This window comes from Nesoenas mayeri (assembly GCF_963082525.1).
Source record: "Nesoenas mayeri genome assembly, chromosome: 2".
Taxonomy (NCBI): Eukaryota; Metazoa; Chordata; class Aves; order Columbiformes; family Columbidae; genus Nesoenas; species Nesoenas mayeri.
The window spans coordinates 85,016,251-85,304,608 of record NC_137543.1 but is presented as its reverse complement, the minus strand read 5'-3'; positions in this window follow the sequence as shown (position 1 = coordinate 85,304,608).

Genomic DNA, 288,358 nt, shown 5'->3' with positions numbered 1-288,358 from the left:
TTTTGCATTATAATAACATCTTTAGGATTTACCAGAAATGTGAGAGATAAGCATCTCATTGTTTTGAATACTCTAAAAATATACTGCAAGTGACAGTGCTTTCTTCACAGAGCTATGAATTTAAATAGAGGGAATGTATGAAGGAAATGCAATTTCAATTTTAAAGGCAGGACTTGAAACATAGTCAACTAATTAATTTCCTCATGGTCACTCAAAAAGTCAGTGCAGGGCTTAGAGAGGAAATTAGCTCTCCTTTCAGGTTCTAGTTCTCTCTCTCAAGAAGACTATTTATTTATTTCTTTATTTAAAAATGTATTAAAAGATAACTATCACTAGCAAGGTATAATATAAGGAAAGGTTTGGGAAGTGACCTAGGTAGATTAATATTAATGGCTTTGTTGAAGAACTGAAGTGCCAAAAGTGTCAGAATGCTTATTATTATAGAAATGCTATTAAGTCTTTCTTTTTAAACCTTAGTTATTATTTTAAAAAAATGAATACAGGGAACTTTGCTAAATGTAGAAGGACAGATGCTTGCCAGGCCAAAATCTACTTTCATTAACTACCAGCCACATGCCAGTGTCTCCTTGTTCATCAGAATGACATCACAGAGATGGGAAGTGAAGAAGTTCAATCACTTGCACATCATTAGTTCAGTAATAGTTTCCTTTAAAGGTGCCTTTAAGAAGCACTTAATTTAATGTCATATCAAGCACTATCCATCAGTGTGTCCTTGATCACATGAAAAATTGGGTTTCTTGCATATAGTGCACCAAACAAAAGGCAGTCCAGATTTCACGTTTAAAATGAGTAGTTTGACAGCAGTAATCATTATCTCGTCCACATTGATCTGTGTGCTGGCAGACTTCCTATTAAGTCCTGAGGAGAGGCTGGCAGCCTTTATGGCTATGAAGCTCCCTGAGACCGGGGCAATGAAGTAAGCTAGAAACTTATTTTAAAAAAAAAAAATAAATAAATGGTCTCTCGAAACCCTGTAGGGTTTTGTTGCTTGCTCAGGGAAAAAAAAAAAAAGTGTATTATCCCAGAGATCTGTGCACATCCTCATACTGCACAGAGAGACAATGACAGCATAGAAATAGAGGCCATAAAGAATTCAAACCACTACTGATCCAATTATTAATATTTTTATCTTCAGACCAGATTTGAACTATATATATGCACAGTACATCACTAATGAAATGCAGCCTCCTCTGGGATGGAAGCTCTTAGTTAGCTGATGGGCACAGCATGCTGCCAGAAAGAAAGAGGAGAGAAAATGTAGTTTTAGTACATCATGGGAAGCTCCTGCTGCTGAAGAAAGTGCACTGGCATCTTTAGGAGGCAAGCCACTCTCAAAGTAGGGTAAATTAGGAGTAACTATCAGAAATTCAATTGAATAATGATAGTGGTGAGAGAAAATAACCAGGCAACTATGTCCATCAAGAGCAGACAAGGCTTCCTCTTCTGCTCTCTGCCTTTTCCTGCTCTTAGTTCTCAGTTGCTAGAAAAAAAAACAAAAACCAAAACCAACCAACCAAAAAAAAATACAAAACACATACAACCAACCAAAAAAAACCAAACCCAACAACCAACCAAAAAAAAACCAAACACACACACACAAAAAACCAAACACACACATACAAAAAACCAAAACCACAACCAAGAGTCCTTTAGACTGCAAGGTTATTGTATGTCTAAATCAGGCAATGAAGAACAATGCAAAAATACTTAATCCAAGATTGAAATTGTTAAATTCCTCTACAGTACAGCACAAACTTGCTAGTTTGGAGATGGAAGAAATGTAATTATGCTGAATCAGTGTTGTGAACAAGTTAATAAGCACTGAGCCTGGGAGAGGCTTATTAGTTTGATTGCAGCACATGCTTGCATACTGTATTGCACCTGGGCTCAAGCTGGCTCGGATTTACTTGTTTTATGTGTCTTAGTGTCATCTTCCTTTTCCTTTTGGTTTCAGTGTTGCAATAGGGAGACTAAGTTTACACTTGCCAGTGTTAGTCTGTCTGTAACTGAAGGAGTTTTTAAACAGTAATCCTTGTATTCACTGTCAAAGTTAGTGCCAACATCTGCTGTGAAATGAAGTGAGAACACCAGGAATTTCTAATTTAATTAAGAATCTAGTGGACTCTGGACCTGGTGGGAAAAACTATTCATGTTCAGTTTGGGAAAAAGACGCTAAAACTTGGAAATCTTATTTCTTGGTAGGTCTATATTCATTTTTAAAACAAATAAATATAATGGCACAAAAAACCTGATAGTTTCCACACAGAATTTTTGTTGTTGATAATGAAGGAAAATGGCAAATTCAGCTGTTCTAAAGTACAACCTTTTTTTTAACTTTTCCACTGTCGAATATGTATAGCCATAAGAGAAAAAGTTCAGCAAACAGTAAATTTATGCATGTTTCCCACAGGTGAGGCTAACTACAGATCTCTAAATCTCTTCAGTGACAACATTTTGTTTAACTTCTAGTGAAATTATATTTTCATTTTGAATGCCAGGGCAAGCTGTGGATGTTTTTGAGGTTAAAGAATGTACAAATTTTCTTTTTGGGAAACATTTCTGAAAACCTATAGAGTTCATAAAAAAAAAAAAAAAAAGAGTGAACCTTTTTCTGGATACTCTGATGTGATTGTGTAACTTGAAAATATAAAAATCTTGATTATATTGCCTAGTATGGATGAGGTATTTCCACTAGTAAGTGGGTCTTAGTTGTTAGATGCTGCAGTGACTTCAGTACCCTACTGGTAACTGAAATGAAAATTTCTTTCATGTTGATATTATTAGGGCGTGCTGAATCCAGTATCACATTCCAGGTGAGGCTGCAGCAGCTCCCTGTATGCTAATCCAACCAGCAGCAAGGCTGAGGATGTATAAACCATGGGAACTTATGTGAACTCACATATATAAACACATAACTACATATATATGTGGCTGGTCACTTTGGTCTTCATAGACCGACACACTCAGCACTCAGCACACTCAGCACAAACACAAACAGCACTAGTGACTTCATCCTGCTCCCTTCTCTGATCAGGATGAAGGTCTCTCAGTGGGAAATACACACATAGACCTACACGTATACATACATATATATATTCTGGATTCCTCTAGAAAATGGGCTTAGTCATGGGCCTTCCAATGAGCTATCCCCGGGGCTGAATCTCCCCAGTTGCTGACACCTGAATATATGAGGCTCTGGAACTGCAGTACCACTCACAGGCACACACAGACATGCACACACACTTGAGATATCATCAGTAGCTGGTCCTGGGTCCTCATGCTTTTCAGTTGCCTCAACCCTAGAGAGAGAGGGCTCCTCAAATCCCCCAATATCCAACTGTTCCTGTTGTCTTGCCCTTAGATACAGATTTGGACCCCATACAGAATCTCAGAATGATAGAATGGTTGAGGCTGGCAGGGACCTCTGGAGGCCATCTGGTCCAACTCTCCTGCTCAAGCAAGGCCAACTAGAGCTGGTCACCCAGGACCATGTCCTGACAGCTTTTGAATATCTTAGAGGCTGGAGACTCCACAGCCTCTGTGGGTAACCTCTGCTAGTGTTCAGTCAACCTCACAGTGAAAATGTGCTTCTTTGCTGCAAAGGTACACTGGTGGCACATGATAAATTTGGTGTTCACCAGTGGCCTCCCAGGCCACCTCTTCACCTACCCACCAGCTGGTCCAACTGGATCTTTGTCAGCAGTCACATGCACATGCCACACCAGCACTCACCTCCAGTGCTGGCATCACAGGGCCTCTTGGCCCCTGGTCCTATGCTAGTTGCCAGCATGTATACCCCCATGCACCACCATAAACACAGACAGAGCATCATTCATTCAGGAAAAGAGTTAGAAGAGCAGTTTTATAAGCAAAAATTGCATTGATCCGGTGCAGGGCATGGCCAGTCAACTTTACTGACCTACCAGATGTTTATGCGTGACTGGCCCCTTTCATGCCTTTATTTTCCCATACTCATTCATCCCCAAGTCATACTGATCCCTCTTTTTCTCCACCTTTAGCTCCTCCTATAAACAACCCACAATAAATTGTGTAATTCCTAAATGCTCTTCCTCTGCATCCCATAATGTGTTCTGAACCCCTAGATCGCACCCCACCTCTGTTGGCAGCATGCTCCATGATTGACTCATAGCAGTGGGTTTCCATACACTGGGACTGAGGCTCTCCTATAAGTGCCCTGGGAGACACCTGAAAATGGTGTCCCTTACTCTGAGTTGTTAATTTGGGTTCCTGCCTGTATTTGTGCCTCTGGTCTTGTCGGGACACGTCTTAGAAGGGCTGCTGGCTCCTGGCATGGGCCTGGGACCAGCCAGAGCAGGGTGTTATTCAGGCTTCACCTGCTGCTCTTATCTCTCTGTACTCTTCTGCGGGTATGCGGACGAGCTGTTTATGACATAATCTGACAGATTTGAACCATGACTTTCCATCTTCAGATAGTGTGGCTTAAACAAAGTATATTAGTAGCTCTGGAATGGATTTCTTTTACTACCTTCTGAAAATGTCTTTCTGTTATATACAGATTTCCAACTATTAATTTAATGCATCAAGAATGCATAGTAAGTGACTGCTCACCTCAGAGCCCTGAGCTCCAGTTCCTCCTCCAGTTAATGTTTTGGATGCTTTGTGAGGGAGGACAGGCTGGCATTCAAGCCTGTGACTCAAAGGACAGGCATGGGACTAATGCCTGCCACTCTGCTTTTTGCTCCTCTCTCTTGTGCAAGGTGTATGGTGTAGTTTCCAGTCTTCTTCATCTTCTGGTTCAGTCTCTGGCCATGACAGAAGCATGTGGGAAAAGACTGGTTTAAGAAATCTGCTGGGGTTCAACAATTCAGAGCCCCTATTGCAATATATGTTACTGCATGCATACTTAGCCACAGAAATCCAGATGCTGCTTCACTACTGAAGATTTGTAGCATCAGGGAATGCTGAAGAATTTTAATGTGCAGGTGTTATAATGTACAGGTGGACTTTATTTTATTTTATTTTATTTTATTTTATTTTAATTTATTTTTTTAAAGAAGGGTGCTCTTTTTTTAAAAAAAATCATTCTAGTTATTCTTTGAAGATTTTTTCAGTTATTTGGATTTTTTTTTTTTATTACTGGACTTAGGCAAAATTTATCTGTGGTTTGTTTTTTTTTTTTTTTTTTTTTGGCAGGATTAAAAGAAACAGCTAGAACATCAGCAGAACTCTTAAGAATAAAAGTAAATGAAAAGCAAAGCATGATTGCGTTTCCTTAAAAAAGAAAATTTAAATAAGATAAATTAGATGGAAAGATGACATTTTACAATACAATGCACAAACTCTGACTACTTGTCCATCATTCTGTTGCAGAAGGAAGCAATGGGAGATATAAACACCTCAAAGTCTCAGTCTCAGTGAAGGGTTTTGCTTTACTGAATTCAGTGCAGTTTTGCAGTGTTACAGCCACTGAGTTTCTAATCAGGAGTAGCTATTAATATTTATGCAAGGTTTTTCACTGGGAAAAAATAGGTTTATAAAATTGAAAACTGAGAAGGATTAATTGAGAAAATTCATGTTTTACTTTGTCTTGGAAAAATCATTGAACTATTATATTTTTACATTTCAAACTAAGAAATTATTTTACCTGAGTATGGTGTCTTGAGAATTTTTAGCTAATTATTGTAGAATGAAAACTATACTGAAATGAAATGATTAAATGTTTGGAAGATCTAAAAGTTGTTTAAATGATCTGAGGTATTATTTTTTCTAGATTGTCTAGGTTTTTACTTTTTACCCTTCTGGAAGAATTTGAAGCTCAAAAGAATTCACAAACATGGAAAACACACTTTATGCTCAACTATTGACTAATGGTAATCCTGGAGGAAAACAGAATGTCAAAAGCCAAGCATTTGTAATGAGAGGGTTAAAATATTTTTTTTTTTCTGTTCTTATAAATTCATAAATAGAGACATATATCAGATTCAAATCAGACCAAGTCAACAGAAATACTCTAATTATCATTAATATGCTTTTGATGAGATCCTAGTTTTTTAGAGCATTGGTAAATGCTATTTTGGTAAAATAGGCCTAAGATGGCAATATGTTATCTTGTGAAGCCTCACATTATTTATGAGGACAAGAAACATGTTTTTATGATTTTGATTAACTTTCCTCTTTACTGTCTGAGTTTCCAAAACTAAAGAAGACAAATGAAACTATGATATGTTTTTTAAAATGCCTGTGAATCAAATCTTCACGAAGATTAATGAAAAGATTCTCTTCTTGGAGACAAAATCTTGGATATTTTAAGCTTATAAAGTTTAGAACTAGTTTTGGATTGCATAGATTTCTCAACTATGTTGTTTATTGTACTTGTAGCACCACAAATGAGTCCTGTTTATCTAGATATGAGAAAAATGAAATGGAGAGTTCTCTTTTCAGATATAATACGTTTCCAAACTTACTTGTCATTTATATATGTATTTCTCTTTAAAGTAGATATGATTTTAAGTATTGTAACTTGTTTTGAATTGTCCTGGGATGACAATGATTTGTTTCAAAAATGAACTCAATCTGTCTCTCCCTCACTTCTCCATAAATTCCTATTAATCTTGTTATATTGTGCCAGTACATCAAAGACTGGGAAATTTCACAATGTTGAGTGCAAAATCAGAATTGTTTTAGCATAACCTTAGTCTGAGGTTTCTGTAATGGCCTTGGATAGAGTAATTTGTAGAGCAATCTGTGAATCATAGAATCCATAAATGTTAGTCCCTTGCAGAATGATATATGACCAGTCAGAGCATGCATCTCTAGACCTGCTTTTAAATGCAAATTCCATTATATGAACATAAAATGCACCCGTCCTATCAAGACAGGCTGAGATGGTTGGCATTGTTCAGCCTGGAGAAGAGAAGCCTGACAATTTCACGTTGAAGAACATTTTGTTACTTCTATTTGTTTTAACTTCTCAAATAATTTCAAAATAGTAAAGGAAAAGATAGATTTCAATGAGTATAGATGTCAGTACAGAGCTGTTATTAAACAAGTCTTGTCTCTACAGACAAAGAGGATTTAATTTTCTGTTAACATATGAGAAAATTAAAAAAAAAAAATACAATTATAAAATAATAGAATAGTTTGGATTCTTAAAGACCTTTAAAAGTCATCTAGATCAACCCCCCGGCAGTAAGTAGGGACATCATTGACTAGATCAGGTTACTCAGAGCCCCATCCAACCTGACCTTGAACACTTCCAATTATTGGACATCTATAACCTCTCTGGGCATCCTGCTCCGTTTTTTTACCAATCTCATAATAAAAAAAAAATTCTTCCTATAGGGGACCAACAAGAAAGTTGGAGAGGGACATTTTATAAGGGCGTGTAGTGATAGAAAAAGAGGTTATGACTTTAAACTGAAAGAAGGTAAATTTAGATTAGACATGTGAAAGAAATTCTTCACTATGAGGCACTGGAACAGGCTGCTGGCAGAAGTTGTGGATGCCCCATCCCTGGAAGTGTTCAAAGCCACGTTGGATGGGGCTCAGAGCAACCTGATGTAATGGAAGGTGTCCTCACCCATGGCAGGGAGGTTGGAACTACATGATCTTTAAGGCTCTCTCCAACCTAAACCATTTTATGATTCTTACAAGCTCCCTTTAATCACTGTAAGGCTGCAAAAAGTTCTCCCTGTAGCCTTCTTTTTCCAGGCTGAACAACTGTCTCAATGTTTCCTCATAGGAAAGGTGTTCCATCCCTCCGATTGCTTTTGTAGCCTCCTCTGGCCCCTATCCAACAGGTCCATGTCTTTCCTGTACTGAGGGCTCCAGAGCTGGATTCAGTACTCGAAGTGGGGATTTCTTTAAAAAGTGGTAAAAATAAGACTATTTATGAAAGTCTTAATTGAACAATATGATTAAAATTAATGTCTATATAGTATGCAGCACATGAGGTTTGATATTGCAGTGTTACAACCTTATTCTTTGTTCTATACAACTCTAAAATCACAAGGTAGCTAAATAAGAATTCCAGCTCAGAATGTATGGCATCATATACTACATGGATCTGTTGTTCTCCATAGAATTAGAGTTTAAACAAGGAACTCTATAAATTCCTCTTTTACAGTATAAATAATTTCTAAATGCAAGATCAGTTTATAATAGCAATATTCAGAAGTACAAGAGTGTACTGTTTGCTATCTTATCCGATATTCTGTTTGAAATTATCTGCAAAGTAGACAGTCTGGTAAAGACAATCTAGACTTCTCCCCAAAAAAGAAGCTGTATAGTCATCATAGAATAGTTACCATGAACTTCCTAATTAATCCCATATACTCTAGCTTTTTTGTTTGTTTGTTTTTAATTATTTTTTTCCAAACAGAAATCAAAGTCTTTCTGCTGAAATCAAGGTAGCCAGTGCTCTACTTTCAGAGTGCTCTAGATATTCCACATGGAGGAAGGGATCCTTGAGCTGCCCTATGCAAAACATTGTGTATCAGTACCTCCTTTCTGAAAATACAAGTATCTCCCCATCTTCTATGATTGGCTAACACAGTTAGTTAGCCTTGTAGCTACAGTTACAAGCTTCTGTGCTGAACTCCTCCCCTATTAGAGCACAGTAACTTGTATCAGGTACCAGTGCAACTGTGTTTCCCAAGTTAAAAAAAAAAAACAAAACAAAGCAAAACAAAACCTAACCAAACATGCTGTGGGTTGACCATACAAAGAAAGTTACTTTGAAAGCATATATATATATGAAAGGATACAAAACAGCAAACTTGTGGTACCTTATTACAGTGTTTTCTCCCATTCTTCAGTTTTTAAGATTATCAACTTGAAATTCTCTACCATTTTTTCCCTAAATAATATTTCATTCAGATCACAGTAAGAACAGAATTAAGGTTTCTGGCACAACTGTATAGCTAACATTTTTGAAGACTCCGTTTTACATGGAAAAAAAGTCTCTACATTCTGAATCTGTTGGAAAGGAACTTAACTTTTTTTTTTAAAAAAAAAAGCACAAAGAAACAAACAAAATCATTGCTAACTTGAATTTTGTATATCTAGCCCATTGAATTTAGTCCTTTAGTAATGATTATTTTTGAGTATATGTTTAGGAAGCACCCTGCTGAATATGTTACAGTGGCACACTCATTCTGACTCAGTTTTGAACATTATCCTCCTTTGTTGTGAGTAGAGCTTATTCAAGAGATCTTTCAATTCTACTGGCAGAAAAAAAGTTCCTTCAAAGTTCAAATAAATTTTGACTGATCTTGTGCACTAGCATGGTCCTGAGCATATGGCACTCTGGAATAAAAATCTGTGAGTATAAATGTATTACACATCTGTTAGAATTGCCCACCTGTTTGAACGAAAATTTTGGGCAGAACAACTTATCTGCCAGTAGCTTCCAGCTCCTTTGTCCATGTTTTCCTCTGAGATGGTCCTTAATTCCAAAAGAAGGTTTATTATTGTTTATTCCGATGCAAGAATCTTCTGTTCATTTGCAGACAGGGATATGAAGGGTTTAAATACTCTCCAGACTCCCTGCCAGCAGAAACCTGTGGGTGGAAAAGGTAGATCAAATCAAAAAGTAAACAATGTTTCAGCCCACTGAGAGAGATGCTCAGAGCTTGATAATAAAGACAGCAGGATTATATCTGTCTTTTCTTCAGACTCTGAGTATTGCATAGTTTCCTGTTGATTAATTCTCTAAATCTTTTGCTTTCATGTTCTGTCTTCCCATAGCCTTTGCTAGCTTCTCCACTGTTTCTTTCAGTGGGAAGTATGATTCCCAGCAGCAACAGGACTGGATTTCGTACTGATGAAGAAAAGTATTTAATTCTCAGTTTACAAAAATGTAGAATGTGGGGTCTTTGGTTTGTAAGCAAGTTTAGAGTCACCTGCTACAGCATGTATTTATATTCTCTAGTATGACCCCTGTAGAAGAATAAAAAAAAGAACTGCCCAGAGAAACGATATTGAGGCAAAGAGTATTTACATTCTCAATGTTCAATAAAAATTGTCTATGAGGCAGAAACGGTATTTGATTTTTACAGAGAAATTTTCTCCTTATCCAAAGAGAAATAACTTCAAAACTGTGTAGTTCATAGAGGATTTCAATAGAATTAATTTTGGCTCACTAAATTAAACATTTACAGTACTTTTCACCTCTCAGTGTGATTTTTAAGAAAATATTAAAATGTAAATAATCCTATCCTGAAGTTATTGCATTTGTTCTGAAAAGGTCACCTGAATAAATTTAAGTATCCAGTCAATAACTTTGTTAATATGCCAATAGATATGAAAGTGAATGTTAGCTATAATAGTAATTTGCTTATTCATCCAAAATTATTTTATTTTCATTTCCAGACCATTTCATATGCTTTCTCACAGTTTCATGTCGTGTTCTCATCCTGCTCTGGATGAAAGAAGGTCCTCATTACTATGATTGAACCCATTTATATGGAAAGCAATTAAAGAGATTTTTCTTTATCCTACCTATTTTCAGGATCAGGATCTGGTGAAATATGTAGTGTGATTTACAGCAACAGTTTGCTATACTGCAGGAAATGGAATATGCATTTCCAAATATCCTGAAGGGCTACCTCCCAGAGAACCATTGTGCTGGGACTGCACACAGATTCAAGAACACAACACTGAATGGCAGTATTTGTGCAATAAAATTTCATTTTCTACTGATGAAGAGTATAAACAATATAAAAATCAAACTTTCAAGAAATTATTAGTGTGCTAAATTTCATCAGAATATTGAAGAGTCTTGTTTTCCTGTTTGAAATGTTTCAGCTTCTAGATTTATCAATATTTAAATATTTGCATATTGTTACCAACATTTCATTTTATGTTGTATTGATAATGTCATACAAAATGAAGAGTATTTCATTTCTGCTTTAGAATCAGGGAAAAAAATATTTTTTGCACAAATTAGACAAAATACTTTTTGATTAAAAATTTCTTAATATTTTTAATCTCATCAATAGATCTAATTTCAACGGTGATAATAAAATCAAGAGTAAAATAAGCATATACACGCACAAATGCTATTTTACTGTCATCTATTCAAAGAAAACTGCTAATCAGTGATGAATAACTATTTCAAAAATACAACATGGAAAAATAAATTATATTATTCAATAACTGTACCATTATTATTATTATTATTATTATTATTTATTTATTTATTTATTTATTTATTTTCAGTTAACGTGTATTACCAGTGTGAATTTGTGTAGGCTGAGTTTTACTTCAATGGAAAATAGCTTGCTGCCAATCTTGCAATTTTTCACTTTTTGATTATTCAGAGTGTGAAAATTCTTATTTTATAGAAGTCCTTCAGTCAGGAAACTGCTGAGAGGAAAAATAGTAAAGGTTGTTGTGTAATGTCTTAGGAAAATGAAAAAACAAAACAAACAAGCAAAAAACCCAAATATATTTGTTTCTTTTTAGAAAATGTATATAAGTAGAGATACTTTTAAACTACACAATATCTGTAAGGTAATAGATGATCTTTGGACAAACGGTGCTGTAGGAAGCAATATACTACTCGTATATACATGTATAAAAGCATTAAAATACAAGCAGAAGTTAGGAGAGTTGAACTTACAGTATTTAAATTATCTTCAAAACTCAGGAAATCATGTATCAAAATGTCTATGACTTCTCAAATAAATGGTACCTAGTTCTCAGTACAGGCAAACATTCATCATATTATGAGAGTATTATGATTTTTGCAGAATTCTGTTAGCACCTTTTTCCTCTGCCTGATCAGCTGTGGAGCAACATCATTACTTGGCAATCACAATGCATGCAGATAGAACTACTAAAAAAATATCAATTTATGAAATGATGTTCCGCACCTTCCATTTGTCATTCAGGTTTTTTTTTCTTACTTTATATTCTGCACAGCCTACTCTTACAGAATAAGATGGGAAATCAGATACAACTTTATTCTCACTTCATGTTTGCCAGCTAAATCAGAATGCCTTTCACTGATGTGAAGAATGACCTGTACGTAAGCAAAAGCAATTCAGGCATATCTATCTATCTGTCTGTCTATCTGTCTATCTGTCTATCTATCTATCTATCTATCTCTATCTTTATATCTATCTATCTATCTATCTATCTAATCAAAGACATTTTCTGCAAAGTCAAATGTAAACTTTAAGCATCTCCAGTTCTTAAAAGTGGCAGACACAGGACATAAATGCTCTGAAAGTGTTGCCCTTCCACATAAGCTTCCTGTTTTAAGGGGAAGGTACTTAGAAATTACATGCACTTGTAGCGGGTAAAGAAAGTACATGCAAAAAGTCATTCTGAAGACAAGGGGGAAAAATTACAAGAAAAAGTCAACATGTGCCGAGATTCAGGAACAAGCCTTTTTGTTTGCTGGTAGATTTCTACTTTGTCTTTGCATAAAATTGTTTGTAAGTTTTACAGTGCGTTAGAAGATTTTCTCTGTGACATAGGTACTTTGATATGGCTAGTGCAAGGTCTAACTATTCTTGCAGGTTATACTGTCCCCTTTTCCACCACCCCAAACTCAGTCTATATCACATGGGATAAAGAAATACTAACATTGTTTTTTGTTATTTCTTTGCTAGAAGAGATCGTTATTTTGAAGATTATTTCTAAATCTGTGCCAGTCTGCATTGAATTTTAATGATATTGTAGGTAGTTTGAATCCAGCTTTTGTGGATGCATAGAGAGGGAATTACAGACTCATAAACTGCTAGTGGAGTGATTTTGTATATATGCCACAGTTTCTGGAGTAGCACATACAGCATAATACCAAAGGGCTGTTTTGCCTGTGCTGTGCAAGTGCTGTGGGAAGCTGTGAGCAGGTAAGAGAGGGATCCAGTCGCTTCCACTGGACAGAGCTTGGAGCATACCAATAACTTAAGCCATGAAGGCTAAGGTCAATTGCTTTCCACACTCATTTTCCCAAGATTAGTACAAAATAGAAGTCAAAGGTGATGCTGGTTGAAAAACTGAGTTCTAACAGTTCATGGGATTGAATGTAGATGGCTTTATACTGTAACAGTTTAATTTCCATTGTCTATGTCTGGACCAGGTTGCCCAGAGAGGTTGTAGATGCCCCAGCCCTGGAAACATTCAAGATCAGGTTGGATGGTTCTTCAAGCAACCTGATCTAGTTGAAGATGTCTCTGCTCATTGCAGTGGGGTTGGACTAGATAACCTTTAAAGGTGTCTTCCAACCCAAACTATTCTCTGATTCTGTGTGATTGTATGCCCTGACTCTTATTAGTAGTATTTTTTAAGTGAAATGCTGGGTCGTACTCTCCCATTATTGATGAAGGGTTTGGAGAGGAAGCCATATAAGGAGTGGCTAAAATCACTTGGTTTGTTCTGCTTGGAGAAGAGGAGACTAAGGGGAAACCTCATCATGATCTACAGCTTCCTCACCAGGGGAGGAGTAAGGGTAGACACTGAACTCCTCTCTTCAGTTGCCAATGACTGAACCTGAGGGAGTGGCAGGAAGATGTGCCAGGGGAGGTTTAGATTGGACATTATGAAAATGTTCTTCACCCAGAGGGTGGTAGAGCACTGGAACAGGCTTTCCAGGGAGGCAGTCATGGCTCCAAGCCTGGTAGTATTCAAGAAGAGACTGACCAATGCCCTCAGACACATGGTGTGAACTGTGGGTTTGTCATAAGCAGGGGCAGGAGCTGGACTCAATGATCTTTGTGTGTCCCTTCCAACTCAGGACACTCTATGATTCTATTTGCACACAAGCACAAAATCACCAGTTCTTGCATAAAGGTAAGTAAAGGTTTATCACTGAAGATCTCCTTAGAACAAACTACTGCAGTGAACTGCATCTTTTCCCTATTTAGGTGGTTTTGCACTTCCTCAGCAACACAGAATATGCTGGACCCAGCCAGCCAGAGCAGGAATCTGAAGTGAAACTAGTGAAATAGTTCTCCTGCAACCTACCCTGCTATTTTCTCACAATCATGCCACTGTCCAAGTAAAAGTTCTGCAGAGAAAATATAGAATGATATTGAGTTACAACAGTCCTTGGATGGCATAATGCTCACAGAAAAACACCAGGCAAAGATTTGCTTTAAAATTAATTAGTTATTAATGTTAGAAGCTTTCTTTATCTTTTAGAAGCAGAAGAAATGCCCTTTTTAAAGTGTGGAGGCTGACTCTGGAAATCATGTGACTGTCAGACTGCGGTTAAGAAGTGTCTCCTATTTTGTTACTTCTTAAGTCTTTTAGCCTGGGGGACGGGTCATGGCTAACGTCACTTAATTCTTTTTCATGCAAGTTTTTGTTTATGAAATATAATTCATAGTGTCTTCAGAACTGTGTAATTAGTCAGAGACTCTATAAAGAGTCTTTTGAAATAGTGGTCCTTAGCCTTTCACTTTCATAAGCACAAAAATTCAATCAAAACCTACTTTTAAAATGAGTAAAACTACAGTGGCAAATCTATTACAATGTGTTTAATCATTAACTTCTTTGATTTAACATCTGCCTAAAACATAACATCAAAAATTGAATAATTTATCATGCAATTGCATAAAAGCTCAAGTAATGTAAGACATTAATTAAAAATTTATATAAAATTCAGAAGAAGAAAGTTGAAGGGAAACTACTTGATAATCCACTCGGTAGAATGGCTATAGTTACTTTGAAACAGTAATCTGGTGTATTACAAATCACAAATTCTTTATGGTGAAAAATAGTGTAAACCCCTTAGGTGTATTTGGTGATTTTCAGAAAACACCTTAGTTATAGACTATTTCAGATTCCATAGTTAGATGTATAGATATGCCAGTTTCCCAATGAATTATTCTTCTTTCACTTTTATAACCTATTAGCCTCAATGTATGTACAAACTGCTCTGTAAACATAAGAGAATAAAGCTTTCAGAACTTTCTGAACATTGTTTCATAAATGTACAGACTCAAAGAGCACATTGCAGGTTTTTTCCTCAGGCTAACATTCAGTCAGACATAGAAGAATATCATAGCCATAAAATCAACTGTAATGTTAAATACATGGGGAGGAAAAATAAACAGTGATTCTATCAGCCATGTTATCTCTCAAAATAACGTACAAAATAGAGAAATTTTAAGTTCAGGTTTCCTCATTTAGAGTCAACTAATACTGTTTGAAAGTAGTTACTGATTTAAAAATTAAATTTGTGCCAAACTAACTTTAAAATTAGAAAAATTGGCTCAGAAAGCAGAGTATCCAGATGGATAAAAAAATAAGCACAGATTTTAATCTAAACAGGTTTGTCTGTCACAGAAAAAAAAAAAAAAAAAGGGCCTGCTTTGCAAAGTTCTGTCTTTAACACTCCCACTAAATCCTGTTCTCATGAATCATTCACTAAGATCTACCTATGTAAATGAGTACTTATGAAACCAGACCCTAAGTTTTGCCTGTATTTAAAGAAATGTGAAGTACAAATCACCATAGTTTGGGGTACTTTTCTGAAGGACTTCTTAGGAAATTATTATATTCCTTCTTATACAGAGACTAGTTATTATTTAGTTTATTGTTGATAAATTTCCTGAAATTCAGAATTACCTGAGAAAATAATAGATTTAAGATTTTTTCTATTTTTTTTTATCTCTCTCTCTTTTTTTTTTTTTTTTAATGGATTCTTTCTTCTGTTTCTACTACCTGCTGCTTGAGTCTTTTCTTGCCTGCTGAGAGAATGAGTTATATTTCACTTACTTTAAGTGTGTCATTGCTAATCCATCTCATTGTGAGAATGAGATTAATCTTTACAGTGTTCTCAATTTGACAGTGCTGGAAGAATTATCACAAACAAAAGGTAAAATAGAATATACATTAAAGAAAAATAATATGGAATTGTCATGTTAGTAACAATCAGGAACTTTAATGACACTTTTAGGTTTGCATAGCTCACAAAAGACTTGAAAAGATCAGTTGCAAAGTGTTTTGAAAATAGGCTTAGAAAAACACATATTTGTAACATTAAAATATTTTAAAAAGAGAATGGGTACTCAGACTTCACATAAGTGAACACAATTTAGAATATACCTGCATAAAACTTTAAAAAAGCTGAAAGAATTGTGTCTTAGTAGTAGGTTTGACAGAACTCTTTTTTTTTTTTCGTCCAAGTGGAATTTTTGAAAGATCCAAACTCTGACATCGCATTATAGATAGTAAGGACCTAAGATGCCCAAAAACCTACCCAGCCAGCTTTACCCTTATATTCTGCCCTTTTGGTTTCTTGTTTGTTGGTTTTGTTTTGTTGTGGTTTTTTGGTTTGTTTTTGGTTTTGTTTTTGTTTTTTACCTTTAAAAAGGTACTACATTTTTGTAAAAAACAGATGTGCTTCTGTGAGCTGTAGGAACCACATTTATGAAGGCTTACATTGCTTTTATTATCTTAATTATTAATATTGCCCTACAAAGGTGGTGCAGTGACTCACTGAAAGGAACATGCAGTTATTTAACCTTTTGTTCATTTAAGCTCTCAAGGAGAAGAAAATGAAATGGAAAAAAACCAGACCTATTTTGACAAGGATGTAAACAAGAAATGCAATTAATAAAACACTCAAGCGCACAACCAGAGTCTTGCATATGTATGTTGACATATTCATAACAAGTATATAAATATATGTATTCAAGTAACATTTCCATTTTGTAATGAAATTGCTATATGACTTGAAATGAAATGGCTTTATGTTACAAATGTTAATGACTAAAGAAGAAAAAACAACAATGATTTCCCGCTAAAACAGATCTGGTAGATTTTTTTTTGGAGAGAAAGAAGGTGGAAGATGGGAAATAAATGTTTTTGTTGTCTTTATTAGCAGTTGTGTCCATACAGTACAGGGATGAGCATAAGCAACCAGAAGGATAGATTTTTTTTTTTTTTTTTTTTTTTTTGTGACAATGCCAACTAAACATACATGAAACTACAGCCTGAGTTAAAACTAAATTTTCTTACTCTGAATACTCTGTTTGAACTGGAAGACTTATGGGCTACTCTGAAACCAGAATTTTCAGTATCTCTTGTTAGCCCTGTTCTGCTTCCTAGATTGAAAGCTACTATTGCTCCACTTCCAGAGGTGAACATGTGAAACACCAATATTCCAGACAAAGGCTAAACATTCTCACTGCCATTTTGATTTTGAGACTCAAGGGAGTTTGTCTCATGGACTTGTAAATATTGCAATTTATTTTCTGGTAACAGATTATTCCACCTCAAATTAAAAACAAATAAGAGAAAAAATGAGAGACTTTCCCCTTCAGAGGGTCAAATAGCTCAAAGATGCCGTTTTCAGTCAGGCACATGGCTAACTCTTGGCTACAAATCTTTCTTCTCTTGAGCTGATCACATAATCTTTGATTCAGCTGTAATGCTTTCAGTAAGATTATGGTCCTCCACTGGCAGCAGAGTGTCATAGAGCACTGTACATTGTCTCAGTGTGTGATGTCTATCCATGGTCCTGAGATTTCCTCTTGTGCACTAGAAATTTCAGCATATTATTAATTAATTTATTCTGACAAAAAAGAGACAAGTAGGACAGGCAGTGACAGTGGTAGTCATAAACTTGATAAAAATAACCATTCAAATAAAAATAAAAACCTATAAAAGCATTAGGTTTGGAATTTTGAGAAGAGAGAAGTTAGATATCACCTAAATCAAATGCACAATTATCTATTTCCACTTATTACCACCAAGTAGTTTGCTGGATCATAAAATCCAGCACTAGCCCTTGTTAAACTTCATACAGTTGCTGATTGTCCAGTTATCTACGAGATACAACAGCATAAACAAGAACACGTGACAGAAAGGCTTTTCCCTTTCCTTAACAAAAAGAAGTAAACATTTTAATGAAAGTATTTATTTTGTTTCAACAACAAATTTGAAAGACTTTTTTTCTCATAAACATTTGTCCTGAAAACAGCTTATACTCCTGTAACCTGCTTTGCAATTTTTTTTTTTTTTTTATCAGAACCTTGCTTTAATTTAATCCTCTTCCTTTTATGTACAATTCCTTTCTCTACAAATATGCTAGAAACTATTTTAAAGATAACAAGCCCCTTAAGATCTTTCAACTAAAGTGTAACACAGCCTTGGACATTCTGTTTCAGATCACTTGTTATTGCTTAGCAGCTTGACAGAACGATATTCAGGTCTTCCTCTTTCCTGAACAATCTCTTCCTCCAGTGTTGATTAGTTTACCTCTTCCAGCATTAAAGACCAGAGTTTACAGGACCATTAAATACCACCTCATAACTTTACAGTCACACTGTGTTTTCCTTCTGGGTTTCTGAGATCTTCCCCGAAGTTTTCATCTATGCCTTTATGAAATTTTGGACAATTTTAAAGAAAAAAAATCAAATATTGCATTTAGCATTACATCACTGCGGGGCTGTATGGTGGCTTGAACTTGGCCAGCTGCCAGATATCCACCTACCTTCTCTCTATTCCTACCTCCTCAACAGGACAAGAGGAGAAAATAAGAGTAGAGGGATCATGGGTCAAGGTAAAGACGGAGATCACTTACCAATAAGAGTCACAGGCAAAACAGACTTGATTTTGGGAAAATTAAAATAGTTTCAGATAATGAAAAAGAAATACAAATTAAAACAACTCCCATCCCACCCTCTTCTTTCCAAGCTCAATTTCACTCCTTCATTCCCAAATCCTCTATCTCCTCTCCTGCAAGTGGCATAAACAAAACAAAACTTAACATGCAAATACTTGTGTTTTGGGTTTTTAAAAATATTTTCCAATGTGAAATACTGTCTGAATGAGAAGAAAGTAAGTCTTGTGTATTTAAAGTCAACTGGTGCTACTGTCTGTTTTATGGCTCTGATAACTCCTGACCTGACCAGAGCTCTGAGGTAAACCTGCTTTTTCCTTTATCCATTTAAGAATCTAAAACCACAATGAGACTTATGACTTCTTGGGACTGTTTGTTTGTTTGTTTGTTTTTTATTGGAACAGAAACTACAATCAGAAACATCTCAAAACTAGAAAAAGAATCCTTGGAATGAGACAAGATGTAAGCAGAAACACAATAAACAATATTTTTCTCACACAACTTTTTTTCCAAATGGGTCCTTGTTTTTAAAGTTTCACTCAGTCAGCATCTGAGTGAACTCTACTGATTCCAGAAATCTCTTAATCCTAAGATAGTCTCAGACACATCAGAAAATACTTATTTTTGCTTCTCTGAAGCCTGAAACTTTGCCTGTTTTTTGGTTTCTGATTTTTTCTTTTTCTACTTTTCTCACTCCAAATTAGAGAATTATTTTCCTCCAAACATGTCTAGTTAAACTAAATGTCTAAATGTCATTTGAGGAATCATTAGTAACAACAGTGGAAATATATTCTTCTGGCATGCTGGGCTTTTCAAGGCACATTTCAAAACCAGGGGTACATTTATTAATTTCAGCTCCTTCAATTTTCGTTTTCAGGCAACTGGAGATGATCAATACATCACACCATAAAGCTAACCCAGAAACTGCTGTTTTAAATGCAACAAGCTTAATGAAACTAGAACATTTTAGTCTTGGAGATAAAACTGTGCAACTGTGTGTCTCAGGTATATTGAGTATAGTTGAAGTGACACCTATTTCTCAGATATCTATAATGGCAAGAGGTGGGTTACATGAAATAAGCCCAGATGAACTTAGCAGGTAAACCATGCTGCAGAGAAAGAAAACAAAATCAGGAGGTTGGGAGAGATAGAATTTTCTTTCTGATTCTCATCTGCTAATCAGTTTGACTTTAAGCAAGATTCACCAACCAGGCATTGAAGTAAGGAAAATTATGTGATATAATTTTGTCCCTTTCCTGTAGTCAATTGATAAATTTTAGGGAAGTTTAAATTAAATATAGCAAAATCCATCTGGTCCATTGCAAATCAAGAAGACACGTCTGTCCTAACATCTGTAGCTGATCATAGAAACCTCTCAGTCATGAACCACTGTCAAAATAAAAGTGCTATATAATCACCTTGCCTGTATTTTTGATAGCATTTGTCTAACTTCAAACTTTGTATATTGTCACGTCTTTGCTTGAAAACAGTGAATATTCCCAAGTATTTAGATAAGAGAATATAAGCACAGAGACAAAACATCCTTTAATCTTCTTTATAGTAATTTTCAGGTAGTTATCCCTGCAGGATATGATCCCAAATCATTTTAATTATTTGTGTTCAACATTTCTCCAAGATTTTCTTAAACAGCCACAGAACTGGGCACACTATTTGCTACTGATGTTATGTAGAAATGTAAGATTACTTTTTTCTCTTTCGTTAAGAAGTTTCTCTTGGATGTGTCAGCCTTCTTTGGTGAAAAGACTGTGGTGAAGGAAAGAACTGAAGTCTAACAGTATACTTTTTATGCCTGATGCTCATATTTGCTACACATTCTCATTTCTTGTTAATCTCTGTGGCAACCTTTTACAGATTCAGTAGTCACAGAGAAAGGACTGGTAGAATTCTTAAAAATGAACCCAAACCCATACCCAAAACCATAAAGCCAAAGTGTATTTGACCTGAACACATTTCCTGTGTTGAGAATAAGCACAGGATTTTGATGAATGAATTAGACTTGGAGAGCGCAGTTTTGTCCTCAGGTTTTCCATACATGCTTTGCATTCCTCTCATCTCATTGTAGAAACCCTATTTTTTCACACTGAATTAAAACTATATCTTCTGGAGATAGATTAATCTTTAAAATAATCTGTGGATAATTTTAAGAATTTAGTTGGGACTATTAATAAACTGAAATTAGGCAGCTACTTATATTGCTTGTTGAATCAGAGCTCAGATCTCTAGGTAGAATTTTTGCATGCCTGTTCACTAAAGCAGCAATATAAAAGTTCTAGTGTTCATGGTGGAGACATTATCCTTTTATTCACATGGCAAGTAAAAGCTTTATCTAGTATGTTTATCAGTCCAATGCCAACTGTCAGAGAAGCTCAGCCAGTATTCAGAGAAACCAGAGAAAACTTTAAATCATAAAGCAATTAGACATCTGCACCATGAAAGGATTATGATCAAAAAACCATTAAGAGAAAACAAGCAAGATTTACAAGCACTCACTTGCAAATTCCTTCTCAGAACTTCATTCAAAAAATACTACAGAATTCTTTAACAGGAAGCTAATATGTACAAAAAGGAAAGATGATACAACTACATGACTGAAAAGAACATAATTTCAGTCTAAGACAGAATTAAACATAATTAAAATAAAACAAAATTAGTAGCTTTCCTGTCTTTTAGAATGAAAACAGTAAAGAAAGTAAAAAAATACTCAGAAATAAAACTACATTTTTCTGTTTTAATGATATTCAGTCTTTATACTATGTCAAAACCATATTCAAATCTAAATAAAGTGAAAAACTTTATATTTTAGCAATACATCACAGTTTTGTACTTCATGTATTTACAAGCAGCAACAAATTTACATTGTGAAAATTTTCTTCCTTATAACTGATTGATATGCAGGATTGACATTTTATGTGGAGCTAAACACAAGGTGCTTCAAAAAAGATGGACTCAATTTGAAATTACACCCTTTTACTTTTTCTTGTGGGGATATATCAAAAGCTGTGATTTGTGCCACCATTAGTGACTAATCTGGATGACCTCAAATACAGAATCACAGCAGTGGTGACCTCAGTGGAAGAAGACACTTTGAGAGGTGTCATCTTTTTGATGGGTTCATCCTTTAGGAACACCCTGTATAATTAAGTCAAGTGTCTCAAAATTTCCCATGATGTCAATTTTTAGTGGAAAGAGATATAAGAGTACTTTATTTTTGTGTTCTTAGGATTCTTGTGGACCTCAGAACCTAAAATTGTTATAGGCTACCTTATGGAGGCTATGGACCTTCGCTGCTACCTGGATTGGATCCAGAAATCAATCTTTAATTAGGACAGTTAATAATTTGCTATCTTAACAGTCTGAGAAGTCTTACAAGATAGCCTTACAAGGCAAGCTGTTCAAACCTAGGTTACTAGGTCTCTTAGCTAGGACAGAACTGGCATCACAAGAATGTGTGAGTGATCTGAGTGTGATGTGTTTAGATCCTGGCTCTGTTTAGTTAAAAAACTGTGACTGGTTTTAGCTATCAAGAGAGAACTAAATGTAACTTATCTTCACTTATTTCCTTAGGAGGAAAATGAGTGGGCTCTTGTAGCACACTTTGGTTGCAACTGAACATCCTTTTCAAACAGCAAACTTCTCTGTGGAAATTTTTTAGCTGGGCCCAGTAGCAGTACCACCAAAAGACCATGTCTGTGAGCTCAGACTGCAGAGATTCACCATACAAACTCCTACACAAGTTTTATACATGCATACTCCAAATGAGTTTTGTAGGGTTCTTTCTAAATTACATCAGTGTAGCAGGATCAGACATCCACTTCTGGAACTTTGGAAGATGTGAATAAATGAGTCTGACAGCCACACAAACAAATACATGAGAGGTATAAACAGTTTAATTCTACCTCAGGCTGCTTAAAGTGCCATCCACAAAGCTCTGTAGTTCTGGAAACTGGCCTGTTATGGAAGGCGAACCCATGAGCAAGAATAAAATCTGCCTCATACGAAAGGTTAAGAAAAGTAGTCTCTCTCAACTGAGACAATGAAATTAAGGACAGTGCAGAAAACTATTGCCATGAAAGAATCAATCAATGTCATTTTTGCTGGATCTATTCTCCTTGCATAGGTAACCCAAATGTGGAGCAAATAAACTAATTTCAAGTAAAATAATGGGGTTTTTTTACCTAAACATTTTGTGATGCATTCAAAAATTATATATATTCAAAATGTGCTTTGTGGGAAGTTCCAAGTGTGTTTACTTTTGGTACAGATCTGAAAAAGTCAACTTTCTAAATATCTTAAAAATAGAATCATCATCTGCTGGTTGCTTTTCTCTTAACTACTGAACTCTCTGCTGTTCCCTTATTACGGAAGCACAATAATTTCTTTGACACCTGACCTCCCAATTGGCATTTTCCTCCTATTGCCCTTTCCCTTTCTCTTCTTTGCACTTTATCTCAGTCTCTTAAGACCTCTCCCTTAATTTCCCCATTCTCTCTGTCATTAAAAATAACCACTGAAGCTCATTGCCCCAGTCTCTTTCCTAATTTCTTTTCCACATAGCTACTTTATTTTTTTTTTTTCATTCATTGCCATTTAGGTATGAATTCATTTCATTGCACCTCATTAGGCTTCCAAAAGGTAAACATAAAATATTGGAATGGGTATATATGTCTACTTTTGGTAATTCTAATGAGTCTGTCATGATGGTATTTAGATACAGATTGGTGTACAGTATTACCTTAAGAAATGGATATTCTTCCCCTTAAATGATTCTCAAAAGATTAACTGATCTCCACTTGGGAAAAGTCTCAGTTACTCCTTACACTTTATTGACAGGAAAGACAGCTAATCTAGCTTTAAATTCTCTATAAATCATACTCTATATTCCAAACAAAGTAAACTGTCAAAGAGTTTATAAAGAAACAGTGTAAGAGATTGAGGGTTTCACACTAATGAAGATTCACTCTTTTTTTTAGCAGTTGAGGTAGGGAAGAAGTTAAATTAGAAATCTCTATAGCTTTCTATCAGGGAAAAAAAAGACAGGGAAATTGCTGCAATTAAAATCTCATCCTTTTCTTATCAAACCCACCTCTTTTTTTTTCTATTGAAATGTGATAGCAAATCCTAAAAACTATGAAGCAATTAACAAGGTAATATGACTGACATCAGCATAAGCTGATTCATACACTGAGAAATAAGGCATTTGCCTCAGGAGGTGAAAGACCTAAGGTTTTTGAAGCAGAGCTGAAACAAATTATTTAAAAAATGTTTTTGAATTATTCCGGTTCAATGATATGAGATGTTTTAAATATATAAACAGGCAGAATAACCCAACTCAGTTGCAGAACAAAGAACCACCACAAAACAGCCCCTAATGTGTATGTGAAAGTGTGTGGTAGGAGCAAATCCACTCCTAATAATAATTAACAACAATTAATTAAAGATATACATGACTGAATTTAGGACTCTAATTATCCAGTTACCTGATTTGATGAAACATTTAGGTAATTAGGTAGATAACTGTCCTATTTTCTATTATGATTAATTATGGGTATAAAAATGTTATTAAATGCTAATTTAGTTTATGTCATCAGAATGTAGGTTATGTCCCTCATATAACTGTACTTATGTTGTTATAGTTCATTCACTTAGTTTATAATGTGGATAACTTATTCAATTCAACAGTATTTGAAAAATGAATCAAATGGTGATTGAGGTGTTTGAAATGCTAATTAAAGTGGTGAGTCTGCCCTCTATCTTCCACAAGCTTATACACAACTTAATGATTCATTCAGTTATTTTTATTTCAATAGGGTCATTCATGGTAGAAAAGGCAGAGTTGTAAATATTTACAAATGTGAGATCTAAATATAGAAACCAAGTAAAATTTGCATTCTGACAGGAAAGAGAGAAATGCAGAAATCTGTTAGCAAGGAATTGCAAGACCAGGAAGTTGCATCTACATTTGCTGTTTCATAATGTGTTGGTAATCAGACTCCAAAATAAACTGCTCTTGCTATGTTGAGGCTTAGGTGGTTAAAAGCAGTACTCACTTGTGAAAATCTCTGAAAAATACGTTTTAAAAATACTTAGGGAAAAAAATGGAAAATTATTTAATTCCCCAGTTGTCATACAGATAGAAAGTTTTTAATGCTGGTATATTTCTTTGATTTGTCTTGCACAAGGGAGTAAAAATACACCTCCAGAAAATAACTTAAATTAGAGGAAATAAAAAATTAATACAAATTAATTAATAATAATAATAATAATAATAATAATAATAATAATAATAATAATAATAATAATAATAATAATAATAATAATAATAAAGTTGAGGAGTTCTTCACCAAAAAAAAAAGGCAAAACCAAACCCAGAACCAAACAACCATCCAAACCAACCCCAAAAAACAACTGCCTACTTGGTAAAATAGCATCTTCTTTAAATATGTCATGAAAGCTAGAAATTCCTTTCTAATCCATAAAATTGACTATGATTTTTTTTTAAATATTAATGTGTCTCAGCCTACTGGTGATTTGCAATACTTATGCTAAAAGGTATTCAAACACCTTTATACTCTGAAGATTACACACGTTTAAAGAATTTTTGTTGCATATATGTATTCTGTGAAATAAGACTTTCAGAATATATTCCTCATTGATCCTTCAAAGTTGCTTGTGTACCACAGTCCTCATTTTTGTTCAATTTTAATAATTTATCTTCATATTTGCATATTATTTTCATATTTTAAGTCCAATTTCTTTTTGGCTGCCTTCACCATGTAGTTATGACAGTAACAACATCTTTTCACTCATCAACTTTCCTGGTTTTGTTTGTGAAGACTTTTTTTTTTTTTTTTTGTGACTCTGGAAAGTCAGGTGCCCAAGAGCACCTACAACACTGGGCTCTAAAAATGCTCAATTCTAATCAAAGCTTAGATACTGTCCAGATAAAATTGCTTGAAGTGGCAAAGATAGGAAAATAAAAGAATTTTTTTTATTTTTATGATGGTGAATGACAACTTATGATAATTAAGATTGGAAGTTTGTGTTCACATGTTTCCTAGATTGTTTGATTCTTCTTGTTTTCAAAGCTAAAATTTCAAATCCCCATCTAGCTTAAAAGACGTTTTAATGACCAGAATGCTCATGAAGTAGTACAGGAGAAGTTAAAAAAGATGTTCTTTGAAGTCTGTTGATCATAGGGATTTTTTTTGCTACCTTTTTTTTTTCCTCCTTATACCTGACAGCTGACAGAAGTGAGTTGCTTATTAGTTAGGCTTAAAACTTCTTGGCTGTAAATATTTGCATAAGCTCCATAATTAATGTTTTGATGAAACTGTCTCTTAAAAAATCATCATCTCCCTCCTTAAGTAAGGTGTGCATATTTTCTGAGATACCTAGTAAAGTATACAAGGTTAACTCCAGCCTTCTGAATTTAATCTCACTGGGTTCTATGTCATCACTAGAGAAAGGCTTCTTCAGAATATGACTATGAGTATAAGGTAAGTTTCAACTACAAATCACTGTCTTTGTACACTGGATTGGAGGATATGGAGCAAGTTAGGTCATATGAATAATCGTTACATTTCATGTACTCAGAAAAGCATTGCTCATCTTCTTCAATATTGAAATTATTTGCAAGATGACATAGTTCTCTAGGATACTTTTGTGTGTTTTAAATAGATAAAACAATTTATTAATACAAAGGGGTTATTCCTTCATGAAACTGTGCCCTCAGCATTCAAAAAATATTATCTGATCAGGGCTTTATCTTTTTTTCTCAAGTGACATTTTAATGCAGCAGTATTCTGCAGCATTATGGGTGTATAAAAGTTAATGGGAGGTTTGACACTGAATTCCCAGTGAATAAGGTGTTTGATCTAAAGGACCTATGTTAGTTAATAGATACTTATTGTGAACTGCATGTGCTGGTTACTGGTGGACTGAACTTGGCTGGCTCCTAAACACCCAGACAGCAGCTCTCTCATTCCATCTCCTCAACAGGACAGGAGGAGAAGAGAGCAAGAAAGAGCTCATGGGTCAAGGTAGAGACAAGTAATCATCACAGGCAAAACAAAATTGAGGCCTCCCCTGAAATGCCCTAGTGCTTCTGCCTGCACCTGGGCATCCACCCCCAGTTAAAGTTTAGGAACTGTTATATATTGTGGTTTTTTCTCCTGTAAGCCTTGGTTAAACTTTACAAGCTATTTCATAGGAGTGATAGACACCTTCAAAATACAGTGAAAGCCTAGCCCACTAGAAATATTTTCTTTGTGGCAATTTGTGCCTTAAATTTCCAGGGCTGTATATTTTAAACCTGGATCTTATTTGACTTCATTATGATTGTAGGCTCACAAAAAGGAAGAAGTAAATATTTATAAACCAGTCAGATTAACTACAGCATTCCAGAAGATACTCTATACCATATTCTTAAACAATCAATGTATAAATAACTGGAGAATTAAGAGAGTGGAGAGGAAAAAAGAGGAAAAAAAAAAAAAAATCTTAATTCCTTTATCAGGACAGTTTGCCTACCGGATGGTATGGAAGTGATGAACAGGACTGCATATACCTGAGTTGAAAAGCCTTTTGCTGTTATTAAAGTGATGTATAAAAACAAGTAAACACACAAAATATATTTTTATTAAACTGCAATTCTCAATCTCCAGGAGAAGCACAAATATTGTAAAAAATATTGTAAATGTTAATTGAATTATTTAAAAAAAATAGAATTATTATCAATAAAGTAAAAGGTAAACAAAACAAAAAAAAAAAAAAAACACCATACAAACAAAATATGAATTACACTGACCACTTGTTGACAACAGTTAAGTTTTTTCACTGTGCCAACAACCAGTTCTTGCTATCTTTTTTTGCTCCTCAACTCTGGGAGTCTTGAGCTCCTGCCAAAGTTCAGGGTGAGTTAGCTTTTCCTTATTCCCAGATGCTATGGGAAAGATCATCAGGCAATAGATAGCCATAAAAGGGATTTTCATTCATAAGAAATCTGGGCAACACTGATGTACAAGAAATCACAACTGACTGAAAAACTCAGAGTACAATATCACCTGGTTCCTTAGGAGAATTTAAAGGCCTGGGAATAGATAGTGGTTTCTGGTATATCTCTTTAGACTGGTTGTAATAAGTTCATTAATGTGTCAGGTAATGAAAACACATTGATTGTGCTGGATATAGCAGTGCAGGAAGCACTGTGTGTATGGTGGAGGACTGTCTGAAAATTTGTAACAGATTTCTTATTTTCTTGAATGATAAAAGGTGCAAAGATGCAAAGACTAAGAAAAATTAATCCACTGCCTAAATGCAATATTACAATCTAAGAAGCACAGCAGAAGATTTGGGGTTGAATGACTCACAAACTAAATATAAGACAAGAGTAATGCTGTATAAAAAAGGACAAATTTCATCCCGTATGTATTAATGTATGAAATATCTGAGAAACCAGGTTATTTATTCTACCTTACTGATCAAGGAGTTATAAGATCTCATTTCAGGTTCTGTATGTAATTGAGGAGACAGGCTTTCAGAAAGCTAAAATCAGTGAGAATTCCAGGCATCTTAGAAAATATTATATATTAATAAAGTTTACTCCCTGAATTTTGTCAGTTTAGGATCAGAGGTTAGTCTTTCAAAAAAAAACCCAAACCAAACCGAAACAAAAACCCAACCAACCAACCAACTAAATAAAAAAACCAAACCAAACACAAACAAACAAACAAACAAAAATGAACACAAGAAGTCAGAGGGGCAGATACGATGAGAGTCTTGTGACTTTTCTTCTTTCAATTAGGAATGCAGTGAGGGGAAATACATTTTCTTGCAAAAATATTGATTTAGTATTGGAAAAATGATTCTATTCTAAGTATGACAGAATACTGGGAAAAGCTACCCAGCATCTGATTTTGGCATACCTTTCAGAGTAGTATTTCAATGAGACATTAAAAACACTCCATCTTATAAACACCTGCTTATACTCTGCTCATCTTGCTCAGGTGTTCTGGATTCGATGTCTTCTTGGACTCCTTCTCACATTGGCAGTACTATGCAGGAGGATATGGATCTTAATGGTCAAAGATGAATGTGACTTGAAGACAATTTTTTAAAATTATCTGGGCAGGGAGAGAAGTCAATTCAAATAAGGATGCTCTCTTCTGCCACCCGCCCTGACTATCCCCCTGCCCCCCTCCTCCAGAAGAAAAAAAAAAAAAGAAAAAAAAGGAAAATAAAAGGAAAATCCACTAAGAATGTGTAGGTTATGTCTCTGTTAAATTCAACCTATAGAAAAACAAATTCACTCACCAAGATCTTAAATCCATCCTAAAATTTTTGACTGTTGTTTCAGAAGTTAAGTACTGAAAAGTCACTGCTCATCCAGGATTTAACAAAGCAAAACTGTAACTTTAGTGTAGATTAATTTTTCTTTTTTCCCCTTTTAGAATTGCCAATTTCATTTGGAAGAAATATCAGACAGCCTGAAGGTAGGTAGACCTTTTACTAGATAGTTCTTCAATCTACTCACTATCCATGAGGCCACTGGTTTCAATGGTTTTATTACATAATTTACACAATTACACATCTATTAATCATTAATAAGAAAATAATGCATGCATGCATGTTGCATGGCACTACCAGTAATAACAGACAACCTTATGCTATAGTTTCTGTCCTTTGAGTACCATTCACTTAGGCCAAAAATGTTACTTAATTTGAAAACACTAAGATTATTATTAATTCAGTAGCAATCTGTGAAAGATATCACTGTAATGATATTCAGCTTGAAAATTCTGTTTTAACTTTGTTAATATTCTTATTGCTGTCTCTACTACACCTCTTCTAGGGATTATAATCTCCCTTCAAAATACACACAGCAGGTTACAAGGAATAGGATTTTAAAATCTGTATCTGGGTTTATTAAAAAAACAAAACACCTCCACACATACACACACATACACACAAAAACCCAAACAAACCCAAAAAATAACCAAACATAAACTTAATTTTTGTATTGTTTTCTTTTTTTCCCTGCTCTTGGCGATTGAGAGGTAAGAGGCTAACCCTCTGAATTCCCTGTTCTAGGCCTTCTAGAAAGTGAGATAAATGGGGCCTTTGCTTTCAGTTCAGGCATTGCATTCTCTACTTTCTTTGGCTTTCCTTGATGTGTACACTTACCTGCTGCAACTGCAGAGTGGCTGCAGGAGGTTGTGGTATTGTTCCAATATGTTTGTGTTCTTCCCCAATAACTATCTGCTATGTTTTCAATGTATATTGACTACTTGATATCCATGGATACAATTGCACCTCCTGTGGTCATGCCTACACTAAACTGGGTACTGACAGCACTGGGTGAAGAGTATTCTGGCAGCCAGATAACTTTCAAGCATCTCTAACATTCTTACATTAACAATAGCTAGCTCAGGTTACTGAAGTTTAATTGGTTTTAGCACTTCAAATAGCTAAATGAAGTCTAGATTGAGGCTCTCTGTACATGCATCCATCTCTACTCTGATGTCACATGCTGCTCTGTCTTAGTATTCCTGATAGCAGTATACATCAGATATTTTTAACTTGATGACAATCTTGACTTTAGAAATATGAGGGTATTACTCGCTAGAGAAAAACTGCATTTTCTCTTATTACACCCTCATAAGGTGGAGAAGTACATACTTTCAAGGACTTTAACTGTAAAGATTACAGAGGAATAGGTAAGGTGCAGAAGTGTGATTGGTTTACCAAGGATCAGCTGGGAAGTTTTTAGCAGAATAGCATAGCCAGAATCAAAGAAGAAAACCCTAATCATTAAGTTATCCACATTCTTTTTCTTTCTTTGTTTGTTTCAATAAATAATTTCTTATAACTATAATATCAGAACCCTGTAGAACTGTGGTTTTAATTTTTGTCTCTTGCTACTTTCAGTTGTGACATAACATCTATTGATTCTGCTCTGGATAAAGCAAAATGTTTGTGAGAAAGAACTTTGGGATTCATTCTTATATTTTTAGAGCTAAGCAGCAAAAATATTTAATAAAGATTTGTCAGATAAACTTGATTCTTCTTTGATGGAATTATGAAATTAGAGGATGAAAGAACAGCATAGTATGATATGCACTTCCAACTAATTAAGAAAAACATTTGATACTGCATTCTAGAAAAGCTCTTATCTCAAAATTAATTTAAATTGGCTTGAATATAAATGTTATCATGTGGAATAACCACTGCTGGAAGATAGTAAACAAAGGGAAATTATGAAGTGCAAAATAGTGAGTTAGGAGGAAATGACTATTGGTTTACTGCCAGAGAAGAGGGTCAGGTTATACTCTTTTCCTCCACTAATGACTTACTTGGAAGAGAGAATGAACAGCACACTAATTAATTTGCAGGCAGTACTAACTTGGGAAGAACCATAAAAGCTAAAGTGCTATTAGCTGTACTTCTGCATTTTCATGCAGATTAACTTGAATCCTAAATAAAAGCTGAAAAATACCAACTAACAGATTTTATGTAAAATTTTCCAACATCCCATCTTTGTGAAGTAAGTTTCAGTTCAGAAAAATTCTTCTACATATTCTAAGCTCTCATTGACTTTAGCAAGTGTTAATCATAAGCTTGCGTTGTGTGGAATAATTAAGCAGTTAGACATAGGTTTAAGACTAAGCTTATGCTTTAGTACTTCGCTAATATAAATTCCATAAAGCAGAGATGGAACTTGAAAATAAAAGTGTAAGAATATTAGAAAGATGTAAATGTGATCCTGCATTAATAAGCTTTCTATTGTATCGCCTAGGTTACTACCTGGAAATCGGATTAAGGAGAATGAGGAAATCAATAATAATTTTATTTTCATTATATCAATCACAAGTAAAACTTTATGTCCTCAGATATGCTCCTGGTGCATCTCACTTCCTCCCCCCTTTTCTTGATATGTAACCCACTAAGAGAAATTAAATAACTGCTTAAGAAAGTGAATTTGTTAGTACAAGGGATGAAGTTTAAGAAGAAATCATGCTCTATTGAAATAAGTGATAAAACTCCCAAAAAATCTAATGAGGATTAGAATTTTACCAGAACATGGGGATGGCATGGTCCTATACAGACCTCCACATCACACTGTAACCTTTGCAACCTCAAAAGCGATATAATATAAGAATTCCATTTTGGTCTGTAATGAAAAAGAACTTGCATGACCTAAAAGAAGTTCCCATTAAAGATTGGAGATGGGGTGGGGAGTCAAGAAGGAGTAAAAATAATCTGAGAGAATATGAGCACTTGTAAGGTATGCATCTACCTTTAAAGTATATGGAAAACAAAACAAAACAAAGAAATAATCAAACCATCAAAAAAATAGTGGAGAACCCTGCTAAGACTATGCTTGTGGCTGTGTATCTTTTTTTTTTCCAGCTTCCACACAAAAAGGGTCCCAGCAAGGACTGATGGTATCACCCTAGAATCAGAATAAATGCAACCAGGGAGCACAGTTGAAGTGCAAACAATTCACAGAAGAACAGCTGTCTGCAGCAATGCCCACCTGCTGTGGATCAGCACATGAACCTGATGTTCATGTCATGCTCCTATATGTGGAACAGGATGAACACTGAATCTCTTCCCTATCTGACACTGCTTACAGCCACAAATCACTTCTTGATTAAAATCAGTTTTGCAGGAAGAATGCCTCTAGACTAATTTTTATTCACAGTAAAGCTGGATACAAGGGAGAATACAAACTTGTGAATTAATTATTTTGTGTCTGGAAAGGGAGGCATGCTTCAATCAAATTAAATTTTCAAAACACTTCCAGCTTGTCACCCAAGTAGGCTGGGCTGCACTTGGAATCCAATTGAAAAATGGACGTAGGTATCATCACTGACTATATAAATCAGCAGGAATATGAATGTCAGCCAAAAGAGCTGAGCAACTACAGAACTAGATTTTGTGTGAGCAACATGCCCAGCCAGTTTCAATTTCACATGTGATATCCTTGGGATAGTTATCTAGCATCTGACAATTGACTGCCTCCTCAACCATGAACAGACCTGATTTATTGTTAAAGGCAAATGAAAGGACAAGTATTTTACTGAGAAAAGAACAATGTTTTAACCAATGTTATACTATTTTTGCAAAGAGAAGTTTGCATGGTCAGAATCAGTCTTAAAAAATGATGCAAATGCAATGCTGGGATATTTGCCTTGGATCCCCAAGCAGAAGAAGATTTGTGCTAATGATGCTAATTGAACCTTAGGGGACCAGTGATGTAACCAAGCAGAGGTTTTCAAAGGACAGGAAAGACATTAATCCTTTAGCAATTTCCTTCTGGTTTTAGAGACTCTGCAGAGACTGGAGCAGGCAAGGATCTGCTAAAGACTTCATAGTATCTAATTCATTTATTCTCTTCTCTGATAAATTCACAGTCTCCAAAGAGAGAGAAGTCCTTTTATAGCAGCAGTCAGAAAAGCAGTTCAGTGTGCAATGTTAGCATTTGTTTATTCATCAGGTTACTCGAATTGTAAAGTGAAATATGAGAATGCTGTTAGAAACTGACAAGTAGCTCACATGAACACAGATAAGCCTCTGACAATTTATTTCTAGACTAGTTTTGTCTCAGAACAAGATATTAATGCCTTGAATATTAATTTAAAGTCTTAATATGTGGAAATATTTACTTATCTGGTCGTGAAGGCAGGGAAAATTCTCTTAAGAAACTGATTTTTGTTTTATGCTTTCCCTACTGAGTGACAAGATCTTCCAGGACCAGGAAGGGATTCAGCAAGGAAGACCTCAGTTAAGACTTGTGATTTTACACATATGAAATTTGTTCTCTTTCTGAGTGTCAACTAAAGGATAATTAAAGAAAGAAGGTATAAATTTATAGACAATCTAGTCTGGCCATTTGCTCATGTGAGTAGAAGTCACTTAAAAAAAAATAAAAGTTTGCTATGATGTCCAGGCATGTGTATCACTAAGGTTTCATTAGTGTAATGGAAAGATAATTCAGTGTATTATATATGCTTGAGTATTCTTTTTTTTCTTTTTTTTTTTTTTTTTTTTTTTTTTCCTTCAGAATCACATGGATGACTTGTAGAAACTCATATGTGAATCTGTGGACAAAGTGCTACACTCTTGGTTCAGTGGCACATACTCAGCTTTCTGTGCACTTTCACTGCAGAATCTTAACAGTGTAATAGCAGATTCATACGAAGAGACAAGGTATGAAGAGCAATACCTATAAGTGATTCATGAGGATGGGTGCTAAGGTCTATGTGCTTTCAGAAGCAGGCAAAGCTACATTTCATTGGCAAAAGGAACAAGTAAGAGACAAGTAGGATGAATGCATAATTGTACACCTTACTAAGCTTTGAAGGAGTTTAGTTAATCATTAAGAAACAGATTTAGAGCAGATCTAAGGCAACTTCCCAGCAGGAGCTGACTGAAAGATAGTAGAATATTGGAGCAAAGGATTTTGCAGGAAGCTACTAATTCTTTATTGCTGATGGAAAGTAAAAACTTATGAATCCTCAGTAATCAAAAGAACTGACAACTACCACAACATATCACATTGACATGTAAACATTCCTTGTGGTGTAAAATTCTCCCACAAAGGAGCAGTTTTATATTTTATCTGGTGGTCCGGAATGAACTGTTGTGGAATTGGGACCTGTAGCAAATAATGGAAAGTTTGGGGGAAGAAGCAAATGAGGATTTTACTGGTGCTTTTTGGCAGCAAGTATCCAGGACAAGTGATTTCTTTTGTAGGAAATTCAGCTCCCTGATAGGTTAAAGGAATTTTGGGAGAGTTATTTGCAAAGGAAGCTACAGCAGGGAGGGGTGAGGGTCCTGGTAACAGTGGTCAAGTATACAATGTGGCAACAAATGGCTGGTGACCCATAAGAGCTGGAAAAGGTCATGAAAACAGAAGAATTCTCTCCATTGTTCCTGCTTAGTTCCCAAATTGGACAAGGAAACAAAATTCCAGCCATAGTGAGCCACCACCTTCAGATCTTGCCCACCCTACAGTGGTTCTCCACCTATAGTAATGGAACGCAGCACTTCCATACTCCACACTGAGCACCATGTGAGTCTTTGCAGGATTAACACCTCAGAAATCTAGGAAGCCGTGTTGAATAAAGAAAAGTCATGTTCACAGTTGCAGTAAGCTATCATTGAGTACACAATGTGATATTGGAGTAAAAATAGCTAATACAATTTGGGGCTAGATACTCAGAGGTGTTTCGCCACAGAGAATATTCTTTTCTGTACAGCTGTAGTGTGACTATCTTCAGAATGCTGTACTAAATGTAAGGCATCTCATTGCCAGAAGAATATTGAAGAGATTTCAGAAAGAGAATTAAAAACAATTAAGGAGGTGGAGGGATCATTTAGTAGGAGAGATTAGAAGAATTTGGATGGTTGACAAAAATCCACTGGTATGTGAAGGGTAAGAAAACACTGGAAGATGGAGATTATTTAGAATGTTAAATGGAATAATAACATATGATATCTCCAAGTCTAAGTTCCATTATTCCTAGATACACCATATTTTACTGGACTAAATAATTCCCCTGACAGTAACATCTATTAGGCTGTCACAGGACTGGCTTGTGTAGCAAGGTTAGCTTATAAATTGCAGTGTTTTTCAGAGATGTGAGAATACATTTTCTTACAGAGCAGAACTTCAACAACAAACACAAACCACAAGGCTTGTCAGGTTCTGCAGCAGTAGCAGCTTTTACGCTGCCATTTCCTTCTCTTTCACCTTCTTTTGGATTTTTTTTTTCCTGTCTGTTCTTGACAAACTGTGTGCTCCCTTGGTTCTCTGCCTCTCCAATAGGCAAACCTGAAGCAATTATGCTCTGTCTTCCTGGACCACTTTTTATCCCCACCAATCAGTGGCTATTTCTCACAAGTAAAAATAAATATTTGGATAGTAAAGAGAAACCACAGAGACTGTAGCTACAAACAACTAAATGCATAAGGGACACCCGGAGACAGGACAAATGTGTGTACATCTGATTTTCACATCTGTTTATGCAATATACAGTGTGCTTCAAAAAGATAGACCCAATTTCAAAGATGCAGTGATTTCAAATTGGGTCAATCTTTTTGAAACACCCTGTATAACAGCCTTTTAATTTGAAGCAGACCATTCTGTGATGTGGGCTTTCAATTTTGTTTGCAAACTGACAAGTTGCACATGGGGTAAGAGCCCCATTTATAAAACTAAATAAAACAAAATACTTGCAAATGAGAAAGATTATATCCTATTTATTATTTTTGTTTAATTATTTCATGTCTCTAGTCAACTCTTTTGTTGTACTTATTCTCCCATCAGCTCCCACACTACACTACTCCATCAGAAGCCGAAAGGTTATCTGACTTCCACACACTATTTTGTCATTGTTACTCAGACCTGCAGATTTGACTAGTGAGCTCTGCTTACTGACACTCACTAATATTGCTTTAAAATCACAAAGTCTCAGAAAAATTAAATATTCTTCAGCTAAGACTTCTATAATCAATCTCCCTATTGCTTTGTGTGCATGAATATGTGTTCCCACACAGACACACATATGATTTGCTATGTTAAATTACATTTGGCTCTTATTGCAGTCCATTCTTTAAAAGCAATGAGCAAATATGTCAACATGAGGCTCTCTAACTCTTTAACAAATATAGTATAGGATGTGTGCTTGATTGTCTTATATCTTAATCTAGTTTTCTTTCAGGGTCAGCACACAAAAACTCTGTTTCTGTAAATATCTTGGCATATCTTTACAGATATACTGCCTATAAGCAATTTTTATGAGTTTTATGTTGTGTTGTTTGTAAGCTAGAAAAAATAGATAATAAAAATAAACCCATACCTTTCAGAAACAAAACTATAAAATTAATGGCCCCATATAATCCATTCAAAATAGCAAGACAATATGGCCCAACCTCTATACCTGTTAAGCTGCAAAATTACGACTGACCCTAACAATCTTCCTATAGGAGATGTAACAAAAAGTTTGAGATAAATGTTTGATAGTTTCAACATATACGATATTGTTAAACTACTGGGGAAGGGCACAAATATGAACATTATACCTTCAGATACAGTAATTATTTTGGTTATATTTGGACTTAAATCCACCTAACAAATAGGGAGCTCCCCCTAAAAAAAAAGACCTGTATACATTGTATGCATGTTTCATTAAACATATATGTGTTGAAAATATACAAATCTGGGCCTTTATATCTTTTTGGAGACTGGAATAGTTTGAAGGGATATAAAGTAAATTTGAGGAGATTTCAATTTTGTTGCTCAAAAAAACACCAAAACAACAGTTCCCTTCCCTAAATCTCCAGTTGTTTTCATAAAGGAGTGGTAACACCTTATTCAAAATATATAGGGATCATGCATCTGATGATGTTAAACTTCTGCTTTAGCCTTGGCCTGGTATGTGCTCTAGAAATAATGCAGAAGTATACAATGTTTCTGGGAGCATTTAAAGCTATTTTGTGCCAGAATTAAACATATGAAGGAAAAAAGTCCTGTCTCTCTAACCCTGGTCTGATGACGTTAGGAAGAGCATGAGACTGTTACACATGTCAGCAGTTTCAAACTACCCTTTTCTGAAATATTTGTGGAGCTTCAATTTTACTCTGCGTTGACCCACGTTATTCATCTCAGCATCTGACTTCTGTGATGGAGTTTGCTCCTGTCAGCAGACTGTATTTGATGAACTGACTAGTTTATATCTCTGCTATTCTCAAACACATTTTGGTTCCTTTCTCATTTGTTCTCTGTCAAGAGCCGGTGAAATGTTTTATGCCTTAATATCATCAATAGGTTTGTGCAAGAATCTCTGCTTTCTGTTATGAAGTGGTGGGCTGTTGTCAGTGCCACCAGACCTTCAGCGGTTGCTGATATGATGATACCAGGATGCTTGAGTTGTCAATCCATATGTTCCTCTTGCTCATCTGAGAAAGCATCTCTTTGTGGGCCTCATGACCTTGGGCAGGTCTGGCACTTGTTTTCTGGTCAGAAAAACAAGTCTGTTTATTTGTCCTGCTTTAGTGGCAGTGGTCTTGTCCAAGGCTGCTGACAGTTACACCCAGCCAGGACAAGCATATGACATGCATACTTTATTATTCTTTCTCTCATTTCCTGACCTTAATTTTCACCACCTTGTACCTCTCCTTCTCCAATTCAGTCTCCATCTAGCTAAGCAACCTGCTCTATTTATTCTCTTTCCAACATATCCAGTTTTCTTGCAACTGTACACAAAATTGCTATTTATGATACTATTGCCTAGGTAATCTCAGCTCTGTATGGAACTGAACTTGCAAGACTATGCTCCCAGAAATGTTCACAGTGCTCCATTCCAACCAGCTGTGAGGTTTGGTCCCTTCTCCCACAATTCCTCTTTCAACACTCGTGACACCCAGCTATCCTTCACAGCACTACCTGTAACTTTTGTCATCCTCTCGCAAGCTCCACTTGGAAGCAAATCAGACCAGAGATGTCAAGGGCTTCTTCAAGTACATGTAGGTGCACTGCTGAATGAGGAGGGTGCCCTGGTGATGGATGATACAGAGAAGACAGAGTTACTGAATGCCACCTTCTCTTCTGTCTTTACTGCTAAGACCAGCCCTCAGGAATCCAGACCCTAGAGATAGGAGAGAAAATCTGGCAAATGAAGACTTTCTCTTGGTTGAGGAAGATCAGGTTAGAGATCGTTTAGACAAACTGGACATCCACAAATCCATGGGTCCCAATGCGATGCACCAAGAAGTGCTGAGAGAGCTGGCAGATGTTATTGCTAAACCACTTCATCTTTGAAAGGTCTTGGAGAACAGGAGAGGTGCCTGAGGACTGGAAAAAAGCTGTCGTCATTCCAGTCTCCCAAAAGGGTAAGAAGGATGACTCAGGAAACTACAGGCCAGCCAGCCTCATCTCCATCCCTGGAAAGGTGATAGAGCAGCTCATTCTGGACATCATCTCCAAGCATATGGAGGAAAAGGTTATCAGCAGTTGTCCGCATAGATTCACCAAAGGAAAAACATGTTCTATTGACCTGATAGCCTTCTATGATGGTATGACTGTCTGGGCAGACAATGGGAGAGCAGTGGATGTTGTCCACCTTGACTTCAGCAAGGCTTTTGACACTGTATCTCACAACCTTTTCATAGGCAAGCTCAGGAAGTGTGGGCTGGATGAATGTGTGATGAGATGGATCATGAACTGGCTGGACGGCAAAGCTCAGAGGGTTGTGACCAGTGGTGCAGAGTCTGGTTGGAGGCCTGTAGTTAGTGGGCTTCTCCAGGGGTCAGTATTAGGTCCAGTCCTGTTCAACCTGTTCATCAATTACCTGGATAAAGAGACTAAATGCACCCTCAACAAGTTTGCTGATGATACTAAACTGGGAGGAATGGCTGAGACACCAGAAGGCTGTGCTGCCATTCAGCAAGACCTGGACAGGCTGGAGGACTGGACAGAGAAGAACCTAATGAAGTTTAACGAGGGTAAGTGTATGGTCCTGCACCTGGGGAAGAATAACCCCAGGCACCAGTGCAGGTTATGGGTGCACCTGCTGGAAAGCAACACTGCAGAGAAGGACTTGGGAGTTCTGATTGACGACAGGTTGACCAGGAGTCAACAATATGCTCTTTGTGGCCAAGAGGGCCAATGATAACCTGGGGTGCATTAAGAAGAGTGTGACCAGTACATCAAGGGAAGTCATCCTCCCCCTCTGCTCTGCCCTGGTGAGGCCACGTCTGGAATACTGTGTCCAGCACTGGGCTCTTCAGTTTAAGAATCACAGAATCAGAGAAGAAGGGTAAGGAATTATTGAAGGGAGTCCAGCAGCAGGCTACAAAGATGATTAGGGGCACAGAGCACCTTTCTTATGAGGAGAAACTGAGAAACATGGGTCTGTTCAGCCTAGATAAGAGAAGGCTGAGAAGGGATCTCATAAATATTTATAAATATCTCAAGGGTAGGTGTCAAGAGAATGGGACCAGACTCTTTTCAGTGGTACCCAACAGCATGGCACAGACTGAAACATAGGAAGTTCCATCTGAATATGAGGAGAAACTTCTTTGAGGGTGCCAGAGCACTGGAACAGGCTGTCCAGAGAGGTTGTGGAGTCTCCTTCCCTGGAGACATTCAAGACTCACATGGACACATTCCTGTGTAATATACTCTAGGTGTACCTGCTTTAGTAGATGGGTTGAACTGGATGATCTCCAGCAGTCATTTCCAAGCCCAACCATTCTGTGATCTTCAGCAGTTTCTCATGCCATATCTTGTAATATTCCACATCCTTCTCATTTGGCTGAACCTCTCTTAAACTAGTCATTCACCTGCAGCTGTAACATCTTAAACTACCTGTTATTAGAGAGTTCATGTACTTAGACTCGTATGACCTCAGACATGCTTGAGGAACTGCACTTATAGTGTACAGATTATTTATGGTGTAAGAACAGATTGTTAGATGAATAGTTTATGATGCTGCCTATGGTTGCCCAATGAATAAACTGTATTTTTAAAAGCATAATTACAAATCAGAGGACAGCTTTTTATGAACAGGTAAGACATGACACACTTATTATACAACTTTTCACAACTAAGTGTCAGAGGAAATTCTCTAAGACTTTACAGCCTTGTTGATACTCTAGTGCAATAGGAAGCATACTGGAACATACAGGTTACTAAATGAAATAGGTTTAGGCATTTGCAAGGGCATGGGACAGCAAAACACCTCCAAGCTGCAGGAGGGGGCTAGAACCATCTCCATAGAGTGGGAAGATACTTTTCTTGGGACCTGTCAGTGATAGGCAGCTGGAAACCAACAGAAAAATGGGAAGAGGCCCTGAAATTCAAGGGTCTCTATGAACATGTGGCAATTATATGTACTTTTTGAAAAGACTGATTGTACTGCTGCCATCAGATGTGACAACTGTGTAACCCCCACCAATTCTTATATTTTGGAAAACAGAACTGGCTTTTACTACTATCATTCATATTTTGACAAAAGTGATTCACTGTTATGAAAACAGCATGAATACCTAAAATAGAGTGCAAGAAATGGTGGTTTTTGAAACCATGCTAGTTGTACAGTGCCCAGAAGCATTTTCTTTTGTCTGTTATCAGGCATCACAGCAGTCCTTTTTCATATCACTTGTTCATTTTGGTTAAAAGTGAAAGAATTTGAGTCTTTATTATCCTTACCAGTGGGCTGGCAGAAATATGTCTCAATGAATTTTTTTTATAAATTTAAACTGCTATATAATGAGTAATGAAGATGTTGGACCTTAAAAGAAGCATTTGGGGTCCTTGTAAATTATGATCACTAGAAAAGTGTAATTCTGATTAATTCTCTCCCTCACTTTGATCACGATGTCAGAAGAGGTGAAAAAAATGGATGTGTCATCACTCACTAATGTAAAAAGACAGCAAAACTCTATGTTTCGGTGTGCTGGGTTAGCTGAAATTGAGGTAATTTTCCATGAAATTAGAATCTTCTTAGTAGCTAGCATGGTCTTTTGTTTTGGATTTAGTGTCAGAATATTAAGATAGCACCCTGGGATAAATTAATATTTTCTTCCAATAGCCCTCCAGAGTTTGGGAGTTGATATAAAAATAATGTAAGAACTCACTGACACCTTGGCTTTTGACAAGGGGGCAAATGACTTCTTCAATTGTCCAGCTGTAGGTGCAAGATCACTGCTGGGAGGAAACATCATGGGACAGCACTTAGGTTGTCATACAGGTTGGTAAATGACTTATTTCGTATGATGAACTTCATGCTCCATAAATAAGTGGGAAGTTGCCGGGGACTGGCCAGCTCCTTTGATGGCCACTATCTGTGAGGGATCATGCTCCTGCTTTTACTCCCAGTGCCCGATTCCTGTGACCACTGTGATCTCCACATTTTGCTGGACTCACTCTGCTCACAGTGTCCACCCTCTGGCGTTCATTGCTGGGATTGCGCATTCTAGTGGCTAAGTATTGTTCTGTATAATAGTATAGCTTTTTATATTGTATCGTATTCACATTATTGTTCATTATTCTTTTAATATTATTCCATAAAATCTGTTTCCACTTCAGTCCACTTCCTTTTCTTCCCTTAGGGAAGGAAAGGCAAGAAGGAGAGCAGCTTTTTACTGTTTCCCTGCTGACTCAACATGAAATGGTAACATTCAGTTTAAGAATAAAATTGATCTAGAGATATCAGAGATATCTGACCAAATAATTTTCAGAAGAAAAAGGTGGATTACCCAAAATTAAAAACTTATGTCAAACAACTTTTGATTTTCTTAATGAGTTTAAACAAAAAACTCAATTTCAGATTCTTACAACTAAATCATAACTTTTAATTATGCAAATACGTTAATTTTGATTGTGTTTAATAAAATGGCATGATTTAACCCCAGCTGGAAAATAAGTACCACATAGCTGCTCACTGACTCCTAGTCTCTGGTGGGATGTCGGAGAGAATTGGAAGTATAAAAGCGAGGAAACCCATATGTTGAGATAAAAACAGTTTAATATCTAGGGAAATAACAAATAAACAAACAAACAAATAAATAAATAAATAAAATAGAGAAATTGTAGGGAAAAGAAGAAAAGTAACAAAGAGAAAGAAAAATAAAACCCAAGAAAAGACAAGTGACGAAAATGAAAACAAGTGCTCACCAACCAATGCCTAGCCAGTCCCTGAGCAGTGTCCCACCTGCCGATTATCCTGCCTAGTTTTATTGTTGAGCATGACAGCATGACATCCTATGGTCAGTTGTCCTAAATGTGTCCCCTCTTAATTTCTTCTGCACTCCCAGCCCACTCACTGGTGGGGTAGGTAGAAGCAGAAAAGGACTTGACTCTGCATAAGCACTGCCCAGCAGTAACAAAAATATCCCTGTACTATCAACACTGTTTTCAGCACAAATCCAAAACCTAGCCCCATACGTGCTTCTATGAAGAAATTTAACTCTATCCCAGCCAAAACCAGCACAAAGTGCTAAACTGCATTTTGCCCTCCACCTATTCTTTCCAATATATAGGGCTACATGGAAAAATACTTAAAAAAAGAAAGAAAGAAAGAAAGAGAAGAGAAGTTTGAAAATTCCAAAGCATTCTCTGTTTCGAATTATTGTAACAGAATGCTTTGGTTTAGAAATTTTTAAGTCTTTCATTTTAACTTTTTTTTTTTTTTTTGAGAAAGAATGCATTCTTATTTCAAATCATATTTTTTTTAAATGATATAAGGCATTAGTTAGTCACACATTTCAGATCAAATAAAATATTTTGGTGTGACCTGAAAAGTTGTAAAAACACTTTTGATAACAAGATTTTGATTTGGTCCAAACAAATTTATTTTCTGCAGTTTATTTAAATTGCCTATTAGACTTAAAAATCCACTTTTCTCTGAACTCGGGCTGTGACACTAACAATGAAGAAAAAATCTGATAGGTTTGAAATATATCTTCAGGATAAATTTAAATAGGTTTTGAGGATATTTTAAGTAGTTGATTTCAGATGGATACAATTTTCATGCTCTGAAGCCATGACAGTGACTCCTGTTTTCACATATTACTTCTTTCATGTGTCAGATATACCCATCCTACCTTGTCATCAGTACATATATAGCAGAGAACTCAGAAACTGACAGACTGCATGATGTACTTCTCTAGATGTATAGCATGTGCTGTTTGCCATTAACCAAAATAGCTGTGTTCTTGAACATGTCATGAACCAGAAGGAAGATGTGGAGCTCTTTCTATACTTCATATTCAAAAATACCACATTTAACATGAACAGCCTTTTGGTTTTTCTCTTCGAATAACAATTTGTCAAACAGGATAACAACTAGTAAAATACTTGAATACTGCTACATGCAGGTAGAATTCAAATACAGAAAAAAATTACAAGAAAATTTTTCAAGTGTAAATTTGCTTGAGCTAAGCTTCTGACAGTATTCATGTTCATGTAAGAGTATTTCTATATTTCTCTTTAGTTTACTTTAATTTCTTCTTGTATGAGCTGAAGAATTGTGTTTTAATTACACAAACTTACAACCACCGAATTTTAAGAACTGGAAAACAAAGATTTTAAGTACAGAAAAGCTGAGTTGCATATGAAATATACAGACCTCAAGAAACATTGTAAAAAACCTTTTGATTACCTCCAAAAGGTATACATTAATTGTGGATTCTAGAGACAAAGATAATACCAGGACTGAAGTGTTTATGTATTTGAGTTCAAAGCCTATTTAGAGATTTCCCTAAAATAATAAATGTCCAATCTTCCTTTACATTTATTTGCCTGTCATCCTATCCCAGAAGAAGTCTGGAGCTCTTGACTCTCCATTCAATTTTTATCGCAGACTTAATGATAAGGATAGTCCTAGCCACGTTGAAGTCAAGGCTTTGGAAGAAGGTAAGTAACTACTACAGGAGCAAGACCATGCTAACGAGCAAGATAAGGATTATTCAAATGGAATTATGGTTTAATTTTTAGATTTAGATTAGGAACTAGATGGTAAAATAACTAAAATGTTAAAGTAGTGCAAACCTTTGCTGGACAATCCGACTATGAAAGAGAATTACGAGCATTGTTGTTTTTCAGGAAGGCAACAGAGAATAGTAGATACCTGTAAAACAGTTGCCCTTATTGTATCGAAATCATTTGTAGATCTGATAGTATTTGGATGACATGCACAGCTGTGACATGTCTGTGTTACTGCCTAATATCAACAAACCAGGGATGGGTAAAAAACTGTTCTTACCTCAAGCATGTCAACAGGAAGTCTACCACAAAAAATGAAAACAAGACAGCTGATTTCTTTGTATATTGAAAGTTTCCCTAAACCTAGATTCTGGATGGCTTGACGTTCCTCAGAGAGGGAGAGGGCAATGGCTCTCCATCAGGCACAGCACTGGAAGCAGTCTATGAAAACTTAAAGAATAGTCTTGAAATCCACAACTCCCCATAGAGTGAGTTTACCTGCAGCTATTTAATGTCATTTCTCTCAGGTTCCTCTCAGCACACCATTCTGAAGAACATGTGAATTTACTGAAGTAAGATTTTCAAGAAAAAAAGATAAAACTGTCGTGTTTGTATTAACAGTTAGTTATGAAGGTGGAATAATGTTGGTTTAGCTCATATTATAGGTAAGTTCAAATACAGGGTTTTGGTAGAAGATTAATTAAGACATCAGTTTAGCAAAATATTTAAACAGATGATTCAGTGCATTGCTTTTATTAAGAAATGTGTGCTTTGCTGAATATGAAAATCGTATTGCAAGTACTTAGGTAAAATAGAATAAACTGATGGATCTTCAATGCTTATACCTGGATAGGAAAATGTAATGTTAACTTATGTATACCTGTTCAACTATGTCCATTCTGCCCACATTATGGATATAAAGCTCAGGTTTACAGAACTCCAGATTTCACAGTCCACAGAATGAATGACATTCAATTTGGCTGGGGTGGGACAGGAGTTTAAATACTGTTTGTGGTATCATAGACAAATACCTGAACCTTACAAAGCATCTGCCTCTATTTGTCAGGGAAATTCACCTCCTGCCTCACAGACCAGGCCTGGAGGGATTGCAGCAGTGATCTGCTTCTTTTCCTCCTAATTTGTTCCCATCTGTCCATGAGTCAGACAGACCAGACACGAAGTAGCCAATTTAGACAATTATAACATAACATTATAAGGTATTAATGCTAAACTGGTGGGTGAGGCTCAGCTGTTTCCATGAAAGTACTAAGGCGGTTATGAACTGGATTCCCCAAAGGAAAAGTGCCATATCCCTACATGCATGTTCTCTCACCAGACAGCAGTGACAAAAGTTAAAATTTTAATTAAAAATGTAAGAGAGAAAAAAATCTATACATGTCTGTTGTATATCTTTATCAATCCAAAGCCATTTTTAGCAGTATTTTTTGAAAGAATGCTGAGTTAAAAGTTGGTAATATGTATTTCTTCTTGTTTTTAGAAAATATATGGCCTTTTTTTTGCCATTCATGTGTGATAATCTAAATGTTAAACTTGAAATATGTGTTGTATTATTTTTCTTACCCCCTGCTGTTTTGGAAAAATTAATAGCATGCGTTAGCATTATTATTCATGGTAATTTGCTTAGTTTTTGTTCTTAAAAATATTTTACCTCATGAAAATATGCATTTTATATTAAAATGAAATAAAAGTATTTTGTTTATGTATTCTGAATCATTAACTCTCTCTTACATTACTATTTCTAAATAAATTTTAACTTCTTTATTTTATATGCCTTCAGTCATCCAATTAGTATCTGCACTTAAGTAACTCAAATAATTTTAATTATGACTTAAAATTAGAGATGTATAGTTAAAGAATCTACGAGTAAAACTTTTAGGGACAATAAAATAAGTTTGGTTAACAGCGAAGTATTCTCCTGCAGCTTCACTTGAAACTAAAGGGTTGCTGTTACTAAGCACATTAAATGTGTGGCTAACACTTGAAAAATTGATAAGGTTTTTTTTTTTACACATTTCCACATTTCCTGGCTTTCTGGAACAGCAAGCTGTATTAATAGACTGCAGTGAGAAAGTACATTTGGCATTTTCAGCCCTAGAAATTTGTAGTTCCAGGGTACTTGTGGGATAATGTTTTTCAGAGAATTTCTAACCAATTTCACCCACTCATATTGTTATTTCAACAAACTCTACAAAGATAAAGAAATTACACCTGCAAGCCACGCTGACAAATAGTTTATGAGTTTTATACTCTTGCAATTTAAATCAAGAATACAAACTCATCAGTGTTTTAAAATAGAATATAAAAGTAATTGCAAAATGAGGTAGAATAACAATGACAGTAATGTACAAAGTAATAGACAAATTTTAAAAGCTACACTTTAAATGTTATTAGAGAAGTTTTCTTAATCCAAGTTCAACTGTTGCCTTTTTTTTGCTTTGCTAGAATTTTCTGCTCTCTCCCCCAGTACTTTAAGTATATCTGCCAGCATTTTTTCATCTTGAATCAGTGATTTACCGTTAAATCTATTCCTTATTATGATCACACAGGATTACTTTATTATGCATGTCTAGTTCCACTTGTCAGGGTCCTGCAGTCACTAACCATGCCCTGCCTTCTCTGGGGCTTTCCTCCAGTCCTGCCCACCAACACTTAGGATGCCGTTTCAACACATCCCCAAGTCTGTCAATCCTTACCAAGCCCAGACACCAGCAACCCCAGATGGACCTCAGGTGCACATTTGTAGCCATGTCCCCAGCCCCATCTGTCCCCATCTTCTGCTGCTGTACATACTCTGGCAGTGATGCATCACATTGCTTGCCCAGCCTGGGTCTGTTGATAGATCCTATCACATGACCTGGCTCTGGTCAATATGGTCAGACCCTGAGACATGGTGCCCATTGGAGGGGATGCTGGCTGCCCCAAGGTCACCTTGAGTCCCAGCTCCTCATCACTTAAGGAGCAGGCAGCCCTTGTTGCACCCTGGCACCACTTTTTCCTATTTCTAAGCTGCTTTTTGTACCTTTCTCAGTGACGTTATGTTGTTGTTAATTCGCTTCTTTTTCCTCAAACTAGTTGTACTATCCTTTCTGATATGAATCTCTGCTAAGAAAACAAACAAAGAAACAAACCACCCCACTAAAAAAATAGCATGCTGGGAGTGGTTTGGAAAAAAAAATTCCTCTAATCTGAGAAAAGGTGACCAACTGCTTCCAAAGGCCTAAGACTGTCAACAGAGGGAGAGGTAGTCTGTGTCATAAAGTATGATAAATGCTATTTATATAGGATATATGGAGCCTTCAGTCTAGTAGAGTTCTGGGGAAGGGAAAATATTCATGGATATTGATCTGTATGAAGTCCATCAGCTATTTTTTTTTTCTGAATAATGATATGAAAAGTTTCCTTTTTACCTTAAGAAATAGGTTACATGAGTACCAAAGCTACAAATTCAGTGGTACTGCAGGTACAGATGGGATGTACTTCTCTACAGCATGCACTTCACTGTCCATTTAGCTACTGATGACTGCTCATGCTCCTGCATTTTGCTGCTGGTGAACTCTGGGACAGAAAACATTCAATCAAGAAACAATTCTGTCTGAAGGTCTCCTCTCAAAAAAAAACCTGTGTTTTCTTTGTCTTTTTCACTAAGAGTTTTTCTATGGAAGCGTTTAAAACTAAATTCTCTACAGAGTAGTTTTAAATAGCCTTTTTTTCCCCCTATTATCTAAACCATTAAATGCTGATATAAAACATTTGAACTTATCTGTCTCCTTCTTATTCCCTAGTGATGGATAATTGCTCATTTCTAAATTACTACCTAACTATGCATGCAATCTGGTACGTTGCAAGAAACAAAAATAAATGTATTCTGTTAATAGTAATTATGAGTTTAATTTAGTTTTTCACTCGTATTTTTTTTACCTTAAGGAGTTTGTTTTTAAATGTGTTGGAAATAATTATTAAAAAAAATAGCTCTTGATTTGGGAATGTGGTTTACTAAACATACTAAATGTCCTGCGCTAATTATCATGGGATGAACTATATTAACTCTTTTAAGTCTGGAAGATATCACTACTATAGGAATTGGATTAAAATAAGAGCCTATGGGGACAGTTCACGGGGTGGCTCCTTCAAGATGTTTAACAATCTTGTCTTGATGCAGCCGGGCAACCTGCATCATCCATGAAGTTCTGTAAACACTGGCAATGCCACCATATCCTTGCAGGCAGACGTGGAGTTTATAATAGTTTCAGTGTTACTATCCTGTTTAATATCAGGGTAAATCAGAGCCCTGCAGAAAAATCATATGTTATCTAGGTCCCCTATAAAATTGGTAGCTTGCCCACTAACAATTAGAATCAGATTTCTTGGAATGTTTGAATCAAAGAACAATTTAAATAGGTTTCAATATCTTCAATTTTTACTGCAATGGAAAATTCTCAGGTCTTGTTATTGACTGGATAACATCACTGATATCTTTTCAAGTGACAGGATATTTTTTATTATGAGCTAATCTTTGCATCACTAAGCACATTAAAAGCTTTTATTAATTAATAAATGAAGCAATAATCTGCTTTACTTTATATTGGTGGAAGAAGTAAGTAGGAGACTGTAATTAAAATCCAGGTCCAACTGATGTCAATCTCCACATCATTACTCATTTAAATGAAATTAGTATTTTACTTCTAGGCCAAATTCAGCAATGAATTTAAGTAGTAGCAGTTCCATTTAAGATTTGTGCTTAAATACATATATTTTTTTTTAGACTGGGGAGTGGAAAAGTTTGCAAATCTTAAAAAGCGTAACAGTTTGAAAGACTAGTTGTTTAGGCCAAATAATGTTTAAATGTCATTATTTCAAAGGAAAACTATTATTATTAAGAACTCTTATTTTGAAATCTAAACATTTCTTGCAAAAAAATGTAGACTATATAAACCCATGGGCCAAAACCAACATACGACTTGATATCAATACTTGATATCTTTATAAAACTAATCAGTAAAAATCAAAATAATAACAGTAATAACAATAACAAAAACAACAGACCAAAAAAAGTTTTGCAGCAATACAGTTTAAAATCTCGGTATGGTTAAAATAATCTTGTAATGTGTTGTCTTTCTTATTTCAGAAATAAGTTCTGTTATGATATCAAGCACTTACTTGTAAGGGAAATAACAATTGTCACCAATGTTATAGTGACATAATATGGCTGAGTAATAATGACTTGTGTGGATCATGCACCAACATCAACTTGCTTACTCTTAAAAGACCTTTTTCATTACTAAAACCCGATAAGGTGGTAAAATTCAGTTAACTTGACAAATTAGATTGGTCTATGTGAAGAATCTTTTCCCTGGCAGTCTTAGATATTCAGAGCACATTTTTTACAGTAGAAATGATTAAACCAAAGAAAAAAAAAAAAAAGTCCATAAAGAATCTGATCTGTGATGATCTGTGATGATTTCAGATTGTAACAGAAAGGCAGTCTTGACACACCAAAAAGAATGTAAATTAACAGGTACACTTGCAGAGAACTTTTGCCTGTCTTCTAAGCAGAAACATCTCTCAAATTCTCAAAGAACTACACATGTATGCATATTAACATCATTAATTGTGTCAGTAAATACAAATATAATTTACTTGGAGTAGAGGGAGAAGAAGAAAATTGTGAGATGAATGGTCTGATACTGAGGCAGTGTTTAATTTCCATCCAAACAGAGTACTTTGTTCCAATCTGTGAGTAATGCAATATGATGAACATGGTATACAGAGTGAGAAACACGGGGTGAGTCTTTATTGAAATGATGTAACATGCAAAAAGCATGCATTTATCTGAACATTGTATCAAAAGAGATAAGTGTGATGGCCAGAGTAGGCTAGCCTGGGTGGATGTGGATGGGTTCACACCTCTCACAGAAGCTGGCACTCAGGGTTACCTGTTCCTTATACCTGTATTTTAAATCAGTTTAGGTGGAGTCAGTTGAAATGGTCAGCAGGATCTGACACCACACTCCTAAACAAAGTGGAGGAAACAGCCCCACAAAACAGACAAAAACCAAAACAACAAAAACACCATACCAAAACATCCAATGAAGCAAACAAAACAAAACAAGAAAAATTTGCTGAAATAGTTTAGAAAAAAAGTCCTAGAAGATTTCACAAAACCAGAATGTCCAGAACTCTAATTAAATATTCTGAGCATTGACTTAGTAAAATATTTGAGACAAATCCTTCCTCTCTGAGAATATGTGAATGTTTATATATAGGTAGATATAGATGACATTGAGACAAATACTTATAAATAGAGAGATACAAAAATAGAAGTCTTTTCAAGACAGCGCTTTAAACACCAACTGCAGATGTGCAGTTCGTGTGAGAAAAATCTTTCTCACTTATGCCACCTTTTGTTGTTTAAAAGTACTTTTTTACACCAGAATATTTTTTCCAGTCTAAATGAAATTACTTTCATGTTTTACTCTTGTTTTTTATTGTTATAGCTGAATGTTGTGAGTTTCTGTTGGTTGCTTTTGGCTTCTCCCTCCTCCCCTCCCTCTCCCCATCCCCAACCCGGAGCAAAATGTATTCTGCTTATTCCTTAATTCAATGATTTTTTTTTTTTTTTTTTTTTTTTTTTTTTTTTTTTTTTTTTAATATCCCTATCTGATCACCATCAGGTACTCTCAGACTGCAGCAGACCACCTCACACCTGTAATAGGCTTTACTTTGTGGTCTAATTGGCAAATGTCAAGAGCTTGAAGGAATCAGTGAGTCAATATGTGCATCAGGGCAGATCATTGTTTTGTGCTGTTAGCCCTGCAGTGGCATTATCACTGAACACTTGCAATGGGAAGGTACAACAGAAGACCTCTGGTCCAGCCTCAAATATCTGATCCGAACCTCTCCTCATTCAACTTAAGCCCACTGTGCCTCGTACTCTAACCGTGCACCATGGGGGTAGCTTGGCCCTATGTTATCGCTGTCTTGGGCACGGGCAGGCTACTGTCAGGTCCCCTGAAAGACATCTCAGCTCCAGCCTGAGTAAGGCCCAACCCCTCAGCATCTCCTCATAGAAGGAGTGCTCCAGATCAAACAAGCTTGGGGGTCTTCTGCTGAACTAGTTTCCAGTTCATCAATGTCTTGCCTATGTCGTGGCTCAAGGTTGAATGCAGTATTTAGATGTTCACTCAAGAGTGTTAGTACAGGGGGATAACCCTTCTTCTCCATCTCCTGCCTGTGGTCCTATTGATATCTATTTGTATTATGATTATTTGAGTGGGCATCTAAAATATTCTATCAATCATACTAAAATGTCTTCTTTTGTGTTTTCTTCCTATATCTATACACGATGTTAGTTTTTTCTTCCAATTTTTTTACCATAGCTGAAAATAACATGCTCCTATTTTGCCATTAATCCAAACTACAGCTTAAAATCAGTCAATATTCTTCAAAAGAGGTTTGGTCTCACTCTTTTCTGATGCAAAAAACATTGTGATGTTACATTCTAATATATTGTCATTGACTGGTCATGAAATGATGCTATTATGGGTAGCTTATGGGAATAACATAGAAAGAAAGACTGATGTTCACACAATACTGTGAAATTTTCTGTGACATATTTCACCCCTAAGCATCTCGAAAGCTTTATAAAGTGATTTAAGTTCTGCACACAAGGATCATTTCATCCATCCATGTTTATTAGCTGTGCAGCAACACTTTGGTTTAGGACAGGAATTAAAGGCCACATCCAGCCAAAAATTCAAGGTGAATGTACTCATAAAACATCTCTCACAACAGTTAACACTTCAAACAGCTTCCTTACAGTGCTGTACCTTCTGCAAGACATCATTCTTGAGATATTAGGCTATTGAAGGATTTACTGTTCAGATTCAAAATTGAAATTCAATTTATACTAATTATGTTCACAAAAATAGTTTTAGTTAGAATATATGTTCAAAGAGGGATATTGGATATTATTTTTGCAGCTTCTAATTGCAACAATTTAAAAATGCATGTTTCTGTTTCTTTGTTTTTCCTGGTCAACTTTCATCTCCTGATCACAATGTTGTAACATGATAGGAATGACTTCCTTGGGAACATACATCACTTTAATTTTTATGTTTCCAGCAGGATTTATTTGAGGATTTTAGAGTAATATTTTTCTAGCTGGATTAAAGATTCCAGAAAATAATAATTCAGATATTTACCTAGTTTCAACACAGAATTTATTCAAAGTCATGTTCCATCACCTATTTTTCCTTCTCTAAATTAACATTAACACATGTTTTTTTTCTTATGCCTAAGATACATGTTGAATGACTAGTCATTGCTAGGAATATTTTGTTAATTTGTGGGTTGTTTGGTTTTTGGTTTTGGTTGGTTGGTTGTTTTTGTTGTTTTGTTTTGTTTACTTACATATAAATATAGATGGTACTGAATAGTTTATAAACTCATAATGCAATTTTCTTTCCACACCTTTTCATCCACATAAGAATGCTCCAACTTATTCTCAAATACATGTTTTTTTCTGAAACAGATGCCAGAAGAGTATGATGTATTTCAAGGAACTCATATTGCATAAATCCAAGCCAGATATTGCAAGTAACATTTTTCCTGGTATCTTGGAGACAGGCTCTGCTACGTAGAAGAAGATGTGCTCCTGAACTTTTGAATCAAAAATGCAGCCAGAAGGCTTTATCTAAGAATGGTCGAAACACCACATAGGCACTACAGCAGTCATTAGGACACTAGTATTTTATGTATACTTTTTCTGCTGCCCAAAACTCACACAGTAGGAGGAAGCATAGCAAACCTATTGAGGACTGATGAGTAGGACAGCTTAAGGAAGATGGCTGGTTTGCTAAATTTTTGGTTTAGCTTCTTATGAATTGAATTCTTCTGCATTAAGGACTATGACTACAGGGAAAATTCCATAGTGAATTTCTATAGATAAGTCTGTAGAGAAAATATATTTGTAGGCAAGATTTTTGAATGACTTTGAAATTGTCATTTAGATATTAATAGTAATTAGCCTCCAATAGTAAGAAATTTAATAATTCTCAATTTAAGATTTTTTGGGGATGTGACATGGGGGGCTAATACATGAAAAATTCTTAGAAGTTAAAGGCTTAGTCTTTGTCTAAATTAGTGAATGACTTATAAGTAAAAAATGTTCTTAATTGTTTACATATTCAACACAGCTGTTAAGTCTGTTTTCTGTTTTATCAGAAAAGCAGCTGTGTGTAGCTGTTACTTGGCTACTGTAGCAACAAATTTTAAGAAAGGTCTCTGGGACAAAGCATCCAAGTAACTCCTCCAACCAGAGCTCTTCCATGAGCACTCATCACTTCTGTAACTGTGGCCTGTGTGGCTTCTTTGCTAGATGAATACTCTGATGACAAAGACTTGATTCAATTTTACCCAAATCGCTTGGTATGAGTGCCTCCCTGCTCTATCATTTTTTCTATCATCTCTGAAATTTATTTTTGGATGGAAGTTTTAAATAAAAACAGGTACATTAACACCCTTGTCAACCACATGATTAATACTCCATTCTCGTGAAATTTGACTATCTTATGGGATTAATTTTCAGTAACTCCTTAATCTACATAAAAGAGATAATCTCTATTATGTTACACTTTAATCAGAACTTCCTGAAACCCCAAATACCTACAAGTCTATTATGTTTAGACAGATCACTTAAGCCATTAAACTTTTTATCTCATGTTTTCTAAGGCTACCCCTCGTTACTATGGTCTAACTATTTTTTAAAAATTAGTGTAAGTGGGCTTTGAAATATCTTCTATTATCTTACTGGACACCTATGAGCTAATTATTCAGTCCTTGTGCACCAAATTGCTTATCTCTTGTAAACATTAACTAACGTCAAGGTGAAATGTTCTTTTCTTCTTTTTTTTTTTTTCTTTTTTTTTTTTTTTTAAGACTATTATAATTGATTTCTTGCAGTTATAGTACAGAAATACTTAGAATAAATGTACTGGAATACTCTTTTATTTCAATCCACTTTTGTAAAACATCATCTTCATCTAGTGCAATGTGTTTCCTAAGATTTGTATAGTCTGTGAGGTAATTCTAGAAATACACTTAGAATGGCACACAATCTGATATCCTAGGGGTCTTTATCAGCTTTGTGAACTCTGTATGTCATCCTCGATATCTGTGGTTGGTGACATCTAGGTTTTTTTTACTTTCTATTGCTTTAAAATTAAGTTTTAATTCCTATTAATTCCATTTTTACCATTCAGTTTGAGTGCATTGTGTCACAATCTTGTCTAATTGTTTATACTACAGAATTTGGTTACTTGGTTTCTATTCTCTATACTATCTTTTTTTTTTTTTTTTTTCCCACGGTTCTTAAGCTTTTTCTCAGCTTCAGGAAAAAAAAAATCATGTGAGTGACTGTATGTTTGCATAACATATATATTAGTATATTAGTAAATGGAATTGTCCTTTATTCAACAACACCAACCATGATCAAATGACAGCACTGAATCCTTCTAAGTGGACATGAACTTTAAATCCAGTGGCAAATTAACCTATCATGATGACTTTTTTTTTTTTACTGATTGGGGAGAGTAGAATGTAGTCTCATTTTTTCCAGACATTTATTCTGATATGACTTTGTTAACTTCAACTGAGTATTCACTTACTTTTTTGATTATACAATAGAAATTAATTTCTATGTGTCTGTTTCAGAACATATTTTCTTGTGTTTTTTCCCATAATTTATTGGAAACCACAAAGGTAACTCAGAAGTAAAAGAGACCATCAATTTTATTAACTGACTAATATTTTAACTGCTGTGTGAACCACACATAACATAACAAAGATTAAAGCCGAACCATTACTATGTATTATCTTTAAAGGTAGCTTTGCAAAATTTTTCTGAAAATACTTAGGACAAAAGCTGTGCATCAACATCAGTGTTTATTTTTATCTTTTGCTAGAGAAAACGAAAAGTGACCTGTGCTCTTACAGATTCTAGATTGCTTCCTGAAAGACTGCTACTAATCCTCTCCACAGACACAGATAAAATCAGAGTTACTGAATGGTTTCTTGTCAGTGATAAAGTAAGGACCTGTAGTTTCTATTCCCAAGAGGTATCATTAGGCATCTTAAGAATTCAGGGAAGAACAAAACAATATGACTATTACAGGCTCTATTATATGCTTTGACAGAATAATATTTGTGTCACACAATCCCTTTCTGATATCAGAAAGTCTAGGTTTAATAAAAGAAAATATCTTTTTCTTAAAAGTTAGATGTATAAATAGAAGCTTGGTTCTGAAGGACCAGCATTTACTTCATACGGCCAGTAGCTCTGAAATTACACTTCAATTACAGTCAAGTTACTATTCTTCCCCTACAAAAGAGAATCTTTCTTGCCTATGTATTTGTGAAATTGACTGCATACATTGACAGTTGACTAAAATAAGGGCAATTTCAGCTACTGGTGTTGTCAGCAAGGCTTCTAAACAGACACTAAGCAGCATCTCTGAACAGGATGTGTGCAGGGCTCCTGATGGGTGTGAGATATAAAAATGCAACTGCCTGAGGTCTAGTTTAATATGCCCATAGTGCTAATACGCCATGATTGTGAACCTGCCCGAGGCTATTTAATAGTTAAGATTTTGGATAGAACTCTAATGTGACAGTAAGTTTCTGAAACAGGTTTGGGCTGCTTAACACTATGTTGGAGTATAATAATAGTTCACACAAAAGATAGTCCCTGCATTCCTTGTACCAGACCCAAGGACAAGTTCTTTACTCTTCTGGAAGCCAAAACCTGTTGTGTTATTGATTTCAGTTGAAGCAGGACTTCAATCCAGAAAAAAATAGCACAGATTAATCAAGTTTTTTTGTATGACCACAATACAAAGCAGATGACCACAATTGTTCCTGGCATGTTAGGACAAAATATCTGAAGAAAACAGCATGGTGTTTAAAAACAACTTTTTTCTTAACAACTAGTTTTCACTGGATTAAGGCAGCTAAGCAAACAACAATGTATTGTATCTAATTTGTTATCTCCCGTAAATTTTGTTTTGACGTTTTATCCAATATTGCTTTTCTTTGGATCCATAAGAACTGTTTTTAATTTGTAGAGTTGCAGTGGGGAGCAAGATGATGTTAATTTAATCAGGTGATATTATAAAGCTGGGGAAAGAATAGCAAATCAAAATAACAAAGACATGACAGTTCATAATTAAAAAGAAAATATAAGTAAATGACCATTCTTACTTGAAGAACATTGATTACCTCTTCAAGTATCTGAGCTCTCTGACTCTGATTTAAAATAAATAAATAGATAAAGAGATAGATAAATAAATAAAAAATTAAACTCCCTTCCATATCTCTGTAATGCCAAAGCCCTATATAGCTTGGACATAACGTACTAATGAAAGGAAGGCCAAGAATATGCAAAACCTTTCCTTGTGAATTCAGCAGTCAATTCCACCAACAGGAGGAAATCTTTTATCTGGAAGAAAGGTTAAGACTGATTTGACACTTGATATTCTATACTTATCACTCATAAATTAAATTCCTGAAGAAAATTTTTAAAAATCTCTTATGACAAATATTATTATCATAGAGATATGAACATAGGAAATATAAGTGTTTTCCTGGTCTGTCCTATAAAGCAAAGCAGATAGGTAGCTCTCTAACAGAGAACTATTCTATCATTGGGTGTTCAGAGCTACTTGCCACTTTGCAATATCAGCAAACACTGACACAATTCCATAAGCCACTAAGCTAAAAATAATGTCCATGTGCACTATATTAAAAGGTCTTATCAATTTCATTTTAATCATAGATACACTAGATTCTTTTCCTAATCACTGTCAATAGTGATGGTACCAACTAGAAAAATAATAATGATTTTTAAAGGAAACTGCATGTTACCACCAAGACAGCTATGCTTATTAATCAGCTTCACATCAACCCACCCCCAAAACACCCTATATAAGCAAGTTAAATTACAAGCAGACTATCTGAAAACAGTCACTATAAATAATCCATTTCAATTAATCTCTTTTTAAACTAACCACAACACGTCCCAAATAAAAACATTTTGATGAGTGTGCCAGTATTTCTCATTCCTCAACCTCTGACACTTTAATAGGCTTACTGTGTTACGAATAAATCACAAGACTTTTTCTTTAGAACGGATATCAAGCAAAAATATAACTCATTAAACTTGTATAAAAGTCCCAGCCCCCATAAATGGTCAAAATAGGTACATTTGGGGGGGATGGTTATGCGTAATTGAAATTTTGACTTCTGAAAATTTGTTAACATCAGAAGTAATTTGATTAAGGACATAATTTTATTTTAACCTCTTGAAAATATCTGGAGTTATTTTAAAGATATTTACTTGTATATTGTTCCAAGTTGGTTTCCACTGTTTGCAGTGGAGCACAGTTATACCTCAGATAAGTGTAAGAGTAAGTAACACAGGTACGTAAAGGAGCCCAGATGCTGCAGAATGACACCTGTTTTAAGCTGGTTTATTTTGCTTCTCAGAATAATGACACACAATCATGGAAAAGACACTTTCTTCAGTGCTGACTATGGAACTTTACTGCTATAAGGAAAAAAATAATTCCTAGTGCCAACCTGTTATGCCTTCTCTTATATCCTTGTATCTTCCAGCTGCTTACTGTAAAGTACTTCTCCACTGTGAATTTAAAAAATATATATAATCATCCTCGGTAATTTAACAGCTTTTTTACTTATCCAAGCCATTTGTCTTCTGTTTTGATGAGTTATTTTTCTGATCATTTACATTTACGAAGCTTTTATCAGTTTTTGGGACCCTCCTCTCAAAAAAATAGTTACAATTATGAAGTTGGTTCTTGAAGTAATGTTGGTTTAAGTCTGTACATTAAAATTCAGCTAACCTCAGAACTAAATCAAATAGCTTATTTTTTATTCCATACAAGAAAGCTTTTGCTAGTGCCAAATACGTAGGCTGGCTGTGCAGAAAAAGGCTCAGTAGAAACTTCTGTTGTCTCATATTGCTCTCATTTCATTGTATTAGGATTTTGTCAGAGATTGGATCTGGAGAGTTGTCAAGCATTATTCGGACAGCTAAAGAAGGCAGTTGAAGGTTAGATCTTGCTAGTCGTCCTTTCAACAGAGTTGCTTAAAATTGACAGCAATATTCTTCCAGCAGTTCACTGAGTCTTCTGAACTGGGCTTAACATGTCACTAGCACATCTCACACATGGAGTCCTTTCATTATCAGTTTTTCATAGTAATTTCTTTTGGTATTTCAGCCACTCTTTTTCATTGTGGATGTTACATGTTGGAAGTAGCATGTTTGAAATCACAACACATTGTGAAAATAGCCAAAGCAGCCAACTGTCACTTGCTGTTACTGAACATTTCTTATGAAATGCCTAATGAAAAAAGAGATGTCTTTTCAATTTTTTAATGACCTCTTGACTTAGAGTTCGAAAGAGAAGTAAAAATTCTACGGAACTAGAGAGTAGCCTGTGATAACTAAGAAGATACTTTTATTTTTCTTTATGAAAGTTGAAGACTATGCTTTGTTATGCTTTGTCAAATAATGATCTGAGTCTGTGAGGTTTTTTGGGTCACTTATGCTGTTAATGTGCACTTATACTATGTTTTCCTCCCACTGTTTGCTGGGTTGTGCTCCAAGACTTTGTGAATTGCCAACGTTTCTCCCAGTTTCACTATGTCTTTGTCTAGTATTATAACAAGATTGTTTTCTCAGCTATGCTAAATCCATTTTAAGGATGGGATGAAGCTTTTCTTAAGAGTATAAACTATCTGTAACTTATATATTTGGGTGAAGCTGTAACAGTGTCTCATGAATAAATACCCATGTAATTTTTTCTCATTTAAAATTAGCAGCAAAATGATACCAAGATATTTTTCTCTGATGTCAGTACAGTAAAATAATACTGTATTACAGCAATTAATACAAAAGCTCCTCACACAAATATTCTGTAACATCTTTGGGTAAGCTTTGAGTCTGGTTTCCTTGACACTTTGGGATCTTCATCAGCTAAAGTTTTACAGCCAGGTTACTTGAAATAATTTATGTATATGTTGGTTTGGAGAATGGACTACAGGATGTATGAAGTTTCTTCCAATCCTATGACACCTACACAAACAAATTTTAATATCAAAGTCAAATCCTCCTTGATACCATTGTTGAGTATTTGGTCTTCTGGTTTTGCCTTTGGTTTGAAATTAGCATAAAATTCAGCATCTTCAAATAGCAAAGAAAACTGTTGCATGACTACACATCTGTAAAGTATCATTTCTCAATGATGTATGTCCCTGACTCAAGATGTAAACCTTGGTAAAATAATCTGTGAACTTCAGTTCTTTGTCACTTCACTGGAAGGAGAAGTTCAGCAAGAGTAAAACTGCTGGTAATTACTGAAAAGCCTGTGGACTTCAAAACATCATTGCATTCTGGATAAGCTTCTGAACAATTTTATCAGCCAAATATAACTCCAAATAGCAATTTTAAGGCTCCTCTCTAAGGACTCTTTTATTATTGACAAAGTAGTCAATAATAAGTCAATAAGCAAGCTATTTTCAGGAAGTATCCTTGAAACCTTGAAACCACTCAGGAAAGATGGAATTCATTCTTCACATTCTCCCTACTTTGACCTGTATTCCATTTTCTTATATTCTCAGGCAGATGGGAATGTGTAACTGTCATAAGGTTGCTGTGCTTCTGCTTTATGATATAGCAACATATAAAGGTAACAAGGGATCACAAAAAATTCCTTAAGAAATCCATCAATTTAAAGCTATCCTTGAATTACTTTAAAATAAACAATCAATAATTATTAGCAGTAAGGGAACACAGTTGTGAAAGAGCATTACAAAGGCAAGAATCATTAATCTGTAAAAACAGTAAAGAAAAATGAAACCGGGGAAAAAAAATGTCCAGTTTTATAAAGAACATTAGTGCTGAAAATTGGCACATGGAAAATTCTTCCTCCATGTAAAAATGTCCTTAAGGATGATATTACAGAACACTCACAAATTGTAATGCAATGTCACTGATACTCCAGTCTTAGGACTGTTGCTGAATTGGGCAAGATTCAGTTTCAAGATTTGCATAGACTTCTATGATGTTTGTGAAGTCAATTCCTCTCTACCTCAGTTTCCCATCTGAAAACAATGTCTGGAATCAGGATGAGGGGCAACAGGTATAGACTGAAGCGTAAGAGGTTCCATCTGAATATGAAGAGAAAGTTCTTTACTTTGATGGTGGCAGAGCCCTGGAACAGGCTGCCCAGAGAGGTTGTGGAGTCTCCTTCTCTGGAGACATTCAAAACCCACCTGGATACATTCCTGTGCAATCTCCTCTAGGTGAACCTGCTTTAGCTGGTGGATTGGACTAGATCAGGGGTGTCAAACTCATTTTCACTGGGGGCTGTATCAGGACTGTATTTATACAGTCCTAAAATTACATTTGGTCCTTTGAAGGCAACTGCAAGGTTGATGTGTCTTCCAGTGAAAATGAGTTTGACACACCTGGACTAGTTGATCTCTAGAGGTCCCTTCCAACCCCAACCATTCTGTGATTCTGTGATTCTGATTATGGTTCCAGGATAACAGAGAGGACACATCTGGGACAGGGTCTCTCATGTAGTTTGCATTGTAGAAACACATGATTGATTAATACAGTGCTCAATGGAAACCATTGTACCTGTGCTCCAGAATGTAATTCAGCTCTGTAACCAAGGCTCCCTGAACAGCTTTTACCTCTTGCATGACATAGCTACAACCTTCCTTTCAGGTTTTCAGATTTTATAAAACCAGCCTTTTTATTAAAAACTTAACTTTTCTGTAGAAAACAGTCTTTGTGACTGCTTCCTATCAAAAAATGAGTTTTGATGGAAAACATGTAGGACTGCAGCTGTCAGTTCAAAATCCTTTGAAGAATTACCCTTCTTTCAGTCTCAATGCCAAAATTAACTCAATTTCAATAAAATAGGTATTACATGTAGCATAAAACAATTCAATTAATTTTGCATAAGTTCATAGGTATTCTTACAAATTTGTGTATCAAGAGAGAAGGTACTAATTAACTCTTTCTTGCCAGCCTCTGAATGGGAAGCTGCAATTAATTCCTCTGAAATTTTCATTATTTCCCAAGTTATAGCTAACATGTTAATAGCAATACTATGTACAGGTGTTTCCAGGATTTAAAACAGAAGGGTGAACTATTCTTGAGGTCATGTCTTGTCATTTTAATCCTCTGCTTGAAAATAATTAATTAATTAATTTATAATGTCAAACTAAGAAATCAAGTTAGCCATTAGTTAGCCAGAAGAATAAAGTAATGTTTACTGATTTCACGTTTGGTTTTTTTTTGTTGTTTTTTGTTTGTTTGTTTGTTTTTGTGTTTTTTTGCTTGCCTTTTTTTTTTTTTCCCTCCCAGAGGAATAAAATGCAGCAAATGTTTAAGTAAAGGAAAAATATCTTTCACAGGCTGTTAGTCTTTTATCTGTGTTTTGGTTTTCCCAAGTGAGCCAGTATAAAATTACTTAAGCAGGTGTTTCTGTAAATCTCATTATGTAGGAAGACAGCATATTGAATGCCATGCACATTTCTATTTATTAGGTGACTTATTGGTGCAAAACAAGTGACTTCATGTTGTCACTCAATCATAGTGACTGCTCAAGTAATGATGAAGAATTTTGTTGTTACTACCCTTTGTCTTTCATACAAAAACTTGTACCAAACACATAGGCAATGTTCAGTTAGTTCTATGTCATTTATTCAGTTAAAATGAAGCTTTAATCTCATTTGTGAAGTTTAAAATACACATTGATCACAAGTAAAGTGTTAAGGGAACCATTACGATAAAATGTGAATTTCTAGCAGTTTAGACTAGTTTAGGGACTGATGCAAAATCTACTGGAACTAATAAACTGACTCCCATTGATATAATAGTCTCTAGAATTGATGCTGACAATAGTTAAATTCCATCTCTTCTTAAATTTTCCAGTTGTTAAATGATTTACAAGACACATACTTTATAAATTACTTCATTTTAACATCTCAAATGTAGGTAGTTTAAATCCATAAAGTTAAGGGAAAAAATCTGGTTGCAGAGATGTTCATGTCATCTCCCTGCCAATCCACATATTTTACAAAAGACTACTCTTATCTCAAAAGGTATAATGGAGGTCATATGCATTAAGCAATACTTCTTTATTTATTAGAAACACAGACATGAAAACTTATAGGATTAGTTTCCAAATTAGAGAAGCAAAAAGAAGTTAAACCTGTGATTTCATTTCTTAACACCAACTAGGTACTATTCATGTAACACTTCTAATAATGAGAAATAATAACTTGTACAGTTGTTATTCTCATGCATATAAAATTTGTTTAGGTGAATTCAGGTGAAGAAATGTGTAACGCTTAGCTATTTTGTAATTTTGAAAACATAGAGCATTTGAAGAAACACCAGTGTGGAGGCTAAGACAGGCTAAAATTTTTATTTTGGAAGAAGGATTTGGATTTATAGTATCTATCATCTCACACGATTCCGAGTACACACACAACAGTGTGGCCACAACAGAGTGTCTGGACACTTGCTTTTTGATCCCTTCTTCCTGTGGTGAACTTGCATATGGCTTTAACTGAGCTCTAACATAACCCATATAGAACAATTTTCATCATCAAGGAGGTTTTTTTTTTCTTTTTGCCCTTAGAAAGTGGTCATTATTTTTCCATTAAAAAATTAAGGAACACATAATGACCATGATTCAGTCTAGAATCTGACTATAATGTTTCACAAATTAAACTCAATTAGTGCATAGGTTTTGAGGTTTTTTGTGGAATTCACACATTGTCAGTTGCATTTTTGCTAAAGCAATTTAAAAACAAACCGAGATTAGCTTTGGACACACACACACACATACACACAAAGTATTTTTTAACCACTGTTAAAATTCACTTTCTTTATAGGATTACTTTTAAAAAGTCAAACCACAATACTATTGAAATATTTCTTTATTTTTGTCCTGTTTGAGTTATTTACATTAGTAGAATGCATGGTAGAAAGAGAGTAAAATAATACTTTTCATTTACATTTATTTCTTGTAACATAAAAGAGAAAAAAATGACAGCCTATATTTTATTCTTGATTTCAGAGCACAATACAAACTAATTTAATAATAATAAGTGATTTCAAGAAGTAAATCATGTCTCAGAAACACCATGAAATCAAAGTCTCAGAAGGACCTCAGAACCTCAGGATACACTGAGCTTGAGGAAAACAGATTCTCTGTGTCTTATGGAAGTGCAACTCATAAACATAGTTTGGAAACCTGAATGTTTTCTCAGTGTGTGTAATTTTAACATCATAACTTCCATTAAAATCATGGTCCTAATGGCAATTTTGTAAATAGGGAATGAGGACTATCGTTATGAAAGATACAGGTTACACAGATGAGGAATCAGTATATTAAGCTCATATACGAGTCTTTCTGTTTGTACAAGTTTGTTCTTTGAAATACAGTCTTAGCAGCTGCTGTGAAAAGATTACTAGTTTTCATAGAAAGAAAAAGAGGATTGAAAAACTGAAATAAGCCTAATAGATCTATGTTGCTACATCATCTATATGTGACAGGGCTAAGGAAAAGATTTCAAAGGGAAAACTGGGCTCAAATGGGAATGTGATTTATGAGGATTATAGGTCTCTAGAAGGGAACTTGATGAAGAATAGTGCCAGTTTTAGGCATAAAAATCCATAAGAAGAATGTGAATTACATTATCTGTTTAACCCTTAACTATTACCTAAGGATCCTGCTGGATTTTGATCAGTGGCCATTGTGATAAATTGCAGAGAGCCGAACATTCCTGAAGGAAGGATGTCTATAGGTTCAGTTATAACTAGCTGTTTATTTCCCTCCTTCCTTCCACCTTTTTCTTGTCTTTCTATAGACAACTAAATTTGGGGGAAATGGAAGGCAACATTCTGTGTACTACAAAGATTTTAATATGGGAACTAATTTACAGAGAGGGAGAAGACATCTCTGGATGCTGGTAGGATTATAAAGAAGTTAAGAAAATGTCAGTCAGATTTCCCACCAGTAATTATAACAGACAGTTGTCAACCAGTGACAAGCTATATGTGAAATATATGGCCTGGAGAACTTCCCTGAGAAGATTCTGACATGTCTGCAACCTCCATAGTTTGTGGAATATCTTGTTTCTGCCCCTTTGGTCCAATATAGCTGAGCAGTATAGACCAAACAGAGACTTCATGGTATATCTCGCCGCATTTGAAAGCGAGTTGTTGTGGAACACCATCCTGCTGGGCAATAACTTCTTTCATTGTTCCTTTTTCAACTGCCACTGCTTTCACATAAAAAGGTATCTCAAAAGTACTTCCTTGTGGCCGAGAGGCTGGAAGAATGGTGATGGCACTGGTAGCACTGGTGAAATCCAGGACTGAAGTTGCAGTGCCCTCAAGGTAACAATTCTTATAAAAATTTGGGAGATAAAATAAAAGCTGTTTTGGAATTTGGGCTGTGACTAGATACTGTGCAGATACGAGCTGATTGATATCAAGGATATCAGGAAGTAATTTCAGTTGTCATTGGGACAGCCCATGGAAATAATGCTTGATGGTTAAGTTCACTTTCTTACATACTTAATAGCCTAGCCTTAGAATAAGTCAGGCAAGTCTTGAGACAGATGTGGAAGGGCAATCCCAGGTTCACAGGGTTCGTGTCATAGTCAAGGAAATTAGTGTGGAGAAAAGAGAGAGAAATGAGATAATGAAGAAAAACATACTGGATAACAACAGATAAGTTCACTCACTCTTCCAAAAAGAAGAGGATAAAGGCTTGGAAACAGTCTATGAAGAAAAGCTAACATTAGAAACAAACATCACAATAGAGCTTTTCTCTTAGACTTTTCTAATTTCAGCATTTTACTAACTATTCCTGCATTTTGCTTATACTTTTGATGGTATTGAAACAAATATGTAATGAGATCACGTTTTAAATCAGTATTTTAAAGAAATTTTCACTCAACATTTCATAAAAATTCAGGGCCATTTTATAAAATAAAAGTTCAGCATTTTCTCAAGGAAATAGATTTCATTCTGTAGGCAACTCTTTTATGGATACAAAAATGGTAGAAGGATAATACTAGCCATATCTCCTTTAAAGCACTAAAATAATATCCATCTGTAAATAAGTTAGCCATACAGTAGAACATTTGTAAGGAGGTTCCTCTAACTCTCCTCCTAAACATGTACACGCAGTCATAAAATGGAAATTGTTACAGAAACTATTACTTCTAGTTGTGGTATAGAAATCATCAGATACAGACAAAATATCACCAGGCTTAGTCATCAGGCCAGACGCAGAAGCCCAAATTCTTGACACCTTATTTATTAATAGCTCTTGTTGTTGTTGTTTTGTTTCCAAGCAAAGTTCCATATTTATCATACTCCATACAAGTAAATATATAAATCTAATTCATCATCTATAAACCTCCAGAAGTGAAGAGCATACCTGTGACAGCTGCAAAAGGTATTTCTACTAAATCTTTGTATTTGCATTACTATACCTGGACTTGAGCATATCAGAGAAAATAAACTTCCTGTAATATCATTAATTGTTATGATTTATATTAATGTTGTTGTTCTCAATGAAATATATTTTCTGCTATTGCATTTAACAGCTAATTACTCTTTCAAATGGAACAACCAAGCCTAAGTATTTTGAATAATAATTATTTAAAGAGCAAGAAGGTTCATTTTTTTACTAAAATATAACCTCCTAGTTAAAAACTCAGGAACAAACACAGCTTGTCAGCTTCCCAATCCTAAAATAAAAAATACTAGAAGGTTTTAAAAGATCATAAAAGAATTGACCTGCAAAGACAATTGACTGCTTTTTATATCAGTACACAAATACATTCTTAAGCAAGAAATAAGAATTATGAGAAAACTCCCATACTCTTACTGGGTCTCTTCCACACTGCACATATTGCTGCTGCAATTTTATGCTTTTTTATGCCTCTGAGATTTCTGCTTCTTCTGTATGTAAGAGAAGTTGACAGTAATGGCAAATACATGTAAATTCTCTTGAGCTTTACCTGCAAGGATGCACTGGCTGCATTTTTACTGGCTTTATCTGGAATTGGACAGATGAACTAATGTTGCCAAAATGTGGCAAGACAAAAATATTATTGTAATTTAAAATAAAATATATAGAAATATGTCACTCAATACTCAAATACAAGAAGAGTAGCTCAACTGCTGCCTAGTATGCAGAGTCCAGTGAGATGAACCAGAAGACCAACCCAACAGTTAGTTGTAAGATTCCTGTAAAAAAAGCAGCTGAACTCATCACTGTGTAGTTGATTGTATGTCCTGCTAGTCTCCAGTCTTTCAGCCTGTCACATTACTGAGCTTCTTCCCATGGTTTGACCTTTCTATCAGGACTATGCTTACATTGCTGCTGATCTGGATATGTGCAATAGATCTTGTGCTTCCCTGAAGTGCCAGAGCTTTGCGATGTGTCACGAGATCAGCTGTGCTGTGCCTATCTACAGCTGGTAGGCTGCTGGGCATCTGACTGCATTTGAGAAGAGCCAGGAGCAGGCCCACAGATGGATGAATTGGCTTGGTCATCTGCACATGAACCATTGCTTTAGGATAAGAAACACTAATACTAGTAAAAATTACAAATGAAAATATTAAGCTGCTTTGTTTTCTTAGCCATTTAAACACATCATATATGAACTATAATATATTATTCCAGGTTTATTATCTGAAAACAAAAGTTACAATACCCTAGTTCATCTGGAAGAAACCTAAAATCTTCAATACTTAAAATATACTGCGCTTCATTAAAAAGGATACTACAAGTTGTTTTAAATAGCATGGCTTTCAGTAAGTCCATCAATAAATATTGTAACTTTGGAGCAACAATTTCAAATGTTTTATAATTTTCTTCTTCCCTGATAAGTTATATAAAGGAAAAAGTATTTTTTTCTTAAATACAGTGCCTCACATAAGCTGAAACACCTATCCTCAGAAGAGCTCAACTTGAGTAGTCTCATTTGGAAAAAAACTAGTAGCTTCACCTTAATGACACTGCAGACACACAGTAGTAGAAGACAAAATTATTCTAGTTGGTTTTGTTTTTTTTTTTTAAAAAACTGATTACATCATTCTGAGTATTGTGTTTCATTCTTTCTATTTAAAAAATGGAAAAATATATACCTTCATCACAAATGTGTTGTGAGATCAAGTGTTTGGTGAGCTATGTACAAATACAGAACACTACAAATGATAAGTATTTTTGTTATTATTATAAACATATGCCTAGATTCCTTACAAAGCATTCAATTTATTACACAGAAAATTAGTTATATTTTATTACACATGTGATTTTAGCACTGAGAATATACCTGGTCTTCTCAAACTACACTTAGAAACTCATATTCTCCATCTATTCATCTCCATCCTAATATACTTGGCTAATGTGTGTTCAACCACAGATAAGCATTTGACCATGCTTTAGTTTAGTTCTGATGTTGAGTGCAAAATACTAAACCAAAATACTGAATCATTGACAATTTCAGATCATATAGTTACTGATCAGATAGAGAATGATTCTTCCTCAAGCAACGAAGTAGTCCACCTATTTGTTTATTCGTAAACCTCAAAACAGTCTTAACAGACCCCTGGATAACACATAAACTTTCCTGTGTATCCATACTCACTCTGTGCTCTCAGCAAGTCTGGGAACAGGCAGATACTTGATCATTTGACTCCAACTCTTTGAATAGACCTGAGAATAGTACTTGTCATATGATAAGAAATAATATATGATAACCATTAGGGAAATATGGGTAGGAAAAAAATATGAAGTGGGCTTTTCTGCAGCTACAAGTCAGAAGAAATAGCCTAGTTGCAAAGCAGTGAGTAGACAGCATTTAAACCTTATTTAGATCGAGATAAGATAAGACTATATGAAGCAATCTTTTACAAATTAAAGTAATTTTTATAATGGCAACCAATACAGTGAAAGAAGGGCCTGGACCTGAAACCTCTTCCACTAAATCTGTTCATAGAGAGTTCTCATTTGGAGAGACTTCAAGCTTCTGTTAAATTGTCATCTCTGAATTTAGGCATGAACTTCTGTTCTAATGTGTTATTTATTATTTGGTTTTGAGTATCTACTCTTTCTTATTACATTTACTTGTGATCTTACTTAGAATCCACATTATACTCAGCAACTGCATACATTTTGCATCATTCTATGATACTATTTTTTTTTTTTTTTATTATTGTTCTTGTTCTTATTAACTGGAGTGCATTAGCGGTCCTAATGCTTTTTAGCTGCTGGGGCTGTCTCGTCTCCATCTCATCCCAGAGAGCTACTGCCTAAGTTGGAATACTGCCCCTGTAGTCTGTACCTCCTCTTCCAGTTTATACTCCTAGGCTTTGTTGAGGACACCTTTTGGACTAGATGTTCGAAGTAACATTTTCCTTTGTTGAAGGCCTCATGTCTACAGGACAGGTTTCTTCAGATCTAGTCGTTTCAGTTAAGATTTGGGAATCAGAAGTATTTAGCAATAAAAATTAGATTTTGGGAAGAGTCACATTTTCATAAACTCTTCACACCTCATTTTGGACTGGCTCCTCTGTGGTTACTATTTATACCACCTCTTTGCCTGTTCCCTGGCTTGTTGCAGAAATGTTTAATCTGAAAAAGTATGTTGAAATGCTTGCGCATTCATAAGAAAGAGGAATATCACACTTCTAGAAAAACTCTGAAACAGGGTCTGTTCAGTTTTGATTGTGGGGAAAGGAAAATCAACCTCAGTGTGTACACTTTATGTAATCAATGAAATTAAAACAGCAGTCACTATAAAATGTTTTGTATATTTCTTTGATTTGAAATGTTAAGGTTTGCCTATGCAGTCAAGTTAGTGAAAAATTATGAATATAAATTAGAACATAAATTCACAGTGCTCTCAATACTGACTGCCTGTGTGAAAAATTCTTCTACCTACTATGTCTTTTCCTTGAGGCCATTGATTCCACTGGCAAAGTATGGTATAATACCCTATGGGTATAGAGCACAGAGTGTTTGCAGGTGAAGTTAATAAGAAGTGATGAACATGCTATAAATTTACACCCTAGATTGCTGCAAATTATCTTCTCTATGTAGGAAAATCCTTAGAGAGGCAATATGATTGTCCATTATCATCCATTGTTTCAAAATGTGTTAAGGGCTGCTATTCAAGAATTATATGTACCAAGTTTAAATTAATTAAATATAATGCAAAGAAAAATCCTACTTTGACAAAGAGAGCATGATGACTGACCTTTCTAAGTGGAAATAAAATTGTTTAATTTAATGTTTCAGTAAAGGGTGGTGGTGTTTTTTTTGGTTTGGTTTGGTTTGGTTTGGTTTTTTGGTTTTTTGTGGGTTTTTTGGTTTTGTTTTGTTTTGTTTTGTTTTGTTTTTTGGGTTTTTTTTCTGTCAAATCACTGGAGGTATAAAACAGTTTCAGGAGGAAACATGGTATGTGGATGGAATGTAATTTCCTGACATTTTCAAAATCTAACTTTGTTCCTGTACTTCTGAAAACACAAGAGATGGGTGGAGTGTATTTTTTTTTTCTTGTTTATTATTTTTCCTTTTTTAAAAGTAATTTTGTTACATAATCTTACATTTAGTTCAGAAATATACGAAATATTTTAAAAATAAAAAGTGTCAGAATTATTTTAAATATAAGCAGAGAAATGGTTTAAGATAAAAGTAGTTATTTACTTGGTGAATCTGCATTTTTGTTCCTGGATTTTTCTTTTGACAATGCTTTACTCCGTACCAGACAGACAGATGTTTGTCCTTTGCCAGCAGATAAAAGAGATAGAGGCAGAACAGTTCCAGCTTTTGTATGTTAGTGGCAGTCAAAAATTATTTTTATCCTCTTTCTCAACTCAGTTTGAGTCACAAAGTTCTGATACATCTGCATCATACTGCAGTGCATTGCATTCTCCATCACACAATGGGCTTTTGAATAAGTCCTGAAAACATCTCTAGGCAGAGACATGAACCTCACTAAAGCTTCATTGGCTTCCTGGAATACTTCTCTGTGCAGTGTCAGCAGGAGGCTAGAGCCTGAGGCAGAGTCATATGCACACATACTTGGGAAACATTCCTGTAACTTTGAATTTGATTCACCACCAGCTCTGTTGGGGAGGGTGTGATGTGGGAAAAAAATGAAAGGACAAAATAACAACTTTTCAGTCTACATATTGTTTTGAACTTTAAATATGATTCAGTAGTAACAAGTATTACAAACTCCAGGTCTTTTACTTTAGATAAAGTTTTCATTCAAAAAACCCTTTTTATTTCAGACACTGAAAATCTTTATCAGTGTCCTCCGAATGAGAGCTTATATTGCATCAATACTTCAGTGTTTCATAATGAAGTTACAGAGCAGAATGGTCATGCATAGTGTTTCTGCTTTAACCTCATCCCAATTAGTTTCTCTTTTTAAGCAATCCATGATTTTTTTTTTTCCTTCTGCAGATGTCTCAGTACTATATTAATATGACATTAGTCAGCTGGTGCACACAATAATCCCATTCTTTATCCTTCCATAGTGGGAACTGCTTACATAACTCTTGGTTCTACTTTTTTCACTACATGCAGATTTTTTTGTCAAAAATTTAAGCTTATTGAAGTTGAGTTGTCTGCTCAGGTGATTCATGAAGATAGTAAATTAAGGTCTATATACTCAAAGGAATTCCATCTATGATATAACTCCTCCTAACAAGATTACAGCTCTTTTCTCTACCTGCATAAACTGCTATATCTGCTCTGGTGCTAAAGTGTGTGTTTTTGAAGCTTATCTGGAACATATTTATCTGCATGAGGGAGAAATTGATCACTGAAATAACATATTACAATGTGTTCCATCTGTGTAAAATATGCTTTTGTAGACCAACTGCTCTATGTGCAGCTGAATCTCCATTGAAGAGCACTAGTCTTCAGAGGTTCCTAGAAATGAAATGTAACCTTTTTTTTCACCCACGCTGTGCTGCAGAGGCTGAATGACAGGTAGCAAATAAATAGCACTTGAGGAAATAAAGCTACTGATCAGCTACTGTTGCTGAGTGGATAACGTGAGTGATCAGATACTCATCTGGTATTGACAGGTGGAATTACAATGAGAGCTCTTTAGGGGAAACAGTGTTTCTTGATGGTAATTTGCTCACAACTAAACTCTTTTCTGCATGTGAGTGACCCTTTGCAATACTTAGGGAGACATTTTTGCTGTCAAAAATATAATATTGTTGCTGTTTCCAAAAACTCTCTCTCCTTAAGATAAGAGGTGGGCAGAGAAGAATATGCAAACTATGCTCACTGTTCTGTCTGCAGCAACACGCTTCTAATTAGACTTCTGCTCATCTTCTGTCACATGAGGTAATAGATGGAGAAATGCAAGTGCCAGGCAAAACTCCTCAGAGGTCCAGAGGCAAGGACTTTTGGCGAGTTATCAATGTGATTTGCAACCCACTTGTTGTCAGGCCTGTCACTTAAAAACAGGGATCTCAGGAGCAAGTCATGGGCTCAATGGGTGGCTTTGATTGGTGCAAAATTAGTTGCCATTTAATTTCACTTCTAGAGTGTGGAGGAAGAAGAGGAATAAGTATGAACTAAATACCTCTCAGGTATGTAAATAAAACATAGTAGCATAAAGATACCTCAATTGGATTAAACTGAACTTGTTCTGGTAATGAAGACATCCTTTATGGAGACCTAGATTTCCTGTTGTATCCAGTTAAAAGCACTACTTTCTTGAAATTATCTCAGTTTTCTCTGATCTATGTTGCAGTGTCAAAACCTTTTCTGGAGTGACTTTTCAGCAGCACAACAGCTTAGTGTTCTTCCAGTCATTAAAAAACAGCCTGCAGAAATCACACACAAAATACATGAAGTTTTACATAATGATATCACTGCCATTTACTTCCCCTAACTACACTGTTTGATCTTCATTTAAACCATCAGCAAGATAAAAATTTTGGAATTTCTAGGCTTAACTGGAAAGGAAAATAAGTTGTGATATTTTACTTCAGCAGAAAGATAAAGGATGGTGAGGTAATGTTAGGTATCAGGCTAAGAGGTAGTCATGCTCTGACATATCCTACTTCAGACATGAAGCCAAAGCCTTTTTAGCCACTCAAGGTGTTTCAAATTAATTAAAAAAAAAAAAAAAAAAGGCAGAAAAAAATTAATTTGAGTAGATTGTGTAAAGTGTAGTACCACTCTATAGTTGTCACATTGAGAAAATTATTATTATAAATCTTGATTATTAGCTAGGAAATAAAAGACGTATATCTTCCTTAAATTAGTTTGTTTCTTGCTAGACATGGAGCTCAGCAGCACAGAAATACAATTGTACTGACCATGGCAATATAACTTGAATGTTAATATAATTTTGACTGAAGTAATTTGTATCATAATGAAGAATGATTTCCCAAAATTTCAATTAAGGTAATTAGGGTTTTTAAGTATGGATTGAAGTAGATAAAATATTATAAATTATTAAGTGATAACTGGGCCCTGTATCATCTTTACCTAATCTAAGAAGCAGTAGTCTTTAAAAATAGTATCAATGCAAATTTCACTCAATAATTCTTAAAATAAAAAAATCTAATCTTCATAAAATAGTTATAACTTCATGTGATGCACTTCTGCACTTCCTAATCCAAGCACACAAGAACAAGATTTCTAGCATAATCTTTGAGTTTAGAGTTGAGATGTTTATCTGAACTGTACCTACCTTATGAACTCCTGCTCTTCCAACATGCTTCACAGCAGAAGTTTTCTAAATTTTCTGCAGCTCATAGTGATAAAACTCTCAATACTCCTCTTAGATAAAAAAAATTGAAACTTCGCATATTACCTTTGCTGCAGATATTATCTGTTTCCTGTTATTTTGTGGGCTTATTTTAAGAAAAAAAAAGAAAAAAAAAAAAAAAAAAAAGAAAGATGAATTTAAATATGTGAGTTGGGTGTAGAAATTAGTTGTGATATTAATAAACCCTACCAGGAAATGGCCCTGGTAAAAACATCATTTGCATGAGAGACAGATTTGTGCATATATCTGAATTATTATATGAGAATCAACATCTTCCAGGATAATTCCTGAAATTTCTTACATGAAAGTTCTATTTTCTTCTCGTTGAAAAACCTATTAATTTGAAAGTATTGTTTTGTTAGGAAAGAATTAAAAATTAGAAACAATCAGTACTTTCTTTTCCACTTAATGGAAATTTCTACAATTCAGCTATAAGAACTTCTGTATGAACTAATGTTCCCCAGAGTGTATTCTGGGACCGGCTTATCAGAGCACAGGGTAGATCACTGAACTTGAATATGAATGAGGAAAAGACCCATTTGTTTCTTCACTCATCACTTGCAAAATTCATGAACTTCCCCTCCTTCTTGTGCTTTGAATTTTGTTAAGGAGTTGTTGAATCAGTTGGGAGTCAGCAAAACATTAGCAATAATGGGTTCATTTCCACACAAATTGACTCATTATCATGCTGACTTCCAGTGTTTTGTGACAGTCATGAACTCAGTCCTCCTGCAAGGAGTGTTCATTTTCTTACCTCACTCACAAAGATGCTGGGGGCAAGGAGTGGGAGGAGGTAAAAAAAAACAAAAACAAAAACCACATACACACACAAAAAAAACCCACCACATATAAATGTACCAGTTCCTTAATGCAGCAAACTCTCTGTTTTCTCTGTAGTTCATTTCAGAGAACTCTGAATACAACATTTGTTTGTTTCATTTGTCAGAATGCACTAATTCTGCCCAGTAGTTGGTGAAAACAAATACTCAGGATTTGACTTTGCAATTTGCATAGAGGGGATATAATTACAATTTTGTATCAAAATATCTGACCCTAATTATAGTCTCATAGAAGTACACTCAAATGAAAACACATTGTGGGAAAAATATTTGTTTAGTACTCAAATAACCTTCCAACAATTCTCTTAGTATCTTATGCATGTTTGTTGTTTTACACAATGTCATAATATATTTGTGCTGTAGCTATCAGTTTAATGATGCTGCTGATCATTCAGGCTTTCTCAGAACAAATACTAAATGTGACGCTGTTGGTAATCTTTTTCAAGTGAGACATTATGTTTGTTTGCCTTCAGACCACTGATTTAGTCCTTAATCCATTTGTGGTTAAGGACTTAATCACTCACTGTGATTATGCCCGGCAGGTTTATGAACTATTAACATATTTACAGGTCTACTCCTGCAGGCTTTTTTTGTCTCATAAAACTTGATTTGATACAATAGGTGTGATTTATTCCATCAGTCCAACAGATCCTTAATGAAGATGCAGGTTAGTCAGCCTGTTTTGTTACATCCTTTCTTTTTGCCAGTTCTGGAATGTCATTAATTCATCCCATGATCTGAGATTAAAGTTGTCTCTTTGTACCTTTTACCTTCACTATATGTCAGGCTTGTGAGTATAAGTAGTTATTTTTTTTCCAGGGAGAAAACTATCACAAGACTTCTTCTGGCTAATAGGATTTGTATTAATTACCACCAGGTATGACTATGGTAGCACAACTGTGCATTAATAACTTTTGTGTGTCCACAGTATACATTATATAGTAATATAATATTCTTTGACATTTCTGCCTTTCTAAAGTCTTCTATCTGTCACAATGTAATAAATCCATATTGTCTAGTACTCATGTATCTAAAATGTATTTTTCTCAGAGTGAAGATATGTGACCTCTGTTACACAGGATGTCAAACTAAATAGAATACAATGGTCTTTTCTGTTCTTTAGCTCAATGGTAAATATTTATCTGTCAATTTTAGGCTCCAAATACTTATCAAGTGCATATGAAAATACAAGAATTGATGCTGTACTCATCATTTATTGCCATACTTATTGCTGGTGAGCAATAACACTCTTGTTCCTACAATGTTATGGGAGCACCCAAATTGCACATATATCCAGTTTGCTGCTGATTACTCAAATAACTGATATATGTGCAAGTATAATATGTGAGAAAACTTAAATGTCTTTTAAACTCTATCTTGTCAATTAAAAATAACACACTCAAATTTCCAAGAATAAAATTATCCAATGTTAAATTTTTAAGTAATGATACAAGCTTAGGAATGGATATTTGGGTCAGGTGTTACCGAAAAAAAATTGAAATATATGTTTAAAAGGATTGTTTGACATTGATATTGCCCAGTTCAGATTTTTAATACCTGTATCACTGTAATGTGTGCTATGAAAGGTTGTGCTATCAAACAGTTAACTTATTGCATGTTTCCACATTTTATTGCTTCAGAAATCTGTCATTTTTTCTACTTTATTGAGCTGTTGAGGATTTATTTTCAGTAATAGATCCTGTCTGAAATCTTGGCTCTGATCTGCAATAATCTTTCTTATGTTTATACAAACAGCTAAGGCATTTTGTCCAAGGACATGATTTTGTTCATGTTGTGGATTAATCTGAACAATTTTTTTTTTCTTTTTCTTTTTTTTTTTCCTTTCAGTATTTTCCCATTATAGGCTGTAGTTCTCTGCTACCTTAAAATCTTCCACTAATTCTGAATTCTGTAAATTTTGATAGCAACCTTGAAGACAAGAGTCAATGTCTCCAGATATTATGGACCTAGAGCTCTTTCCTGCATGAACGTGGGTGGTTTGGATGTGTTGACCTTTTTGTCAGCAAGTGTTTTTTCCACTTCATTGATTAGCACTGCGGGCTAAAATATAGTTCTGATTAAAAGTAGAACCCACCACTTTCCTATAATTGTTCTATGACAAATTGTTAGAGTCTTTAGCAGGCATGGACTCTTGCACGTTCACCTGTAATTTAGGACTTCCATAGCTCTGCTAGAATCATAAAGCAGATCTGTTAAAAATGTTAGAGTATTAAGACAGAATTTCTGCAAACTGATTAATAAACAATTCTGCAAGCTTTGCATTCTTTTCTCAGCATCTAACTCAGCAAACTTACAAGGGCATCCAGTTGTTGACTTAATCGATAGAAAACTTTAGAAATTCCAGTAATTCTGGGATCTTATTCTGTATCTAAATATATATTTAATTTAAATTCCAAATTTGGGAGTCATGATCTTGACTTCAAAAAGTTGAACATCAGGTTTTCTTTGATAATCAGTATAAAACAGTCTTATAGGTTAAGAAACAGATTTTTAAAAATTATTATTTATTTATTTATTTTACAATGATATGTGCTCTTTGCTGGACTCTGATCTCCCATCCTTATTAAGAGTAAATCTCATCAGCATTTTATAATAACATCATCTCAGAAAGATATTCTTGTTTCTCTGGATAAATGACTAATTTTGAAGAATATTTTGTAAAATATAATTGCTAATATGTTCTCTATATACAAAATGCATTATATGCTGTATAGACTGTAAGAAGATAGATCAGCTAAGCATGTGTATATGCACATGCATGTATTTCTATGTTCTTTGTAAACTGATGGAACATTATTTAGTTCTCCACTTATTAGGGGTTTTTTTAGTGAATAAAAAAAGGAAATACTATTTTTAATTATTGATTTAACATGTCCAAGACACAAGATTATCAATTCTTTCTTCAAATGTGACTGAGTTGTTTTAAGAAGGTGAGCTTTCATGTTTGTAAAAATTTGCAATTTGGAGGCTAAAAGCATTGTATTGATTTATTAGATAGGGATCTCTGAAGAAGACTCCTCTAAAAATGTGACCTCAGATGAACATGTACCACGCCATTCAGGAACAGCAGTATCAGTAACGCACAAATTCACCCTCAAATTTTCTTTGGGTAGAATAATCAATAACTTTAAATGAGACTCTTATTGTAAAAGGATGTTGAAAAATGTGAAAAACATTACTGAAAATGGCTTTTATCTGGTAAACAACTGTTGTAAGTTACCTTTCCGACTTCTTTGCCAGAAACTCTAATAAAAGTAGAAACCAAATGTCACTGTATAAATTTGCCAAATAACTTATATGACTCTGCCACGTGAATTAAAAAAAAAAACAAACAAAACTGTTGTGCAGTAGCTTAATTCAAGCATAAAATTAGATTTTGCAATCAGTAATTACAGCTATATTTAACATTCTACAAAACATCAAGAAACAAAGTTTAGTAAGTGCACTTTATGTAACAGTAATAGGGTCAGTCCAGGTCCTATAGAAAACTGATTTTCAGTTTATATGCAAATTACACAGCAGTGTATATCCATTTACAGCAGACAAAACATTGCACAGAGATCCATTTGGAATCTGTAGATGTGCCAAGCCAGGAGGTGTTGACCTGCGTAGGCTGCACCACAGGATGTGCCTGCCACGCCACACATGCACACTGCACTGTGGGATGCTATAGTCACAGGACGTTCCCTACCGACCTTCACCAGGCAAGAAGGTGCACTTTGTAACACTCACTGCAGTCATGGCCATTTTGACAGGAGACAGGATGAGCACACCCTGAAGACCCCTTATGGGCAGCACTTCCTGTGTTACAGTCTGCAACTGCAGAGTGATGTGTCCACTTCTTGTTTTGAAATGCACGTGGCTGAACTGAGACCTGGTAAACTCTCTGTACTGTCTTGCAATCTCAACATAGCCTAAACTAGAAAATGTTCAGATCCCAGTTGCATGAAGACTTTTACATATGCTCAAGCATATGATGTGCAGATAGATAACTCCACTGAAGTGGAGGATTAGATTCTGTGTGTTTTGCTGAATTTGCGGGTTTCTCAGCTACACCCGGAACCACTAACAGTTTCAGTCTATAGTATCCATGCAAAAATTAGTACCTCAAATATGGATATGGAGGTGGACTAAACTTTGAAAATGAATATGTATGTAAAAGGAATAATAAATCACTTTAAAGGGGAAAAAAAAAAAAAAAAAGAGACACAAAAACCCCAAACCACTAGAGATGCATTTTAGAGTGCTACTCTTTAATCATCACCTTTTCACCTCGCCTATATCACATCTCTAAAGACACAGTCCCCTGATTACCATTTCACTATTTTTTGTGGATTTTGTAATGTGTGGTTTGCTTTTATAATCAGACTGTCTAAATATGCCACTTTCTAAAGACTTGCAGGTGTATGGACTTATAAAGAAGTATAGTGGAAAAAATGAAACTTCATTTCTGGTGTTAATGGACAGAGTTTCTGAAGAATCCAGTCCCTGCATATTCAGAAAAATAACTTACTAGATTTTCTTAAGGAGTCTGCATAGATAAGCATATACATATAAATTAAAATAAACCTATAAGAATTCTGAAGCTTTCAGAATATAAATCTGACTCCTGACTTCTTTGAGTTCTCTGGTCTTGTAATGTCTAGGCTCCTGGTTCTGTTATTATGCTTTGTAAGCAACAACAGGAAGCACATCCAACATGCACTGCTCTTCAGAAAGTCATACACAAATGGAGCCAATTGAGCTCTGCAGTGTCATAACACAAATTGAACCAATGTGCCCCAAACCTTGAAGAAAACGTGCCATAACAAATGAGCTACTCATCCCACAGAACAAAGCAAGAGTGAGAAAGTGCAAATAAAGATCTTGAAAATGTAGAACAGAGAATTGGTGAAACAGTGGGAGAGCAATTAATTTTAGAAGGCTAAATTTTAGAAATAATTAGAAAGAAAATTATGAGAAGGCCAGAAGAAAATTTAAAAAGAGGAAACAAAAAGGACAAATATATTAAATTAAAAGTTAAATCAATGAGGAGAAAATATATAGTGAAAAAAAATGTTTTGAAAACTTACTAAGGCCTTTTTCTTCCCAGATTATGTCAGATAAAGAGAGCATACTTCAGTATCAGATTATATAGACCTAGAAGTGGAAAAAACAAAAAACAAACAAACAAACAAAAAACACAAACAACCAAACAAAATTATCCTCAATACCTTCAGAAAATGTCATACATAATGCTTTCCAAGAAAAGCAAGTAAAGACCTGACAAGAAATAAGATATGTTGAAGGAACTTATATTAACTTTACATACAGCTACATGAGTGCATGAAGCAAACATAAACCATGAACTGTGAAACCACTTAGTATAAGCAATTGGAGTGGCCAGGAGCAGTGCAGAGGAAGCGTGTGTGTGTGTGTGTGTGTGTGTCTGTGTCTGTGTCTGTGTCTGTGTCTGTGTCTGTGTCTGTGCACATGGGGGAGGGGGGAGGGCAGAGAGGCAAATGAGAAAGTGTCAGAGTGCTCACAACTTATCACAAACTTTTTCAAACTTTTTTTTCATGCAGAAGTCATTCTTTCCCCAATACAGAGAAAAAGACACCAACCAAGGATTTTGGATCTCAATTGACTCCTTTTCTAAAAGTAATTTTCTCTGTAGATCTGAAGTTCTGGTCTGCAGCCCATTCTAATAGCTATGACAATGTGACAATAAATAAAAGTCCTTCAATAAATACATAAGTTCATGTGACTTCGTTGAGGGATGTTGACGGAAATGCTCTGAGAGTGGGAGATACTGTGGATGTCTCGATCTCAGGCTTATTATAGCTCTGAACTTCTTTTTCTTATCAGTGGAAAGAATGAAAAGACTTCAGGGAGTTTCCAGGCTTCTAGTAGGCATTTTTTCATTGATCCTTCTGATGGTGAATGAGTAATACAATGATCTGAAAAACTCCAGAATACAGGTGTGTCTTGTTCAAGGGTTAGGATGTGATGTTTAGCTCTGCACTCCTGTCGCAATAACTCTGATTTTATGTCACAAGCTTGTGAATATTAATCCCACTTATCGTTCTTCCTTCTCCCTCTTCCTCCTTCTAAGCTTATCCAAATATTCTTCTCTGATTTTTTCCCATTTGGAAGCATCTCCTAACATTAGTTCTTGTCCTAGTTCTTACCCTATTATGTACTGTGCTTATGTTGCCTCCTTATAGTCTTCATATGAGAAGCAGGGTCATTTTAGGCATGCATCAAATTGTTAGTGAAGCTAGTCTGAAATGGAATTGAACACTTCCTCACTGAATACATAATAAATTCTAAGGAAAATATGGATGATAGCATTATGGGGGAACAGGTCAAAACAAAGAACTTAAAGGAAATTAAATGAGAAATTTAGCCACTGAGTGGTTTGCATGAATATCACAATGGAGATGATAACATTTTTCGTGAATGATTGTAATGCTACTTCGCAACCAGACCTCCTCCCAGCATCTTCCAGACCTGTGACTGACATCAAAGAAGACTCTGTGACTTAAGCTGAGAGGTTTATTTAGCTAGAGGTAATTGATTTAACTTTTATAACAGAATCTCTTTCCACAGGCCCAAGCAGTGGATAAAGTGCTTACAGAGCATTCACAGAGAGAATGGGATTCAGAGATAGGTGGAACTGGTAGGAAATAAATAACATTCTTCAGTCCCTGTCTCACAGAGAAACAGAGAATGAAGCTCTTTGCTATGGATCCAAGAAAGTCTTTACTGTTAATATATGGACAATTAAATCCCACCCTTTAGAGGATCTCTTTTCTGTAAATTGACAGGAAGAAAGCTTGTTTGTAGTTTTTGTTTTGGTTTGGTTTGGTTTGGTTTGGTTTGGTTTGGTTTGGTTTGGTTTGGTTTTTTCCTCCCTACTTCAATTCACACCTGGCCAGATAATTTTTTTCTCTAACACATGAAACTTTGGCTACCTGTGAAACTAGGGGATACCTGAACAGATGACACAAATTTATGATTGCTAGTTTCTCAGATTTCTTCTGAAGCATCAAGCAGTTTTAAAACTGAAACCAATAACCGATCTTAAGCAACTTCTCTCCACTAGGAGAGCAGCACACAACTTTGGTACCTCTTTCCATCTTTCCACCCTACTTTCTGTCTGTAGATAGCAAAGGTGACTTCTGTGAGGGCTACGGTGGTGAGTTTCATTCATTAAAATGTTTTGGGGTGACAGATTAACCAGTTGTGTGTTTCTTGTCAGACACTATGTCTGTGTAGACGCTGTGCATCAAAAGTAACTTCAGAGAAAAAATGTGGTACTTGGAGAAAGAGGTGATGGCTCATTCCGCCTTTCAATAAGCCACAGACAGGCTCAGTTAACAAGGTTCCTCTGCAAGATGAAGTGGTCAAGCATGTGGTTTGCACAGTAGTGGAGGTAGGGGTCAAAAATACAGTTGGTCTTTCAGAGTCTTTTTGGAGTTGAGCTCTGCTGTCAAGCTGCTGCAGAAAGGAGGAGGGCCATGTGGTTTTCCTGTGATGTGTGTCCCTAGAGAGACATTGTCTATTCCAATTTGAAGTATCTTGCTGTTAGGTGTATTTCCTGCCCTCCCTCAGGAGACATCAGCCAGGGAATCATAGGCCATCAGGTTCCCAGCACATCTCCGGAGATCTCCGGGAGACAGCTGAATGAGCAGAGAACAGTGTCCAACAAAGGAGAACCTGTACCATTTAGAAAGCCAAGGACAGAATGCAGACTGCAGCTCTTCAAAAGTTAGAGTGGCATGAGATGTGGGGTTGGAGCTTTGTGCCTCCATGCTCTGCCCTGTAGAAGGACATCTAAAGAGAGTGGAAGAATTAAAAAGGACAGATCAAGATGGCCTTGATCACTAACTGTGCCTGCTAAACCTGTGCAGTCCACCTGCAGTGGTGACTCTGAGTTGGAAGGTGCTGCAGATCCTAGGGAGTGTGACTTGGATGAAGGAGCAGTTATTCCTTATCACAAAAATCACCGCACAGAATATACATGCATTCATATTATAGTATTTTATTTTATATCTAAATAACATTTTTCCTATAACCTCAAAATTGTTTAAGGGTAGACTCTGTCCTTTTTGTGATCTCTTGCCTTCCTTAGTCAATGGTCTGTATTCAAGCTAAGGTTGATGTTGGCATCCCTCAGGAACCTCCATGAGACTTTTTTTCCCACTCTGTTATTTGTCCCTCTTGCTCTAACAAAAATCCTGAAAAGCATAATTCTGATCATTTTGGATGCCTTCCAGATCCTAAACTTTCAAATGCTCTGTAGTGTATCAAAGACTTCACATTTTGTAGGAAAATTGAAAGTGCTCTATCATCCACCACCTTCCAACTCATGCTCATGGGTCCAGAAATAAAAACGCTGAATTCCAAGTCACTCAGTGCAAACACTGAAATCAGTTTTGGCACTCAGTTACCTGTTAAATGTATCTGCAAATGAAATTAATCTACAGCTGGAAATATCATTTAATAACATGAAATAGAGCCAAAATTAAAATAAAAGAACATTAAAAGAAAGACATCCATTTTTCTTACTTCCTTCACTGAAGTGCACTCCAAGCCTTTATTCTTCTACTGCAGCATTATCAGACAATACTATAGTTTGTCAAATGTGACTGGAATTTGGACCTTCCTATTAATAGAGTGTCTCTCTCTGTGTTAATGGAGAGAAAAAAATTGAAGTTTTACCTGCAAGTCAAACACAACAGCTCACACAGATGTTAGATTTAAAGAACCTACCTGATTTGCTTTTGCAACAGCAAGTTCCTAGACTATCAATGACTCTACCTGTGGGTAACTAATAATGTAGAATGTTGGAAAGAGATAAGGACTCAGCAAAACAAGTCGATTCAATGTGAATCACGCTAAGCCTTTTATTACAGAAACAAGTCTCCTTATATATGTAACTATATTCTAATCACGCGTCCACGCTCCAAGCATGGATTCGTTAAATGAGTATCATGGGCTGTCCGTGCGCTGGAGTCTCACTGATGATACATCCGATGATTCACGCCACGCCAGGACCCCGGTGATTGTGGAACACCCCTCTTTCTCACAGCAGATTCTGTCCTCAGCTTCCTGAAGCAGCCTTGAGACTCCTCTGAGGCTGACTAATTCAGCAATAGATCTTTATCTATCAAAACCCCTCCACAGTAGAATGTGTTCATTTTTGTGGGCAATTGTTTGATGAGTGCTTCAAAATTTTTTCATTCCTTTTCTCTGGACCTTCATGCTATATTACTGGGATTTTGTTCTTTTGAGCAAACTGTTGTTTGTGCCCTTGCCCGCCCTCAGGAGTACCACCTTTCTTAGCCATGGTTAGCCTCCAGATCCTGATCTGCCTCTGAGCATGACTGCCCCCTCCTCTGAGCTACTAGTTTGTAAACCTCATCCTTAAGTCTATTCTAGAAGTTTCTTCTCAACAGTTGAAGTATATTTCTATAATTATATCCATAACTTCATTAGCATATTGTCTGTTTCTTTTATATGTTAAGCAGCAGGTATTCAAACACTGAAGAACCCTACTGTAGTGGGGTTTGATTGCTGAAGGGACCTTGAAGAGTTCCAAGAAGTTCCAAAAACTTCTGAACACTAAACCTGTGAAATATATTACTTTTCCTCTCCTCTCCTCTCCTCTCCTCTCCTCTCCTCTCCTCTCCTCTCCTCCTCTCCGTTCTTCAGGACTGCAAGAAACTCTGGTTCTAGTTTTGCTATACTAGATTCTATGTCCCTAAACTAAATGGTAAAGAACTAAAAAAAAATAATATTTAGGTCTAGATCATTGCAAACCATTAAAAAAAAAAAAGAAAAAGAAAAAGATAGAAATTATGGATTAATAAAAACTTCAATGCTTTTAATTCACATTTTGCAAGCTTATTTTACATAAAACTGAAATTGTATAATCTATTTGTTAACTTTTTCTCATTAAATTTTCAGGGAGAAAATAATGGTTTTGGTTTTAACACAGGGTAAATTCTGCTTTTTCATGTGCTCCTGAAATTCTTCTGAGCCAGTGTATTAGTTTAACTGGCATTCTACATTGTAGGCCACACAAAGAAAGAACATGTGTGATAAGATGCAAACTCTTCTCTGTGTGAGATGACCCTGCACTGGCCAGAGCTTTAAAGCAGTTCTTGCACCTCTTCCCTGAAATGATCACATCAGTACAACAGAATAACTTTTTTTAATGCTGGAACTAGATTTTATGAAATCTCAGTCTGCAGAAAAACCCAATTGACTAGATTAAAAGACATGAGACACTTTCTTTCTTTATTGTTTTCAGCAACAGCCTTTTTAAAGAACTGTATAAAAATGTTCATGATAAAGATGAAGAACTGCATACATTTTACAGCATGTCCTATTTTCCTTTTTGTTCTATGGGAAGTTTTGCCTTTACTTCTTAAATGTGATTTGCTTTGCTACTTAATTCTACAGAGTGTTTAAAAAAAAAAATATATATATATTCTTTATTGCTTCTTCTGATGTAGACAAGAAAGCATTTGACATTGCATCTGGAAATTGTACATACAGTAGCAAGAACATATGTGGCTTCACCTGAATGTGCAGACTTGTACTAATGATATTAGTCTGTATTATATCATGAACACCAAACATACCATAATTAAATTATGGACAAATATCTACACTGTTTGATTCTTGATATGATTCAGTGCCAAAGAGAATGGATGCACAGAATGACACATAAAAAGCGGTATCAATTTACTGTAAAGAGTTTGTCTGCTGAAGGCAACTATTGCCATTAATGACTGGATCTTTTATTCAGAAAGACACCTTGCTTTCTGAAGTCCTGAGTGTTTTTCAGACGAACAAGGCAAACAGTTTCTGAATTTCTCACTGTTCACATGAGACAGTATGTCCTGAAAGGGCTCAAGACTTATTGTCTTATATTTGTGTTTGATAATTCACCATTCTCAAGCTTTTTGTAAAGTTCCAGTTACGCCTGTTGATATTTTCCTGGATTACTGTGCCTCAGACTGGTGCTAGGAAATAGTTTGCATTCAAGGCTTTCAAACAGAAATGTGAAAATGACACAAGAGAAATCCCTGGGAAGCAGCAACCCACAGAAAGGGTTTGCTGCTTCTGTTACCCAGAGTCTGTGCAGATTATCTACCCCCTTTTTCAGTTGCTGAATCTATAGTCACAGCTATGAATACAAAGCCAGGCAGACTATTCACAGCTGTGACATGCTTTTACTGTCTTGATTGTATGCCAGTTGAGAAAATGCATACTATTTCTCTGTTGAATAAATCTCTGTATCCAAACAGGATGTTATGAAGCTGATTTTTGTCAAAAGATTCTTCCAGTGAGAGACTGAATGGCAGCTGCAATGTGACGCCCCTCTGGCCAACGGTGAGCATCTCAAGCAAATTTTAATTTGCCACAGATCTTCTGAATTTCCCATTTTCTTCTCTGCTTCATGAAAGCAAAACGTTTAGGTAAGTGCTTGCAGCAAGATCACATCATACTTGATATCCTTAAAGGAAGGACATTACAGAAATTCTTACCTATTTTTATCAAGAAGTAAAGCTTCACAGTTCAAATTCACACTTATTTCGGATGTCAGGATCTGCACGTAATATTTTGTTCATGTTCAAACTGTATTTGTCTAACATGCTGTTATATTCAAGTATGTTAAACTATGATACTGTTACTGTGAAATCATAGAAGGGAAAGCCTAAGTGGGGGGAAGAGGTCAGGAACCTGTTTAAGAACAGCTTGTTCTTGTAGCAAACAACAGTTTGGGACACTTTCTAAAACAGTGGAGATTTTCAGATTTCTTTGTACTTATTTAATCCATTTCTATGTAAACTAACAGTAGCCTTGAAACTGTATCAAAAGCAAGTCATTTCTACTGTAGGCATTTGGATATAGAAAATCAGTGACAAGATTTCTTTAGAAAGAGTGGGCGAGTGGGTGGATTTTATATATTAGTAGAAAAGCAATCCTTGAGTTTTAGTGATAACAAAAATGAGAAATGTTTTCAAAAATACACATGTTGCTTTGAAAGGTAAGTAGGCAAAAATCAGTCTGTCAGTAGGAATGACAAAATAGTACTAAAATTGTGAAATTCTCCATAACTGTAAATTGAACATTTTACATTTATAATGAGAAGAGAATGTTGCATTCCTCATTCTCGCTTAACCTAGTCCAAAATTTTAAGGAGGCATGAGAGTAAGACACTATTTCTCATTAGTAGTTTTCATTTTGCTGAAAAAAATAAAATTATGTCAATTTTTCTTGATTTTTTTTTTTTATTCAGTTCAGAATTTCTAGAGTTGGCCCATTGCTGTGTCTTCTGAAGACAAGATTTATTTAATCTGCTTGAGCTCTCCAATGATTCAACAAAAACTGCAGAGATTTGTGGTTTTATTTTAAGTACATGAACTATCAAAAGCTTTCAGTCATAAAGTCAGACATAAGAATCTGTGTAGAAAAGTTGCAAAGAATCATCTTCAGATTTGAGCTACTTCACTGAAAGCATTGGAAAACTGTTAGTCATTCTTTATTGAATATTGTTTCTATGTTTTGAAGCAGTTGTTGATTTCTAGAACTTTGTCATCTGGATTCGCATTGGGATTCTTCACATTGCTGAGTGTGAAATGAGGTCTTGATGGAGGGAGGCCTGAATGCCTTGCTGCTCCTTTGATTACAGTGTCTGGTACCATAGTTCCTCCAGCTGTGAATACCTCATTTGATGATACTTCTTACACTTTGTTTTAAGAATTTCTTCAGTGTCCAAGAAAATTCACTTTGTTCAAGTATTTTTTGCTGTGCGTTTAAAAGCTGAAGATTTATTTTCTCTCATCGATAATACTTATTGGTACCTGTAATTACTAGTGTTGACTACAATTGGCAGCTGTAGGGAGAACAAAATACCACTGTAGTTGTCCTTTCTATTCAAACCTGACATTACCAAAACTGCAGAAATTACTTCACATATAAAGCAAATACAGGATATGGAATTCTGATTACCTGATTACCAGTTTGTGCTAGATGTCCAAATCGAAGCTGATTATTCAGAATCCTAGAAATAGAGATGAGTACCTCTAGAGGATAAGTCCTAACATATAGTTCAGAATAGAAAGAAAAACTCTTTGGCTGTATCCATTTTTCCTTCATTGATTACACAGGAAGACTAAGTGGCCATCTTGAACAATCTAACGTTTAAATTATCAAGGTAGATGAACTTAGTCCTACCCTGGCAGACAAGATTGAAATTAATAGATTGGGGGTTTTTTTAACTTGAGAAATGTGAAATTTTCTGTTGTTTTTAAACCAGTATTTTAAGAAGGGATGCATGGAATAGAAAACAAAAGCATGGCTTGTATACAACAGTGATTTACAGCTGTTTAAAGTCAAATGGCTATAGCATTCTCACTACCACCTCTATAATACAAAATTTTCCATTCCCAGCTAAAACTAAATGACTACTAATAATAACAACACTAGGTAGAAATGCATCTGCTAAGATGTATCAAATATGCAGTTAGTAAGAGGTTGTATAATTTATTTAATATTTTGAAATCCAAGTGCATCCTTTGAAGAAGTGATGCATATTTCATAACCCACAATAACTTCTAACTAAAATCTGTATCTTGGTTGCACAGCTATCATTTTGACTGAAATAAAATAAATTCTTTATTTTAGATTTAATTATACTTCAGGTTTCTCTGAAAGCAGCCCAGAGCAATATCAATAACAAATCAAGTTATAATTAAAAATGTATGTACTTTCTCCATTCCTACAAACTGAGTGCATCAACAATTTCAAAGGTGCCTCCCCACCTCAATGTTTTTATTATTCTGGCTGTGAAGAAATTTTGCACTAGATCTACATATGGAAAGCTATTTAGATATATCACTAGACTGAGCCACATCTAAGACAGAGAGGAAACTGCAGTGCTGGATTTCCAGCTCTATCTTTTATAATTCTCCAGTACTCAGTTCTGCTAGGGACAGCTATGATCTTGGCCCAAGTAGTGAGGATGAAAACTTCATTTCACAAAGTGCCATGGCAAATATTCTGTAAATTTCACCAGTGAAAGACTTCACCTGTGGTTTTCAATACACTGTGACTCACATTTACCGTGGAAAGACATACCTATATCTTAGTGAAATTTTGTCACAGCTCACAGAATATCCTAATCATACCACATCATGCTCAGCTTTTCCGAAAGACAGTGTTTACAAACTCTGACATCACTTTGTTGATTTTAATGACTTGGAAATTATATTGGCTTATCGCCAGAAAGAGTTCCTAGAGGAGTTCTCTGAAATGTTAATAAGCAATACTTCTCTGAGTGGGAAAACTGAAAGCGTTCTGCTCTGCTCCCCCATGCATATGATGAATAACTGAAGACACCAGGTTTGAGATTTTAGCTCACTGGGAACACAAAAATTTATTCTAAGGTAGTCACCTGCTAGAAACATTTGTATATAAATTCTAGTTCTGTGTTCAAGACTATTTAATACAGTACATTAAATATATATTCAATGCTTATTGATATGAGAAAGCCAAACTCACAAAAGAGAATTCACAATGCAGAGCTTCAATTTTTTCTTATTTCCAATGGCAATGTTGGTGAAAAACTTACATAATATGCAAAAGTTGAGAATCAAAAAGAAAGTTTGATTTAGTGAAGAAGACAAAATTCTTGACCAAATATACATTTCACAACAACTTATTATAATCTATCAAATACATGAAGGAAGTGAGAATAAGAAATTTTTATAAAAAGATCTGAAAAATAATCATGTTGTCATTTGGTTTGAAATCAGTATTAAACCATAATATTAAAATAAGCCATTTTAAAGTGGAAAAATTCTCACTGAGTAAATATGTAATTTCATACAAGCGAAAACTACACAAGCAAGACTGACTGACTACATGCAGGATTCTGTCAAACACATAGTTTAAATAAATTTCATGGAAAACAAAGAAAATAGAGTAAACCTTCTGTCACTTTTAATAGCGACATGTGAAGGGGAGGGGAAATTCAGATAAATTGATTTTAGTTGTTGGTGTTTTCCTTTCCACTTCAGTGAGTACTGCAGAATAATTTTGTCACTGAATTTATCTCACCCGTGTCAAATATAAGCAAATTCAGTTTATTATCTTCCACATTTTCCAACATCCTATCCAGTTAATGTGACACAATTTGCAACTAATAACCAAAATGTCTGACTTCAAGTGTTGTTGTTACTGCTTTTTATTCCTCGAGCTACAGTAAGCATAATTAAACAGAAATGTGAAATAACAGTAAGTTGCACTTACAGAGGAGACGGGATAGTAGCTAATAAGGAAAAAAAAGGAAGTTTCACCTCCAACTCTGTAATATGTTCCTTATTCTGTGTGAGACAGTTATTTTTCCTATTACTGGAGAATACCATGGAACCCTCTAAACCAGGAAACTGGATTCTCCTCCAAATCAGAAAAGATCCAAGTTGAAACACTGAAGTTACAGGCATCCTTTGCATTTGTCTACTTTATAAGAATTTCAGAAATTGATATCAGAAAATTGGTTGTGTTATCTAGTTGATTAGACACATAAATAAGCACATATTCACAGCAGGAAAGGTAGATACTGTTCACTGTGAACAATTAGTTCTCTGTAGCAGAGAAATTATTTTGTTGCTTTTTCACACATACAACTTTTTTTTTTTTTTTTTTTAATATATTTTCCTCACGTGAATTGTAAGCTTAGGAAGAACTTAATAAATGTTACAAAATTTGAAATCTTCCATTTCAAGAGAGTGAAATGTATCTTTGACAATGCTTATATAAAAAGAACATCTTTTGAAATTGGTTTTACATTGCCCCTAGATCCAAGTCAATATACTTTGGACTTTCATGTTGATTCTGATAGATACTCTGACATAGGAATTGACTCATCTCATTTGAAGCAGTTCACAGCCATGCAACTACTGTTACAACATAAGATGACGGGCAGACCATACTATGCTTGAGTGTGTTAACTGGGAAGCTATAATGTAATCAGCCCCACTTTCTATACACACTCCATTACAAGGTCTTTGTTAGTTACTGGTACTGCTTTTTATATAATAAGAAAATGAAAAACAATCTGTCACGTAATATTTACTTGGCTAATGAACAAAATGTAAATTGCATTTATAAGGTATGTCTGACATTTCTGCTTCTTTATTGACAACATATGGCAGTTATTTCAAATGGCAACAGGGAATCTGTGCGTACACTTTGTGTTGCCTAAACTTTGCTTTGTGGTTTAACTGGATTCTTTTGTGGGCTAGAATATACTAATTGGAGGGATGGACTGAGGGAAAATAGGAAGGCACTGAATGGAAAGATCTAATGAATGAGATGATGTGCCAGCAAGAATTAGTAATAAAGCACAATATCTAAAAAAGGGGAAATAGGTACAATTAAATTGAATTTCTGAAGAGAAAATATCACTGTAAAAACAAAATAAGTACTGGTGGTTAAAATTAAAGTTTCTGTCTGCCATTAAATTTGCACTATGCAACATACATTCCTATAGTACAGGGAGTATACAATGAATGAACTGTATTTTTTGTCAGCTTACTTGCAGATCTGTGAGTTGCTGATACTGACTTTCTGAAATGGAGGTGTTGCAGATAGCTGCATGCAGACAAAATACAGATGCTTTTGCACTGAAATATATACAATCTAAATAGCATCCTCTAAATAAAGAAAACACGGTTTCACTCTTCCAGCATAATTTGCACAAAAATTGTTCAACCTCGAATATTTCTTGTGGAGCTTTTTCATTTCAGGATTATGTGTTACTAGAATGGACAAGTACAATCAAAGTAGCTGCAAAACTCTGTACAGTTTCTTGATAGCCTACTAAGAAATACTTGCTACTTGTTGAGATACAGATTTGCATGTCCCCCTACATGTGCTAAGCACAGATAGCTGATAGTCGCTTAGTCACCCAGGTATTTCTCTTAACATTTTTGCTTAGGCTTTTCTTTACTCATTCAAATGATAAAAAAAGTCAGTTGAGGAGGTAGAAACTAGGTAGAAACTGTTAAAAATCAGTCTAGCTTTGAAGAAAGCAGACTCAGTTCTGCGAGACAGTCTGAAAATAATGAGATTGGGTAAATGTAGCAGTAAATTTCACAGAAGGCCTAACTTCTTTCTCTAGTACCAGAGGAATGTTTAGATAACAGCTGCTGTTATAACATGACGGTTTCTTAAGAAAATGTAAGTAGCCTCTAGAGATGTTGTAGCCATTTTGCATATGGCTAAAAATAAAAATTCAAACTCTTGTACATTTTAACTTCAGAATAATCTTTCTAAATGTAAACTTTGAAAGATAAGTGGAAAGTGTTAATTGCCAACATTTTGAATCTGATTTAGCTGTGAACTTTCAAGGAAAGAGAGATCTCAGCCCTTACTCCATATGCACATTCTTATCCCATAATTTGCAGTTAATCTGGGTTTTATGAACCTATTGAATAAATTTGACTAGCAAGGAGATCCAATCAAAATCTGCTCTTTTCATTACGTGGGTTAGTTTTCCATTGCATGATTTGAAATTACCTTCACTGAACCAATTTATCCTTCTGTGGTATAAATGCTTAATGGAATGGAAAACAGAACATCCACCTTGGTTGAAAATCAGGACATCATTTCAGTGTGCTTATTCTGTTTTATTTGAATTGAATTGAATTAAAAGCACTCTTTCTCAGACTAGACAACCCTATCCCACATGTTTATAAAAAACCTTTAAATTACCTGTTTCACATTCTTCTAAGCGTACTTTTAAGTCACTCGATTGTGGCGTATACGTTTCTCTGTCTAATATTAAGAGTAGAATCTCACCTGGCAGTGTCTGATTCCATCCCATATTCCTTCCAGTATCTGAATCTCAAAGACATCTGCTATCTGCCATCATGCCTTTTGACACATCTGGTAGGTGTGAGCTCAGGTAGTCTCTTAGTAAATTTTCCTATAAATGTCCTATCAAGATGGCAAGCCAAAGCCCTCTCAAACTCACAGTTAGGTTTTCATTGTTCACAATGGGGTTTTGATAAAAAAACTGCCACAGAATTTGCTTTGCAGAGTATCTTCTCCATCTACTGAGTTTTCTGGATACAACTTAAATGAACATCTAAGGTTTAGTTTAGTTTGGCATAAAATGCCAAATCATAACAAAAAACGATTTAACTTTCAATGGATTTTGTACCCTTCAATTTATTTTTACCTGCAGATTGAAAGAGCTAAAAATTTTGTTTAAATGTCTTTTTCCTATTCCCTTTGTTTTACTAATATATTACTTCACTTCTGCAAGAAAAAATCAAACCAAATCAAAGCAGGAAAAGATGAATTAAAAAAAAAAAAAACCACCACATTATTTTTCTTTCAGTACAATAAATCTATCTTTTTCTCAGTTTGAAAATTAAAAAAGCAAAATATTTTCAGTTCTTTCTCTTTTTGTCCTGTTAGAATTGATAGTAAGCTGAGATTTCAATGAGTCATACAGCTCAAGGCTTCAGTAATTTCTTGTGAAGCTTTTATGTTAATTTGGAGACATTAGTTCCCTACTGTATGCTAATCCTTCTCCTGTCACTTCTATGGAAGAAAATCCCTCATCTTCAATCTTCCAAGGACAGTATGCTAATCTATCTATCATCAGCCCTACATACCACATGCTATACAATGCAAATGCATTTTTGAGCTAGCTGCAGCTGTAGTTAAGCCATCCACATTCAGTAAAGAGAGGAAAGGCTTTCTTAGTAAAATACACTCTTTTTTTTTTTTTTTTTTTTTTCAGCTGGAGTATTTTAGACCTATTCTACTTTGCTTTGAAGTTTTTTCGTTGTTAACAGTGAAGTAAGTTTAAAAGGTATATACATTTACTTAATTTTAGATAAACGTTTAGAAGTGTAAATGTGTTTGGATGTTCAGCTACCTTGATGACTGGCTGCTTAGAAAATACTAAAATTTACCAGCAGATTCTTTTTTGGCAGACTACTGTTAATACCTTCATGCATCTTGGCCATAAGTTAAGCAAAAATACCCACTTGATAGCAGACTTTGGTTTACCCAGTTCAATCACCTCCTCAGGGGTTTTGGAGAAACAAAAATCTCAATAACTGCAAATCAAGAGATTTGACATTAGCAGAACAAGTGAACTTGCAGACTGTATGAGATGCAGATAACAGAAGATGCAGCTACTGGAAATCTGGGAGCAAATCACAGAAAACAGGATCATCAGATTTGTATGCATTAGAGTGAAGAGACAGCAAAAGTACCTGAAAAATTTGTGGAAGAAAATAGGATAGGACACTAATTGTAGTTTTTCAAAATTCAAAAGAAGAGTGGAGTGAGCTTTTTTGTTTGTGTTTTGTTGCTGTTGTTTTGGTTTTCTTGTTGTTTGGGGTTTTTTTGGCAGGTAGAGACAAAGGCAGGGAGAAGGTTTGTTGTTTTTATAAGCCTTTTCATCAGTCTCTTGGCTTTGAAAAAGCCTCTGGGAGGGCAGCGACGCATGGCTGCCCACCAGGCACTGGGAGGTGAACGTGCTTGTGAGGCAGGTGAGCACTACCCACAGTGTGCTGCAGCAGCGACTGGGCCTGCTCGTGCAGTAGGGTTCAGAGGTTCTGTCACTCCTTGCTGTTAGACCTCTCACTTGTTGCTGGTGACATAGACTGGGTGTGGCAGGGCAAGTAGACTGGACACAACTAGCTCTTGTAGGTAAGTTTGCGGTGAGTTTCATTTTGTTATCTTGTCCCCAATTTAACTAAGGGTAGTAATGGTCTCTAGAAAAAGGAAAGCTGTTGCTGCCATTAATACAAAGAGTGTGTCTACACAGACACTACCTGCCATGGAGGATGCAGCCACCCAGGCTTCTGGCTGTGCAGAGTGTCTGTGCCTGGCATTAGTACCAGAGAATGGTATGGAAGGCACCTGTGTACGATGTGACCAGGTCAATGACTTACTGTGCCTAGTGGCAGAGCTTAAGGAAGAGGTGGAGAGACTAAGGAGCATTAGGGAGAGTGAAGAAGAAATTGACTGGTGGGGTCAAACTCTTTTGACTCCTAAGGGTGTGCAACAGGAGATGGCAAAGCCTTGTCCCTCCTGCCATAAGGCAGATAGAGCAGATCTAATTGATGGGGGGGAATGGAAACAGGTCCCTGATCGGAGAGGTAAAAGAACCCTCTCTCGAACCCCATCACCACCCTTGGTGCCCTTAACAAATAGATATGAGGCCCTGGACCCTGAAAATCAGGCAGAGGACAGCCAAGAAGATCCACCTGGAGAGCCCCCTGGATGGACCTCATCTACAAGAAGGATTACGACTGCAGCTGTAAGAAGAAAAAAAAAAAAGAAGAGTGGTAGTAGTTGGCGACTCCCTTCTGAGGGGAACAGAGGGCCCTATATGTCGCCCAGACCCATCCGACAGGGAGGTCTGCTGCCTTCCTGGGGCCAGGGTGAGGGACATTAATAGAAGACTTCTGGAGCTAATTCAGCCCTCAGACTACTATCCCCTGTTAGTAGTGCAAGCTGGCAGCAAGGACATCAACAGAAGAAGTACTAAGATAATTTAAAAAGACTTTAAAGCACTGGGTCGGTCAGTTCATGGGATGGGAGCACAAGTGATATTTGCCTCAGTTCCTGTGCTATCTGGGATGGATGAGGAGCTAAATAAAGAGAGGAGTAGAAAAGCCCATCTCATCAACAGGTAGCTTAAGGATTGGTGTCACGGTCAAAATTTCGGGTTTTTTTACCATGGGGCAAACTCCATGGTACCTAGTGTCCTCAGATCAGATGGGCTTCATCCTTCTAGGGAGAGAAAGAGGACTATAGCCCATAAGTTGGCAGGGCTGATCAGGAGGGCTTTAAACTAGGTTTGAAGGGGGAAGGAATTGAAATCGGGCTCTCCAAAGATCAGTCTAAGGATGGAAAGCCTGAATTAAGAGTGAAATCAGCAGCCCACTTGAAGTGCATGTACACTAATGCACGCAGTATGGGCAACAAACAAGAGGAGCTGGAAGCCATCGTGCAGCAGGAAAGCTATGACATAGTTGCCATCACAGAAACATGGTGGAATGACTCATATGACTGGAGTGCTGCTGTGTGTGGCTACAGCTCTTCAGAAAAGATAGGCAGGGTAGGAGAGGTGGAGGGATGGCTTTATATCTTAGAGAGTCACTTGACTCTGTTAAACTGAGGTCAGCAGTGACAAGGTTGAGTGCCTATGGACTAGAATCAGAGAGAAGTTCAACAAGGCTAACATCCTCGTGGGTGTCTGTTATAGACCGCCCAACTAGGACGATGAAGGAGATTAATTATTCTACAAGTAGCTGGCAGATGTCTCAAAATCGACGGCCCTTGTTCTTGTGGGTGACTTTAACCTGCCAGATATCTGCTGGGAGCTCAATACTGCACAGAAGAGGCAGTCTAGGAAGTTCCTAGAGTGTATAGAGGACAATTTCCTTCATCAGCTGGTAAATGAGCCTACCAGGGGCAAGATCCCGCTAGACCTACTGTTTACAAACAGAGAAGGGCTGGTGGGAGATGTAGTGGTTGGAGGCCACCTGGGGCATAGTGACCATGAAATAATAGAATTTTCAATACTCAGAGATGCAAGGAGAACCATTAACAAAACCTCTACACTGGACTTCCGAAGGGCAGATTTTTGCCTATTCAGAAGTCTAGTTCAGAGCATACCCTGGGAAACAATGCTTAAAAACAAGGGGGCCCAGGAAGGTTGGACATGCTTCAAGCAGGAGGTTTTGAGTGCACAGGAACAAGCTATACCAGTGTGCCGAAAGGCTAGCCGGCGGGGAAGACAACCGGCTTGACTAAACAGGGAGATTCTGAATGAAATCAGAAATAAAAAGAGATTTTACTGACTGTGGAAAAAAGGGCTGGCTACTTATGAAGAATTTATGGAAATAGCTAGATCATTCAGAAAAAAAATCAGGGGAACAAAAGTGCAATTTGAGGTTAATTTGGCCAATTCTGTCAGGGATAATAAAAAGTCCTTCTTCAAATATGTTAATAACAAAAGAAGGGGCAAGGAAAACCTCCATTCTCTGTTGGACTTTGAGGGAAATATAGTTAACAAAGATGAGGAGAAAGCTGAAGTACTTAATACCTACTTTGCCTCAGTTTTTACCAGAAAGACAGGTGGCCCTCAGGACAACTGGCCTCTGGAGGTGGTTGACAGAGATAGGAAGCCAAATAGGCCCATTGTATTCCAGGAGGAAATAGTTGGTGATTTACTGAGCCATCTGGATCCTCACAAGTCTATGGGACCAGACGGGATCCATCCTAGGGTGATGAGGGAGCTAGCAGAAGAACTTGCCAAGCTGCTCTCCATCATCTTCCAACAGTCCTGGCTCACTGGGGAGGTCCCATATGATTGGAAATTGGCCAATGTTACCCCAGTCCACAAAAAGGGCTGCAAAGCTCACCCTGGCAACTACAGGCCTGTCAGCCTGATGCCGGTGCCTGGCAGGGTTATGGAGCAGATCATCCTGAATGGAATCACACAGCACCTTCAGGATGGACAAGGGATCAGACCCAGCCAGCATGGATTTAGGAGGGGCAGGTCCTGTCTGACCAACCTGATCTCCTTTTATGATCAGGTGACTCACCTGGTGGATGAGGGGAAAGCCGTGGATGTGGTCTATCTGGACTTCAGCAAGGCCTTTGATACCGTCTCCCATAATATACTCCTGCAAAAGCTGGTAGCCCGTGGCTTGGACAAGTGCACTCTACGCTGGGTTAAGAACTGGCTGGAGGGCCAGGCCCAGAGAGTGCTGGTGAATGGGGCTGCATCTAGCTGGCGGCCAGTCACTAGTGGTGTCCCCAGGGGTCAGTGTTGGGTCCAGTCCTGTTTAACATCTTTATTGACAATTTAGATGAGGGGATTGAGACCATCATCAGCAAATTTGCTGATGACACCAAGTTGGGAGGGAGTGTCGACCTGCTGGAAGGCAGGAGGGCTCTGCAGAGGGATCTGGATAGACTGGAAAAATGGGCTGATTCCAATGGGATGAAGTTCAATAAGGCCAAGTGCCGGGTGCTGCACTTTGGTCACAACAACCCCCTGCAGGGCTACAGGCTGGGCGCAGAGTGGCTGGAGAGCAGTCAGACAGAAAGGGACCTGGGGGTACTAATTGACAGGAAGCTCAACATGAGCCATCAGTGTGCCCAGGTGGCCAAGAAGGCCAACTGTATCCTGTCCTGTATCAAAAATAGTGTGGTCAGCAGGACAAGGGAAGTTATCCTTCCCCTGTACTCTGCATTGGTGAGGCCACACCTGGAGTATTGTGTTCAGTTCTGGGCCCCTCAGTTCAGGAAAGACATTGAAGTGCTGGAGCGGGTCCAGAGAAGAGCAACACGACTGGTGAAGGGACTTGAACATAAGACCTATGGGGAGAGGCTAAGGGAGCTAGGGTTGTTTAGTCTGGAGAAGAGGAGGCTTAGAGGTGACCTCATCACTCTCTATAACTACCTGAAGGGAAGTTATAGCCAGATGTGGATTGGTCTCTTCTCCCAGGCAGTCAGCAATAGGACAAGGGGGCATGGGCTTAAACTCTGCCAGGGGAAATTTAGGCTAGATATTAGAAAGAAATTCTTTACAGAGAGAGTGGTCAGGCATTGGAACGGCCTGCCCAGGGAGGTGGTGGACTCGCCATCCCTGGAGGTTTTTAAACTGAGATTGGACATGGCACTTAGTGCCATGATCTAGTAAACAGACTAGAGTTGGACCAAGGGTTGGACTCGATGATCTCTGAGGTCTTTTCCAACCCAGTCGATTCTGTGATTCTGTGATTATGCCTTCAACATTTTGATATCTTCCCCAGATTTTTGAAAAGTCTAAAGTTATCACTCTCCATTAGGAGGGAAAAATTAATAATTCTGGATGTTAGAAGTCTCAGCTGAGTTCCAGTTCATAACTTCAACATACTAGAAAGGTATTCAGCCTATGAACATAGAAATGAATTCATAGAGGCTGCTTGCATCTACTGACCATTCCATGAAATAAACCCAGCTATGGTTCCTTGTCTAGTGGGTATTCTGTGGTGTTTTATTACATTGATTTCAGACTTGCGATGCAGTTTTAAAACAGCACTGTTTGAACACTATATTTGTCTTCCCCCTGTGCCTTTGTGCCTCCCCTCAGGAAAAAAAAAACAAAAAAACCACAAAACACAATAAAACAAAACCAAAAGCAAACCAAACCAACCAACCAAACAAAAAACCCCAACAAACCAAACAAAAACCACAAACAAGCAAACAGAGAATATCTAGAGGGGGGAATTTCTCTCAGAAACTCAACCTTGGTGGCCATTCTACTTTTATATAGCATAGATAAATTAAAGCTTCAAGGTAGGTTGCTCTTTGAAAGGAAGTATCTTTCCTCAACTGCCACTCTGATATCAATGCCTTTTTTTTCCCTGTTAACCTCTTTTATCTTTTATCAGAAGATATATATTTTTCTGAGCAATCAAAAAAATTTTTCAGATATAGCTGGCAAGCCAAGCCTCCAATTCCATCATAAAGATTAGATGGAAGGCCATATTATTCTCTCTGCTTCAACTAAAGTGAATTTTAGTGAGATGGGATGAGGAAAAAAGCTTTTATTTTACTAATCATTTTAGCTATGGAAATTTTTTTAGGGCAACCAAGTGCCAATATAAGAAGCAAGGTCTGAATTGTGTGGTTAATTTAAATTTTAAAATAGGCAGAAATGTCCAGGATATAATCAGTGAATTTTGTTCATGTGGAAAGGTCTGAACTAATGCCCTCTTCCTTCCTCTGTGTCTCTCTCCTGTACCTATGCCATTTCTCTTTGCAGAAATGGCTCTCTGAAATGATCTTTCCAAGGACTTTAGGTCAACTTCATTCCTTGCATAATATTTTCCTTAGCTTAAATATAAATTGGATTGGGTGCTCTGTGTTTAATAAGCATCTTTGTGGCACAGTTTGCAAAGTGATTTACTGCCTGAGATGATTGTTGTAACATGTGCTTTATTCACTAATGACTCAGCTGTGTTTTTATCCCTGCTTAGCCTTACAAAGGAGGAAAGCTTGACCCCCTTATATCCACCTGAAGGCAGAACTGAAACTCTTGTTATGGAACTGCTAAAGTTACATGAGTATAAGTGAGCTCTTCCCAATGCTATTTTAGGAAAAGAGATTCGGTGAAGGTCTGGTCCCTTTTTCAATGCGGAGCAGGCAGAACAGAGACAGACGGATCTGGCACACAACAGGAAATCTGAACCAGTCATTTATCCATGGCATTTTATAAATCTTTAGATGGCAAACTGCATGGTCTTACAAAAACACTGATCCACTGCTGGTCTCCTTGAAGATAACAGGGGTTTTTCTATGGATTTCGACTAGGCCAAGGTTACACAACTGTTATGTTTTCGTGTTACTTGAAGGGAAAAAAGTGTTCTTTCTTAAATGCTTTGTTCTTTCTCAAATAAGAAAAACTAACACACTGAAAAGGATTGCAGCTCTTATGACATAAATGAGAACTGAGCAGGAATGAAGAAAAGAAAAGGAAACTGCAATTTTCAGTGTCCTTGTCTTTTCTAAGAAGCAAAACTGTCTCCATACAGTGCTGTCCTTGCTCACTGCAGATAGCTCTCCTTAGCTTTTGTGACTGGGTAACTTAGAACTTCTTAATGATGTATTTTATTTCATGTACTTCGTTAGCAAAGAAAGAAATTTTGTTCAAACTTAGAATACTAGAAATAAACATATTTTGTAATTAGTTTATATATTGTCTGAAAATGAGTGACATTTACAGATATGAAGTGTACAATACTTTGCTTTGGGTGGTAACCCATCACTTTTCTGTTTCTTTTGTCTTATTTTTCCCTTGAAAATTATTGCTGGAGTCTCATCACTCAGAAGCAAAGAATATTTCATTATTCTTAATGTCCTGCAAAATTACTTTTTCTTTGAAAAACCTTGCATTCTATGCAGTAAAAAGTGTAATTCCTTAAAGTATCTAGATGTGATTTCCCTACCCTGCAGAACGTCTTCATGTAACTGTGGCAGTTGCATTTCCCCCTCTGAGAACTGCTGTGGCAGTCACATACCCCGCTCTCCTTCAATGGGGCAGTTAATAGCTCTTTTGTGGGACCCAGAGTCAGTTGAAGAGGGTCATTAGCAGAGGAGGAGGGGCCCGGAGAAGCCGAGAAGCTTCTGGAATGCCTACAGCCAGATCTGATCAGAATATAAAATGGGATTCCCGCCGAAGATTGCCTTTGTGTGGTCTTCTTCGAGCAGCGGGTCTGTGCTGGACCCCTCCCCTTAAGCAGGAACACCATCTAAGGAAACTTCCTGGGACTGGGAGCGCTTCACCTCCTTGTTTGGGTGAGTGATAATATAGGACCTTGCCGACTAGGCAAGTGTAGTCCTTGCCGATCAGGCAAGTGTAGTCCTTGGCAAACCAGACAAGTGTTTATTTCCTATGGGTATCTGGGGCAGAGGGGTCTGTTCTTGTTTCTTGTGAGTCTGAGCATGCACGCTGTAGATCTTCATTATTCTCGTTTCCTGCACCCCAATAATCTCCTCAACTGATATCTGAATCCTTATGTTATCAGAGTGCTAACTAATTGTATAAACCCTGTTTTGCTCAGTTCGTTAGCTGTACTTTTCCAGCCAGAATAAAGTCTATTTTGGAACTTGTTTTGACGCTTAAAACAGGCTTTTGGGGTCCCTCTGTGACAGTTACATTCTGCCTGTGTTAGCAAACGAAACACATAACCACGGACGTAGTTATATGCGGGGCTTTTATTTCAGCGCTGGGAAACCAGGGGTTCGCACCCAAAGCTGGTTCCAACAACTGATTCGAACTCCACTACATTTATACAATTTGGTCACATACATATTCATTAAGTTTACATCGTATGTGTTGCATATTCATTAGATTGCACAACTATTTCACAATATCAATCACGACATCTTGGAACTACTCTAAGCATGCACAGTGTCCTCTGGTGGTCATTTAGATGGTCTTCAGGATGAAGTAAGTAGTCATCTTCACTCGTGTCCTTTTCACCTCTTGTCACAGCACATGAGCACTATCCATATGTTCATTATAGAATCATGTGAGATTCTTGGATGCACATCCTACACTTTCAAGATAAGATAAGGACTAACTTTCAGCTCTCTATTCTCAAACTAAGATAAGAACTTGAATACAACCTGCAAAACTTCAAGATAAGGTAAGAATCTTGGATACAGTTTACAAAACTGAATACAGCTTACAAAAAACTAGTTCATCTATAACACCTTTATCTTTTTTTTTGTCTCTGCTTTCAGTTATGACTTCAGAGTTTTTAAACCCCTGCAATACTTTATAGTATTTTATTGAAAATAATAGCTCTTTTAATACTATAGCATAGTATAACTGTGAGTCTGTAGTGCAGGAAACACCACTGATTTGTGATACAGCTATTAATAGCATTATAAAAAAACACTTTGAAGAACAAACTTTCTGCCTTGCTTCAGAAGGATTTATTAGTAATTTTCTAGTATGCGGAATTGGGCTTTATTTTCTTTAACCAGAAAGTATTATTTTAATAATAAGATTAAAAATATTTCCTTCGAAGTCTTTCATTTGAACTTTCCTGCTGCAGATACAGTATGACTTACCCTCTCTTAGATCCCAAACTAATATTCAAACTTCATATATATAACTCCAATATTTACTCTCAACTCAAAAATTATTTGAATTGAACATTAGTTAACAGAAGGTCTTTTCCCGGAGTTGGAGAGAGAGCAACAAAGGATTTCAGACTTGTTCTTTCAACTGCCCCTCCTCCACATCAGGAGAAAGGGAATGGGAGGCTGTGTTGACAATGACAGCTGACAATTAAGGGACTGACAGGTCTATGCTGACCTTAACAGTTCCGTCTGGATACTACTGGCTGTAAGGCACTGTTACGTGGTGTAAGAAGCCCTATAAGTACAGGACTGGAAACACTTTTCCTTCATTAGAGGGTTGCATGTCGTCTTTGTGATTCTTCAAATGGTCACTCACTTAATTGCTGCTTCTTTTCATCTGTTCAAACTCCCTTTCCCAGTGACTAAAGTGACAAGCCCGATGGACATTCACTGGCTATAGTTAAACACAGGTAAATTAAGTGGGTTTTGAAAGTTATCAAATGATGTGTAAGCACATGACCAGTGAATAGTTCATGCCTCAGTAGTTATATGGAAAAGAATATGTGGATATATATCAGGGATTCCATTAAATACCAAAGTAATTTCTGCATTCCACTTCTTGAGTCCAAAACAGATTCTGAACAGGTGCATTATGTTATGTTTACTACACACAAGTGTTTAAATAATTTATATTTCATTTTGTAATATTAGTGAAGTCTTCTGTTTGATGTTGTTGAAATATAAACAAAGGTATATTGTGACATTCCTGCTCCTCCTCCCTCTTCTGTAATAAAAGTGGTAATCAAGCCTGGGGCAACTTAGCGGCAGTTAAAGCTTACCTTCCTGAGACAAATATAAATGCACATGAAAATTAAGTGTGGCCCTTAGATTATGAGAGTTTAATAGTACAGCTCTTATTGTGCTTAAGGGTGGCCTATTTACAGGTCTTATTATTTGTCTTTTCTAACCTGACATCATGTTTATGTAACTTACTCTTTCTCTGTGGATTGTTGTACTGATTCAATTTTCTTGTCTATGATGACTGATCTTTTAGTTGTTTCAGATGAATTTTCAGTAAATTTTGATAGTACTGTGCATTTATTTCCCCACATATATTGGAGATCAGTAACAGGTTTGCTGTTGGCTGAATTCTGAGTAGCATGTATAACAAGTGTTCAAATGAAGTAACAGTGTAATGTATTACAACTCTGCATGCCAGTATGTCCACATAGACAAGAATTGTATGTTATCATCACTATCTGCATAATATTTACTGAAATAATGGATGTTTTTTATACTGTGTGTAACTTGTAAATGAGCTATATGCATCTTTTCATTGTAGTACACTCTATACTAACCATAAAAATTTTAACTGACTTTCCTAAACAGACTGTAAGAACTCTGAGGGTCAGTTTTTCCTCCTTGTTACAGAGGATTCAAAGTGCTTCCCCAGAACACACATATATCTTGTTAATGAGTCCAGAATTACCTCATAAGAGGTAATAGATGAATCCCAGTGTAGAAGTAAAAACTGGAAGACAGTCCTTTTCTGAATAGCTGCTAACCTATGTAAAAAGAGACATCACAGCAACATGGTGACAGACTGATGGGCATGTAGAAAGAAATAATGAATTAACTATGGTTTGCGTAACAGGTAGTTATGCAAGCATAACAGGACCAACAAGCTTCATAAAGTCAGTAAACATTATTTATACTGCCACTTGTCTCTAGGAACCCTACTGCAGTTCTTAAAAAAACAAATTTATTCTCAGTACTCAACTGGGACAGCAGCAGTAACAACTGGTATAGCCATCTGTATATCTCAGGGTCACTTTTTTGAGACCCTTTTTACCATATACTGAAAGACTGTGAAGACTGCTATATAACACTTTGAAGTGTAAAGCTGTCATTTATTTGGTATCACACACAAATTATAGCTAGCATTAACAAGCCACTAGGCTAAGCACTTACCACCATAGACATCCAATGTCTTTGCTAGCAGATAGTAGTTAACTTGATAGGAAAGGAGTGTCATCTCCCTGACATGGGATTTGCTGTTTTGTTAAGGGCAAACACAATTTTTGGGAACACTGATATTGATGAAGTGCTCAACAAGACAACAGTTTTTAAAACCTAGCTGGACTTTCTGGTCATTTTCAGAAATAAGGAGAATTATTGAAAGGTCCAGAAAGTCAGATCACTTCAAAACAAAGATGTACCTGACATAATTTCAGTGTGGAAGAATGACATATTTTGTTACCTCAGATTTTCTCACAGAATTAAATTGTCATTCTGCAGCCATGTCTAGCCCATAATACTTCCCTAGATTAAACAATCATTTGATATTACAAACATATGTGTTTTTTCCTGGATAATCTATATAAAACTTTCTGTAAAGTCCCTGCCTTTCCTTCCATCTTTCTTCCTTTAAAAGTTGAATTGAAAGACTGACTGTGTTTAGACACCTCTAAATCTAGCACATTCATCCACATAGCCCATCCATGAAGAAGAAAAGGGAGCCTGAAAGCAGGTGCACAGAATATCTAGAAAGAAATTGCAATGGATTGGTCCTGTTACACTTTCACACTACCTGTTATGCAAACAATTGCTAATTCCTTATTTCTTTCTATATGCCCATCAGTCTGTCCCCATGCTGCTGTGATGTCTCTCTTTACATAGGTTAGCAGCTATTCAGAAAAGGACTGTCTTCCAGTTTTTACTTCTACATTGGGGTTCTTCTGTATCTAAGACATACCTGCAAATATGTTGAGCATGAATAATGACCATATTTAACTAACCCTGTGCTTTTGTGGATTCCTGTTATCTCAGATTCTGCTCTGAAGTAGTATTCACAGATGGATTCAGACATGTGCTTGTCAGGACCTCAGTAAGCTGAAGGAACTGGATCACAAGGATACAAAAACTTAAACACAAGTGTAAAGACCTATACCTCTGACAGAACATCTCTGTGTAGTCTGAGGAACGAGACAGTAGGCAGCAGCTATACAAAAGAGGATGTGAGAGTTTTGAGGAATGAGTGGAACATGTATAAGCAATGTTTCCTTGCACCAGTGAAGTTTAATTACATATTGGGCTGTAATAACAAGTAAATAGTCATATGGACAAGGACTGCCATTTCTTCCACTCATTTAGCACACATGAGCCTACACTTGTTTCTGGCTTTGCATGTGTAGTAAGAGAAAACTGTTGAAAAACTGCAGTAGTCTCAGCAGAGTGCCACCAGTATAGTCAGAACACTGGAGTGCAATATACAAGAACATCTATGGAAACTCTACTTATTTAACCTGGAAAACAGAAGAATATAGATACGTCATTAGAGCTTTTCACCACCCAAAAGGAGGGCCGTAAAGGTGAAGCCAGAGTCTTCTCAGATCCACAGAGCAAAAGGAAAAAAAACGGTCCAAAATACAGAAGTTACAAAGGGAGAAATTCTACCTGGACACAAGGAAAGCCGTTTTCATGATCAGAAGTGCTGGAAGAGAGGTTCAGAGAGCGTGTGGAACTTTATCCTCCAAGATTTTAAACATTCATCTGGACAAGGCCCTGAGCAAACACATATAAGTTTCAATTTAGTGCTCTTTATGCAACAGGTTCAACTATATGAACATCCAGAGGTGTTTTTCAACCTAAGTTATACTATGGTCCTTACGAGAACTCAGTGACCTATGATGCCTACCTATAGATGCTATATTCCTTTAGCACAAGACTTAGCACAAGCACAAGACTTAGCATCATGCATGACCTTCAATCAAGTTGTCTAATTCTCAGCCCTGACATCCATATGACTGTAATGAAAAGAAGACTGTCTAATCAACTTGTGGCTTTCAGGAAAATCAGGATTTCCTCGTGTCCTGGTTTTGTTAAAAACAAGACCAGTTCTCTTTTAGTGATTTTTCCTCTCAGTTAAGTGCCTTTTAAGTACCTGTATATTTTTCTTGGACACTGTACTTGGTGCTGAGGATCAATGGAATGCTGAAGAAGCCTATGTTTAGATTTATTACTATGGTAACCAAGGTTAACTGATAATGGGACATATTTGGAAGGAGGGACGGACAGAACAGGTGACTAAAACTGACCAACTGAGTATTCTATCTCATAATCATCATACCCTCTATATAAGAGGGTGATCGCGGGAGCCAAGCCCTCTTCAACCATGGCCAGCATCTAAAGAGGAGCCTCTCTGCATGCCTGTGATCTATAGACCACAGGCCCTGTAATCCCTGCATCCAGTTTCCAGTTTGTTGTGAAATTCCGCCCATGACTTCCAGGTGCCTGCCTTACAGCTGCTGGAGCCACGTCGGCTCCGCACACCCAGCTCTGCTGCTACTGGCATGACGCCAGCTCCATATCGAGTATTTGAGATTGGTTTTGTATATTTTGTATATATTCTCTATTTATTAGTAGCGTTAGTAAAACCCTTTAAAACTTTCCAACTTGAACTCTAAGTCTCTCTTCCTTCTTATCTTCCTGATCTAAAAGAGAGGATGAAGGTGAGGGGGGTAACAGAGAGCATCTGCCATGGTTTATTTTTACCTTGCCTTAAACCTTGACACCTGGGGAAGTAGTTTGTGTTGGGCACAAAGTTACAGGACCAGCCATGGTGGAACAAAAATATACAGTTTAGAGATAGCAGGGTAAAAAGAAAAAAACAATAGGTAACATCAGGATGGTATGGAAAGTGACCTATGGCCTACTGTGAGTTTGAATATACTCAGAAAATAATTCATAGACACCTGGACACAGATATGTAGGCTTGCTCTTGCAGTTGTATAAGACTAGATATGTAATTATTTAGTTAGGGGAATTTGCAATTGATTAGGATTTTATGAACATGAGTAATTAGAGAATGGAAGACAAATAAGATCCTGGGAATGCTTAGGGTCTGAGTTTCTCTGGTTGACAGTATTTCAAAATAAAAAATTCATTCAGGCTTGGAATTAAAAACTCCATTCTTTGAAAAAAGCATTTGTGAAGATCTAAAACAACTTACCATTTGATACTGTGAAAGTGCCAGTTTTGGATGTCGTATGAAGTTAGACAAAGCACTAATGCAAAAACAGTAGGCATATGGTTCCATGTGGTTGCAAGCCTTACTCTAATGCAAGTAAAGATATACATTGGCTTTTTATTAGAATATAAAAAGAACATCACTACTCATTTGATCTCTAGTAGCTCTGAAATCAGTATCTACAATATTTGTTTTACAAAAACAAGATCTGCCATGACACTGGAAAACACTATAACACTGAAGCATCAGCTAATAGCACTTAAAACCCCATTAATTACTAAAACATTACCTTCAGCTACTTGAAGAGATCATGTGAAACAAACTCTTTTTAGTGTTTCTTGAGCACTTCAAAATGTGCAAAGAGTACTTGTTTCGGTTTAACTCTGGCAGGCAGCTAAGCACCACACAACTGCTCAGTCCCGCCCAGTGAGGTGGGAGAGAAAATCAGGAGGGTTGAAGTGAGAAAACGTATGGGTTGAGATAAAGACAGATTAATAAGTAAAAAAATACCACCACCCTCAAAAAAACCCAAACTGAAGCAAAACAAACAAACAAGCAAAAATAATAAAAACTAAAAACCCAACACCAAAACAAACAAAAACAAGTGGGGCAAAAAAAAAAAAACAAAAAAAACTCAAAACAATTGCTCATCATCATCTGATCAATGCCCAGACAGTCCCTGGGCAATGGCAACCTCAGCAAATTTACCCCCAACTTTTGTTTTTGACCGAAATGTCATATGGTATGGAGTATCCCTTTGATCAGCTGGGGTCAGCTGTCCTGCCTGTGTCCCTTCCTGACTTCTTGTGTACCCCCAGCCTACTCACTGGCAGGCCAGAGGGAGAAATAAAAAAGGCCACTGTGTATGCACTGTTCAGTAATAACTAAAATATTGGTGTGTTATCAACACTTCTTTCCTCACAAATCCAAATCACAGCACAATATAAGATACTATGAAAAAAAATAACTCTAACAACTCAGTCAAAACCAGTACTGTACTCTAACTCATAAAAGCTTTAAAAAAAACCAAACAACCACAAGCACAGAAAACAACAAACAAATAAACAAAAACCCAAACAGACAGACAACAAAAAAAACCCCAAACATTTATTGTAGTAATAATCGGAACATCCATGGAGCAAAACTTCTGAGAAGTCCTTTCTCCTTTGAGTGGTTCACTTGTGAACATCCTGTTTTCTTGTGGTGAAGTCTGTATTCATAATTCAGCCATCGGTTTTTGCTATTAAACTTGATCTTACAAACATTTATATATATTCTTAGCTCTTTTAGGTATAGCGAACAGTTGCTATTGACATCAGCAAAGTTAAGCCATGCACAAGATTTTGCAGTTGCTCAGAGCTAATGTTACTGTAGCAACAACTCATGGCATGAACAATGCTCTAAGCTATATGTTATGTTCCTTTTAGGAGAACATGCAGATGAGCTGGTGTCTTCTGGAGGGAAACGAGCTTGTCATAAATGTAAAGACTTGAAGAGGGTCCATGAGCTAGCAGCCCACCATACTGCTGGTCTATCATAGCCAACTCGGTTGCAAGTTTATAGTAATTATATTTTGTTTGTCTGGTTTTGTTTGTTTGTTTGTTTGGTTGGTTTGGTTTGGTTTTCCTGATTGATCTAGTCACTCTGCATCTCTGTGTAAAAGCTCAAGTATTCTTTCTACTCTAACAGATTATAGGTCTTTTTTGGTGGATTGTTGTTGGTGGTTTTTAAGCTTAAGGACATTTTAGTCTTTGGGGAACTTGCTCCAGAAAAAAAATCTGAGGCATGGCTATCACAAAGTGTTTACTACTTCATGGCCCAAGCATAGCCTGAAGGAGCAGTTTCATAGTTGAGTACTTTACTTGTCTACTCATGCAATAATAAGAAAAGTTGTTGTCTATTCTTCCAAACATAGCTGTTATTTTTCTTCAGAGCCATCCTGACAAACTTAACTGGCTCTTTTAGAAGAACATTAAGAGCTAGAGCTCTGTTTTAGTTTCAGCTTTATCTTTTTATGTTGCTGAAAGTGCTCAAAGCAATTTTGAAGGCTCTTTGGGTTGCTAGCCTGTTCTGCTCATGACTCAATTAATTTATAATTTTCTTTTTAAAGAAAAACATTTTGTTTGCTACTTACCATTTCCTAAAGGGTCAAGGGTCCTGAGTGCGTAGCCTGGACAGCATGCATAGTGTAATGAGAAAAAGTATCCATATGACATTCAATGTTATTCAGCTTTTGTTTGCCTTATAAGTCTGTGTTTTCAAAAGTAAGGTTAAGATATTTTAACTATTTTGTACATGCTTTATATTACTTGTTCTTGCTTTGTCTGGATTGTTCTCACTCTTTAACCCAAACAATGAAAAGCCATCAATGCTGTATGTTATTTTTATTTATGAGGGTAAGAAGGAGCTGTGGAAATCCTATGGATATGTTTCTTCATAGGAAAATTGGAAGTATTACTTAGGGTCTTAACCTTGAGCTTCCAGCAGATCTATGAATTTTGCTGTGATAGATCAGATCTGATTTTTTTTTTTTTTTTTTTTTTTTTTTTTTTTTTTTTTTTTTTTTTTTTTTCCAATGAGCTGACAACACTTTATTACCTTAAAAAGACGAAAGTACCTTACAGGGTCCTGTACAGCCTGTTTTTTTTTGTTGTTGTTGTTTGGTTTTTTTTGTGGAAAGGACAACTGAAATATTGGAGTTTTTAAAAGCAGAAGTAAAATTTTGTATCCATTTTCTGGATGCATTTGTTTCTTTCAAGACTTACAGGGCTTTAGAGTTGGACAACTGGGTGCTACTGCTACTGTTGTTGTAGAAAGCTTTCTTAAGTGACCTTTTTTATTTCTTGTCTTCTACTCTACTTTGTTGATCTTGAGTCAACAAAGACCTTAAGCGAGTAAATGGCTTCCAGGGGCTTTTGAAGAATTAAACAGACCTTTCAGAGAGGGACTTGAGCACTTACTTAAATGTCCTCCTGAAGTGAAAGATAAATGCTTCTAAAATTAAAATTATCTGATAGACAGAGTGGAAGGGAAAACAAGTAGAAGGAACTGTTAACAACCCTGGAGCTGGAAAACTGTTCCATTATAACCATGTCATGGTCTGTAACTTAAAGCTTTTGGGTATCTGCTGTTAGTTTATATTTCTGAAAGATATGTCTGATTGTAAAGTCAACTCTTATTTCTTCCCTAGGGCTAGTCATGAGCATGTTGCAATAATTCAAGCTTCTTTCTTCTAACATTGAAAACCAAAAACATACAATTCACAGATTTCTAAGTAATCCTGTCTTTTGAAAGCATATGGAAAAATCATTAACCGTAGTTAAGGTCACTGTGCTAACAGACCATGCTGAGTAATAGAGGTGATTACAAGCATCGCCAGGAAAACATAAGTAGCATTTCATGGGAGATGGGGGAGACAGGAAAGCTGATGTTCTGCTTTACCATCTGTGGAAGTGGCCTAATGAGGAATGAATGTCACTTGAGTGATACACTGGTATTTCTGCTCTCTGTTCAGCTGTACCAACTGGTGCCATTATGAACCAAATAGCATGGATAAATTCTCTGTACCAGATGGCAAGCTCAGCTCCTGCAATTGGTATTTTAAAACAAAGTTGGAAAGAACCTCACATTCTTTTGTGGTGCTAGTCTGAAAACTCAAATATTTTGAAAGTGATTTATGATGGTGCCAATGAGCAGCAAGAGCTGACACCACCTTCCCATAGGAATCTTTACAATAAACATGGGGCCCCAGATAGTTTAAGTAGTTAGGAATTTAAGGAGACTGGATTTTGAGGTTGTATTTAAGAAAACACAGGGGTAATATTAATAGCTAGTTCAGTAGAGTATTATTTAATACATACTTATATAAAAGTTGGTTACACTACTGCAAACCCGTGCACTGGCCTAGATAATGGATAGCTGTTCATATCATGCTTGTGTTTTCCTAAGTACATCATCATTTACAACCATATTTAACGCATACTCTAAGTGAAGTTGGTGTCTCTTGCTTCATCATATTGTCTTCTGCAGTTTTCCCTGGCAACCCAACAGCTGATATTATGACTTCCTCTCTACTAACTGATCTTCTTATTATCAGAAATGTAGATCCTAATATTTTTATCTTTTTCTCCTTTTCTCTTCTGCTTCCAAAATGCTCCTAGGGACTGTGACTCTTTTAAGGTTGATAGCTGCTATTAACAGCTCTTCCAAAATTTAGTCAGAAAGATGAATCTTTTCATTCTATAACACTAATGCTGACTAACATTTTGCACTGGTAGTAATTATGAATAATTACAAATGAATGAAGTCTAAAATGTTTAAAATTTTAAATCCTCAGTGTTCTGAAATGTTTACTTGCATTGATTTTTATACTGAATGCAGTACATATTGTTAAAGAAAAGGCACATCTGTTCCAGAACATGAAGATCTAAAAATGAAGATATTCCACATTACAAATTCCACCCTTCTAGTGGAGTATGTGCACAAAGCAATCAGACTTCCCATTTTGTGGCATATGTTCACATATCTGAAAGTGAACAGAAAAATCTGTATCTATCATTACACCTAGTGAAATTGCATTTAATAATTAAAACTTACCATCTTCTTCCAAGGTGTGCTGCGTGCTAGTGCCTTCAGCTTAATATGAAGTAAGGGAGCCATAAAAATGACAATTTATCTATTTTATTATGGCTCTTATTTCTATTTAAAAGCTTTTGTTTCAACTGCACTCCCACCATTTCTTCTTTCTCCTTTTTGTGCAAGACGAACCTCACAACTGACTTTGACAGTTCATGTAGCTAAGCAGTGAGTGGCTGATTGTAATGTAGGTCAAGCATGATTAACTTAGCTTTTTTTTTTACTTCAATCAGTTTTATCAGAGGTGGTTATTAGCTAGTTTCTTAGAAACAAGAGAAAAAACAACAAACAACCAAACAAAAAACACAACCAGAAAAATAAAGCAACACTGTGCAGAGAATGAATAGCCTTGTACTTAAACAGTAGGTCTGCAGACCAAGGAACTCCAAGTCAGCTGTCAGCAGCACCAGTCTTATGCTAGTGTGAAGTAGCTGACAAAACAAAATACACTATGTATACAAGTGTAGACAACATATTCTTTCTGGATAGAATGGTTGACTTACAGTAGTAAACTCTTTCTTCTGTCCTTTTGTCTTGCATAGGGATTTACTAACTGAAAGTAGTGAATTCAGCCCTCAGCAGCAATGAAAGCTACCATCTGTGCAGGTAACTCCTGACTTCAGAAGGTTTGAACTATCCGATATTCTTAATGCTTACTGATGCACAGTATACATTTCTGCTCGCTAGCTTCTGACTCTGATCTCATGCTTTCATCCACTCACAATTCCTTCCTGCACATTTTCTAAATAGTAGCTATGTGTAGTTCCAGTACCTACCCACTCATTTTTGGTCTGATTGGTCTCTAGGAAATTCTAATAAATCCATGGAAGATCTGTGTCTCTGGATGATACTGCCATGGTCACACATCCAGGTTATCTTTTGTGCTGCTGGTTGCAGGCAGTTTGGGAATTTAAAATGAGTTCTGCTTTGGCCATAGGCTTCTTCAGGAAAGGGATGTCTACTACATGTTCAGCATCAAGTCAAAAATTAAACTGAATTTAGTTGTTGCCTCAAGTTGCCACTGTATTATAAAAGCATGTTCACACAGTATACTATGTGTATACTGTGTGAACCACAATTTTTTAGACAATTTATAGCAGTGACGAGCCTGCTAGAACTGCAAAATTTAGCACAGATCATAATATTTTAGAGTTTTCCTCTTGGAAGGATTTAGTTTTCAAAAAGCAGAACGCAACAACAGGTCCACTTTACATGCAGTAGTTCCCTTCAATTTTGTAAATAGTAACCCAATAGAGGACTATACTCAAAGTTACCAATAACATTGCTGCATAACTTTCAAGTCCACTAGGACCATCCCAGCTTTGAAACTTATATTTCTCAATGACAAGGGTTTGTCATGACATGCATCCAAAAGTCCTGTCTCATTCCTATTGAAAATCTCTTGTCATCTGCAACCTCTAACCGTGTCTTTCAAATAATCAGCAAAAGCAGATCAAGCCTCGTGACTGGCAGTTTTTGACTGCACTGTAAAAGCTGTGGTGAAAAGACAGTGTCTCCTAAAGTTTCTCTAATTATCCTTTACTGACTTGAAAATCCTTGGTAGTTAAAGTGCTACTATACCACTAATGTACTTAAGACTTCACGTTCAGGGCTTCTGCCAAATCAAAGTAGAATGTAATAACACAAAGTTCTACCTTTCATCTGCTATTCATGATGAAGATTTTTCTTGGTTTAACAGCAAAAGGCTCCTCATGTGGTTGGTTATCCTCATCGATAAATCACTGTGTTTTGCACTGAAATCTTTCTCCTGTGATTCAGTGCTTACTATGTGGATCTTATGTTAGATTCGGTCACAATACAACAAACGGCAGGAGCTGGTCACAACACCCTGCAGGTTTTCTTGCCTTTTCTCAATAATGGTTATGGCTTTCTTTAGTTTTACCTGTTGGGGTTGACATGCATTTGTTTTTTTGTCATATCTCGGTTTTCCCACTTCAAAGTAAACTGCTGACATAATAGCATGCTTAATTCCAATTAACTAATTTGAAAGAGGCACAGGATTCCTAAAAGCAAACCAGATTCAATTTATCTTCGTGTCATGGGACTGCATTTTATATCCATTCATGTTTTTCTGGCTATATACTCTGGGCTTACATAATTATAGACTTTCTTGACATTGTTTTCACAAATATTTATTTCAAAACATTTCTTCCTATCTAAAGAAAAGAAGCAGTCTCTGATCAGTTCTCGAAGCAGATAATGTTCTAGACTAGCTCAGCTTACCTGGACTTTGTACAAAAATGAACTTAAATTATATTACATAAATAAATATTGGCAGAAATATTATTCTGATTTTGATTTCCCTATAGTCTGGATATATAGGTCATGACTTGATTTTCAAGGTTTTTAAAGTGTTACATGAAATCCTCCAAAGTATGGAGACCTCACACAGAGAATAAAGTGGCTTTTGTTAGCTAAATTCTGCAAGCTGACTGTCAGATGGAGGGAGGACGGGTTTATAAATTTCTAAGAAGCCCTTGGATGAACTTCATGACTTTTTCATGTGAAAATCCTTAGGAAACTGATGTTAAACCCATTGAAATTTTCATTTCCATGTTTTTGTCTAGTTTGACTTTGACACACCTTCAGCAACATACCCTGTGCTTCAATCAGTCCTAATGAATTCAGCTGCAATCAGATGTGACAAGATACTATGTGCCTGTGTCTGGTTTATATTGCCATTTGTCACTTGTACGCTGCTTTTCCCCACAGAAAATGAGGGCAATTCTCTAGGGGTCTTCCTGCTTTCCATGGCTTTTTTTTCTTTTTTTCTTTCCTCTCTTTCTTGATTTTGGAACTTCTTAGTCTATATTAATTTTATAAAATCTTGTATTGAATTATTCAACTTGCAGAATGGTGACATTTTCTTGTGTGCTGATGTTTGAAGTCCTCATCAAAGGTAGCCACATTCTGTAGAAGCATTAAAAAAAAAAAAAAAAGGACTATCCCTTGTGCTTCCGAGAACTTAATCTGCAAGAGACTCTGTCTTAAACTCAGAAAATCTCGGTGTGTTAACCAGTTTAATTCCAACTGGAATGGAATGAGAAATGGGACATCATATGTACAATAGGAGGGTTGACTTTTTAATTGTTGATGTAAAGGGGAAAGGTGTCCTTCACCTGTTCTATACATAGCTTGCCAGAAATGCATAAAATGAATTACAAGATAATGTTCACATTTTACTGTTATCAGCAAACCATTACATTGCAAGCATTCTTAATGATCTCTTAATGTACTTATGAAGAGGTATGTCTTGCTGTGAAGATTAGATGAAATATTAATAGGAACATTTTCACTGAAGATACTTCTAGTTTACATTTTTTAACTACAGAAAACATTGAACAATAAAATCTACAACTTTTTTCTGGATTTATGGGGAGGGAAAGAATAACCCAGCCCTTAAAATAAATAAGCAAAAAATAGTGCTTTCAATACAAGAAGGATAAATAAGAACTGGTTTGCATCTTAAAATGTTAAATACAAAAAACTTTTTCCTTCAGTGACTGGTCTCTTAAGAGTTGGTCTTCTGAACACTTTCAAAACTCCCTAATGGAAGAAATATCATGATATTGTATCAAAAACAAAACAAAACAAAACAAAACAAACCCAAAACCTGGAAAAATTAATTCCAACCTAATTCCTCCTATCTAACTCAGTTCTTAACTTCATTCACTAACCAAACATCTCTTCATATTCTTTGGCTGTTTTATGCAAGCTGAAGTATTATAAACTGTTCAATAGTAAGGATGGTTGAAGACACCGAGTTGTAGGAGGATGGACTTGTTCTGACTGCATATGTATACCTATAGATTTCCTGAGCTGTGCATGGGGTTGTTTAGATGAAATCATGACTTGCTGCTCATGAGCCAGAAGCAGAATAAAGACTGCAAGGTATTTAGAAGAGGTGGTGATGTGAGAACTAATGGGGAGCCTTGTTTATATTTAATAGATGTGTAGGAAACCCAGGAAATGGGATGTTTGAGTACACATTGTGTATTCTGCATGAAGCAGGGATGGGGATATGCTTGTGTTTCTACATTCGTGAATCCCAGCAAAGTGGGTGAGACCTTGGCTGGCTAACAAAGAAGAAACCGATTGCAATGGTGATGACCCTTAACCTCAGAGGTGTTATCGCTTTTAGCAACAGATGTAGCCAATGTTGAGAATACCACTTTGTAAAACAGAGCAGTGATTAATTTTTTGTTATTGGCCATGGTCACAGTTATGAAGAGTTTGGTTGTATGTGTTGTTTGAACTTAAAAGATAAAAAGATAAAAGATTTGCAGAACATGAAAATAACAGATGATGTTGGGTTTTTTGGTTTGGATGCCTTGTTTGGTTAAAAGGAATATTGAAAACAGGTCTGTTCTTGTTAATTGTAATTGTATTAGCCTTGATGTTCTTATCCTGTATTTCACACTGTCTTCAAAGCGTGATACGGTGTATTGTTGATATTATATTACATGAAAGAGGGGGAGATGTAGTGGCAGAGCCCCCCCTGCCTCCCCACCCAGGGGGATGGGGTTGTCGCCAGCCTGGCTGAGAGATGAAGCCAGAGACAAAAGAAACAAAAGGAGCCCCATAAGAAGGTAACAATGAATGAGCAATCGCTGGACACGTGCGTGCAGAGCATGTAGACAGTGCATGCAGCGTATCATGTTATTGTATAGCACGTGTTGTAACCAACCACATTGTTGCAAGGTGCGTGGACAGGGCAGCTTTGGTATAAAGCTAGCCTGGTCTGACAATAAAATGAATTCTGTGAACATCACATTGGTGTGTCAGTTTCCATCTCTCGCATGGAAAAGCAACACTACAGTATGCACTATGAAGGCAGGCACTTACCACAAGAAAGCTCAAAAATACTGTTCTGAGGACCAGGAACTTTGAACATTCCTTGCTTATCACTTCGGATTGGTGGTTAGGATTAAAATGTGGGGCAAAAAAAAATATTCATCGTTGTGCTCAGCCCTCATTCATATAAAAGCAAGAACACCTTAGATATTTCCTGCTATCAAAACACTCTCCCATGTTACATTCAAATACTAGTCATAATTGTAAAGTCGCTTTAAAATTAACAAAAAAACTCCATGTTGCAAGCTGATGAAAGTTACTGCATTATGATACTCTTGTTTTCATCATGTTTTTTCAAGACTTGCAATTAAACCTCATTCCAACTAATCAATTGCTTTTTCTCAACCTCTCTGGAGGGGGAAAAATCATACCCTTTGCGAGAAAAAATGAGAATACTCTCTTTTCTAGAGTAGAAATTGGCAGACAAGCAGACTGATTTAGAGATGCTGAGACATTTTGTTTTCCCTTGAATACATACAGATTAGATAGAAGATTGAATACAGGTTAGTTTGAAGCTAATCTCTGTCTCCTGAGATACAATGATGTCTTATGGTGATTGTAACTAGAGTAACTAGAGTTCCTAGTGATTGATTTCCTTTTGTGGTCTAGGGCATCTGATCAGTGATATCCCAGGTTTTTCCAGATCCAACCTACATTTCCCTAACTGACCACAAAGTTGGTTGTAGATGTGGAGTTTCCAGGGCTATGTGTGTGTCTTATTCATCATAATCCCATGCTTGTACAAGAGGTATACCTACACCTCATCTACTTAAGGCCTCTGCTGTCATACCAGGCCTCACTTCACTATACTGCATTGTTATGTTAATTGTAGAATGAGATCATAGAATCATTTAGGATGGAAAAGACCCTTATGAACTTCAAGTCCAAACGTTAACCTAACACTGCCAGGTCCGCCACTAAACTGTATCCCTAAGCACCATATCTACACATCTTTTAAATATCTCTAGGAATGGTGACTCCACCACTTCTCTGGACAGCCTGTTCTAATGCCTGACAACCCTTTCTGTGAAGAAATTTTTTCTAATATCCAATCTAGACCTCCCCTGGCACAACTTGATGCCATTTCCTCTTGCCCTATCACTTGTTACTTGGGACAAAAGACCAATGGACTCCTTGGTACAGGTAGTTGTAGAGAGTGATAAGGTATTCCTTCAGCCTCCTTTTGTCCAGATTAAACAGCCCCAAATACCTCAACTGGTCCTCATAAGACTCATGCTCCAAATCCCTCACCAGCTTAGCTGCCCTTTTGCAAAGAATAAATGTTTGTTACTACTGTCTAGATAAAACTGATTGTACAATATAAAGACAAACAGCAACTAAAAAAAATTCAAAATATATATTGCCTTATACTTTTTATAATCTCAATTGTTCTTCTGTGAAATATCTGATGATAAACAACTTGAGAACAATACACTCATTAGCACAAAATAGCAATAAAGAAGTGCTTCTAAATACAGAGATTAGATTTCAAGCATGTTTAGTTCAAAATGTAATAATTAAAAAATGCTAATTAGAGATTAGTAAATAGTTATTGAGTAATATCTTAGCTAATCTAAGAAATCTATTCAAATCAGATCAATATACAAGAAAAAAATAAATAAACATAAGGAAACACAACAAGAAAACAAAACCAAACCGAAAAACAAATATCAAAACCAACACAACAACACACATTTTTATTTGCCATGAAATAGGTCAGCAATCCAGACAGATTAATTTCAAACTTCTATAGATAGCTATAATACTATTAGATTACTTGAAGTGATATCTATACTTTATAGGGCTTCTTAGTAGCCATATACAACTTCTCTAAAGGTGATTTATATTTACACGAGATTATTTTACATGTAAATATTTTTAAAATATGCTAGGGAATTAATGGCTAGTAAATAATTTCACTCAAGCATTCTGCACATAAACACACTTTATAACAGTTTCTTAGCTATAATCTCCTTATATACAGCCTTTTTTTTATTTTTTTAAAAAAAAAAAAAAGAATCCTTTTAGGAAACAGCCTCTACTGGTGAAAATTGTGCTTATGTTGGGATACTCTGAGTTTAGATTGCCATAAGAAAATGGCTTATGTAGTGAGCACTTTCTCCTTAGAAAAGAAGTGGACAAAATTGTCTGTACATTTACTGTGTCAATCATTAGCCCAGTAACGTGTTTAGAAACTTGCGAGGTGGATTTTTGCTTTTGTTCATCCTTGTTTCTTTGAACTTTGCTGTTGTCTGCAGTGCAGAGACAATCCCTTAAGACACATGACTTTGATGCAAACACAACAAACATTAAGAGACGTCCACATGGATGTATCTAAATACTACTATATTTAATAGAACCATAGCGCTAACTGTGGAAGATTCTACTTGTGACTCCTCCTTTGTGCTGAATGTGTTGGCTTTTTCTTCAGTAGACAACTATGTCTTCACACATGCCTTCCTCCCATGTGCACAGTAACCCCATCCAAAGCAATCTTTCTTGCCATGTTCCTGGTTATTTATACTATAGTTTTTGTTTCAGATACCAGAAATTGTACATTATAAGGTAATTCAGAAGGCCATGCTGTGTTAAGAAAAACACTAATATGAATACATATTGAATTATTTTAGCTGACTCTTCTTCGTACCATGATCAAATTTCATCTGCACCATGACCAAATTTTATCTCCTTTTTAAGCTTGCTGGAAGGTAACATTCTGCAACTACAAGCTAGTCTAAATGTAAGTAAATTGTGGTTAATGTGTTCAGAGAGCATGCTAAAGAGATTTAAGGCTACCTATAAACTTAGATAAGAATTTTCTCAAGACAGCTTCAAGCATAGCTCTACAAAGGAAAAAATAACAGTTCTTAAACACTGAGGGCTTAAAGTAACTCAAGTAAATTTCTTACCCTTCATTAGTGGGCTATCATGACGTGATATCAGATGGTTCTTATATCAGTCAGTTCTAATGTCAGTCGTTTTTTCTGATGGGTGTTTACTATGATATTTAGTATTGCTTATCAGGGTTCATCTAGCATTATTCTGTTGGATCCCACAATATGGGCACAGGCTCTGAGTTGGAACCCTAAACAATTGCATTCTCTTTTATGAAAAGCACAAACCTTGCTCATTCAATCCTGCTCACAAGGGAGAAAAAAAAATGCATTAGCATCTTCTACATCATTAATATTCTGGCTTTAGATCCTGGTTTTAGAATTTCAAGTGCTTGGATGTATGGGCTATGGAACCATACACTGACAGCCAGTCACAAAAACAAAACCATATTTTTTTTCACTTCTGCAGTTTCATAATGAAAGATCAAAGTATTATAATTTCTTATAGTCCAGCAGTGTATTGTCATTATAATAATTTGTATAGCTCTGTCAAAAAAAAAAAAAAAGGTTTAATATATAACCAAAGCATATGGCAAGTAAAGAACTATCAATGTTATAAATAGTTGTAATAGTATTTTGACAATACTTTTTTAAAATGAAAGTTCGAGGCAGTTTAATTAGAGTTTAGATGTAGAATACAAGTAATATTCGAAACAGTAGTTGGCTGTGATTCATCTTCAGAGTAGAGCTTTCTCAACAGAAAAGAGATTGAGATTTGTACTGTGTAATATCGACTGGGAATATTGATGTATGATGAGCATAATCATTCACTCAGTAACCATTGTTCCAAGCAAGTTCAGTAGAAAATGCTACTTAATGCCAACTGAGTGAATAAGAATACTTTGTTAAGAGCATATGCAGAATAGCAAAAGATCAGACCAAGCGTTTCTTCCTTGACCTACTTTTGAATTAAAATTTTGTCCTTGAACTGTCCATCCCTGGGGCAACCTTGAATTTCCTCATGTCCTCTCACTATGTGTAGCTCATGTGTAAGAAATATGGTGAAGTGAACTGTTGCAATGCAAAATACAGTTCTCATTCACCAGTAGTTCTATGTCCAATACAAACACCTAATTGAAAGAGGCTAATTGCATTAATCAAGGTAATGTTTCTTTCTGCACATTCTAACAATATTTCTAATGGAAGATTTATGTAACTGGGTCTCTATATTTTGAAATGAACTCACTTGGATAATTTGCGAACTAACAAGTGTTTTCTGTCACAGATCTTTAGAGTCTAAGCCAGCCTAGAGAGAATAAGTGATTACTCCAAAATATAGGCTTGGGTTTGCTCAGAAGGTGATCTATCTCCTTTTCAGACTTCCCAATCATCTTGGATGACACCTATTCTAATTACCTCATAATAAAACAATATGAATGCAAATGCTTTTTTTTTTTTTTTTTTTCCCCTGATTTGGAAGAAAAATAAGAAATTGAAACAGTTCTGTAAAGGTCCATGCTGTTTTTCCTGTCCTTTACAAGATCTTCATTTCATTAAAAGTGGAGATGGCTTTTAATTCAGGATCTGGGAATCTGTTACGGTTAACAGTGTAAAAATCTGGGCTCGAGGTGGTCAGCTGAAAATGGCAATAGCCTATTGCCTTCATCTGTCCATCAGATTTTACAGTATACAGGTATCCCATGTATGCTTCTGTCTATACTCACACAACTTAATGCTTTGTATAAAAACTTTGGTATCCTGACTTTCTGCAGTGGTGTTACATAGTTGCTCTTTTTTTCTTTTCTGGATTTAACGGTCTTGAGTATGAGGTTCTGTGGCCCCTTGGCAGTTACAGACACTCTGTTGGCTCTTTCTTACAGAGGTGGGGATGTTGTAAATAAGCAATTGACTGGAAAAGCTGTTTTGAAGTGGCTGAAGAACAGAGTTTACAGGAAGCTTTTTTTCTGGCTAAAGCAATCACTAGAGCATTACAGAAATTACCCAGCTGCTATTGTCCTCCTGGGACCCTAAACAGGAGGATATCTGTGCGAGAGCTTTCTCAGGGGGTAGAAAAGCAGTTCTTAGTTGTTTGTTTGTTTATTCTTCACATTTGTATTAAGGAACTTCTTAATGTTCGGGTAAATTTGAGACTGTTAGGATCCTTACCACCTTGCTAATGGTCTCTGCTAGGTCATTGCTCTGGCAACAGTTTTCTAACTGTGTGGGTTGTGGACTGAGGGTTTTTCAAGTGAATATTTGTACTTTGACTAATAGCAAAATCAGCTCTGGACTTTCTAACAGTTCTCAATCCCTCTTGCTCCATTGACTTCGCTACCAGACTTCTGAACAAAGTCTTTATTCCCAATTTGATGACAACATACAATCCAGTGAAGAAAGTATCTGTCATGCGATGGTGGCATAGTATGGGGCCATAGCTTGATCAGAGCTTTACAGAATACCTGTAAAGGCCTCTTTATTATAAACTTCCCAAAGGAGACTAAAGGGGTTTCAAGATTAATATAATTAATCTTAAAAAAGAACTACAATACTTTTTAAATGGAGGCAACACAGTGATTAGGACAGAGAGAACAGAAATTCAGAAGTCAAATTTTTTTTGCTTACTGTGCCTTTACAGGTGAGGTGTTATTTTCAGGCTTTGTTTCAGGCTATGCATTAACTTCTTGATCTGTAATGAAGTGGAGAACTTCCTTTTAGTCCCTAGAAAATTATTAGTTGCCTCTGAGACATGGCTGTGAATTTTCCAAGTGTTTCAGTCTCTACAGCTCCTTGTGGGTAACAGACCCTACCATCTAAATATCTCTCCCTATGTATATTCAGAAGTTCCTCAGAAACAGTCTTCTCCTCTTTACAAGGGCTTCATTACAACTCATCTCTCCTCTTAAAGGAATGCAATATAAATTGAGGTAAAATAAAACAAGCAATACCCATAGCACCAACCTGAATGTTACCAGTGAATAGATGTATTATGTTAAAAGCATCTGTTTACAGCATCGGATGAATATATCCCAGTTCCTGTCATCCTCAGTGTGCTAAAGACAACTGTAGGTATTTCTCGAATGTTTTAAACAGGCTGTTCTTAATGTCAAATACTTGCCATTCACTTTAGCAAATGCACTAGCCTTGAACAGAATGGAAGGAGAGGAATGAGTTAACACATCAGGTATACAGGCATTAAGATGTAAACTGCATTTCTTATTACATACAGGTTCAGTCATCTAGCCAAGTTATGTGAATGATTGTCAGAATCTGCGATCATCAAGACTGAGTCTGGTTTAGTACTTATCCTTGCTTACAGAAAAATTAAGCAAGATTTAAGTTAAATTGTTATCTTTAGAATAATGAAACAGTTACCTTTTATTAGACTGCCTCAGTACTGCCTGACTTGTAAGAAAATGCTGTTCATGACTGACTATTTTCTAGACTTGTGCAGTGGAATAAAAACATCCAGTGGGAAAACAAAAACAAAAACAAAAAAAAAAACCCATGTTATTATAAAGAATAATTTATTAGTTTGAATTGTACTATATATGATCCCAGTAAACTGCTTTTAACCTGTATTAATTAGTTTTACAGGACACAAGGACTATAAAATTTAAGTTAAATAGTCAGTGCACTTAACATTATCCAGCACCAGTGAGAGCTTCAGACTTGTTTTCCTTGAAGTGTGGTTGATCATATTTGACTTGATATTTCCTGGGTCTGTATTTTTCAGTAAGAAATTTTTGGCAGTGGTTTGAAATAACTTTTGTAACCTTCATTCATGTTATCAATCCTAAATTGTCATGGGGGAGTAATTTAGGGTTCTGCTTATGCTTATGTTTACCAAGTTAATATTTTGAAAAAGAAGTGAGAAACCTGGCTTGCCCGGATTGTAATGGGCAATGGTCTCTCATAAAAAGGTTACTAACAGAGAAAAGAAGACATGAACTATGGGACAAGGGAGAGTGTGTGAGGCACACAGATGAGAATGTTAGAGTATGCTCTGTTCTGACACTAGACATTCTCTAGAGCAGGGGTGTCAAACTCATTTTCACCGGGGTCCACATCAGCCTCGCGGTTACCTTCAAAGGTCTGAATGTAGGAGTAGTTAGTTGTAATACTACTCCTACATTTATACAGTCCTAAAATTACATTCGGCCCTTTGAAGGCAACCACGAGGCTGATGTGTCCCCCAGTGAAAATAGGTTTGACACACCCGCTCTAGAGCATAAGCATAATGGTCCTACTGAAATATTTATCACCTTTCATTATTCTAAATAGAATTTGATACTTGAAAACATTCTGAGAGATCTAGCAACCCACTGCACAAGGGTTTTGCTGAGTCCATGGTTGTATTGATGAGAACACTTTTCAGAAAAATAAACCAGAAGCAGGCTTCAGAGATAAAGTGGCTTTTTTAGTTGTTTTGGTATATGTAATATCAGAATAAAGGAATATGCTGCTAGAACACTCAAAATACTTGCTTATTGCTTATGGTAATACCAACTCATTTGGAAGAGTTTTTCCTGCTTTCAGGGTTCCTGAATTCTGTTACTTGTGTGCCTTTCACAAGAACGTTAAACAATTAAACTGTAAACCTTCATAGAGCTGCAATCTCTTCTGCTTCAATTTAGAGACTAACAGTAGTAAGAGCTGTGAAAATATGGGAAATGCAAATGACATGCCCAGTGTTGGAGGAAAAATATGGAGTGTTCTGACTCAAACTAACTTACATTAGTAATGACTTGGGAGGCTACTCCTTGTGCTGTATTAATTTAATGTCAAAGCAGGAATGGGAATAATTAGGTGACTGTTGTCCTTTGTGTCCTCCACTTGCTACTTCCAGAATCCTGTTTTCACTGGACATTTGTGATGATTAGATTTCACTTGAAGTGAAAGACTGGACTGGTATGGGATTCAAGTTGGTCTTCAATTCTTGTACAAATTGGTTTAATTTTTGTTGTTTATTATTATAGGTTTAAACATGCATTAAGTTAAATATAGGCTCAATCCTGAGAATTTGATTCAAAATTTGTGATTTCATGTTAGTAGAAGAGCTGATTGATAGAACCATAATTCAAGGAAAATCCTAAGATGAAGTACTTCTAAAAAATGGTAAATAGATATTCAGGCTACACTAACTGATAAAGGAACCTTGAGTTGGTTATAAATAAGATTAGGCAAACTGTTCTGCTGCTTTTTTGAGACAAGATGCTCTTTTCCCAAACTTCTGTACTGCTAGTCTTGCACATTTGACTCTCTGAACCTACAGTGAGATATCATGATGTTAGTGGCTCAGGATAATTTTTTTCTGCCTACCAATGGGAAGTAGTGAATGAATTCCTTATCTTGCTTTGCATTTGCTTTACCTTTTAAATAGTCATCTATTTTAACCTATGAGTCTACATTTTTAGCCTTCTGATTATCTTCCTTATCCCATTGCAGGGTAGTAAGCGAGTGGCTGTGTGGTGCTTAACTGACTATTGGGGTTAAACCACAACATAGATAAACTGGATAAACTCCTGAGAGTTTATAGGAAATAAGGAGGAAAGACAGCACTTCTTCATTTAAGGACTTTCCTTTCAAAACTGGATCACTTAAGTAAGAGCTTTGAGAGGGTTTTTTTGTTTGTTTGAGGATTTTTGGTTGGTTTTGTTGTTGGTGGTTGTGGTTTGTGTGTTTTGTTTTGTTGTTTTTTTTTTTTTTTTTTTGTGAAGGGTCTTCTCATTTCAAGTCAAGACTCATTTTGACCTCTAATTGCAGATGGGCTCAAGCAGCTTTCTGTCTGCAAGAGTATGTAGATGTACTATAAAAACTTATTGTCTGTGTAAGTTCATAGTTTTGCAAAATATTAATCCTCATAAATATACCTGCTGTAAATATCCACAACAATTGAATCTTCACTTATCTTGACCAGTCTGTAACTTCAAAACATAGTTTACCCTTCCTAAACACATGTTCAAGTAGTATGGATAGGAGTAAATATTTTTAAAGTTTATGCAAGTGCTGCAACTAAAACTTATTTTGTCACTATGCAAGGAACTGCCATGATTTCTTGGCTTTAAGCTGTTAATTTAGCAAATTATCGAACATGTTTTATGTGTCATTTCAACTTCTTTTACTGACTCAAAATGGTTCTTTGTTCCACTGCCCATCTGTGCAGCTACTCATTTCTGCTTACTTAGCAGACAAACTCTGATCTTTCTCTGACTCTTGAATAAATATATTAACATCTCTTCCTTCACTATCACCCATGTTCACTGTTACGTTTTGCTCAACTATTTCTAGTAAGAGCCTCTTTCCTTATCCTTTTTTTATGTTTGCATTTATGGCACTTGTACCAGGTGCAGGATAATGTTTTCGGATCAAACATGTTGAGAATATATCTTTGGTCCACTTTTGCTTTTAATTTTAGACTTCCCAAGATTCGTGTGAAAGAGGCGACGTACCAGCTGCAGGTGCCCAGGTCCCGGCAGCAGCAGCAGCCCCCGGGGCTGCCGAGTTGGCCGCTGTGAGGAGCGGCCGGTTCTGCCCCGTGCCGCACACAGCCGGTTCCAGCGGCTCTAGCGGCCCCAGCGCAGGGCACAGCTGAGCCCCTCAGCCACGGGCGGGCGCCTCGGGGAAAGCCTGGGGAAGAAAGGGCAAAACGCTGCCCGGCAGCCAGGGCTGAGGGAAACCGTGTGAGAAACAGCCCTGCCAGCCCCGAGGGGAGAGCAGGAGGAGGGGAGGAGCTGCTCCGGGCTCCCCCGCAGAGATTCCCCTGCGGCCCCGGGAGAGAGCCCAGTGGGACAGGTGTTTCCCTGCAACCCCTAGGAAGGGCCCAGGCTGGAGCAGGGAAAAGTGTGAGGTGGAAGGAGGGGAAGAGAGGAGCTGGTGTGGGCTGAGTGCAGCCCCCCGTTCCCTATGCTTTTACGCCACTCACGAGTGGCATGCTGAATAAATTCTGTAACTCGAGATGAGTTATAAAGCAGGTATATTTATTCTGGAGCCAGTGGGTGTGGGAATCTTTTCCAAACATGCCTTCCTTTGTTTCAGAAGGTAGTCATTTTTATGTTAACACACCATACAAATTCATAATAGGGGTGGGATTAGTACAATTAGCTCCAGAAATAGGAGTGGCTATTATAATCATAGGGCTCCCTCTCTTGGTAAAGCCGCGCTGCCACTTGGTGGTCGTGGGCCAGGGTCTTTTGGATGAAGGCTCACGGTCTTCCTCAATGTGCACTTTTTACCCATGAGTTTTTCCATCTTATTTTGTTCTGTAGTTCTGCTGAAGAGGGAGAGTGAGAGATCAGCTGGGTGGGTGTTTGTCAGCTGCCCAAGGTTAACCCGCCACAGTACTTGCTGTTTAAAATGTCTTATTATTTATCCACTTCCATTGTAAAAAGGATGAAAAAAAAGACCCTTTTTTTTTATTATTTTTTTTTTTTAGGTAGAATTTCTATTAGAATATTTGTCAATTTTACTTTTCAGATTCATTTAATTTAAAATCTGTTAAAGGACTGTAAGCAAAGCACCATGCAGTGATTAAAAATAGCAACATAATATTCTGAAGGGCAGATTCTAAAACTAATGTGGGGACCAGTGTAAATTACAATCCAAGACAACTTCATGAGTCCTTTCAGTAAATAACTAAACAACCACATGTAAAATCTGACTTTTTAATAACCTTTCAGTCTAAATGACAGCACAAATGAATCTGCAAGTGGTGGTAAATTAGAATATGTCAGAAGGGAAAAAAAATGTACAGGACATTGATTATTTTGGTGCTTGTAAGAAGTGAAATTTGCAGTAACTGAGAATGCTTAAGTTTTATAGGTGCGTTCTCCAAGATGATTCAAATAAAAGGCATTTGGAAAGACAACAACTATAGTATGCTCTGCTTGTAACTTCGTGCCTCTCTTACTTCATTGAAGTGTTACAAAGGAATTCTGAAAATCCATTTTTTCTGCCTATGCATGAATAAACAGCACAGGAAACATCTCGTACTCAAAGTTTAATGGAAGTTCCTAAAAACTGTTTCTGTATGATGTTCATTATCATGCCCTTTAAAATAAGAGCAATTTTAAAAGCAATAAATCCATGAGATTTCCTAACTGGAATCCTTGTGAATTATCAGCAGTCTTGTGATTCTGAATTCAAAAATAGTGCTGTGTGTTCTTTGTAGAGGCTCACTGCCTTCTCTTTGATATGAAGTGGCAGAAAAAGCAGATTGTTCTGAATATTTTTTAGAGGTCACAGGAAGGGTATTTGCTGAAATGTTTCTCTTACATACTGAATATAATCTTTTTTCCTTTTCTCTTTCCTCCAGCTTTTCCTTGTTATAATAAGATAATTTGTGATATGCATCTAGTACCTTTTTCTTTTCTTGAGAAGTTATTATAAGGCTTGCATTTATAACCTTCAATTTATGTTCCATTGTGTCCTATTGAAATTATTTCCTATTGCACACATTCCCCAGTTCAGATAGTTTTATTATTGTGCCCTTTTCAATCCACTAAGGACACCTTTACGTTCTGACAGAAACATAGCTCTTCAAAACATAGATGACCTAAATCTTAAGCAGAAATGTAGTATTATTCCCCAAGAAGATTTCTGTTTCATTCTGTGATCCTAGAAGATCATTTCAAAGTATCACAGATATGAAATTGTTATAAAATGAATTTCCCATGAAAGTGACCCCTCACCCAGGAGAGATTAAACATTTGCTTTGAATGTATCATCCCTTCTTAGTGAGAATTATACCACAGTGCACTGGAAAAATATATAGGTATGTACTATTTTACATTATATCAGGTTGGAAAATGCACACTAAAATGTACTTTAAAATAGGTGAAATAATTTCTGCTTGTGTTAGTATAAATTAATGTAGTGTGTTCTGTCATACAGGTAACACTTGGAAATAATTTGACTTAAAAATATTCAAGATTGTGAAGACTTGCAATTCCAGTGAAGACAGGAAAATAAAAAATAAACTGAATTTTATTTATTTGGTTGTTCATTATAATAGAGTTCAGTGCTGTAATCATGGGATATTATTTTTCCCATGCATTTCTGTTTTGGTTCACAGAACAGAGTCCTTTCCCAAATTGGTCTGTGTTCAAGTATGAAACTAAACTGGATTCTCAACACTACTTGCACCCTATGGCAGAGGTTGGGATGCAAAAAGTTTAGGTTAGTAATATCCCATAATTGTAGGCAATTTAATTCAGTTACTTTTTAAATTTTACTATTATTATGTTTACATAGGTTCAAAACACTGATTCCTCTGAACTTGGCTGAAACAGAGAATGTTTGAAGTCTGCTCTATAAAAGTGCTGAAGAGCAGATCTCACACCCAGAAGAGGAAAGAACACACAAAACAGGCTGTTCTTGCTGCCTTTGAACAAAGTCACTGAGACCAGTTTCAGACCTGGGTAGCCTCAATCATTTGCTTCTCGTCTATGGAAACAGCAGTTGATTATGAATTGATTAAGTTGCTTGACCTATCTTGTAGGTAATCTGATTGATCTACTGCAATACTTTCCTCTTTCAAGAATTAATTTGTTCTTGTGCATAAAAGTTGTATTCTGGGTTCCCTTTCCTTGCTCCCTAACTAAATTTGTTTTCCTTTCAGTCTTCATTCCAAAGTTTTGTCATCTTGTTTTATTGCCATCTTGTTTTCTAGCCTGGCCATGGAATGATAGAAATTAAGTGATAGTGGAAATTATTTATATTCACAGTGATCATGAGAGTTCTCGCATGCCTTTCCCCTTCTGCCAGGGGATTTTAAGCCAAAATAAGGTTGCTACAATCAGTCCTGACCCTCAAGTAGGTTGTGTTTCTCATACAACTTCATTTCTTCTGACTTCTTACATCCCCTAATGGTTTTGCTGTTGTCATATAATAATCAAAGTGAAACACTTTAGTTTTGTTGCAATGGAGTATCACAGTCTGTGAAAGAGCTCAGGAATTAAGGCAACCCTACATACAAAAAGAAAGTTTCAGTGACCACACTTTTAGAAAAGTTTTTGATCAGGTCTTCATTTAAGTGATACAAGAGAAGGCAATACATTTAAACTGGTGGAGTGAAAAGTTTTGAAAATGCAAAAGAGGACTAGGTCACTGTCACACTTGTACCAGAAAAATACTTCTCAATTAGTGAGCCAAAAAAGGAAAACCTTTGTGCTCTCAAGTGCAAATGGACAAAAATGGGAGAAGGGAACTTAAACAAAATATTTAGTCATAAATGAAAAATGTTAAATCAATAACACAGACGTGGTCCATGCAGATTTTTCTGTAAAGGAAAAAAATCAGCTGCTACTCTGTCTTTCAATTTTTTTTGCTTTCTTGAACCTCTGCTTTCTCAGAAATGGAAGCTCATTCCAGACCAATGGAGGAGGTCTGTACAAGTCTCTTTTGCATGAATGACAGCTTGTAAATCCTACACTCGTGGAATATTTACTCCAATAGAAATTTTTGTTGTCCCTGTTATTTTTTCATTGTGTTTTGCGTAGCCACCATAATTGCATCACAGCTATGTGTATAAATAAAAATTTGAAGTAGATTTAATGTTTTTCAAATAAAGTGCAAAGAGATTTTTTCACCTCTGTCATTGTCTCTTTTCAGGCATAACTGCTTATTTCTGAGCTAGAAAATAACGAAATCATATTCTGCTGTTACAATGAAAACTATTAACAAATCTGACTCTCTTACTGGTTAGAGCACTTTTCTTCTAATACTTCCATTGCCTGGGAAAGCACTCTCAATTTATGGATTGCCTTTAGACCATCCTATTCTTGAACCACATAGTCCCACTTTGATCCTACTCCCTTCCCACTGTGTCACTGATGTAAAAGAAGAAAATGAGTCATTGTAATTACATTGGTGTTAAAACTGAAAAGCTGTGCTCTCAAATATGTAATAGAACTTGATCTAGATCCCCTAAGCTTGAAAATCGAGGGCAAGAGATATATACTGCAGAATAATTAGTCACAGAAAGACTCTCATTGAAAGTAATTTAGCAGGACAGAAAATGCTGTTTAAAATTGTACCATTTCTCTGTGCTTTTCAGTATTGTGATCAATAATTTGTTCCTTGATAGTCTGTTTTTCAGTGAACTGAATATTACTGATTGTCTAAATAATTTTAAATATCTTCATAAAGGTGACTAATGTTGTCTTCCTTTGGTTATAAGTATAGGAATTTCTTTTATTCCATTCCTTCTACACTGAGAAAGCAATTAAGATCAGAGGTAAGGGTCTTACCATTCAATGCACAGACCACAAATACATTCAGACTTATTTTTCCAGGTAGGATAAACTTATCTCTTTTCAGATGTATTCATTATTTCTTGTTTTGCTTCTGGTTTTGGTAATATGTCATTCTGTGACTATCATGTATGGACACTTCTTTGTCTGCAGGCAATGCCTATATTTGGAAGTCTCTTTTCACATTCACTGGCCTTGAAAGTTGGCAGAACACTTAGATTTAGAGGGGAAGAAAAAGGTAATTTATATGTTGGTACGTTTTTTTTTTTTTCTTCCCAAGAATTAACATTTTCCTCTGGTATCTTGTAAAATAAAGGAAAATATTAAAATTTAATTTTTGAGTCGTATAATGCCTTCCAGTAGCTGTTTGAGTTATTGAAAGCACTCTTCAGTGGACACTTAAAACCAAATATGAGGTTGGCTTACTCCTCCCAAAATGATGAATCAAAGATTTTGGCTGAAAAGATGCAAGGACCTTGGGTAGTTGTCAAAGTTTATTGCATGGCAACAATAAACCGTGGCAGATGTTCTCTGTTAAAGCCCCACCCTTCCTGCTTAAGGAAAGGTTAGGAGGAAGGAAGAGAGTCTTTGCAAACTGGAAAAGTTTTAAATGCTTTACTAATGCTACCAATAAATAGAGAAAATATACAAAATATACAAAACCAATCTTGAATATTCTGGGGTAGCAGCATTCCCCTGACCCGTGTGGAGTTGGTGTCACTCCAGCGGCTTCAGGGCAAGCACCTGGAAGTCCTTGGTGGGACTCTGCAGCAAACTGGAACTGAATTCAAGGATGCATGGTCTGGAACCAGGCCTTGGATCGCAGGCATGACAGTGAAGGTCCTCTGCAGGTACCAACCATGGTTGAAGAGAGCAAGACCCTCGTGATCTTCCTCTTTTATAGAGTGTATGATGTGGATGGGTTGAAATACTTAGTTGGTCAGTTTTAGTCACCTGTTCTGTCTGCCTCTCCTTGCAAGAGTGGAGTGGGAAATGGGGATGGTGGAGGCTGGGCGTTCATGTGGTGGGGAACTAGGAAATCCTGGCATGCCTGCATCGGTGCCTGACTTCTGGCCAAAGTTGACTGTAAAGTAACCAAAGGAAATTTTGAGAGCATCTTGCCAACAACCCCTGCCTGTAACTGTGCTCTGCTATGGAGAAATAAAGTACCACTTATTGAAATAGTCCATGCTGTGGAAACCTTGGGTAAATCCAGAAAAAACCCTTTTGGACTTCTTTTCTTACTTCCCATTTAATGCTGTTTGACTTCTGGGGTAGCAAAACCTGTGTTCTCAGTGTCTAAAACTAAAATGATGAAAAATTTGTATAAAAACTTCTTTGTGAGGCCTCTTTATTACTGAACTTAACATTAACATGTAGTAGTGATTTAACCTCAGACAACAACAAAGCACCACACAGCTGCTTGCTCACTTCCCTGTTTGGATGGGGAGAGAATCAGAAGAGTAAGAGTGAGGAAACTTGTGGGTTGAGATAAAGGCAGTTTAATAAATAAAGCAAAAGCCAGGCATGCAAGCAAAGCAAAATGAGGGATTCATTCACTACTTCCCATTGTGAGGCAGGTGTACAGCCATCTCCAGGAAAGCCAGGCTCCATCTCACATAACAGTTACTTGTGAAGACAAACGCCATCACTCCAAGAGTTCCCTCTTCCTTCTTGCAAAGTATATGCTAAGTATGATATCAGTTTTAGTCAGCTGTCCTGGCTGTGCCCCCTCCAAGCTTCTTATGCACCTGACACCGTGTATGAAGCTGAAAAGTCCTTGGCTGCTTAGCAACAACTAAAACATCAGTGTGCTATCAACATTATTCATATTCTAAATCTAAAACACAGCACAAAACTAGCTACTAGGAAGAAAATTAACCATTCCAGACAAAACCAGGACAAAGGCTTTTGAGTATCCTTAGCTATGTGGTCAAAGCAAAGTGAGGCAAGAATTAAGTTTGTTGCTTTGGATTGAGATTAATTTGTCTGAATTTAAAAATGATTGTTCTGTTTTTAAGGCTGGTGGTGACATTGAACTTAAAGCAAGGAGACTGGCTAATGGAAAAAGCTATGGAAGTGAAAGTGACAGCAGCTGAAGTGGAAGGAAAAACCTGAAAATTTAAAGTGCTGAAAATCGTGTGGGTGAGACTAGGTAATTTATCTTTCAGAATGCTATGAAAACTGATGCATGCTTAGCTTGATTGTGGAGACTTAGTAATACCTGTAATGTGATACTTTACTCAAGGATAGAAACTGAGTGATAGTTTTGAAAGAATATTGCTTACAAATTGGCCAGCCTTCAAAGATGAGCAAAGCTGTAGAACATGTATGAAAGTATTGAGCAAATAGAAGATGGATCTTAATACTAAGTAGATTTGATAGAGACAGCTAATATTTTCCTGATATTTATCTTTAGGGGATAAAAGGCATTTGAGACAAACACCAATGTACGAATGGTTTATATGTAAACACTAGCATTTTGGTTGCTGTTAATCCCCTATCCTGATTCTACTGTTGTAATAAATGTAGATTACAGCAACCTGAAACAATATTAGGGGATTTAAACAAGAAGATGATATTTGAGTTGGAAATCAGAAATTTGAGGATCCTTTTAGAGATTAGAGAGCATAATGATGCAAGTGCTTATTTTGATTCTACTTACTTTGAGAGGTTGTTTATCTATTTTTAATTACTTGGTGCTAGTATTGCTGAATTCAGTTCTGTATGTACTGGAACTATGTGATCTAAAGACAGATCACAGTATTGTGCTGCTTTTTCCTCCAAGTACAGGATTCTGTTTCAATAAGACTGGGAGGAAGTGTTGGTCATGATCAAAAAAGTACTTTTTTCTTATTGATTTATTGATGTAACATTCTAATCACCTTTCAGTATACAATACTGGACGAAATGAATGCTATATCAAGAATTTACAGTATTTATTAGAAGCAAAACCAGACTTGTTTTCCTCCAAGGTTCTCCCTTGTTTGCAAATTTTATTAAGTGAGGATTCTTGACACAACTGCTGAAGGGGAATTTAAAAACAGACCAAATTTATTAGCTGTATAGACAGATATGATTTCTGAGAAAAAAAAAAAAAAATCTCCCTCATGTTTTGGACAAACTTTAGGATTGTTAAAATGACCATGGAAATAAATGAAAGAGAAATGGATCTGACAACTGGCAGCTATTTTTATGATAAGCCGGTGTGTAAGACACTGCATCTGCTAGTCTGAAATTTGCTGAAGAAGGTTTTAAAAAATATCAACAAGTAAAACCACCTAGCTCTTAGTATTTAGTTAAGTAGGGCTGTTAAGAGGAACTCTTCACCTTTCCACCAAGTTAGCTGAATCCCCTGATCACGTTTGCCCTTCTCTGGACTCTTTCCACTTAGTCAAGACTTCCTTTGCAATTTGGACACAGAACTGAACACTTTTTTAGATACAGCTTCATAAGCACTGAATGGAGGAGATTGACATACGTGCCCTTGCTACCCTTTACGTGGTTATTGTTGACTGCTGGTAGCATGAGCTGGAGTTACATTTGTCTGTAAACCAGAGTTGCTGGTTAGTTGGTTTATGCCGATGCATAGGGATAGACTTTTCCTGGGCAGAAGACTTTACCTTTGTTCATGAAGTTCTTGTTCATCTATTTTTCCAGTGTGCATTTCCTGTGAAAGACAACTTTGTCCTCCAGCATATCAGTTGCTCTCCCCATTTTGGTGTCACCTGCAAACTTGATGAGGGTGTAACGAGGTAATTCATCCTGTTGTGTGGGTTGTACATGTTGATGAAGAGCACCGGTCCCTTGTTGCAGCAAGCATTGAAGTTTGTGTAACATTGCTCATAGCTGACTGCTAGACAGACATTGAAATGTTTACTACTCTCTGAATGTGACGATCTCAGTTTTCTCCTCACCTTGTAGTCTGCCTCTCCAATTCATATTACCTCAGTGTGGCTACAAGGAACACTTTAAGAGATAATTTAAAAAAAAAAAAAACCTTTTCAAAATCAAAGTAAGCAATACAAAGATTCTAACTGCTTTCCTCTTATCCATAGTTAGTCATAACAGAAAATTATAAGGTTAGTCAGATACAGGATTTATGCTTGGTAAATATGTGCCAACTGTTTCCATGTACTTCATCTGCCTAGAAATGGCTTTTGCTGAGGCCTTCTGTGATCTTTTTAGGGATGGAGGTGTGGCTGACTGTATTTTCCCACATTCTTCTCCATGCACTTTTTTTGGAAATAAGATTAGTCCTTTTCTAGTTGCTTTTTCTAGTTCTGAGATCTTATCCTGATCATCACAGTCCTTCCAAACTGGTGGAACAGCCTCGTGATGACTTTCGCCAAATTATTCTGTACCACTGGATGTTTGGTTCATTTCTTTCAGACCTGTACATGTTTACCTTATTCAAGTAGTGCCTGGCTCATTTTTCTTTTGATCACACCTTTCCTCCCCTAACTCTGCTACCAAGCACACAGACTTAGGATATCTGATACCAGAGCTTGCCTCTGAAGACCTCCAGGAAAAGGAAGGGACCAAGTACATCAGTCTTTCCTTCATTACTAAGTTGCTCCCTACCACCCCATTGAGTACTGAGCCAAAGTTTTTCTTGGCTTTCTTTTTGCTGCTACGTACACTGATACCTTCCCATTGCCCCTCACTTAACCTTCCAGTTTTAACTCCAGTAAAGTGTTTGCTTTTCAAATGTTCCTAGAGCTCTTCTTTGTAATAAGTATATCCCTGTCTCCACTTCTTGTAGCCTTTCTTCTTGCATTTCAGCTTAGTTGGCATTCTTTATCCAGCCTGGACAGTTCTTGCTATGTCTCTCATTTTCTTGCACTTAGATCACTTGATTCAAAACTTGACTCTCTTTCTTTGATCATCTTTGTGCTTCAGGGAACTTTTACCATTGAAGATAAATTAAACTTCTCTGTCCTCTGGGTAATATTCTATTAAATCCTTCCAGCAGTTCTCTGAATAGACGGAAATCTGGAGTCTTTCTCCTGCTGCTTGCTTCCCTGTCTTTCCTCAAGATTTTAAAGTCTTCCATCTCCAAGTTACCACAGCATACGTTGTCTGTGACTACCACATGTCTAACCAGTTATTTGTATGGAGAAGAGCCTGTCTCCTACTTCCTTGAAAAGAAAAAATAAAGATCCCTAATGCACTTTTAAAACCTTCTGGACTGTGTGTGCTGTGCAGTATTGGTTTCTCAGTAGCTATCAGAGTCCTCTATGAGAACAAAGACGTGATCAGGACATCTTCCCAGCTGTCTGAATAATGCTTTGTCCATCTACTTTTTGGATAGGTACTAGAGCTGTTCATTGACATCTCCCTCTTTGACTTCTCACTGATCCATTCCACAGATGAGCTTCATGTATTTATGCAATCATTTTACTTCCCTTTTTCCTAAAAAATCATATATCTATCTGTTTCACAACTCCATTCATGAAAATTATCCCATCTTGCCTTTTTCATTTATTGTCCCATTTTTTGCCAGGTATCACAGCTGCTCCTTGTCAGCGGTGTGCTCTTTGAAGAATGTTGTGTGTCTGTAGAAGACAAAGCCATTTGTCAGCTGCAAATCCATGCGTTGACTGACAGAATATATCTGTTCATATTATAGCTTTTCTCCTTGATTTGGCTGAGACTACCCCACAGTCCTCTGCCCACTTCACCTGGGTCCTCAGAGCCATAAAATCACCCTTGATCTCAGCCTCCCTAAGCAGTATTATTCATACCTATGTGGTTGTGACAATGAACAAAAAGGAGCAGCAATTTGAGAGCTAGATGTCTTCCAGCAGTCTCTGCAGGACTGAGGATCCAGGGCCTGGACAAGCACTAAGCTCCCCTGAAACAGCAAGTTTGATTGAAAGATGGGTTTATGTGCAAGGCTGCGCCTCTTCCTGTATACTGACAAATTCTTACAGCCATTTAAAAATAATATGTATACATTCTAATCAAGCTAAAACAATTATTTCACTGATCTTAGTGAAAATAAACTCATTTACAAAATATAATTTCTTCTCACCATCCCTCCCTCAAATAGAAGCTTTATTTTCTCCCACCATTCCCCTCAAAGAACTGAATGGCTTCTTTCACATAACTGGTTACTTCTCTATGAAAGTTACTTTTGAGGAATGATGACTTTCCTCTTAATGTACACTGTTTATATGCCAGTCTTGCAGGCAAAATGACATCTTTAATATTTCAGAGATTCTGTCTTCAATTCAAGGCTCCTAAAATGTAACAACTGTTATTCCTTGAAATCTTTTACCTTATTACAGCTTGTGTAACAGTCTAAAATGCATAGCTTATTTCCTGACACTTCAGTAAATGTGCAGCTTGGCCTAGAAGTTTGGATTAAAAGGTAACTGAGTTTCAGGCCTAAAGAACGTGAAGGGCCAGATTTTGTGATTCATATTGGCACAGAATTCTATTTGATGTTGGTGGAAGCTTAGGGAGATAAAGGACTGAAATTTTAGACCTGGTGCTGCTTAGCCATCTGCATTTGAATATTTTCTTTTAAATAAGAGGCCTTTCAATCTGTTTGGGTAGCAGAATAACTGGACTGAACTTCTCTGCCTATGAAGCTTTAAATTCTCTGCATTTATGAAAAATGTCTAGTTCTTTAGCAGCTGAAGTAAAGACTTGGTTTCCTATAATTAGAAATCAGCTCCAGAGTTTTAGCTCTTGATCGTAAGTGGATGGCTTAAAAAGGAATAAATGGAAAGAAAGAGGGAAGTCTTCAAAACTGAATTTTTTAATGAGAAAGATCAGAATATTCAAGCACTCTGCCCTCCTTCTACAGTCACTGAATTTGGTGAGCTGACTTCGAGAAAACAAAACAAAACAAAACAAAACAAACTTCTGGAAATTTATTAAAAATTAGAAAATAAGACATCAATGTAATTATTTTAAGAAGTCCATTTATTATTAGTGCTTTTTTTTTGCCCCCCCCCCCTTCTTTTTTTTTTTTTTTTGTTTGGTTTGGTTCTGGTTTTGTTTTTTTTCTTTTTTTCCCGTCAGGGAAAAAGAGAAATAACTGTGCTATGCTCTGAAATTGTAATTTTACAACTGAGACTGAGATTTGTCTCACCGTCTTTGAGCAGAAAATGTACCCTTCATTTAACTAGCTGTACAAAACCATTCTGATGATCTCTAAACACCGATTTATATTCCAGCTGCACAACATTCCCAGTGCAAGCTTTGAAAGAAAACTACTGTTGTAACAACTTCTTTTCCTGTTGTTACACTCAGCTACCTCTCTGAGCTGAACCAGATAACCTGTAGAGAAGCCAGATCATTTCTACCATGATGCTACAAGAACTAGCCAGACTTCTGCATTATTCACTTACAAACACTGTGAGAAAGAATCGTCAATAAAATGAAATGTGAAATCCACAGATTTCCAAATGCAAAGTGAGTGCCAGGGCTGATATATGTGGAAAAGGTAACAGTCATGAGTCTCATTAGCTGTAGGAGTTGAGGGATAAGCATGATGCTCAGGAAGTTGCCAGGAATTCATTCTGTCTGCCCAAAAAATTGATCATCAGCAATTTGTTATACTGTGCCATGGCTATGTTTTCTTCTTAATTCTAGATGATCAAGGTCATCAGACTAACAAGTTACTTAATATCTGTAACGTTTTTCCTTTCAGCTGATTTAGTTTTTCACAGACATATGAAAAAGTTTATCCTGTTTTTTAGAGCACTGTTATCTGTTAAAAACTCTATCCTAGAAGCCATAGATCATCCTTGCACTCAGTCAAAAAAGTGAAATCTAAAAATCCTAATACCCCTTAGTGTGCAGAGAAAAATTAGTCTTTAGCGAATAGGTATCAAACTAACTAATGGCTAAAAACTGTGTTCATTTTTATGAGCTCATTTGTAAAGCTTATTCTTTTCCCTGAGAAACTACAGATTACTTTATATGTAATTCTAGTGTTTATTTTTTCTATATCATTTGTGTTTTACTTGTTTATGAAGCTGAAGTATTATATATGCACAGTTAAAATTTGGTTAGATATTGGGGCTTCTGGAAGACCTCACTATCAAGAAATCCATTACATACAGTATAACTAGTGGGACTGTATATTTCACAAGATATTCTTAAGACTTTATATGTCAGTTCTGTGACAGAAAAATATATTTTAAAAAAATTACTTTTTCTGAAGTAATCATTATGGTGAAAGTTGGAAGGAAGTTGGCTTCTGTGTTCTATATATGGTTGAAAGTAATTTTCAGGATTCAGGAAGTGAGGAAAAAAAGTGTCTTTATCAGTAAAAAATGTCTTTATGTGTTGGCTCATTAGACTGGATGTTTGCAGAAGCTTGTAATGATATCTTGCTTCTCTATAATGAATTATTTCTCTATAATGGTTATTTTGATACAAAGTTATTGTCAACCAATGGAATTTGAATGAAATATGTCTAAGATTAGGTGATCATGATGCTACAAATACAAATTATTTTGATATGAGTGAATTGATTATTCAGTGGTGAAAGTCATTTAATGTGTTATAAAGTACACAAATATGCAAGATAGACAATACAGCTTATAAGAGGTACATTTAATAAATAAATTTTTGGACTTTTTTTCCAAAAAATTATACCTTTACTTTGCATCTTTTTCTACTATTCCAAGGAGGTTTATGCAACATTTTTTACAGATAATTTATTTTGAATATTTTCATTATAATATCTCTTAACCTACATTTTGACATTCATTGTTAATAATTTGACTGGTTGGTGTCATATTCAAAGTAACAGCAATGAAGTACTTAAATCTTGTCTAATATGGCTTCCCTGTTGCAGGGGAAGAATGACAGTAAAATATAGGTATTCTGAAGACATCACTTCTCTTAAAATATTACACTTTGTGCCCATACACCTCTATACAGGATTGATTTATTGTAGCATCTGCTGATCGGTGTCTTCTGAATGTCAAAGTATTCTGGGCAGAGTCCTGGATCCACTGAAGCTATTAACTAATCTAATGCATATACCAGTTGGATGTTAAGGCTTTACAATTTGGGTTAATGATACTACCAGATCCGACTATTCAGTCCTTCTTACAAGATCTGCTCTTTGATCTTAAGATTTGAGTGGTGAGTTTAAGATGGCTTGAGATCCAAACATGACTTTTAGAGTGTTATAAACTTTATGAAAACCAAAGATAAAAGTGGACAGAATAGCTACTTAATTTTGAAAAAATCACTTCAGTTTTTGAAATACAGTCTTCAGTTAGCTTATCCTGTTGGGTTTTTTTTTGGGGGGTGGAATTACGGGTAGAACTCTAGTCTTAATATAGAGAGTGGAGATCCAGGAACCAAGAACAGCAGCAGGAGAGTGAACCAGGGAGGCGACAACTGTCTTGTTTTCTAGTAAAAAGCTTGCACGCCATCTGGAAGGCAGGAAAGCATTACAGTCATCATATTACAGAGTAAAAGCTTACATTAAAACTTGTATTTTTCTGTTGAAAACTGTGGTTGTGCCAGGGAGGTAACATGACTTAATGAAGGGCTAAACTGTGTAGACGTGTTATAGTCTATAGTTATGAATTATCAAAGCAAAGTCCAAAAAATGTCTCCAAAGGGCAACTGGTCTTCATCTATATTAAAGCAGATATAATAAATATTCTTTCTTCCTTCTGATGGAGAAACCAAGAATGTTTCCAAAACTGCATCCAGGATTTCATCTTCCTTGACCTGTCCTCTCATTTTTTTCTTTTATTTTTAGCTCAAGGCAGAGGAGGAAAAGGAATTGAATTCTCATGTTAGAGCACTCGTGTGTGTGTGTGTGTATGTGTTCAATATTTTATTTGTTTTTAAATAACAGAAGAACTGAACTGTTTGAAATTGAAATTGCTAGTGAGAAATGGCCATCTTATGAACATGAGCGAGAGCAACTGTGAAACTAAATGAGTATGTGTGGCAGTTGATTTCTGCCCCCTCCACCCCCCACCGAGAACTGGTGTGATGGTTACACATCCTCCTCTCCTTCAGTGGGGCAGTTAATGGCTCTTTTGTGAGATCCCTGAGTTAGTTAGCCAGGGCCATTAGGAGAGGGGGGCGGGCACAGAGAATCCGAGAAGCTTCTGGAATGCCCATAGCCAGATCTGATCAGACTGGTCGCTGCCCACCAGGTGCAGGGAGGAGCAACCAGCTTGTGTAGCGGGTGAGTCCCACCCACACTGTGCTGCAGCCGCGGGTGTGGCAGCTTGTACAACAGGGTTCAGAGAGCACTTGTTGCTTGTCAGCCCCTCTAACTTACTGCCAGCATCCCAGACTACTGACAATCATGGTCGCCTCCAGGAGGAGAGCTTGTCCCAAACAGACGGTGGCAACGGTGGGTGATTTTAACTTCCCTGATGTTTGCTGGAAGGACCATTCAGCCAGCCAGCCACAGTCCAGGAGGTTCCTCCAGTGCATTGATGATAACTTCCTCATGCAGATGGTGGAGGAGCCGACTAGGAGAGGTGCACTGCTGGATCTCATCCTCACTAACAAGGAGGGTCTGGTCGAAGCAGTAAAGGTTGAGGGCTGCCTGGGTTGCAGTGACCACGAGATGGTGGAGTTCAGCATCTTGTGTGGCAGGAACAGACTAGCAAGTAGAATTGCAACCCTGGACTTTAGCAGGGCTAACTTTGGCCTTTTCAAGCAATTGCTGGGGGAAATCCCATGGGCAAGACTGCTTGAAGGAAAAGGGGCCCAAGAGAGCTGGATTGCATTCAGAGATTGCTTCTTCCACGCTCAGGATCAGAGCATCCGCACATGTAGGAAGTCAAGGAAGGGAGCCAGGAGGCCTGTGTGGTTGAATAGGGATCTGTTGGGTATGCTCAAGCAGAAGAGGAGAGTTTACAGGTCATGAAAGCAGTGGCTGGCCACTTGGGAAGAATATAAGGCTGCTGTTAGAGGATGTAGGAAGGCAACTAGGATAGCCAAGGCCCCCTTAGAATTACAGCTGACGAGAGGGGTCGAGGACAGCAAAAAGAACTTTTTCAAATACATAGCGGATAAAACTAATACCAGAGGCAATGTAGGCCCGCTGAGGAATGGAGTGGGTGCCTTGGTGGCAGAAGATACAGAGAAGGCAGAATTACTGAATGCCTTCTTTGTCTCTGTCTACTCTACTGGAGGCTGACCTGGGGAGCCCTGTACCCCTGAGACCCCGGATGAAGCCAGGTCAATGGAGGAGTTTGCTTTAGTCGATGAGAACTGGGTTAGGGAGCAATTAAATAGTCTGGACATCCATAAATCCGTGGGTCCACATGGGATGCATCCGCGGGTGCTGAGGGAGCTGGCTGAGGTCATTGCTAGACCACTCTCCATCATCTTTGCCAAGTCTTGGGAAACGGGAGAGGTGCCCGAGGATTGGAGGAAAGCAAATGTCACTCCAGTCTTCAAAAAGGGCAAGAAGGAGGACCCGGGTAATTATAGACCAGTCAGACTCACCTCTGTCCCTGGGAAAGTAATGGAACAGCTTATCCTTGGTGCCATCTCAAGGCATATCAAGGATAAGAGGGTTATTAGGGGCAGTCAGCATGGCTTTACCAAGGGTAAGTCATGCTTGACCAACCTCATAGACTCTTATGAGAATGTAACAAGGTGGATGGATGATGGCGGAGCGGTGGATGTGGTCTACCTTGACTTCAGTAAAGCCTTTGACACAGTCTCCCACAGCATCCTCACAGCTAAGTTGAGGAGGTGTGGTCTAGACAATAGAGTAGTGAGGTGGGTTGCAAACTAGCTTAAGGAGAGAAGCCAGAGAGTGGTAGTCAATGGTGTGGAGTCTAGTTGGAGGCCAGTATCTAGTGGAGTGCCTCAGGGGTCAGTACTGGGGCCAGTATTATTCAATATATCCATTAACGATTTAGACGAGGGAATGGAGTGTACTATCAGCAAGTTTGCTGATGACACTAAGCTGGGAGGAGTGGCTGACACGCCAGAAGGCTGTGCTGCCATCCAGCAAGACCTGGACAGGCTGGAGACTTGGGCAGGGAATAACCTAATGAAATTTAACAAGGGAAAGTGTAGAGTCCTGCATGTGGGCAGGAACAACCCCAGGTTCCAGTATAGGTTGGGAAATTACATATTAGAGAGCAGTGTAGGGGAAAGGGACCTGGGGGTCCTGGTGGACAACAGGATGATCATGAGCCAGCACTGTGCCCTTGTGACCAGGAAGGCCAATGGCATCCTGGAGTGTATTAGAAGGGGGGAGGTTAGTAGATCGAGAAAGGTCCTCCTTCCCCTCAACTCCACCCTGGTGAGACCCCATCTGGAATATTGTGTCCAGTTCTGGGCCCCTCAGTTCAAGAAGGACAGGGAACTACTGGAGAGGGTCCAGCGTAGGGCAACCAAGATGATTAAGGGAGTGGAGCACCTCCCTTATGAGGAAAGGCTGAGAGAGCTGGATCTCTTTAGTTTGGAGGAGACTGAGGGGTGACCTTATTAATGTTTATAAATATATAAAGGGTGAGTGTCACGAGGATGGAGCCAGGCTCCTCTCGATGGCAAACAATGATAGGACAAGGGGTAATGGGATCAAGCTGGAACACAAGAGGTTCCACTTAAATTTGAGAAAAAACTTCTTCTCAGTAAGGGTGCCAGAGCACTGGAACAGGCTGCCCAGGGAGGTTGTGGAGTCTCCTTCTCTGGAGACATTCAAAACCCACCTGGACATGTTCCTGTGCGATCTCACCTAGGCATTCCTGCTCCAGCAGGGGGATTGGACTGGATGATCTTTTGAGGTCCCTTCCAATCCCAAATATACTGTGACTGTGATACTGTGATAAAACGGGGTTCCTGCCAAAGATTCCCTGTATGTGATCTTATGGGAGCTGTGGATCTGCCGAGCCAAGAGTCCTCCCCTTAGACTGGGACGCTGCCTAAGGAAACTTCCCAGAATTGGAAGCGCCTCACCTCCTCGTTTGGGTGAGTGATAAAGTCCTTGCCGAGCAGGCAAGTGTAGTCCTTGACAAATCAGGCAAGTGTAGTCCTTGCCCAACCAGGCAAGTGTAGTATCCTGGAGTCAGAGGGCTCTGGCTTTGTTTCTTGTGACTGTGCACATGCACACTATGGATCCCCATTATTCTCATTTACTGCATCCTAGTAATTTCCTCAACTGATATCGGAACCTTTATCTTATGTTATCGGAGTGCTAACTAATTGTATAAACCCTGTTTTGGTCAGTTTATTGACTGTACTTTCTGGACAGAATAAAGTCTGTTTTGGAACTTCCTTTGTCGCCTAAAACTGACTTTGGGGTCCCTCTGTGACAGTATGAGACCTTGTATATAGAGACATTAAAATTTTCTGCATTCTTACAACATAATGGAGTGAAATGTTGTGCTGGTTTTGCTGGGAAAAAGTTAATTTTCTTTGTAGTAAGAATCTTCATGGTAGCTAGCACAGTCCTTTGTTTTGGATTTAGTATGAGAACAATGCAATAACACACTGACCTTCCCATGCTTTTTTTCCAGTAGCTAGGCTGTGTTTTAGAGTTGATATGAAAAGAGTGTTAGGACTCACTGATGTTTTGGCTGTTGTCAGGTAGACTAAGGACTTTTTCAACTTTTCAACTGCAGGTGCACATAAAAGCTGGGAGTAGGCATAAGAGGACAGCACCTAGATTGACATCCAGTCTGGCCAATGAGATACTCCATACCATTATCACCATGCTTAATATATACCTGGAGCTGGCTTTTCAGCCTTGGCCAATCTTCCTCCAGGACTGGCTGTTCAAGACCAGGGCACTCCATTTTCCAGTACTAGTTGTTTGGAATGATCATGTTTGAGCATGAACTTTTGTCCAAGTCTTTGCTCTTCTGGGATTGGCTGTACGAGACTAGAGTGAATGAGCAATTGTTTTGTATCCACTTATTCTCTAATAAGATTTATTATTACTACTATTTTATCTTCTCTTTCTGTCATATTAAACTGTTCTTATCTCAGCCCATCACTTTCTCCCTTCCTTTTTGATTCGCTTTCCCATACTACTTGTTGGGGGAAAGTGGGTTGAGAGAGCAGCTGTGTGGTCCTAGTAACTGACTGGGGTTAAACCATAACAAATATATTTAGTCAAAATGAAGTCCAGTTGTGGTGTAATCTTGGTTTCATACACAAATAATAAAAGGACTGCCCTTAGTTCAATTTTCAAGCTACTCAAGGCCAGACAAATAATTGAAGTGTGTGCAGAAAAATAGGGAACTGGACAATTAAAAGAAAATATACATACTTCTGCAGTATATGAAATCTCATATGAAAAGTATTACGTATTTCTAAGGCAGCAGATAGACAAAAACTGGAAGTATTTAAAGGACAGAATCCATATGGGGTAAAATACTGTTATTAAAATAAAATCCCTTTTGAAGCAATGTTTATGATTTGTGTGTGTGTGTGTGTGTGCTAGATCCCAAAAACAACCTTAGTTACAGCCATCTCTGTAGCAAAAGACAGCATCTTTCTTACAATTACAATTCTTGTTCTTTAAGTCTTCGTAAGACCTATTATATCTGAAAGAATGTGCTGCCAATGTGTAGTATCCAAATACCTTTCAAGTTGCAGGATAAACAAACATGCAAAAAGAACCTGTAGATTGCTTTTCATGAGAAAATAGTGTATTTAATTAAATTCTTAAGCTGTGATTCATATATCTGTTTTATACAAGTACTGCAGAATTTATTGATGGTATTTTCATTGCTATCAAAGAATGAGCTTGTCTCTTTTAAACTGCAGTTTTGACAGTCTACTTCTGTTCAGCGTGTTAGTGTTTAAATTCTTCAGAATTCCTATGAAATTAGTTTCATTTTGTAGGTTTTGAAGAATTCAAAATTCAAGGAAGTTTGGCTGCTTTGGGAGTTTATGCTAAGTTTCTCATGACTTGATTGTCAAAATCTAGGGATCAGTCCAGCTGGCATTGTGCCTTCAAAGTCTCACTTAGAAGGACCAGGAGATATACAACCAACCTATAGATTTTGACTTGTAGAATAAAAATCACTTAGCTTTAGAAAGAATTTAATATTGAACAACACTGTCTAATTATAAATCAAACTTGACCATCAGTGTTAAGAATTAATGAGATATGAATGTGGGGAAGAGGGAAAGAGAAGGAAATGTAAAACAATTAATTTGCTGTCAGTAATAGAAAGAAGAGCACAGTTTAATCAACGTGATTTCTGGAGCGATAAATGCTAATAATTAACAGATAATATGAATAAAGGATAATCACCAAAAATGCAAATAAACAATAAGTGAAGGGATGCCATATCTTAACGAGTGCAGGCAGAGCACCCTCACTCTGCTTCGTGTATGGCTCTCAGGGGAGAGCTGGCCTGTTGTTCTGGGTGTGAAACCCACTAAGATGGGTCATAAAGGGAGAGCTGGAAGTTGTTCTCAGCATGTCTTGAAGACTGAAGGCTGTTTAATTACCTAAAGGAATATGAGACTCACGGTAAGATGGAGAAGGAAGGTCATTTTGGGTTTGTGTAATAAATACTGCAGAATGTTTCAAGGGGATTGTGTGACTATGAAAGACTTAAACTGAGATGTTTAGAGGAGGACAAAAGGTGGAGAAAGGGAGGAATTGGGTTGTATTGGGGGAGCAAGCATGGGAAAATGGCAAGAAAAGAGGAGGCAGGGCAGGGAGGAGAAATGAGCTTAGCGTGAATAGACTTCTGGTCAATAAGTTTGGCTGAGCACTGCATCTGATCTCCAGACTCTGTCATATCTACATTTTCAATGCTATTCCTGTTTTCCTCAGTGAGAGTCTTGTCTGTTGTTTGCGTTTGCTTGTTGAGGTCCAAGTGCCAATAACTGGAAAGAGTATACATACATACAACAGTGATGCATGCAACAGTGATGCATGTATGTGTACTTCACCAGTTAATTTCAAGGCAAAGCACCTACTGAGTAGGATAAGAAGTCTGGCAGCAAGGTATGGGAGAGACGGTAGATTTGTGGGCCAGATAGTGGTGAGATCAGCAGTCTGAGAGTCAAATATTGGTAGACGAGATGGTCTTTTCACCTTCTAGGGCAGAGTGACAGTCAGCTTCTGAGAAAACCACAGGTGTGGGCCAACTCTTGTGGGACAAGGGAGGTGTGTACATAACAAGACGAGGTCTTAGTACCAGCAAGAGGAATGTGTCTGCAAAACCCAAAGGCTTTTACAGCCAGGTACTAAGTGTGTGAGTGCTGTGTGTTTTTGGTTTGTTTTGATCTGTGGCTGGTTACATGCATAAGCATGCCTACTTTGGTGATATATACTTTCAGCTCCACATATTGATGTTATTACTACAACATTTCCATTCATAAAATAAACAGTATCGACAATTATTAGTAGTAAAGTGTAACTGGAAATATGGGGGGGGGGAGGGAAGTATGGATTACCACGGTTATTAAACGTAGGTGAATAATATGTGTATTGAATGACAGGAGACCTCCTGATATTGGCTTGTATTCAGAGATAGTGATACAATACTATGCTCTGTAGAATGGCTTCATTTCAGTTATAATGCTCACAAAAAGACAGGAACCTTGCATTGGTGCTCTTTTTTTTTTTTTTTTTCTTTTTTTTTTCCCTACTCCTGCTTTCTTATTTCTTGTGCTTCGAGAAAATTCTCAGTTATTTCAGTCGATTTAGAAAAAGGAATTTGTCAGTGCAGAACTTTATTCTTCAGATGACTTTGGCCAGGTAGATCATGAAATGATTCTATGTTTCTATGATTCTATGTGAGGTCAGTGATTTTGATTATTTTTATTTCCTTGCTCAATTACAGCTTTTGTTTCAGAAAAGGTTATATGCTCATCCGGACTTATGTGAGAGCAGAATCAGTCTTGTGTTCTAGCTCCTTTCGAGTGCTAGAGCATTTCTGGATATTAATTAGTTTAGTGACATGGCAAGGACCTGAGTGGCAGGGTAAATCTGTTTCCAGAACATTTCTACACCTCGAACTTGTGTTCATGGTTAGTGAAAGAAACAGATGTTGAAATTCTTGGAGCATGAAACTGAGCAAGTAGATATGTGTTGTGTTCAGATGTCTAAAAAACCCAACATAACATTTACCTATTTTTTGTGATATTTCTGTTTTATAGTTTTAATTATGTCTTCACTCAAATCTGTACCAAGTGGACAGCAGTCCAAGGAGGGTCCCCATACCATGAAGTAAAATTTTGGTTTCAGTGAGTGTTCATACTAATAGATGACAGCAGAAATTAATAGCTGAAGAAATTGTTAATGTGGCAAACTGAAGTTAAAGCAATGCCTCACTTAAGCTTAGTGTTCTTTCTCTGTGAATGAAGCTCACAGGGAAGAAAATTGGGTTGTATCGACCATGAGCAGATGAAAAAGAGAAAACATGGGTTTATTTTCCTATTCTGTAACCTTTAAAAATTCTGACTTACTGTGAGCTAGTGTACTGTTGAGCAGAAGCTCTGAAGAACAGGACCTTGAACCCCCTAACTGAATGGACGCTGCTGCTGTTCTTCTCAAACACATTGCAAATACTTTTTCAAAGTGTTCCATTCTGCACCCACAGTCCTGCACTGAAAGCAATGCAGAAATGTTTTCTGATTTGCTACAGATAACAGATGGTGTGAAAAAAAATCTGTTACACATAATATTCAGCTGCCAAATCTCTTCTTATAAAAGGATTGAAAAAATATCCAGCATAGCAGATAGTTTATAAAACAGATAATCTCCCGCAAATAGAAATTTTTAGAGCTTTCCTTTTCTTATAAGTTTATAAATGTAAACAAAATAAGAAAAAATATTTTGACTGTTTTATGGAGAGTGACAGCATGAGCTCTTTTTTTAAAGCAGTTTTAATTTTTTCTTTAAATTGAGGGGAAAATATGTCATGGAGATGCAACATTGGAATCTTTGAGTTCCATATAGTTCCTTTCATTACTGACCACTTATTTTTTGGTTGTATCTCAGAGAACATTGGTTTTGGTTTTTTGTATGTTTGTTTGTTTCCTTACTGGTTCTCATTGGGTTCAGTACTTTTTAATACGGGTTAAGAAGCTCACCAGTACAAGCAGGTTTCTCCAACTGCAGAACCATGATGCTGTCACAGTTCATGGTATGTAGTGTTTGTTCAGACTTAAGTTGGTTTGGCTTTGATTTTTGTTTGTTTGTTTGGTTGGTTTGTTTTTAGTTGGGGGGGGGGGGATATTTTATAATTTTGGCTCAGATTGTTAATAGTAATTAGTCACTTAATTTTCTTTTGTTTTATTGGTTCAGAATTGTCATTCTGATGGTTGTGATCGAGTTCTATACTGTGGTGAGAATGATAGATTTACACACTGCCAGAAAATTTCTTTCTTTGGAAGAGAGCCTGGACTCTCAGCAGTTATCTAGTGTGTCATCCTCCATTGCTTCCACCATATCTGTCTCTTGAATGAGAATTAGGAGTTTTCCTCAAATAGTGTAATCCAGACTCCCAGGTGGTGGTTTTGTGATTTTCCTTTTTTTTTTTTTTTTTTTTTTTTTTCCTTGGTAAATGGGCTTTGCTCAAGTTACAATTTACTATCAGCATTTATTTTTCTTTCTGAATTTAATGCTGAAACACAGAGACTAAGCAATTCCCAGGCTCTGTACTTTTGGTCTCAGGAAGAAAAACTCAGCTATTAAGATGTTTTCTAACTTAAGTATATGGCCAGAGGGACTGTTGAATGCAGTCATAATATGCTCAACCAATCTTTAATATTTCACAATTAAAATGGCCATTACCAGTTGTGTTTAGCACAGTAACCATCCTGTCCTGCTGAGGTGAAAAGACAAGTGTCAGTGCTATTTAAGCACTTGATCAGCTTCAAAATCAACCAGTCTCTTTTTGTCTTTCCCCACCCCCCCCCCCCAAGATTTCTGGTATGCAACTATCTGAAGCCAAAGGATCTTTCTGTGTACTGTCTTAGTACTTCTACTCTTCTCTGAGGTGAAGACTGCAAGTTTTTGAGCTTGAATGTAATACTTCCTGCTATTACCAGTTTGCAGTGATTTGTCTGAATTGCCTGTTCTTATGCCAAACTGTATCACCAGGCTTATTCCAGTATAATATAGAACAGTGGACTTCTGTGCTTGTTTCTTGGCTAACTTCAACTCCAGGTCCACCTCTCTACATGGCCAAGCTTTTTGAAGGCAAAACTCCTAGTGTTGCAGATAGTGCTTTACTCTTACAGATACAAAATGAAAAAGTATTTTTGTGTTTGGTTCTGAGCCAGTAAGCTGAAAGACTTAATCTCATGGGACAAGAAGCAGGAATACTCCTTTGATTTTAATTGAGGAATTTTTCAGTGAGATTTGAGGACTGCTCTTTAACAATTATTCCACATCCATAGCTAATCTGAAAGTCTGTTGGAGGCTCAAGCGTCTGAAAGTTAAGATTCCTCTGTTCCAAAAGTTAACTATAACATTTTGAAAAATAAAGCAATCTTTAATCCAGTGCTTTCTCACAACTTGATGAAATATTTGACACTGATAGAAGCTTGTTTATTAAATCTACCTCGTGAATCACTGTGTGTCATTGGCAGTCCCAACAGGGTATAATTGGCACTAAGGAAATAAACAAATACTTACAGCTAATAATAGCACTGCCAAAATCTGATCCTGCTTAACTGAGGATATCCAATGTGAGCACAGCTGGTTGCCGTAGATAGTACAGCACACATTCCAAAAAGCTACAGAAGCAAAAGGTGTGAAAAGCTTTTTACAGTTCTGGCTTGCATATTGCACTGAGAATAACTGCAGGATGTGATTAGTGAAAAGGAACTACCTATTCTTAAAAGAGCAATCATTTTCCCACAAGAGTCAGAAAGCTGTATCATGGCATGTGATGCATCCTCAGTTTTTCAAAACTATTGTAGTAAATTATCTTAATGTTCTTATTCTGTGATTTTTTTTGTATACCTTTTGCTACGGTACGTGCATTCAAAGGTACTCCCCTGTAAGCTGAATGACAAAGCACAGATTTTTAATTCTGAACTAAATGATCATGCTCTTGAAGGATAAAATCACATCTTTGTGCCAAGAGAAGCCACATCCTTTGACTTTCCTTTAACTGAAACCTCCTATAATTTTTCACTGGAAATTTCTGGTTTAGGTAGATACAGGTAGTGGACAGGTAGACTGTATTGCTCCATGTTTGTCCCTAGAGTGTCCTCCATCACAGTTTGAGTTCTGTACATTTTACTTTCCTTTTCCAGATTGAAGAGTCGGGTTTTGTTTTTTTTTCAATGAGCTCCATTATTGCTTCCACTGAAGCCAGTGGAGCTTCTCATTAAGTAAAATGGCTTTTCTCTGATGAAGATTCGAATTGGACTCTTTGGGAGCAAAACCAAACAGTAGTACCCTCAAATGTGATAGATTTTTTTTTTTCTGAGGATTTTTAAAAAATGACAATGAAGCTTGTGTTTATGTAAAAGGGAATACAGACTCTTAAAATCACTGATTTTTTAACTTTTTTTTTTTTTTTAAGTCTGAGACACTTTTTAATATTTTATTGACTAAAACTACATAGAGTAAGGGAGGGCTGAGAAGTAGGTATTTGCTAACTTCTTTTGAAGGATGGAGTAAGTAGGATGTACAGAGTTATTTAAATTATTCAAACTTCTAAATAAGATGCCAGAAATAATTCAGTCATGAGTTCTTGATCAAGAACTGGAAAGGAAGGAGGAAGCCTCTGTCTTTCATTTAATATTTTACATTTCATCTGTATAGATATTGGTAAAATAGAGTGGAAATAATAAAGGCATAGAAACCTTCATCTAATCAAAGAATGTTATGTTATTTTTTATTAAGATTTCAACTTCCAAAGTGCTAGTGAAATCTGTAAAACCAGCAGAACAACTCTTAAGCCTTAATCATTTAGTGATTTGGTTGGGGTTTTTTATCATTACAAAAAAAAAAAAAAAGAAAAAAAGAAAAAAAAGTGTATATATGGATTATTTATGTGGACACATGAGAGCAAGGAAATGTTCAGTGTCCTCTTACTTAATTAAAGCACATCCATTCTTCAGTCAGTATACAGAGGAGAAATAACTTTTAGAGCCTTTACTCACAATTGTGGTAAAGCCATACCTTTTTAAAGGCTTTGATATGGCCAGTGTGCATGATGCAAAAACCTGTGAGATGTTGACTAGTTAGAATAATGCGAACCTCATTTGCACTCCTCAAGGCCTGATCTGGAACTTTCCTTTTAGCTTTCCATCATTTACTCTATGTCTTTGCTTTTATATTTTCTAGAGAAATAAAAATTTCCCTGTGTTGTAGCTCTCCAGAAATACAACGTTGTGTGTTTTTTGTTTGTTTGTTTGTTTTGTTTTGTTTTTAAGCTCAGCAAGACTGCCATAGATTTGAATGAGTGTAGTACTTTTTGTGACAGCCTTGAAGCGCCCGCCCCTCTCCCCCCCCGACTTTGCAAAACAGAGACTCATTAGCCATATGCCTTAAACAGCTGTTTTTTACATCTTTGGACAGAAAAAAATAGGTGGATGCGAAGGCAGACACTCCATAATTTTTTTGACCACTGACTCATTTCTGGAACAATTTTCTTAATTAACATGAAGAGCAAGCAGTTGGAGGAGACAAACCACCCCTCTCCTATCTCATGTGCACATGGACTGGGTTATAAAACTTCCCCACCTGGAACATTTTTTAGAGTTTGTCTGTGTTTTGTGAGTGTGTCTTGTGTGTCTGTTTGTGTGTGTGCTGCGCGACATTAATGGAATTTTGCATCCACCACCAAGACAACTACAGAGAACAAGGATTGGTGAGATCTTACCTTTTCTTCTGATATTTTTACCTATCTCCTTTTTCACTCTGTCTCTCTCTCTAACTTTATTCTGGGCACATAAGAGTAACATCTTGCCAGTTTTGTTGTTAAAGTCTTGCTAAGTTTTTATGATATAGTTACAAACTTTTGCCAAGCCACTATTTGCTATAGTTCTACAGAGTGATTTCAGTAAATTCCTGATTTAATCAAACCTCTCAGGTGATTGTCATCACTTTGTGTTACTGCACAGAGTATTCAGAGTTAACTCATCCCTAATCTCACCTTATGGGATGGGACACTCACAAAAAGAGAAAATAGATTACTCTAATTTGGAATCTTGGGTCTTGCCACCTTTTCATACATGTGGTGCTTTGAGATTTGTCCCACTGAGCTCCTCAGTAGAAAGTACCCTCCAGAGAATGGTTTGCCTGGCTATGGTGGATTGACTCTGGCCAGCAGCTAAGGCCCCATCCAGTCACTCGCTCCCTCCCTGTCAGTGGGATGGGGGAAAGAATTAGAAAGACAAAAGCAAGAAAATTCAGGGGTCGAGATAACAACTGTTAAATAGGAGAAGTAAAGCTGTGCATACAAGCAAAGTAAAATAAGGAGTTTATTCAGTACTTTCCATCAGCAGGCAATGTCCAGTCACTTCTTGACAGGGCCTCAGGGTGTGTAACATTTACTTGGGAAGACAAATGCCATAACCATAAATGTTCCCACATCTTCCTCCTTTCCCTGAGCTTTTATTGGTGAGCCTAATGTGTGGTATGGAAGTCACGTGATATTAGTGAGTTTGAGCCAGCTGTCCTGGTTGTGTTTCCTTCCAACATCTCCAACACTTTCAGCCTACCGGCTGGAGAGGTATAGAGGACAGGGGGAAGGGGAAATAACCCTTGATACTGTGCACACACTGCTCAGCAGTTGCCAGAACACTGATGTGTTATCAATGCTGTTTTTGTCACAAATGTAAAACACACCACCAAGCAGGCTGCCATGAAGAAAACTAACTCCATCTTAGCCAGACTCAGTACACTGGCCTGAGATCAGAATGTTCTGCCACCGCCAATTTATTTCTTATTTCTTGATCAGCTAACACAGAGGAAGACTAAGATAGACACTTCTAACAGTGATTCCTGAAACCTGAATTGCTGTCTGAAGTTGAGTGGTTCCCACCTTCAAAATCTGAGAGCCAAGGATTCCTCAGTTAAGCATGCTGGACCATGCTGTTAGTTAGATAGGGAGAGGCCTAGGCTGTTGTGCTTTTGTAATATAAATAGTGGTTAAAACAGCATCAGTATAATGACTAGTACCTGTGGACTGGGTTAATGAGGGTGTCATGCCAAATTGACTTGAGGTATAAAAAAGCAAACAGAAAAAAAAACATACCTCAAAAGCATTGTCTGGTTTCCCAGTACTTTTAGAAGAACATTGTGGAGTTACATATTTTGCTTGTAGAGAGGAAGATGAGTCTCAGAACAAACTATACATATAACTACTTAGCTAACACCTCATTACAGTGGAGAAGCTGATGTCTCAGCACAATGTCAGAGTGAAACACCAAAAAGTCTCTTGGGACTGTAACTGAAGGTGACATATTTTTTTTAACTCATTTTTTTGTCCACTTGTTTTAATTATGCTATTAACTGCTTGTTTTTATAAATAGAATGATCTTACAACATTTATGTAGAAGATTATATAAAAGCATATTTTTGAGTTCCACTCATGGATTTTGAGTCTGCCTTCTGAGTAATTTGATCTCTTAATGCTGAAGAAGGAAATATTGGCTTTCCATTTTTAAATTTGTTCTTTCCTCCTTTATCATCTAAGTTTCATCTTAGCTGAACCAATGAGTCAGCTGTGCTAATGGCAGACTTCTTCCAAATATGAAACAAATTATTCAAGCAGTTCCTATTTTTCCTTTTTGGTTTGAAGGATGAGAATGCTGTGGGCCATAATTGTTTGGAAAAAATAACGCCAAAAACCTGCAAGCACAAGCTCCTACATGAATTTTCTGTTGCATGCTGACACTACTTCGTGACTCACTTGAGCTAAATACACAACTGAAGCCTGATTCAATCCTGTTTCTAAATAATATGCTACACAGTAAAGCAATTCTAGTTGTTACAACAAATATTTTAATTAGCATCTCATTTGTTGTTTTGATTTTATGACATGTTGTCTGCAAAAAGCTAGTTCAAATTTGGCATAAGTCAAATAATTTCAGAGAGATTTCTGTATCTTTTTAACTGAGCTTTATATAGGGTTTTCAGGAAGACTTTTTCATTGTCAGCTGTGTTGTTTGCCATTTTCAAGTTAAGCCAAGCTATGACCTTGTTAACTCCCTCTTCGTGAGTTGGAGCAGTGGTTCTGTGTTTCCTTCTTGGAGATCACCTGCAGGGCTTCAACTTTGTGCTTGAGCACTGTTGCTACTTTCTCTGCAGTTCATGAATTCATGCCGTGGTTTCCTGTTTCTCGCACCCCAGGGTAGGCCAGTTGGTGTACTTTGAAGAGGTTGTTCTTGAAGGTTGACCAGCTCCTCAGGGCTTTTTCGTCTGCACAGAATACAACCTTCCAGTCCCTAAACAGGCTGAAACAGGCTTTCTCAAAGTCCAGTATCTGTCTTCTGCTGATGCCCTTTCTTGCTCCTCTCTGGATCTTGACCTATACCACCGCCTGGTCCCTGCATCCAGTAGCTCCTGACTCTGGGGCACTTCCTACCTGCCAAAATGGTGCAGAGCAGAGCACGTGAGTAGCACAGAAGGTAGCAGTGGCTAACTGGACTCATGTTTGTATTGACTTCAATCAATGAGTTAAGTCACTGTAAATACCAGTTATCAGTGTTTTTGATTTATTTCACATTGTGTTCTTTGGAAATGGCCCAAACTGTCATTGACTGTGAAAAGATACATCAACAAAAACTCTGTGTTATGTGTATGCATAGAAGTTATAACACGTGGGTATTTCAGACAAAGAAATAACATGAATGATTTTTGTTTGTTTGACTGTTATGCAAGTATCAGAACAAATGATATGACCTTTTTTTTCCTCCCTCTTGAGTTGTGGATGCTATCATTCCCAACATCTTCTGCGCAAGGTGATCGTGGCACTACAGTATAAATATACACAGGTAGTGGGGAGAAATCTTGTTGCTTCCACATCTCTCAACTGTTTCATCTGCACCTGAGCATTGAACTTCCAGAAAATGTTATTTCTACAGTTCTGGATTCTATTTTTTAAGTTCATATTTGGCAGTCTTACACATTTTTTAATAAAATCAGTTTTCCTAAAATTGTTTTTTATATGAGGAGTTAGAGTAGTTGAGGGACTGAGGTGGTGTTGTTGTTGTTGTTTTGTGGTGGTTGTTATTGTTTTCTTTTGTTTTTAAACTTAAATGGAAGAGAATGTCTTTGTTTGAGGGAAAATAAAAATCATAAAACCAGGCATGGTTAGAAAAATCATTTATCTGGGTAAGGGAAGAACAGATCTTAACAATGTCAGATAAGTACAGCCCATGTAGTTTGTGTAGAGGAATTATGTGTGCCATCCCTCCAGGTGTCTTGCCTAATATTTGATAGTGTTCTGAAATGAAAATTGCTAGTGCCTTTAGAAAGAGAGAAAACATGAGCTAGAGAAAGCTAAAGCCTTGTTTAATAATAACTGTACTGTTCATTATGAGAGACACCCTGGAGCTAAAAAAGGAACAGTTGAACATATTTAGCAAAATAAAAGCTCAGAATAAAAATAACATGAAACTGGCTTACACTGTGTCCTAGTGATACAGTTAAGGCATATTTTGATGATATAAACTTTAATATGATCTATTTAAAATATTATAAGCTTTCAGTTTTTTTAGTACTTTCTACTAGAATTCTGTCAAATAAGACTCAAAGTGCTTCCTGGTACTCCTCGTACTACTCCTTGTGTGTGAAACACTGAAACATGGCAATTTCTTGGCAATTTCTGCATTATTGATTATTTATTTTTAAAGCAGCTTTTGGTTTGTGAGAGCTCGACAAGGTCTTCACATTTGCTGAAAAGGGCATATAAAATGTGTGGTTTCTTTGTGAGAAGGAAATTTTGTGGCACATGAGAGAGGTCAAGGTTGATGATGACAAACATGCTCTGATAGCACTGTTGTAGCTTGCTCACCCTTGGCTCTGTACAGAGTTGTAAACCAGACAACATTTCTAACTAGTGTTACCCTCAAACCTTGCTTTTTCTCTTTCCTATATTGCAAACTGTGGGTTGTCAAGTACAAACGAGAATACTTTTCCTGCATAATGAGTAACTGTTATAGTTCTGTATGGTATCACCCTTGCAACAACATTGTTGCTGTGAAGAGTTAATGTTGCCTCAGCTTCCTTTCATTGCCCTTTTTTGTGGTATCTTGTAACTCTATCGTGTCTCTGAGGAAGATGAAGATACTCTTCTCTTCCTGCAGTTAAGGACTCAACACACAAGTGAGTGACCTTAAGACCAGGCAGAGCATCAGGAACTTAATTCTGTGTAGAATTTGAGCCCAGCATTTTATCTGGCAGCTCTAAAGAGCAGTCCTACTGGATAACACTAGTTATCCATCTAACAAGGCTTTCCCTCCACCTGCCCAGTGGCTGCAGCAAGACCCCGATTTAAGCAACATTTTGAAGCAGATCTACCTAGATCTGCAGTGGGGTCCCAAAACAGACTGAAAAATCATTTAAGCTCAGCCAGTTTTTATTCAAATTGAAACTGGAATTTTTTTTTTTGCTTATTTATTTACTGAAGAAAACTCAAACTAGGGAAAGCAAACTAAAAAAACCAAATCTTTTAAAATGCAAGCCTGACCCTGCCACCATGCAGACAGGTACTTTGTTTAGTTACCCTTTTATTCTGTGAAGTTATCTTCTTCATCTGAGTCTTTCCACTTGGTGTTGTGCACCTTACTGCGGTCCCACAGTCTGAGTGGACTTAGTCTCTCACTCCTTGATGTCAGTCTTTACCAGAGGTTATATCAGCATTTGGCCATAGGAAGCAGTGCATCTTGCACTTAGCAGCTAATGCATTTGGAAGGTCTTGTTTTTGATGGAAAATATAAATTAATTGCTGAATGTTCATAAACAGTCATTTTGTAAGATTTTGACTAGAACTTTTGGTCAAAATTCAAATGTGTTTAGGCTTATAAAACAGCAAATGAGGAAAAAAAATCCAGGAAGTTCCACTTTCTATTTGGACAAAGTAGCCATGTTTGAGGCTTTATACAGTTTAGGTTGGCCCCAGGAAAGATGTGTGTTATAGAATAGAGTAGAAGATAACTCATCTCTTTGGCTTCCTGTATTTAGCTGCCCTTTAGGAAATGAATATAGTACAGCACTATGCAGGATTAATCTGCTTTTTCTTACAAAAGAGAATATTTTATAAGGGAAATTTTTTACATTCATTCTGAACAAGTAGCCTTCTTTCCCCTTTCTGTTGATGGTACCAGCAAATCTGGAGGAGTTGAGACTAGTTACTGAGAATTCAGGCAGCTGAACTGTAGCTAAAAGGAAGTATGGATGTGTCTTCTAAATCTCATTCTATGTCACTAATTTCATATCCTGCCAAACCAAAATTTACAGCACTGAGCTGTTGTCATAATCCTCTCAGTGGGGTGAGGGAAGAGTGAACTTTTAAATATTTTGGGCAGTAACCAGTAGTAATGACAATTACTCAAGAGGTTCAATTAAATCACAAATTTACTAAAAACTCAATAGAATTACAGTGAATAGTGACTTGGCAAAAGTTTGTAACTATATGCATAACAAAGTGCATACCATGTCCATCACAACTGTAGGAAACAATATTATTAATATCTCAAAAGAGTAGGAAACAATTCTAAACCTTGCAGATTAGTATAAGAATTCTTGAGAAGAAAAATGGCCTCTGTAAATTGACATTTCCTCTGGTTTTAGGTGCAGATAGGGAGAGCACCATTACACAAACTTCTTGCATATGCAAAAAATCAAGAAAGGTAATCCAAACCCCATGAAACATCTGTTTCAATAACAGCAAGACTGAAGCACAGAGCTGCTTTTAAAAGCTATTTGATATAAATTGAAAGTTAAATGAAAATTATTATTTCCTATTGTAGTGTGAAAACCTCTAAGTAGGTACAAAGAAGGGGAACAGTGTAAGAGAGGTAGACTTTTTTATGGCTGAATAAATATTTTGTGAACTACTGCATTAGCAGTAAATCATTCCGTATGCTGTGGGGTTCCATACCATCAGAAGGTGTATTCCAAATGTGAGGAATGGTCACAAGCAACCTGAGTGATTCTGGTGAAAACTGACCAAGAGTTTGGCAGGGCATCACTCTGCAGGATTTGACAGTCTCGGTGTTTTTGTTACAGTGATAGCAAGATAAACAATAAGGATATGCTTTCAAAACAAAACTACTTTTCAAATCATGTTTACTACTGTGATTTAGTTATTGATGCTAATACTGGCTATTCTTCACTGTTTTAATTCTAGAAAAACAGAGTTCAATTCACCAACTGATTTGTATTCTCAGTGTATGAAAGTGCAGTCATCCTCCCTTTTGTGACCTCAAGAAATCTAACTGGCTTTAAGAAGAGGTAACATCTGCTTAAAAAAATATAAAAAGCTTCATTGGGAAAGCAAAAACCTTTTCAGTCCATAAAAGGGCAGTCAGAGTGAAAAAGGGTTAAAGTGATAAGAAGATTCTATTTCATGGGTTAATTTTTTAATCTATCTGGTTATGTTGTATCTAGTAACTACGTTTCAAGTGGTCAGAGTAAAATGTCATTAAGTAAAAGAAATTAGACTCATTTCTGAATTATAAGGAAAATTAGACTACAGCAATGTTTGCTGCGATAGTACAGGTTGCTTGGCATTTTCATTATAACTTTTGGCTCCTGTGGTTTATAACTTCGGTTATATTAAAACATCTTTCAGTTTGACATTGATATACAAGGTCAGATTCAAAGTCCCAAAATAATTTTGTGATGAGCTATTTTTTTGTCCTTATTCATGTTCCAAATGTGTGTATCAGCATCATGTGTATCCATATCTCATCCCTATTTCACACTTAATGGCTTTTTGCATGGCTTTTACAAGAGAAGCTCTGTAAGAACATCTAGTTGGAGACTTCTGTGTATATTTTTTTGCTTTCCTTGCAAGAAATCTCTGTATCTGTAAAATCATAACTGAGTCATGGGAAGCTATTTCTCCTAATGAGAATCTCCACAATATTTTTGATACTCTGAAACTCTTCTGGGCTGCTAGTAGTTTCGTTTTAATAAAGCCTTATGAGGAGTCCATTGGTCCTGTCTGTCCTTCAATTTTATTGGACTAATTCATAGACCTCTATCCAAGTGGGAATAGACTAACAATTATGAACATTCTCAGTAAATATTTGGATAATGGGGTCTATCTGCAACCAGGCATGATCTACTCCAATTTATGCTGCTTGCTGGCAGTTGCTCAAGAGTCTGTGGTTTAAGTCAATTAGTTATGATTTCATTTGGATGGATTGTAATTGAGTTCCGCTTGGGCATTTCAGGCTCATGCAAAGATTCTAGGGGCATAGTCAATAGATATTCAGTCATTTGTCTGTCCCGCGCTTTGTGTAGCGGAACTCCAGCCCAAACTACTAAATTTCATATACTGTACAAGGTGACCTCACTAAGCTTTAATGAAGACAAAGTTTACTAATCTATTAATGGTTATTTACTTTTGGAGAAGACAACAGATGTCATATTTTATAGAACATAATGTAGGCCATACACAGCAACTGTAGCTCTTAGCAAGCCCTTGTGTTGTAGACATTGCTGTCTTTTTGGGTCTTGAGTTTCAGTCTGCTTTTCTAATTAAGCCACTTATAGTTGTGGTTTTTCGTGTCTAACAAACAATATAATTGTAGGAGAAAAATGCACTGATTTCTGTATTTCCGGGCCAGGCCAGAGACTTGTGATTTTGGCAGCAAGATTAATTAAACAGTAATGCAACTTAAAGTATCCATATGCTGGTTTGCAATATAAAAGGATCTTTAAACACATTCATTGTCTCGAGGCTTTAGCCGATGGTTACCATACTAGAGCATGACTTTACCAAACCACAAAGCTTTTACTCTGTGACTTGTTGCTGTGATCAGATTGCTAATTCTATAATAGTGCAGCAACTTGTAGGAGAACTCCTGAGGCCAGAAGAGCAGTGCCCTAGCAACTGTTCCTCTTCGTAGGAAACACTCTGTATTTCATTTTTGTGCTTTTCTGTGCTCAACTAAGAAGAATTTTCCAACCTCTCAGCAGTCACTGCAGCAATCTATGGTAATTTTCATCCATCAAGAGTAGGAGTAACTATTATTAGGAGAGTCATACATCTTCTGCAGTGGTGAAGTAGCCCATAGAAGTAAAAGAAACCCTGCTTGCTAACTCACAGGGTGGCTTGTGTTCAAAGCTCTTCCCTTGGAGATTGACTGAAAGCAAGTTACAGAGTATGGTAGAAAGGTCCAAGCACTGGAGAAGCGGCTATGTGTCACAGTGCCTGTAAGTCTATGGCTGTCAACTGGCTGAAGTTTATCTGGTGAATTGAAATTCTCTGTGTGTGCATGTACATGTAATGTGGTAGCAGACATCAAATTGGACTCACTGTCAAGTAGAAGGAAACTTGCATCTAGAAAGACTCCAGGTCTGAAGCAGTGACTGTGTAATGCACTCAGAGTCTGTAAAATGGATATTAGATGGATATGAAGACTGTGCTTATATTAAATATCATTGTGGGTTAACCCTCGCAGCTGAGACCCACACAGCTGCTTGTTGACTCCCCTGCAGTGAGATGGGCAAAAGAATTGAAACGGTAAAGGTGAGTAATCTTATGGGCTGGTATAAAGGCAGTTTAATAATGAAAGCAAAATAAGGAATTCATTTACTACTTTTCATTGGCAGGCAGATGTTTAGCCACCTTCAGAAAAGCAGGGCTCCTTCATAAGTTATAGTTATGAGAAGACAAATGCCATAACCCAGAATATTGTTCCCCCTCTTCCTTCCTTGCAGCATTTATTGCTGAGCATGACATCATATGGTATGGATTATCTCTTTAGTTTGTTGGGGTCAGATGTCTCAGATGTGTCCCCTGCAACCTTTTGTACACCTTCAGCCTACTCGCTGGTGGTGAAAAACAGAAAAAGCCTGGGTGTTGTGTAAGCACTGTTCAGCTGTAACTAAAACTTCCTATATTGTCAACATTGCTTTGGTCACAACCATATAAGATACTATGAAAAAAAAAATAAATATATAAACATATATATATATATATATACCCTAGCCAAAACCAGTACAGAGTTATAATGAATGCAGGCACCTTTGTGCCTCAACAGAGTGAGGGGGTGTATTTTTTCACAAATGCACTTCAACCCTAATCAGCCAAAGAAAAAATAAGACTTGATTGTGGTTTTAAGTGCTAATTGTTGCTGTTTAAGTGGGTGTCGGTAAAGGCTCTGACTGTGTGGTTGTCTATGTCAGTATTTAGTGTTTGACCTTTTCTCTTCAAAATGGGTTTCTAGTCCTCTAGTCCTACTTCTGGCTGCAAAGAGGACAAGAACAGCCACACCCATGGGACAGGAGAGGCCTCCCAAGCCTGAGGTTGTGTCACATTGACCTTCAGCAGCTGGGGTGGAGGAACTATCTGGGTCCTGGAGTCCACTGGATTCAGTGATTTTTTTTTTGCAACATCCCTAACAAGGTGATAATTACTTTTTTTTTTTTTTTTTTTTTTTTCCCCTGCTTATAACCTTTACATTCAGTACTCTGAAATCAGAATTTAGTATTTAGAGGAAACCATACTACTAATGCTAGCTGTGCCTTAGTTGGGGGATTCACATGATGGCCTATGGGAACAAGTTGTTCAATCTATTCAGCTCAGTGTGCTAAAGCAATATTAGCATCAGTGGTTACCAGAGAGGGAAGGAACCTCTTCCTGAACTTGTGTTTACTGCTTATTTACTTTCAATATACCTTTCATCTAGAGAAGTCTTTTTAGTTGATCCAGTGAACTGGTGATCCAGTCTTCCTTAAGAATTTACTGTGTTTCAGAGAAAATTTCTGCTGTCCCTTTGATACCAGCTATTGAAAATCAGCAAGTTTTATTGCATATTATCAAATAAAAGCATTGCTTGCCTTCCCAGATTTAGTAATTGTGTATGAGACAAATTCAACTTTTCTAAACAAAACTGACTGTACAAAATAAACAACTATAAAAGTTAAATTCAGACCTGTTGAATTCAGAGCAGTGAAAAGTAGGTTTGAGGCTGCTCCAGGAGCTTTGAATAAGGTGCTAGCAGTGCTTAAAGTTGTTTCAGGAATAGAAAATCCACCATTTAACCACTTCAGATGGTTTTACTGGGTCGCTCTCACTTCTGAGAAAGGTTCATTCAGCTGACCTGGAGCAAAATCCTTTTCACATATTGAAATTCAGTTCTTGCTCTCTTTCTAAGCATGCAATCAATCCTCCCTTTCTGCTGCAGCTGTACCATGGCAATGGTACTTGAGTTGCAAGTTTATATTTGGTTTAGCAGTACCTACACAAACTGCAGTAATGATCATGTAATGATATAAATAATGTAAGTATTCCTATCTCAGAATTAATATCTCAGAAAAGTCTACTAGAAAGGTAATTGGTAATAAACCCAGTTAGGTAAGTAGAAAAAAGAAACTTCTCTGCAAGTAGAAAGAATATGATTGTTGATATGAAAGAGTCCTTACTAGAGGAAAGAAGTCTTCTAAGGAAATAGCTGTTCAAAAGGGGTTTGTCTTGGTTATTCTTTGCAGTTTGTCTGATTTCAACCATGCTTCTATACATTTACAAACCGAGATCTTGAAGTTTCTTTTCCTTCTTTTGTTGACATATCTTGAGAGCTTATAGTAATGGTGATTTGTCATAGTACAAGATGGAATATGCTTTCAGAAAATGAATTAATTCAAGTTAACAAACCGTGTTTGGCTTGGATTTTGAGAATTGTTCTCTCTTGCTCTTGTGAATTGCTTCCCTTTCTACTAAGTGTGATCTTTATGTGCTTATGTAGTGGAATTACATAATTTTTCCACTGTAGATTCTGGATTCTGCTATTTTCTGGCCTTTTCAGCATACATCTGCAGTATGTTGAAACGTTGTTGCCTTTAGAAATTAAGATATGTCTTTTTGGAGGGTGGGTTAAGTAGATAAATGTTCAATTAATGAGAATTAGCATGTTAGTAATGTAATCCAAAAGACTGGTGTAGATGAAGTGGATTTGATATTTTGAAGAGAAACAATCTTTCATTTCTATGTTCAAGATAGACTTGAAATAACTCTTAATTAAAATATCATCTTAATAGCCAGATGTGGTAACTTTCTACCACCTTCCTCAGAAAATCTGTCTAAACATCTATGTAATAATTTGTTTGGTGCTGCTAATGTTGTTTTTTGTTTTTTTGTTTTTTGTTTTTTGTTTTTTTTTTTCACTCTGATGTTCTTTATATCTTGGCATAATCACATGAATTTATGTAGTCCTATTTTACTGCTCGGGATTATAGTATCACAGTATCACAGTATGTTTGGGATTGGAAGGGACCTCAAAAGATCATCTAGTCCAATCCCCCTGCTGGAGCAGAAATGCCTAGGTGAGGTCACACAGGAACATGTCCAGGTGGGTTTTGAATGTCTCCAGAGAAGGAGACTCCACAACCTCCCTGGGCAGCCTGTTCCAGTGCTCTGTCACCCTCACTGAGAAGAAGTTTTTTCTCAGATTTAAGTGGAACTTCTTGTGTTTCAGCTTGATCTCATTACCCCTTGTTCTATCATTGTTTGCCATCGAGAAGAGCCTGGCTCCATCCTCGTGACACTCACCCTTTATATATTTATAAACATTAATAAGGTGACCCCTCAGTCTCCTCCAAACTAAAGAGACACAGCTCCCTCAGCCTTTCTTCATAAGGGAGGTGCTCCACTCCCTTAATCATCTTGTTGCCCTACGCTGGACCCTCTCCAGCAGTTCCCTGTCCTTCTTGAACTGAGGGGCCCAGAACTGGACACAATATTCCAGATGGGGTCTCACCAGGGTGGAGTAGAGGGGAAGGAGGACCTCTCTCGATCTACTAACCATGCTCCTTGTAATACACCCCAAAATGCCGTTGTCTTTCCTGGCCACAAGAGCAGAGTGCTGGCTCATGGTCATCCTGCTGTCCACCAGGATCCCCAGGTCCCTTTCCCCTACACTGCTCTCTAATATGTAATTTCCCAATCTATACTGGAACCTGGGGTTGTTCCTGCCCAGATGCAGGACTCTACACTTTCCCTTGTTAAATTTCATTAGGTTATTCCCTGCCCAACTCTCCAGTTTGTCCAGGTCTCGCTGGATGGCAGCACACTCCTCCCAGCTTAGTGTCATCAGCAAACTTGCTGATAGTACACTCTATTCCCTCGTCTAAATCGTTAATGAATATTTTGAATAATATTGGCCCCAGTACTGACCCCTGAGGCACTCCACTAGATACTGGCCTCCAACTAGACTCCGCACCATTGACTACCACTCTCTGGCTTCTCTCCTTAAGCCAATTTGCAACCCACCTCACTACTCTATTGTCTAGACCACACCTCCTCAACTTAGCTGTGAGGATGCTGTGGGAGACTGTGTCAAAGGCTTTACTGAAGTCAAGGTAGACCACATCCACCGCTCTGCCATCATCCATCCACATTCTCATAAGAGTCTATGAGGTTGGTCAAGCATGACTTACTCTTCGTAAAGCCATGCTGACTGCCCCTAATAACCCTCTTATCCTTGATATGCCTTGAGATGGCACCAAGGATAAGCTGTTCCATTACTTTCCCAGGGACAGAGGTGAGGCTGACCGGTCTATAATTACCCGGGTCCTCCTTCTTGCCTTTTTTGAAGACTGGAGTGACATTTGCTTTCCTCCAATCCTCGGGCACCTCTCCCATAATGGGATTATGGGCCTAGAAGTCATATTCTTTGTGTCTCATGTACTTTGTAACTAGTTTGTATTTTAATGAAAGCAAAACCTCCTTTATTCTCTGCTCCTATGGTGGAGGCCTTTTTTGATGAACTCTGTTTCATGTTAGACAGTAGATTCCTGTCACAGAGGCACCCCGGGGCTAGTTTAAGGGACAACAGGGTCCAAAACTACTTTTATTAAACTGGTGAGAAATAGGGTTTTAGCACTCCAGAGTGACTTGAATAGAGGTTTGGATATCAGTTGAGGAAATTATTAAGGGGCAGCAAATGTGCACGGAAAGTAGACACACTCACAGTCCTGTGAGGGTTAATTTTACTCACACACGTGGTGGCAAGGCAAGCAGAGTCTCTGTCCCGGGGCAGGGGGTTGGGGGGAAAGTGGCTCCTGGCAGCAGCAGCTCAGCTCATAACTCCAAGAGGATCGCGCAAGGGACGGGCCTCGATGAGTATCCCATTTTTATAGCCTGATCAGATCTGACTGTAGGCATTCCAGAAGCTTCTCTGCACCAGCACTGGCTGTGGGGTGCCCCTGAAGCTTCCATACATTCCCCACACTGGCCGTGGACCCCCAGAGGCTCCCTGGCACTTCTGTGCTCTCTTCTTCTCTCTCTTAACGACCCCTACCAGCGGGCTCTGGGGTCAAACAAAAGAAGCTGTTAATCTCAAGCAGCAGAGAGAGAGGGAGATGTGTCTACAGATTCCATATAAAGGGGGGTTTGCATCCTGCCACAATTCTTTAATCTATACTGAAGATGTATGTAAGATTCATAGAAGCAGTTTGTAAAATATTGCAAAAATCCAAGATCATTGCTTATTCTGTAAACCTGCAGCATCAACAACAACAAAAAAACAACCCAAACCATACATTTAGCATCTGTATAATGTCATACTTTCACTCCATGTATAGAATAATGGTTTTGTCATGGTTGACACATTTGAAAACACACCCCAGTGATATTCTGATGTAGCACTGAAATGTATTTGTCCTTGCAATTATTTTTATAGTATAATTTCAAAAAACTTAACTCCAAAATTTGATTCATATAAATTTTGAGAGAGCTGGAGCTAAATAGGAGGTCCTGAAGTAAAAGGAACTGAACCTTTGCCAAAAACAGTGACAGATAAAGTGCAAGAATGAGTTGAGACATCAACAGTGGAAAACATTCATGACTTCAGCCATGTTTCTGTAGTTCGAATTTGTAGATCTGAATGTGAGGATGAGTATCTCAGTTGTCAAAATTGTGTTTGTTTTGTTTTGTTTTGTTTCATTAATTAGTAGTGTGTGAAGGACTTGTTACCTTTTGTCACATTTGTGCTTACTGTAACCCTTACATGGATACCCTATATCTGCATAGTTACAGCAAGAAAGCTAGTATCCATGAGTAAATTAACATAAGAAAGGCCTGATGCAGGAGGAGGTAGAAAACAGGAAATGAGAAAGAAAAGGGAGTCAGTGTGAGTGAGATGGTAAAATGCTTGGAAATGGAGAAGCAGAAGAAGAAACAGAGGAAAAGAATGAAAAAATGATAAAGAATTGCCTTTAGGATACCAGCTTTTATTGGTTGATGTTTGTTAATTTAAAATGTGTTTTGATTTGCTCCATCACTGGCTTTGATAGTTTTCTAGGTTAGAGAAATATCTGGAACTCTTCTTTCTTACTTAATTAGTACTGCTTTCTACCAAAAACCTCCCTGCTTTGATTTGTCTAGCTACAGATGTGAATATGTCTCTATTGAGCTTTCAGGTTGAATTTATTTAAGCTTTCTACTTAGTGGGCTTCAGTGAGGCTTTAATTTAAGGTTATAACTAAATTAACTTCTGTTGAAGGACTCTGTTCACCTAACTTTCTATTTCAAAGCATTGCTGGCAAGATTGCCAGCACCCCAATCCTTCTCTAGGGCTCTGTCAGAGTGGAGCTGGACCGTAAGTTCTTCTGTGTAACAGCACAGAAGGCTGAGACTCTTAATGGCAAAACCACTTATCTGTTTTAATGGTGATACAAAGAGACCTTAACTACTATAGGTCTTTAGGGAACTAATCTTGTCATTAGAGTAGAGATGAATATTGATGTAGCGGACAGTGGGGAGGCACTCGAGGGATGGATGAATGTTTGAATTACAAAATTATAAAAAATGATTGTTTAAAAACAACAAAAACAAAACAAAAAACCCCACAACACTGAAAGAGCTTTTCATCAGAAAGTGTCATGTTGCCAACGTTAACTTATGTTTATGAAGTTATATGGGTATGTATAGAGATATATTTATGGATGTATGTGCATATATATGTACATATAAATATCCAGACAACTGCTTTCCTGGAGATGGCTGAACACCTACCTGCTGATGGAAAGCAGTAAATTAATTCATTGTTTTGCTTTGCTTGTATGTGCAGCTTTTGCTTTGCTTATTAAACTGTCTTTGTCTCAAACCACAAGTTTTCTCACTTTTAGTCTTCTGATTATCTCCCCCATTCCACCTAGGGGGAATGAGCAAGTAGCTGTGCGGTGCTTAGTTGTCAGCTGGCTTTAAACCATGACACAGCAGAATATAGTAATATTGAGACTTTGCAGTGGAAATTTCTGTAGAATAATATGGAGAAAATATTTTAACTGGTTTTAGGTTGATTTTGAGCAAAAAAATTTCCAAATATCAAAGGTATTCCGCACAATGAGCTTGTACTTTCCAACACAGCTAAATGAGTTTTGAGTGTTCTGATTTTATTGTCAGTGTTTGTTCTGATGGTTTATTCCCAGATGAGTTAGAGAGGCCCAGGTGTATGATTATGTTCTGTTCTGAAAGACATCTGGAAGTATTTCTGAAAGAAGTGACTTACAATTGAACCAGGGTAGAGGAGAAAATGAAATTTTGCCATTAGTAATGGATTGCTTCTTTATGCATTTTGATTAAACTTCATTTCTTTTGTGTATTTTATCCAATATAAAGAGGGTGTAATTTTTTTGTTTGTTTTTTAAGATGTTTAGTTGATAAGTTAGTTTTTAGAAGGTGACAGATTTGCCACAATACAAACATGTTGGGTGTTTTACCATGTTAATGATAAATTAAATTACTTTCTGTGCATTAAAAATGTGTTATAAAGGGGATGAAAACATTGCAAAGATATGCTTTTGCTCTCATGCTCTTTGTAGTGTTCTGAATTTGAGTTAATGGGATTTGAATGTTAATTGCCTCTCAGTAACATGAGAACGAGCACAGTAAACCAGCAAAGCAGCACTTAGAAAATGGGTTGACTCTGTGTTTTGTTTCTATAGCTGTTGATTGTAAATTAGTGTTCATCATACACTGCTATAGAGAAACTAACATTTTAATAAACACAATTTCTACTAGTTTGTTTAAATCATCTTCCATTCTTGTTTGGCTTCCTTCATAGGACTCTGAATTCCTAAAGATTATTTTCATTTTGGGTCCTATTGGATCTAGTTCAAGAACATCTTGAATGTTTATTTTTGGTGGTATAACCTGCATGACAAAAACACTTAATCATGTAAAACTATGGAAAATTACTTTATACATAACTGCCAAATATTGTATTAAATGTTTTATGTATTACTTGGCAAGGCTTCTAGGCATTTAATGAAATGATCAATTCCAAGACACTTTGAACTATCAAGGTTAGGATGCTGCATTACCTGTATAAACTGAGTCTGTAGGGAACAGGGGAGAAGAACAAAAAAAAAAAAAAAAAAAAAAAAGGATCAAAAAAGGATCAATAGGTGGTTTCTCAAACATATTATTTTCCTCTTGTAATGAATAAAAATGTCAGAGCTTTTTGCAAAATTAATTTATAATCTTTTTGGAGAAGGAAAATACGGAAAGTTAATCTTAGGATGTTTACTCTTTCTTTCCATTTACATCTTGTTTCTTTTTATTTTTGTTACAGCAGTTGGGTTTTGTTTGGAAATGTGTGATACTCCTGCAACCCCCAAAGTCCTTGTACTAAGGTTTTCAAGTACACTGAATATTTCTGGGGGAGACAAAGATTTTTCCAGAACAGAGAAGTAAAATTCTCAATCTATGGAAAATTGCCTAGGATGTGATTTCTAACATGACAGCTTTTGAGGATGACAGGTCTGTATTTAAGTGTAGTTGCAATGGTTTTTAACTTTTTTTTTCCTTTTTCAAAAATTTATTTATTTTTTAAAATTTGTTCCTGATTTCTGTAATACTTGCAGATTCTGTTGTACAGAGCAGTGTTCTTATCACATTCACCTCTGGAAAGATGTAAGTCAGTTTTTATATTGCCTCAGAACATCTCTCCCCTTGGTATAACAAGGTGCAGACCCAGCAACAAACTGAGACTGGAGCTTTCAGATTATAGAAATGATGATGAAATGGTTTCTGATTAAAGAAATGTGTTGCAAAAATGTTCCTTTCAGTAGTTTTCCAGCTTAGTGAATAATACTTGGGCCTCTTCTGAAGTGATCTGGTATTTTTTTAATCTAGGAAGTTTTTAATAATAGTAAAATATTTACACTTAAGAAAAGATATGGACTTAGTATTACAAAGAAAATTACCTGCACATAGAGATTTTGCCTCTGTGATTGTGCACTTTAACTGAGTTCTTTACCTTGACAGTTATACTTGTGCAAAGGGTCCCCAAATCTGAAGGTTATTCTGCAGATTTAATGATACTTCAGAAGATGCATGAAAACACTTCAAAGTATGTGTTTACTTGTGTAATAATGTGAGGTATGGAAAGCTCAAACCTGTCTACCACATAACTAGGTATTTGTTTACTACTAAGGTCTATCTGCCATATTGCTGTGTTAACACAGCTTCAGAGAGATCTAGACAAATTGGAGAGCTGGCCAGTCGCCAGCCGTATGAAGTTCAAAAAGGACAAGTGCCAGATTTTGCACCTGTGTTATGGCAACCCTGGCTGTACATACAGACCAGGGGATGAGATGCTGGAGAGCAGCTCTGTGGAGAGGGATCTTGGGGGTTCTGGTCAACGGCAAGTTGAACATAAGCCAACAGTGTCCCTGGCAGCCAACAGGACCAACCATGTCCTGGGATGCATCAAACACAGTGTTGCCAGCCAGGCCAGGGAGGTGATTGTCCCGCTCTGCTCTGCACTGGTGCAGCCTCACCTGGAGTACTGTGTGCACTTTTGGGCACCACAGGATATAAAGGATCTCAGGCTACTGGAGGGTGTCCAGAGGAGAGCCATGAAGTTCACGAAGTTGGTGGAGGGTTTGGAGGGGAAGCTGTATGAGGAACAGATAAAGTCACTTGGTTTGTTCAGTCTGGAGAAGAGAAGACTGAAGAAAGACCTCATTGTGGCTACAGCTTCCTCATAAGGGGAGAAAGAGGGGCAGGCATTGATCTCTTCTCCCTGGTGACCAATGATAGAACCTGAAGGAATGGCAGGAAGATGTGCCAGAGCAGGTTTAGGTTGGACATTAGGAAAAGGTTCTTCATCTTTGGGTGATGGAGCACTGGAACAGGCTCCCCAGAGATGTAGTCACAGTGCAAAGCCTGACAATATTCAAAAAGCAATTGGACAATGCCCTCAGACACATGGTGTGAACTGTGGGGTTGTCCTATGCAAGGAGAGGAGTTGAACTTGATCCTCGTGCGCCCCCTCCAATTCACGACATGCTGTGTTTCTATGAACTATTCTTTCTTTAGAGCAAAACTAGTATAAGTTTTGGACTCAAATGCATTCCTTTGCTTTTTGTCTGGTTTGTTGTTGTTTTTGGTCGTGGTGGTCATTTTGTTTGTTTGTTTGCTTTGGGTTTTCTTTGGTTTTGACAGTTTTTGCTCTGTTACCAGTGATAGTCATGCTCTGAGTTTCTAATAGGCAATCAAACACTTTTAGCCCCCTTGCCAGCGTTCAAAAGCAGTGATGGTGTTTTTCTTCTTTATAAAAAATTGTGGTCTCTCTCTCATCAGTGGTTGTTGTCACCAGCTGCTGACAACAACCAGGTGTTCCTTTCTATTGCCAGCTGTTGCCTGCAGGGATGTGAATCCTTCTTCAGAAGTGTTATTTCAAAAAACTCTGAAATTGTATATTTTTAATAGTGCAATTAATCTTTCATTTATTTGATTGTTTAAAATATGTTATTTGTATAGAGGCATAGAATGAAAATAAAGGCACAAGAAACTGTTTCTGTATCTATAAAACATATACTGTGAATAACTGCAACTCACCCTTATGCTGGATTGTCCGAACAATGTGATTGTTTCAATACAAAATTATCTATGTATAAAAATAGATGTATGTGTGTATGTATACATGTGTGAATACATATTTAGACCAAATGTTCCTCCTCACATTGAAAAAATACTTCTCTGCATAGCAAAGCTGTTAAGGAAGGGAGAAAATTAATCTATAACACTGAAAAAAAGTGCCACGCTACTTGAAATAGCCAAGTACAAATTTTCAGATTTTCAATTACTTGAGGTTTTTTTAATACTTTTATATGTTAATAGACACTGAAAACTGGTAATGGAGCATTATTGTTCAAGAAAAAAGCTATTTTATTGGAAGTTATGTTCTTTGAGGATGTTATTGTAATTTGGGGTATTTTATTTTATTTTTTTTTAACAAATACCTTTAGAGAAATTTTGAGAAAATGTAAGGCCTAGTAAAAAGCTGCTGTTAGTGTTCTGCAGTTTTGCAGTCTGTGCTTTCTGAAGTTGTATTATTCTCTAGAATGAAGGAACCCAGGGCTTTTGGAAAGCTTAGAAGCTTTTCCAGCACATAAAAATGTGGCATTTCTGAACTGAAGTACCAAGTAATTTTGTTGACCCTCAGATATTAGCTGGGAACAACAACAGTGGAAGGAATTGGCTCCATAAAAAAACTAGGCATTTGTCAAACTAGTAGAGAAGAATCTCTTAATCTGATCACTTGGTACAGTGAATAAAAGGTGTGATAAAAAATGATGTAACAAATTACTGTGGAAATGGTGTGAAATGTGTGCAATTGATTATATGACTGCTGAATGAAAAAATAAATATAAGGGGAAAAAATAGATACTTTAAGTGGGGAAAAACATTAAGAGGTTAATGAACACGCTGGAACAGATACCTTTTTTAATCTGATCTCTAAATCTATTCTTATGAGAAGTTTGGGAGCTCCTTTCATACAGATGTCTCTGCATGAGGACAAGCAAACTCTTTTCTGGCAAAAAAAAAAAAGTCTCAATAGAATTGGATATGACTATGGCATGTTATAGGCATTATATTTATTGCCTGCTTTGTAGTCAGGCAGTTCCTTCCTAGTAGTTTTTCTCACATCACATATTTAGTTAAGGTAATCAGAAGTTAGGTGGCTAGGAATGGTATGCTTGCGTATGCTGAATGTTAACATTAACGATAGGTCAACAGCTGATTTTCTGTCAATATTTCAACTTTGGTCCACATTTGAGATAAAATGTGTATTGTGTTTGTGTGACAAGGTTATGGTAGTGGTAGAACTACAGAGGTGGTTTCTATGAGAAGCTGCTAGAAGCTTTTCCTATGTCAAATAGAGCCAATGCCAGAAAGCTTCAGGACAGACCTGCTGCTGGCCAAGGCCAAGCCCATCAGCAACAGTGGTAGTGCATCTGACATAATTTATTTAAGAAGTGGAAAAAACTGTGGAAGAGCAACAACAGAGAGAGCAGTGAGAGTATGTGAGAGAAACAATCCTGCAGACACCAAGGTCAGAGAAGAAGGAGAGGAAGGACATGCTTCAGGTGCCATAGCAAAGATTCCTCTGCAGCCCATAGTGTAGACCATGATGAGGCCAGCTGTCCTCCTGCAGCCCATGGAGGTTAATGGTGGAACTGATACCCATCTCCAGGCCATGGATGACCCCATACCAAAGCAGATCGATGCCCGAAGGAGGCTGTGACCCTGTGAGAAGCCCACATTGGAGCAGGCTCCTGGCAGGACCATGGAGACAGGAGCCCATCCTGAAGCAGGTTTGCTGGCAGGACTTGTGACCCTGTGAGGAACTCACACTGGAGCAGTTGATAAAAAGATGCAGCCTGTGGGAAGAAGTCACATTGGAGAAGTTCTTAGAGGATGTCTTCTGTGGGAGAGACTCCATGCTGGAGCAGGGTAAGAGTGTGAGGAGTCCTTCTCCTGAGGAGGAAGGAGCACGGAAACAACGTGTGGTGAACTGACCACAACCCCCATTCCTCACCTCCTTGTGTCATTTAGTGGGGGGGCCAGTTAGAGAATTTGGGAGTAAAGTTAAGTCCGGGAAGAAGGGAGCGGTGGGGGAAAGGTTTGCTTTTGTTTCTCATTACCCTACTCTGACTTTGGCAATAAATTAGATTAATTTCCCTGAGCTGAGTCTAGTTTGCCACTGATGGTAACTGGTGCATGATCTTCCTGTCCTTCCCTGTCCTTGTCTTGACTCGTGCTCTTTTCATTATGTTTTCTCTCCCTTGAGGAATGAAAATGGTCCAGCCTACTACTTTTTTTTTTTTTTTCTTCAAACTCACTTTATGATCTGGAGCTGGCACCATTTTATAGCAGAAGAATGCTTTATTGATGTTATCTTTAACTTTGAGCAAGCTGTGTGATTTCATTTGACAGATGAAGAACTCTGCATCTGTTTTTTTGGTTTTGTTTTGTTTTTCTTTCTATTGCAGATGTGAGAAGAAGAATCCAGACCAAATTATAAAAAAATGACAAGTAATAGGAGACTGTATATGCACTTCTCTTCCCAGCCTGCAAAACTTCCTCACAAAATTACCTTGTGTATCTGAAAGGCACGCAGGACAGTACCAAAGAAGCAGGGTTCTGCAAATTGACCAAGCATTTGATGCTGTTTCTGTGAGTGTTATAACTTCATTTTTTATTGTTCCTGAGACCACTTTCATCTCTTTCCCTGATATGGGGCACTTGTGTGAACATGCTCAGAGCCTATGAAGGGCAGTAGCATGTGCTCTTTGTTGTCACTGTAACAGGTGTCAATACAGGTAGAACTGTGGTAATGTACCAGCTCATCCCATCTTCCTGTCTCTGATAGAAGATATTTAGGTAATGTCAATATCAGAATTTTTGTTCCCTAATTCATCTGCTAAACATGCAAATCTCAACTGTATGACTCTATGGAGAAGAACCTTCTGAATTAAAGACTCTTTGTGAGGGTGAAAGGCTGAGAAAACAGGGTGCCAAGGCTAACTTGTATAGTTGATATATATTTTTCATCAAAATTTTCAGACCAAGACAAAGCCTAGGCTCCTCTAAAGTCCATCTTCCTGCCTGATAATGAAACAGTGAAGTTGGACTTTACTGATTGGTTGAAGTAAGGTACAAATACAGCTCTGACAATTCTTAACAGGCTAACTTGTTTCCAAATCACAGATAGTCCTGAATCTAGGAATGAAACAAGTCTCAGTTAGAGCTTCTGCCTGCCTGTACATTTTTAAAGATGATGTAAATCAATTTTTGCTCCCTATGGGCTGCAGCTATGGCTACAGAGAGGGTCTTTCACTGATCTGTTTCTTGTGCTAGTTGTATGTGACTTTGGCACTACTGACAGACTTACTGTGGATTTTAAAGTAGTTCAGAGAACTTTGCTTCTTACAGCTTCATGTTATTGCTGTATTTGCTTTTGTTGAATCGTGTTACATGTAGCTCACTCAAGGAAGCCTTCCTTCATTATTCCTTAAGTAAGGATTTACATTCTACTCTTTGGGAAGATGAGAAATTAGTTTAACTGTCTGATTCTTAGTTGTCTTTATTTCAGCGATAGTATTTTTGTATGAGAAAATGACTCTTTTATTCTTAAGTAACAATGCTGAGTTTTCTACCAAAAATGGTAGACTGAGAATTGAAGTGTGCAAACAGTTCTTGTTCCCCAAGTTTCAACCATCTGGTTGCTTTAAAGAGACAAGGAAAGGGAAGTGCCTTAGGGGGTGAGAAATTAAAATAAAAATCCTTTTAGAAAAAAAATATTAACACTCTAAAATTCAACTTCTATGTTTTCCTCAGTGTTAAGACATTTGGACTTGGAAGCCCTTTATTTTCTGCCTGCATCTGAACTGAACGTCATCTGTTTCTGTCTTGTGCGGTAAACAGCATAGTGCAGCACAGCTGAAAATTTACAGCAATGACTTTATCCTCTGTACAGTCGGCAGGTTTTATTCATTTTCTGCCTCCTTCACAGCTTACTGCAATGATTATGCAAAGTCGTTAAAGTCACAAGAAGAAAATAAGAAAAAAACATCTTTTGATCTCTCTACATTGGGTACTAATTTCACCTCAGTGTAACATTAAAACCTATACTGTCAACAAAGGAATTAATTTTTGGTTTAGCAAAATGCTGAGAGACAGTACATTAGTATTTGATGTCTGCATCATATTCTGTTTTCTCCAGTTTTTATCATGTAGTTTATATCTCTGAAAGCATTTTTTGCCTCATAGCGAGAGAATCCAAATAAAGAATAATTTGATTTGGTCTTGAGATTTACTTAGGATTAAACAATATATGTACGTGAGTAACATTTATTAGTATACACCAGCATTTGCTAAACTTAATGCTGAAGAATTTCAGTGAAAAGCACTCAGAGCACACAAAAATCAACCAGTATCCTAGGGTGGTGTAAATCACTTCACAAGCTAGATGGATTCACAGCAACAGAGAACCAGTTATATGTAGAAAAGTCATTTATGTATGTATGGTAGTACATATTTATCGATTTCCTAGGCATTCTGAGAAAACTAAAACCAAATATGCTCCTGTTGTGGTGTTAACAAACTAATTTGAAACATCTTTATTTCCTATCAGTCTATTAGCACATTTCATATTGCTACAACTTACTCTATCAGGTTCCAGTTAAATATGTTGTTTGACAGCACCATTTGCAGCATATGCATTTTGTATTTAAGCATGTACTGGCAAAGCTGCCTGACATATCCTAAATACTTGCCAATTAAATAAATTTCTGTATAGTTCTGCACATCCAAAGTATTCTAAATGTAGAAAATTATTAATGCTAAACTAAAGCTATGTGTGTTTTAACTGCTAGTTTTGTTTATTAAGACCCCTATATAAATTTATTATTATGTTATACATTTAGTAATGGTTCATAATCAGACACTTCATATTCTAAATAAGGATGTCTCTAATGCTTTTTTCTATTACTACTTTTCTCTTTCCTACAATGAAGGAAAAAAAATGACCAGGACACAAATAGTAGTACAGTACTTCAAGATGCTACATAAAGCAAAGCAGTTTCTTCCGTGGTTGTGCATGTCTGAAAGTAAGCTAGAATAGCAGATAAACAGTTATTCCCTGGGTATACATATTTCGTCCATCTGGTGCATTATTTTCCAAACCCACTTCATTTGGCTTTCAAATGTTAGTTAACAGCTGGTCTAAAGGTTTTCATATTTGCCTTGCACACGATCACAATTCGTATGATTTTTTAATGTTCTCTGTAACATTTAGCTTGTGATTTTATTTCAGTTTGCTCATCCTGTTTTTCAAAACAATGAATAAAGTTTAGTTTTTAAAAAACTTATTTCTTTTCAAAATAAATGTGTAATGGAGTAGAACTCAAGTCAGGAACTAGTCAAAAACCCTTGATCTATACAGACTGAGGGTGGAATAAAAGTAGAACTAACAGGTAAGTTTTAAGAATAATTTTGTGATCTGACAGTGGTACTTTTAACAAGGCACAGGTAAACTGTGCAAGCTAGAATATAATCATAGGATCCAAGAATAAATTAGGTTTGAAGGGAACTTTGATGGCCCAGGCTCCTTCTCCTCTAAGCAAGACCAACTGTCAGTGTGGATCCAATTTAAATAATGGCACTGTCCAGTCAGGATTTTGAGTATCACACAGAATGGGAATTCCACAATATCTCTGGACACCTGACCAAGTGTTTGACCATTCCTTCTGTGGATGTGGTTTATTTGTTTGTTTGTTTGTTTTCCTCCTGCTGTTTTCCCCTTTGGAAGAACTAGCCTCTGTCTTCTCTGTAATCCTCTTCTACACTCCTAGCCCCATACTCCTAGGTAGGAGAATTCTGCAGCTGGTTTTCCCCTTTAGCTTCTTTGTCTGAAGCTAAACAAATCAATTTGTCTTAGCCTGTTCTTATGTCAGATACTCCCACCCCCAGTCACCTTGTAATGTCTTCTGAACTCTCTGCTTTTAGCTGGAAAATCTCTTGAAAGAGTAGAAAGGGGTATTCATTCCCAAAAGGCTATATACATTAAAAGTACTGCTTACTGTGACCTGATAGCTATGATCTAGGAAATGAAGCCCAGAGTGCAGGTACCTTTCATCACTGGAAAGGCACCCTTCTCAGCTCCTTTACCATGACCCTCAAGACTTTTTTTTTTGTCATCTGAAGTGTTGCAAAGAGTTACTCTCTCCAACATGCAGGTATTGTATTTGTATCTGGAAGTTTGTAAGATTTTTCTTCTGAAGATTCACTCTTCCCTTCAGTCCACTGATTGCTCCCCTAGTTTCACACCATTTACAAACCTGGTGACGGCTTATATCATCCTGTTGGCCAAATCACTGATGCAGGAAATAAACAATATATACCTCAGTATTGTTCTTGAGGAAAACCTGATTACTGGTTTGAGTGAATCACTGGATGTCGGTCCAGCAAACCTTCCCTCTACTATGCAGCCCATCCACCCAGTCTGTGTTTTTATGACATGGCTATGAGGCTGCTGTGGAACACTGCTTTGAAAGCCTTGATGGAATTTAGGTAAGCAACATTCACTGCTGTCTTCTACTAGAGTTATTAAGAAAAAAGCATCTTTGTATCTTCTTATGAATTACCTGTTTTGTGTAATTATTAATTTTTGGAACTTTGTTCAAGTTGTTCACAATTATACTTAGGCAACCGAAGTTGTGTCTGATTCCTAATTTATCAAGTGGAATTGTCAGAAGAGTGAAGTTGCTGACATAAGTTGACACAGACTAACGCAAGACAGAAAACAATTGAATAAAATAGGTGAATGGATTCTGGTACATAAAATATATTTTTTAGCATAATAGTTAAAGGATACTTCTGTAGCTGTCTGAACTGAACCAAATGGAATTCAGGTCCTAAATACTGCAGTACCAGTTAATACATGACTATGCCTAATGTATTCTATCAGAAATACTTGTATGAACAGTCTGGAATATGAAAATATGTATTTGGTGTGTGAAAATATGCAAACTTTTTTTTTTTTTTCTTTTTCTTTTACACTAGTTCTCAGACATGCAAAACAGGTTTTTTCAAAATATAGGAAATGACACTGTGTGAAGTACGTCTCAATGTCAAACACAGATGACTCTTAAAATCCCCTTAGGTCAATGTAAGATTATTGGTTTTGTATTTTAGGTCTTAAAAGTTTTCCTTTCAAATACAACTATTTTACATGATATTCACCATTTCACACAGTCAGGTCACATAGCAATCAAAGATTTATCAGCTTTTGAGAAGTGTTTCAAAATACGCAGAAATAACTGGCCAATGTATAACAATGTCACTTTATGTATAGTGACAACGCAGAATCTGATTGTCATGGAGGCACCCCAAAACGACTTCAAGCAAGTAATAATCATAAACCAACTTTAATTTGGAACTGGAACCCAAATCCAAATCAAAAAGACAGACCCAAACCAAATGACAGAAACTGATGAGAAGCAGTGGGGTAATCCAAAATAAGTCAGCACTCTGAAAACATTTAACAAATTGCAGGTTTGATATACCAATTGAGAATATTATTACTACACAACCACACAAGAATGATGATCCACAGCATACATGCACTCACTCAAAAGAAGCCTCTTTCACTCAAGAGTACTCAGAAGAAATAATCTCTTGCCCATGGAGGGGCAAGGTCTCACTCAAGGGTAGATCCAGGGGAGGTAATCAATCACCAAGGAGGAGGTGAGGTCTCTCAATCCCAGGAAGTCTTCTTAAATGGCATTCCTACTTAGGGCAAGAGCTCCGATCACAGTCTCATTGTTCTGAGAAGACCACTCAAAAGGGGTCTTTGGAGGGAGCCCCATTTATAGCCTGGTCAGATCTGGGCTGTGGCTATTTATGGGCATGGTCCAGAAGCTTCTATGGGCCTGGGCACCATGCTGGCTGAGGATCCTGCCTTTTGACTATGGTTCCTGCCCCTCCTGCTCTCAATACTGAGGGGTATGCATGACTGGAGTCACCATGCCCTGGGTTAGGGGGCCATGACAGTCAGCATCTGACCAAAGTGCGTACATGATGACAGACACTGCAGGGCACAAAAGGTGTGAAAGAGCCAGCAGCTGCTGCCTTGAAAACATTGGACCTTATCAGGGTGTGTGTAACTGCCACACTGATCTTTATAATAATTAAATATGTATATATCACATTAATGTGATCTTTAACACTGTGCTGTGATATGCATAATATATGGATGAGTGTCAAGTTCCTTTTTTCCTGTGAAAAGCTTTTTTTCCCCCCCCGTGTCTGCATTAAAACAACAGGCCTTTATTTGCATATTATTTCTGAGCCCTTTCTGTTTGTTTATAATTTAACAGTATTGACACTTTCTATTTTTGGCATTTTATTTTTCTGCTCATCACCTCATCTCACTTAAGAGCGTTGTACCCACACCCCGCATTGATGCAGTTCTGAAGTACATTAATGTGCAGCACAGTTCCACCTCTAATGCAGTACTTTGTGTATTAAATAAATTATGTATATTACATTTCTCATCTGAAAATAAGTGAACTCTAGTTTCAGTAAGCAAGTCAGTCCTGTAGATGTCCCAGTTTTTGACAGAACTTCAGATGTGGGAGGAGGAATTTTGAATGTGTACGTGATTGGGAGTCTGCCTATTTGCTCGGCTCCTAATACTTCTAAAATTTCTGAAAATTTGCTATTTAGGTTGTAAGGAATAGATATTCTTGTTTCTTTGTGGGATTTATTCCACTTGTTAGGAAATCTTCAGCTTTCTGATAACATAATTCACATGCATACCTTGTTTTCTTGTTTCACAGCTTTCTGTGCTGCTAGTCTCTTAGTGCCTTATCAGCAGGGGAGTGTTGAGGAAATGCTTTCTGATTATATTAGGGTTGTTCTACAGAACAAAGGCTATCCTTTGTTGCTGGTAAACACTGATTTGTGCAGTGCTTTCATTTTGTATTACGACAATACTTTCTAGCAATCATCAAGATTAGTAGTGGTGTGCTACCAGTAAGCAGTGGGAAACACATTTGAGAGGTACTAAATACTCGATCTGGCCTCACACAGGATGTGTTTGGACTTGACTTTTACTTTTAGTGCTCTTTCCTTTTCCTTCTCCCTCTGGAAACAAACTGCCTTTTGTAGCAGCAATAGTGGGAGTGCCAGAAAGATACAATCTTTCAAAGATGATAGAAACCTCAAGGCAACGCTGTTTCTTAGTGCCCTTGAGTCCCATGCAGTCCTATGGACTTGATATTTTGAGACTGATCAAGTAAGTACAGTAACAAGAGTACCGAGAGCAGACCTTACCTGTAAAGACAAGAGAAAATTCAGTACTAAAGTCTGTTTGTGTTCCTTCATTATTCCCTTGATTAACAGCAAACAGGTTTTCCTTGGTGTTGCTTTGTTACCAATGTCTTTATAGGAGTCTTTCTTATTTCCCATCACATTCCACACCTGGTTTTTCTCCCACTGAGCTTTACTTCCCTGATCTTGATTAGATTTGTTTGGTATTGCTGTGTAATTATGGCATTATGCAAGATTTTTTTCTCTACAGACAGATTTATTCTTTTGTGTTGCCACATCACAGATGAGTGCTTATACCTGGGAAGAGGATAGTTTATTATATGGTGTAACTTCTTACAGCCAGAGTTTAGACTCTCTTCTGTTAAGGAGTTTGCATTGAGATTCTATTTCATAAAAGGACTTCCATGCTGAACCGTTCCCTGGTACTTGTGCTGAAGGGAAAAAAAAAAAAAATAAAAAAAATAAAAAAAATAAAAAATTATAAGAATCAAGACTAGGAGTATAAAAGCCAACAGAAAAATATACTGCTTTGGTTCAGAACTAGAGATCAGGAGTGAAGATGGGAATATCTCTCTCATATTGGAACAATCATTGTATTGTTGGATGGCAAAATGTACTTAAGACCCTTTCCAATATGTTGCAGTCTGTAGTTTCCAGACCTGTAGTCTTCTTCACTGACAGAAATCCAGCATGTAATCTGTCTCCATCTGGTAATTTATATATACATATATATATATAAATTTTTTTAAATTATTATTATTCTAATTTTTTTTAAGAATGTGAGAGTGCTCTTGATACAGAAATACACACAGCTTCATAGGATCTAAACAAATAGTTCAGAAGCCTGTAATCTCTAAACACGTCCACACTTTATGCAAGTGCTGTGAGAAGCTAAATCTGTAGGCAACTGCAAGTTTCAAGCATACTGAGCAGAAAAATGAACATCATGAATTCCTTCTGGATGTAAGTTCTGAATGTTTCCATCTCGACTCTGCTTCTTCTTGTGCCATTATTTTTGCCTAGTGCAAACAGTTCACTCTAGTTGCTTTCTTAAATGACAGGATCTGACTAGGTATATTTTTAAAAATTCCCTTCGGCTACTTCACAAGAGTAACCTCACTTTACTGTTTGTTGTGTTTGTGTTTGTTTGTTTGTTTTTAATCTATCGAAGGCATGATAATATCAATTAACTCAAAATACAACATTTCTACTTTTGCGTTTTTAGACTTTTATCTCCCGTATCACAATTCTTCCACTATCCATCATCTTTGTTTTGGCATATTTTTTCCCTTTACTAATGCAGCTTGTAACTTATGTCAGTAAATTTAACACTCTAAAACTTCTTTAACTGCATCTGACATTCTAAATTTGAAAGAAAGAGGTGAAATTTGACTGGATTACACAGGCCCAAATAATGTGCTGGGGTAGACGCCAGATGCTAAGTTTTTATTTTTGTTCCTTAGGTAGAATCCAGAAAGATTGCCATTGCAAGGTGTGATCTAACTGGTGTGTCCCAGTGGAGATAATGTCAGCTATTTATTATTGCCCTTCCTATTTCTGCTAATGAAATTGACCTGCTATTAAAGTCAGGCTGAATAGAGTAGAAACTTAGTTATATCAACAGCAAGGTTCAATCTGACAAAGTTAATAGAATTTCTTTCTGCAGATTTTACAGAACACGGCATCCCAGATTCTTTCTGCACGGTGGTTTGGAAAAAGCATTAGAGCAAAATACTATGTAGTTTCATTAGAGTTTCTAGAAAAACTGCCTTCTTCCAACAATATTTAGAGAACCAAAATAGACTTTCTTTAGCCCATCGTAATACAAAAGGGTGTTTGTGGTACTGTACAAAGAACATTCTTGTGCTCTTGCAGAGCAAATAATGGGTCTACTTTCCATCGAATTTGAATTTCATGGGTTTTTTTTCAGTGAAGTGCTGTTCAAGGTGATTAAGGATGTATAATCTTTCTCAGTATGACGTGTAAACTTATTCTGCTTTCATTTCATGCTTCCTCTATGCTTACACATCAGTAGCAGAACATTAACCTCCATTTTAATTCTACAGTGTTAACGCCTAGCTCTGTGGTGGAAGACAGTAAAGAAAATAAAATCATATGCCTCGGGGATTCAGACACTGGCCTACAAAGGGGTCTGAAAGTCTCCCCAGCTGCAAATCAAGACATACTCTGGATGAATCTTGAAGGTGCCTTGCCTTTTTTTTTTCTGAAGCACAAGTCCCTGCTGCAGCTGCAAACAGGACACCAGATCAATCGGTAGCAATCAGATACATTCAGAAGATTTCAAACTAAAATTTAATCACTGCCTAATCACATCAGAGGAAAAAGAATCGTCGTCTCCCCTTCTCTTTCCCCTGCAATGAACTGTTGATTTACTAATCATATAATCAAGTGCAGGACATGTTGTATGAAATGCCAATAATACATTTGTATTTCCGAAGGTGTGGCAAGAGTTAAGAATATAATGCAGGAAGTGTTAAAACTGACTTCCACATAAAGTAAAAAAATGGATAATTTTTGGAGAGTTATGAATCTGAATGGGGTTTCTGAGACCTTCTAAGACAGAAAACATAAAAATAAATAAAAGCGTCTAATGGGTAATAGTACTATCCAAGACCTAAATATATGTACAGAGATTATATCTGTGGCCTTGTGGGTCCGTTACATGTCTGTTGGAAGTGATCAAGATGTCAGTGGAAAGTGACTCTGGTATTAGAAAAAGTAAAGTAAAGCTGATTTTTTTTTGTCTTTGTTCTTTTTCTTCAAACCTTGACTCTCCTCTAGTTTAGACTTTCCGTCAAATGTTTAAACTTTGCTACTGCTTTAACTGGTTACAGTTAAAAGTGTCCTAAAGGTATTTGTCAGTCCTTAAATCTGGATTATTGAACCACCATGTTCAGGACTCCATATACATTGTTCCTTATGTATCCAGGCATCAGCATGTTTCTCCACTTCAGCTTTGCAAGTTGATTTGACAATTCAGTCATGTTAGGGATTTGTGATGATGACAATTTCTCATTGACCTCTATGATATTTGGTATACAGCAGGATGTTGTGGTTTGAAAAATACCCAGAAATATGTATTTTCTAGAATATTGGAGGTTTATATACAGTTTCAAAAGGGATACACATAGAAGTGTAATAACTGTAACTTTTATATGCTAAAATTTTAAGTTTTATAACTGCATGATCACATACTACTTTTGGAATGGAATGTCCTCTTTATTCAGTATGCAAGCTGGTCAGTTTTAAATTAGTGAATGTGGAGTATCCTTATTGCTCAAGGAATGGCTACAAGTGATTTTAAGGCAATTCAGTTCTGATATAAAAACAGTTACTAATTCCCTTTCATGCATAGTTTCCTCCCCTGCCCCTTTGTCTTGCTAACATGAGACCCAACGTTCGATTTAGTTTTCACAACACTTCTGTGAAGTGAGGTGGTTCTTGTTTCTCTGTTCATCTTTTTTAAAACAATGATACAAATATCCTTTAAATTTAGGCATCAGGTTGGAGACAAAATACTTTTTTTTAATTTTCAGAATACTTAGCATTATATAGAACCTAATATTTTTGAAGTACAACTGCATTAAAAAAAAAAAAAAAAAATTGAAACCTTTAGACACTGAAGTTCTCAAGGGACACAAATAATTAAAAATGCTAGTGCTGTCTAGACAGTAATGGTTTTAAGAGTTTGAAAATAAGCACAATTTACTATAAAATAAATAAAGGTGTGATGTTATAGAAAGGCAGCTACTTTGAAGTAATTGTCTTCTTGTACTAATGCTATATTTAATGAAATTTCACAATTTCTCTTGTGAAATAGTGATAGCACTGTCATGAGTATCTTGTTCCCAGGAATTTATAGCTGTGTTGTTCAAATTTATAAAAACCAAACATAAAAGTATATTTAATGTAAATTATAATATCTACTCATTATTTGTATACTTAGTATTCCAGTTCTGTTTTTTAAAAAAGTAATATTTTAATTGTTTAACTTATCATTATTTGAACTGCATATCTTAGTAAACTCATGCTAAATTAATGGGGAGTTCTTGGGGATTTTTTTTTTTTTTTTTCCTATGAATGATAGAAAGAAGAAACTCTCCAAAGCTATGGAAATATAACTCTCTGTCTTAATATACATTTTGCAAACTTCAGTATTTCTAATTTTTAATTGAAATTATGGATGCTTTGGGCTGTGCATATATTTTTTTTTTTTCCTAAGTAGTCCCACAAATTTCATTAGTAACATTTTGATGGTGTGAACACATGTTAACTAGCAGGAAACTGTGGTGCGAATTATCAGTACCTTGGGAATCTGGCAGCTCATTCTCTTAATAAAGCCAAAGAGTTTTTCTGACAGCAAGAGATGGACTGCATCAGACCATGCCAAGAAAGATGAGAAACACATCCCCTACTGAAGGTTCTGGGAAGGTGAAAGAATTAGATGAATTAAAGATAGTATTTGCATTTTTAGACTATAAATTCTATTAGTGAGTAATAATAGAAATGATAATGGCTACTTACTACCTGGACATCTGCCACATTTACATCAGTACCACTTTACTGGCTGCAGTGTCCCATTTATATGGATGTGTAAATGGAAAATCTTAAAAATAACAGTATAACTGGCAGGACTGATAGAGATAAGTTATTAATATTTTTCTCCTCTTAGATTGGTATAGAATGTCATTGAAAATTGTTTTTCCTGTTACAGATGTTCGAATGAGCTCATAAAAGAAAATCAGTATTATGATCAGCTGCAGAGGGTAATGCAACTGTAATGACATTCCTTCTTAGAAACAACTTTCTATCTGCCATCTAGCTCTTGCTGTGCCAGCTAGCTCCTTTCTACAGTACTAAGAATGTGCTAGGAGGCAATTTAACACAGCTTGTATACTTTTCTGCTGGTGTTGACATATGGTTAATAGGTTTATTGAAATTTACTATGAAGATCTGTATACTGAAAGCCATTTTTGAGACTAGCAGAGATTGTTGCTTAGTAGCATGCTTGGAGTGAGTTCAAAGTGATTCCCTCTGCCTTTGGCTATGTAAAGAGGCAAGAGTGCTGCAACAGGCATCCAAACTATTGGCAGGATGGATTACTGTGCAACCCATATGAGACTTGGCTCATATGGTTTTACATGAGAGAAGGCTTTACATTACTCCCCACACTCAGTTCACCTGGCAGCACAGCCAAATCTGCTAGGGAAATCAACCAGATTTAACAGCTGCTGGATCAGGGAAAGAAGTTGTCAGACTGAAGGAGTTAGCTACCTGTAGTCAATAGCAAGGTATTACAGGAAAAGTCCAGACTCTATATACAGGGGTAAGGGTATTTCAGCCAGTAGGCTGGATTTACCTAGTCATATGCAAGAGTAAAAAACTGAAGTTCATTATAATCAATTCTATTTATCAAACTGAAAAAACAAACAAACAAACAAACAAACAAACAAAATTAAAAAAAACCCCAACTAACCAAACAAAAACCAAACCCAAACAACAACAACAAAAACCCAAACCAAAACAGCAACAACTAAACTAAATAAAATTTTGTTTTACTGAACTGGGAAGAGCGCCAAGGGAATTTTACCTACTTTTCTACCTGTCCAGTATGTGGAATGATATGGACTTTTTCTGGGAGGATTATTTCATCCTGGTCTATGATCCAAGCTGCTTTTGAGTGTGATGAAAACATAAGGAGTTACTTCCTAGTTCCTTTACCTCCTTTTTTTGTCTAGAGCTTAGATTTTAACTCGGATCTTTATGTACATAGGTGGTGACTTGCTGGGAAGACTTCCACTGAGAAGGACACTTCATTTTTTTTTAAATGGATTGAGTCTCTGGTGATATAAATCAGCATAAAATCAATTTAAATGAATGGAACTTGGTGGTCATTTATACTTGATCTGGTTCAGTGGGTCAATTTTTCAGAAAAGCGTTTTCTTTTTTGTGTCCTTTCTCTGACAATTGATAATTTATGTGTGTTCATGTGCATAAATGTATGTATGTATTTACTGGTAGTTGGCCAAGGAAAATGCTGGATTCTTATTTGTGAATAGAGACTCTTTGATTTGCATGAGACTCTACTGTCACAGGAATTGCCCAGATAAGATGCTACAAGTTACAGATTTGTAAGTATATCAATCTATGCTCTGCTGTCTTCAGTGTTTATTTTGCATAATGTCAAAGTTCTGAATACAGTATGGGTAGTTAGATTTGTGACTACTGAATTTAGGTGAGAAAATATTTTTCTTGAGGAAAATAATAATATATGTAAGTGAAACTAGCTGTTTTTACAAGCATTAAATGTTGGGGTGGAAGCAATGAAGGGAAAAGACCTTGTTTGATATGTATTTGTTTCCTGTAGTCTCATATGCAATTTAGGATGTAATATTCCATATCTTGTGTAAATACAGTATTATAAAGGAATTGAAGACACAGTAGTTTTCAGAGCATTGAGAACCTTCTTGGTGTTATTTCAGATTAATGACGTAGATACAAGTTCAGCTTTTTATCCAGAAGTCATATGATGGCTTTCTGATTTCCAAGCAAATGCTAAAATGGATATTACAAACTTACAAAATACATCCAGTGCTATTGATCACCATTTTTCTTCTAGGAAAAATAATCAAACCTTTTTCTAAAACCAAAGTACTTCCCTATCTTCTAATAATATTTGCTAATTATGTAAATGTATTAATATACAATACATAGGAATACTTTTCTGTTTTTATGAAACAAATTTTTTGTCATGGTCCAGCCTTGAATATCATGTTGTTCTATAGCATATGCTGGTTTTGTACAAATCCTCGAAATACTAACATGGTACAGTAGTTCCTGAGGTAGTTATTTTGTTTCTAACATTCACACATAATGTTAGCTGTCACATTCCTTTTAAAAGTTTGGAATGAAAGGAATAATTTCAGCTGTTTAAACTTCAGGGAACAAGAATTTAATCAATATGACACTGCAAACTGACATTGATACAGCAAATGGTTAGACTGTTTCTTTCATACAAATGGATTTTGGGTAAGAAGATTCTGAAGAATAAGACTCAGCAGATGTGATACTAGCAGGCCTATATACATTTCATCTGGCATTTCTGTTGTCAGTGTGAAGTCCACTTAAGTGCACAATTTCATGGTTGGCCAGTTACTGGCTGAATTTATTTTCAGTGCTGGTAAAAAAGATTATTGGTTTGCCAGTTGCTGCTCAGAGGTTTTAACTTTTGACAGAAAATACATATTCCATCAGAATCTCAAATTTTTAGTAGTGTCTGTGTTTATTGATGGAGGTTAAATAATGTTACTGGATCAATAGGCAGCTAATTGCATTTCTATAAAATAATTAATTACATGACAATGAATTGCAAAGCTTCTCTTACTTTGTTTTCCTTAAGTAAAGAGCAAAGAATGAACTCTTTTTCTATTACATTTTTTAATGTGTATAATATATATAAGAAAACCCACTAATGATTCTTAAATAGCTCTTACCAATAAAAAAATGAGATCCATTTATTTAATTCTTATGTGTCCATTCACCTAATGTGATATTAGTGTCTAATAATAGCCTTGCTGGCTCCACAAGAAGGTCTTGTGGTTATCATCTGGGATTTTGCTGTCCTTTAATCTAAACTTTCAGTTTTGTGAATGTAGAAGAGGATCATAAGCCTTTTTGTTAAATGTTTATTTTAGACAATTTTTGCTTGCCAGAGAATATCTGATTCTTTAGCTTTGGTATGAAAGGAATTTTTCCTCTTTTATTGTGAAGATGTAGTAGACATGATCTTCAGAAAAGTAATTAGTGACAGTACTAATCTAAAATGTTAACTGTCAGCTGTCCTGAAGATAGGTTCCCATTCTACTGTTGTCGTCTGTCAAATTTGCTGTGTAGGTAAAGAAAAGGAGAGGAAAAAATACAGGGAATGGAGGAGATAAAAAGAGAAACCTCATCAAATATAGATGAACTCCCTCTCCTTCGTTATGTCCCTTCTGTCCCTCTACTTCTGCCTCCTGCCCAGCAGATAGCTGCTCACATTTCAGTTCCTTTATGGAAGGATATCAGTGTGACTAACAGCATTAGTGTTTGAAATAGCATATATTAGGACTTGAAACATTGGCAAGGATTAGGCTAGTCCTAAATGCTTAGTTCCTTTTGAGTGGAACTTGAATATCTTTTTTCTGTGATTAAATATAGTAGCTGGCATTAAGGTAGAGCTTAATTTACCTTGAAAGAATCCAAAACCATAATGTAATTTCATCTCCTAAGCTATTTATATTCAAATTCATAATACTTTTGATGATTAGCAGAAGGATCATCTGGACAAAAGTGCAAAATGTCAAGTTTCAGAACTGTCTGAATCTATACTGTAACATAACCTTGCCAGACTAGTCCCTCTCTAAATATTTGAGTTCTCTGTTTTAAGTGTTTACAGAATGTAAGACATGTATGTCTAGTTCTTATCAGAACAATTTTCAAACCAGCATTTTTTGGCTTACTTGGAATATGGCCAGTGCCATTTTTAATTAAAAAAAAGAAATACAGCCACTTCATCTTAAAATTTATTTAATGAAGTTCATTGACTACTGTGATTGTACTGTATTTTGTACTGTAACATTAGAGCTGCTCAGTGAATTTTCTATCAAGTAGTCAGTATTATCCTTACTCACTTGTACAGCCAAGTTAGACTGAGTCATAGCTTAAACTCATGGAGTTGCAGAGAAAATAACCAGGCAGAATAAGCTGTGATTGAACTTGAGCAGATATTTTCTATTTCATCTAGTTTAAATTTCACCAGCTTATTTCCACAGATGGGAAGACCTTTGAGACTTCTAAAACATGAAGCAATTTAAGTGATTGACTCTGGAATCTTACATATTCATATAGCTTATGACTTTACCAGTTGCTCAGATTGTGTGAAGCTCAGGATTAGTGTTGTGATCTGGGAGATGCCTCTGACTGTGATGAGGAAGAAGTAGAGAACAGCACGGAGAGGCCCCAGGTAACATGAAGATGAAAGAGACACTTCCATATTTCTGTGCTAGTGAGATTCTAGTCCAGAGATCTCTTTCTCCTCTCTGTTACATCACAGATCTGAGGAACATATTTTTACTTCGTGTATCTTCTGACAAGACATTCCTCTCATGAATGTTGTCATATTTCAACAGACTTTTAGTCGCTGACTATTCTTCAGTGTTAATGCTCCAACTGTGGTAAGCAAACATCTGGACACTTCATGGATTTGCACAGGACAGATGATTTTAAATTTTTATTCACTTATTTGAAAAACTTTTGTTGTGACTGGCATAATCTTTACACTAAATATATATATAGCACGTAGCAAAGATAGGACTGAAGCTACTTAGTTCCCCTTGCAGGACATTGAGCTTGGTTTTTTTGTTGGTTTGTTTGGTTTTTGTTTCTTCCTCATAAAGGGAAATTAGAATATGCTGAGAACTGAGATTCATGTTAGAGCTGCCAAACTAAAGCAAACAATAAGACAATCCTCCTGATTGCCAGTCGACAAGGAGGACTGACACAGTTCTACAGACCCATAAATTGTGCCTTCTACAGCAAAGTGTGCCAAATAGGAACAGTCAAGGGACTGTGAGCCACTGAACCTTCAAAAGTTCAGGTAAATGAGAGAAGCTTAGGATAATCCAGAGGAAACCTTACCAAAACTCTGTTACCTTTGAAGATTGCCTATGATTAATCCAGAAGGTTTTAATATAAAATAGTAGTTTTATTTTCTGATTTTTTTTTTTTTTTTTTTTTCTGGAGTCATTCATTGAAGTCCAAGTTCAGTTAAGAGATTGTAATTTTTTTCTGTTTGTTTGTTGTTTCTTTCTTTGTTGTTATTGTTGTTGTCTTCTTTTTGAGTTTGATGTTAAACTTATTACACTTCTTTTGCCGTAATTCCATTTGTATGCCAGGGACAGCTAGAACAAAAACTTGTAAGGAATGGAAGCTTTCATCTGGTGTGAACCTCTGTTTCTTCTGTTAAAACTTGAATAGGAGAAAATTTATTTATTTTTTTTCCTCCACATGTGTGACAGCCTTGAAGTGCACCCCCCATACTTAACAGAACAAAAGACCTTGCTATGCCTTAAACGTCTGGTTTTTGTTACTTTGTGAGGAAAAAAATAAATTACACCTTGTTTTATCTTTCCCAAAGCTTTATAGCCATGGAGGCAGACACGTTGTAAGAGCAATTAGCAGTGTTGCTGTGAAAGACCACGTGGCCTAATTGGGATGACAGAGATGAACCATCTGTCAAACAACCAACTACCAGAAGAAACCACGAATCAAGAGCTACCCCTGACATGCAAAACAATTCACTTCTGGTTAGTACTGTGAACTTTCCCCTAGTTTGAAGACCTCAGACCCATTTCCAGAAGAGTCTTTCTAATTAGCATGAAGAGCGAGCAAATGGAGGAGACGAACCACCCTCTCATATCTCACATGTAGATGAACTAGGTTGTAAAACAACCTCACATATGATACGAGTTGGCGGCGTGTAAGTCTTCAACGCGTCCCTCCCTCCAGTGGTCATTGCGAGACGAACATACCTGTGGCGTGGTGATATCTTACTCATTGTCTCTCTATATCTCTCCCTTTCTCTTTCTAATATCTTGATTTTCCTTCTCTCTTTCTCTCTTTCTTTTTCTTGAACATATAAAAGTAATACCATTGTAAGTTCTGCTGCTAAAGTTTTGTTAAGTTTTGCATTACAGTTACTAATTGTTGCCAATTCACCATTTTTAGAAGGGCTTTTGTTGTCGATGTATTGATAAGTTTTATGTTACTATAACATACTCTTGCCAAGCCACTAAGTGCTGTAATTTGTATAGCACAATGTGTTTTTAGTAAATTCATAATTGGACCCCTGGAGTGATTGTCTGTCATTCACTTTGCACTGTCGTGCGGAATTACCTGGAGTTAACTCTCACCTGACCTCATCTGTTGAGTCAGGGCACGTGTTGCGTTCAGAGTTAACTCATCCCTCATCACATCTGTTGGGACGGGACAACAAGTTTACAGTTAGATTGGATGATGAATAGCTTTTATACTTTACACTTAAATTAATTGAACCCTTGAAAATGAAAATTGAAAGTGAATCTGTATATTATTTAGGAAATACAAATTCCATTTTAAATATAAAAGTATTTCTTTAAGAAGACTGGAATGCCTCAAGGTTTAATGGAATATGAGAAACGGCAACATATTAAAACGTATGTCAGAGAAAATCAGCATTCCAACTGTACTACAAATGAGCTATTACCATTTGCCTTGAATGGCTGTGGTGTATAAGTGGGTTCACTGCATTGTTCAATTCATACATCTTTATTTAAATTGCTAACTTGGATAGGTGACTGGGTTTTTGAGGGCTTTTTATAGATGGAATATAAAAATAACATCTTGTATGTCTAAAGTGCATTTGAGTTTCCAAATGAAACTTTTATATTAAGAAACTACAGTGTAACAGTGCCTGCACAATCTTAAATTTATAGAAGCTCAGTTACAGAGCTATGTGCAAGACAGAGGTTCATTGTATATGTATGTGTATGTGTGTATATGTACACACACATGCTTTCCTTACAGTAGGCTTCTCTCAATCCTTCTTCTCAGAATTCTGAGTGTTCTTGATTCTAGAGTGGATGACTATGTTAATAGTGCTTTAATATAATTAGTTTAATGTAATTCTGTCTTTTCAAGTAGTTAGGTCTGTAAACAAAATGAATAGGTTTGTGATATGGACACTTCAGCCTCTAATAACTTAAAACCAGAAGTAAAATAAAGTCAAAACAAGGTTAAGCTTCATTTTCATTGGGCCATTGGAATTACCTCATTACTGCCTAGATTTTCTAATTTTACTAAAGATTAAGCCTGTGCCTTGGCCTTTTGTTCACTGCGTAGCAGCCTCTGTCTCTGTGTGTCACACATCTGTATGACAGCCTGTGTCAAATTTTGTATTAATTCGGACCAATGTGGTCATTTGTTTGAGAAGTTAAACGTGCTACTTACTCTTTGCCTGAAAAGCCTCCACCCACAATGTACACGCATTTCTTTACAAATCTAGGGTCAATAAACATATTGAAAGAAAGGAAGTGACAGCTATAAGATCAGTTTTGGGACTGCTAGATCCCAAAGATAGACTTCTGCCCCTGATTAGCTGTTGTTTCCATTAGGTGAGAATACCCTATGGCTTGCCCAGTAGTCCTGTAGCCTGAATGGATAAAAGTGTAGACATCAGTACACACACACACAAATATTTTCTGGTCAATTCCCAGATATGGGTAGTGAACTCTGCATGATGTAACCATCAGCACTGATTCCCCTGAATGTCAGACTAAAGAAACTATTGGAGGACCCTTTAACTCCCTCCTGGACAATGCCTGTACTTTCCTTCCGAGAGCTAACTAAGTTTGTGGGCACCAGATTTTCCTCTTACTGTGCAGTGGGAAAGCAGCCAGCTCCAAGTACGTATGCAGATTGAACTGTGGTTGTTTAGTGGTTGTTGTTGTTGGTTTGGTTTGGCTTTGTTTTTTAATAGGGGTGAGACCCTGTTGTTCACCAGCCCCAGTTATTTTCTCCTGAGGATATTCTGATCATAGCAAAAAGAATGGCAGGGCATGTGTCCTTGCTGGTAGAAGGACCAGTACCTTACATCTTCCAGTAGAGTGTTAACAGCTGAGTTAACACTGGCATTTACTCTTCTTCTATCCCTAATCCTTGCTTTTCACTTCCACTGCCAGTTTGGATTTCGTTCTTTCTGATTTTCATTTTTGTTGGTTTTTTTTCTTCCATGTAGCTTGCATGCCACTGCTGCAATCATTAGACTTTGAACAGAAAGGGAAAAAGTAAAGTTGTTGAAGGTAAATGTGTTATAGCATAGTGTAGGTTTGTTTTTTTTTTCCCCAGTTGAAAATAAGGTAAACTTCCTTTATTTAGCCCTCAGTAGAACATTTTACATGATTGTGTCTTAAATTAGAAGTTACAGGAAGCAGTGGAGGTTATTAAGAAGGAGGATAAAGAATTGGGTAATGCAACTATTCATGCTGAAAGAAGAAATGTCAAGCAAAGGGAAATCATTAGTGTTTCTCAAGGCTTAGCATTGGCAGTAATTTTCTTAAATGTTTTCATTAATGACCTTTACATTAATAGTAGGGAAACATTTTCAGTATAATCTCCTAACAAAATGAAGTTGGAGGACACAAAGACAGACTGATATATTACAGAGAGAATGTTTTGCTATTTGATTCTGGATGTGTGTAATTAGTTTTTTGTTTTCTTTTCACTGCTCATATTCTTCTTGTCATTCAGTTTTTTCCCATTGAGAGTTCTTAATGAGTGATTAAGAGAAGGTCTTATTAAACTGGTACAGACAGCTGTTGTGATGCATCTGCAAAAAGGGCAAAATGCAGTTCCTTTGATGTATTAGAAGAACTATTTTAATTTTCATTAAAAAAAAAAAAAATGAACAACTGGTGCTATTAAGATATTTATGAAAGAATTCTGAAACATTATGTTCAAGAAGAAAGAGAAGAGGAAATACAAAGCTGAAGCAGCTGCAAGTACAGATGACCACTGTCAGAAGAACAGTTAGCTGGCAAATGACCTTGGACTGAAAATGCTTGACTGGTTTGCTCTAAGAAACTAAAGGCTAAGAAGAGATATGAGTGAAATTCACAAATGTATCAGGCACAAATACTGGGAAGAAAAGAACTATTCAGTTGAAGGACCACCCCAATACCAAATAACTAGTATTAGTTTACATTGAATAAATATAATTCAGAAACTGGAAGATTCCTAGTGGTTTGAGCAGAGAAATTCTGGAATAACTGTCACCAAATACAATTGTTAGGAGGGAAGCAATTTTTTTTTTTTCTCTTTTTAAGATGGAGGTCTCTTAGATCATAAAAGGGATTTATATGACACAGTGTATTCCATAGCAAGGGACTTCACTTAGTTGTGGGAAATTCTGGGAGGTCTGTCCTAGCTCAGTGATCTTGTGATGATGGTCTTGCTCCTAATTTCAGTAGTGTTCATACCCCAAAGAACAGCTGTTTAGGAATTTTTAGGCAGAACATAAAAAGGGTTATTAATTGGAATATTCAAATATTTTAAATACCCGGGAACAGCATTAGCCATTAGTAGGAATTAGTAGGAATTTATAAAATAAATTCCTACGCATGGTTTCAGAAACACACAAGCCAGTTCTGCAAAGAGGATATGGCACCTTCGGCTACTTACATCTGTTGAAAATGTTTTCGTCGTGCCATTTCTGCTCTGTACAGCAGCAGTGGTTCATGAAGTCCTACAGCATCTTTTAAGTTACAAACTCCAAAAGTTAAACCATTTCCAACTTTGAAACTTCACTGCTAACAATTGTATATGTTCTTCAATTGTGCATGTGTTACCTACTTATCTCTGGCAGGCAGTATTACGCTTTCAGAATAATAGCTCTTGTTCCTCTTCACCATACGCTGGGCATATCAAGCTTTGTGTCACTATGCATTGGATTATCTCTGTTTTACAGAGTCTGAGGGACTGTTCAGTTATCAGGATTTAAGAATGCTGTACAGCATGGAGGAAGTAATTCCAGGCAATGGTGTAACTGGAGTGCATCAGGTATGCAGTAGTGGTATTTTGAACCTAAGTCCTTGATTGCATGGATTTTTCATCAAAGGAGGAGAGTGCGATGCTGTTGGTTGAAAGGAGAAGCAATATACAATGTCGGATATAACTTCAAAGTCAGTCTCAAAGTTGTTTGAACGCACAGGACAGAGGTTTTAGGTGCTTGGGTATTGAAAGGGGTGGAAATAAATGTTGGTTGTGTGTTTTGTTGCCATTTTTCTCCTGAGGGACTTGAGGAGCCACCTAAACAGAGAAATTACCCTTCCAGAGTCATTTGTGAGACTTCTCTCAGGGGCTTTGCTGAATCTTTACTTCCATTACCATTGTTGGACCTTTTGTCTCTCACTGGGCAGGCTTTCTTCCCTCCAGCTCCTACCACTTCGCTCCTTACTACTTACCCTGTGTCTGCCATGTTTGCTGCTTGTTGCTTCTGTATCATCATTTATCTATTCCCTTTGTCCATCATGATAGATAGCACAGGATGGGCTGAAGCGGAGAAGCACTGCAGAATGTATAAGTTGATCAGGATGTTTTCTTCAATGTCTTTGTGCCATGAACAGGATCTTCACAGATACATTGACATTGAGAGGTGTGGAGTACCAGCAAAGACCCACTTCACTGGCCTATGATGACACTAGTAACAAGGCAGCGTAGTCAGGAATCCATTGGTTAACGTGTTTTGAGCATCTATAACATCTTGGGTTACCTTAGTGGCAGCATTGGGACAGTTTCCTGATGAAAATGGATTCTTAAGCATGCAGAAGTAAAATTTTGGTCTGTCTTAAGTTTCATGATATGTATTTTATTCAGTGTTATTGGTGGCAATTATTGTGCAGATGAAGCAAGAGAGGAATCGGGCATGGAGACTTAATGATGGTTTGCCAAAGGGAAAGCTCTTTTAGGAGAGACGTTTTTTCTCCTTTGTTTCCTAATATTTTTTCTGTTATTTTCTATTCTTGAGCCAAGTAAAATTTCACTGGTATGATGCAGAAAGTGAAACTTACCCCTGTTTCGTGCTTATGTTTTCAATTTAAAATGTCATCTTGATTTCCAAAAATAGAAATGGAGCTAGACAGAGTAAGTATGAAAAAGGGCAGCACTGGAAAAGCTTGTGCATTTCAGTTTTGAACCATCTGGCCTGGATAAAGAGGCAAATGGTGCACCAGCAGTTAAAGTAGTTGTTATATTTTCTCAGTTTCCAGTTACTAGAAAGGGAATACTGTCCTTTATTTGGTCTTACCATATCCTTGTAATCCTCTAGTACCAACTTTGCATGTTTCTCCTGGTCTTCAGGAGTTTGCAAAAGTCATTCAAACACTCGTGTATGTTAATTTTTCAATTTTGTTATATCTTTTTACTATAGAAACTATAGATTCTTTGGCCTGGACAAGGGGAAGGAAAGCTGTTCAGTGCAAAGCCCACATTCTACTGTATGCATTGTAAATCATTGCTATTTAATTCTAGCAGTTTATGCTTGAGTGTTTAATCTTTCTGGTGAAAACTGATATCACGTGTGATTACATGCTATGGAATCCCAATGTATAAACTGTCATCCATTAACTGTGATTTCCCTTATTTCATAGCTGAAGGAAGAATGAGAGTAGATGATAAAATATCCCTATCTGCAGCATTGTTATAATTTCTTAGAGAGTAGCAGTGTTAACTGGGGAGACTAAGAATTAAGAGCTTTATTTGCTGCATGCTTATTTCATCCTGGCCCAGTCAAGCATCTTGCTGCTACTATGTTGGATGCACAGAAATCCCTGCCAGAGTCCAGTTTTAAACAGCTACAGGCACTGCATCTGAAAGTTTCCAGCATGCCTCAGGGGAGAAGAGAGCTCCTTCATCCATTTCTTCCTCTCTTTCTCTCCTACAGGTACTTTCCACCTCCTCAGTGGCAGTCAGACTAAATAAAATTTGTTTCCACAAGCATGGCCACCTCTTTAATGAGATGGTCACTAAAGCCTCATGCTTAGACGTGAAGTTCTTGAAGTTTCTCTGAGTGTACCCACTTTATAACAAAGTTAAGAATGAAGGGTGGAGGTATACCCAAGAGCCCACTTGATGTTTCTTGGGCCCTGTCTGAGGATTGCAGGGTGGCCTGTCAATTAACCTTATTCTTACTGGAATCATTCAGACTCCTCTTAGGAAAAAACAATTTCAGCTTATCTTTTCCTCCAAAACAATGCATTTCTGGAGTTTACACAAATACTGTTTAATGATGCAACATTTCTCTAATATTATGTTTAAAATTTATGTGTGTGTATGACATAAACAGAAATTTGCACATTGTGTTGTTGGCATTATAAGCATGTGTTTCAGACTTGGTGGCATTCAGATGTGGGTGCTAAACTGGACTTTTAAAAGAAAAAAAAAAATATATATATATATATATATTATGGGGCCAATCCAGTACCTGATTCTGCTCCACCTATATTCTACTAATGTATGCTTGAGTTTGAACCACATTTATTATCAAGTTGTCTCACTTATGTTCCCCGTTTGCTTTGGAGTTTTACTATTAAATCAGGTTTTAAGACATCTGTTACTTGCTGTGCTACCAACATGTTCTTGACTTCTGTTGTATGTTGCATTGTGTAGAATTTAATTTCTTAGGTAAATAAGTAAATATCAACAACTGTAAAGATCTAAAATGTTTTTGCAGTGTTGGAGTTACCAGTTAGCTAGTAAAATAACTATTTCAGTTACAAAATCTAAGTTAATACAAAATTGTATCTCTTAAAACATTTTTTAAAACTTCAATATAATTGAGTGGAGATGGATACATCATGTTTTTTATTTTAAAAAGCATCTTTGTTGCTAGGATCTCATAACCACACATTTAGTAATTGATTCTAAATGAACATTTCTTTTTCACCAGCTATTCAATGTCCTGTTCGAGATTCAAACAACGTATTTCAATTAATGTGTCAAAATTCCCATGAACTGAACCTTCAAGACAAACCTGGCCAAAATTCATTATAAGGAACTAAATGGTCACAGAAACTTGCTGATGTTTTCATTAAATTAATATTGTTGCGGAGGTCAAAAAAGTGTCAATTGAATGACTGGCACAAATGCAAATATGAAAGATATTTATTTATATGGGTGATGTGAACCAACTTTCAGTTGATTTCAAAGTAATTTCTGTTCAACTTTTAAATTTCTGTTTAACAAACTAATTTTTGGTAGGATGTCTTTACAGGATGGGCAAAGATGAGATACAAATACATTTCAGCATGAAAAGAAGAAGGAGAAGCAGCAGAACAGGTGGGGCAGGCAGCAGTGTACAGTGTCAGCCAGGAATGAGCTCCTGCTGGAAAAAACTTTGCAAATGCAATAGTGGTGTGTATGGCATAAACAGAGACTGGTCAAAAACCTTAGAGTGCATGTTCAGAATTTATCAAACCATGTGCAATTTTGAAGTGTGACTTAGGAACTCATATGCAAAACTAATTCACATTTAAACTAGATATTTTGGGTGTTGACAGCTTATAGCCGTATTGTTGCAGCAATTTGTATCTTAAATACTGGTACTTTCATAAGAATGCATCCTCCTCTGTCTTTGCTGGGCACCCAGGGTGTGAAGTGATGTGTGTTGGTGTAATAAAGATTGTTTCCTAAATTCAGACCTAAAAGTGTTCATAAGGACAAAACACTTCTTATATTGCATTTTAACTATTTATTTTGAAATTTAAATTACTAATATCTCCTAGGAACAGACTTGTAGCTCAGTAAGTCTTGCCAATGGTTTCAACTAGAATTGTTCAAAATAAAGATTGGTACTGTGCATTATTTTTTATTTATCTAAAGGAAAAATAGTGTTTTCCTTACTATACCAAGTTCTTCACACCGTTTATAAAATAAATCTTATTTTAACTTTACTTTTAGACACATAGCATAGCAATTATTCTTAGATAAGAGGTGTTTAAAATGGACTGTGGTGAAGGATAAACAAAAGTACGTCAGAACACCTTAGGAGAAAGATTTAATGTTTATTTTATTTAGTTTGTCCTTTCTGTTTTATGAATAATAATCAGCTATAAAATGTGAGGAAAAGTCAAGAAATAAAAACCTCTTTTTCTTTGCATAATGTGGCTGCTTTGTCCTGAGTTATGCATGAGCTATTCTCTTTTGTCTATTTCTGCTATGAATAAATATTTTACTCAAAGATTTATTTTATTCAAATTCAAAGAACTTAAAGTTCAGTGTCTGTGTAGTTACATATATTTAAAAATGTTAAATTCCTGCTGTTTTAAACTCCTAAGTCACTGAAAACTTGGCATTGTACAAAAGGTATGAAAGATTCAGATATGCAAGTCAGTGGCAAACTACTGAAAAAAATAGTCTGTGACAGAATGAATTTAGTGACATAATGAATTTAGAGTGTTTTTAAATATGACCAGCTAATGTTTATGCTTTCAATACTATTTAGTATAAGAATTCTCATGTAAACAAGATACTAGGGGTTTACCTTTAAATAAGATCTAAAACTGTTACAAGGTGCTTATTATTTAAAATTTCTACCAGTGTTCTCTCATAGCATTTGCTAAGAAAAAAAAATAATTAAAAAAAAAGGCATTTTGCTTCTATCTTAGCTTTTAGGATTATATCACAGACATCAGGCTTTCAGGAATGTGTTGAATTTTTTAAGTCCGTTGATCCTCTGTATTGATTTTGTGACTTTTACAGTGGTTTACTGCAGTGTCAAATGAGTTAGGAATTTTGCCATCCTGATTAGTGGCATTTTACTCCTGTTTTGTTATTGTGGTGTGCAAGGGAAGGAGAACAGCCATGGGTGCTTAATTCTCAGGGGATATAATTTGAGGTATCTGGTCTTTGAGATAAAATGCAGAATCCAGTGTTAATCCCTTGGGCTCAGAGTGAAATGTGGGATGAAATTAAGACATTCTGAATGTCATGTATAACAGCTGGAATGCTCACGCAGCAGTCTGGTTAGTCTTCATACTGCCTTTGGAAGACAGGAAGGGGAAATTTCTTGTCTGCGGTGGTGGTTACTGGTACTTTCAATAGCTATGGTCAGTATGCTGGCCTAGAAAACTGCAAACACAATTTGGTACCCTCATTATCTGAAGAAGATTAAAAGTTATGTCTGTCTGTCTATGTGGCATAATAGAAGAAGGGAACTGGTCTGTATGTCCTGTAGAAAGTCATGTTGCGGTGTAGGAAGGCTGAGACAGACAGCACACAAAAAAGCACTCCCATGTTATGCGATGTATTTGAGTTCTTGTCTTTGTTTCCTCAGACTCCCTTTATTTTAAACTACAATGCTACACTGCAAAGATAGTCCCAGGTTATGATTCAGTTTCTCTAAAAAATCTGTTTCCAGCTCTCTAAGCAGTTTCATATTATCGCTCTTAAAAATTCTCACAAGTTTTCCAAAATTTGCTACCTTCTCCACAAAGTGTAGCACGGTATGTAATACTGTTATCATAATGTTTTATCTTACAAATATTTGTTTCTAATTTCTAGGGAAAAAAAGGCATTTCCGAGTAAGTGTTACAAACTTAAGACCAGCTTGTCCAGTGCCCTTTTCTATGCTTTCTATCCTAGTAATCTAAGTGGTTTCTCAAACCCTAAATCAGCAAAGAGCTTCAGTGAAAACACTTTCCCAATGTACTGGAAACAGGGGGGGGTGTGGTCTTTTTTTTCCCCCCTATCTTCATGCCAGTTTACGTATTTAACATTAAATGGGTCTCTGATTCCATTCAGCTCATTTAAACTTATGTTCATATTAATAGTTAAACAGATAGTTTTGTGTGTTTCTGTACTGGGGTACAAGGTGGTATTCAAAGTGTTAATACATAATGCTATTTCCAACTGTACAATCTGTCATTTAAATGTTAAAATACAGTGCAAGACCTGCAGAAGTGCATATGGGAGCATCATGAATAGCAAATGAATCTATTTTGATCCTTGATGGATGTTTCAATGAATAGCAAATGAGTTTGCAGTGATTGGACACAGAAAGTGTTATGGATTTTTTTTTTTTTTTTTTTTTTTTTTTTTTTTTTTTTTTTTTTCCATGGCATAATAAAGGAGTCATCTTAAAGTGATGATATTTGGCAGGCAGTGTTCTGTTGCTACAGTATTGTCTGCTGGCCTGTTGCCTTTTCTTTAACTGTGCTTCACACTATTTTATAAAGAGACAACTATCCATGGTCTTTAAAGCTCTTCACTCATTTATGGTTTTTATCTTATAAGAAGGAATTAACCTATATTTGCAATATATATTTTCAATCTATATTAAATATGTATGCATTAAAACACTTTCCAAAGGACTCAGTTCCGTCAAACCTTATTAGATCTTAAATTATACATTCAGACCTTTTGTTCTGAAATACCAGTAATTCTCTTACGATCAATGTGTTGGTTAATGCCTTGAATAAAACAAAACCAAGACTGCTTGTTTTAGGTCACAGAAGAGACAGAAAAGGTAGACATAATTTTCTTCTTAAATGTCCAAGTGTTTCACTGACAGCAGAAATACAGCTCAGAGTACTGTTGAAGATCCTACAATCTGTCAGTCAGGTATTTCTGTGTAGCACAGAAGTCTATGACTGATATGTAGTGATTCTTATCAGAAACTATGGCTTTTTTTTTTTTTGTTGCTTTGTTCTCTCCTTATTGCCAAATAGAATGACTTGACTGAGTAACACATGAATTTGCTGACAGATCTGCACATAAAAATCCTTGCTTACAGGCTTTGCTAGTTGTATATGCACGTTGGTTAGTGTACTTGTTTGAAATGTTGATGCTTTTTTAATTCTTTTTGCAAATAGTTCAGCCTAATCTTTGTTTGTTTCACTTTCTAAGGCTTATTCTTCACAAGTAATTTGCTGTTGTATTTTCATAATCACTATAAATCAAGGGATATTGGGTTTATTTGCTATTTTTTGAAGGTACGTAACAAGAAATAGCTTTCAACTAGCAAGTTCTGTGCTATTTTTCTTTCATAATGGATACAAACTTATTTGGTTATTTCCATTGTTGAAGATGAAAATCTGATAACACACCTGAAACTGAGCATATGACTGAGTTCTTTGAAATTATTAGCAGGAGCGGAGAATCTTATCCTGTTTTCTTCTGGCAGTATTCTCTACATACTCACTCAATAGCTGGAAGTCAATGCTATCTGGTTGCATTAACCAGTAATTCAAGATTAATTAATTATCTTTGACACACCTCTAGTGTTAGTTTCAAAATGATCATTTGCACTAAGGGACAATTTTTGTAAGCCAAAGTTTTTACAGAACTGGGATGGTCATTTTGCTATCCAGGTGCAAAATTCAGCTGCAGCAACATTCTTTAATTGCCAAGCAACCAAGAGGAAAACATCTGCTGGTTATGAATATGTTTTGAATTGGTAATCATAACAAAATAATGCGATGCCTGTTCAGCTGTGGAGTAAGTCAGAAGGCTAAAGGCTACTGCATGTCTCTCATATTCCCTATTGACTTAGGACTGCCTGTAAATTCAGTTTACCAATTCTGTCTCAATAAGATGCAATAAATAAAATTGTTATAAGGCTATAAATTTAAATGTTGTCAGATGTAACAAAAGCATATAGATACATTTTATGCACTCTTTATGAGATCATGAATTGTCATAGACAAAATTATTTTTTTCTACAACTATATAACAAATGTAATACAATGTGTATTGCTAATACGTTAAGCACACATGAGCTTTACAGAGGAGTCAGTTCTACCAAATATTATTAGATCTACAGAATACTGTTGCAAACATAGGGCTGATTGTCCTTTTATTATCTTTATGGTAGTTAGGTGTACTTCCACTCTGGTCAATGCAATTACATCAGCTTAAAATTTGTTTCAAATCAGAGTCAGACTCAGTGAGTATAGGAGCAGATAGCATCATGATTCACATACTGAACTTTTAGACCTTTCTTCTATTGTGAGAAGACAGATGATGTCATTCCAGTATCCTGAGGACCCATCATTCTCCCACATGTTCTGTATCCATAGCCTGACCATGCTAGACTGCACAAGCACAGCATTTACGATGAAGCTGGGCTTTTGTGTGTTTCTTCTTTGTACAGAGGGTATGTACAGACGCACTGCAGCATTGATCACTGCCTGGGAGTATGACTTATGTACCTGTATTCTATGCATATGAAGACTAAGTCTAATTTGATGCTAGTCTTTATCTTGACTAACTTTCCTTTTTGGAATCTGAATAGTCTTCAGCAGGAAAAAGGGTGTGAAAGTAAAACCACCAAAGCATTTGAAATAAGTGCTTGTGTATAACATCTTTAAACTTGATGAGTTTGGCCACTTACTCTGCATTGGCAGCATCGCCATGGAAAAGTTCATTTGATACATGCAGGAACCCAGTCATCTTCTTTTGACCATTCTCCACATTTATTACCATTAATTCACCATCTATAAGGTCACAAGAGATTTTTTTGCTATTTTCAACTCAAAGAGAAGGTTTTACCTTTACTACCCCTTCGAGGTATCTAATGTGCCAAGTGCTTCTGCTTGCTTCTATGATTTAACCACCAGGATTTGCTTTTCCCCTGCTTCTGTGCTCACGCAGGTTTCGTACTTTGCTGCCTGAAGTACAGAGTTTGTACAGGAGAGCTGTTGTAGTTCAGCATAGAGGACTGTCAACAGATTTTACTATGGCACAGTCTGAAGGAATCTGCCTCTCTTGGGAGCAATATTGCAGTTCTTCAATGTTGTGACCAAAAACATCCTTCTAGATATCAGTTTGCACTGTTGACATCTCCAGCCTTCCTTCATCTCTAACATACTTGAGTATAAAATGAAATAAGAAGCTTCCAGATGGTCTACTTTACTGTTCCCTTTACTTTCTTTCATTAGCAGGATGGGCATGTTATATAGCTGACATAACTACTTGTTTCAGTATTAAGTGGTTGTCTACATGGCAGTATAAACATTTAGTATACTTTCAGAATGAAATGTAAGAGCTTTTGCTTCACTAGGGTGATCAGATCAAGGACTTTCTAGTGCACAAAGAGTCACAAGGAACAGAGAAAGCTATAAGCATAATGCAAAGGCATGAACCTCGTTGGCATTTTCTCCGTTATCACTTGTGTAAGACAAATAATCTCTAGTTACTAATTGATAAGCCATTAAGAAGCTCCAGGTGTAGCCTTGGAGAGGGACAACATAGTAAGTTATGTTGATAATGGGTGAGAGAACCCAGAATCAGGGCTGTTAGAGAGGCAGAGAACCCACACTGATGTTTGAGGGATCTGTGAGTGTGGGGGTGCTTGTAAATCTACAGAGTGAGAGCATGTGTTTTCTCTGGTGAGCTTCAGTCTTGATAGCTGCTGAGGAGGAATAGGACTTGTCTGCCTGTTTTATGTGAATTCTGGAGGTGTCATTTGCTGATGTTAAAAGGCAGCACCAAGTGCAGCAATTTGTGTAGGTGTGTTCTATGTATGTATGTCCTCTGTGTATGTATATCTGGGATACACATGCAGCGTTGCTCCTGGTTAAACTGCTCAGAGCAAAAAGTATCAGCCACATGGTTTGTCCTGGGAAAGAGAGAGCTAAGGGTGCACCTGACTGGGCTTCTGTGGCTAGGTAGAAGAGACCCCCAGGTCCTGGAATCTGCTGGAGGTAGTGCCTCAACCACAACCCTGAATACACTCTGGTAAATTCTGCATCAGTTCACCCACTGATGAAGTTGTACAATTCCAGTTCCTGTCACCATCTACATCTCAATCAAAAATATTTATGTTCATGTAGATGATGTTGTATTATAATGGCAGGAAAACTATCATGCATTTGATGAGTGAAATGAAAAAAGTAAAAGATAATGAGATACAGTAAAACATAGTTGCACTGAAATTTCTGTGAAAATGACAAAATTATCAGATTTAAGTTGGTGATTGACACATTTGATAAAATAAGCAGCAGCTCTGCTCCATCATAATGCATGCAAAATAAGGAATAGGCAGATGCTTCCAAAACTCAAGATCCTTTAAATTTATTTTAGTGCTTTAGTGTTTATAATAGAAGTTTTGCATACAGCGTTGAACAGAATAGTACTCATGTAATTTAACTGACAGCTGAGTGATTGTTTATTTAACCATTCTTGAACAGCTTCCAAGTTTTGGGAGAAAGAATTGTGTATTTCTGGAAGATTATATAAATATACAAGCTGTTGATACTCAGTTAATTAATACTTTGGAGATGTGGCCTTAACACCTGATAAGTTAAATTCATGATATTAGATTCTGTTGTATGAAAGGGAATGTACTATACTACATCAGCCTCTGACAATGGGTAATTATCAATAGTGCAGATATTTGATGTAGCTATTCAACAAATACATTCTTTGTGCATGTTCAAGAGTTCTACATTTCTAGCATGGGTACACATCTATCTCTATGTATGCACACGTGCATATGATTTTGGCTAAAAGTTCTTTGTATGTAGCTGCCGAACTCATCCTTTGTAAAGCATGTAAAACATGTTAGATAAGATGTTAAACTATGTTCTGCATTTCCTTCGCTTAGTTACAGGAATAACACAGGTAAAATGCAAGTAACAGTCAAAATACACTTACCATGCAGAACAGTCACTGGCACTAATATTTTGTGGAGATTGTTCTTTTGTACATGGAAGTTCAAACTGAAATCTAACTTTTCCTTTGGGCAATATTTGGATCTACTAACTCAGAAACCTTCCCTCATACGCGTGAAATGAAACTTCCTATATCCAGTTTTGCAACTAGTCATAGGAAAGCTGAAACCAGGACAAATGGACTATTCTTGACCTGAAGGAAGATGACAAGAATGAATGACTATAGCATGAATTTACTTTCTGTCATCAGGTTACTCATGTGAAACATTGCCATTTTGGAGTTCATAGAAGTTTTTCTTGACACTGAGAGAAACTTAAAAGTTTCATTTCATCTTGTTGTCTGGAAAAATTCTTTTAGTGGTTTGTTTCAGCTGAGTAGTTCCAGTTTTGTATGGAGAGTTTAGAACACAGAGAGATATTTTTTTTGGCTCTTTAAAAAAGAATACTTACAATGTAGTTGCAAGCATGCATAAAGAAGGAAGTTAAAATGTTGGATCATTTTTCCAAATTTCTTGGAAAGATGTTTCTAACGTAAAGATGATACCTGGACTTAAGTAGTATCAAAAAATGTGATCTCTGTTATGAAACAAGTTGATAATGATTACTGTAATTATATGTAAAGTATAATTTGATGGAAATATTAAATATAGATCCCCTGTGCATGTCAAATTCTATTTTTTGCATAAATCAGGTATACGATTCCTATGCATGTTGGAGCTAATAGCACCTACTGTGTCTAAGTAAAATCCTAGAACTCAGAAATGTGTTGAATCTTTCCAAACACACTTCATAGCCTTTAGTGATTCAAGAAAAAAAAAAACACTGTTTTATGCTTAGTGCCACCTGTTCACACAATTCATAGAAGTTCAGGAGAAGTAAACAGCCTTGAAGAGGCTCAGAAATTATATATGGAAAACTAGAAGAAAAATATTCTAAAAAGAGAATACAGTCCAATCAGAAAATAGTATCTCACTGGAAGTGAACTTTCAAAGGATAAAGAAGGGCAACAGATATAACTTAGCTCCTTTTTTTCTTGTCTACGGCCAAAGTGGTCCTGACAAAAACATCAGAAGTATAGAGAGGTGAAGAGAAGTGGAGGTACAAAGAATAGCTAGCTGTGAAATTAAAAAAGAGAGGGGAAAAACCACAGACGACACGGGAGAGAATGGGTTTTACTCTGGTTATAGCATGCAAAAAGGTTATGCACATATAGTTGGCAGCAGCTGCTGCAATAGGGTTTGTGTCCAAACTTCAGAAACAAATAAGCATTCATCTCAAAAAGTATTTTCCATTCTTAGATTTGCATTGAAAGCAGGAGTTGGCCTTTGTCTAGTCTGTTTCTTGTGCATTTTACTTTCAAAGTACATGCTGAAATATTACATGGTAAGCATTCCAGCTTTTTCCATTTGATTGTACAGTACTTGTTTATTAGTCCAATACGGACATGAATGCCTAACTTGTTGATTTCTGATTTTTTGAAAACTCGATTTTGAGGAATCCTTTTCAAAATATCCCCAATCATTGTAACAGTTTTATTTTTAATCCCAAATCAGTAGTTTTCGTGGGGTTTGTGGATTTTTTGCAAAAGCTTTTCACCCAGACTTGCGATAATTAAGATAAATTATTATTACTAGACAGGCTGGTTATGGTCCAAGAGATCTGGCCCTTTACCTACTCTGTTATGTGTAGTTGCCTGTAATGAAGACTGTTAACTTTCTTATCAGAAGGTACTGTCTACACAAAGACTAAAGAGAGAGAGAGCTTTTCCACTTTAATGTTAATTTTGTGAAGTTCAGGTGATGGGGAATTTCTGCTTAGAATAGAAAGTCAATTTAGTAGTGCCCCCAAAATCTTGATTTTACTGTAATGTTTGAAATTCTTTTACCAGTATACCTTTTTATTTTTGCATGGGCAGATAAGATCCATCTGTCTATATTCAATGCAAAACATGTGAGCCAAGTGCTGTGAGTGCAGTTAACGTGTAAGTGTTATTCCAATTTTAATCATGAGCAGCTCTGCCACCCTCTCATAAAGCTCATTTGCTGGATACTGTGGATGGAATTGGTATTGACCTAGTCTACCTGGAGATTGCTCAGCCTTCTTAAGATGAATCCTGAGAACTTCTTATCCCATTTCTTTGTTTAACTTACTAGTAAGAAAAGCTGAAGATAGTGATAGTGATTAAAAAAGTAGACAAAAATGGGAGTTTAAATCTGTGCATAATTCACTATCAGTGACTAATTTCCATGTTATTTAAGATCTTCTTCAATATAAAAAATGTTTCCAGGCACCAGCAGTTGCTGCTGAGTTTGAAACAACATGCTACAAATGAGCAACAGGTGCAACAAACAATGGAACTGCAATTTCTGAGCAGACCATTAAGTTAGTGGAAGAATAGTACAAAAAGGCATGGATATTGCCACAAGGAAGTGTCAAAGTTGTGAAAAGTACTTCATTATCAGAACAGAAAGTGATTCAAACTTCTATATGGACTTTTTATATAGTTCAAAAGATATAAAATAATATATTCTAATATTACAATGAGTTCTTTCAGGAAAGTTGTCATAAGCTAAATATTAAATCTGTTTTGACTTTGCTCTCTTTTTCAACAACTCTGTGTGGCCATGCCTTTTGAAATATCATCCAAAATTTGAGATGTCATCCTACTGCAATCTAACTACATGGTTTACTGAGCAAGTTACAGATTCATGATCTCACTCCTATCAAATGATATGAAACACATAGTTGCATTATTTGCCCATTCCTGACCCCAGTTATTGAGGATTGTCTTACAAATACTGAACTATTCTTCACTAATGTTGCTGAGCCAATATAGAGTATGATTCTGAAGTAATACATCCACTAAAGTTCACCTTAATGTAATGTATTTGTGTAGATAATTAGAATACTGGCTCTGTTCATTAACATTTCAATTCTCATTTAAATGTAAATGGTAATATTCTTCTTCTGTGCAAGAGTGGGTAGTTAGTGTCATTCATGAGTCATTTGTTCCTCATTAGCCATAAGAATAGATAAAAATATAGATCAAATGTGGATAGCAGATGTATTTAAAAATGGTTACCTGTCTGGAAGGGGAACTTAAAACAAGCATTCACTGTTTTTCTGTAACGTGCATTTTTTATTTGGTCCTAATTCATAATTCAGAACATTTTCTGTTAATTGGCTCTTTGCATTATTCATAATTAGGGTGTGAAAGTACAAAAATATTTTCTCTGAGTGACTTATGAGCTAAGTGTGAAATTTCAAAATACTATTTTCTGATTGGCTCAGATTAAGCCCATTTATAATGCAGAGCTCTACATCTGGATATTCTTCAAAGTGCTAGAAGAAATATTCAGAAATAATGAAGACTGGCTATGTAATATGCTTATTTAAAAAAAAAAAAAATCTAATAGTCCTATTTGGACTGAAAGATGGCTTGAACAGATTTGGAAGAACAGTCCTAACTTGTTTCTAAAACTATAGCAATGTGACTTAGTAATAATAATGAAGAAAAATATCCGAAGTTTCCTTTCTGTTGGTTACATTAGAAATCAGCCTGTGACAGGAACCCGCCACTTTGGTAGTGAAGAAAAAAAAAAAAAAAAAAGGAAAAAAAAAAAGGAAAAGTATCTTGTAATCCTTACCATTTGTGAAAAGTGGAGAAGGAAAAGGAATTTGCAAGCCATTGTTGTCACATTGAAGGTCAGTAATTAACTCTTTTCTCTAAATTAGCAGTATTACTTCTGTACTATTTTCACTGAGGTTTTCAGCAGAAAGCTATCAATTATTTTAAGGCAATTACATCAAAAATTAATTTGACATGTGCTTGTGAGTGAAGGAGAATTAGGGAGGAAACTGGTGGAATTTGTAAGTGCTAAATAATTTGTAAGTACTAAATTAATGAATAACCACCCAAACAGTGTTAGCACAGAGCCAACAAGCAAAGCAAGGGGTAGTGGGAAAAGAGGAAGTCTGCTTAGTTGACATCGCTGCTTGATTAACAAGGTTGTGGTCAAAGCTGTAGGAATCAAATGAGAGCTGCCAATAGTCATGGTGAATTAATCCAGGAAAGAGTGTGTGCCTATACAAGAATTAAAAAAAAAATAAAAATTAAAAGCCCATTAATATAAATAAGTTCTACTTCTTCATAATTTGAAGTATGTACTTCCTTGTGTAGACCTTTTATCAGGAAATATAAACTACACATATCTATGTATGACTGCAAAATATCTTGTGATTTTATTAAAAAACTATGATTTTGAATCATTGCCTGTCAGAAGCACATCAAATTGCGTTGTTAAATCATTCAAAGGGGATTTTTCCTCCCCTATTGACAGGCAAGTTTTTCATTGTTATTGCAAATCCATTTGACAAAAGCTTTATAAAATTTATTACATAAATCTGTTGATCTAATCTGTGTTTATTCCTGAATGAGTACTATGTAAATATTTTAAGTCTTTCCTTGTTTTCTTTGAGCAACCTGATCTAGTGGAAGGTATCCCTGCCCATTGAATGGAATGGAATTCCATGGAAGGGGATGGGGGTTGGAACTAGATGATCTTTAAGGTCCCTTCCAAACCAAACCATTCTATGATTTTATGATCCTTATCCCAATCATTATTGCTCTCAGCTCGTAGTCTGGTAAGTACTGGACAGAAAAACTACTTTCAGACCATATGGTAAAAAAACCACATTCATACAAGTGAAAATTAAATAATTATTATATTAAGGGTGATCAAGACACAACATATACGGTTCTCTAAATGAGAAGCCTATCACAAGTGTCTTTCATAATGGCATTTATAGTATTTTCTCTGTGCTAGAAGTAACTTTTAATACCTATCACAAGAGAACATTTTTCTTCAAAGCAAAAAATTACAATGGAAGACCCTTCTAAGATTACCAAGCATACAGCGGTCTTTTTGTTCCTCTGATTTCCAGATGGTGAACTTCTAGCTTGTAACTGAAGGTACTCCTAATAGTTCCATAAATCCAAGAGTCTGTGACTTATCCTAAGTTCCATTTCTTTCTTCCAGTTAACACAAACAACTAATTCTTCATGCTTGATAGTCCAATGTTCCTCTCGATGATGCATCACAGGCTTCACAGAATATGTTGAAAGTAGGGCTAAAAGGAACCTGAAGAGAATATGTGCCAATACCATATACAATTAATTTTTTTAAACCTTCAGATACAGAGATCCACCATATTTCTGGGCAATATGTCACATCGGTCTGCAAATTTTGTTTTAATATCCAACTTGATTCTTCTTTGCTGTGGTTTCAGTTCATGACTTTCTATCCATCATAGACATGGAGGTAAAATTTTCCCCTCTTTCTTCAATGCAACAGTCTTTTGTGTATCTGAAAGCTGTAGTAATAACCACTCTGATCTCTCTTTTGCCTAAACAATGCTAATTCATTCTTCTTTTCCAGAGTTCATACTGATCTCCACTGAACTTTCTCCAGTCAATCCACATCCTTCTTGACAATAAGTGCACAAAGCTGAACACTGAATTCCAGCTGGTGCTGTGTCAGTGCTTAGGACAGGGAACTGCTGGAGAAAGTCCAGCACAGGGCAACAAAGATGATTAAGGGAGTGGAGCATCTCCCTTATGAGGAAAGGCTGAGGGAGCTGGATCTCTTTAGCTTGGAGGAGACTGAGGGGTGACCTCATTAATGTTTACAGATATATAGAGGGTGAGCGTCACAAGGATGGAGCCAGGCTCTTCTCAGTGGCAACCAATGATAGGAGAAGGGGCAATGGGTTCAAACTGGAACACAAAAGGTTCCACTTAAATTTGAGGAGAAACTTCTTCTCAGTGATGGTGACAGAACACTGGAACAGGCTGCCCAGGAAGGTTGTGAAGTCTCCTACTCTAGAGGCATTCAAGACCTACCAGGATGCCTTCCTGTGTAACCTCATCTAGGTGTTCCTGCTCTGGCAGGGGGATCGGACTAGATGATGTTTTGAGGTCCCTTCCAATCCCTAACATTCTATGATTCTGTGAAAGTAAAAAGAGTAATTATGCATCTTACAGGCAGGATTTCTGTTTATATACCTTATTACGAAGTTTCCCTTTCTTGTAGCATCATGACATACTTCAGTAATAGTTTTTTGATCCACTCTAAACCCTGAGGTATTATCAGAAGAACTGTTATTCTCTTCCTGTATTTGGTTAGAGGATTATTTCTACTTAGGTTTTGTACATTGACTTGTCTTTATTGACTCATACTCTTTGCTTTCTTCTTAGACCATTTGCCAGGAGGAAAAAAAAAAAAAAAAAAAAAAGCTTAGGTGATTATGAATTCTGATTCTGATACTCAGTATGCTTGCAAACTATCACAACTTTTATCATCAACTGCAAATTAATGTGTATAGTGTTTATTTCACCTGCCAAATAATTAATTGCAACAATACACATAACCAGATTCAAGATAGATCCCATGAGGTATTGCACTCAATCCCTACACTACAAGGAAGAGCTACAAGTGATAAAACATAATTGTTTTATCTATATTACATCTTCTTAATTTTCATATGAAAATGTCATGTCAGGTGCTGTCAAAATTCTTACTTAAAATTACAATACATGCATCATCCTAGTTATTCTTTTTAAGTGGATCTTTTGCCCTATCACACAAAAGGTTGAATATCATTTGGCTTCAGTGCACATATATATGGTTTTAGTTGCTTCTTACGTATTGATAATCTGATATTTCTCCGATAAGCTTTCCTAAATTTAAAAGCAGGATGTCTTTTCTATAATTATGTATTTATTCTTTTACCTTTTCAAATGTAGGCATTATAATTGCTCTTTTTTAATCTTTTCTAACCTTACTTGATCCCGTTAAATAGGAGAAAAATGAAAAATTTCTGAATTTTCTAACTAATAATTTAAGATTGGATCAGTGGTTTATTTTTAATAAATGCATTGAAATAGTGTAATTAACTCATATTCTTGCAATTTTAGCTTTTCACTAAATAGTGATCCTGTGGAAATCTTTATTTCAGAGGTGACCTTCTTCAATATTTTTTTCAGCTGGTGATATCCACTACCTGTAGTAAATAAAGCTTCATAATTCAGAACCCTTTGTAGAACTTAGGAGTTTACAAAGATTTCCTTAATGCTTCCTGAGCACCAACAATCACCACATTCTTGGTATTTGGAAGGTTTTTCTAGATCGGGTCTTGATGAGATCTGTCTATCACTTGATCTTTATGTTAATGTTGTTAATCTTTGAGGGGCAATACTTTTTTCCTTTGTCTGTCACTCAGACTTTTCAGATTGATTTAACTACTTGTAATTACCTTTTATTTGGAGTTTCTATCTTGTTTTGTGCTTTTTGAACCTCAGTAAAAATATTTTTCAGTTGATTGTTCATTGTCTGACCAAAAAACTAGAAGTTAGCTCTTTGGCAGTTGTAATGAGCATCCATGCAAAAATCGAGGCTTTTTCACTTGAAAAACATGGAGACAGTAATATTCCCTAAACAGACTTTATTTAGAAGACAAATAACTGCAAGAAATGGCCTTTTACCAAATGCTAAAAATATTTAAAGCCCCATGAGACTTAAGTAGTTAATTCCTTTGCCTTTGTCCACTCTGTGTTGACACAGTGACATTCAATTATACCTTTTCTAAGCGAAGTGGTTTTCGTCATTGTTCTGGATTAAAAGCTCAGTTTTTCATAAGAGTGTAAGAAATATGAAGTGCTGATTGTTCATTAGATTGCCTTTCTCTGTTCAACATTTCAGTGAAAGTGTATGATTTAGTCCAGAAGGCATTGACTCTGACATATAAACTTTTCTACTTTCAGTTGCCCATTGTGTGGGGACAGTGGTGATGTGGCAGCATTTGTCTTATTTTCACTAGTTCTTCACCTGTTTGCATTGTAATGAGGGAGAATGTTTCAAAAAATTACTTTTCTGAAACTATACTAAACAAATGTGATACCTAGACTTCTAAGTATACCAGGTAAGAATTTAGGATATCTAGAGAAGCTTAGTTTCTTATTAGGAAAGAAATCATTGGTATTCACACAATGAATACTATAGGAAAGAAGATTTTTAATGAGGTCTGTTTTCAGCAGGTACAAATAGAGTAGTTTTTTTGTCTTCAGTGGAGTTATATGAATAAATACCAGCACAAACTGAAATATAGGAACTTCCTTGTAATCAAAAGAAAAAAAACTTTTTGTTTTGACAGTGTTCAATTACTGGAACAGGTTGCTCAGGGAGGTTGTTGAGTCTCCATCCTTGGACATATTTGAAAGTCACCTCAGCTCTAGTTGGGCTTCGGCCCTTCTAATTCTCTCCCTGCATAACTTCATGGCATCCTTGTAGTCTTCCTGAGTTGCCTTCCCCTTCTTCTAAAGGTTATAATATCTCCTCTTATTCTTGAGTTCCAGACAAAGCTCTCTGTTCAGCCAGGCTGGTCTTCTTCCATGCTGGTTGATCTTTTAGGAGGCGGGGACAGCCTGCTCCTGTGCCTCTAAGATTTCCTTCTTAAAGAGTGACCAGCTTCCCTGGACTCCTTTGCCCTTCAGGACTGCCTCCCAAGTAATTCTACCAACCAGCCTCCTAAACAGGTCAAAGTCTGCTCTTTAGAAGTCCAAGGTAGCAGTTCTGCTGACTTCCCTCTTGACTTCTCCAAGAATAGAAAACTTGATAGTTTCATGATTGCTATGCTCAAGGCAACCTCCAACTGTCCCATTACCCATTAGTCTTTCTGTGTTCACAAGCAACAGGTCTAGTGGGGCATCTTCTCTAGTTGGACCACTGAGCAGCTGTGTCAGGAAGTTGTCTCCTAGAATGTTTCTTCTCTGCTGTGCTATATTTCCAGCAGACATCTGATAAGCTGGAACACTGAACAAGGGCTAGTGATTGTGAGACTTTTCCTAGCTGCCTGCAAAATATTTCATCTGCCTTTTCACCCTGGTTGGATGGTCTGTAACAGTCTCCCACCATGATATCTGGCTTGTTGGACTTTCCCCTGCTCCTTACTGATAAACACTCAACCTTACCATCACCGTCAGCAAGCTCTAGATAATCAAAAAACTCCCTAACATACCTGGCTACCCCACCTCCTCCCTTGCCTATCCCTTCAGAAGATTTGACCTTTTCTAAGGAATATCCTGAGTTAAATTCATTTTGACAGTTACCCTATCTCATGTATCTCATGTAGACACTCTTTTATCTAAACATCTAGCATCTTTATAGTCCACCTGGTTTTGCCTGTTGACTGTTCCTCTCTAAGTCAATTAATGTCACTGTAACCTATTGGACTGTAGTAAGATTAATATTATCAATGCTTGATCTCAGTTATGTCTGAAGTGATGGTGATGCTACCAGCAAGGAGTTTTTGAACTTGCATGTGTTGATTATGCAGCTGTTAGGCCTAGCCTAGGAGATGTTATATTTATTGGTATTGTAAAAGGACTTATGTAAATTAGAGAGGATGACAGAAATATTTATGGAGCTTCAACCTGTGTACCCTCCATACCTTTGAAGCAAGTAATATCTTCCCTTTTTGAGTACGTTGAAAAGGTCAGGTGTCTTTTGTGGTAAAGGCACATTTTCCTATACGAACTCTTATAAAGCGAATAGGCAAAATTGAATCATGGTTAAAACTTTCTTTAATTTTTTATATTAGAGGTGCTTTGAGACTTTGATGAAGGCCTTACTGACAGGTAGTTCTACTGTGTGTCAAAATAAAACGCAAATTGTTATTTTTTTATCCCTTTCCTGCTATGAGGTGCTTCTTCAGGAAAAAAATAGTTCAATATTGAGCAAAACTGCTGTTTTCAGAGAAGAATTTCAGCTAAAGAGTAAAACCTCCACATTTTATGTTAAGGGGATAAACGGTCACATCAGATAAAAGAATTGTTAAATGGGTTGTGCAAAACTCTTCTGGTTACTCTCTTCAGTGATAATTGTATTCTTATATATGTTCAGAATCTAATCCAACTGTTTAATTTGAAGTAACTTGAGTTTAAGAACTGAAACTGAAGAAGTTGTTACATACCTTAACTACCTGGTATTCATTTTCACCAACTTCTACTCTCTTATAGTATTTCTTTTTTTGTTTTATGTTTTTCTTTATAAAACATTTTAAATGTCCAAAATATCTTTAAATCCTGTTAACAGAGCTTAATATCTTGGTTGGAAAGGTTAACAAACTGCAGGAGCTCTTTGTTTGTGTAGTGAACTTTTAAAATAGCCAATACCTGGTAAAAGATTGTAACAGACATCTAACAAGATATGCAGATACTGAAAAAAAATAATTCTTAGGGACCTGGAGCAGAAAAAAACTCAAGCATTTTCAGTTGAGCTTATTGGTGTGTGAAAAAAATAACCACATTTCAACAGTCAGTCACTCACAGTTATTGCCTTTATGATGAATTGGAGAAAGTTTCTATTTACTTTATGATGTAAAATTAGGCTTATTTTTTTCCCTACGACATAAATGTTGTTGTCACTAAAAAAAAAATAAAAAAAATTAAAAAAAAATAAAAAAAAAAGAAGTTACTATTGGATCTTCATTTCCTCTTTTCTGCCTAACAGTACTGACAATGTCTTTGAAGGACAGAAATATCAATGTTACATGAGAATACTGCCTGAGCCTCAGCCTCTAGAGAAAGGATGGAGACTCATATTTGCTGTGTATTTAACTTTACAGTTTATGCAACATATGGGTTTATTTTCAAATAATTGGCATGCTCCCTGCTGAGTTCTAAGATCCTTTGAATTCAGTAGAAAGGTATGTAGCTCATCTGAGTTCAGTCTGGTGTTTCCTGCAGGAAACATAGAATCTAATTGTGGTTTCTGTTTGTGAGGTAATTGCATTGAAGAACACATTGGGAGCTGCAGCTATATTGAAGCCTGATGAAGAAGCAAAGTGAAAAGGCAGAGTTCGGTGAAAGTGGTTAATGCATCTGCATCTGTGAACCTGAAAGAACTGGCACAATATTTGCCTCAAAGGAATTCAAGATACTCCTTTATATTGTGCAAGTCATGATGACATTTTAACAATTTACAGTAGCTTCAGAATTGCCTTGCATAATATTAGTACTAGCTTTGAGATGTGTCACTGAAATCAGAGAAAACTTGATAGTTTATATCTGAAATAAAGCATTTGTGAACAGGACTTCAAATTCGTTGCAACTGTGATGAAACTGGAATGTTGTTTTCAAATAGGAATAATCATACTGCAAAAATGAGGTAACATTTGCCAAACACTGACATGAGTACAAGCGTATGCTTTACAATACTAGACAAGAGGAGTACTTACCAAATGCAATCAGTAGCCACAGTTTTAAGAGAAAATCATATTTTTAAATGCTGAAAGAAGCAGTACAGTTTCTTAAAGTTATAAATAGTACACTTCTCAGTATAATGGGATTTTTCTGTTGAGTATATGAACTTGATCATATGAGGAAATATTTCAGACAACAGCCCTGAGACATGAAGTACTTTAAGGCAACAATATCAAAGCAATTCTGTGCAGAAAAGCAGTCTAAGAAAGAAAATAGACATGCTTTTTCGACTGCCTTTCACTTTGTAGAAATCATCTCAATTTTTGCAGTCATAGCAAAGACAGTGTAATGAACTACCAGATCAAAGAAGCTAAATGTAAATTGTTGCAAAGGAAAAATGAGAAAGAGAAGGCCCAGCCCAAGCATATGTGGAAGCTACCACAATCTGCCAGCCTTGAAGGCAAAACCCTACCCTCTACAGAGATCAACCTGATGTGCAGAGGGAGAGGAAAAAAAGGCTAGCCCCACTGCAAATGGTGAGTGATCTGTTTTTTCCTCATGTTGATTTTAATAAACATGGTTCTGACTCTTCTATTAGGAAAGCTTTTGTCTTCTTTTGAACTTCTATGACTAGTTCACTTTTACTGGCAGATCCTAGAACTTAGCAAGCTTAACACAGAAGCAGCTGTGGTTAGACCTTCACTGTATTCTGATGCAATGTATTTGGAAAGTGTGAGATAAGTGGTGGAACTTTTGGAAAAAAATCTGGGGCAATATGTCTCATCATATGCCTATTGCTTTGCTAAAAAAAATATGAGTATATGTAGACTTGATTTTATTTAAACAGAAAAGACAGGCCAGGAGGGCCACGTGTGAGGTGAAAAAGCCCAGCCCCTATACCTCTACAAATGGTACATTTTGGGGAATTTTTCAAATTAAGGTGATCTACTATAAGTTTATAGTTCTTGTATGATGAGCTGAGTAATTTGAGTAACTGTGAAGTGAACTATGTGCCACAACTGAATAGATGTATTTATCACTTATGGAATTAGAGATCTCTGGCATGAGAATATTTGCAGACTAACAAACTAGCCCAGTTTTAAGCTCTAAAACTGAACTCTCATGAACAACACACGCATGCCATTCTTACACATTATTGATCATCATTACTACATATAAAAATGTAATATTTAAAATATATGTTCTAAATTATCTTTGAGTATACAATACAATGGAGATGATGCTATGTATTTAGTAATGATGGCTGCAGTTCTTGATGTTCCTTAGTTGCAGAGATCTGAGTGGTAAGATTTTAGAGATTTTTGATGAGAGAAGTCAGAAAAAAATGAGTTTGCCTCTTTCTTCTGTCATATGCCAGATGTTTTTATGTTATTGCTGTCCCTTCCAGAAGTAGAGTCTGCTATCTGCTTGTTTGGTTTGCTTTTATCTTGCCAACTATTCGTCCAGCATGTTCACCAGGATGTTCTGCCTATTTGCACTCCCTTTGCTTATGTGGTTTTTGTCTAACAACTTTTGTTACTTGAATACCTCCTTGATGCATTCACCTGTCTTTGCCCCTTTTGCTCACATACTTATCTAAAATTTTGTCTGGCTGTGCAATCACCGTATTACAAAATACTTACACGCTATTTTTAGATACATAATTTTAGTATGCTTGTGTTCAGGTTGAAGGCAAGTTTATATTAATTATGTCCTGATCAGTATATTTATAATTTATAGATGCCATAGGAATTGGCAAGGTATGATTAGAATAAAGCTTTTCCATTTACAGGAATAAATGGTCTCTTCAAGAATATTTGGACACTTGTAGTTGTTATAACCATATTACATATAGAACTTTCTGTCATCCTCTAAGGAAGTTTTAAATGGTATAAGAATTCAGTATAAAGAAATCCCCTATATGTGCAATATTCAAAATATCAAGAGTATTTTTTAAATTTTATCTTTAAGGCAGAAGGGAGAGGATTTCTATAAGCTGTAAAATAGCTCATTTTTTTCCAGTATGCTTACATTTCTGAAGATAACTTGTTAATGCTAGATATGTCTGTGTGGTTTCTCTAATGTTAATATTTTCCTAGTTGTGCTGAGAATTGTCACATACTCTGTTAACCATGTTGCACTTAATGTGCTTACGGGTGGTTTATGAATAAATAAATTTCTAATTAGAAATCTAGAATGTCTTCAACAACATCTTCATTGGATATCAAGCCTTCCATCAACCAAAATAGTACCTGAAATTTGTATTTTAGTGGGTTTTATTGTTTAATTGTTTCTCCTAGCAGCAATAAAGACAAAAGTTTTGGAGAGCAGGATTTTGATTTTGTTTGTCTTTGTTTTAAGAGGTATGTGTCTGTGGATATCCTCATACACATGCACCAGACATTTTGAAGGCTGGTATCTTATGAAAAATTGCAGAATCATCCAAGACAATTACTTCAGCAGCTCCTGAGTAAGCAGCTCTTCCTTCTTTATCAAGTTTCAGTTACAAATTCTTCATTAGCGCAAAAAGCCCGAAGAAAACTTTTTCTTATGAGAGTGTTTGTATGGGTACAAAGCAGTCACCATTCTTTATTTTTCTTTACATTGAACTCTAGGCTTTATTATCTTTTTTTTTTATTTATTATTTTTTTAAAATTTTTTTATTCTAGGTTTGCATTAATACTCTGAAATTGTTCTTATTGTGATGAAAGACTGTTGGGTTTTTTTTGTAGTACTATGGCTGCCTGGAAGATTGCATTAGTTGTTTCAGTCTTTAGGAATATTAAGAAGTCATAGCAAGACAGAAGGTTAGAGAAAACTCTGGTGAATTGAATGTTAATATTTCCTCACCATGAAGAGCCAGATGTGTAAAATTACTTCTTTGAGACTGAATGAGAAAATAAATACTGTTAGTTAGTAGCATAGATCTTTAAGTAAATGTTTAATTAAAGATGCTCTCTGAAAAATACTGATCTAGCTACCTTAGCTTCCATGGCCCTGTGTCAGTGAGTGTTATGTGAATTTCACATTGTGGTACAGAAAGGAGCTTATGCCATGTTTCTGCTCTCCCTACTTTTGTCTCAGGTTCTTCACTGCTTCTCATGAAGGTTTTACATGGAAATGCAAAATTGAGGGCAATTAGTAGAGGCACTGAGAAAGAGACTGTATTACTATTTCTGACTTGTATGTGTTCAGTAGATGAGTATTTCAAAAAAGTAATTGTTCAATGGCTGTCTCAAAAGAGCTTAACAAAAATTTTAATGGCACTTGGGTAGGTAATTTTTAGGTTTCTTAGAAAAAAGTCAGTCTTAGTTTTTAAGCCATTGGTATAGGTAATGTGAGTATAGTATTGGTTTTTTATCATAGCATGTTTGGTTTTGTTTTCTGGAAACTTCCATATATACACTTAACACCGGTCGAATTTATCACCTTTAAAACACAGCAGGAAAAGCCATTTCTATGCTTTGAAGTCCCATCAGATTTTTCACAAAATGTTAGTGTTGTTTTTGTTTAAGTAATGAAAGTTTTTTATGACTAGTTGGATTATGCTTTTTAAAGGCTGATTTGCAAAACTGTAATGAACAACACAGCATGTTTAGTCTGATTCAAAGGCTAATAAAATCAAGAAAATAGGTAAGTAGTGAATCTCAGGTGCATTATTTACGCTTTATATTGTATAGATTATCACATTGCTGAACCTCTCAGACCAACTTTTTTGTTATGCTAGAACAATGAACTGTTGTAATAGGATTGAATACTAGTGACTTGTATCTATGATACATTTTTAAAATTTTTGTCCTTTATACTATGAAACATGCTGTCTTTCACCTCAACACACCAAAGGTTTTAATTTTGGAGAGTTGGGCTGCTGGAGGTTTTGCTAAGGGTGATGATTTCATGTCTGTAATGCTGAGGAATGTTTGATAGCTCACTCCAAGAAGATCTCAATTCTCTGAATCTGGTAGGTGTCATTTAGTCAGATTTATCCCTAGTCAATATAATTTTCTGAGGTAAATAAGGGTGGCAGAATCTAAGTCTCTCAGTCTAAACAGATACCTTTTTCTTTTTTTTTTCCTTGTGATCACATAGATAGCCACATTCAGAAACCTTACATGACAGAACAAGTGCAGTGCATGTAATCTCAGAGTAAAGATTCAATACCTTTGGTGCTGTCATTCCATGTAACAGATTTGTTTTATGACACCATAACTTCTCTAACGCTTTCTCTCTTTCCTGCTGGAGGTAAAAGCCTTTCAGCATGTTTCTTGCGTAGAAAAACAGGTAGATCCTAAGACCAGAGCACAACCGGCTCTTAATTCTAGCAGTGCATGTAACTGCTGATTTGCATCAGGATGGTTAAAACAATTTGTTTCTCCCTGAGGGCAAGGTGTTGACTGAAGCCTTCCAGGAGTTCCTCAGACATAACTCGTGCTCCCTTGGACAAGAATAGGGTTCTTATTTAAAAAATTATCTTGACAAACACAACATACATTTATTTGATAACTTAATGTTAAAGAACCGTATTCTACTTTTTATTTGTCAATAGCCTGATTAATGACTGATGACAAGAGGAAAAAAAGAACAACAGCAACAACAACAAAAATAAGAACTTTTCTGCTCAGAGAAGGTTTAGAATGTTTGAATCTTTCTTGATTCTTGACTCAGCTACAGCTGGCACATCCACAAACTCAATAACCATTCACTAAAGGACAAGTGAGGTCTTTTTAAAGTCATGTAGGAACATGAAGCAGGGGACAGCCATAGTTTGTGGAGATATATCATTATTCTAATGAACAGTTTCCCACAAGGCTACAGAGGTGGTAGTGAGGAAGATATGAACTGTGTCATCTGCTTCTTTTCTGTGTATGGGAGCTTCCAGCAATGTCTGCTTCATGAGGAACAGCAAAAGTAAGGTTAATCACTAGAAAATAATTCTAATACTATTTGAAGTGAAAGGAGCAACTGTGTATGTTCACAAAGGAGGTATACTCATGTGCTAAAGTACTGAACACATCTCTCATCTCTCTTCTGTAAACAGTGCGGGCAATTACAAGTCTGGATTTAAATGCAAGCTTAACCCTGTGCCTAACTGACACTGTTTACAGGGCTACAATAAATCATGGCAGATGCTGTCCGTTAACCGCCTCCCCCAGTCCTCCTCACCAAGGAAAGGCAATAAGAGGAAAAGGGAGAGAGACTTGCAAGTTGGAAAAAAGTTTAAAAATGCTTTACTAATGCTACTAATTGATAGAGAAAATAATACAAAATATACAAAACTGATCTTGAATTTCCTGGGGCAGTGCAGCATTGCCCATGGCAGAGCTGGCGCTGGCGGTTGCAGGACAGGCACCTGGAAGTCCTGGGCTGAACTCTGGAACTGGATTCAGGAATGCAGGGTATAGAACCAGACCTCGGGTCACAGGGACAACAGGGTCCTCTTCACATGTCGGCCATAGTCGAAGAGAGTGAGACTCTCGTGATCTCCCATTTTTATAGGGTGTATGACGTGGATGGGGTGGAATACTTAGTTGGTAAATTTTAGTCACCTATTCAGTGACTATTCACCTATTTAGTCACTCCTCCTTGCAAATATGCCCCTCTCACTTATGGGACATGCATAATTTATCAGTATCCTTGGCTGCCATAGCAATAAATCTAAACCTGGGGCTCTTCTGCATAACATTGCTTCTGTTATCAGCTCCTGTCTGCAAAAACATGCAGCCAACTTCAGAAAAGTGCAGTTACTTAGAAGAACTTAGCTGAAAGGAAAATTCACTAAAAGAGAAACTGGTCTTATTTTTTAATAAAACCAGGACACTAACTAAAAATTAAAATATGAAACTAGAATGCCAAACCACTTACTATATAAGTCTAACTCACAAACACTTCTATTGGGACATAAATTTGAATTTGCAGCATCAAAAAATGGAAGTCAAGTGTTTCAAGTAATGAACAAAGAAAATACTATATTCTAGCAAAATTTTTTCACCTTTGTGAAAATATCTAATGCGTGCAATGATAATGCTGCCATCTTTGCAAGACATTCAAATTTATTACAAAATTCGAAAATGTTCAGTGAACTGTCAGTGGTAATATTAAAACCTATTTTTCCTAGGCTTGCTAGGGCTGTTGTACTGGTAAAAGCTCAGCAGCCCAGTGGCACTTTGCCAGAACTCTTTAATTGGAACCAGGAACATTTCATAAATATAAGATTAAACAACATAGAAAAGAATATAGGTTGCGAAGGACAATGTGATAAATGTAGCATTTCAGCTGCAGTTGTATCAGTAAGTGATTATGTACCAAAGCTGTAATTTAATTTGATGAAGATTCAGAAGATGTTCTGGTTTAGAAGATCTCTTAATAACACTGTGATGTGCAAGAACAAAATCAGGTGGACACTGATGTACTCTTTACAGCTGTGTAGAAAAGTTATGACCTAAATAAATGCAACTCCAGAAGAAATCAGATCCTCACAGCTTGCTCCTCAGACCTAAATCCAGATTGTTTTTAGCATGTTTACATGGTGGTAAATACCATCTTACTCTCTGTAATTCATCATATGACTTCATGGATGCTCTTCTTGCATTTTTCAAACTCAAGTCTTATGCTCCAGTAAGACGGCTGTTCTTCTTAAACCTCCTTAGGAAACTACAGGGACTGGTTTTGAAGTTATCAACCATTACAGCCTGAACTGTCTTCTGCTGCAGTGAACAGATAGTGTAGTAGATGTTTATATTTTTTGGGAGGTGCCTTCAAAAACTAACTGGCATTTGCATATGACAAGTTGCATTTTTTTGCACTGCCTACCTAGTGCTACCTGTTGTACCTGAGCAGACTACTTTGGAAAGAACGTCACTGTCACACCGCTCCATGAACACCCAAAAAAATGAGCAGACTTAACTTCTGGAACAACTGTTGGGCTATTGAGGTGTAGGAAAACATTTATCGATAGCGAGTTGAGTTTCCTCTTTTGGTGTACTGGATATGTTAGAACAATTTTGTGTTTCTTTATGTTCCACTTGCACTTTATAATTCCCTTACATAATAGTGAGAAAGAGGTAAGGATATACAAGCAGTAAGGAAGCATCAACACAATAATAAAGAAAAATGCCCCTTTTATTTGAAGAGTTGTGGAGCATAGCATAAACATATTTCACACATTTACAGTACAACTGAGGATGGAGTTAAAGGAAAAAATGTGACAAATCAAAAAGAATTACATTGCATGTGTTGAATTGGTCAGAAAAGAGATATTTATAAGTAGCATTTGATTGCTTAAGAAGTCCAAACATATTCTGTTGTCTAGGGTCAAACGCAGTATATTACCATTATTACCTTTATATTAGCAGCATATTCCCAATATTAACATTAAATAATCAATTATTGTGCCATCATTAGCAATTGTTATGTTGTCTATATAACAGTTTTTCCCCGGTTTTTGACAGACATGGATATCTAATTATTGAAAAGTATAACTGTCTCCATAACTGCCCTTTTTTATCAGGATAGTATATTTTGATTGTGTCATTGGTTGAACTTGCTTTTCAAGGTCAAAAGAAGAACCCTTTTTCAGAAAATTTCTTAAATTTCTTATTTAGACTTAATTAAGATTTTTGTCTTTTGAAATTTTTTTCCCTTTTTTCCTCCCCCCTGCCTTTAGTCTAGAACTGCATTTTCTTTGTGGTATGGTTAGAATATAGTGGGCTAGATTTTTCTTTTGGATTCTGATGAGTTCATCAGTTACACAGAGAATAAAAAAAAAAATAAAAATCCCACAGAGGTTTATGGTGATGAGGTACAGTAACTGGAATGCTTAAAAAAACAAACAACAACAAAAACCAAACAAACACAAAAATGATAGCCACAACATCATCATGTCAGTTAACACTTTGGTTTTAGTTTTCATCTTTCAGTTCATGTGCTAATGAAGAAAAATTATAATCCTGCTATATAAACCAGATGACCTTATACTGAATGAGAATATTTATGTAGTTTTGTATAAGAAATGATCAAATAAAATTGACAGATTGCCATCTCTAGTTTACACAATGTTTTCACTTTAATATGTCTTATGCATCCTTGAAAAAATGAGCAGCAGTTTAGTACCTTGTCCACATTTGACTCTTCCTATCTTTTAACTGTCATGAAGTGAAGAGTATGATGATTGATCCTTGCCTTCAGTAACTTCCCAGAAGTCAGCTGACCCTGTTTACACCAACATTCTTTCTTTCCATTTTTCTTTTACCAGTGTGTCCTGCTTTATGTTCTTGCAGTGTTGCAAAGCAGCTTGAAATAGATAGAGCACTTCAAATTATTTGGTTGAAAATATAATCGGATTCTGTAGTCTCCATCTGCTTATATAAAAAAATTGTTTTTCTTATAGATTGTTTTTGACTCCTTGTTTTTCAACAAACAATTTTAATTAAAGAAAGATTAACAGTTTTAATGGTTTCTTCTCTCGTAGATTTTACTTTCTTTTGATATTTTTCTCTTATGACATGATGCTCAAGCTGTAACATATGCTTGTGAATCCTTACAGGGCTAATTTAGATGGAAAAACAGAAAACAACTTCTAGCTTGAGGGTTAAATTATAGTAAGCAGAATAACTTTGTTTTGATCGTATTCAACATGATTTTGTATTTTTGCTGCTTGTCCAAGATTCAGTTACATTAGATAAGGCTAGTAATGAATTTGAAACAGAATGGTTTTCTTGTTCAAAATGTTAAATGAAAATCATAGCATAATTAGTACTAAACATTCTCTCTGTTAATGCTATTTTTCTCCTAACTGAATGGCATAAACATGTTTCTAGTTAACAGGGTATTGTGAGCACATATTTGCTACTTCACTGGTCTAATCTGGTATACCTCTGTACATAACTCGGCTGTCTCTGTATCTTTCCATCTTTCAGACATGTTTCAGATGTTTATAGCTAGACATTGCTCCCACTATTTATAACAGGTAGTGTGGTCAGAACTATGCAGAGCAACCTGTTTTCTCAAGTTTGGAAGTGTAATAGGACTCATGGAGCCAGCATGCATCAAAAGTGTGTTCCTAACTCTATTTTGAAAAATATACATCTTACATTATCTGCAGGGAAGTCTCCAAGGCTGTGTTTCCTCTGCATGATAGGGGACTAAGTACCAGAAGCTACTGCTTCTAACAAAGCAGCAGTTACAGCAATGGTTCTCTTGCTTTCTCATAAACATTGCAAGGATGGAAAATGTTCCTGATTTGATTTCAAGTCCTCTGTGTCCACACAACACTATATGGAGTGCCAAGGACTCATAGTCTTTTCTATTCTTTTATACTTAGAGCCAATACAGCACTTTGGCAATACTAAAGGCAATTTAAAACTTAAAAAGTGTTTTCCAGTATAATTCACACAGATATCAGGCCTATTATATCTTATAGCATATAAAAAGGGGCATCCTATTTGTCTTTCTGTCATTTCCACTCTACATTGTATTGGAACAGGTCACCAAGTGTTCAGAAACAGGTAGGTGCTCTGTGCTAGTTGAATCTTCAGTGAAAATAGTATTTGGGGAGGCCATAGGAATGGAAACATGACTTTGAAATAGTAGAGTCTGTTCTGTCATCACTCATTGGTGAATCAGTATGGCCTAAAACATCTTTCTGAGCAGTTTCTTTTATGTCTACAAAATGTATTCCTTTAAACAAAAGATCAATAGATGTTATTTCAAAGTCAGGGGTCTCTTTTCCTTTTATTTTTTGATGTGGAGTACAAACTGAAAATGTGGAATATGTGGAATATTTTTACCTACAGCTGGTATTTCGTTTCCATTCTGTAGCTAATACTGAATTGGAAATTGTTTATAATTTGGAACAGAAACAAATATTTCCAAAACTTTTTGGAAATTAAAATAGTGAAAACAACTTAGGATGAGTCAATATTTTTTTAACTTTCATTTTTTCAGTTCAGTTTTTATTATAATTGTATGCAAAGTTATATATATTATATATGTTAAAAATAAAAATCAACGACCTGAGAATTAAGCCTTTTCTTAGGAAGATGCACTTCAGGCTTTATTGCAGAAATAGAGGTTTTTAGATTATATAGCTACAAAATTTTAAGTACTCTAGGAAAAGACAATGGACAGAAGCTGCTAGTATATTTGGAAGATGATGCTTTTCCATGGGAAGTTTTGATTTAATTGAAATAGTGTGGCAGTTGCACATCCACCTGAGATCTGGAGCCTTCAGTAGGGTAGTTGATGACTCCTTAGCACCTTTGCTGTCCCATTGTGCTTGTCCCAACCTACACATCTAGGACTGCACCAAGTTGCTGACAGTCACATCCTCCCCTACCCTGGGGCAGAGTGACTTCACCTCCACCCAGCTAGGGGAGCGGGACAGGTGGGATCCTCAGTTGACTGACAGAATCCTCAAAAAAGGAGGTGCCCAGAGAAGCTGAGAAGCTTCCGGACTATGTTGTAATGCCCACAGCCAGATCTGACCAATCTATAAAATGGGATCCCCGCTGAAGACCCCCTTTGAGTGGTCTTCTCGGAGCAGCAGGTCTGTGAACAGACGCCCTCCCCTTAGACTGGGATGCCATCTAAGGAGTCTTCCTAGGATTGAGAGCGCCTTACCTCCTCCTGTGGTGAGTGGTTATTTAGTGAATATATCCTTGAATGAGTCCTCACCTAACCCAGAAGAGTGATTATTTCTTCTGAGTCCCCATGAGTGAGAGGCCTCTAGTTTTGTTTCTTGTGAGTATATGAGTACACGTTGTGGATCCTCATTATTCTTATGTTGATGTACTTCAATAATCTCCTCAACTGATATCCAAACCTGCATTTTATGTTGTCAGAGTGCTAAATAATTGTATAAGCCCTGTTTCTAGTCAGTTTATTGGCTACACTTTTCTGGCTGGAATAAAGTCTGTTTTGGAACTTGTTGTCCACCTAAAATTGACTTTTAGGGTGCCTCCATGATAAATAGTGTATTTCATTGAAACATCATTCTGTATGAAAAATTGTTTAGCATTATTATAAATTATAAATTATATTAGTGTTTATTTGATGCACTTATGTTTCATTAAGACACTGCTAGAAGTGAGCCATAACCTCTTACCATGTTTACCAAGACTGTAAATCACTGAATTGCCAATCATATGTTCGAGATTAACAGTACTGCATATGGAAAGAAAAAAAAAGTCTTCCTCTCTTCAAAATGCAACAATTACATCAGTTTATTCTGTGCTTAGAATAAATTTGACCCATAGATAAGGTTGCAGGTTAGAATTTTAAGAAGAGCCAAAGGGAACACAGCACTTATACCTGCTGTTGTTCAATGAGAGCTGGAATACATTTAAAATTCCTATCTCAGAGTAGAATTTTTTGGTGTTACATTTGAGGTATCCAAATAAAAATGTAGTCTGAGATAGTTCTGTTATTAGCTTAAAGGTACACTATTTCACCACCTCCCCCTCCCAAAAAAAAAAAAAAAAAACGGAAAAAGGTTGGTGTATGCTCTAAGAAGAGGAGAAGGATTTTTGGAAACATGCTGACCCCATGTATTGTTTTTTATCCTATTTAATTTATGAGCTAACAAAATTAGTGCAACATGGAAATAGTAATGCATTCCACTTTACACTAAAGAAGTGACCCTTCCAGTTACCATATAGTCATTGTAAAATAATGCATGTGTGTACTCTCTATTGGACATTCAATTTAGCTTTACTGATTGCCACTTGCAGTGTTCATTAATCCATCTGCCTGACACCATCCTTTTCAAGCAAGTCTCTCTAGTGTTGATGCTTTTGCTAATGCTTATAATTGTGCTTCCAATGGGCATTATGTGTGTGTGTAGTGCTCTGATAGAGGACTGGTACCTTGCCATGCTAATGATAGGTTCTTGCCCTTTTTTGATTGAGAATCTGTTGCAGTCATCAGGGTGACTCCTTTTAAAAGCACCACTGAGTCAAGTAGAAATTCACTGATCTCAGCTAGAAATAGTATTATCTGGGATAATTTCAGAGAGCATGCAGATACCTGCTTGCTTTTGCATGGTATCTGATCTAATATGCAGTTATGCACGCGAATAACTTTACAGACGTGCCCAGTTTGTTTCAATAGGACTGCCTATTTAAATAAATCTTGCATAGAAGTATTTGCAGGATGAGACTTTTGCTTTATGTAAGTCTGATTTCAGAAGTATTTGTTAAGGTTCATTAACTATTTAGAAAACACAATGTTGTTTTTGTAAGTGTGCAGCACTGTAGAACAGAGTATCTTAATCAGACTCTTCTTTGTGGAAAAAACTGCACATTTTCCATGAGCTTTTCTTCAAAATTGATGCAGTTAGGTCTGTGCTTTTAATCTTTGCCTAACTTATCCTACACATTGAATAGGAATAATTAATCTTTGCATGTTGAGAATTGTGTTTCATGATATTCCTTAAAACCAAGAGTGACTTTGTCCTTCTCATATTTCTTTTCCAGGAATGTGACAAGTTCTGTAAACTACAATGAGTCATCTTTCTCTTTATCTAGTTATTGAAGCTTTATTGTCTTCTAAACCCTCAAGTTCAGGAAAAAAAAAGAACAGTAAATGATTCCTAAGAAACGACATTTACCTCTGGATTGTTTTTTTTTAGTGTTTCTTTTCAGTGCAAAGGATAACAGTTGACTGTCCAGGGGATAGCATAAATATATTTGAGGAGAGTGAGCATGAATAATATTGATATTACAAATTAGATGGAAAGTTTGAAGACATTCATAAACTTGGGGTTATTTTTAATGTTATTCCACTGTGTGTTTTGCCTTGTATATATATTTCTGTATTTTTTTTTTTTTTCCTCACTGGAAATTTCCTAGAAAGCTTTGTTCCAGCATCTCAGATAAATTCTAAATATGAGCATACAACCATTTGTGTCAGTCCATAGAATCATTTAGATTGGAAAAGACCCTTAAAATCATTGAGTCCAACTAAAATATGATTGTAACATTGATGAATGTAAGTGAGAGGAGATGTAGGTGAGATAGGGAGAAATAGTAGCTGATAGGGATAAAGGAGGTAATTTTTTGGTAAGGCAATTTTTTCATTGTAACACTTAATGAATGGCTTGTGTATCCATTTTACAGTGATATTTAAACATTTTTTATGAGTTTAATTATTCCAATAACATTTGACACATTCTGGGTAGCTATGTAAATGTAAACTAACAACCGCTGAAATTTTAGAATATGGATCTTTTAATGTGTTAAAGGTTTTTTAATGCCTAGTTGTTTATATAGCACTAGCATTGTAGATAGGCTGGCATTTTAAGTTCAGATATAGTTTTATTGACAGCCTAATAATTTTATAAGAAAGTAATATTTCCATTATTATTAGTTTGTCATTTTTTTCTTATTATTTCCTTTTATTTTTTTCAATAAACTTTGCAAAAGAAAAAAAAAATCTTTGTGTTGCATTTGTCTCTGTAATAGTACAACACTATTCATTAGCTCTTTCAGTGGAATGTCTGACAAATTTTAATGTACCCAGTAATTCTGTCCAAGTGGAAAATTATTTTTGTATGCACATGCAGTCAAAATCTTAACCCAGGAAGACAGCTCAGAAGATATATTATACTAGGTTATAACTTGCAATAAATATAATACACAAGGAAAAATATGTGAGTTCATAAAGAAGGAATACACCAGAAAATATTCTGCCCCTGTTGTAATAAGCAACAAAACTAACAGGCAAGGGAATTTTTAATTATTATTTTAATACAGGTTTAAATTGCTCTAGTTGGATTTGATTTCTCTGTGGGAGTTTGTGTTCGTTTGAGATTAGATTTCTGTAGAGCTTTTTCAGGTCAAATACCGGTTGTAGTTATCTGGTACCTCTGAACCTGCTGAGGCCCAGATGTAAGGCACAGTACGTAATAAAGACTCTCAATTAGAGACACAAGAAAAGGCATTTATGCAAGAAGCAAGTTGCTGTGAGGTTTATTCCTCTAAATAAATGTTTGTGGTCTTATCCCCAGTTTAATAGATTACTTCCTTGCAATACAGATGATTTTCAAAAGAAGCGTGAAGATATCACATCCTGTACAGAACAGATGATAGTTTGGGACTGAAATGTTGGCTACATAGCAAGTGCAAGCATTGTGGTCTAGATCCTATTCAAGTCACACTAGTTAATCTTTTCAAAGCAAGATCCCCTAGTTCTTGAGCAGTCTTAACAGGATTCACAAATAACCTAGGCTAGCTATTTGTTTCTGTGGAATGGAGAGGTGCTGCACAGCATGAAGTTCTTCCTAGAGCATGATCTGTTTGTTTTACAGAGCAAAAATTCTTCAAATGATGTATACTGAATCCTATTTGGTACAGTAACGATAAATACTATTTCCAATTTTTATTCTTAAAGCAGTCTGCTCACCCCTTAAATTCCTTTTCCAACTATCAGCAAAGCTTCCTTTTTTGGTCCTTTATTGGTCTATGAAGCCTCATTCATAGTATGTGCTTCTTTTGTTTACTCTGGTTTCTCTGGCACTTGCATTGACACAACTTGTTCATGACTCCGATTTTGCTTTTGGGACCTCAAAACAGTTTGTAGCATTACTCATATTCATATGATACTCTTCTAAGTACTGATGAATAGGCACCTTATGTTCTACAAACAGTGAGAAATGAAGTGTATATATAGATACATTTGACTAACACACTATTAGTTGGTGTAGTATCAATTTTAATCAATAAAAAATATGAGCACAATTCATGTTACGTCCTTTGTCTGAGCAAACCAATTGATGATGAAAAATAACTTGCTGTGTGCTATTACTTGTCTGTGCTTTGTGGAGCAGGTTCTGCTAGTCAGGATGACACTTCATTCTTAATGGCTCTCATCTCTGGTCTAGAATATTTCAACTGGTGCTTGTCTCCCAGCACGTCAGTTCCTCTAAGTCAAGTGCTTGACATCAGACACACAGTACATAGTTGGATGTGCAAATGGATTCTTCCTTTACCGAAGTTATCTTTTATTCAAATGACAGCTTGTTTTGAGGCATTAGACTCACAAAGTCATGCACTGCATTAAAAGAATTGAGGAGATATCTCTGGTTTGTTCAACATATATCATTAAAACGTGGGATTTTTTGCTGAAATTTAACTGCTACTGTCTTTTAAATATCAACTAACAGAAGAAGAACATTATGTAAAATCGTTTGCCCTTTTATAAATATCAAGATGGCCTAAATATTTCCTGGTTTATGTTATAGCACTTTGAGAAGAACATACAAATGTGTAGCTAAATAATGGTTTAAAAATGTCAGCTATTGTGAATTTCATATGTCAAGAACATATCATATGGGTAGACTACTCAGTTTTCATGTAAAACTTTGCAACAGTTTTTGGCTTTTCAAATGAATTTTCCTGTGTTCACTTTGCTAGATAAACAAACAAACAAACAAAAAACTATCACAGAATCACAGAATGTTAGGGATTGGAAGGGGCCTCAAAATATCATCTCATTAAATCCCCCTGCCAGAGCAGGAACACCTAGATGAGGCTGCTCAGGAATGTGTCCAGACAGGTTTTGAATGTCTCCAGAGAAACAGACTTCACAACCTCCCTGGTCAGCCTGTTCCAGTGCTCTGTCACCCTCACTGTGAAGAAGTTTCTTCTCATATTTGAGTGAAACCTCTTGTGTTCCAGTTTGCACCCATTACTCCCTGTCTTACCATTGGTTGTCACTGAGAAGAGCCTGGCTCCATCCTTGTGACACTCACCCTTTATATATTTGTAAACATTAATAAGGTCACCCCTCAGTTTCCTCCAAACTAAAGAGACCCAGCTCCCACAGCCTTTCCTCATAAGGGAGATGCTCCACTCCCCTAAACATCTTCATTGCTCTGTGCTGGACTCTCTCACGCAGTTCCCTGTCCTTCTTGAACAGAGTGGTTCATAACTGGACACAATATTCCAGATGTGGTCTCACCAGGGCAGGGTAGAGGGGAAGGAGGACCTCTCTCAATCTCTCAATCTACTAACCACCCCCCTTCTAATATGTCATTGGTCTTCCTGGCCACAAGGGCACAGTGCTGGCTCATGGTCATCCTGCTGTCCACCAGGACCCCCAGGTCGCTTTCCCCTACACTGCTCTCTAATAGGTCATTTCCCAGCTTATACTGGAACCTGGGGTTATTCCTGCCCAGATGTAAGACTCCGCACTTGCCCTTGTTATATTTCATTAAACTTTTCCCTGCCGAACTCTGCAGCCTGTCCAAGTCTTGCTGGATGGCAGCACAGCCTTCTGACGTGTCAGCCACTCCTCCCAGTTTGGTGTCATCAACAAACTTGCTGATAGTACACTCTATTCCCTCATCTGAGCCACTGATTAATATATTGAATAATATAGAACCCAGTACTGACCCTTGAGGCACTCCACTATATACAGACCTCCAGCTAGGCTCTGTCCCATTGACCACAACTCTCTGGCTTATTTTCTTCAGACAGTTCACAGTCCACCTCACTACCCAATCGTTCAGGCCACACTTCCTCAGGTTAGCAGCAAGGATGCTGTGGGAGACTGTCAAATGCTTTGCTGAAGACAAGGAAGACAACATCCATCGCTCTGTCATCATCTATCCACCTCATTATGTCCTCATACAAGGCGATGAGGTTGGTCAAGCATGACTTCCCCATGGTGAAGCCATGTTGACTGCCCCTAATGACCCTCTTATCCTTCATATGGTGCCTGAGATGGCACAAAGGATAAGTTGTTCCACCACTCTCCCAGGGACGGAGGTGAGGCTGACCCGTCTATAGTTACCCAGGTCCTCCTTCTCACCATTTTTGAAGACTGGAGTGATATTTGCTTTCCTCCAGTCCTCAGGCACCTCTCTCGTTTCCCATGACACAGCAAAGATGATGGAGAGTGGTCTAGCAATGACCTCAGCCAGCTCCCTCAGCACCCGCAGCTGCATCTCATCTGGACTCATAGATTTATGGATGTCCAGATTGCTTAATTGCTCCCTAACCCCAGTCCTCGTCAACCAAGGCAGAATCCTCCACTGTCCTGACTTCCTCTGAGGCCTCAGGGGTACAGGGCTCCCCAGGACAGCTTCTGGCAGAATAGACAGCAAAGAAGGCATTCAGTCACTCTGCCTTCTCTGTATCTTCTGTCACCACGGCACCCACCCCATTCATCAGTGGGCCTACACTGCCTCTGGTGTTAGTTTTATCTGCCATGTATTTGAAAAAGCTCTTTCTGTTGTCCTTGACCCCTCTCACCATCTTTAATTCTAAGGAGTTCTTACCTTTCCCAGTTCCTTCCTCTGACAGCAGCCTTATGTTCTTCCTAAGTGGTTAACCTTCCATGATCTGTAAACTCTCCTTTCACTTGAGCTTAAGCAGCAGTTCCCTGTTTAACCACGCAGGTCTCCTGGCTCCCTTCCTTGACTTCCTACGTGTCGGGATGCTCTGATCTTGACCATGGTAGAAGCAGTCTCTGAATGCTAACCAACTATCTTGGTCCCCTTTACCTTCAAGCAGTCTTGCCCGTGGGTTTTCCCCTAGCAATTGCCTGAAAAGGCCTGTGACTGTGAGGCTGCTTTCAGCTGCCTATAAAAGGCCTCATCAACTTCCTCACTGTGATCTGTTGACCCGTAATAGACATGCACAACAGTATCACCCCTGCCAGCCTGCTCCTTAATTCTCACCTGTATACTCTCAATTTGCTCCTCATCTGCCCCTGGACAGTACTTAATACATTATAGTTGCTCTCTCATGTAAAGAGCAACTCCACCATAATATGTGGCTGTCCTGTCTTTCCTGACAAGGACATAGCCATCCATGACCACATTCCAGTCATGTGAGCTGTCCCACCATGTCTCTGCAACAGGGCAGGGACTGTCTTGGGTCTCCCCACTCTGCCTGAGAGGGCAGGAGGTCCATCACCTTTTGGGGAGTACCTCCCTGGGACTTTTCTGACTGGCACGCCAGGGAGTTGCTCCACCAATCAATCTCCTTTTCACACTCCCTGATGGACCTCAGTGTCTCGACCTCCTCCTGAAGTTTTGTGACCATGCTAAGCAGATATCACACCTCCTCACACCTCACACAGGTGAAATGCTCACTTCCTCCCCCGGCAGCAGCAGGCTCTGAACTCCCTGCAGTCAGAGGCCTGAACAGCCACCATTCGGGGCAGGGCTTCTGTCTGAGTCACCACAGTCTTTTTGTGACAAGTTCTCTTTCTGGAGGAGACCATGGTCAGCAGCAGTCTGGGACACTGCCAATAGGTGAGAGGGTCTAACAAGCAAGGAGTAACAACCTCTGCGCCCTGCTGCACAAGCTGCCACACCCGCTGCTGCGGGACAGTGTGAGTGGTGCTCGCTCATGTCACAAGCTGGTTGCCCCTCCCAGTGCCTGGTGGGCAGCGGCTTCCATTCAAAGTTAGGAAAGACTGATAAAGGCCTCCTTCATGTAGCCTCTTCTGACTGCAATAAGTGTTAAAGCTTTCTTGTGTCCCTTGGTCATTTTAGCCATAATGATTCACAGGAGCAGGAAAAAGGATCTTGTTACCTTTTTCACATCTGGAGAGGTCAAGACAAAATGGATAAAACCCAGGTAGTAACACAGGCTTCTGAGTGCTTTTTGTAAAGTAGCTTTGCTATTTTAGAAAATAACTGGTGTTTTTTTTCTTTAGTCTGATTTTCATTGATGTTACACAGTAGTGATTTCAGGGACTTCAATCTACTCAGTCAAATAGCATGAAAAAGACAAATAAATATATGGGTTTTTTTCAGAAGCAACACGCAAACCACAGTTGTGTTGTTGGCATTACAATCATTGCAGCTACAGATCCAGAATAAACAAAAGTAAATCTGTGCAATCATTGAAGCCAATATTGTTGTCTCATGGACACAGTGAAATCCACGTGTCTGGTAAAGTTTATTGGGAAGCATAAAGCAATCTCATGAAGGAATCTGCTTTCAAATATTTTTCTTGGTAATTGTGTATTTATTTTGATCAGTCTATCTCTTCATTCTGTAATATATTTTTACAGTTGTCATATATATTTTTACTTAGAAATTAATATTATTTTCAAGAACAGTTAAACTTCTAAGTCATTTACACCTAGATAATTTACTGTGATATGGAAAATTCCAAATTCTGCTGAGTTATTATGACTTAGACTCCTAAATGGCTAAATCACTTTTTAAAGTTCTGCCCATAGTGATAATTCCGTATGATGCAGTATTCTGTTACAAGCCTGAAACAGAAGTGATGCTTTTTCCACAAGTCTGTTGTTGTTTTTTGTTTGTTTGTTTGTTTTCTTTTCCTGACAAAATAACCAAATGAGAAAATGTCAGGAGACTTAGTTCCAAAGTTTGAACTTTTTGTGGTGTGTCTAGTTGAAATACAGTTAATGATTTGTCCCACTGGCCTGAGGCACTAGTTACTTAATCATGACTAGCATTTGTTTAGCAGCACTGGATTATTTTTGTTGATGTGATTATCTCACTTGATACTAACAGTCTTCTCAAACATAACAAAATATAAATGCTTTCTGTCAAATGATGGTGAAAGACAGCAAATGAACCTATATAACAGTCAACATTTATCTATGTTTTTGACCATTTAGGGTACTGGTACAAATACCAACTTACAGATGTACCTTTTGCTGTACTTTGGGAGCTGTGTTAATGCCTCGGCTCTGTTTTTATCAAGATCATTTCCCCTCCCATCTGCAGAGATGTTTCTGAGTCCTCCAGAGGCAGGGAGGGTCTCCCATGGGAGTTCCTCTATGGTGTAACAGGTTGTGGTGTCTCTGCTTTGATTCTTTCCATTTACTTCCTTTTTTTATCTTGTTTTAGCTTGTTTCAATTTAATGACTGGTCAAGAACTATTGACTTCCTTACCTCTTTTGAAGCACCACATTCATGCAGATCCTCAACTTAGACACTCTTCTGTTTGTATTCCTGTTACATAAATGGCCAACATTTAAAAGCTAAGAAAGGCAGATTACTTTTCCAAGGATTTTCAGTTCTAACATACATGTATGCCTGGAAAACTCAGGTAGATGAAGAACAAGAACCACATAGTCAAGAATACATGAACCAGTAGACACTGAGGGTAGCTCCTCTCACCACCAGACTTTTTATATTCCAAGATCCCAAAAAACAGACTTCCTAACTTTTATCTCCTACTATTAAAGAAATAGTACACTGTATTCTCTTTTTGGGAATCCACAGTGTATGAAATTATGAGTAGTCTGCTTAAAATTAGGAGAAGCAGTCCAGAGTGATATCTTGCTTTTTAATTTGGGGGAAATTCGTATTATCCAATGTTTAAAGCCTTTGGAGTAGATTGAAAGACAGGTGATTGCTTGGGTGATGTTGTTAGCATCTTGAATTCTCAGATTTCATATTTTCTTTTAAATCCTTAGCCCTATCTCTTCCATTATTCATTTTCAGGATGGCCCAATATCCATCTAAGCAGTGCTAAGAAATAATAATTGCAAACAAAAGAACACTAAATGTTAAAGGCCTCTGATTTACTATGTAGGGAGTCTGTCATTATATATGTATGTACTCAATACATATATATGTATTATATATGCATGTATTCTGCCTTATCATTTTTGCAGTGGCTGATCTTTTCCTATATGCAACTCTTAGACATCTCCTCAACATAGATGAATACTGACAGTTACAGATCTAATTCAATCAGTCATAAAGAAGCTTCAGTCTGTAAATGTTGAGACTGTTAACATAGCTCTCTCCTGAATGACTGAATGTCTCTTGTGGACCCATTATGCTGGGCTTAAGACAGAGTTCATGTGTTTACTCAGCTTCTGGTCCAGTAGTGGAGCTCTTTCAGATGTTGCTGATCTGGAGAGTTTTGATGTCACTTGGATTGGCATCCATCTTTGAGTTGCTGACTGGTTCAGTGATTGTCAAACTGTTTCTAGGGGTGGATCTACATTAGCAATTCAGCTTTGCCAGAGAGTATCCTGCTGGAATCAGTTTCATGGATCTGTCCATTTACTGGGCTTTAGTTTGCATCACCAAACCATTCAGGAGTGCTTGAACTGTATTTTTAATACTTTTGTAATCTGCAGTTGTGTTTTATAGTCTGATATGGATCTTTAATATTTATAAAATGTGTCCAAGTAGATGTTAAAAATACATCATTAAAACTTAAACTCAGTTTTGAACTATTTTATGTTTTCATATTGACTATCTGTTGGGTTTTTTTTTAATTCATAATAATAGTAATGTAATGTTAAGTTTGACATTTATTTGAAAAACATACTAACAGGGTTACTGAAATTATGTGCAAATATTCAACAGTCTACATAAATAGACGTAAAACAAGGTGTAAACTAACTGTAATGTTAGATATCCAAACTTCAGAAGACAAAACCCTTTGTTCTCATGTCCCGTAGACTGAAGTGGAGAAGAAACCAAATACGTTGTTTGCATTTTTTTTTAAATATATTTTTGGGTAACTGTATTTAATTTTTCCTGCTGTCCTTTAATTATACTCTAGGCCAACTGCAGTGCATTTAAAAGAAAATCACTTGTTTTGTTTCCTTTCACTAAGAAAAAAACAAAAACAAAAACAAAAACACAAAAGAAACCAAACTAACCAAAATAAAACTCCTTCTAATTAATGTCTTTATTATTTTATTCATTAAAAAACTCTCTAAAAATGGCATCTTTTTGGCAGCAGGAAATAAAAGGAGATTTCTGATATTGCTGATGGTTTCTTGTCTTCCTTTGTTTTCAAAGAAAATTAAGATCAGTGTAATACACAATTTAATTCAGTAGCTGACTTCAAAGGTCTATAAAGCCATCTATTTTTCCCTAAGCTCCTGGTACCTTTTTTTGAAATGTTGCAACATTTCTGTGATGCCTATGTTCCATAAGGAACAATGCACTAAGTCTACAGTTTATTTTCATCTGATTGTTCAAGGTTTGCCATCATCAACTTAAAGAGCAAGTTTGGATCTTGGCATACTGTAAAATCATGTCAAAACATATATTAGTGAAAGTATAGATTGAAGTTGTACAGTCTTGACAGTTCAAAATGTAGGCAGGGAGGCTGTTGTTAGTGTTGAGTATGATTTCTGTAGATCAAAGATGTACAAACTTCACACAATATTTCTGGAACTTACAAAGTGTGAGGTATGATCTCAGCTGGCATAAATAGGCATGGCTCAGTTTGCACTTCGGAAAGGAACAGAATCATCAGTGCATTTCTGTCACTAAATATGGATGATTTAATTAAATGCATGAAGTCATAGGAAAATTACGGGAAACAAGTACCACATAGCAAAATCTGAGGTCCTTCACATTGAATTAGCCTTGTATGGTAACTCTGACAATGCAACAAAGCCATCCTGGCTCAGCCTCTCACACACGAGTCATGAACTTGTAGTGACTAGAGCTTTTCTAATGACAGAGCTGACGAATCACTTGTTATCAGCTCTAAGACTGAAAAGCAGCAGTCAGTAGCAATGAACAGCAGGTATCAAAGCACAAGAGCCCTTTGTTTAAGTGAAACAAAAAAGGGGGGTGATCCAGTGAGCTAAATAACCTGTGCACTGTCAATGATGGTACACAGATCACCAAGGTGAACTTTTTAAAGAAATGCATTAGTGATTGGAATGTGTATCAACAACAGATGTGTTATCAGTAATAGTATGTAGGTAATATTGTGGAAATGGATTTCACCAACTTTGGGTTTTATTGTCACTCAGTAAATGAGTTTGCTTTTCTTCTTTGCTGAACCTGCATTTTGCATGTAGGCTTTGTCCACTTCATTTATACTTTGGCTTAGCAGGATACTGGCCTGGCCACTAGAGCATTGTCTTTCAGAAGTACATCATCAGCTGAGATTCCTCATTCCTCTGGAGGAGTAATATCTGTCTCAATCCGTTTGGTGATGGACTCATGATGGTTCGTTTACCTTGATCTCAAAATGCAAAATTAAGGCAACCAAAATGCCAAGGGGTTATAATTCAATCAAACAGTGTAACTTTATTACTTTTCCCATAAAGCAGCATGCGATAGAGAAAGTGTTAACTCACACCTGGTCTCATCTGTTGAGCCAGGGTGCGTGTCTCGTATAGAGTTAACTCGTCCCTTATCCCATCTGTTGGGACGAGACAACAGTGTCTGTGATAAACTGTTCAGGTAGAGATGACATGTGTTTATTTTTCATACCTTGATCTCCAATCTTCCTCTACCATATGCAGTTTTCAGATTTTAGTTCACTTTTGTCACATAGACTATTCTTGCTGCAAGGTCAGTCTGGCTGTATTAGAACATGAATGTATTCTGGTTTAGTAGTAGACCAGAAGCAGCTACCATGTTTTGTTAGAGATGCTTATGAAATACATCTTTGTTTCATATATGTGTGTCAACTATGGGCCTACCAACAAGATTTGAAGCTCGACTTTGCAGTTTAAAATACATTTAACCCAAATAACAAGAGGAATCTTAAATGTAGATTAGGATACAACTCTAGGTATGTGTGTGTATGAGTGTGTGTTGCTGCATGCCTACACATATTGACTTGACTCTAAATGCTGTCTTGCATAATCCACAGTAGATCATTCTGTAATAAAAAAATATAGGTGGAGCTTTTGCGCACATAACTATATTGATCATAGATGTTGACTATTAAACTATGAGGACATTCATCTCCTCAAAGGAAGTTCTAAGTTACAAAACATACACAATAATTGTTATGTTGCAAAATACTACTGCAGGTTAGTTTGGTGTATTAGCAAAAGTTTATATTTGTTTTGGGATAGTTGCAAGTGATTTAGATTTCACAGGTTGGGCACAAAAAACTGTTGGGCTTCTGTGACTTTGTGTGTCATATACAAGGTTCTGTGGCCATTAAAATGGGGGAAGATAATTGTGTCCTCCCCTTCTACTCTACCCTGTTGAGACTACATCTGGAGTACTGCATCCAGTTCTGGGCTCCCCAGTTTAAGAAGGATAAGAAATTACTGGAGCGAGTCCAGTGGTGGGCTACAAAGATGATTAGGTGCCAAAAACACCTTTCTTATGAGAAGAGACTGAGAGAGCTGTTTCTGTTTAACCTGGAGAGGAGAAGGCTGAGAGGCAATCTCGTAAATGTTTATAAATATCTCAAGGGTGGATGTCAAGAGGATGGGACCAGACTCCTTTTCTGTGGTGCCCAATGATTGGATAAGGGGCAACGGGCACAGACTGAAACATAAGAGGTTCCATCTGAATATGAGGGAAAAGCTTCTTTACTTTGAAGCTGACAGAGCACTGGAACAGGCTGCCCAGAGAGGCTATCATGTTTCCTTTTCTGGAGAAATTCAGAATCCACCTGGACATATTCCTGTACAATCTAATCTAGATGTACCTGCTTTAGCAGGTGGGTCAGACTAGGTGATCTCCAGAGGTCCCTTCCAGCCCTAACCATTCTGTGATCCTGCGATTGCATGTCTGTAATTCAGAGTTGGGCTGTTTTCTTCCTGAACAAGCTGTATTTCTGTAAGTATTAATTTTCCTGAGTAAGAAGGGTATACGCTTGAAATTTGAAATAATATGTATAAAACTTACTGAATTGTAGTGAATTTCTGTATTCTCTAGCAAAACAAGAATGTTAGTGTGACTACATAAAATTTAGGATACTAAAGAAGTGGGATCATTCAATATGGTTAGAATGTAATTTTTCTATTTGTATTTTTGGTACATTAATTTTTTAAGCATAGATTAATGAGTACAAGTTGTTTATTTAGTGGCTCTTCTTGAACCTCATAATCCACTTTCTGCTGCACTCCAACATGAAGACCTGTGGAGGAATCAAGGAATGCTTGGGTAACTGGGGTATATCTAATGTAGCTAAAATTACAAGAAAAAAACAAACAAACAAAGAAAACAACCAACCAACCAACCAAACAAACAAAAAAGAACAAACAAAGGAAAAGAGTAGAAAAAAAAAATAAAATTATTCATATCAATATGCATTTATAAAATATAGTAGGCTGTATCATGTATGTGAAATTAGCACCCAAACAATATAATTTAGAGAATAATTTGTATGGATACTTTACAGTTACCAGCCAGACAATTCCTCTTTATTGTCAAAGAAAAGACCAAATAGAGAGTGAAAAAATGTTGAAATTGTAACTTAGAGACTACTAATACCACTTTCTACTATTTTGTTTTTCATAGCACAGCAGAGTAAGTGGTTCATTCTGACCATACTGTTTACTCTATGTTGCTTGGTTTTGCTTTAGCAGTTTTTCTTGCTTCTATCATGTGTATAAATAAATGTGGAAGATGTGATACTTTTTTTTTTTGTAGAGTAGTTGCAGGTGCTGACATTAGAAAGCAGAAGAACAGCAGCAGAATTAAGTAATAAGAAAAAAAATAATCTAATTTGAAAATAACTTAATATCCAAAAAAAAGAAACCTGATTTCTCCTGTTACTGACTGTTATCACAAAAATAATGAGTGTATCTGCCTCCACAACTTTGAGGATTATAGGAAATTATTGCAATAAATCAGTAATACTGTTTATTTTTCAAGAATCTGAACATAATACTATGTCACTGACTTATTTCAAAGGTGTATTACATATCAATTAAAAATTAATATTAACCTGACCTTAATAAGATATTCTCAGTCCAGTTGGTTGAAAATCAGTGTAAACCAGAGCAATTATAAAAGAAAATTAAATTCTAGAATTCTCTCAGTTGAAGACTTAATAATGTCATATTATGATCGTAGAATATGAAGAGGACGAAAAAAGATGTATAGTTTCACTGAAGTGTTAAGAATGAAAAATGTTACTGACATTACTGTAACTCAGATATAATAGTTAGCACTTCAGATACCTAATACCATAACAGGATAATGGCTCATGGTCAGTTTGCATGGCTAATGTGTTACCAACACTATTATCTCACATTAAATAGACTGATTCATCTATAGCTATAACCATAAATGGAGGATTTTTCTATTTATTTTTGTACCAGAGGCATCAGCTCTGTTCTATTTACAGTCATTCCCAAGTGTGTGAAAGCATAAACAGCCTTAATGTTGTTTTCATAATATGTTAAGAAAAAAAAAAAAAAAGAAAAAAGAAAAAGATTGGTAGTGTTTCTTTGATTTAGTTTATTCTTTCTTTTTTTTTTAATTCTTCCTTTCCCTTCTACTATTTTATAGCTGAAAAATATAGACTTGCTTTGCTTTCATGCTAACAGTATCTTTGGCCTTGTGTTCCATCTCTACTTTTAATTCTACTTGAATAATTCTTTGTCAATAAATTGTAATCAAATCTGCACCAAGTAAATGTGATAGCCATTGGCATACAATTGTTAGTACTGCTAGTAACTTTATAATAACTTTATAATCTTGTTGTTTGCTGTGAATTTTTGTTTGTGTTGCCTTCACCACATCAATTGGATTTGTCCAGTGATTTACAGCATATCTGACACAAGCTTCCAAATTTCATTATTATTATCTCCTAAACTATTTATTTACTAACTTTTCTGCATCAGTGCTGTCAATGATTTTTTTTTTTTTATTTTCTTGTCCCTGTCTTGTGATTTTGGTTTTGTGACCGTTGATTCTGCTCAAATCAATGGTCAAAGGCCTGAGCATCAATAGAGTATTATGAAATACTACATAACTGGGTTAAGTAAAATAGAACTTTAAAAATCAATCTCTAACTTTCTGCTCCAGTCTTCCCACATAAATGATAAATATTGCAACAATTAGCCAGAAAAAATATGGTTGAAATGTGTCACACTGACATATTATGAACACATATTGAAATGTGTTTCATTTGCACTGTATGTAAGCTTCTGGTCTTGTATATGTGCACATCTAAAATTATACAACAGCCATATTGCAGTTGTCGATACTTGGCAGTTACATTGATATGATGTCCAGTGTTGGATAAACCTTTCAGCCTTGGAAAGTTTAATAAATGCATATACATACTTCTGTAGTTCTCTGGATACTGGAAAGAAATATTTGGCTAGTATTATCAAATATTGACAGTTTGTAACTGAATACATCATCACTGACCACCAGCATGTAACAGACAATAAAATGTAAATTGTCTACCAAGATCTTCTCTGGTGAGATGCCACCTGGAGTATTGCATCCAGCTCTGGAGCCCTCAGTACAGGAAAGACATGGACCTGTTGGAGGGGGACCAGAGGAGGCCACAAAAATGATCAGAGGGATAGAACAGCTCTCCTGTGAGGAAAGGGTGAGGGAGTTGTGATTGTTCAGCCTGGGGAAGAAGAGGCTCTGGGAACACCTTAATGGGGCCTTTCAGTACTTAAAAAGGGCCTGTAAGAAAGATGGGGACAGACTTTTCAGCAGGGCCTGTTGTGATAAGATGAGGGGTAATGGTTTTAAACTAAAGAAGGGGATATTCAGACCAGACGAGAAGAAGTTTTTTGCAATGAGAATGGTAAAACACTGGACGAGGTTGCACCAAGAGGTGGTAGGTCCTTTTAATAAAGTCTCGTAATTTTATTATTACTGTTTATTCTAGGTTTAGTTTAGCAATATTGACTGCAAATCACTGCAATTTTGTAGAGCTATGTTGAATGCTTTTAAGAATACAACAACTTAAAAATGTATTGCAGCTCCATTTGTACTCTAGTGAAGAAAAAAAGGGGAAAATTTTTATCCCATTACTAGTCAAAAAATAAATAAATAAGTAAAGCAACATGGAATCACCATCACAGCTGTGAAAGCCACTCTGTGGAATGCACAAGTTAGGCAGTCCATCTTACATAATTTAAAATACTGCATAATGAGCAAGACATTGAAGATTTACATCTTATTTTCTAGAGAAAGGGAAGATAAATAAGATAACAACTTACTGAAAAAGGAATATGAGCCAAGACAATTAATGATACTTCCTTCTTCTAATGGATTTTAAGGAGAATCAGTGGTATGGAAGGACACTCATAGGCTGATTAAAAAATACACTTACTTAAGGAAATAGATATTTATGTGTATATATACATGGGTGACTCTCTAGATATGTCTCTTTGTAATTTCCTCTGGTACCTGTGAAGTGTATTCTGAGGTTATGAAGTTCAGTGGAGAGCTTTTACCTGAAATACATGGTCATAGTGAACTTATCCATGCCCAAAGATTTCTGTTTGTTTCTTTATAAACTTGCAATTCATTTTTTCTTCTTTGTTGAATAATTGAAGAGAGAGCTTTGGATCTTCAAGACAATTATTTTTAAAACTGCAGCTTTAGATGTTCTATTTTCTTTTTAGATTTCTGTTTTTTTCAAGTCAGCTTAATCATTATTTTTTATTCCCTCATTATGTTGCCATTTTACAATACTAATCATGCAGCAGCACAACCAAAATAATAGGTCATGAGATTTCTGCTTCTAAATCAAGGAAGTGGAAAATAAGCTGACCTAAATCTTAAGAAATGCTAGCTAAAAATAAATAGATAGATAGATAGATAGATAGATAGATAGATAGATAGATAAATAAGAGGAAACTTATATAACATCATCTGACTATATATTCAAGAAAAAAATCAGGGATTGGATTGAAAATGTAAAAAATAAATGAAGCATGCAAGCACTTGACAAATTAACAAAATCCCATATTTTTTGCTTTATAAGGAAGAGGAGGAAAATGAGGTGTTCATCAAATCAAAATTGTTAATTTGTTCTTCTTTTCTTTTTTTAATCATCTTTGTGCAGTTTAATGAAGGAAAACACCTCAAATTTAACACAATAAGATCCCATCCCTTGTGTTTCACTCTAATTATTTTCTGTGTAGAAGCCAGTCAGAAGACTTAAATGGTCTCACAGTGATACTAGTGAAGGCAGCCAGATGGTGACATCTGCTCCAAACTGATACTGGAATTTCAATACTGATACTGTTTTTAAACAATGTGTGTATTTCATTTGATATGCAAGTTATATGTAGCTTTATATCTATATATAATGAGAATATTTATATTACGCAATCTAAGATCTAGAGTTTGGGTGTTAATACTATATGACATTTTATATGTGACTAGTATAGAAATAAGCCAGTCTTATTAGTAATCTTTGAAGATATAGTTGGGAGCTAGTTGTTAGTGAGAAGTAATTCTCAATTTGTAAAGTAACGGCATAGAATAATATGGAAATATAGTCTCTCTCTTAACAACAGGTTTAATTGCCTTTCTAGCCATTAACATTGCTCAAGAATGACAGGTTGGGCCTTTGCAAACATCTGCACTCAAATACTGAATCCAAACTGCAGGACAAGAAGTAGGCTTCCAAAAGCACCACATGGTTGCTCGCCCAATTTACATTCCTTTCTCAGACATCCTTTCTGCTTTTGAAATTCCTTGCTCAGACAATTCCGAGTTGAGAAAAAAATACACTACTTAAGATCTATAAATGGTAGTGCATTTTACTTCTTATTTTATTTCCTTTAGAGAAAACTTTCTCAGCCTTCTGACATTTCATTCCATGTGCAGTACCTGAGTACCTCACAATTTTTGAAGTATTTATTCTCACAATGCTGAGGTAAAAGGGGATGATAAAGTCAGTATTAAAGTCAATGGAAAGAAAAGAGCTTCAACCTTGATTCCCTGACATTCAAGTCAGAGTGTTAAATGAACTTTATTTTCATATTTTATAAAGATTTACTTTGATAGTAAGTTATTCCCTAGTCCAGCCTCTATGTTGTTGTTTTGTTTTGTTTTCCATTGGCAAAAACAATGTGATTGCTTTGAAACAGCCTTTCTAAAATCGTACGTGGATTAATTATTTGTAAGTTGTCCAGATGATAATAGTTTTACACATTGTTTCTAGCTCCTCTGAAAAATTTAATAAGAATCCAGAAAAAAAAAAAAAAATCTAAAAAAAATCTCATTGAAGTAAGGAACAGCTGGGCTATTTTTTCAGTGGATATGATACAAAATACATAATTCATTATGAATTGTTTTGAGGATGAAATTGTGAGGTCTGAATCAGATCATTCATCATTGGCTGAGATATACTTGATTTACAAATTTAAGTCATTCATAGAGGTGAAGTCATGACCATTAGCTGGCTAGAAGATGCTAACTTTCGATGTGAGAAAGGGAGGAGTGTAGGAAATTATTAGTTGGCCAATAAAAAAAATGTGTATATGGATTAGAGAAGAGTATACTAATTTCTTTGGATTTTGGTAACACATTCGGTAAGTTAATTGCAATAATTTAATTAGTGTTGAATTTTATCTCTTAAGTGAGAATTCTGAACTGAGAAGTAAGTTAAAATTGGCATGAATAAGTACACTGTTCCATAGACTGAAAAATCTCTAAAAGAGCATAGCCAGAAATGACAGTGTCTCTAGTTGTTCGAAAACCAGGACTGGTTTGGCACTCTTATGTAAAGCAGCAGTGTGGGTCGGTCATACCTTAGAGAAGAGTGAACAATACACGGCTGAAAGCTGGTGGTATTATCATGGGCTGGATTCCACACTATAAGTGCACAAGAAAGCTGAAAGGAATAATGTTTGTAAAAGTAGTGGAGAGGTTTCTTTCTTACCTTGGGACAAAGTTACACAATGCCAGAGTGTCAAGGTGAGGAATCAGGTCAAGGAAAGAAACCAAAACCATATGGAAAGCCATCTGTCACCTGTTCTACAAGCAAGCTTTCAGAAACTTAGCTAAAGACACTATTATGAAATCTAAAGTAATTTTACCATATACAAGACTTTGCTATAAAACAGGAAAGGACTGAATTTGATTTACTGTAATGTAAGAATCAGTGTATTTACTCCCAGTTGTGCCCTGTCTGAGAGTTTACCTCCATGGAATGCAGCAGGAAGGGGGCCAGGCAGGTCGTGAGGCATCCTCAGTGCATATTCCCAGGATGTGCTTAATCTGAATTATGCCTAGGTCTTTGCTTCCTAAAAATTACTGATCTAGAGGCTAAGATTAGAAGAAAACATTGGAAATATCTGTAGATTACACTATAAATCAGGTGTGTATTTCAAGCAGTGCAGACATCTGCTGCAGACACTCTATAGGTATGGAGTACGTGGAAAGAAAGTGCTCGTGTAAAGGAGGAATTCTGTTCATCCTAAATTTTGTGCACAGAAGTAAGTTTTTGCTTATTTCCTCTTACTGCAAAAGACTGCTCTGAGTACAGCAGCCATCTGATAACATTTATATTCATAGGAAAAGGCATTGCAGTTTTCACCCATTCCTCCCATTTCAATCATACACTGGTTCTTCCATTAAATAAAAAAAAAATAATAATAAAAAAAAATCCCTGCTGGCTATAAGTGATAGAGGGAGACTGGCTTTATCCTGAAAAGAAGGGCTTGTTCTTGCTGTATTTTCAAATTTTTTCAGTTTATTTGAATAGCAGAAAAAAATAAATCACAGAATGTGCTGTCTTATTTGGAAGATGTCGGTCCTACAGATGTCAAAAGAGCTACTTTTCTAATTTTACCTTCATTATGAAATGCCTTAAGGCACTAGCTGTGCACTATCTTCACTGTTGCCTCACCCACAGCCATTGTTTTTGTGCTGTGGATCTCTTAAGAAAAGGCTATGTTGACCTGTAAATAATAGATATAGTTGTTTATTGCTGAACTGAGAAGTCTTCCTGAATATTGAAAACAAAGGTAGGTTCAAACACATCATTTACCTTGTTTTGTGGGGGTTTTCATAAGTCATTTTAAAAGCTTAAGGGCTGCCTTATTAGTCCATCATGTGTGATGGTGCTTTGCATGCACCTTTCTCAGAAAACAAGGAACATATAGAAGCAGACTTTTTTAGAAAACAAACAAACAAACAACAAAAAACTGTTTATTAGAACTGGCTTTTGGGTGCATGGCTGTCTCCTGAAGCTGCTTGCAGTGGAAGGAGTAAATTGACAGAAAATGAGAGGATAGTGAGGAAAGGACAAGAGGGGGACTTGAACTTGTTGGACTTGGCAATGGGATGCTGGAACAACAGGTGAGTGGAGGAAATGGGATGGAAGTGAATGAATTGTCTGCAAACTGCTCACTGGCTCTGGCACAGCAAGCTGTGAGCACAAATGCAGGGTATTCCCAGTTTGACCAATTTCTCATCTGCCCCCAAGCTGTATCCTCAAAGACAGGCAGGGGAATGAGGGAACTAATGAAGAAACTGAAGAAAGAAAGATAACAATGTGAGCCAAAAAGCATGGCAACTGTAGGGAAAGAGTTAGAAATGATAGCTGTGGTACAATTGCTTCAGCAGAGTGGGTATTTCATCCTCTAATTGATTGCCTTTACTTACTACAGGACTCCTGTAGTAAGAGTGAAAAAAGTCAAATATTAGCATTGAACAATTAGGTAAATTAAACATTTTCTCTTCTTGATCAGTAGCAAAGGTTGTGTTCCCCTTGTTAGACTTTGAATCACTTCAATTTCAAGAACACTGAAATTGATACCAAATAATCTGTGCAACCTAGATATTTTGCTTCTGGTTAAGGAAAATGACAGAAAACTTTAGGAAGTGAAGGGAGTATCTGTAGGAATGCTAATAATTAAATTATTTGTTGTTTGGTTGATATTTTTAATCCTCATTCCAGTTTCATAAGATGCTGTATATAACAAATCAATGTTAATGTCTTTTTATAGAATTGGTATTTTCTATTAATATATGTAAGATAGTAAATCTCCAAAAAGGTCTTTTATTTGTTCTGACACTTTTTTTTTTTTTCTTTTAGTGTATAGCCTTGCCAGAAGACGACAGAAGAAATACAGTCTTTTTAAAACGATGATGTTCATACTACTCATGTAAACTAGTAATGCTAACGTTGCTGACAGGGTCCTTGAATCAGAGTATAATTTTGCTCTTTTCAAGACTGTATTTTCAAGGTGAAATAGTCATTGCTGACATGACTAATAATTACTACTGATACACTGGGAGGAAATCAGCATTTGAAATAAAAAATATAAAATACTGACATGCAAAATGGGAACTGGAGTCTTTTGTTATCTTAGCAATGTGCAGAATGCATAGAAATAAATAAAATCACAGGGTCAGAACCAGGGTGGGAGAAAGTGCGAAGGGCAGACCTGTGTACTGTGAGGGAGAGATCTAGTTTGTCAGACTGCAATCTCCCTGGTTACTGAAGCAATGCTGCACTCAGTGGCCTTGCAGGCATCCATTGGCAGGCATGTAAAGGGGCAGTGGCAGACACTTGCAGGAATACCCCCTACCTGAAGGAGTGATTTGTTTAATCTCTAAGGTAGCCTACCTATCAGAGAAGAGTTTCTCCCTGAAGCCCTGTCTCCTACATGTCATCCCACCCACCTGCTTCCTGGCACAGGAATGGAGATCAGGTACACACATACACATGTACTAAACCACCATCAAACCGAGATCTATCCCATGCTGATCCATTGTGGACTCTAGCTCTTTGGAAGGGCTGTTTGCTGAAGCACTCTGGCTGAATGCCAGTTACAAATATCAATTTCTTGATGCTCCTGCACGTTCTAGGCAAGAAGAAAGTAGAATGAGAGGTCACACTGAAGGTTTACTTTGGGGACTGGAAGGAGAAGAATAGCATTCATTTCCAGAAAAGAAACAGAGACAGGATAAACTGTTTGAGAGAGATGAATACTGCATACATTGTAATATAAATTGACTGGAAATATCACTGTTAGTAAAGTAAATCCCATGTACTAGAGGGATCACATTAATGAATAAACCTTCCTAGTCGACAGGCCCAGAGTCCCTGGTTATCTTCCACAGGGTCGAGATCTTTAAGTCAAGAAAGTCTTCAAAGTTTCCCAAAATAAACTTTTGGTTCCAGACAAGATTAAGCACATATCAATGATGTCTGCCACAGTAAGACAATGGTGTACAGCACTGAGATCCTTGCTGAGTTGTATGATTTCCACTACTGTGTTCATGTTTTGATCAAAACTTTTGTGGTTGAGCGAGACTGCAGCAGCCTGATCCTGGCCAGCTCCTTGAGCTGTTATATGAGCATAGTACCTGCTACATGTGCACGTGCTAGTTCCACTCACTTCAGTTGTACTCCTTAATTTCTTGCTGTTAATACCAACCATTTTCAAAAATAAGTGACTCCAGGTGAACATAAGTAATCCTTTAATTAAGAGGCAGCTTTAGTTTGTTTGCTGGTATGTTTACTTCTGCAAAAATCTTGGCAAACCTCAATTAGGAATTCTGTCTTCTGATGCTTTCAGCTTCAAAGGGGACCTGACTGCATCCCATCATCATAACAGGCTATGAAATTATGACAGCACATTTACCCAGACAATTACCATTTTGATCACCAGTGCCTTGTGTCGCACAGCCTTTCTGTCTTTGGCTTATTGAAGTTGCAGAGTTTCCTTCTTGTGGAGTCTGTCTTGACAGGAGCTCAAGGACTAAGTGATTCTTCAGAAGTGTTATGGCATGAATGAGTATGAGTATGTACTGACCCTCATTAAATTGCTGATCTCATCTGTTACTTTTCAAAATCAGAGAAGATAGCATTATGTTGAGTTACCATTGCCAAGGAAAGTTGAACAAATAGGAAAAGGTTATCCATAAAATTGAAGTAAAAACAGGAGGAGTAGAAAAAAAGCCACCATGCAGCAAAGCAGCAGTCAAGGAGACAGTATTATTACTCAGAGCTAAATTAATGTTTTGCTTTAATTGCATCAGTTATGCTGAACACAAGAACAAAATAAAAGTGATAGCTAAAAAACAGTTTCATGGACAAGTTAAGGTAAAACAGTGCAATTACTGCACTTGGACTGAAACAGTGTAAACTACTCATCAGAAATATAAGTAAATGGCATATGAAATTGTATATATGTAAAAAAGAATTAAAACCTTGAAAACTCACACAAGTCAGCGATAGCACTCCCAGACTGCAGAAAGACAAAACCAAATATTTTATTTGGGAAAGACATGTTAGATATGCCTTCAGTGGTATACAGGACATCTAAATGATGCTTGAAGAAAAGAATATTTAATGGACTGGAAGTAAATGAGCTGGAATGTATCATAAGTTTACCTAAACAGATCCAGTGTAACCTGAGCTGTTGCTGATAATCGGTGCTCCAGACTTAGACAGAATACTTTATCTTTTAGGACTGCTGTACAGTCTTTTAGTGCCTCATGGGAAGTTGCTATTAAAGGATTTAGGATTTGGTATAAACAAATTTTGAAACAAGTAAAGAAAAACTTATTTGGACTAATGACACTAGTGACAGAAGTCATTTGCTACAAGATGGCGGCTGTAGAAGGGGATTTTTAAAAATTGTTTAAGAGATATCTTTTTTTGTTCATTTGTTTATATCTTCGGTTAAATTAAGTATTAAAATTTACAATATTGGCAGGAAAAAAGGGTAGATGCACACTAACAAAATTTGCTGGCAGCAGAACCTGAGAAACATTGCGAACATAAAGGTAGAACTGGAATATCATGTAGAGGTGTAAGATCTTGAAAAATGCAGTAATAAAATTGAGAAAGATGTAATAGTACAATGTGCAGAGTCATACTTTTAGGGACTAATGAGAAGAACATCTGTTATACCATAGCACTTTACAAGGTAGAAATGAAGAGATGAAGGAATTGCAATGCTTAATAGTCATTTTTTGAATGTTTTTGAGAAATCATTGTGTTGTGATATGGAATACAGTTCTAGGTATATTGGAGAGTCATATCTGTAGAGAAAATAGAGTTTTGATGCTGTTGTGCAAAGCACTAATCAGACCTCTGGAAGATTGTTTAAAATCCTGGTCACCTCCCTTCAGGAGAGATCAGTTTCAAACTAGAATAGATGAAGAAAATGTCTATTAGAATAAAAAGATAATAGAAAGCCCTTCCCTTGGGACAATGCTAGAAGAACTTGGCTTGTTTGTCATAGAAAAATGAAAACTGAAAGTGAATATGATTTACTTCTGTGCACTACAAAAGGGTAAATACTATAAAAGAAAGAGCTTTTGAAGCTTAAAGGGCAGAACCAACTTAAAAGCAAATAAATATAAGCAAGACACGAATGAAGTTACTCTGTAAATGTAAAGACACTTCAGAGGGTTTAAAGGGTGCAAATATGCCTGGAAAATAAAATCTGGAGAGAAATTACCAATAGTTAACCAACAAAATGGGAGGAGGTATCCAGTGAAGTTTAAGTTAAGATTATATGATTTGATTGCCTATGATTGCACAGGAGTGTACACAGGGAGCCAAGAAGTTTTTTATTCCTGGGTTCCTCATTACCCAGGTGTAAAACATGTAAAAGGTGTAAAACCCCTTGAGCTTTTCTGTGCTAATTAATTGTGCTACAATACTACATATCTTTCAGAAAATCAGCAGTTCATTTAAGATAATTTAATTCAGCAAATCTCACTGCAGTGAGTACTGGCATATGGGAATCTTTCCTTGCAACACTTCTCCTTTCCTCTAGACTTTCAAAGTATTTTTTGAAAAAACACCTTTATTCAATATAAGTGGGTATCTGATGAAGAAGATAAACAAATATTTGAAGTGGTTTTCCTCTGTGTTTAACATAAAAACAATTATACTATAATATCAATGTAGGTGAAAAGTACTAAAAATATTGTTCTAGAAAGTTTCACTGTGTATATAGTTTAATTAATTTCAGTCTTATATTTATTACAAACTGCAGAAATCTCTTGTGATGTTACATTTGCTTCACCATGGTACTTCTAATTGTATTACAAGATTATTTTTATTCCAGCTGTACTTGCCAAGAAAAATCTTTTAAAATAAAGTAACTTTTTATTTTCAGAAATACTGAATTTCCTAACAAGCAAAAGAAAGCTGGGTTCAGTCATTTAAAGTACAAAATGGAGCTAACACTCAAATCAAGCAAAAGAGGTTTTGATTTTCTTTTTTAATCTTTTAATTTTCTTTTGGAAATTCTGCCACAAGGCACAAGGGTGCACTTTATCTTATTTCACATGAGGAAGTTGATCAGAGAATACTGTAATTCTGCCTCTAAAAACAAGGTGATAAATATTGCCAGTTGATGTGAACTTATGGGTCTGAGGTTTTAGAAACCAGTGCTGAAGCTGCTATTTCATCCTGATATTAGAAACTGAAAACACAGTACATAATTATTTCACACATCCATGGTTTGGGTCATGAAATTCTCTTTTTCTCCTCATATCAGGCAACAAAGGAAAGTAAGGGACAGGGCCAAGTCTCCAAGTCCTGCTGTGGACAACATGTTCTGATCCAGAAGACATATTGATGGACAGTGCTTCATCCCATTTATTTTTTTTCCTGGTTTGGGGCAGTGACTGCTCTCTTCTATTTCAGGCTCACTCAAAGTAGTTAGTTCTGCATGCTGCTAAGGAGTAAATGGTGAATTAAATCCCAGGTTGTGTATATACCTCATTGCACAGCATGAGGAAGGATGCAGCAGTGAACACAGTGAGCCTGCTAGAGGATGCACCAAATGGAAGGCACTGTGTGATTTCCCAAGATGCATACTTGTCAGTGGTCTGCTCTGTAACTGTTGATGAAGAAGCCAATTTGACACATGCAAAAGTAAAATCAGATTAGAAGTATACAGTTCTGCAGTGTAAGCTTGCTCAGCAAGAAAAAGAAAAAAAAAAAAAGCCTGCTGGTTTTCTAGAATACTATGATTCAATTGTTAACAGTGAAAACGCACATATGAAGAAAATTATGATTCCCTCGAAACGCCCAGCTCAGTCAAAGCAGGGCCTGAGCAAAACAACATGACTGAAGATCTTCTAAAAAAAGCTGCTTTTAGAAAAGGGAAAGAATGGCAAGATTTTCTTAGGACAGGCATGCTGACAGCTGTAAGAAGCCAGATCTTGCTGGTTTTACTAATGTTAATAGTGCTATTAAAATAATTGTAACTGATTGTGTGAGTCAGACAGTCAAAATTTAACCCCATACTACTCTTTTGTAAACATTATAATCACAGAGATTAATATAATACCGACTAACCAGTGACATGTTAAGGCCTTAGTAAATTTGACTGGTTTCGGAAGGCTGTTCCTTTAAAATTTAAAGTAAGTGGCTCAGATGAAATGTGAAACACAGGGAGTGAAGAGAAAATCAATAAACCAGAAAACTGTAAATTATGTGCAAATAACTTATTTATGTTTTCCTGGTTTTGTAGTTTACAGTTAGTAGCAGTACATAAATGTAATGAAGAAAAGTAAATCCAAATCTAGGGATCAAGGGAGTGTTATAACAAGCTACCTTCTCATCAATGAAACCACCTTTATTCTAGGTAACATTAGATTTTTTTTTTTAGGTACTACTATGTGAAGGTTGTTTACGAAGTGTTTAGGGGTTTTATTGAGAGTTTATTTTAATGTTTTCTACATTATCTGCATGTTTCTTATTTCACTACCACCAATTTTCCAAAAATAGAGTTCACTGATCCTCATGAATTTCCATCCAATACTACTGTTTGTAGGGATGAGAGATATTTAAAAAATATGTACTGAAAAATCATTCCAGTATGTCTGATTGTTTGGGTTTGTCATAAGGACTTGGTGGTGTCTTGAATTTTTATGTTCTAGAACATGCTTTAAGCAGTCATTCTGAAATATTCTTAATACTGAGGTATAATAGGGAAATTCAGACCTATCTTAACGATTAAGAGATTAGGGGCATGTTTTTAGTCATGACTACATACACCTACATTGGTGTCTGTAAAATGAAATCCCATGAGAGTGGGACTTAAGAGAATTTCAGAGACTGTTCCGGTATGTGGCTGTTTATAGACAAATGACTGCAAAAAAAGCTGTGTTAGAGCAGAAAGATTGGCCCCTTCTTCATAATTTCAGAATAGAAAAGGGTGACTGGGAAATGGACAAGCAAGGTATATCACCATATCACTACAGGCAGGGCTACAAATGTCTCCTGTCATCCAGTTTTCTTGATTTTCATCTGTATACAGTAGAATTGCTGCGTACAACACACATGCACAGAGCTCTGAGGAAGAATTGAAGAGGAAGGAAAGGGCTTGAGTGACGGTTGGATGGAAACCAAATCCATCATTCAGCTTCCCCAACTGTAAATTGAGGTAGAATGGTCTAGATCTCTCCCAACTTCCTTCCAGTCCCATGGTAGGAGGAAATCCATCTGAGGACAGGTTCATAGGAAGTCTTTGAGAGCTGGCATGAAAGAGAAGTACAAAATGATCAATGTGAATTCACTGATGCAGGCCTGCTTACTGAACTGCGATTAATAATGAGGATGCTGGAGAGTGGGGGCATGACCATCTGTAGGAGTAAAATATGTGTGTGATATTAAAATGTAGACAGTATGATTGTCACAGGGAGAGTATGCTTCAGGGTGGCAACAGCTCGTCCTGGTTTGCTTATTGTTAGTCATATGGGAAAGTGTTTCAGACACATCTACAGCACAGGTCTTTGCAGTCTCTCTTAAGGTTTTTCTGGGAAATCTCTAGAGTGAGGTTCTGGTGAGACCTGAAAGGATCATAACCTGACACAGCAAGATTAGTTACTCAATGAATCTGCAGAGGAACTCTAAATTTATGTTATGAACCCTTTAATGGAGACTTAGGAATAGAGTAACTGGATGAAAAATTTATTTAGGTAAAAATGGAGTGACTGATTAAACCAATTAACTAGTCATGACAGAGATTTTATTCTTAACAGAAACAGGTAGGGGACTTCTTTAAAATCCAAATAATGTGCAAAGTATAGTTCAAAAGTAGGAACTTCTGCAGTAAATTTAGTTTGCTTCACTAAACATAAAGTACTTGGCAGCAGATCAAAGTCTTCTCATATTTATTCAGTTTGTTAGTGTTTGATTTTTATTTTTCTCTCTGTTTTTATTCCATTGAAATGCCATAAAGAGTTGTACAAAGACAGGTAGGAAGAAATCCTCATTTGGTGAGCTGACTGAAATCCATGAAGCCATGTCTCTGGACGTCATTTGAGGCCCTGGCCCACAGGACCCTTCATCTGAAGTGGCATAAGACACTGGTTATAATTCCTATAGCATACTTTTTTTATTTTCTTGATCCTGATTAAAGTAGTATGTAGATGTTTCTGATGTAAATATTCCCATTATAATAAAAATCTCTTTTAAAATTCTGGAGTTCAAATTATGAACAGACAGTGGTGGAAGTTAAATCAAAAAGGGAGACAAACATAAGGAAAGACCACATAACTTCAAATATGTGCACACATTTTTACTGACTTTTTCATGAAAAAGAGGCAAAAATAGCTAAAACAAAAAAGAAACAGGAACTTATTTTATAAACTGTAGTGCCAGAAGTGCTGTTATTAGTAGAAAAGGGATGACTGATTTTACAAATAAGCTTCACTTTTGTAGATGTGTTAAGCTGGAAAGTAATTGGAATCTATAGAATACAGATAACTGAGAAAATTTTACAGTTGGAGTCCTGACCCTACAGAATGGGAATTTTGCCATAGCTTAATTGGGGCTGACATTTTATACAGTGCTTCATCACTAACAATTCAGGGATCTGATCCACAAGTGATTGCACCACTTGGAGTTTTTCCATTATGTTCACTGATCTTTGGAACAGACCCATGTTGCAGATGCATCACTCTTCTGTCTGAGGGATAATTTCATACCTAATTGTTAGAGCTATCAGAAGAGCCTCAGGCAAGGTTGGGAAATAACATTTAGGTCTGGACAGAGACCTTGAGATGTGAGCAGTACAATGATTTTAAAAAACACCATTATGACTTTTCTTGGTCTTAGTATTTGAATAAATGCATTCCTTTGTTAGTATCCTGTAACAGCCAGCTTGGCTAGCACAGGTAAAACTTTTTCCTATGCATTGATCCATTTCAAGAACTTTTTCATCAGCTCTATCCTACAAAAATCCTATTAGACTAAACACAGAATATTCCTACTTTCCTTTCATATAGAGAGCATGTGCTATCTATATGCAAGTGTCAGTTTTATAAGAGTCATTGGGATGTTTACTTAAACATGTTGAACATGAAGTATCAGAATAAGCCCTTGACCTCCAAGAGGCTTTTCACCGGTAAAAAAAATAGGTAGAACTCAAACATTTGATGGAATTAGGGCAAGGGTGTTCATTAACTCTCAAGACAGAGGCCAGATACTCAATTTGACTAAGTGAAGAGTATTGCTAGTAAATCTTAGACTTAAAACGTTTGTTCGTCCTGGAAAAAAATTATCTATTTCTCTGTGAGCTTGATTGTTGGATTTAGAAATATGATTCTTTTTAGGACTAGAAAGCAAGAGCTGCTACTAGCCAAGAATAGGTAATATAACAGCTATTAATATTACCGCGTATCCAGTCATTGTCGCTCTCCTAGTACACTGTAAACACCCACACTTTTCTGCTGTGACTTCAAATAAATAAAAAATGCCAAAATAAGCTCCTTGGTTTTATTCAACAAAGTGACTTTTAAAAGTCATTAACACTTCTTCTTTCCAATGGAGCTTTTAATGCAGTCACCTTACAGTATCTAGCATCAAAATGTAATCCTGCTAGAGTTCTCTAAATAGATTAGTTCACAAAGATAAAATCCAAACATTTCTTTTAGTTGCTGTTGGGTAAAAAAATTAATTTAGTTTAATTTCTGTGTCTCCAAATGTTTCCCATCTCTCTGTAATTGTATAGCATTATCACTATTCACTATTAAGTCTATTCTTGCATAGAGATTGAAACATCATTCGAGTTTCCTCTGAGGATGGATTAACAAGATCTGCTGTGACATGACTTGATTAATTAATGAGACTGGAGTATTCTTTGGTCCTTATGTGCTGTTCTTGAACTTCTTAGATGGGAAAATTCTAACCTTCATTATTTTAGAAGGTAACTGGGTAAAGCAAATTTCTTGTATGACCTTCACTAATAATAAAACTGAAAATCCATTATAGAATGTACCTGAATCATTGTACATATTCCAGGTAATTTAATATTTTTTTCATATTTGAAGAACAAAAGTGCAATTGTTAAAGTATAGAGTGCAGAAAAATACTTCATGCACTGTTTAAAATACAATTAGTTACCTCTCTGCTTTTCTTTCATTGGTCTTCTGCAAACAGAAATAGCTCTTTTGAGTGATGATTTGCAAAAAGTCATGTCACCCTGTGTATTTACCCCTAAGGAAATAGAAAAGGTTCTCAAAGGACAAATATAAGATGAAAGCTAGCATATCCCAATCATTGACCCTGTTTTAGAAACTTCTTTTCCATTATTGACTACCAGACTATGTAAGAAAGTTATGAGAGCCATGTCTGTGATACACACATGAGACACACATTTTAACACTGCCAGGTCTGCCTGTCTCACCAAGAGACTGAGACTAGTATAAGACAACCATATGCCTTCCATTTTACAGATGATTTGCTAACACTAGAGATGTTGAGATCCAAGCAGCAAAATAGGTTCCTTCAAAAAAAAAACCCTGACTGAATCTGAACTCTGAAAATCAACTCCTACTAATAGGATTTTTCTTACAGTATTGTATCATGAATAATGTGAAACTAAATTGCCTGAGAACTGTGGGAATTATGTCAAAAAATCAAAATTACTGGTAACGTGGGTAATCTGTCAGCCCTTTTATATTCCGTATCTGTTGACAATTCTCACTAGGTAGAGGAATTTTAACTTCAAAGAGAACTGGAATATTTTCAGAGAAAGAAAAATAAGACTGCAAGCAAGTGGAAACAGCCTAGTTAAACATTCACTGACCACAAATCAAAATCCTACAGGGCAAAACACTCTGAAGACTGTGCAGTAGGCAAAGAGCCTTTTTCTCACTTTTTTCATCCATAGCAGAGAACATTTGTAACAGAAATGGTCTTCAGAGCACTTTAAGCATTGACCTGTCAAGTGAAAAGGAGGTAGAAAGACCACTGGCTATATTTTTAGTACAGTTTGCCTGATCAGATGCATTATGTCTAAAACTCCCAGACTGGGCCATTTGGAACAAATATGCAGAAGTCGTCCTTGCTTGCAATACTGGATAGGGGTAACCAACAGGCAGGAAGCTGCTCTGAGCTACCAAATTTCTGCAAAATTATAGCACTTAGTCTACATCAGGCTGTTATATTAGCTTATGCAAAAGCTTAAACTCTCTGTCCAAACAGTTTTTGAGTTGAATTTGGAACTCTTCTGTTATATAATAGGAAGTGGAGACTGAGTCATAGTAGGCTTGCAAACATATGGGCATATGCTTAAGCTCTTCCCCTACAGTAGAGAGAGTGTTGATTTGCATCAGATGGCATACCTGACTGAAGGCTACCTTCAGACATACCTGACAGAAGTAACAGAGATCTGACATTACACACCTGAGGATGCTGTAAACTTAATTGTTTGTGGAGCTTAGCTGGTTTTGTCATTAAGTCAGCATTTTGGTGGAGGGTTCCAGGATCTATAGTTTGCATGTCAGTGCTAAGGATGGCAGATAGTTTTTCACCTTTTCTTCTCTCCCTGCCCTCATAAAAGAAATAATTTGTGAACTTAAGCTCCTGGGCCTTACTTACTAACTGTACTCTTCTCAAAAAATTGATTCTCAGTGTTAAAGTGTAAATGTTAAAAATCTCTTATGTAGTGAAAAGTGGAGTTGAAAATTAGATTTGTTATCTAATCAAACAGGGATCAAAATGACTGTTACTATTGTATAAAAAGAAAGGTAATAACTATGCAATGTACATTCTTCCTCTGAAATATTTTGAAAAAAATTAATAAGATTAACATCAGGGATGGCAACTGGTTTTGCCTTCACAGATGCCAGACAGCATTAGGAAAAAGAAGCAGATGCAAGTTCTTTAGCTAATATCATCAGACTGCTTCCCTCCTAGATGCCAGCCTGAGATTAATTTTAATGAAATTAGTCCTGAACACATCCAACAATCCTAAGCCAGAAGTAGGGCAAGGAAATAATTTATTGTAGCTGACAGAGAACAACTATAAAATACAAAATATGTTTAGTGAGATGGGAAAAATTAATTATTGCCCATGGATGGCCATCAGTACTACTGATCTCAGAAGGATACTATCACTGGCAAACATAGCATCAGTGGATGAGTGGGAGTTGCATAGACCTCTTGAACTGAGCCAAGTCCCTTGTAATATCATGGGAAATCTGAAGTTGCCTTTGACCATCTTAATTTTTGGAGTATCAGAGTCAGGCACTCCTACTGCCTCATCTTGATATCCTTACTTTAATTAGTAGTCTCATATCAGGGACACAAATAGTACCAAAGAAAATAATGTTTCACATACGCTGGACAAGTATTGTTGCAATTATTCAATATTTCTCTTAAAAACTTTCAGTCCACCAACTTGTAAACATTTACATGCAATTTTCCTTCTTTGATAGGGATTTGAGTAAATTTGGGGTAAATATTCATTAAAAGGTTTCAGCCTTATAAGCATGACAGGGAAGCAGCATTGTAAGAAATACTTTCTTATATTTTTATGTATTGGCCATTTGAAGAACAAATGTTGGCCTTTTCTTTGAAATGTTTTAAGGATCAATTATTCTGCACTAGAGAAGTGATGTTAAATCAGGGATGAGCATGTTCCTACTTCATGAAATTCTACCCTGAGTTAAAAACAAACAAACAAACAAACAAACAGTTTAGAATTTATTACTGGTTTGACTTTTAACAGTAAAGTTCCTCAAAGGTCATGACTAACCTTCATGTGCTTAAGCCTCATACTCAAAAAGATTCCGATTTAAACTATAGCTGTACAGACCTGTGGATTGTCAGTTCTGGTTTTGAACATCTGCACTGAAATCAGTGAATATCCATCACTTTTAGCTTCAGATGAACTTGCTGCTGGACATAAGCTCTATGGAGGAAGTAGGCTGACCTATCTGATGGTGTCTGGGTGGTAAACCAGATAATCCAGGGAAAAGAAGGTCAAATCAGACTGAGATAAGAGATCTGTGGAAGAGTAAAAATAGTAATCAGAAACTTGGGCAGGGAGAGACAGAGAAACACATTAGGAAAAATACATATATATATAAATACAGAGAGAAAGCCTGGACTCAAGCGGAGTCAGAGACTGAATTTAGCTGCCAAAGTTGAGATGATAACTGGAGGCTGGGAAAGAGAATAAAAAATTTCCAAGGTGGAGGGGTGATTAGAGATAAAGAAAGATGAGGCAAGGAGGAGACAAATAATTTTTTTGTTCGTTTGTTTGTTTTTCCCAGCTGAATGAGAAGAACCATGAATCCCACAGATTCTCTGCTCTCAAGAAAAAAAAAAATAAAATTCTAAAGCCCTGTGGCAAGCTATTTTCTCCTAATGCTCAGAGGGTGCATCTTGTAATCAATATTTAAAAATGGCATATTAAGCACAGTTTCACAATATCTGTTTCTATATAAATGTGAGTGCATGATAACATAATACTTGCATCTGTTTCATTTAGAGCACAGTGTACAGTCTGATCAGAGGAAAAGTGTGTGTGTGTGTATATGTATATATATATATATACACACACAAATATATGTATGTATATGTGTGTGTATATATATATATACACATCACAGAATCACAGAATTATAGGGATTGGAAGGGACCTTGAAAGATCATCTAGTCCAATCACCCCGCTGGAGTAGGAACACCTAGATGAGGTTACACAGGAAGGCGTCCAGTCGGATTTCAATGTCTCCAGAGTAGGAGACTCTGCAACTCCCCTGGGCAGCCTGTTCCAGTATTCTGATACCCTTACTGAGAAGAAGTTTCTTCTCAAATTGAAGTGGAACCTCTTGTGTTCCAGTTTGAACGCATTAACCCTTCTCCTATCATTGGTTGTCACTGAGAAGAGCCTGGCTCCATCCTCGTGACACTCACCCTTCATATATGTGTAAACATAAATGAGGTCACGCGTTAGTCTCCTCTTCTCCAAGCTAAAGAGACCCAGCTCCCTCAGCCTTTCCTCATAAGGGAGATGCTACACTCCCTTAATCATCTTTGTTGCCCTACGCTGGACTCTCTCTAGCAGTTCCCTGTCCTTCTTGAACTGAGGGGCCCAGAACTGGACACAGTATTCCAGATGTGGTCTCACCAGGGCAGAGTAGAGGGGAAGGAGAACCTCTCTCGAGCTACTAACCACCCCCTTCTAACACACAACAGGATGCCATTGTCCTTCCTGGCCACAAGGGCACAGTGCTGGCTCACGGAGGACCCGCAGGTCCCTTTCGCCTGCACTGCTCTCTGATAGGTCATTCCCCAACTAATACTGAAACCTAGGGTTGTTCCTACCCAGATGTAAGACTCTACACTTTCCCTTGTTATGTTTCATTAAATTTTTCCCTGCCCAGCTGTCCAGGTCTCACTGGATGGCAGCATAGCCTTCTGGCATGTCAGCCACTCTTCCCAGCTTGGTGTCATCAGCAAACTTGCTGATAGTACACTCTATTCCCTCATCCAAATCATTGATGAATATATTGAATAATATAGGCCCCAGTACTGACCCTTGAGGCACTCCACTAGATACAGGCCTCCAACTAGACTCCACCCCATTGACCACGACTCTCTGGCTTCTTCCCTTCAGCCAGTTCGCAGTCCACCTCACTACCCGATCATCCAGATTGCACTCCCTCAATTTAGCTGTGAGAATGCTGTGGGAGACTGTGTCAAATGCCTTACTCAAGTCAAGGTAGACCATGTCCACCGTTCTCCCATCATCCATCTGTCTTGTTATGTCCTCGTAAAAGTCAATGAGGTTGGTCAAGCACCACTTCCCTTTGGTGAAGACATGTTGACTGCCCCTAATGACACTCTTATCCCTGATATGCCTTGAGATGGCACCAAGGATAAGTTGTTCCATCAGTTTCCCAGGGATGGAGTTGAGTCTGACCAGCCTATAGTTTCCTAGGTCCCCCTTCTTGCCCTTTTTTGAAGACTGGAGTAACATTTGCTTTCCTCCAGTCCTTAGGCACCTCTCCCATTTCCTAAGACTTGGCAATGTATATATATGTATATTTTCAAGCTGACTCCATCTTTGTTTCAGAAGTCTCTTTGCAATTCCCAGGTTAGTATTTAATCTATCTGATGGTTGCATTCCTCTGTCACATGATTAAGTTCAGGTAAATGCCTCCTCAGATGTCTTTGTGTTCAATTCATCCATACCATTTACACTCACATTCATATTTTAAAAACTGGTGTTATCCAGGCCATTTGCCAAGGATGGACCAGGAAAGCACTCACACACGTTTTTCTGAATTTCAGACTTACTGATCACTAAATACATATTAGTAGACTAAGGCAATCTTCTAAATTTGGAAGATCTTAATTTTCAATTTTGCTTTTACTTTTTTCCCTCTCCTGAAGTTGTACAAACCCAAGGCATCTGTCTATATCCAGGTAGGATACTTCAAATAACTTTCATAGACCCAGCTGCTATTATAGGAACAGTCAAATAAAACAGTTTAAGATTTCCAAGTAATTAAGGAACATAATAGTTTGTTGTTGGTTTTGTGTGGGTTTTTTGTTGTTGTTGGTGGTGTTTTTTTAACAAAAAGTCAAAATCTGGGCAAGATTATGTGAAACTCTTAATATATTCTGATATTGAAATGCCTGTGTGCACTACTGACCACTGCATGGTTCACTCAGACTTTAAGAGGATCACCGTAAGTGGAGCCTGAGGTTAAACAGAGTGCTGGTTGTTAAGTAAAATATGAGATTCACAGCCCGTAGCAGTACTAGTCACTGTTAAAGGAGATTTGATTCATTTAGCTGTCAGATCTCTCTCTTTCAGTCTCAGAACATGTATCATCATCACTAGATAATTAGGCCAGTCTTATCCAGAAAGGAGAATAAGGAAAAGCTAAAAATGATGACAATGAAACATGCAAAGACATTACAGCACTTACCATTACTAAATCAGAAAGAAAAGAAGAAAAAGGAAGAGCAATAATCAGTCTTTTTATCACTTGTCAGTACCTGGAGAATCATCATGTGTAGGCTGCTCATTGTGATTGAAAGTGTGAATGTCAGGGACTGAACTTTTCTTATATTCTCAGATACTGGAAGGTCACATTGCTGGGTAGGTTATAGAGGACTAAAATGCTTTGGATTTGTAGTTTAATTAATGGAATTTGGTCTGTGGCCTTAGTGTTGCAAATTATCTGCGTGTGTCTATAAGAACTATACATCTGCAGTTAAATGCAATATAACAGTAAAATCTGTAAGTACTCAAAAAAGGTCTGAACAGCGCCATTTTTGCTATGTCATTTAGTTCTGAGACAAACTCTTCCATTTTTCTTCCTGCAAGATCTCCTTGTAGGGTCTTATGTCTTCAAAGCAAGAAAGGTCAGGAGGAAGCTAAGAACCATGCATTGTCATTACCCCATCTTAAAGAGTTACAACACTGAGAAAATTAAAGCCTAAGATGAATGGCCTTTTCTTAGATCTCCTCAAAGCCTCTTTAAGTAAAGTACTACAAGGAGAACTAACCTTCTCAGGTGTTGGTCTTCAGTGGGTATGCACAGCCAGGATTTCTGAAGACAGCCTGAAGCTGGGTGATAAAGCTAAGAGGGCTGAGTGCTCCAAGCATAGATACAGGGATTTACATTCAGCTCGGAAGACAGATTTGGAGAAATGTACTATTCCATGCAGCAACAGATCCCACTGCTTCTTGCTCTTTCCCGAGAAATTTAGCCAAATCTTTTCCAGAGGAATCTTTTACATTTAGAAGCCTCTCTTCCACTGGAATTTCAATGGAGAACGAAAAGGACTCACTGTCCTTCAGTTGGAATTAGCCTACACAAATCACATGCTTATTTCAATAGACAAGTGAGTTTCCTGACACATGGCTAAGTAAATACTAAGTAAAGTTCTTACGTTCTGTATGATGAATAAATGATTTCCTAAGAAAGATTATTTCATTAATGTGAAATAATATAAATTATTCTGAGGAAATTTGCCTGAGTACCTAAATCTCAGCTATAAAGAGAAAATCTTACAAGATATTGGATATTCTTGGATCCAGCTGGGAATGCTCAGTACTGATAAAAATCAAGCTAGAAGTTGCAGTCTTTGAAGATTATTTAGGTATCTCATTATCTAATTATGCGGTCAGTATTTAGATAACTTGCAGCATTAGGATCAATATAGCTAAAATTTAACATCTAATATTAATATTTTTTCATATTAAATTCTTACATTCTAAGCAAAAATAGATGCAAAATACATAGATTCATGTAAACATCTAAAAATATGTTGGATAGGAATTAGAGATCTATTACCATTAAGAATTTATGATTGGCCTGCTTCTTTTCATTTTCTTCATTTGCAAAATATAAATAGTCATATTAAATACAGCCCTGAAATTCTGAAAATGTATTAAAGCCCCTCAGGATGTTTTTAAGTTAGATCTGCTGTCCCTATGCAGAATCTGAGATTGTTGCTGCATTGTTTCTTTTTTAAAATAAAGTTCTTCATCAAAATGTCACACTGATAGGTTCTCTATCTATCCTATAGATAACAAGTACCTTTTTTTTATTATGCTTCACAATACTAAAAATACAGATGGACACCCCCCCTTTATTTACAGAAAAAAAATGAAAGCAAGTTCCCAGTGTAAGGATTCTGATAATACATGACAAAACTTGGTTACATCATGCAGTTGTGTGCATGTATATGTTTGTGTTTTTTATGGGTGGTGGGGAAGACATTAAATATCAGAGTTTAAGTTATTGCTTTTATTATCATCCAGAGGAACAAGAGCTCCTGCCCCACTGCTGTGTGGCCTGGAAGCACACTGCAGCATCAGGAGTTCAGGCTGTCACCTCCTGCAGAGGTGAGTCTGAGCTGTTTTTTCCATTTCCCCAAATAAACTAGGGCCAGGAATTAAGCTGGTCAAAAGACACTGAAAAACACTGAAAGTTAAACAGCACAGTTAAATGAAGAGTAACACTGTTTTTACAGTGTGGATTTGAGCCAGTAAAACATTAAATAGAACCCACTGAAGTGAGTGACGGTTCTGTCATTGTCCTCCACAGCCTTTTCCTCACCATCCTCAATATTTCAGAATTAAGAGTAATTGTTGCTTTAATAGCTTTTGTGTAATTTACATATAAAAAACTATCCCTTAAGCAGTTTTCTTTCATACCATAGAATAAAGGTGGTTGGTGGCACAGTCATGAGGTGAATGACAACGTGTATTATACTGTAAATAAATAATAGCTGCAATCTTTAAGACAGAAAAATGACAATTATTGCTTAGGCCTGTAGAGTTAGCATTAATTATGTAGAGCACTTCAAAACTACTGAATTCTATGGCTAGTGAAATAGGAAGGGTGAATTATTTATCAGAAAATTGTTTTATTTAAATGTATATCACTTTCATTTAAAATACTTTCTTATGAGCTGTCTCCTCTTGGTAAGGGAAAACTCAAGCAAGAGATAAATAGCTGGATAAATGTAATGCAAATGACAACAAAGAACTGTATTTCAACTATGATTTTTTGTGAATAGATCTTTAGTGATAGCAGAGGAATAGTTGGTTTTGCAAAGGTAACAAAATTTATCTTGGCATTGTTCTCCATATCTTGAATTGCTGTGAGTCAGCTTGTCCTATGATATATGTGAAAGCATCCTGAGAGAAGACATTAATATCTCCTGGCTCTCATGCCAACTTCAGAACATTAGCTGCTGTGCACTGCTGCAAATCCAATTAGCCAGAACATCATGAACAAATCATTTTATCACTCTGTGCCCATTTCTCCTCCCACTATTTTTTGTTTTCTCTTCCTGGATTATAAGAGCTTTGCTAGAATCTTTATTTATTTAACTGTGATGTGAAAAGTTCCTGCAATAAGCACTCAGCACTCAGCTCAGGTACTGTATTTGGACATAAAAAGGAAAATTAAGATCCTGACTCCAAATAACTGCTTTTCATTAATTGCCTGGTGAAAATGATCCCTCTTTTTTCTGACAGCTTCCTCCACTGGTAGCAGAATAGGTGATGACTGAGGAAAATCAGTGATTTTTAAAGAGAAACTTTGCTCTTGTTTTCCTCAAATCAGTTTATTTTCAGTGACACTAAAGCAGGGTTATATACTCAAAGTCTCTGAAGGAAAGTGAAATTATAACACAAGAAAAAATAGCCAGTGTATTAACTCAGTCAAGCATGTACAATTTCATGTGCTGTTCTGGGCTTGAAAAAGATGTAAATGGAGACACTGGAAAAGAAGAAGGATGTGATTAAGCTGAGAGGTGCCTGGCTGAAAGAAGAGTACTTGCAATAAGATCAACAAGGTACATGTCCAGTTCTACGGTACTACATTGCAAGATTTGTATTATATTTATCTGAATATTATCAGAAATATTTTAACATGAGATGAAACTAAATTTAAAAAAAAAAAACCATATGTAAACCACATATTCGTAATATCAACAATCCTAGTTTTAGCCTCAAAATTCCAAAATTGCAAAGAAAATAAAGAATTTTACTGCCACAAGAAAGGAAAAAAAAATATCCAGAATTCCTTACCCAAACCACTCTCTCTACCCACACTCCACAACTGTCTTTCATCATATGTTAGAAGAAGATCTTTATGAGAAAGAATACAGGATTATCATATATTTTGTGTGCTTGTATTCTCTTATCTGACTAAGAGCATCATAATTAGATTTTTTTTTTGTCAATCTCATTACTGTTACATTTTATGATTGAAGCATCCTGAGTACTTTTACACAATAGGAAGCAACCATCATTAGGACAGGCATGTGAGCCTTCATTTAGTCTTACTGGTGCAAACACAAAAGTAGGGTTTGACTGCAAATGCTACCAGCTTCATTGTCTTATAATTTGCTTGTCTATATATTAATTGGTGAATATTCCAATGCAGTGTTTAATGAATAGAATCAAATTTTGCATCAATACAAAGATATCCTGGAACATTCTCAGAAATTCAGGCATGAAAACTATTTTACATATATATTTTGCTTCGCAAAGAAAGCAATAACTGTCTTTACGACACTGCAAATATATCATCATAAGACTTTGTGGAATACTGCTAGTTAATAAAGAAAGGTGATCTTTGAATCACCACTGCATTACCTCCCTCCCTTGCCTTTGGAAAAGGCAGAAGACAGCTATTGCTTAATTTGAGATCTCTTGGAAAAACATTATGTAGTCTATGTAAGGTACATTGAGACTTTGCCTTATTTTTCCAGATTTGATTGCCCAGTCCTTTAGTGTTCTTTGTAAAGCTCATTGCAAAGGAGAAAACCTTTTCTTGTCTTCTTTTGTTGTCTTATTTCTTCTATATGAGTCCTTCAAAGAGTAATCAAAGTTCATTGAATTGCAACCCTGGATTTCAGCAAGGCAAACTTTGACCTTTTCAGGAAATTGCTAAGGGAAATCCCATGGGCAAGGCTGCTTGAAGTTAAACGGGCGCAAGATAGTTAGTGTTCAGGGACTGTTTCTACCAGACACAAGATCAGAGCATCCTGACGTGTAGGAAGTCAAGGAAGGGAGCCAGGAGACCTGCGTGGTTAAACAGGAAGCTGCTGGGTAAGCTCAAGTGGAAGAGAAGAGTTTATAGATCATGGAAGGAGGGGCTGGCCACTTGGGATGAATATAAGGCTGTTGTCAGAGGGTGTAGAGAGGCAACTAGAAATTAGAGGGACAACTTTGGAATTAAACCTGGCTAGAGGGGTCAAGGACAACAGGAAGAGCTTTTTCAGATATGTGGCAGATAAAACTAACACCAGAGGCAGTGTAGGCGCACTGATGAACAAGGTGGGTGCCCTGGTGACAAAAGACACAGAGAACGCAGAGTTACTGAACCTCTTCTTTGTCTCTGTCTACTCTGCTGGAGGCTGTCCTGAGAAGCCCCGTACCGCTGAGGCCCCAGAGGAAGCCAGGACAAGGAGTTTGCCTCAGATGATGAGGACTGGGTTAGGGAGCAGTTAGGCAATCTGGACATCAATAAATCCATGGGTCCACATGGGATGCATCCGTGGGTGCTGAGGGAGCTGGCTGAGGTCATTGCTGGACAGCTGTCCATCATCTTTGCCAAGTCTCGGGAAACGGGAGAGGTGCCTGAGGACTGGAGGAAAGCAAATGTTACTCCAGTCTTCAAAAAGGGCAAGAAGGGGGACCTAGGAAACTATAGGCTGGTCAGACTCAACTCCATCCCTGGGAAACTGATGGAACAACTTATCCTTGGTGCCATCTCAAGGCATATCAGGGATAAGAGTGTCATTAGGGGCAGTCAACATGTCTTCACCAAAGGGAAGTGGTGCTTGACCAACCTCATTGACTTTTATGAGGACATAACAAGACGGATGGATGATGGGAGAACGGTGGATATGGTCTACCTTGACTTGAGTAAGGCATTTGACACAGTCTCCCACAGCATTCTCACAGCTAAATTGAGGGAGTGCAATCTGGATGATCGGGTAGTGAGGTGGACTGCGAACTGGCTGAAGGGAAGAAGCCAGAGAGTCGTGGTCAATGGGGTGGAGTCTAGTTGGAGGCCTGTATCTAGTGGAGTGCCTCAAGGGTCAGTACTGGGGCCTATATTATTCAATATATTCATCAATGATTTGGATGAGGGAATAGAGTGTACTATCAGCAAGTTTGCTGATGACACTAAGCTGGGAGGAGTGGCTGACCTGCCAGAAGGCTATGCTGCCATCCAGTGAGACCTGGACAGGCTGGAGCGTTGGGCAAGGAAAAATTTAATGAAATATAACAAGGGAAAATGTAGAGTGTTGCATCTGGGTAGGAACAACCCTAGGTTTCAGTATAAGTTGGGGAATGACCTATCAGAGAGCAGTGTAAACGAAAGGGACCTGGGGGTCCTGGTGGACAGCAGGATAACTATGAGCCAGCACTGTGCCCTTGTGACCAGGAAGGCCAATGGCATCCTCGGGTGTATTAGAAGTGGGGTGGTTAGTAGGTTGAGAGAGGTTCTCCTTCCCCTCTACTCTGCCCTGGTGAGACCACATCTGGAATACTGTGTCCAGTTCTGGGCCCCTCAGTTCAAGAAGGACAGGGAACTGCTGGAGAGAGTCCAGCATAGGGCAACAAAGATGATTAAGGGAGTGTAGCATCTCCCTTATGAGGAAAGGCTGAGGGAGCTGGGTCTCTTTAGCTTGGAGAAGAGGAGACTGACAGGTGACCTCATTTATGTTTACACATATATGAAGGGTGAGTGTCACGAGGATGGAGCCAGGCTCTTCTCAGTGACAACCAATGATAGGAGAAGGGGCAATGGGTTCAAACTGGAACACAAAAGATTTCACTGAAATTTGAGAAGAAACCTCTTCACAGTGAGGGTGACAGAACACTGGAACAGGCTGCCCAGGGAGCTTGTGGAGTCTCCTACTCTGGAGGCATTCAATACCTGCCTGGATGCCTTCATGTGTAACCTCATCTAGGTGTTCCAGCTCTGGCAGGGGAATTGGATTAGATGATCTTTCGAGGTCCCTTCCAATCCCTAACATTCTGTGCATCTGTAATTCATTGAAGTACTTTGAAAACATAGAGTTTTACCAATACCACTGCTGTAAAGTAAACAGTTAACTCAAAAAATCAATCTGAGATGCATGTCAAATTCCACTGCTTAGGGCAGTAATCAGGAAATGTTGAGGAGAAACACGTAACTCAGATTTAAGTGAACAATGAGGGTAAAGGAATGAAAATGTTTTTTTGTAGTTCAGAGAAGTCCTCTTTTGGATAGGTATAGATGTTGGGGTACCTTAAGTAGGCTGCAGAGTCAGCGTCCCTCTATTGATTGCCAACTCTTACTTCATTAATTATTTTTCGCACTATAGTCTATGCACTCTGGACACATGTGACAAAACAACTTCAGTTTCCTGAAATATATTACTTGGAGAAAACTATGTATCTATCAAGGTAGGTAGGTAAATTGTTCTGTTAGCATTAACCACTGAGATTCTGGATCACGTTAAATATAAGCACCTTTTTGTATCACAAACACTCAGAGTAATGGAATCCAGAGTGGGTCTTCCATCTTGTGTTCTTCACTCAAGAAAAAGCTTACCAAATATACTTGCCCAGATAGGAACTTCCTAGATGACAGCTGTAGAAAGTGAGAAATGATAGTATGAATCCTCATAGCTGTAGATTCCCCCTTATGCAACACTATTTCGTAAAGCCATGATCGCCCAAAGGTGTTAGTACAGAACTTTATGTAAAGAAATAAAGCAGCAGAACCATTCTCAGTGTATAAAGCTGACTATTAATGAAGTCTGTGCAGAATGGAGACATGAGTGAATTGCTGTGCTGAAGGTGCGTAAGTCTCTGCGGCTGGTAAAAAAACTTGAAAATATTTTTCAAAAATTTATGTAACATATGGTTTGTGGCTTATTCTCTTTGAGAGGCATCATCTTCCCCACCCTCCCTCCCCTCTCGCCTCCCCTCTGCCCCCCCATCTTTTTCTCTAATGCAGAAATCAAGGTTTTATGCAGAAAACTTGAAACATTATCAAGCTCTCTCTCAGGAGCACCAGTGCTAGAAGCCCTTTGTCTTGCAGCTCTTACAAGATGTTGACAGCAAATATCAGACAACTTTTGACTCATTGAACATGCAGTTCTAGTCTTCTCTCAGGTTATGTTACTGAGGGTAGAAAATCTTTGATGATAATTTTGATAGTAATTTTAAGCACAAGATTTACAATAACAAAAATAGGTTGCAAATCCAATCCACATAATATTTTCAGTGTGTTTATATTTTTAAAAAGCAAAGATTTTTTGTTTAAAGGTCTATTAAAGAAGAGCCATCTTCTTTGTTCCTCTGTATTTCAAATGTGCTTATGTTTCACACCTTTTCATTTAAAAAACAAACAAAACAAAAAGCAAACAAAAAATCAACAACAAAACAAAAACAACCAGTCAACCAAAAAACAGGAAAAAAACCCACCACACATAAAAAACCCCCAAACTTGTCCTGTATCCTTACAGAATCATTGGATGTTTCTCAAACAGGGGTGCTAGAAATTCAATCAATTTAATACTACATTTGAGACATAGGCATTAATAGCCTGTGAATAAAATAAATGAAGTCCCAAATTCTGTAGATCAGTTCTTAATTCTATTTGTAAAATTAAATAATTTTGTGTGTCATCACACTCTCCTTAGACAAACACTGACTATTGAACAAGACACAGTATTTCACTACTAATGAGAAAACATAATGGTAGCTGCACATTAAGAATATTGCTAATTAAGAAGAATGATTCAAAGTATTTTAAAAAAAATGTTGTTGTTGTTGTTGTTGTTGTTTTTACCTATATAATCCATATAACTGAAGAGAAATTATGAAACTGATAAATTCATGTGGTCTTTCCAAGGATAAAAAGGAACTGTGTAGATGGTGACACATCTTCTGATAATGCTGGAAAACTCATTAGTATACCGTGATATCCATTATATAGAACATCATAAAGATGAAAGCTATTAAATGAGAAAATGGTCTTGAGTTCTGTCTCAGTACGGAACTACCATTTATTACTCAAATTGATATAAGTGAAATGAAGAATAAGTTGTACTTCTACTGCACAGTGGGGAAGTTCTAAGCCTTGCTTTAGGATAAACCAGTACTCTGCAAGGTGCTTCAATGATAAAGTGACCATGCCATCCAAAAGGTAGTTTGAGCTTTAGCACATTTCCTGACTCTGACAGGCTTCTATTGAATGGGACAAAAATGCAAAGAATGGAGGAAGGAAAGTGCTGGAAAATGGGACTGCACAAATGAGAACAACTGCCTGGCAATGTGATATGCAAAGATTGACTCTTTAGAGAGTCTTAAAAATTGTCAAGAGTTGTAAAATTAGAAACTTACAAAGTTAGTTTAGCCTGATGGTGTTTCTTCTAATAATGGAACAGTGTTTTCATCTTTATTTCTTTCCTTATTATCCTTCTGTCTGAACTCTGCAATTATGTACAGTGATTAAATAACTCCAGTTTGTTACTGTCCTCTTCTGTTTTGCTTTTGCCATCAGTATCAGGCTGTCCTTCCTAATTCTCTCTGAGTGATCAATAGAAAGCATCTGGTACTCTGATTCCCATCTTCTTCTGTGATGTATTGTGTGTGTCTTCTCTGTCATATCAGACACTTGGAAAATGTGCCTTTTGTTTTCTGAGTATTTTCCAAATGCTCACCATCTCCAGAAATGAAGCAGTAATCAACAGAAGCGATGCAATACTTGTCACTCAGTATGATGTTCCCTTTTCTCAGTATCAGGTCTAGAATTTCAGTGGGTTGTAGACCGTTGTTCATTAACCTGTCATTTTTTCATTTTGCACACCTTATTATAGTCCGTATATATAGCAGCTGAGCTCTCAAATCTCACCAGTAGTTGCATATTCTCCGTTTAGGTTCCAGCTGACCTTCTGTTCCCAGGCACACAGACTTTATCCAGCTTGTGATACTAACTTACAGTATTCTGTGATTGTTGTTCAATGGTTGTTTAAACAAAATTTAGTCATGCACAAACCCATTTCTTCCCATCATACTTTAATATTAAAAAAGGATCATTTGTGTAACTTCTTTCTTGTGATTTGATGATAAATCCTGAAATTAGATTTTTTTTTTTTTTTTTTTTCCCCAGCCCACACTGTTGCACTTCTGAATACTGTTGAATTGTCTGGAGATTTGACACAAAGAAGCAAAGACTTTTATACATGTCGATAGGCATCTGTGTGCTACTTGGGAAGTTGTGTCTTGCTTGCTCTCTGTGGCATCCTTTTTGGCCATTCAGTTATCTTATCCTCACCTTGCAGTGCCATGAGTCATAGCAGAAGCATACAGTCAGCAGCAGCACTTTTCAAAAAGTGTCATTAGAGGTTTTCTAATGGCTTATTTGACCCCTTTAATTGAAGAATCATTAGGTTGCAAAAAACCCACAGCCAGAATCTCCTCTAACAGCTGAGTGTTTTCTCCTCTTTATCTGTCAAGGGTCTAAGCAGCGCAGGCTTCTAGCTATGCTTCCGTACTCTACTGAAGCATTCTTACATTCTTATTGAAGCAGCTTTTCTGTGGTATGGCCTTGGTTAACATTTTTCTTCACTCTGTCAAATGCCTTCTTGTGGGTTTTGATCATTTTCCATGCTATTTCAGTGTGCACACATTCTTTCAAAGACTAGCAGACCTCAACAGTGTAGGAGCAAAGCAGAAGAGAGAATGCACTGTTCTTAGAAATCCTTGGGCAGCCTGTACATTTGTTGGCCTGGCCTTGTTCTTAGAGGGTACAATAATCATGAATTTATGGCTAAATATGACAGAACTGCAACCATGCATATGCAGATGGTATATGAATGTGCATACAGACTGATTTGATCTTATGTCTTTCTCTTATCCTCATGCAGGTTCCAATACTGGCGAATGTAGTTTTGAAGACCAGTCTTGGCTATGTTCAAACTCTCCAAGATTTGCCACTGTTCCATTTTACTCCCATTCCATTGTCATACCCCAACTTGCTATAAATGTTGTTTGAATACGGAAAATTGAAATAAGAGCAATTTGCAAAGAAAGCTTTCTGGTTTTTGAGTAGACAGGAAAATGGGGTAATAGAATGAAGCAAAATTAGGGGATTTTGATTTATAATATTATCTTTCCTTGTGAACAATTATCTTCTCTACACTGAGGAAACACAGAGAGTACTATTATACGGAAGCGTTTTCTTCCATAAAGATACTAACATAAAATATACGTAAGAGATTAGTTTCACATTTATCTTAATTATGTCTTCATATTTGATTTTTTTAAGTGATTCTGCCTTTTTATAATTGCAAACTTATGTTTTCCTAGAATAAGTTTTTTGTTTGTTTACTTCATTTTCTTTAGCATGTAATGTGAACACAACTCAACGTGTTAGATTATTTATGGAAGCAGCTGATCTAGATGAAGCAGTGGCTAGAGAGTATGACACAAAAAGTTAATAGAACAAACTAGGTGATGCTGAGAACTCACCATCTCTACATTTTATGTACATTTTATGTCTTCTAGCTCTAGTCTCGTACCATGGGATAAATATGCACGAACAGGTAGATTGCATTAGGGTACCTCCTGGACCTGATGTTGTTTAGTTTCATCGAGAAGCGTGAAAGAATGATGCATCCAACAGTTTGTGTGGTCTGAAAATTCTCTATAAAATGTTTTAAAGCACAGTAGGTATTATCAATTAATTACTTTCAAAAGCACATTTCAAATCCTAACTGAAACATGAAGGTAGGTGCATCCACATTAATAAATAAATAAATAAATAAATAAATAAATAGATAAATATGGAATTACTGTGTTCCACCATCAGCCTGAAAAGCCAGATGGAAGCTTGTTATCCATGGAGCTGCTGTTGCTATTGTGGGAACTTATCAAAATCGACATAAAAGAGAATCAGTTCCCAAGTTGTATATTATGCAGCACTGCTTTATGATGGGACAGAGTGTGACAAAGAAACCTAGCAGCCTTATTACTGGTCACTCATTTTCAACGTGCTTGTCTAGTTAAGAAAATAACACAAAAGTCAACCTACTTGGTATAGAAATACCAGGACAAAAGCTATTTCTTGTACTAATAGATCAAGTTAATATGGGCAAAATGTCCCTTTTCTGAATCTTATCACAGTCAGATCACACTATATAGTTTTTTTCATGCTAATTTCCCTATGCTCTTGAACAGTCCTGCACCCTTTCAGTGATTCAAACTGAAGTATTAGCATTTTCCTAACTATTCTGTAGCATTTATACAAGTGTCAGTAAAAAGCAAAAGGAGTTGGGGGATGGGGGAGGGGGGGATGGGATGTTACAAAAATGAACTGAACTCTAAGATGGATAGGTTAGAATTGAGTTGCCTTTATAGGGGCTAAATTGCTAAATAAACCACTAGAAGCTTTGCTTTTGTGTTTCAGTAGTTAGGTTTTGCCCAAGAAATCTCATTTTGATCACAAAAATAAAACATAACTGAGGAAAAAAATACTCTCAATAAATTAAAATTTTTGGGTCAAAGCAATCCTCCCAGCAAGAGTTCAGTCAGTCCAGATACAGATCATGTTTCTTTTTTGTTCAAAAATTGTTAATCTCCATCTGTGTATAACAATGGACTTACTCTGCAGTGCAATAACACAGTTTTTCTTCTCATCAGATTCCATCAGAGTCCAAGGTACATTTCAGTTTTATTTTAAGTGCTTTGTCAATATTTGGAGAAATAGAAGGATAAAACTCTTCAATTTTACATTCTAAGCACAGGACAATTTGAGGTTTAATGCATAATTCTAACATACAATAAGGAAAGATAATATTCATCTGGTTCTTAAATAATCCATGTACATTTCTTTTCAGACTGGAGCCCTTTATTAGCTGAATAGAACACCATCATGTCTTCAGGCAACTTGTATTATATATTCAATGACTGTAGTCTAAGCTAAAACATCAAAATCAAGCTCTTTAAAACAGCCTAAGGGATTTAATCTCATTATATTCAGGATGAAGAATTCCACTGGGATCTGGGTCCCTAACTCCCTTGGGTGTGTTTCAAATACTATACAAAATTTCCTTTTTATGAAAATCAATTGGAAAAAAAAAAAAAAAAAGTTACCTAAATAGCTGTAAGTTTATTGCCTACATGGTTTCTAGGTTACATCTGACAAATTGTAGCTTGAATTCTCTGCTTTTCCATTAATGTCAGCTAACTATTTAATTGGCATTTTTTGCTATCACTAGGAAACCCAATGCAAAATCAGGCACCCAACAGGTTTACCTCAGATGGAGCTAAACTTCAACTCCAGTTTAGCTAATTTTGCCTTTTGCTGTTACTCATAAAAACACTAAAATATAGTTAGGATAATTTCAATATCTTGGTTTGAATTTAATAGTTAAATGTGCAAATGTCCCCAGAAAGATGATCACATCTAAAAATCAGATATTCTAAGAAGTGAGTAAATGTAAAAGAAAGCGTCAGTCCTTAGGTTTTTGCTAATGGCACTGCCCAATCTTCTTACGGTAGAGAAATTTCTAATATATTTTGTTATCAGCTAGCCCTGAGATTGTGGCCTGTATTCTGAAAAGGCTTCTAGGCTGACACATGCTTAATGTTACTTCTCTGAAGGTGAATGTGGACCAGCTTCCGATGTAAATAAGAAAAGAGAACAAAACCAGTCTATAGCCCCTACAACTGTGGAACATAAACAAACAGTAAAGAAACACATCACATTTCTTTCATTTGAATCATCTGTTAGTTCTCCTATGGTAATGGCATTTGCTAAGTCTCCTAGTTTTTCAGTCACTTACATCTATAACTGTTAATTAACTTGTCATTAAAAATATTCCTCTTGTAAGCAGGAGCTGTTCTGTGGTGTCAATTCCTAAACTGTGTAGACAGATCAGTTTAAAGGCCTTTTACTTTTATTAGAAGACAGATTCTGGGCCAAGAAATGCAACATCAGCAAAAATCTAAAATGCAGAGGAAAACAACTCAAGTAAATATTTGATTAAATCTTATATAAGAATATCTAGGCAGTGTTAAATGTTGACAACATAGTGGGAGGAAAGATATTAGCTATTAGATGTAGTTTAGGAATAATCTGTTAGGACATATCTAGATGCAAAGTTAAAATTTAGGTCAGATATACTGCCATTATGATTTTCTCCACTGCTGCAATCGGTGTTGAAGAAGTTCATACATAAGTAAGCATAGAAGCCTGAACTTTCATATATACCAGATAGTCCTCTTACAGTCTGACAGAATAAAACCTGTTAAAAGTAAATGCAATTTGTCATCAAAAACTCAGATAGTACAGTGTAATAATATTGAACATTTTTGTAGCTTGTATTGCTAAAGGTAATTATCAGAAAATTACACTTCATTTAGTCTGTGTACTGAAAAAAAGCTTTAGGAGACATTCCATTTCACACTATATCATTTTAGCAGCAAGTGAACTGAGTACAGCTAACCTAACATCTCCTAAATTATAATAAGTTTTCCAATTTGTATGAATAAAAAATGTGATAAAGTTGTAATAAATGCAATTATGTCTCTGACTTACAAGCCGTTTAATGTTTGCTGAAGTCTAATTCAAACATTTACATTCTTTTCACTTTTCTTTTTAAGTGACATACTGCTGTTTGTTACAAGTATAGAACACTGGTATTTATCCAGAATCAAAAAATAATCAAATAAAACTTGATCAAATATACAAAATTAGGTTCTCTACCTTTTTTTTTAATTTTTCTAATTAGAGAGACTTGCCAGTGATGTTATTGAGATGTCACTTAGGACTCAATCCTGGATAACATTTCTCCATAACTTCATATGGAAAACAAACAATTGTGGTATTATAAATGTAGGCAGTCATTATGAGAATGGTGAAAAGGGCACAGCTTTTATCCTCATGAAATGGTGAAATTCACACAATGAAATTTCTGTTTTAATAATTCATCACATTGTTAGCATTGAGAATGTTTAGAATGTTCCATGGTGTTCAGTTGGATGTATTAGGGCTCACAATATATGTCTTAAAGGCCAGTTACTCATATGTCTCTCCATCCCCGGGAAGACATACACTGCTTTATTTTTTTTTTTTTTTCATTGAGACTGTGTGGTGTACTGGCTTCCCTCCATTTTAGGTCATAGGAACACTAACATGAACACGATTACCTTTAAACACTTCCTTCCTCCCTCCCTTCCTTGCTCCCTTCCTTCCTTCCTCCCTTCCTTCTCTTCCTTCTCTTCCTTTCCATTTCTATGTCCCTTTTTATTTAAGTAACTGGATTCATAGTCATTGGGGGTTATTACAGATGCAAGTTGGAACTACATATCAGCTCTCTCCCTTCTTCTAACCACAGGAACCAGCACAGGCAGAGGCATAGACAGGTAAGATAAGCTCTGAGTATGCACTTGGGATGCAAGGTCTTGAAGTACATTATAGAGTGCACTCCTGCAGTTTAAGCTCAACTACTGATAAGTCAAATCTGGAGCTTAGGAGGACAGTAAATGTTCAATATTGGTGTTATTGAAAGGAATGTCTTATGTGATATCAGGAAGAGGGCAGGATGGTTCAGGCCAGGTTACACAGCACTTTTCTGTGAAGTATGGATCTCTCTGTACCTATAGGAAACAGCATCCCTTCCAACTTGTCCAGGGAAATTATTAAATATGCAAAGAAAAAACTTGAATGGAATCTCAAAATGTTTGATTGGGAAGAAGCCACTAAGCAAAATTGCTGAAGACAACAACCTATTTTAAGTTTTACCTATCTGCTGGATTTACATGTCTCCCACAAAATAGCACATCCTTCTTGGAAGAAGTACTTTTCTTCATGGGTTTAAATAAATTAAAATCTACTGAGTTTTAGTAAGTTTTAGTATTTGTCTTATGAAAATGTGAGACAAGACTATGTGATATCACATGCTTTTATGCTATGGCTCTGTTGTTAGTACACTTTTCCAAATGTGGAAGTCTGAAGCATGAGTGACATGTTCTATGTACATCTTTTCCTCCTACATAATGTTTCCATTGAATATTCAAATACTTATGGTTATGAAATACTATGGGTAGGCATATTCTTGTTGAAATTTTCAGCTTTGTATAAAATAATTGAATCAGAAAGAGAATAAGAAGGAATTCATTGCCTACTGGTTAGGGAGGAATAATAAGAATTGCACTCTAGTCCTTTGCTTCAGTAATACCTTAGCATGAAATCCGTAAGCATTCATTTGAAAAGGAACTATAACTCAAGTCTCCCCTATTACGAGTCTCAACTAATTCTCATTACATCAATTTTATTCCAGTCCAATAAATAATAAATTATATATGCGTACAGAAAATTTCAACAAAGCAGAATGAGAAAGCCAGTTCCCCATCTTGAAAACACTCTGTAGTTTGTTGTTGCACACATGTATGTTAGAGATTCAGGTGAATAATGCAGAAGAAAATATTTGAGCTAGTTTCCACAGCTCTCAGGTACTGATTTTGTAGTTGCTTCAATGTATATGCAAAGCAAAGTATTATGAAGTCTATTTAACTACAAGAACTAGTTAACAGTTGTCAGTGAGTTATGAAGCATGGAGCTGCTCCAGATTTACACAATTGGTTTGTTTGTTAGTAGAAACACAGGGAAATGCCCTTCACAAATGTGAATGAAAGAGCTAGGAAACACAGAAGCTAGTCATGCTACCTTCAAACAACAGAATAAAGAGTTTAAACATGTATTCTTCCTTTATCTTCCTGTCTTTCATCTTGCCTGCCCATCTGTCACAGAGGCACCCCGAAGTTAGTTTTAGACAGACAACAAGGTCCAAAACAAGCTTTTATTCTGCTCAAAAAGGTGCAGCAAATTAACCAGGAAGAAATAGGATTTATGCAATCAGTTAGCACTCCAGTAACATAAATACAGGTTTGAATATCAGTTGAGGAAATTATTGGGGTGCAGCAAATAATAACAATGGAGATCCACAGTATGCATACATGTGGCTCATGAAAAACAACGCCAGAGCTGTCCCTGACTTCAGGAAACAAATACACATATTTACATTTAAGCACAGAATACCCTCGCTTTGTCTAGTGAGGAAAACACCTGCAAATTCTATGAGGAAATACACTTGCACGATTTCAGCAAAGAAGATACACTTGCTTATGCAGTGAGGAACTATTAAATAAGTTATCACTCACCCACATGGTGTGGTGAAGCAGTCCCAGTCCCAGGAGATTATCTTAGGTGGTGGTCCTGCCTAAGGGGAGGACTCTTGACGACAGCATTCTTGGCCTGCTGCTCCGAGAGGACACACATAAAGAGATGCCTCGCTAGGTAGTCCCATTCTATAATTGTGTCAGATCTGGCTGTGGGCATTCTAGAAGCTTTTCTGCTCCTCCACTCTGGCTACGGGCACCCAGAAGCTCTTTGGCATCCCCCACTTTGGCTGTGGGCACACAGAAACTTCCCGACTCTCTGGCGCCTCTTCCTCTCTCCTAGCTAACTGACAGACAGTTAAACAAAAGGAACTGTTAACTTGCCCCATAGCAGGAGAGGCAGGAGGTGCTGGGGAAGAGGGTGAGGGTGTGCATGCACCTTCCACACCAAAAGAGGCAAGAGTAAGGGAGAGAGAGGGGCTGTGCAACTGCCACACAATTTGCCCCGTGACCACAGTCAGGCTCTGATAGACAACTTGGAGTGGTGCAGCAGTCACCTCTTGCCTCAAAGTCAAAAGAGGCACTTCTGCTGGTGAGCCTTAATGTCCATTGTGGATCACCATACCTTATGTGTCATCTTATCTTTACAAATCAACTTACTAATAAACAATAGAATAGTGCAAATTACAACAATTACAGGTATTAACAAATATTGGAGGAGGCTGGTTAGCCATCTTGGTAAGGGGAACAAATACATCACCAGTTGGTCCCCAGTACAGCAACAATTGCCCCTGAGTCCTCTGTTATTTGTCCTTGTGATGACACAGCTTCCTGTATATGCCCTTTTCCTTCAATAGGATCACGTGTAATATGGCCTGGCTTTGGACAGTCATCCTGTTTCAGGAAGTCCATGCGATGTAAGGCATACAGTTCATTCGCGTTTCCAGTTGCAGGCCTGTCTCCTAAATGGTCTGTTGGTATCATCCTGGTGTAGCTCTTATCTCCAAGGACTCACTCTCATCACCAGTGATTTCAGCTGGAGTCTCTTCCATCTTCCTCTTGTCCTGCAAGGGAACACAAAGACAGACATCGGTCCCCTTGCAACTGGGCTTTTATATTTAGAAGTCCGAGACTATCCACCAGACACTAATGCAGTGGGTTTTCCCATTTTCATCAAGGGCTTCTCAGGTATATAACCCTTTAGGTTTTGCTAAAGTCATGGGCACAAAACCAATGGAAGGTAATTTCACCATGACAGGCTGGCCCACTTGTGTTCTTGAGCACTGGTCTTTTCCTTTGTTTGTTATAGAGCTGCTGTTTATCAGCAGCCTCTCAGGACAAAATGCCCCAATTTTGGACTTTCTATAACTCCCGCGGTGGTTCCTCCTAGTAGGCATACCACTTCCATACCACTTCCATACTGTTGCTTTCTGTGCCATTCCCACTTTGGATATTCTCAGCGGTGGAAGAAAACAACAAAGGTCTGGCTGGCCCTTTTGGCCCCCGATTTGGAATATACTGCAACAGGAAGCATGTTCTGCAAACCCCCATTCCATGTCAATAGGTTCCAAATAGCCTTTGCTACTTGATCAACCTGTTTCTTATTGCCTCTGCCTGCTAAGATGTCATCTATATACATGGGAATGCGCCAGGGCACCCCCACAGTCTCAATGAGTTTTCCCAGGTAAAAACAAATTGTATTTTGTCTTTCTCCCTCAGAGGGGAATAATGAAAAACATATATTGTTAAATACCATTGCCCTATCAGGCTTGCGAACGGGCCAAGATAAGGAGAATGGGTGTGACTATTTATCAAAATCATTAATGACCTCCATAATGCCCCATTTGGCTGTGGTGGAGTGCAGGTTATTTTTGATAACAAGTTACAAAATCTTAATATTAGCAGCTTCTCAGGCTGCAGCAATGCCGAGGCATATTGCAGGGTCTTAATGTGAGCTGTCTCTGAAACTCTAAACCTCAGTTTATCAGTAGACCATTGGCAGGAAAGCACTGAGTGGGGGCGGGGTTGCTAGTCCCAAGCCACGGCACCACTGATATTTTTTTTTCCTTCAGTTTCAAAGAAAGGGCCCGGCTGCCCCGCTCCCCACCACCAAGGCTTATTAGGGTGGGAGGGGCCAGCCAGGAGGAGGTGCGTGAACAGGTGGGAGAGGCTTTAGGGGGAAAAGTTTGCAACTAGTTTTCCAGACTCTCTTGTGCTGTCGCATTGTGTCCACCCAACCCATTTCACACCCCTAGGTGACTAAACTGTGCAGGATTTAAGCCCAGGTCAATACATGTACAGGAGGATGTCAGGAGTTAGCCTCTTGAATTTTCTGCCTGAGGGACTGGACATGTATTTCTAGCAGGCCTTTAATAAACAGTGGAAAGTGGATCAGATTTACCAGGCTGCCCTGTTTCGCGCTGCCGGTCGTGGGGCGGTGCACAAGGCAGCAGGAGGGTTTAGATGCCCCCCTCATACACACACCGAAAGAGTGGGGGGAGAAGGAAGAGAGAGGAGAGTGTGCAACTGCCACACCATCCCCACCCAAATGCTTGTTTCAGAGATCTTCTCTGCTAAGTTTCCAAAAAAGCAGGTTTTGACATTAATAGATTCACCTGGAGAATTGAGGTCTATGTTTAGCTAGTGGTTAAATATTTAACCCATTGACTTCTAGAGTTCACTTACTGACAAGATACAGAATCAAAAGAAAATACGTAAGGAACATTTAACGAAGAACTGTTGTTTTTACATAACTGAGGAGCTGGCATTTGACTCCAGCAGGGGGGAAGGACCAAGAGACATCGGACTGTGAATCCTTAATGTAAAACAGTCTCTTCCTGAAATATATACTGATACCTGTATACATACTGCTACCTGTATTTACAAGTTAATTTAGGGAGAAGTGTAGTCAAAGTATCAGGAATCCATATTGATAAGGGGAAGGGTATTGTATGCGTCTGGGTAGTCTGTAAACCCTGAAGTACCCAACCAATGCGGAACAGGGGAGGGAAATTGCGGACGAGATTTTTGGGGGATATAAGCAGGGGCTTATGCCCACCTTTAGGTAGAACACTCGGTCTTGCAAAATCATTATTAAAATATGCTTTGCCGAGAGATCCTGCCTGGGCCTATTATATTTGCAAAATAATTGTTTCCTACAGAATACATATTCCTCCATGATATGAAGTGCATTTCAGTGAGTTTCTTGAGCACTCATCTTTTGTAACAGCTACAGAGCTGGCTCCATTATCTTTAACTAGGCTATTCTTTTACTTGAATTTAGATAAGAAATTACATACTCGGCTGAATCAGGACCATAAATCTTAAAGGAAAATTAATATTATTGTCATTGGTTAAGCAGTTGATTGTTACCCAATGAGCATCAACTGCATTTTTTTAATGCTGATGGTGATGCACTTTATGCAGATAATTAAAGAAGAGCTTCAATTTTCATTGTACTCTTAAGTATCTTCTTTCCTCAATCCAGATTAGATTTAATAGAGCTATTTGCATGCATATTTGATTGATTTGGAAGTTTGGCATGCAAACAAATTGACGCTGCTAAAGTTATTGACTGACTTACCCTGTATTTCCTTATTTTATTGACCTATTGAAATATTGTGAGCACTGTAACAAGCCTTTTAGTGGAGTAGTAGACTTTAATCAATAAGTTTATTACTGTACTATTCATAGAATGACTAAACAATACAGATCTTAAGGGGCTTTCACTGAATTTATGAATTAGCAGTGTAAGTTTTTAAATGACAAATCACAGTTTGAATGTTAAAGCAAACAACAAAATCTTATCTAAATAGATGTGTTAGACCGGTCAAAATAAACCAGGTAATTTGTGTTTGAATTTAACGAGTAGAATAATTTTTATACCAACAACTTACAATTCTCTCAGAAACAATTATGCAAAGCTTGCATGAGATTAGTTTAGAGAATTGCTCATGCGTGTGTCAAGTTTGTGGTGCAAAAAGTAATAGGACATCTGTACATCTCAGCTGTACAGAAGGGTTTTAGCACTGGATTTATTCTGATGTATGGTAGTGGACGGTTTGGGCTCCTGCTTTTGAAGATATTTCTATTCCTGTTTTAATAGGGTAAAATAGCATTGATAAAAAGAAAGGCTTTGATGAACCCTGGATAGTAGGATTTACAACTTTATCAAAGGAATTTAAATGTTCATTATCACTAGTCTCTCTAATTGACATGACAAACATTGTTTGTAATGGTCTTGTACTTAATCGTGTTGTTGCTGATCAGAAAAAATAGAAGCTACTGAGTGGCATCAAAATGACAAAAGTGAGTGGTGCAAACTGAAGGGATCTGAAATGAGGTAATAGAGTGCATAAAGTATGTTTAGAAACATAGCACACTGAGGCAATTTTGTACAATTTGCAAACTGATTGATGCAAGTCCCTGAAAGTGACCTGCACACTTGTTGTTCTGTAAAAGTTATATTTATTTCTAGAACAGAAAGTTGTAAACTGTGAAAGGATATTTCTTTTAACTATTTTAACTATTTATCTTTGCAGTGAAATTAATTAAATAAATCATTGCTCTGAATAAATACTTTAAGATGCAGATGTAGAGGTATCTCCGTAGAATCTCCTCAGCAGTGTGTTAAAGCAGATTAACATTAAACCTCCAATGACAAGCGGCAAACATTTTTGGTTCATTTCTGAAAATGCTTTAAATTTAGGACTTCAAGAAAACATGAAGTTTTTGGTATTGTATTCAATGAATGGGGAATTTCATGTATAAATCTGGAAAATAATTCTGAGTATTAAAAAAAAAAATCACAAATCATAAAAAGTAGGAAATAAAGTATGAGTCTTCTTTTATATCAGTTAGATTTTGGTGTATAACTAGGTAGAATAACTGACTAGCCAATCTAGGACCCACAGGGGTAGATGAACAGTAGATTCTTGATAATGAGAAGCACAGTTTCTTTTGCACTAATTGCTTCAGGAAAAGTAATATTGAATGTTTTTTCTAGTGAAAGTTATATAGAAAATAATATAGAAAATTAAGTATATTGAACATATGCTTTCAAATTTGATTAAAAACCACTGAGCATTACTTTAAAACATTGTGGGGGCAGTGGAAACTGTGTTTGATATGAATGCCATTCTGCATGGTTTTCCATACTTTTATATAACTATTGATTCTGACTAAAAAAAAAAAAAAAAAAGTAAACGTATAAAGAAGAAAAGCTATTAAAGGCTAAATTTGTAATGTTTACTTGTAATTTCTTCATCTGTCTCTTACAGCTCTTTTCTGCTGTTGAAAATGTTTGCTCTACACATACTCCATGACATGGCTCTGTACTTTTAAGACATGTTTAGAAGATATAAATCACACATCAAATAGCAGTCTTTAACAAGTATTTGTAATGCATTTATCTGCATCATAGTAGATGCTTTTTATATTCTGTTGATTGACTGATGAGCCTCCGAGACAGCTTTTTGCAGAAGACAATAATACTTCTTCATGAACAACTATATGTTAATTTTAACTGTATTTAAAACACTTCTTTATGCAAAGTAATGCAGAAAAATATAATAACAGAATTGTTTATCAAGCTACAGGTCATCTGTCACGGCTGGATCAAAGGCATATAAGTGCTATCCTTTCTTCATTTTCTTTTCCAAGTGTTTTTGCTGTTGCTGTGCTGTTAATATAAGAGAAGTCACACACTAAATGTGATGAGGTCTTGCCATTGTTTTCTTCCTGCTGATATTCAAGAAAAAATATTAAAGATGTCTTGAAAAAGAGAGAAAATTCTGCAATACACATTAAGAGTCAAAAAAAACCCCACCCTCTCAAATATTAATTAAATATTATAAAAAAGTCATTTTACCATGTTTAGACTTATTTTTAGTTCAATTTCCAGGAACATATCAACAAGTAAGGTTTCCAAAAGCATACATGTACCCTTGAAAGTCAAAGGCTAGATGCTCAGTATGTATATAAAAAAAAAACATTCCACTGATATTCATTTAAATGCAACTATAAGAGCTAATGTTTATATCAAGATCTTCCCAGAATTTTGCTTCTTCAGAGAAAATGACTTATGCGGACATCCAATCAGGGAGAACCAATTTACTTTGACTTACTGGGTCAGTCACAGTTCGCAGGTGCATCTTGAAAAAGTACAAACTATAAAGCAAAATTTTTAGGAAGACATTTGTGGAATACATTTTCATAGACAATTCATTAGGGAAAACTATGGTCTGCTCACAGATTATGGAAGCAGAAAAACAGATTTAATTATCTCGTCAACATTTTACTATAAATTATTCCTTCTTATCACAAAGTTATAGAATAGTTTGGGTTGGAAGGGACCTTTAAAGGTCCTCTAGTCCAATCCCCTTCAGCTAGATCGGGTTGCTCAGAGCCCTGTCCAGCCTGGCCTTGAATGTTTCCAGGGATGGGGTATCTACCACCTCTCAGACCAACATGTTCCAGTGTTTCACCACCCTCGCTGTAAAAATTTCTTCCTCATGTGCTATCCTGACTCTCCATTCTTTTAGTTTTTAAAACTATTACCCCTTGTTTTGTCACAACAGGCCCTGCTGAAAAGTCTGTACCTGTATTTCTCACAGGACGCTTTTAAGTGCTGAAAAGCTGCAATTAGGTCTGTCTGGAGCCTTCTCTTCTCCAGGCTGAAGAACCTCAACTCTCTCACCTGTCCTTATAGTAGAGGTGTTCCAGTCCTTTGATCGATTTTGTGACCTTCTCTGGCCCCTCTCCAGCAGGTCCATGTCTTTCCTGTGCTGAGGGCTTCAGATATGAAGGCAATACTCCAGGTTAGGACCTACTCTCATCTTATATGTTTTTTAGAA